The sequence below is a fragment of the Lutra lutra genome, chromosome 14, assembly GCF_902655055.1.
Source record: "Lutra lutra chromosome 14, mLutLut1.2, whole genome shotgun sequence".
NCBI classification, from domain to species: domain Eukaryota; kingdom Metazoa; phylum Chordata; class Mammalia; order Carnivora; family Mustelidae; genus Lutra; species Lutra lutra.
In genome coordinates this window covers 69,792,819-70,081,176 of record NC_062291.1, presented here as the reverse complement: position 1 = coordinate 70,081,176, position 288,358 = coordinate 69,792,819, and the positions used below count along the sequence as shown (strand labels likewise).

The following is a 288,358-nucleotide window of genomic DNA, read 5'->3' as shown; positions in this document are numbered from 1 at the left end:
TTCAACATACACTTATCATCCAACCCCGCTACAAAAAAATCCTTCTGTTATTTACCTAAGAGACATGAAAATGTGTAAATGCTCACAGCAGTTTATTTATAATAGCTGGAAACTGGGAAACATCTAGCAAATGGATAAACAAATTTTACGATATCACTACAATGGCGAACTAACCAGCAATTAAACAAAGCACTACTGATACATGCAACAGATGGATAAGTCTCCAAAACATTATGTGAAATGACACCAGGCATTGGAAGATTCCATGTATATGTTACATTTCACAAAAGGTAAAACTAGAGGGACAGAAAATAACGCCTGTGGTTATTGGGTCTCAGAACGTGAAGACAGGTCAGATTGCAGAGGGACACGGGGAATAAAAACGTTCTATATTTTTAGTGTTGTGGTAGCCATACAACTGTATACATCCATTGAAACTTACCAAATTGCACACTTTAAATAATGTTTTATGTAAATGATGCTCCAATAAACCTGACATTTAAAAAAAAAGGATGGAGCCTGTCAGGCATATTAAATATAAATATCACTTTACTTAACGGCAAATAAAATGAAAATGAGAAGAGCTTTTTTTTTCCTCCTACCTTGGAGCTCTCTTGAACCTTCTTAATCATGAACCTCTGGACTAACACTCACTCACCTTTGGGCAAAGGAGCTTGCTGCCTCCAGAAACCTTTCTGCCCTGCCTCCCAAAACAGGCTTTGCAGATCCTTATTTCTCTAAATGCCACCTACTGGTCTACAGAGTAATGTGGTGCCTAAATAAATCGCCAGCATATAGACTGAAATGCCCCCTATGAAACAGAGACTGATATTTAAAAAGAGAGAAAAGAAAAAAAAAAAAATGTGTGTCACAAGAAAGTGTACGGAACTTATGTAGCAAGTGAACCATGAGGGAATGCTTTGGGAGAACAACTGGACTGTTCCACAGAGCCCCTCGCCCTGCCTCTCAACTCACCCCAGATGAGAAAACGCCCATCGTGTTGAGGGGGGGATGCTGACAGGGATGATAGGATGACAGCAACGGCACAGCATCAGCACACCGTAAGCCTTCACTAAACTTTCACTCTGAGTTTGATGTACATTCTCATTCAGACCGCAAGACAACCCTATGAGTCATCGCTTTCATCATCCCACTTCATGGAGGAGGAGAATGAAGCACAAAGATGGTGACTAACTTGCTCAAGTTCACGCAGCTCCTAAATAACAGGGTTGGTGTCATAGATTTTATAGATCAACTTGACCGGGCCAATGGCTGCCCTGATATTTGGTCAAACATGATTCTGTGTGTGACTATGAGGATGTTTCTGGATGAGATTAACCCTTGAGTCAGGACAGAGGAAAGCAAGTTGCCCTCCCATAATGTGGGTGGGCTTCAGCCTATCAACGGGAGAGCTGGACAGAACAAAAAGCCTAGGGAAGAGCAGACTTCTCCTGTGTGACAGCCTGAGCTGTCATTTCGTCATATTTGTCTTCTTTCGTCTTCTTTCTTTCATCTTCTGTCATATTTCGTCTTCTTCAGCTTTTGGACTCAGACTGAAACATTGGCTCTTCTTGGGTCTCAAGCCCCCCAGCCTCCAGCCCGGGACTACCATCATTGGCTCTACTGGGTCTCCTGCTTGCTGACAGCAGAGCCTGAGACTTCTCGGTGTCCATAATTATGTGAGTCGTCAACCCCCAATATGGGGTCTTATTAGAAGGCATTGACACACATGATTATGGAGGCCAAGATATTCCAAGATAGGTAGGTAGATAGAAAGGCAGACAGACAGAGAGCTGATAGACGGCCTATTGGTTCTGTTCCTCTGGAAAACTCTAAGTCAACTGGGCTTTGAATCCAAGCATCTCTGACTCCAAAGCAGGAACTCTTAGTAATGTTAACCATTCTTAAGTCATACGATATCAATGCAAAGTCAGTTCGCTTTCCTAAAAGTTGAATGCCTTCTGCAAGTTCTAGGAAGTCCAGAGTTTTGTTGTTATCTTACATCTATCCTTTATGTTCCACTGCTTCTAAGACTCAAACATAAAATACTCTGATCCTACCTGGCTGTCCTCAATCCTTTGGACGCATAATTTCTCATCCATTTGTAATCACTGCAAAGTTCTCCCTAAGTCCCAAGTCCAGAAAGAAATGAGGGCCTCTGGTTTAATTTGAACTTTTTGTCAAAGCAAGCACATAATAGGAAATCAAATACTAAGACAAGGAGGCAAGTGATTAAGATCAAGGGCAATAAAATTAGAAAAGAACTAGAACAACAACTCCCTTTCAGCCATCTCTGAGCTCTATGATCTATAATCATACCCATCAATCTCCATCCTCCCCATCAGGATATATATGAAGGCAGGAGTAGAAAAGAGATTAGAAAATGTTCAGGAAGTGATCCAGAAGGATCACAAAGCTCAGTTTATCACCTGGGTCTCTGATCATGAAACATTTTCATCTCTGCCAGATCCTCCCAACGTGGTTCCTCCAACCAAGGAGGCCTCTCAGCTTTCAATGGTGGGAATCTATTATTCGTGAATATGCACAGCCCTTCGGAGAGGGCCTATTTCTGGACACTCCTACTCCTTAGGTCGTATGCTTCCTGTTGACTGGATAATGCTGCACCTGATTTAAAATATCTTGAAAGAGCCACTGAATCTGTACAGTGCTTTACAGTTCTCATTTCCGTGTGCTCTTACTGCCTCTTCCCTGTGGCTGATGTGACCAGTTCTGGCCCATGATTTATAAACATAAATGATGCGCCATTTCCAGGCCAGAACATTACTGCTGGGCAGGAGGTTCCAAAGCTCTCCTGCCCTCTGCTAGGAAAACTACAGGGTTCCTGATGGGCTGTTCCATCAGCCTGAGTCTCAAGAAACATGGAACCAAGTTCCCAGAAGTTACATGCAATGTGAATTGTTACAGCCATTAAGATGGGGGGCGATGTTATCAAAGCAAAAAAGAGTCTCTAGCTTAAATGGTACAAGTAGTTACAACTATATGTTTTTATGCCTCAAAGGGTATATTCAGAAATTATATTAGCTAATCTATGTTGACTTTTCTGAACCATCCACGCATTGTAGGGATGGTCCCATTCCCTCTCAGCTTTGGTATTTCCAGTTTGAAGTACTGTAGCGTGAGAATCCATCCTGATTCCTCTGCCATTATCATGACTAGCACACTCATACACACAAACACTCACACACACACAACCATCCCACACCATTTGATTGTGCCAGCTTAGCAAGGGCCTGGCAACCGAGTACCTTCCTTGTTACATTGTTTGAAAGTCACTTCATAGCCCTACAGAAGGGATCTAACAGAAAAGGAGTGACCTCCTGCTTTACAACTATGTGGCTAAAAAGGAGAGACTATGAAGATGGGGCATGGACTGCTGAATCAGATAAAGCAGACAAACAGTGGGAGGACGAAAAGGAGCCCCGGAGTCCAGGACAGACACAGGACTACAGCTATGGAACCTTGAACAAATTCCTAATTGGGAAAATCGTCCATAGTCCCATACCACGCTGGCTGTCAGAACCTCTAGCTAAAGCTGGTTAAAATGCCGACGCCAAGACTACATCCCTGATGTCTGGGATCCGGACCTCCAGGAATACACACAGGGAATATAACACGTTAGCGAGCCTGTGGGAGATTCTGATGATGACCCACAGATTAGGGGAACTCTCAAGCCCTTTCTGATTGTGCAACTTCATAGTCCACAAGTAAAGCCAGGAATACAAGGAAATCAGTCTTCCCCCATGTGAACACAGGTGCTAGTCCATGCTGTGGTGAACCTGCACTCACTAGATCCGCTAATGAGAGTAACAAAATCTTTGGAGACAGGGTAAGAAAAATGGCCTCTTTGAGCCAGGATTAGACATGAGGATGAACTTCCTGGTAGTGCACATGGTCTAGCAGAAACGAAGTTAGGCAGTATGTGGTCAGAGCCCACATTCCCTCAATTAGCTGTCTTCTGTATGTCTAGGCAGGGCCGGCTTCATGTGTGTAGGACCTGTGCAGGCAGAGACGGACTCTCTCAGAAGGAGCCCAGGCTTGGCTTAATGCTCTACCATTGCTGTCTTGAAATTCTTACGATTTTGTCTCTCCACGTGAATTATGTAAGTGAAGTCTAAGGAGACAACAGAGCATGCATATGAACAGAGAGGACTCACGAGGCTACAATAACACACGCAGGCTCAGGGCTCCGGGTATGGCAGGCTGCGGCAGCCAGCACCAGAACCTAAGCCCAGGTGGGTGGCAGCAGTGACCATGGCTGGGGCGGGGGGTGGGGGGGGGGGGCTGCCCGCCTGTCAGAGTCTGGAACCCATCCCTGTTACATCTGCATAAATATGAACTCCCTGTCCTGGGAGCCAGGACAGAGACTGCTGGTGCTCAGGCAGTAAACTCTGTCAGTAAATTACTACGAAAGAAAAATGTGCCCAGGAACATTGCATTACAGCATATCCAGGAGCTATGAAGATTCGTTAAAGACTTTAGAATTTCCAGTTTTGAAATCTACTGCAAAAAAGCAGAGCAAAGATCCACAGGCTTAGAATTAGAAACTGAGTTTAAAGGTTGCCAATGCAACTTCAGAAAAGAGGACCATTTCATAATGAAACGCTAAGTGAACCACTTATGAGCAAAAAAGACAGTTTTAAGTAATCTCTATACCCAACATGGGGCTCGAACCTACAACTGTAAGATCAAGAGTTGTATGTTCCACCAACTAAGCTAGCTAGGTACCTCAAGAAAGACCATTTCTAAATTAATTTTTCCTTGTATGAAGAAACACACTGGACTACATAAACGAGCATTTTGAATTACATACAAATCACGAAGGTACTTTCAGTTGCTCACAGAACTCGCTCCCGGTTACAGGAAATGTCAGAGAAAACTTTAATTAAAATGCTCTTATTTAAAATTAAACTCAAACTTACACAAGACTGCTCTGTACGAAGAGTTAAATCTTTTTAGAAAAATTGTTAAATGAGAATCATTAGCCCTAGACTCCTGAAGTCTGTATTCCAAAATAAATTTTTTAAGAAATTTATCCTAAAGCTGTTATACTCAAAAGATACTCTTAAACTCCTATAACAATTCCAATAACCCCAGTAACTCAGCAGAAAGATCCTTCTCAAAATTAAAGTTATCGAACATTATTTATGATTTTGTACTTGCAAAGAGATCACTTTCAATTATATCAAATGAAAATGAAATGCTGAGAGTATAAATTTTGACAATCTCAAAAATGAATTAGCAAAAAAGAGAGCCAGAAAAATCTTACAGTCAATCAAAATATTGCACTGATGAATTATTTTTATTATAGTATATAAAATTATGACCACAAACATATTTTTTACTATTTATCATTTTTGTTATTCCTATATCACAATTACACCATTGATTCATAAGTAGTAAGATATTTTTAAGAGAAAAAGTTTATAATGTAATATCTTTAACTATACTCTTTTGAACAAGCAACCCCACATTTTCAATTTGCCCCGGGCCCCAACTGTCACGTCCTGCTTGAAGGGTAACTTTGTTGGAAATTTCAGCACAGGTCTGTGATCCCCATCTTGCCCAAGATTTTTAGTGATTTTAGCAAATCTAAGAGTCCAGTGTATCCTATAACCCAGAGACCAGGAGTATTATAGCAGCTACCTTCTCAGTGTCTACATTCTTAGGAGTTCTGGGACATCCTTGACTTTGTGTTCCTCCTTTTGGACTAAGGCCCTCATCTCCTAAAACAGAAGGACTATATTTCAAGCTTTCACCCAATGATTCATGAGTGCAACGTCTTTAAATAAAAACGGGGCAGGGAGGGGAAAGAGCATCAGACTTCTTTGAATTTGGGCCAGTGTTTCCAAATGCAAAATACTCAACAGCCAATTTCCCCTGACTTTGTAGATAAACAACAAGATGACCTTTTATGTCAGAAGGAGCAATGAAATTTCCATTTCCTTGTGGAATGTCGGGTTTGGAACCAACTTTTTCTGTATTTCTTCTCAAGATAACAACCCACAAAATGCCCCCAATAAATGCAAATTATGTGATTCTGTTACCAAGTCAAATGTTCAAACAAATGATCTTGTCTCTTTTCAAACAAAATATCATAAACACATCTTTAGGAACCTTTCCCGTGCAGGAGTGGAAATCTCCCCTTTCCCTGTCATGTTGCATCCTCAGGCTCCTGGGAAAGGATGCTCTGGTACTCCGGTAACTGAGTACTGTGAAAGCAAGGCATGACTCCTCCCCACCCCATTCTCCTTCCAGTCATTTCAGAAGGAACTGAGACCATTTTCCTGAATCCCTTTGGGGACAGGCTGGGGTGGGACAGTGGGTGTGGTGAGCCATTCCCCCAGTGGAAAAAAATGAAGCCAATAAAGCCATCATCCATTCTTCACAGAACTTTTGATCTACTTTCTCCTGTTTCACTATTCCAAAGTTCCCTAAGAATAAAGTTGTTTCCCAGGACCCACCAGTCTGGAGATAAAACCAGGAAGGCTGTAAGAGTCATGTTCCCAGCCTCTTTTAAGAAATCTGCTGCCCCTGCTGACTCCAACTTTCAGGGGCTTCTGATAATTCTTTTTACAAGGTTGCTTTAAATAACAACTTTTCAGAGTGAACTTAAAATAGAACTTGAGTTACAAAATGTTGGTTTACATGCAATCTTCCAAGACTGGATCGGTACATGCTAGGAGGTCCACTCAATGATCACTTTGCTTTTAAACTCCTGTAAAACATTTAGTTCAATAATACAATATGAAGAAAAAAATACTTTTTAGAACCTTTTTGTGCTTCTGTTTAATTTGCCTTTAAAATAACCCTGGTATAAATGCTCTTTATCAGAGCTGAAAACATAAGGAAGATCTCTGCCAAATCATCCAACAGGGGAGAGAAAGAGAGAGAGGAGGGAAAAGATCTTGACCTTGACCTTGAGAATATGAGGAGAAATGGAAAAAAGTGGACTAAGTGGCTGTGTGACTTTCTCTGACTCCACAAAGGAGTGGTGATCTTGACATTCATTCTATCTGCATCATCGAGATCAACATTCCCTGCAAACCCACTGGGCCAAAAACCTTCTACGATCCTGCCATCGTTAACACACGAGCGGTGATTTGGGTACTACTGGAAGGACAATGCCCATCTGTGGAATTGCCAGAGGTAAGTGGACTCTAGATGAACAACAGACTTTGCTGAGACCATATGAGCTCCATATGACCAGACAGGAACAGTGCTTGGCCCAGAGCAGCTCCAGAGTATCTACTCATAGGGTGAATGAGTGGGTGGAATTTTAAAAGAGTTTACCATCTAGTTGAACATGGACAAACTCCACCCAACATTTAGATTCAAAGAACAATAGATGAGTGGGTCAGACAAGAGCTGTGTCAGCTCAAGGAAAATAGAACTTGGAAGACATTTCAGAAGGATGAAGCCCAGAGGCAGTTCCAGACAACCTTCACTTGCCTTCTTGTCACACAGATAAGAAGGACAGAGAGTGTCCCTGAGGATTGCAGTGAGGTCACTCTCTTGGGTGGCCATATTTATCAATGCCAAACAAATTGTTCTGCTGGTGACCCCAGCATTTTAGCTCTCTGTTCACTTTTGGTGCCTAAGTGTAGAACTGTCTGAACTGGACCATTCTCTTACACCATACACAAAGATAAATGCAAAGTGAATGAAAGACCTCAATGTGAGACAGAAACCCATCAGAATTCTAGAGGATAACATAGGGAGTAACCTGTTCGGCATCGACCCCAGCAACTTCTTTCAAGACATGTCTCCGAAGGCAAGGGAAATAAAAGCAAAAATGAACTACTGGAACTTCTTCAAGATAAAAAGTTTCTGCACAGCAAAGGAAACAGTCAACAAAACAGAGGCAACCCATGGAATGGGAGAAGATATTTGCAAATGATATTACAGATAAAGGGCTCATAGCCAAGATCTATAAAGAACTTCTCAAACTCAACATTCAAAAAACCCAGTCCCAAAAAATGGGCAGAAGACATGAACAGACATTTCTTCAAAGAAGACGTACAAATGGCCAACAGACACATGAAAAAATATTCAACATCACTAGCCATCAGGGAAATACAAATCAAAACCACAATGAGATGCCACCTCATACCAATTAGAATGGCAAAAATTAACAAGTCAGGAAACAAAAAATGTGGGCAAGGATAAGGAAAAGGGGGAACTCTCTTACACTGTTGGTGGGAATGCAAGTTGGTATAACCATGCTGGAAAACAGTATGAAGGTTTCTCAAGATGTTAAGTATAGAGCTACCCTATGACCCAGCAATTGCACTACTGGGTATTTATCCCACAGATATAGATGTAGTGAAAAGAAGGGGCACCTGCACCCCAATGTTCACAGCAGCAATGTCCACAATAGCCAAACTGTGGAAGGAGCTGAGATGCCCTTCAACAGGTAAACGGATAAAGAAGATGTGGTCCATATACACTGGAATATTACTCAGCCATCAGAAAGGATGAACACCCACCATTTGCATCGACATGGAAGGAACTGGAGCGGATTACGTTAAATGAAGTAAGCCAAGCAGAGAAGACAATTATCATATGGCTTCACTCATATGTGGAACATAAGCAACAGCATAAAGGACCATAGGGGGAGGCAGGGAAATCTGAAGGGGGAGAAATCAGAGAGGGAGATGAACCATGAGAGACTGTGGATCCCAAGAAACAAACTGAGAATTTTAGAAAGATGGGGGTGGAGGGATGGGGAAACAGGGTGATGGGTACTAGAGAGGGCACGTGTTGTGATGAGCACTGAGTGTTTTACATAACTCATGAATCATCGAACACTACATCAAAAACTAATGTTGCACCATACAGTGGATAACTGAACATTTAAAAAAAAAAAAAAAAGCACTGTCTGCATCTTCTAATGTCCTGAAGTAACAACAAAATCAGGATGAAACCACTCCAACTGTGAAAATCTGGGGAACATACAAAACATAGGAAACGATCTTCAGAACTAGCATTCCAGCTGCCTGCCCCCATGGTAGAAAGAGGAGGCCCAAAGGAAAGAGCCTTCCCTCCCAACCTCGACTGAGCAAAGTACCATACACAACCAGCAGCCCAGACACATCTGTGCTGCAGAATGAGCCTGCTGAATTGGCCTATTCTGAGGATGGGCTGCTTTTTTAACCAGAAAATGGTCCTGAGAGTTCAGGGGGGAAAAAATTCAGTCTCTTCCCATGAAATTTTTCCTACCTGCCTAACTGCCACTTACCTGTTCGCAGTGATGTGTCATCTCCCCCTTTGTGAAAATAGATGACATTTCAGTATCTCTAAGGACATAAAATCATAGGGTTTTAGAATGAGAAGAACCCGAGGGACCCTCTAAGGCTGATCATTCACTCTATTAAAAGGATCAGCCATGGGGGTCCCTTAAAATGACAAGCTCATCGTGTGCCTTGAAAGTGGAATTCAATTACAAAAATTAAGTCCACACAGACACACTCACGTCTCCAGGAACGTGACCACCACATATCAGGAGGTGGGCCCATAACACTATTTGATTTGGGTTTATCTTGTAAGAGCTAAAAATGCCAAAGAATAAACTCCAAAACAGAAGTTCTGGGGTCACCTTCTCATTTAGAGAAACCATAGTGGTTATTGTTAGCAAGCCTGCTCCCGCCCCGGGGCCTTTTCCCTGCCATTCCTCCAGCCCCAAACACTTTTTTCCCCAGATGTACGAATCACTGAGCCTTCCCTTCATCCAGATCTCTGCCCAAATGCTCTCAGAGAAGTTTCCCAGTTCCTTGGAGCTGAAGTACTTCCTCCCGCCTCACCTATCCCAAATGCTGTTTTATCTCTGTTCATCCTGCTTCCCACCCCGTGGCTTAGCGAATCTCTTCAGCCCTTAGCAGCTGCCCTGACTAAAGTATATGCTCCATAAAGCATAAAACATAAATGTTTTGTTCACTAGTTTCATTTCTAGTCTCTATAACAGAATCTGGCATGTATAGGTCAATAAATACTGGACAGATGAGTGAAGGAAGGAACAAGCAGGCTCATGAGTACTTGGCCGTGTCTCACACACGTTCTGGAGAACTTTCAGAATCTTGTCCTGCACCCCCCCCCAATCTGTGGCTAACTCCAGTGTGACGTTCCTGTCGTGTGAAGAGCTCTCTCCTTTGACAAGTCTCTCCGGGATGGCATTAGGGACTGAACAGGTTGTGTAATCCCTCCAACCCCTGCTACGTGCCCGACAACATTCATGAACAAACAGGGAATGACTAGGGAGTGTAAGAGTGAGGGTGAGAGCAAATGGCAAACATGACCCCACGCGGGGCCACGGTCTAAAGGATGAATCAGGGTAGCCAGACTGGGATGAAGAGAGGGGCATTCCGGGAGGAGAAAACAAAACACATGGAGGTCTTAGAACAACAGAAATGATGGAAGGATCAGGAAGGAATCTAGCTAAAAGAAAAGGCAAAAAGAGGAAGAACGCTAAATGAAATGTGAGGTTCTCGAATGAATGAAAAGCCTCCCGTTAACAGTCTCGCGTCCCCATTGCCTACAGCCCAGACTCTTCTGCCATGAGCCCCACCGGCCTATCACAGGCAGCAGCCGCCACAGCCTGTGGTGGGAAGGCTGGAGGGCGGTCCCGCCACAGCTGCCTGCGAGCAAGGGACAGAGACAGCTGCCAGTGCAGCCAGTCCTGAAATTGTCAGATGGAAATAAGTCTCACCTGGCAGAGTCACTAGACTTTCACAACCACGAATTTGATGGTAACCTTGGTAGAGATCATCTGCCTAGTTTCATTTTCTGGTTCATAAGCAAAGAGAGACAAGAACTGAGAGAGAGTCACTGGAGCATTCAAGGTCCCCCTGCGCTCACTTCAGACCTGGACACATCCAGCCCATCGTTTTATACTTGATTTTTTTAAAGAAACCCAAAGCCAACTAGAGAAAACCTATCGCATATCAGACATGATACCCCACACTCTTGAAAATATTATCTCCATCAGACTGAATGATAGCCCTGGGAGGCCATTATGCCCATTCTCCATCTTACAAGAGGGCAGACGGAGGCTCTGAAGAGGTACCATGACTTTCCCAAGAGCGTATACCTATCGAGTAAAGCTAAGCCTTAAGCGAAACATGTCTGACCTCCAAAGACCCAACTCATATCCACTGATATCCAGCTACCTGGATGTAAGAAACTCATCCACGGGTGGAGGTATTTATTGGATCAAAAGCAAACTCAAGCCATGATTTGAGAGAATGGATGAAAGTGCCCTTGTAATGGAGAACTTTCCACAGCCCTATTCCCCCTGTCTGCCAATGCCTTGTCAAGACCAAGGCCAAGTTCCAGGGCCTGAATCTATCCCTTGCTTTGTTCTTCAGTCAAAATATACAGGGCTCTTAAGTGGCTCAGTCGGTTAAGTATCTGCCTTTGGCTCAAGTCATGATCCCAAGGTTCCAGGGATGGAGCCCCGCATCGGGCTCCCTGCTCAGCAGGGAGCCTGCTTCCCTTCCTCTCTCTCTGCCTTTCTCTCTGCCTACTTGGGATCTCTCTCTCTCTCTCTATCTCTCTCTGTTAAATAAATAAATAAATAAATAAAATATTTTTTTAAAAATAAAAATAAAACAATGTTCCTAAGGAGTTTTGAATGTTGAAGAAAATGTTTTTGAAACAAAGTAAGAGAAAAAAAGCAGATTCGAAATCTAGACACCATGGTTCTTAACTGCATCAGGACAAACAGGTATGCCATGACAGAATAACTGGGAAGGCACAGTCCACTTACTATAGCAACTAGAAAATCAAAAATAAAACTACACCAACAATGGTTTCTGAATACTGAGCAGCAAACAGTCATCGTAGGACTATGATCTCTGAAAAAAAAAAAAAATGGAGACATGGTAAGCCTTATTTTTGCCCTAACTGTTGCCTGAACGAAACTTTCACACCATAGGCAGGGAGAAGAATCCCAAGCAGGTTGGCCGTCTTGCTGGTTAAGATACAGAGCTCTGAACTTGAGAAGGCTGAGACAGCCGGACCTCGTGGGGGGGAAAAATTCCAGAGAAGAAAGACCTATATAGAGAAAGCGCTTTGGAAAATTCATAAGAGTCCCCTTGGGCTTGTTGCCAAGTATGAAGGTGTGGATTAATAGGGTGAAGCCCCGCAAAGCCAAGAAGGTAATGGCTAGGGATCTGGAAGCTGGACACTCTCCAGGACTGAAGGGGCTGAGAGGTATTTAAGTTTTGACCAGACAGCATAGTGACTCATGACTGATCGCCGAGATCATTCAGTATGGAATCTAGAAGGGCCACACCCTGGACATGGGGCTAAGTTAGATCCGGGGTAAAGACTACCACAGAATGACCCTAACGAAACAGAAAACAAGCCTTCAAAGCAATAGGCTGGTCCTCAAGCAGCACAACTCCCTGCCAGGACGAAGCCTGGCCCTTCTTAAAAGAAAAAACAAAACAAAAAGCAAAACATCAAGGTTACAGACAGAACTGTGTTTCATCCAAATTTACGTGTTGAAACCCTAATCTCCAATGTGACTATGTTTGGAGATAGAGGCGTTTTAAAGGTAATTAAGGTTAAATGAGACCATAAGCCCTAATCCAATATTATTAGGGTCCTTATAAGAAAAAGAAGCTACATCAGGGAAGCATGTACACAAAGGAAAGGCCATGTGACTCAAGCGGAGAAAAATCAATCAAGTGAAACACATCCAGAAATGATGGAAATGGCAGATAAGAATTTTAAAAACATGGGGCGCCTGGGTGGCTCCGTGGGTTAAAGCCTCTGCCTTCGGCTCAGGTTGTGATCCCAGAGTCCTGGGATCGAGCCCCACATCAGGCTCTCTGCCTGGCAGGGAGCCTGCTTCCTCCTCTCTCTCTGCCTGCCTCTCTGCCTACTTGTGATCTCTGTCAAATAAATAAATAAAATCTTTAAAAAAAAAAAAAAAGAATTTTAAAAACATCTCTTATAAACATGATCAAGAATAAAGAACAACATGAACTTAAGTGCAGATATTTAAAAGACATGAAGAAAACAACCAAATGGAACTTTAAGGCATGAAAATTATATCAAAATTTAAAAAATTACCAAATGTAACTGTATTAGTCAGTGTTCTCCAGAGTCACAGAACCAATAATATATATATCAAAAGAGGGAGTTTTGGGTTGTGTGTTTTTTGGTTTGTTTGTTTGTTTTTTATGTAGGCTCCACACTGGGCATGGACTCCAACTCGGGGCTTGAACTCACCACCCTGAGATCAAGACCTGAGCTGAGTCAAGAGTCAGATGCTTAATCGACTAAGCCACCCAGGCACCCTGAGAGAGATTTATTTTAAATAACTGCTTCCGGGTGCCTGCGTGGCTCAGGTCATGGTGCCAGGGTCCTGGAATTAAGCTCTGTGTTGGTCTCCCTGCTCATCAGGGAGTCTGCTTCTCCCTCTGCCTCTCCCCCTTCCTCATGCTCTCTCTGTTTGAATTAAATAAACAAAATCTTAAAAAAGAAAGAAAGAAAGAAAGAAAGAAAGAAAGAAAGAAAGAAAGAAAGAAAGAAAAGAAAAAAGGAAAAGAAAAAGAAAAAGAAATAGAATTGCTTCACATGAGTATGGAGGCTGGCAAGTCCAAAATCTGCAGGGTGGGCAGGCAGCTTGGAGACCCAAGGAAGAGCCTCATGTATAGGGTTCTCTCATGGGAGAATTCCTTCTAGCTCAGGGGAGGTCAGTCTTTGTTCTGTTAAGGTTTTCAACTGGTGGGATGAGGCCCACCTTCATTATGGAGGACAATCTGTCCTTCTCAAACCTCATCACTTCTTCACCATTATATCAAGAAGACATAATCCTTAATGTATATGTACCCAATAAGAAAAATTCAAATTACATGAAGCTTCAAATAACTTAAACAGACCAAAAGGAGAAATAGACAAATCTAGAATTATAGTCAGAGATATTAATACTCGCCTCTCATTAAAGTAGCAAAAAAAAAAAAAAATCAGGAAGGCTACAGAAGATTTGAACACTTTGAACCAACTTGAGCTAATTGACAGTTATAGAGACTACCCAACAACAACAACAAAATACTCATTGTTTCCAAGTGCTCATGGAAATTTTACTGAGATAGGTCATCTTCTGGGCCATAAAATAAATTTCAATAAGTTTAAAGGAATTGAAATCATGCAGAGTATGTTTTCTGACCACACTGAAGTTAAGTCAGTAATAAATAAGAGAAAATATCTGGAAAATCTTCAAATATTTAGAAATTAAACAAAGACACTTCTAAATAACTCATGGGCCAAAGAAGAAATTACCAAGGAAACCAGAAAATATTTTGAACTAAATGAAAAGAAAAACCAACATATCAAAAACTGTAGGATATCGTGGTAGCCATGCTTAGAGAATTTATCATTTTAAATATGTAGACAAGAAAAGAAGAACAATTTTAAATCAAAGACCTAAACTTCTGCATTAAAAGTTAGAAAAGGAAGTGATAAACCCACAATAAATGGAAGAAGTGAGAAGCAATATGAAAATTAATAAAAAAGCAATGCAAAAAATAGAGAAAATTAATGAAACCAAAGTCTAGTTCTTTGAAAAGATACAAATAAATTAATTTTTTAAAAAGAATATTCAAAAAAATCCTAATATTTGTTTTTCTTGGTTATATTATAATTGTTTAATTTTATTATTTATATTTCATAGTTCCTAAAGACTTTTAATGAGCACAAAATCAGATTCTAATCAGAAAACCAAGGCACTATTTTTTGAACTGCCACTCCTGTGTTAATTTCAGAAGCACTACAGTGACTTGTCCTCTAAGGAAAGATACTTGTCCTTCTTAAAGTCTGTTGAGTAAGTAATGTAACTATTTGAAAGAGAGCACCTCCCACCCAAGTTTCCACTGAAAAGAAGAGAGCTGTACTCCTTTCTAGATGGCTCCAGACCCAGAATGAGCACTCTTGTTTCTGACCACAAAACACTTTAACCTTCTGGAGAGCCTGAAATCCAAGGGGTTCATGTAACCCATTGGTCCTTTAGAGTAGAATTGATTTCCTGCTCTGCCTTGTCCTTCTCCCTCCTACTACTTTACTCTCTAAATCAAGTCTGCTTTCTTCCTCACCTACCTAGGCCCTTCCTCACCTTCTCTTCCCTGTACCCCCACTGCAGATAAGACCTGCTGTTTTCCACCTTTGCCTTAGAGCACTTGTGAAATTGCACCTGAGAGGAAGATGCCCCACTGTGTGCTCCAACCCATCTTCATCAGTATCAAACGTGAGACAATGATCTAATTCCCATTTGGCAACTTGTGTCTATTTCCAGTTGGTTAGAATCTTGAAAAAAGGAGAGGCCTTAGCCTACTCTCCCTTTCAATATATTGCTGCATCCATAATCTGTTTCTATGAGATAACATAAGCCTTTTCCTGATTAAGCCATACACATGTGACAAATGCACCCAACTGTGTTACAAATGAATGACATGACCTCCCTGATAGGGCTGGAGAAGAAAGGAACAGATCTAAATCACCCTGGAAAACAAGATTTTATCTAGATGCTGTAAAGTTAAAGCCATAAAACCTGTCAATAACACAATATTCTAGTTGGTAAATTTGTTTTCTCACAGGAGCACAAGTTAGATGCCTACATATATAGGATTGGACAATAAATATATTGCACATAATGACAGCCAGGTTTTTCACCATGAAAGAAAGAAAAAATGAAAGAAAAATCTAAAATGAGCTCTCTGAAAACTACAGAACACTTATGAAAGAAACTAAAGAAGACACAAAGAAATGGAAAAACATTCATGCTCACAGATTGGAGGAACAAATATTGTGAAAATGTCCATGCTACCCAGAGCTATCTATACATCAATGCAGTCCCTGTCAAAATACCATCAGCCTTTTTCACAGAGCTGGAACAAACAATCCTAAAATTTGTATGGAACCAGAAAAGACCCCAAATAGCTAAAGAAATATTGAAAAAGAAACCAAAGCTGGAGGCATCACAATTTCAAACTTCAAGCTCTATTACAAAGCTGTAATCATCAAGACAGTACGGTACTGGCACAAAAACAGACACGTAAATCAATGGAACAGAATAGAGAGCCCAGAAATGGACCCTCAGCTCTGTGGTCAACTAATCTTTGACAAAGCAGGAAGAATATCTAATGGAAAAAAAAGTCTTTTCAACAGATAGTGTTGGGAAAATTGGACAACCAAATGCAGAAGAATGAAACTGTACCACTTTCTTACACCATATACAAAAATAAACTCAAAATAGTGAGATACCACCTCACACCTGTCAGAATGGCTAAAATTAACCAGACAGGAAATAACAGGTATTGGCAAGGATGTGGAGAAAGGGGAACGCTCCTACATTGTTGGTTGGAATGCAAGCTGCTGCAACTACTCTGGAAAACAGTATAGTGGTTCCTCAAAAAGTTGAAAATAGGGCACCTGGGTGGCTCAGTGAGTTAAAGCCCCTGCCTTCAGCTCAGGTCATGGTCTCAGGGTCCTGGGATCAAGCCCCGCATCCAGCTCTCTGCTCAGCAGGGAGCCTGCTTCTGCCCCCACCATCCCCCCCCCACCTGCCTCTCTGCCTACTTGTGATCTCTAATAAATAAATAAAAATCTTTAAAAAAAAAAGTTTAAAATACAGCTACCCTACAACCCAGCGATTGCACTACTGGGTATTTACCCTAAAGATACAAATGTAGTGATCCGAAGGAGCATGTGCACCCAAATGTTTATAGCAGCAATGTCCACAATAGCTGAACTATGGAAGGAGCCTAGATGTCCATCAACAGATGAATGGATGAAGAAGATGTGGTATATATATACACAATGGAATACTACGTAGCCATCAGAAAATCTCACCATTTGGAACTAGAAGGTATTATGCTAAGCAAAATAAGTCAATCAGAGAAAGATAATTATCATATGCTCTCTCTGATATGAGGAATTTGAGAGGCAGGGCAAGGGGTTGTGGGGGGAAGGGAGGAAAAAATGAAACAAGATGGTACCAGGGATGGAGACAAACCATAAGAGACTCTTACTCTCAGGAAATAAATGGAGGGTTGCTGGAGGGGAGGGGGGTGGAAGTGTTAGGATAGCTGGGTTATGAACATTGGGGAGGGTATGTGCTACGGTGAGTGCTGTAAATTGCATAAGACTGATGATTCACAGACCTGTACCCCTGAAACAAATAATACATTATATGTTAATAGAAAAATAAAATAAAATAAAATCAAAATGGATGAAAGACCTCAACATGAGACAGGAAGCCATCAAAATCATAGAGGAGAACACAGGCAGCAACCTCTTTGACCTCAGCTAGGGCAACTTCTTGTTAGACACATCTCCAAAGGCAAGGGAAACAAAAGCAAAAATGAACTTTTGAGACTTCATCAGGATAAAAAGCTTTTGCAAGGTAAAGGAAACAATCAACAAAACCAAAAGGCAACCCACAGAATGGGAGAAGATATTCACAAATGACATATTGGATAAAAGGCTAATATCAAAAAAATCTATAAAGGATTTATCAACCTCAAGAGCCAAAAAACAAATAATCTAATCAAGAAATGGGCAGAAGACATGAACAGACATTTCTCCAAAGAAATGGGTTAACAGACACATGAAAAAAATGCTTCTCCCCAAAAATGCCCAACATCACTCAGCATCAGGGAAATACAAATCAAAACCACGATGAGATACCACCTCACACCAGTCAGAATGGCTAAAGTTAACAACACAGGAAAACAACAGATGTTGGCGAGGATGCGGAGAAAGGGGAACCCTCCTACGGTGTTGCTGGGAATGCAAGCTGGAGCAGCCACTCTGGAAAAAAGTATGGAGGTTCCTCAAAAAGTTAAAAATAGAACTACCTTATGACTGAGCAATTGCACTACTAGGTATTTATCCAAAAGATACAAACATAGTGATTCAAAGAGGCACGTGCACCTTAAGGTTTATAGCAGCAACATCCACTATAGCCAAACTAAGGAAAGAGCCCAGATGTCCATCAACAGGTGAATGGATAAAGAAGATGTGGTATATATATATATATACCACATATTCCATTGTGTATATATATATATATATACACAATGGAATATTAGTCATCAAAAAGAATGAAATCTTGCCATTTGCAATGACATGGATGGAACTAGAGGATATAATACTAATGAAAACAAGTCAGAGAAAAACAAATACCATATTATTTCACTCATATGTGGAATTTAGGAAACAAAACAGATGAATATAATAGAGGAAGAGAAAGAAAAATCAAATAAAAACAGAAAGGGAAGAAAACCATAAGAGACCCTTAACTATAGGAAACAAAGTGAGGGTTATAACAAAGAAAGCAAGGGGATGGGGGGATAGGGTAACTGGTGATGGGCATTAAGGACAACACTTGATGTAATGAGAACTGGGTATTATATGCAATTGATGAGTCACTAAATTCTACCCCTAAAACGAATAATACAGTGTATGTTAACTAAATCAAATTTAAATTTAAAATTTATCAAAAAATTAAAAATAATAAAATGAGCCCCATGGCACTAGATTTGAGTCAGGGATATCAGTAGAAATGCATTTTATTCAAACATCTATACAAATGGATACATAAATAAGTCTAGATATGGATTCTTACAAGTGTATACATGTGTATGCTGTGTAATTCCCCAGCTGAGTCTACTGAGAAGGCCTAGAAGCTGTGACATCCCAAGAGCAGTGAACACAAATAATACCCAGATCTTGATTTCTAAATACCATTTCCCAATAAAAAGAAATGGTTGACTTTAGGTCTGAAATCTAAAAGATCTCATAGTGCCAGAAAATAAGAGAGTACTTAAATTTAAAAAGATTTAAAAAAAAAAAAAAGTGCCAGACCTAAGGCAAGTATTACCTGATTCCACTTATATGAAGTATCTTAAATAGTCAAGTTCATAGACTCAAAGAATCGAACGGCGGTTGCCAGCAGCAAGGTGAGCAGGAAAGGAGGACTTACTAATTATCAGGCATAAAGTTTCAGTCCAGCCAAGATAAATAAGCTCTAAAGGTCTGTTGTACAATCTTGTGCCCATAGTTAACAATACATTATTGTAGACTTAAAAAAAAAATGTTCAAACGGTAGATCTCATGTTAAGTTCTTACTACGACTTAGAAAAATGAAAAGCATGTCAAGGGACACAGGAACGTACCTGAAAGAGCTCCCAGTATCCAAACTTGAAAAATATGAGCAACAAAATAAATAACAATAGTATGGGACTATAATCCAAAGAATAAAGATTCACTTTTTCCATACTGATTTAAATAAATAAGACAAGTCTTTTTATAGAATAATTCCAAGCAAAAAAAGCAGAAGGAAAGACAGAAACAGAAAAACATTATGAGAAACCACAGTGATAAATGCTACAGCCAATATCCACTAAAGAATGCTAAAATTAGGGGCGCCTGCGTGGCTCAGTGGGTTGGGCCTCTGCCTTGGGCTCGGGTTGTGATCTCGGGGGTCCTGGGATGGAGTCCCACGTCTGGCTCTCTGCTCAGCGGGGGGCCTGCTTCCTCCTCTCTCTCTGCCTGCCTCTCTGCCTACTTGTGATCTCTGTCAAATAAATAAATAAAATCTTAAAAAAAAAAAAAAGAATGCTAAAATTAAGGGGTAACCCTTGAAGGACAAACAGATATTTGCAGAGCCTCAAAGTATGTTCCCTAAAATATGTATTAATTACTGTGGAGGTTTTAAGATGTCCACATAGCCTCTGATACTTTTCCCTCCAGGAGGTGGAGCTTTCTTTTCCTTACATTGAGCGAGGGCTAGACTGAGTGACTGACTTCTGAGGACAGAGTATGGAAAGGGAAAAACTGCAGTGGAGAATACTGGGCAGACACTGCTATCACTGAGTGATGAAAACCACTATCCACAGTCCTACATCCCACTGATCTGTGGTAATGCGTGATAGGATGTAATGAGGAGGTGTCACCTCTATGACATTCTTCCCCAGTATTCATAACCTCAGGCTAAGAATGAGAAAATAGCCAGCAACTCCGAACTGAGAAGCACTCTCACAATTCCTGACAGCACGCATCAAAAGTGGCAAAGTAATCGAAGACAAAGACAAGAGGCAATAAGAGTACTCAAACTACAAGGGCATCTGGGTGGCTCAGTCAGTGAAGCATCTGACTTTGGCTCAGGTCATGATCTCAGGGTCCTGGGATCAAGCCCCCAGTTGGGCTTTCCACTTAACTGGGAATCTGTTTGTCCTTATGCCTCTCCCTGCTCAATCTCTCTCTCTCTCTTTAAAAGATAATCTTTTTTTAAAAAAAAAAGAATGTTCCAACTACAAATAAATGCAGTAACAGATGAATGTCATAAACATGCTATTGAGCCAAATAAACCAGAATCACATAAAAGTATAATTCCAGGGGCGCCTGGGTGGCTCAGTGGGTTAAAGCCTCTGCCTTTGGCTCAGGTCCTGATCCCAGGGTCCTGGGATCGATCGAGCCCCACATTGGCGGGAGGGGGGGGGGGTCTCTGCTCAGCGGGGTGCCTGCTTCCCCCCCCTTCTCTCTCTGCCTACCTCTCTGCCTACTTGTGATCTCAGTAGAATAAATAAATAAAATATTTTTAGAAAAAAGTATAATTCCATTTATATAAAGTTCAAAAAATGGGCAAAACTGCTCTAAGGCATTAGAAGTGAGAAGAGTGGGTTTCCGGTGGTGGAAGGGGGAGGACAAAGGAAGGGCGGATATTGACTGAGGGAGGCCTCTGGCTGCTGCTCTCCTGCGTTTTGATCTGAGTGTTGATTAAATAATGTGTTGTTTGTGGATATTTATCAAGTGATTCAGGATTTGTGTACTTTCTGAATGTATGTTATACATAACAATAAGTTTCCAGGGAGGGGAGAGAGCTACATACATGCCTCTAAAAGGCCCTTAAGGAGGACTGTCGGGAAGAAACAGGTCAACAAGAGAGATGCAAGCCCCCTCCCAGATACACTTTCCTGATCAAAGAGCAGCCCAGAGGCTGTGTAGGGAGCCAGCCAGTGGTAGAAAACAGAAATTCCCCATCAGCCCGGATGCAGATCTCTGGCTAGGTGCAGCTCCTTTTAGGCTTGAGTCCTTGTCTCAGTTCCCATCAACATTCTCATTTCTCTCGCTCCTTTTCCCTCTCTAGCTCTACAGCACCAGAACAGAACTGGAGAGAGACTGCTCACCCTGGACTCCGCCTTGAACTGTATCTCCTAGCCATCTCACCAAGTCAGCCTGCCAAGGTCTCACAAGAAATTTGTGGGGAAAGGCAGCAACAGGGACGCCATCTCTAAAGGCTAGAGAACACGGAGGCTGGCCACCAATGTGTCCACAAGAGCTGTCCCTGGGACGAACGAATGTGAGGACATCGGGAAAACACAAAGTTCTTTTTGTCAGCAAGAAACTTGAAGCTGTGTCCTTCACCTTGCTATCTATCAAAGGATCTTGGTGATTTCATCTCTAGATAAATACTCATTCTAGTGACACTTGTGTCTTGTCTCCGACCATAAAGTCAAGATTTAAGAACCATGTGATGCAGGAAGCTTAGGGATTAATTAGGATTGTCTAGAATTTGTCCTTAGATCACCAGCTAAGTTCTGATTTAATGCCAAGTTTTTTCAAGTGTGGGGGGACGCTCTGAACCATGTGACTCGTCTGTAGTAAACTTGAGTTGACCCTCTGTGCCTCCCTTAGACCATCTGTCTTTAAAATGTCCCCTGCCCCGTCTGGCCTCCCATGACATTTCATGAGTCAGAGTGTCCAAAGGCCTGAGCTACTTCCCAAATTACCAACACGCTGGTGACCATGTCAAATCTTGCCTTGGAACTTGTTGACACAACTGCCTGGCCATTCTGTATATCCTTCCAGATCATGCTGGAAGGGAAGGATTCACCTTCTCTATTACCCCTTCCCTCACCCTGCCCTAACTCAAGAGTCCTGACACCCTTTCCACATGTCCCTACACACAGTTCTGCCATTGCAGGGCTCACATGGTGGTATAATTCCTTCCATGGCTTTTTCCCCTACTAGACCTTGACCTTTACAAAGGTGGGAACTGTTAACTTATACATCATGCTATCCACAGCTCCCTACACAGTGCTTAATATCTTTATTGCTTTTTCTGATAATGCATGTAATACAAGGCAATAAATTCAGTTAACACAATAAAGTTCAAATATCACAGAAATACAAAGTGTAGACAATGAAACTGCCCCCAAAATCTTCAGTCATAAGACAACCACTGCCAGTATGATGTATATTCTGTCAACAATTTGTGTGTAAAAAATATATTAATTATTAGCGTTATAATTTTTCCTAAAGAGGAAATCACTGCCTATATGTTGTTTTGCAACTTGCTTTCACCACTAAGCAGCGTAAGCAGCAGCATACTTCTTTGATGAAGCACATAGCCTTACATTGTTCATTTTAACAGCTGCGTAATGTTCCACTGTAGGGAGATACCCTCATTTATTTACCCACTCCTCTATGGAAGGACTTCTGCATTACATCCACTTTCCTTGCTATACAAACAATAACACCATGCATCTTTTTTATACATATCTCCTTGCATCCATGAAGAAGTCTTTTTCTGGAATAGCTTCTAGAATTTGAAATGCTGGGTCCTTACCACCTTTGTCTCCCTCTGCAGAACACCAATATGGTGTCCATAATCAAGAGTGCCTCCAAAATGATTGTTGACTGGCCAAACAATGGGAGTTGATAAAAGAAATGCTATTAAAAAGACAAGTTCTATTTCTTGTGTAAATAGCTTTAGCAAGCTAGCTGGCCCCTTAGGTAAGAATTCTTTTTTTTTTTTTTTAAGATTTTATTTATTTATTTGACAGAGAGAAATCACAAGTAGACAGAGAGGCAGGCAGAGAGAGAGAGGAGGAAGCAGGCTCCCTGCTGAGCAGAAAGCCCGATGTGGGGCTCGAACCCAGGACCTGGGATCATGACCTGAGCCGAAGGCAGCGGCTTAACCCACTGAGCCACCCAGGTGCCCCATAGGTAAGAATTCTTATACTACACTCTTCCCCACTAGGCTGAAGGCAAAGTTCATGTCTAATTTGTATTGGTTCAGTTCACCAAATATTTTCTGAGTCCACCCTAAGCTAGAAGCAGTAATTTCTGGTAAAAAGTTGATGTCTCCTGATGAAATACAGAACATCCTTTATTAGTTAATTTCCCTTTATGTCTTCTCCGCCAGGAAGTTCAACACTCTGGGCTGATAAGAGCTCTCTTCTTCTTTGGGTTTCTGCTATTGCAGTCACCCTTCTTAGAATTCCATCCCATTGTTTGTTACTTTTTTTTTTTAACCTAAAGTTCTACTGCAGGTGTATTTTGTTGCTAACTACCTCAAACTGACGGTTAAGGGTAATTACAGTAACTAGTTTCTTTATACGGAATTTACATGTGTTGTTTTATTTAATCTTTTTTTTTTTCTTTACAGTGTAATGAAGGTAAGACAAGGATAATCACTGTCATCTCAAAGTTTTGGTAAACTGAGGATCAGAAAAATTAAGTGATTCACTCAAGACAACACAGCCAGGAAAACAATGATTTGAGACTCTAAGTGGGGTCTCAGGATTATATCATGGGAAAAAAAATGAAAATTAAAATGAACTATGCACTGAGTCAAATGAACACTTAACTTCTTCCTTCTCCCTCTACAGTTAAATATACTCATTTTCACCCAGACGTCCACATCCTCAAAGTAAACAAAAAAGGAAGTTCTTGAGGGAAGGGCAGGTGAAGCAGAATTTTACCTCGGTAACAGGTGTGTCAAGATTAACAGAGTCACCCAACCAGCACCACCATTAATGTCACTGTCTTCAACCTTAATTTCTCACTTTGCTCCAAGACACAACTATTTCCCTAATGTCTATTATGATTCCTGCATAATTCTTCCAGAATCTTCCAGAAATATTGAATCATATGACAGAAGGAGTGAGGAAGAAAAGAGGTTGGGTGAGGAGAATATGTGTAGGGAAGGTGGGGAGAGAAAGAAAGAAAGAGGGAGGAACAGGGAGAGAGAGAGACAGAAATGTTAACTGTTGAATAGATTAAGCCAGTGAAAGACCCTTTCCAGTGTCCAATAAAAGTCCTCCCTTTTCTTCCTAGTTTTGCTTTGCTTTTCTATCCTTCCTAGGGTGGGGAGGACTATTGCAAAACAAGTAGAACCATAAGCTCCATTTTACAATTTATGTAGTGATTTCAAGTCATTTGAAGTTGTATTAGAGTTCCAAAAGCTACAGTTTTTTTTTTTCTCTGGGGAGAGCCTGAGAGGCAAAGACCCTACACCCTTCCCAACACCACCTATTTATGACCCATATCCTGGGCATTTCACAGGTTAGTTTGTATTGATTCTCCACACCAGCTTCTCTGAACACTGGATTCAGGGATTTCCCCTGCTCATTCCTGGTGTCACTGGGATTACTTCTGGAACCCATGGATCATTTTCTAGCTGAGACCTTCAAGTGTGTTGTCCCCATTGGCTTCCTAGCCCATGACAAGCTGTGGTACCACAGTGCTTTATGACTACTGCTTGATGCCCAGCTCTACGGAGACTAGTTAGTATCTGACGGTGATGGCTCATGTTTTACATCAGCTACACTGGGCTAAGAGATACTCACATGGCTGATAAAATTTGATTTCTGAGTGTGACTGTGAGCGTGTGTCCGGAAGAGATTAGCATTTGAATCAGGAGACTAAGTAAGTAAAGAAGATATTCCCTCATCAAGAACGTGGGCAACATTCAGTCCCTCAAGCCCAGACTAGAACAAAAAGGCAGAGGAAGGGCAAATTTACGCTCTCCCTACCTGAACTGAGATAACCATCTTCTCTTACCCTCAGACATTGGGACTCTGGCTTGGGGGCTCTTAGAGTGAGACCAGGACTCACACCTTGGATACAAGCCTTTGGACCCAGAATGAATTACACCACTAGCTTTCTTGGATCTCTAGGTTTCTTCTTGGCCTCCATGTTTGCATGGGCCAATTCCTAAAATAAATCTCATCTCGATCTGTATCTCTACCATCTACATCAACTATGTCATTATTTATCTGTGTCTCTAGCCTTTTGGCTCTGTTTCCTCCAAGAACCCTAATACACTGACTGGCCAACAGGAGGTGCAGGAAAAGAACAATGTTAAAAGGTCTCCACCTTGAAGGGGTCTGAGACCCCTGTTGTTCAAAGTCCAGGAAGGTGGAACAAGGGGGTGGCACCTTGTAAATCTTGCACAGCGGCTGAAGGGGTCACGTTCTTCAAGCAAGGGACACTCAGAGTCAAGAAAAATCTGTGCTACCAAATAGTGGAATTTCAAAACTGTCTCTCTCTGGACAGATCTGTGCTCTGAACACCAGCGCCACACCTCACCTGCCTTCTTGGTGACTCCATCCGCATGGCTCAGGCAGCTTCAGCTTCCCAAGTACAAAACTGAAGCCACCATATTCCCCGTCCCCACCCTCTCCAGGTTTCCCATTCCAGGCAGTTCCGTGTGTTCCAAGAAGAAAGGCTAGAGCCATCCTGACATCTCCATCTCCTCAACCATCGACAGGTTTGCCTCCTGGGGATTTCTCCGATGTATTCCCCATGCTACAGCTCCACTACCATCACCCTGCCCATGATTTCGTGACCAGGCTAACTCCCCACTCTTGACTGTGTTCAATCAGCTTCAACAGGAGAGTAAATTTTAAGAACACAAACCATAGCACAAACATGCCAATGGCTTCCTACTGCTTTTAGAATTAAGTGCACATACTTGGCTTTGGCTCATGGAGGCCTGCACAGGTCTGACCCCTGCAAACCTCTCCAGCCTCATCTCTCACCAGTCTATACCATATTGGCTTTCTTTTGGTTGCTCAAAGGCACTGTGTCCTTCCCTGTCCCACAGCTTTTGCACACACCACTTGTAGTGTCTACATGGAAACCTGGGTCCCTGCTCATCTTCACTTGGCCAACTCGTTATGACCCGGGGCTCGGCTTTAATGGCACCTTCTCAAGGAAGTCTTCCTGACTCTCTGTAATGAGCTCTAGAGCATCCTGTGTTTTAGTCACAGTATTTAGGATAATGGTAATTAATTATTTTTGTAATTATTTATTAAATGTCCATCTCCCCCTCCCTCACCCTCATCTCCAAACCAGAAGTTCAGTGAGGGCAGAGACGACGATCTACACGTACTCCCTGGCATTCAGGTCTACAAATGTGAAATGCTCAGTAAGGGTCTGTGGTAGGACAAATGGAAATAAGTGGGGAAAAGAGGGGGAAAAGGCAGTTAATTGGTTCTTTTTTGGACTGATTTCTCCTGGTGTTTGGAACAGAGGGAATAATAGTTTCCTAGAAGATTTAAAGGAAAGTGGTTTTTGAAAAAGTATGTGCATAGGTGTATGTATAAATATATTTTCTTCTTTCCTGACTACTTTAATAAGGAAAGAAGCCTAGGCTTCCACGTAAACCTCGACAACAGTGGAACCATTCGAAGAAAATGTGTCAGTTATAAATGAAGACTGTGTACGGAAAACTCAACTCAGTATGGCAAACCACCATTTTCCTGGATTCCAAATAACTGGAATGTATGATAATCTTCTTTTAATAACATTTTTTTCCTCTTTCCAAAAGTTACACAGGTCCCTTGGGAATAGTAAGGATTTTCAACATCTTTGGCAGAAACAGTACAGTTCTAGAATCCAATGCCCTAGGAAACCATCAAATCTGTCAACTGCCAATGAGAAAGGCCTGAATCCAGCTACCAGACTTGAAAGTTTGAGCAGCAGGGCTTGGCACAGTACCCGCCCCCTAACAGCAGTCCCAAGCTTCCTGGGTTCAGGGCTGCTGTGGGTCATGAAGCTATACGACAAACCCACCCACCCCACAAATAGCATCCCTCCCGAAGCTGTCATCCTAGGAGGTCAAACCCTTATTCCTAACGCCAAGCGGTTACCCAAACTAGTTCTGTAACTACTTTTACATATCTGCAGTCATGGCTACTTCTACCTGGTGAGGTTCAAAGAATGAGGGATTTGGGAAGTATCTAAGAGACATGTGGGGCCAAGCTTGGTGCATAAATGGAAAATCAAGCTGAATACTTTTTTTGGTGGGGAGGGGGGTTCACAACACCTGCTACATATTATCCGGGACATAGAAAGCTTCATGTCATTGGCTTTTCTATAGGCACTTCCCAAAGAACTATCTTGAGTGGACCACCATGTAAGAAAATAGTACTTATGTCTTTGGTGAAAGTACGGATCACCTACATTAGAATTGCAGAGTCAGGGGAGCTTGTTAAAAGGCAGATCAGAGGGGAGCCTGGGTGGCTCAGTGGGTTAAGCCGCTGCCTTCGGCTCAGGTCATGATCTCAGGGTCCTGGGATCGAGTCCCACATCGGGCTCTCTGCTCAGCAAGAAGCCTGCTTCCCTCTCTCTCTCTCTCTCTGCCTTCCTCTCCGTCTACTTGTGATCTCTCTCTGTCAAATAAATAAATAAAATCTTTAAAAAAAAAAAAAAAAAGGCAGATCAGAGCCCCATCCTGAACCTGTGAGGAAATTAAACTGAACCCTCCGGTAGAGAATAATGAGGGAGATTGGCAAGACCTCTGACAAGATCCACAGCGTAAGAGGAGCCAAAATGGGAGAAGCAGCAGGCAAGAAATTGAACCCAGGAAGACTCTGCCATGGGGCATGCTTCAGGGACCAGAAAGGAAACCTTGGTGGCAGAAGCCCCGGGAGTGAGGCAAAGACCACAGGAGATGGGGCGGGGATGGGGAGTCCCTGGGGAATCTCAAGCAGTCGAGTCCCCGGGGTGACTGGTGTTCTCTGAAGACTGCTCTGATGCTGTGTGGAGAAGATATTCAGCAAGGCAAAGAAGGAAATCAGAAGACCACTTGGCATTGGACTAGGTCAATGAAAGTGACAACAGAGAGATGTGCAAGTCTGAGGTACACCACAGCAGTGACTCACGGGCTGAATGAAAGCTGAGGGGAGAGCAACTCTGGGATGGCAGCTGGGGGAAAATGGGGAGACAAGAGACTCCCTTGGACATGATGTGCATGGGAGTCTGATCTATAAAGTGGAGATAATTCCACCAGCCTCCATGGCTTTTATGAAGATTAGAAATAATATATGCAAAGCACCTCAAGAAACATAGTAGCAACCCAATGAGTGGAATCTATACTCTTATGATTATGATTATCAAACATAAGAATATTTGTTGGTACACTGCACACACTTAAGCTGCCATGTCTTCCCTTTTTCCTCCTGAAAATGCCATTTATCGAAGCTGGACTGAACAAGGCCCACCACACAAGCCCAGCCTCAGAGATTCACCCAGAGGTTAGCTCTCCTCTGCCAAACGCCAACACTTGATCCACTTTGCTCCGCTCAACTGACAGGAAATATCCAGAACCATAAGGATTGTGTTCACAAGGACTCGTAGGTGGGGCAATCTGTACGTTTTCAGTCCCCAAGCCACTGCTTATTCCCCTCTTTGGTCTCACTCTGACCCCTTCAAGCCCGTGACTAGAGAAGGTGCAAAGAAAATCAATTCTGCCTGAAAATCAGCAAGCCCAAAGAGATTCCCCTGGCGATGAGAGGAAGTGAGGGATGGCCAGGAGCTCAAATCCCCAAAGTACATTCTAATGCCTTAATGTGATCAAGAATACAGCCCTGTTGGCACTAGGAGCATTCTGAGGGACTCTAAGGAATTAAGTGATTCCAAAAATGTCTGCAGGAGGAATCTGAAGAGACTTAGTGAGCAAGCAAAACACGACTCTGAGTAAACTGTCCCCGACACCAGGTGACAGCTGGCCCGCTGCAGCCATCCGGCGGGTTCGGGAAGTGAGGCTTGACGTCAAAAGTCTTTTGCTGCCAGAAGAGCAGGAAGGTAATGATTGTGGCTGACGGGGCAAGGAAGGCCAGAAAGGGAAAACCATTCGATGACTCCAAACCTCCTAGGAAACAACAATGATTGGGGTCAGAGACTGGGAGCTCATCATACCAGCCTCGAAAGGAACAATCAAGACTGTCTGCTCCAGGGCCACAATCAGACGGGGCGGGGGGGGGGGGGGGGGGGGGGGGGGGCGGGGGGGGCGGCCACAAGCCCGTGGCACTCTCAGGAGCTGGAGAGCTCAACCTGAAGGAGGCGCCGGTCCCACCAAGTGGTCCCACCATTTACCATCCAGCCAAGATACAGCCAGGGAGGTGGGCGAAGAGCCAGAGCGGGCAATTAAGAAGGTGCTAAAGGGGATACCAGCCCCTCCCTCCCACCCTGATGGTGGCAGACTCCCCAGCTTCCCAGGTAGACCGCCTGCATGCTGGCCTCTCTAATCAGGGAAGAGGCAATCGTCAGGCTCAAAAAACCTCCAGCATTGCTGGGACTGGTACAAATGTTTATCTCACAGGGTAGTCACTTGTCAAAGGAATGTGAGAAAATCCCATCCTTCTCTTCCTAAAACTTCCCCCACAGGGCACTGAATTCCAGCCCTGGCCCACAGTGTTGCCTCACCGGCACTGAGCTAGACAGAAGGATGTCATCCCAGTGATAAAATACCTTCCAGCCACAAGCAATTGGAGCACGTGGTCACCCTGATTATCCCCCCTGGCAGGATCTCGGCTGAGGAGGGAGAGGAGCGTGCAAGGGAGGAACAGGGGGAACAAGGCTTTCCATGGCACGGCCATCACCAAAGGAGCAGGCCTCTCTCGTCTTCTCAGATGAAAATTAAAAGAGGCAGGAGTTGAGGCTTTTTTTGTTTTTTGGTTTTTTTAGGTTTTAAAAAAATTTATTTTTAAAAGTTAACATGTGCATAAAAGGAAACTGAAAAACACATGAAGCAAAGAACGAAGTCATCCATAATCACAAGCAGTTTACAGTTTGACTTCTAGGTCCCATGTGTGTATCTACAAAAGTAAGCATTTTAATGTAATTGAGATCATAATTGTATATCAGGCTTTTTAAAATATACCATGAGTATTTACCATTTCAAAGTCCCCAAACTATGAGTATTTTTATATCCAAGAATACACTACACCAACTCCATCTGAAAGGAAAAAAAAATGTAATCCTGCCATTCTTGGTGACAAAAATTTCATAAAAGACAAAAATGGCAACAGGCCTCTAGATAAAGGTATTGGCAGGCTTACAATTAAAATACTTCATTCCCTTAATGTTCAATTAAAACTGAGACATAAAGGGGGTGCCTGGGTGGCTCAGTGGATTAAAGCCTCTGCCTTTGGCTTAGGTCATGATCTCAGGGTCCTGGGATCGAGCCCTGCATCGGGCTCTCTGCTCAGCAGGGAGCCTGCTTCCCCCTCTCTCTCTGCCTGCCTCTCTGCCTACTTGTGATCTCTGTCTGTCAGATAAATAAATAAAATCCTTTTAAAAAACTGAGACATAAAGTAAGAGTACACAATGTATAATGCTTCTAAAAGAGTTCATTATCCAATCTATACTATTCAAATATTAGCAAGGAGGTATGATTCCATTGAATCACTTAATGTATTCCTATAGTACAGCCAAAGAGACACACACGAGACACACACACGCATAACAGTTATCATCATAGTGTAAGTATGAACACATCCACATCCATCTCTCCCTCTGTACTTCTTTCTGTCCCCCACTGCCAACCTAATAAGTCCTAACATTTCTCAGAGAAAATGTAACAATTCCACGTCCAAGATGCTTCTTTCTTATCAATGATAACAAAAAGAAACTTATAAAGTGGTTAATTCACTAGCTGTACATTTTATCATGCATTGTCACTTCAGGACAACCAAAAAGCTCAGAAGTTACAAAATGATGAAACTTGTCCACAACAAACACAGGTACTTCATAAAAATGCACATACGGACGTATGGTTATAACCTAAAACAGTCTTCTAGATGTGGAGATACTAGCAAGAAGCCCTTCCCTTCACCCTCCTCTGCTCCCTCCACCATTTTAATGACTAAGTACAGGACTACATCTAGCTCTAAAAGATGGATTGACAGACACTCCCAGAACCGACCTTCCTAAAAACTAACAAAAGGGCATTCATAAAGGGAGTATTTTACTACCTCTACTTTTAATATATTTTGGGTATTCAGACTTGTTTATACTTTGACACCCAGCAATATTAACTAAAATGCACATACAGAACTTTAAAGACTCATGGGCACAGAACTCTTTTCTCCTCCCTTCCCTGCCCCGTCCCCGTCCCCTAGTGAACCCAGTGAACAGTCAGCATAATCTCCAAAACATCAAGTTTAACCCCATTCCCGAAATACAAACATTCCCATGAATTAACAATAGTTAAAATGTGCTGTTACTCTATCTACTTCTAACATGTTGTTCACTTCCAAACATCCAGAAGACTCGATTTTTCAAATAAGGATTTATTTAAAATTTACCCACTACATACATAGTAGCACTGAAAGAATACTCTGGCTTAGAACCCTCCCTCTTCTCATCTTTGTCAACCTACTGGAAAGTACAAGCATCTGCAATGCTTAGAGGGGATTGTAACAATTTCACTTCCTCTAGTTGTTTTCAGAATAGTCTTTCCTATGAATTTAAATACAAAGTGAACACAATGTTCTTGTTTACTAACTACTTTTGTATACACTGACAACCTCTTGAACATCTAGAAAGACTAGATGTTGTAAATTAGGACTCATTTATCCTTTATATACACAGCTAAGTAAAACAAAATGCAGACATGCAGGACAATGGTTAATCCCACCTAACTAGAAACATACTGGTATAAAGCCCTTTGTGCTTTCTTCTCCTTCCTCCCTGAACCAGCACAAACATCATATAATGTGCACTGCTCTGACAGGTGGTTTGATTACTTTGATCATTCCATTCTCAAAAGACAATATATCATATGAATTCTAACAAAAGGATTATCAACAAAATGTATTATTTTACTACCTCTGCTTTTAACATACTTTGTGCATTTCTAAACATCTAGAAAGGCTAGATGTTTCAAATAAGGACTTAAATCTGTCCACTATATACACAGTAGTGTTGAGTAAACTAAACACATGTAACAACGGGTTACATCTGTGAGTGTCTTCTGCATGGGAACATTCCAGTCTAGAACCCCTCATTTCTCACAACTCTTCTCTACCGCCAACCCAGTGGGTGAGTGCAAACAGGCACGTGTCACTTAGATTTGACTACAATGTCATCTCTATAGGTCCTTTTCAGAAGAGAGCTTTCAATGAATTTTAACACGAAGTGTGCAGAAAATGGGTTAGTTTACGAACTCTACTTTTTGTCATACATTGGCAACCTCTTTAATATCTAGAGACTAGATATTATAAAATTAGGACATATTTGTCCAGTATATATACAATATATACAGTCAAGTTAAATGAACATAACATATAGGGCAATGGATAAGCTGAAATTCCCTAGCACATACTAGCAAAACATCTTCTGCAATTTCTTTCCTCCCACCTCCCTCAAACCAAGGAACAAGTATATTGTTCAGAAGGGTCGTTTAGCAATTCCATTTCCAAAGATAATATTCCCCATCAGTTTTTAAAAGCTATGTATAAGAAGCACTACTCTACTTCTACCTCTAAATACATCAAGCATTTCTAAATATCAAGAAAAACTAGATATTTCATATAAGTACTTGTCCACTATGTACACAACAGCACTGTTAAATAAAATTGCACACACCTAACAATGGGTGTAATCTGAGGTATCTTCTAAAGATGCCCTCCCTCACTTCCTTCTCTCTACCACCAACCCAATAGATAAACACATGCAAGTATAATGCTTAAGAACAAATTCATATCCAAAATTCATTTACAGAAGAAAAGCTTTTCTTTGAATTTCAACACAGTGGGTACAGAATGTGCTAATTTTATTGCTTTGTCGTACATTGGCAACCTCTTTAACACCTAGACACTAGATGTTGCAAAACTAGGATTCACTTGTCCATTATATACATTATATACACAGCAAAACAAAATGCACAGTACAAAAAATGGTTTTGTCTGAAAATGTCGAAGCATGAACACACCAGCATATTATCTTTTGCAATTTTTTCCCTTCCACCTCCTTCAAGCCACTGAACAAAAGATACACGACAGGATACTGCTCAGACGTGGTTAACAATTCCATCCCCAAGATGGTTATTTCCTATGAATTTTAGCAAAAAGATATTTATTTTCCTACCTCTACATTTAACATACATTGGGTACTTTTAAACATCTAGACAGACTGGATGTTTTAAACAGGGACTTAATTTGTCCACTATATACACAGCAGTCTTGAATAAACTCCACACATATAACAGTTATAATCTGAAAGTGTCTTCAAAATATGAACATTCTAGCCTAAGGCGAACCCTTCTCTTCTCTCCTTCCTCCACCAACCCAGTAGGCTATAAGTAAGCTATATGAGGTTCAAATTTCAGAAGACAATCCTTCTAGGAATTTTAACACAAAATGTACACAATGTATTAGTTTACTAACTCTATTTTTGTCATATACTGGCAAGCTCTTGAACATCTAGAAAGACTAGATGTTAAAAATTAGGACTCATTTGTCCAGTATATACACTATATACACAGCTTAGTAAAACAAAATGCAGGAACATAAAGGACAATGGTTAATCTTCCCTCAGTATAAACACACTGGCAGAACTCTTTGCACTTCCTTCTCCTTCCTCCTCCTTTGAACCAGTGCACAAACACAATGTGTACTATTCAAAGAGGTGGTTTGGCCATTCCCCCCCAAATTAAACAGCATTTCATATGAATGTTAACCAAAAGATATTTACAAGAATATCTTTTTACGGGGCTCTTGGGTGGCTCAGTGTGTTAAGCCTCTGCCCTCGGCTCAAGTCATGATCCCAGGGTCCTGGGATCGAGCCCCACATCGAGCTCTCTTCCCCCTCTCTCTCTGCCTGCTGCTCTGCCTACTTGTGATCTCTGTCTGTCAAATAAATAAATAAAATCCTTGAGGAAAAAAAAAAGAATGTTGCTTTAACATAATATTAAAAAAAAAAGAATGTCTTTTTACTGCCTCTATTTTTTTTTCCTTAGCATGCTTTATTTTTTTTTCTTTATTTTTCCAGTGTTCCAAGATTCATTGTTTATCCACCACACCCAGTGTTCCATGCAATACGTGCCCTCCTTAACACCCACCACCAGGCTCACCCATCCCCCTACCCCCTCTCCTCCAAAACCCTCAGTTTGTCTCTCAGAGTCCAGAGTCTCTCATGGTTCGTCTCCCCCTATGAATTCCCCCAACTCACTTCTCCTCTCCAACTCCCAATGCCCTCCATGTTATTCCTTATGCTCCACAAGTAAGTGAAACCATCTGATAATTGACTCTCTTTGCTTGACTTATTTCACTCAGCATAATCTCCTCCAGTCCCGTCCATGTTGATACAAAAGTTGGGTATTCATCTTTTCTGATGGAGGCATAATACTCCACTGTATGTATGGACCACATCTTCTTTATCCATTCGTCTGTTGAAGGGCATCTTGGCTCCTTCCACAGTCTGATGATTGTGGACATTGCTGCTATTACTACCTCTATTTTTAACATGTATCAGGCACTGTAGAACATCTAGAAAGACTAGATATTTCAAAAAAGTACTTAGCACTGCCAATTATATATATAGTAGTTGAGGGTTAAAATGCAGACACAAAACAATGGTTATAATATGAAAATGTCTTCTAAATATGACCAGTCTGGCATAAAACCTTCTTTTCTTCCTCCTCAAGGTCATCTACTTCACGTCCTCTTACCCACTGAACAAACATGGATGCATGGCGCTGCTGATATCCCTTCTAAAGGTGGTCTAACAACTCCATTTTAAAGTCATTTCCAAAAGGCATTTCTTTTCTATGATTTAAAAAACGAAAAAGCAAACAGGCATTTGCAAGACGTGTGATTTTACTAACTCTATTTATCATATGTCAGCAACCTCTTTACATCTAGAAAGTCTAGATGTGGCAAAAGTCTTTTGAAAGGTTGGGGGGAAAGCTGAGAGCTGCTTTTACATATCATATACACAGGCCTTCTAAAAACAGCCACTAAGTCTTCCCAAAGGATGGTCTTCTTATTGGCCAAATGTCGTACGTAATTCTCCTATTTCGATCTTCCAACATCAAGGTCTGGTGGAATGAAGACCAACGGCCTATGGCTCATTAACCGTTCCACCTGTCGTCCACCAGGGCTTTCCTCACCTTCCGGGCCCACTAGGGCCTCTGTCTACCATTCTCCATAGAAGGTGAGGTTTCGTCCAGTGGGGCTGGAGCAGTCATCCCAGGGCCAGACCTGCAGGGCTCTGAGGCCCAAGGGTGGCCGAGCTCATTCGTGTCCACGCAGACCCACCTTCTTGGGCCCTCAGCGGCCCCAAGAGCCGTCCACGGCATTCACGTGGCCTCCGTTCTTCTCACCAGCCACACCCAATGTCCAACTGCTCCACATGACGACTGCCTGGGCAGGGCTTGGTGGAGGCCCCGCAGAGCTGGGCTAGGGGAGTGGGCAGCAGGCAAGGTCTGGGCTCCGAGAGGCGAGCGCCAGTGGCACCAAGGTGGCGGTCAGGGTGGGGTTGGGGATAGAGAGAAGCTCACGGCTTCACAGTCTGGGCCTGGCCGGTGGGCAGCCGCGGCGAGGGCACCAGGTCTCTGCAGGTCAGAGCCCGCGACCTGCCCCCGAGACCCCCAGTTCACGCACTGGCCTCAGGCCAGAGGGCCAGGAGGGCCCCAGGACAGACAGCTACGCTGCATTTCTCACCTCACTCTCTGTGGGTACTGAGTTGAGGAGTTTTTAATGTATTTTTCATTTTAGTTGTTGAGACACAGCAGGATGTAATCAGCTTATGAGTTAGAGACATTTGTCTGTTTCTACCTGAGACCTCCCAGGTTACAGTATATGGCCCTGAGTGTTTTTGAATAAAGCAACAGGATAAAGATACATAAACATGTTCACACAAAACTGCAGAGTGCAGCCAGTTCCTTTCCACAGCCCTCCCACACCTCCCCTAGGTCAAGGATTCCCTACCCAGTAAGAGTAGGGGCCTTGCACTCTCCCAACAGGTGAGATCGGCCGGGCTGCCCATAGCCAAACTTCATCTAAATGTCATGGCAGCTACAGGGGCAGCTTCTGGAGAAAAGAAAAAAGTCCTTCCAGACTGAGGTCTTCCCCATACTGCCCTGGTTATGGATTCCCAATCCTGCTGCCACCGTTGGACACAGACGACCTGGAAAAAGCACTCAGTGGGTCACGCAACAGTGATTCACTGAGCACCTCCTTTGTGCCAGGCCCTCTGCTAGCAGGCAGAAGACAAAATAGGATGGATCGCAAAGTTATGCGCAAATGGGAGGAGGAAGAAAAGCACAGGCATGAGCGAGCTGAATGGGGGAAGGTGAAAGGCCGTGAGGAAGATAGGGAGGGCGGGGGAAGAGAGGGCGGGCGGGGGCAGTGCGTTTGCTGCAATAGCCACGGAGGGTAAATCTGAGGACATGACACCGGGTCACAACCTGGAGGTGATGGAGAAGGCAGATTCCAGCAAAGGGAGCAGAGACTGTCACCACGGCACCAGCAGGCACGACGACGAAGCCAGTCCCAGCCACGTGAGGTGAAGCGAGAAAAGCAGCGAATGTAAGGAACCACGCAGAAGGCAGCTGATGATTTACACACACACACACACACACACACGTGTGTACTTGCACACAAGACATCTCACATTCGTCCCACCGCCGGAGGGCCTGTCTGGCTTTGCTCAGCAGGCCCCAGGCACAGCCAGGAAGTGGAAATGAATGGCCAGAGGGACACATCAAGCCAGTCTGAAGGCCATGGGAAGCCACCCTGCACCTGCCATCAGGGTCACCTGTTTGCTCCAAACGGAGCTTCCCCAGCTCCTCCTCCGCGCTCTTAGGGAAACCTGCGGGTCACCGCTGGGAGCAAGGCATGTTTCCCCCCAGACGGTCTGGACAAGACAGAGCTCCCTTACATTTCATAACAAGCTCAGGCCTGAATTTATGCCAGGTCATTTTGTTCCATTAAGGTTGCCATGGTGACGCCTGGCCTGGGGTACCTCGACTTCGGATGTTCTGGATGCAGGGACAACAGCGGCTCTGCTGCTCCTGCGATTTACCAGGAAAGCAGCCGTCTTGGGAGAAGCCGTCCGGGCCGCTCCGTGCTGGATAGGACCCCAGAGTTCGGAGGAACTGCAGGCAGGAAGAACGCACCACTCACCCCTCAAACACTAAGGCTCTTTCCTAAATCCAACAGCCTGTGAGCTCTAGCCAGGCAAGGACCCAGACTGATCACCCCTGGTGTCCCCCAGCACCTGGTACATAACGTCCCCATAGATGTGACTGGTTCATTTTGTGGAAAGTGGGGGGAAAATCATAAAAGAATTCAAATAAAGAATCCATCTTAGGTTCTGACCTCTTTAAAAGTCAAGGGGTAACGAGGAGATGACAAGGAGAACTGTGCCCCTCTTGTTGTAAACTGGAGATCACAGGGTGCTGTTCCTCTCAGTGAGGGAAAGGACCCGAATGTGAGAAGGGAAGCTTGTGTCAATCCCCCAAGAAGCAGATGCCAAGGGGGCATTAGACAGGGAAGAGAGGTGCTTGGGGAAAATGCCTATAAAGGAGAAAGGGGGAAGGAAGTGGGAGCGGGAGGGGAGAGCCTTGGGACCACACTGTAGGTCTAACACTCATAAAGGGAGGAAGGGGAGAAGGAAGATTGGGTAGGAAGAGCCTCAGACTGCAGGACAGCTCTGGAAAAGTCTCAGCCAAGTGAATGGAGAGCCTCTGGGCAAAGTTAGAAGAGTCCCACACAGAGCAGAAATGGCCAAGTCTAGTGTCCCCACTGCACTCAGCCATGGTCTGGGCAGGGCCCAGGGGAATTGTGATCTTGACATTTCTATAATGGGAAATTCAAAGGTAGGCAGCCGAGGCCGTCCAGCAGATGTCTGTCCCCTCCCACCCCCAGCAAGGAGATCTAGGCAGGGCACCTTCACTGCCATTCAGGGTGGGGGTGTTTGGAGAGGGTGTCAGGGAGGAGAAGACGACCCCCAGGAGGGTAGAGGCTGGCACCAGCGTGGCTGGACATATGGGCAATGTCTTCAGGTCACAGAGACAAAAACAGGAAATGGCTGGGAGGCTGTTTATCAACGCTGATTACCTCCCTAGTCTCTGCCCTGCCATTCCTGCTCCAGGACAGAAACAACCTAAGTTCCCTCTCAGCGAGGGGTGGCCATGTAACCCCAGCCTGGCTGGTGAGACGGAAGCATGGCAGGAGAAAGCTGCGGGATGTTCCTGATAGAAAGGGCCTGGCTCCACGGGCCTTTGCCTCCTGGCTCCTGGGAAGGCGGGCCTGAGGCCTGCACGGGCAGCAATCATCTGGCCGGTGTGAGAGGATCACCCTGAGGACGAAGACCACACAGCAGAGCCAGTGGGGCGCAAAGAACACTGACAATGCGGGGGGCCGCTGCCCGGGGGGAGCCCAGCTCCAGAATTCTGGTTATACCAGAACAATGAGCCCTCATGGAATGAAGCCTTGAAAGTCAATCTGGCATTCCACGTTGTCAAACCCAAACCCGACGCGATCCAGAGGAGATTCAGGAGGAGGCTGCTCTGAGGTGAGCAAGGGGACTCCCTTCCCCATCTCTGTATAAGACATTCGAACAGCCTCATGAGGAGGGGAGGGTCAGGGGGCCCCCCCGGGGCAGGTGGGCATGACAAAGATATTCTGTGTTCAGAACCTGTCACAGGACAAGACAAGAGGCTGTCCGGAAGAACCAGTCACCTACATTATGAACGGACGAGTCCTAAATTCTACCCTCAAGTAGCTTACAATCTCACTGAAGAAACAAAGCAGAGAAATTCTACCTTCATCCACATAGCAAGCCTTCTGTGCCACAGCTCAGTCACTGCCAGCCGGCTCTTCGTGCCCATGCCCACCACCCGTGATAGACGTCAGCGACAGTGAGGTCACTCTCTCCCCAAGGCCTGGCCCCCTCCCTACCCCTGGGCAGCCCCCACCACTCACGTGTGGTCGGCTGCTGGAAGGAACCTGATTTACCTCTCTTGATGTCATCATCTGCAAACCTGAAGATCGTAGGCCACAGAACAGAGAGTTGAAATACACTTTTTCCCTCAACTTGATGTGACTTACATGAAACGGTTTTCTGCTAGGAATCCCCAGAATATATCTGCCGCCCAGATACCAGGGCACATGAAACAGGCACCCCAACCTGCTCTCTCACTCTGGCCAACGTTGGCAAGTGGCCCGTCCGGTCCAGCTTATCTGGCAGTGGGAACTCCTACTTGCGAACCTCCGGGAGGAGGACCGGCCCAGAGCAATTACCCTGACAAACTCGGTGCAGTGAGGCGGCGGAGGAAAGATCTCCAGGTCACACTTCACTTGTCAGCATGTCAACCTCGAAGTGTCAGCAGGAATGGACGCTTACTACCACCGCTCCGTGGGCCAAGCGCTGGACAGCTGATCAACCCTCCATGCTCCACGAAGGCATGGCACACGGTCCAGAAAATTAATTAAAGCCTCTAAAGGAAACAGAGAATTCTGGTCTTTAGAAAGTAAACCAACCCCCATTCCTCCCCTCTCATCCCCAAGAGACTTGCACAAAGTCAATCTTCTCATCTAAACACAAGTCCCATAACCTTTTCTAACTGCCTTAATGAGAGAAAGTTCCCCCATGGACCACTTCCGTTGTTCCTTCAATCTGGAGAAAATACATTTGATTAATAATCATGTAATTACATTTCCAATTCAGTGACCATTCTCACTGGATGTAGATCAAGATGAAGTCCATCAGTAACTCCAACAGCAGAGTCTTCATCAGAGTGGGGTCATTGGCAACGGCAGGGAGGCTTTGCAAGGATTGCAGTCACCATGTCCTTAAATGATTGGAGTCTGACCTTTCTGCAGACTTTGTCTAAAAACAAACCTCTGCTAAGTCAAACAGATGAAATTAGGAAGATAAAGACACACAGAAGCTGGTCCCTTAGAAAACGTGCCTAAGAGGAGGCAGCGGAAGGCGGACCACTGGGTTCTGTCCACCCAACCCCATTTCCTGCCCTAATATCAAACACCCCCCCAGATTGCTAACATATCCTCAGCAAACATAGGAAGCCACACTCCCGGTCCTTGAACCCCCAACTCCATTGCTCAGGACCCATCATCCCAGCCATTTGCCTCACTTCTGTGGCTCAGGTCTGCCAGCTGCCCATCACCTGCTTATTCTTATACACCTAATCTCACCTGGGTGGGGTGAGCTAGCTTTTTCAACAGATCTTTTGCTACAAATCTCCTCCTGCCACTGTTTATTTGGTTGAACCCTGACTGATAAAGCTAAGATACATATAATTTAGAATGTTCTCTCTCAAACACTCACCCTTTTTTACTAAAATAAATATAGTTTGCACACAGAAGTTGTATCTCTACCATAAGTAGGAAACTCGTACCACCTGCCTGAATGGAAGGAAACCATAAAGACAAATACAGTTTTAAAAACCCAGTGATGCCATGCGATTCCAGCTGGATGTCATCACCTGCCAAAGGCTCCAAGCATGAGGTCTGCCCTGCTAGCGTTAAAAAGATGAGAGAGTTGATTTGATGCTGCAGAGTGTCTCCATCAGGGACAAAAGTCTCAGGGAGATGCTGATTGGAAAGAGAGATTGCTAGAGAATTGAGAAGGGAATCCATTTCTCACCCCCGTGCTCCCTGTGATTTAATGCTATGTCTGTGCACGTCTGTCTGAAATCCTTTCCTGTGCAACCAGAAGTTTCCATCCAGCACTTGCAGATCCAACACAGCAGGGCTGTGAAGAGCAGCCTGGGAGTTCCTTCATGGTAGTTACTCGGGGTCCAAAGCAACTGGTCTTGGTTTAACCACGGGAGTTGCCAAAACCGGTCATGAGGACAGTGGAGTCTACCCATGGACTTCATCTTTCATATGGGCTCTGAAAACAGGGCCCTGCAGAAGGCTCCCTAGTGATGTATTAGAGTGGCAAGGTCAGACCCCTTCTCGGTAATAAAAGCAGAAGAAGCCATAGTAATACTGTCCCTTCCCCCAAGGAGGCATCACCCCAGATTCTCGGGTGTGACTGCTGGGGTTCCCTGTGCCAAAGGGAAAAGGTCCTAGGCCCCAGGAAGCAGTGTTCAGAGGGAAGAGGCTCTTGGTGACCCCTCGGCTCCCTAAGGAACTCGTTCTGTGCCTATCCCAGTGCTACGGTCCTTTGGGCCCCACCAAGCACATAAGTAACCAAATTCACAACACACAGAGGAGCTCTTTCCAAATCCCCCACCTGTGTCACTGGCTCACTTCCTGTTTGACAACAGGCTTCCTTTGTTCACAAGCAACCTGTAGGACTCTCAGCCTACAGAAAGACAAAACAGGTGCTCTTGAAACAGGACAGACCCAAAACGGGCTAAATAATGCAAAGAAGATGGGGTCAGGATTCAAATTTCAGCTCTGGTACTCCCCAGTGGTAAGATCTTGGAGCAAATTCTGTGACCCTCGATCTCTTCATCTATGAAATGGACCCAAGAATAGAACTGTAATAGGGGTCTTTTTTTTTTCCTTTGGGTTAAGGAATCCTGATTTTCTTTGGGAATGCCAGCCCTCCCAATCAGTCCATGCGCTGTCAATGGGTGGACCTTAATCCCTCCCCCTAAGCACCTGCAGGACACACATGACCTGGCTCTTGCCAACCAACCTAGTCCATCTTTCTGATTCAGGAATGAGAATGCAAGCAAAGGTAGTCCAGTGAGGCAAAGCCCATTCTTTCCACTTGCATGTCGAGGCTGCAATGATTATAATATAACATAATCCTTGGGGTCCATGAGGAGTCTATACCAATTAGAACTTTCCAGTCAGGCAAAATCTGGAATATAAGCCAGAGCTACTGATGGCCATCTTTGCCATGTCACAAAGAGTTCCTAGTGAGAACAAAGTCAGTATAAAGGAAGGCAAGGAGTATGAGAAGAGACAGAGACAGAGAGAGGCGGAGAGGCCCATCATATTATTTGAGCACCTGGGTCCTGCCAGGCCTAAAGCTATTACGATTTATCCCAAAGACTTTTCTTCAGTTTCATCATCCAATGGCACTAGCCAGGACATCCATGGAAGCTGAATCAAGTGAACTATCACTTGCATCCTCACTAGGCATCTACATCTCATAAGATGATATGAAGAGTGAACGAGAATGCCAGAAATAGTAGGTGCTCAATAAACACTAGCAGTCATGTGGTTGGGGGGGGGCTCCCTGAAACAATGCCACCCGCTTCTCCAGTTGCTTACACTGGGTGAGCACTCATTCAATACGTGACAGTCGTTACTTCTCTCCATGGCAGCAGTGGTAAAAGCCAATGCATTCACCCAGCAGCCAAAACAAGTAAGAAAATTCTTGAAAAGCTCCTCGTAGCCATGGCTCCGTGCGGTGCAGCTTCGTGGACCTTAGCAAAGCTCTTCAAATGGAAAAATCATTTTGCTACTGGTCAAGTTGGACAAGCTCTGAGAAGTCAGCATTACATGCTGCTACAGAAGCTGAACTTTCTTGAAAGGAAAAATGGTAGGGGTGAGAGAAAAATTCATCTTGCTTCAAAAATCCAGATTTAGATACTGCCAAGAGTTATGCACGACACACAACCCCACTACATCTTGATGACAAGAAAGATTTAATAATTCCTTTTTTTAAAGGTTGACATACTTAAGCATTCTTCCAAAAATACCAACAGAGAGGGGAGGGGGGAGAAACAGATGGAAAGTGACAAAAATGCATCAATTGCCCACACCATTTCTTAACACCAGCAGCCAGAAGGAGAAGTCAGTCAGCAAGTGATCAAACTGCCATCTTTAGATCCAGCTGCCACTGGCGGATTTCATTTGTACCTGCTGCAGATAAGCCCCGGCCTCTAAAACACACACACACACACACACACACAAATATATATATATATGATAAGAGAAAACATTATAGAAGGGATATTGCTGGATAAACTCTTTAAAAAATGATCTTTTAACAGCTTCTGAAATCTTCCAAGGCCAGTGTCATAGACAGGCAACTTCTGACATGGGTTTCATCCTGTTGGGGTAAGGGCAGGAGGGCGGTAAGAAATCAAAACTTATTGAGTGGCTACCATATGGGTTCCCTTTTAATCGTCATCCTCATTCCATAAGATGGGTAATTAGTAACCCCAGTTTGAAATGATTAAGCAATATATTTAAATTCACACTAGCAACGACAAAGGATGGGTCTGCATACTCTAAAACTTACATGCCAAACACCACTGCCCACCCTATGAATCCTTCCTTTCTCTCTTCCTCTCCCAGTTTTTATTGTGTTTCTCCTTTTACTCCCTCTCTATAAGAACTGGAGCTCAAGGAGTATATGGACCAGGTCTATACTGTTTACTTAATTTACTACATGACAGTTATTATTCTCCATGTAACCACCTTATGCACTGGTTCGTTTATCCAGCAGCCCAAGACGCTACTTTCACTCTAGGCAGGTATAATCTGTTCAAAAAAAAATATTTGAGGAAGGACCCAGGAAAGAAGGAAGGAGAGTTGGTCTAGCCAGGCACCTTTTGACCCTCAAAGCAGCTCAAAACCTAGATAAATGTAATGGTAACCACTATTTGAATGGCTTTCCTCTGTTTTGCTCTTTCAAGCCCTTTGGAGTCCATGAGGAGTCTATACCAATTAGAACCTTCCAGTCGGGCAAAATCTAGGAAACAGGAGGAGGCACTTGAGGTCACAATATAATCACTAACATTTTTTTACCTATGTCCTTACCATCTGCCTGACCCCCTTTTAATCATTTCATTTACATTACCTCAGAGACTCCACAGCAATGCTGTGAGGTACTGTCATCCCCTCCACTTTCACCCAAAAAGGCAAAGCCGTGTGACCACGATCCGCCAGCTGACGATCGTACAAACCAAAGCATGTGGCTCTGGAGCCTGCGCAGGAATCTACCACACTGGTCCTCAGCGGGGAAGCGTGACCCATCACCTATGTGTCTCCTAGGTTTCAGGCACCTCTGGACAAGAGGACTTTTCCTGAAGAAACAAGGAGTCCGGGGGAGAATGGACGTGGAGCTGTCGAAGTCCTCCCCAAACATAAGAAGCCAGTGTCAGGATGAGGAAGGAGTTTCACACACAGCTGCCCACAAGACCATCTCCCAACCCAGTCCCCAAAAACTCAGAGGACCTTGGCAGTAGAAGGCAGAATAACAGAGGCATTAACATTAAAAGTGCTGGGTCCCTGAGTGGATTCAGTGGCTACTGGAGGCAGCCCCCAGACACAGACACGGTCCTCCTCCTGGGTGACGCTCAGTGGGGCACAGAGCAGACGTCAGGAGCTGCCACAGGCCTGGAGACAGAGCGGCGGCTGTCGGCATTCCCCCAGCCAGGAACACCAGAGCAAGAGAGCCAGCAGATGTGGCAGATTACCCAGAAGAGAGCAGACACGATCACGACAAGTTTGAGAGGAGCTGGCATTTTCATAGATCACATGGCGTAGAGACAGAGAAACTTCATCTGTCTCTATCATCAAGACCCACTTGTACCTCAGTCTGGTTGTCATCTGGAAAGTACAATGATCTTCATCCAGAAAAAAAAAAAAAAAACACAATAAATCAAACATCAGATGGGTATATACGTACATACACACACACATGGATTTTGTATGTGGGTATATGTATGGACAGTTGTGTACTCACACTTCCTTCATTTATAATTTTAACAAGTGTGTATATTTTCTTCTTCCCTGAGTCACTGAGTCATTTGAAAATGTAGAGAAGCCATTCTTAACTCTTGTGGTGATTTCTTCAGTTTACCTGAAGAACTTCTTAGAAGACCTTCTTGGAGCAAACATCTGGAATTCAACTCATAAAACACAGTTGCCTATTTTTAAGACCCAACAGCAGCAATGAGCAATGACCTTCATTCCCACAGCCCTCTTCCTCCACACCACACATGCTGCTCCTTCAGATCTCGGGGGCACCTGCTTCACCCCCTCCGGCCTGCTTTTAAATCCCTTTGGCCAAGAACTGGCTCCCCCACTTCTCTCCCTCCCATCCCAGTGCCCAGAGAACAGCAGTGAGCCCTGCAACTCTCCACTCAACATGAGGAAGTAGGGATTTGAGAAGCAGAGCCCTGGAATCCGCTCTCTCCGTGCCATCCTGCCTTCTCGGAGAGCCGCAGTCTCCAGTTCTGGAATGACCCATAGAGATGGAGTGGGATGAAGACCAAGCCAAGAAGCAGTGCTGAAAGGTACCGTGGAGTTTTCTCAGTCCCCCGTTCATCCAACAAATGTTAATTGAGCATTTACAGGACGACGAGCAACTTCTAAACCCTGATGGAAGGAGTACAGGTCAGCGTATTTCCGCAGCTGTCAATCTCTTCTGCTGTACAACTCCAAATCGTTAGAAATTCCACTCACATATTGCATCAAAATCTGCACCCCAAAACTTAACCTCTTCTGATTTAGGTATCAGTTTAAACTGCATCGTAACTAAACTATGAGGATTTAAATGTAAAAACAAAACCCAAAGGGTATTGGGGAAAAAATATAGAGAAACACATAATCTTAGATCAGGAGAGATTTATCTAGATGTGACACCAAGAGAGAATTAAATAAAAATTTTTGACAGATTAAAAATTAAGGACAATTTTTGATGGATTTGCTAATAGATATACCCAAAATCCGTATACACCAAATCAAAGACAAGAAAGAAACCGAAAAGAAACATTTGTAACCTAGATGGCAGGTGGGGGCTAAGAAGCTTAATATTAAAAACTTATAAAGTCACTAAGAAAAATATAATACAGGCAGGGAAAAGTGGACAAAAGATGCAAATAGGCAATGCATAAGAATATATACAGATATGAAAGAAAAGACACTTAACCTCACTAATAATCCAAAACATACAAATTAAGACAAGATGCCCCATTTTACTCATCAATCTGGCAAGACTTTTTAAGATCCTAATACCCAGTACTAGGGAGGATGTGGGGAGACAGGTCCTCACACAGGTGGAGCTGCCTAGGGAACCGTGTGGCCGCACATACCAAAGACAAAAAAAAAAGAAACATCTTAAAATGTTCATGATCCAGGATGCCTGGGTGACTCAGTCGGTTAAGCCGATGCCTTCGGCTCAAGTCATGATCCCAGGGTCCTGGGATTGAGTCCCACATCGGGCTCCTTGCTCAGCGAGGAGCCTGCTTCTCTCTCTGCCTCTGCCTGCCACTCTGCCTGCTTGTGCTCGCTCACTCTCTCTCTCTCTCCCACCAACAAATAAATAAATAAATAAATAAATAAAGTCTTTAAAAAAAATGTTCATGATCCTTCAAACCCTAGAACTCACACTTCAAGGACTTTATACTAAAGAGTACTCAAGGGTATGCACAAACTATATTCCCAATGCCATTCATCCCAGCATTTGCTGTATTAAATAAAAATTGAGGGGAGAACATATAGAAGAGAATCTTATAAATAAGTCATGCTCAATCCCTGAAGTAGATACTTTGCAACACTTGAAAATGGTATTGTGGAAAAATATTTAATGACTTTGAAAGTTACTTACAATATTTTGTTGTAAAAAATATTTAGTTGTAAATATATTTATAAATATAGTTTTATATAAATGTATGTGTGTATATATATATGGTTTTCAAAATACATTCTTTCAAAAATGGTACCCTTATGAATATAGGATGTCTATTTGCCTAGAAAAAATAATAGGTTATAACCCAATGGGTTCACTGATAATTGTGAAAGAGGGGACTCACTCTCTCTCTTCTCTTTCTCATTTCTTTGTAATTTTCCACTATTTTGGCAACGAGTATCAGCTTCTTTTCTACTAGTAAAAGTCTGCATTGTAAGCTAAGATTACATCTAGTGTTTTAAGAAGCTCTACCATACAATGTGTTCATGTTTAATCTTTCATAAAAAAAAGAAAAAGCCAAGGGACATTTTTTTTTCCTGATGTTACCTAGTTGTTTTTTTTTTTTAACTTCAAGGTTCTTAAAGATTTTTATTTATTTGACAGATCACAAGTAGGCAGAGAGGCAGGCAGAGAGAGAGAGGAGGAGGAAGCAGGCTCCCTGCTGAGCAGAGAGCCCGATGTGAGTCTCCATCCCAGGACCCTGGGATCATGACCTGAGCCGAAGGCAGAGGCCTTAACCACTGAGCCACCCAGGCGCCCCACCTAGTTGATTTTTTAAATCTAAACGCCTTTTTTTTTTTTTTTTTTGCATTTATGCCTTCAGAATGTCACCATGTTGCCTGGGACTCTGACTTCCAGTCTGCTGGGGTCCTCTAGACTCCTGTTTCTGTCATGGATACCTTAGCTGCCTGGCTCTGTACCTTTGGGAAATTGAATCAGTGCGCCTTCTTCTCCCTCCTGCAGTCCCCCTGCGTACAGAATAGAGGAGGGGCCACTGTGAGGTCATCCTCCCCATCTAATCCTGCATGGGCAGCAGATCAGGAAGAAGAAGAGAGCGAGACTTACCATGTCAACCCTCGGGACCCGGGAGCAGAATGGCAGAGAGGAAAATAGCATCAAAACAGAGACATTCTATGAAGGAGCCACAGAAAAACATTCTGCCTCCAACCTGATTACAGAGCCAAAGAAGTAAGACCATTCAGGGCCAGCTCTCCTGGCTGCCTGCCTCGTCCGCAGACCCAGGCACTGTGGTTGACCCACTCTGCATCACTCACTTAAATGGCAACGACATCTGACAGACAGAGCATTGAGCCATGGCCCCATGTGTCCCTAATGTGGTTAGAGCTGGAGAAATTATTCATCAGAGAATATGCTAAAGCGTTTAGTGTCCCCTGGATGCATTAGGGGCGGGTTCTGTCAGCCTCTGCGCAGCACCTCTGTGCGTTTATCCTGAAAACCCCTGAGCTGGCTCCACGCTGTCCTCATTACTCATCTCCAGAACCCCAGCCAGTCTCCGTGACTCAGCCAGGTGGCCCCATCATGGCCCCTTTTCTCTCTTCATTTCCTTCCAGGTCTCTTCTGGGTCACTCACTTCCCTCTTTCCGAGGAGCCACTGTCCCCAGCCAAGCCATCAAGGGCTCCCACTTGCTGTCCTCACTGTCAGCCGCCCATGCCTTCCCCGTGGCCCCCAACTGTTCCCTACTCCCCAGTGTCTCTGCCTACCCTCCCTGAGCTTCAGGGCCTGGCAAAGGCCACCTTCTCCTCAGTCTTCTCAGCTCTCCTTAGCCAGAATTAGGAGCACTCTCAAGTGCCTGCAGAGAACTCTTATTTCTCTCCAGCGCTTCCAAAGCAAGCATCGAAGGACAGGAGGAGGGGTGGGGAGCCATTGTAAGGGAGATGGTCAGCTCCTACAGAAAGGAAAGACCACCACCTCCTGAACTTTTACACTTTGCATACAGCATGAAACCAAGCATGTGGGCTTCTCATACTATACAGACCACATTATACTCCATTATACTCTCCCCATACTATAGAGAATACATTATACTCTACTATCCCTATGCTCTGATTTCCTGTGAAAAAGAAGGGCTTATCATCGTTCCCAAGGACCATTATCACGGAAACACCTGCCTAATATTCTGAAGTCTGAGTTTAGGAAAAGATGTCTACTTTACAGAAGCAACTCATTACAACTCATTACAATTACAACATTGTTATTTTTGCTGCCGTTGTTAATCACCTTCATTTATTACGCAGCTGTTATGAACCATGTCCTGTTCTATGTGTTCTGCACATGCTGTTTCTAATCATTACAATATTACCACAAGGTAAGTCCTACCGCCACTATCATCATCAAGATCATTAAGATTCCAGCAATACTGCCCATGTGACTGAGAAAACTGAAAACCTCCATGAAGGATTTTCCTGCCCTGTTCTCCTACATAACCCATGTCAATCAACAGACTTTTCTCAAGTCTCAGATATAACTCCCTTCCTTCTGCAGTCAGTGCGCTAACCACGTAATAGCAAAAGCACAAAGACCATTCAAAGGCTGACCTACTGCTCTTGCAGGAACACATAAGCCTACGTCCACAGACATAGCACACAGTAGGCACTTGGTAAATATCTGCAACATGATGAGTATTTATGGTGGGAGGCAGCTCTCCTGTGGTGCCAGCTTGGCAGTCAACCATCCACATGGTTCTGATTCGATCACCTAGTTTTAAAGGAACAGGTGGTGTTACAAGGAAGAAAAGCACTTAGTCAGAAGACCCAGGTTTAAGTCCTAGCTCTGCTGCTTAGCAGCTGGGTGACTTTGGGCAAATCACCTGCCTCTCTGGGAAACAGTTTCCTCCTCCATAAAAAAGGGATAATTTGCCTTGCCTTGTTGTGGGAATTCTATACAATCAATGCATGAAAACTACCTAACACAGGCCTGATGTGGTGGTTCGTGGACATCTGTAGGATATGAACTTGTTTCTGTGGTTTTGCAAGGCTTCTTTCCTGACCCTCAAACTCAGGACCCAGAATTTTATTTGTATCCATCCTACCAGCATCCAAAATAAGAGGAAGGAAGAATAGAAAACAGAAATGAAGAAGTGACTCCTTGGGAGAAATGGGTGCCTTATCCAATTGGACTAGGGGTGGGGCTGAGGGAAAGCATCATAGGAAACCATCACACACACACACACACACACACACACACTCACCACTTACACACACACACACACACACGCATGCAACCAGATGCTGAGTATGATAATGTGGAAAAACTCCTTTATTTTAGCTATATAAAACTTGACCAAGTATTCTCCTTTATGGGAACCACTTACTATTTCTGCCCAACTGTATCCTCACGCACATCATGAAATATATTTGGCTTCCTGTGGCTATATGCATGCTGGCATCTTCACCAGTGTGTTAACTATTTGTTGGAGTCAGACAGCTACTGTTTGTAAAAACTTAAAGAATACGTTGCTTCTTATTCTTGTGACCAAGAAAAGAGCAACTTAAAAGAACATATATGGACGGACCCATTAGAATGGCAATTACCAACAACAACAAAATGGGAAATGACAAGTGTTGGTGAGGATGAGGCGAAACACAGAGAAACTGAAAGCCTGTGCTAGTGGGACTTTAAAATGGTGCAGCCACTGAGGAAAACAGTATGCTGGTTCCTTAAAAAATCAAACATAGAAATACCGTGTAATCCAACAATTCCGCTTCTGGATTTCTACTCAGAAGAAGGAAGAGCAGAGACTGGGGGATATTTACACAACACTATTCACAGCAGCATTATTTATAATAGACAAAAGGTGGGAACAACCCAAATGTCTACCAAAACATGAATGAGGAAACAAACACATACAAGGAGATACTACCCAGCCTTAACAAGAAAAGGGATTCTGATATAACACTACACATGGACAAACCTTGAAGACGTTATACGTAAAAGACATAAAAGGACAAATACTGCATGATTCTACTTATATGAAGGAACTAGAAGAGACAAATTCATACAGACAGAAAGTAGAGTGGTGGTCACCAGGAGCTGGGGGGGAGGGGTCATGGGGAGTTGTTTAATGGGTACAGAAATGATGGTTGAACAACACTGTCATTGTACTTAATACTGCTGAATTCTACACTTAAAAGTGGTTAAAATGGCAAAGATTATGCTGTGTTATATTATAATTAAAAATTATATATAATAGGGGCGCCTGGGTGGCTCAGTGGGTTAAAGCCTCTGCCTTTGGCTCAGGTCATAATCCCAGGGTCCTGGGATCGAGCCCTGCATCAGGCTTTCTGCTCAGCAGGGAGCCTGCTTCCCCCTTTCTCTCTGCCTGCCTCTCTGCCTACTTGTGATCTCTGTCTGTCAAATAAATAAAATCATTTTTTAAAAATTATATATAATATATAGAGTATTATATAATCTGTAATTATAATATATATGGAATTATATGTTATAATATGTAATAATATATATGGAATTATTATGTATATATTTTATATATGAATACATACACACATATATACATATATGTATTAATATGTGTATATGTTTTATGTATATATCTTTATGTGTATATGTATACATTTATATATATATATATATATATATATATATATATATATATACACACACATAAAATGCATTTCTCTGGCATGGTGTTCGGGTTAGTTCTCAATTTCTCCTTAATTGTTCCAGTATAATAACTGGCAAACTGGCAATGGAGGAAGTATCCCAAGCTGGCCAACTTCAGCTCCTTTCTGGAGACCGGCATTTGGAAGGATCCTGAAGGAACACAATTTTCAATTCTTCCTCTTGAGTGTCCAAAACCCCGCCAACAGGGCTGGCAAAATGCTGAACTAGGCCACTCTCCTTCCGGAGCCTGGGACTCCCTGGCAGAACCTTGACTGAGAACAACCCCACCCTAGAGTCCTGTGCTGGGCTTCTGTACCCAGTCCCCAAAATGACCTGCTGGGGCTTCCCAGGATCCACTTAAGTAACCAGAACTAATTCAAGAATCTGGTGTTAGAGACTCAGTAGCTTAGCAGGCAGCCTCTACCAGAGAACATATTTGCATTTTCCCTGGGGTTATCTGGACACAATCGTTTAAATCAAAGGAGCAGATAAAAATCCGTTCTCTCAACAAATACTGTGGGTTCTAGGACACACAGCTACACAATATTTGTCCTTTCAAAGATATGCAGGTAGCATCAGGGAAGGCCAGAGTTCGCCCCCCACACCCATCCCCCCCACCTCTTTTACCCTCCCCCAGCGCCTCATACCACCACTACCATCACCATCACCACTCCACCCCACCCCACCCCACCCAGTGGAAAGAACAGAACACTGAGCCCGGGAACGAGAACCATGGGCTCCCTTCTGTTTTGCGCTGGTCTCAGCCTATTATAGTGATCCTGTAGGCTCAAAAGGCCTGGGAGCTACAGCCCTGGGTCCAAGTTCCCTGCAACCAATGCTGTGGCAGGACCAGCCCTTGTGGTTCTTTTTATGATTGTGAGAAGCCCTCAAAACTAACCGGCTGGAAACTTTAGAAAACAATACTTAGTACTCACAGGTCCTGGGAAGTACACAGCACAGCCCGGGCCGCGCAGCGAGGTCATGGGTAGAGAAAGAGGGAGAGAGAGGACACACAGTCCTGAGGTTCTGCTTTTATTAGGGTCAAGAGTGGAGGACGTGGGTTTCGCAGATTTACTCTTTATTGGTGAATTTAAAACATAAAAGTGAGAATTTAAACACAAGAAGAAGGGGGGCACGGAGAGGGGAGTAGTCAACAGGTCAATTCTCTAAGTCAACCAAAGACTTCCAAAGACTTCCAAAACCCGCTAGGGTTGGGGCAAAGGGCAGCCTGGCTCTTTACTGGGTGGCTGGCCGGGTTGTTACTCAGACAGCTGTCTCTGAATGGCTGCCCCAGCGATCAACGTCTAAATCAGGCACTTGCATTACAAAAAGCAAAACCAACTGTCCAAGCTCACCCTATACTCTAAGCATGGGTCCCCTCACTTAAAAAGGAGATTCTGGGCTGCTTCTCTCTCTCTCTCTCTCTCTCTCTCTCTCTCTCTCTCTCTCTCTCTCTCTCTCGGCCAGTCCGACACAATCACTGCTCAGCTCCAGCCACACCAGCCTCTCTGGTTACTCACCTGAGCCACACCCCCATCCCTAGGGCTCGGTAAACAGATAACAGCGCCTTCCCACCCACTTAAGCCCATGGGTCACCTGAACAGGGCCAGAGCCAACAGCAGCCTTTATCCTCAGTGCTTGTGGTTATTGGATCACCCCCCACGTTTCCAGCTAAATTCCTTTAACTTGAAGCTTTACTTTTTTTTTTTTTCTTAAGAGAGGGTAAATGAAGGAGGAGCAAAAGGAAAGGGAGACAGAGAATCTTAAGCAGACACAGGGCTCGATCTCATAACCCCGAGATTATGACCTGAGCTAAAATCAAGAATCTTAACTGATTGAGCCACCGAGACACCCCTCAAGGATTTACTGGGTTTTTTCAAGAGTTGTTTATTTATTTGAGAGAGAGAGAGAGAGCACGCACGAGTGTGGGGGTCGTGGGGGACAGAGGGAAACAGAATCTCAAGCAGACTCCCCGCTGAGCACGAAGCCTGATGTGGGGCTCGATCTCAGGACCTTGAGATCACGACCTGAGCCAAAATCAAGAGTGGGACATGTAATCGACTGAGCCACGCAGGCGCCCCTCAAAGCTTTACTTTTGAAACTGACATTTGTTCCCAAATGAGCAGGGATAAGGCCCCGGAGGCTACCTTGTTCTCTCCCACAAAAGCAGGCACGATGAGTCCTCCAGACCGGCTCTCAGTCCAAGGGGGTAAGGGACTCATAGTTTAGTGTCTCTGAAGGAGGCAAGCAGGAGCAGGAGCTCCCTGAGGAGGAGGAGCCATGCAACCTGTCCCTCCTCTCACTGGCCCTCCAGGTAGCTCAGGCCAAGCCATCCTCAAAGGGCAATTCTAGCAGGAAGGGGTCAAGACTCTTGGTGGGAAGCATGGAGGAGAGGACGGAAGGGAACGGTGGGCTCAGGGCCTGACTCCCCCCGAGCCCTCCACTGACCTCCACTAACCCCACTCAGCAACGTCAGAGCAGCAGCGGCCGCTCACGATGGGGCTCGTGTGCACTGTACACTGTATAGGCGTGGGTGACCTTCAGGTGGCACAAACTGTTATCTCTTCTGTATAAATGGTGGGACTGACTGTATAAGAAAGCAAATTTGTAGCTCCCCTTGGCTCCTCCTTAGCTCAGGTAGAGGTAAATGCTTCTCCGTGGCCCCCCAACCTGGGATAGCCCTTTCCCCTGCCTCTGTCCTTAGAAACAGTCATGAACACCCACCGCGGTCTGCACTGGGGGGTCAGGCTCGAGCCTCGTCCATCGTGGATCCCAGCTGAGCAGAAACAACACCCATGTGGGATGACACAAGAGGAAACCCTAGGAACCTGGCTGTCTTCCAAGGCCTTCCGGGATGCTGACTTTGAAAAGACCACTAGACACCCTGTTCCCATCCTCCAGGCCCGAGGGACACCAGGCTGACTCTTGCCTATGGTCTACAAGTAATAGCAATGCCAGAATTTGCAGTATTTTCTCAGTCTTAAGGAGTCATTTCTTCAAAAATACCCAACAGCTGTGCATGCCACAGTCGACTGTCCATTAATCATGCATCATGGGGGAACAGGCCATCGCTGCTTCCAAATCTCCTGCGAACGCCCAGACGGGCACCCAGTTTCTAAGCCACCGGGGAATAGAGACAGGCCTCTAAATTCCAGCTGGCCCTCTCTGAGTGCTGTAAAGCCCCAGACATCTGGCTAGAAAGATTGGCAAGTGTGCAGTCCGTTGGCGGTGGAGCATATGGTTATTATATAAGGGTTTGAGCACCGTTTGGTAAAGTTACGTTCACGCTCTCCAGCCCTGCGATGGTCTGAGACACCACCTCAGCTCACGCCTTTTCCTTCTCCCTCTCTCTCTCTCTCAGCGGTTCAGGGCAATACATGTTAAAAATAATTAGACTCACAATATTAATTTAAAAACTATGAAGCCATTGTATTTGCTGAATGCCTACTGTGTGCCAGGCAGGGCCCCAAGCCTCACCCATTCCCTGCAGGCTGGGCGGAATTATCCTCATCCACAAAGGAGGCAACCCGAGCCAAAGGAAATGAAGGTACTTCTGCAAGTCACACAGCCGGGAAGTGGCAGAGCCAGGATTCAAACCCTGATCTGGCTGATGCCCTCATCGCATTTTCTCTTCTTTCCCACAATCCTGTAGGGCCCTCCTGCGATCTCTGTTACCTGGTCAAGATCCCGAAGCCCAGAAATGAAAAATGATTCACCAGTGAGGCCCGGGCAGCTCGGGGCAGGTCAGGGGCCAGGAGGGAGAAGGGGAAGGAGGAGGGCTATAGGAGCAGAAAAAGCCTATGAGGGATATGGTGCAGAAGGAAACTGTTTGTTGTGAAACGTTTAATTATTGCACTTGGGGGTAATTTATTATCAGGGAAATTAAGTGATTCCATTAGCCTCCTGTCGCTTTCCAAAATAAATCTGTCAGAGTGGGATGAGGGGGATAGGAGATGAGAGCTTCTCTGTTTTAATTTGTTTTTCTGTCGATTGCCAAATGAAGGTCCAGACTCCATTTATCTATGGGAAGGGAGTTGGCGGCACTCCTGTGTGAGCCTCTATGCTACATTCAGCCCCTCTGCAGCCACATTTCCATATCAGAACAAAAAAACGAGCCCAGCTTGGAAAAATGGGGCAAGTGCCCAGTCAGCACAGGAAGAGACCAGAGGCCTGGGAGCTGGAGCCAGCCCTGCCCCCCTCCAAGACCTTGAGCAACGCGGTCCCCAGCTCAGAAATGAGATTCTCCAGTGGTAATGTCCCTTCCCCCCCAACATCCCCTGAGCATGGGCTGATGCCAACTTCCAGGCATTGTCCTGCCTCAGCCCCACAGTCAACTTCTAACAAGGACTCGGTCGATGCAGAGCTCTTCTTCCCCCGCCCACTGGGTACCATCACTCTCTGGATCCAACAGGTACAGCTCTGAGGGAACCAGAACCCAGGTCTGAGCCTCAGCCTCGACCAGTGCTCTAAGCCACTGGCCTGCACGGCCACCTGACTCCACGGGGGCATAGGGAATGTTCTTCATGCACGAGCGGAGCAACACGAAATCCTACCTGCCCGGACTGTGAGAGATGGAAGACAAGGCACTATTGTTTGCTTCTGTGTGTCGGAATGACTCCAGCGCCTAAGCAAATCAGAAGTGCTTTGTTATTCTTTGTATTCTCAGGGCCTGGTACTCAGCAGGTACCCTATATATATTTGTTGAATTAATCGATCCCCCTGTGATATAAAATTTCTCACTTAGCTGAATGGATAACCAGATCTTAACCAAGGGGGAGGAAATTGCACTTTTTTTTTTATTATTATTACAGAAAATCTAGCTATCTGGAGAGAGACGAGCTGAGAGCGATCTAGTAATTCCAAAGGGGAAACGCCAAAGTTTGCTGCTCCGCCCCAAGAGCTCTGATTTCCTCAGCAACTCCACTGTGGCTCCGTGAAGATGAATGTCCCCCACTGAGAACGGTGCCAGAGGCCACTGGCTGCAGGAATCTGCTGTTCGCAGATGCCCCTCCCTGGTCATGGACCTGGGGAGCTGCAGTCTTCCTCCTGGCCCAGGTCCCCGGCTCACTTCCTCATCTAGAACGTGACAACAGAGCAGCATCGCCCAGCCCCTGAAGACAGGGCCAGGAACACCAGGCTACCAAGATTGTGTTTAGGCCTTGGCAGACCCAGGCACTGCATGAGACCTTCTGAAAGGTTCAGCGCCTGGGAGTCAGACCACTTCACGGTCAAGGCAGGCACCAAGCTCAAAGCCAAGGGGACCCAACACTGCCATTTCACAGAGGCACCAAGACATGGGGCTGCCCCTATCAAAGAACTGTTCCAGCTCCCGGGTCATAGGTCATGTACTGGAAGTGAGGCTTCCCCACCACGGACACTGCATGGGACCTCACCCCAGCCCACCGCCGGTGTTCACTCAGTGGTCCACTGAGCTGGAAGGAACACACCCACAAGCCCTCACACACATTCTGGGTTTCCTGAGGAAGAAACAGCTGTGGTTGAAGATGTGAAGCCAGTGAATGCAGGCTGGGAGGGAGACCCAGCTGCCTGACCCAAGTGCCCCATGTCCCTGTCCCCACCTCCTCATGTCGGGGGTTGGAGGGAGAACCACCACGTCTCTTCAACGATGACTGCCTGGGTCCCATATTCGTATCTGCCATAAGCTAGCTAATGTCAAGCAAGTTGCCCAGATCTGTGGGTCCCAAACTTTAATGCACACACGAATCACCTGGAGACACAGGTTTTAGTATAGCAGGATAGGGCAAGGGCCTGAAATCCTGCATTTTTAGCAAGCTCTCAGGTGATGCTCAAGCTCCTGGTCCGCAGACCACGCTTAGAGCAGCAACGCCCTAACCTCCTGGGTCCTCTGTTTCATCTGTAAAATGGGGCTCACACTAGCTACCTTCCAAGTTAGAGACTAAACCTCATAACATCTGTGAAGTGCCCAGCAGAGCGTCTGACATATAACGGGCAGTGTAAGCAATAGGAGTTTCGCCTTCCCTGTACTTCCACATCTTTCTAGCTCACCCCCGAGCCAGTGGCTGTTGACCTTGTTTGGCCAATGGGCCCTTCTGAGACCCTCATGAAAACTAAAGGTTCTTGAGCAGTCATGAGCTAGACTGTGTTGTGATAATGAAAAGTCCCAAATCTCCATGGCGTAACTCAACCAAAGCATATTCCATGCTCCTGCTACACGTCCAGCTTGGCTCAGGGGGGGCTGTGCTCCCTGTCGTCATTCAAAGACCCTGATGACAGAACCTGCATGTCCACATACTAGTGCCCATTCCGGCTCTGACACTGACTGTGACACCATCTTCTCAGAAGGGACCTGTGGCACTTCTCTTTCAGAGACCAAGACAAGTTCCCGCACAATGCTTCATTTCAAAGGAGCCAAGGACATGCAGTTCTGCCCTGTGGCCGGAAGATGGAGATCCAGAAATATGCGGTGAAGAACGCTCATGATTAACCCCCACCTGCTTCCCAGGGGAGAGGATGCAGTATCGAAGCTTGCTCATAATTCTAGGAGGCCCACAGACCTCCCAAGCCCAGTCCACCCTTTATACATTTTGAGCATGTTCGAAGGAAACCAGGGAGGAAGAGGGCTCATTCAACAGTTCAATAAATGTTAATTGAGCATCTACAATGTCAGGCACATTCTAGGAGGGAAACAAGGTAGAACAGGTCCATGCTCTCACGGGTCTCATCCTCAAGAGGGGATAAACACACGATAAGTGGGGAATTACAGCAGGTAGAAAGTACTATCGAGGTAATGAACAAGAATGGGCTGTAACAGAGTAACCGGAAGGTTGGGAGAGACCTACTTTAGACGGAGAGAGATCAGAGAAGGCCCCCTCTGAGAGGTAAGAGCTGAAACCAAAATAGAAGAACCAGAAGAAGCCAGACGTGTGGCCGGGTACAAGAAATGCATTCTGGGCAGAGGAAGCAGCAAGTGCAAAAGCCATGTTTCTGGAAGAGATCAGTCTGCTGGGTGGACAGACAGAAGGCCAGTGTGGGGCAGTCTTAGTGAGTGAAGTGGGCAGTGGTAGAAGTTGAGGTGGGAAAAAGAGTCAAGGAGCTCAGCAGGGGCCAGATCTCGGGAGCCCTGGCTATGTGTTCATGCCGCCTGACCTTGATCCTGGGAATCCTTCCCCCATTACAAGGGGAGCTGGTGATAACCTGAAGACCAAAAGTGGAGTCAGCTAGAACCTCAGGACAAGACAGCTGAGTCCAGGGCCTGGAGGACAGATGGTACTCGTGGTAAGTCCAGGAGCCTAGACAACAAGACCCTCCCCTAAAACACTGCCATTCCAGTCTTCTCTCTCCCCACAGCAGGACCCAGCGGGAGGACTTCCTTCTAGAACTCAACACATCTCCCTCTGCTCTTGTACAAAGACCCATGCTGCCCTCCTCTCCTGTCCTCAGCTGTACCCGGCAGGCCTTCCTGACTCCAGAACAAGTTTCCTGCATTCCTACTTCCAAGCTGTTATATTCCTTCCTTAAAATGTTATGTAATGTCCTCTGTGCCTGAACATGGACCATTCTTCCTTCAGAAAACAGCTTAAATCCCACCTTCTTTCTGACACCTCTAGGGACCACCCACACAATGGAGCCGCTGACCTCTTCTTAAATTTTTTAAGCTGCAGTGAATCAGCCTCATGGCACCAGTCACTATTTCACACGTAATTCTCCTCTCTCAAAGAGCAAGCGGGCAAAGAGCGGGCAAAGAGCAAGAATGATGTCATCCTGTTAGGGCTTTTCATCTCCCACAGCTGGTACTTGGGAAACGGTTTGACTTAAGACAGAGGTAGTGGGCTGGGAAATGTGCCAACATCGCCCTCTGCACCCAGGCTCGCTGGAGGACAGGGATAGGCCCACGGCTTGCTCATCTCAGCCTCCCGGTCCCCTAACACAGGACCTGGAGCTGGCCAGCACTCAGGGGATGTTTGTGAAATAAATCAGAGGACTCAGTTAGGCTGGGGATTTTGGATCAGTGACTCGACATCTCTCACCCTTGGTTTCCTTATCGCTAAGCCAGGGATGATGAATTCCTTCCACATCAGCTTGTTGTAAAGACCAGAAGAAACGTAAAAGGGAGAGTGGAGTCCTCACGTATTACGAGGGGCTGAGTGGCTCCTTGGTCAACAGACTTGGGTCACTCCCAGGGGGTACCACACCCAACAGAGAAGGATGTGAACCAGAAAGTTGACTGATACATCCTGCTTCCTACCAAAACAGACCAGACCAAAAGCAAAGAACGACAAGGTTGTGTTTCAAGGGAGAGCATCAGTGCTTTGCAAGATAAGGATCTTCTCATCCACCCCATCTGGTATCAACTCTGCTTGCTCTCTGATTCCCTCTCTTGGCTCGTGGGGAGAGCGGAGGGGAGGTTGGCCAGCCGGGTATCATAAGGTGTCATAATCATGTTCTTGGTCTCTAGGCTCCCCCTTATTTGTTTCTTGCGGGGCTGGTTGGAGTTGGGTTGCCCTCCAGAGGTCTGCTCTGGCTTCCCACACATTCCATACAACAAAAGAGAGTCTAGGGAGCAGCAACAAAGGTCAGCAAGGTCATCAGTTGTGCAGACAAGAGGTTTAGATCCTACCGAGCAGTGAATGAGGCAGATCTGAGGGCCAACACCATTCTCAGCCCCTGTACACTCAGCTAAGGTTTCACAGGCAGACAGGGCTGAGTGGCATTCTGGCTCCCTGTGTATAAGCTGTGTGACCTTGGACAAGTCTCCGAAGCCTTCAAGATTCACTTTCCTCCTAGTACCTACTTCAGAAGGCTTTGGTAAGATGGCATCTAGATAATGTTGGAAGAGTGAATGGCCCGTGGAAGAGCTCAACCAATGTTAGCTGTTTCCCTTATTATATCATCCAGGCATGGGTCTGGGGTTCGAAAAGAGTCCTCCCAGACACTCCCCAAAAGGTCAAAAGCCACAGACCAACAGGGCATGCTCCTGACGCACTTGGGGATTTCCTCTGTGGCTTGGGCACCCTCCTGACACTCTCAGAGACGAAGGTGTCTGAGCCTTGTGAGCTTCTGCTGGACAACACAGGCAGAACAAACTGGAAAGTGTCTATGCTGGCAAGGTCCCAGAACATGATCATTCACAGAAGGACCATGTGTCAAAATTCTCCTTTGGATTATGAAGCGAGATTGGTGGCAGAAGGCAGAGCTCTCGAACATTCCTTTATCAATGCCGTGCCAAGGACGGGCACACAGTACAACCGGGGATGTCTCACCTTGTCAACTAGTGGATCGGGAAGGAAGTTTCCCTCCCCAACCCCGGTGCAGGGAAGTGATGTGGTGCGGGTCACCTACCTGCCTTGCTCACCTCACCCGTTTCTGAATTTCTCAAAGGCAGAGACAAGCCTATACATCTTTAGAGGGCCAACACCTGACAAAGGGCATGCACCCAATAAACGCTTGCTTAATTCAATTGAGCCGAGAAAATCCTTTTTCTCTGCCCACAAGTGCAGAGAACAATGAGCCTGACCTAAGGAGGTAGCTTCCAGAGAGTTCCACCAGCATTCCTGGGGCAGACGCACATCCAGCCTGGTGACCCATCTTCCCTGCGCCATACTGGCATTTCAGTCTTGGGCTTTGGTTACCTGTAGACATCTGCCCCTCCACCTGGACATATGAGCTTCTGAATAGTAGAGACACTCTGTCTTCTGGTGCAGAGGGGGCACAAGCATTATTAGTATGATATGCCGGCTACTCTCCGTTTGCCCCTCCAAGTCCTCCCTCCACTTTGCTCTGCTCTGTTCTGTGTCATGGGAGGCTGAACTCCATGAACTGCATCAACAAGGTTTCCTGGTACCTGGCTTCCAGATGGTTTCAGTCAATGGGAGGCACTAACAGATGATCAAAAGTTGAAAGAAGACAGGGTATTTATTTCCCCCAAAAACCTCCCTGATGGAGCGTGGCTCGGCTAGTGGCTCTACTCCCTTATGCAAGTCCACGGCTTCTGCCGGGTGGCCCTCTCCTGCACTATTGCTCTCTCCAGGTTCCATAACTGGTTCCATCCTTCCCTTGAGCCCTTCAGAGGCAGGTGGAAATGGCATTCTGCTGTTACTGACCCTGGGGTCCTTCATCATCCTTGTCAGTGCCCCCTGAACCCCTCCCACTGCTTTATAAACAGTCCCCTCATTGAATTCCCCCTCATGACTAGCCTGACTGTGACATCTGCTTCCTAACGTTCAACAGATAGGCCTGGAAATCCGAGAGGAGTGAAGCTCTAGTCCTGGCAACTGGGACAAGTGACCATGGGCCTTTGGTGAGGCCCCGCCCCTTCTGGGTTTCAGTCTTTCCCTCTGTACGATGGAGGATGATTTGACTAAGTGTCTCTAAGTCCCCTTTATTTTACAAATTGTTCCCATGTATTCTCGCAGGATCCCTGAGACAGTACGGTGCAGAGCTGGTGGAGGAAACTACTTGATGGAAGGTTGCCAAGGTGGGGAAGGGAGAGCGTAGATGGGGGAGGGCAGGGATATAGGGGAAGGTCTTTGAGATAGAGATTAAAATCAATACGATGCTGTTCATTGACAGAAAGGTGAATAGTCTGCGACAGAGGAAACTGGTCTCCTGTGACCTGGGTTTTGTGCTTTATGTGGCTGCAATGGCCAGTGAGGGACAAAGAGGCTTGGCTCAGGGGAGGTGTGTAGAAACAGGGCAACTAATGTAGAAGCATCCAGCATGGGATGAGAGAAAAGCGTCCTGAATTCAGGTCTCAACTGTGCCATTTCCCAGCTCTGCAACCATACTCATTCCACCCTCTAACCTCCCATCCCTTTCCTTAGAGTGAGGATTATACGAACAACTTCCTCAAGGAACAGATGTGAAAGTGAGAAATGCACGAGTAGCATTTGTCGCAGTGCCTGGAACGCAGTGCTCAATAAACATCACCTATCCCAATAGACAGCACCTATCCTGTGACTGATCAGCTGGACTGGGAAGCAGGTACCATCCAGTATGAGAACCAGCAAGGCCATAGAACACATTCACCCCAATAGCCAAGCTAGGAGACAGGAAATGAAACCCAAACTTTCTTAGGGGTTAAGTCAGAAGAAACAAGATAAGAGCTTGTAACCACCCCTACTCTCTTTCTAGCGACGATTTCCCAACTTTGATGCCATGAACTTGAATCTAAACAGAGCATGTCAGTTTCAGTAAGCTTAAGCAGCAGAGATTAGCAGAAGACGCTGACATCTGCAGGGCAGGGTGCACACGTGCGGGATGAGACTATCTAGTCCTGACCAGACAGTGACTGCTGCAGGTTCAAAGGCTGAAGAGACATATGAGCTGGAGAGTGCTGGGGGACACTAGAGCTCTGGCCCAGTCAGAGGGCGAAGAGCTCTCAGATTCCTCATTAACACACCATGCACCCAGATGAAACACCAGCATTCAAGGACTTAAAGGAAAATGTTGCCTTAATAAATGCACAGATGGGGAATCTCATAAGGAAGAAAAATAAAAAGCATTTAAATAAAGAACCAAATACAAATTATACAACTGAAAATTATCACTGCTGAGGGGTACCTGGGTGGCTCAGTTAGTTAATCGTCTGCCTTTGGCTCAGGTCATAATCCCAGGGTCCTCCCTGCATCGGGCTCCGTGCTCAGCAGGGAGTCTGCTTCTCCCTCTCCCTCTGCCCCTCCCCCCCAACTCATGCTCTGTCACTGGCTCTCGCTCTATCTCAAATAATAAGTAAAACCTTAAAAAAAAAGAAAATTATCACTGCTGAAAGTTTCACTAGATACGCTTAACTTCAGATAGCAGAAGAGTCAGTAAACGAAAAGACAGAGCTACAGAAATTATTAATCTGAAGAACAAAGAGACAAGAGATCGAAGAAAAGTAGAGCTTCAAAGATCAATAGGGCAAAATCATATGGCTTCACATATCTGTAATTTCAGTGCTAAAAGAGAAGATAATGAGATAGGGTAAAAAAAAAATGTTAATAACAGGAAAGGGATGCCTAGGTGGCTCAGTGGGTTAAGCCTCTGCTTTTGGCTCAGGTCATGATCTCAGGGTCCTGGGACTGAGCCCCATGTCAGGCTCTCTGCTTCCCCCCTCTCTCTGCCTGCCTCTCTACTGGCCTGTGACCTCTGTCTCTCTGTCAAATAAATACAATAAAATTTAAAAATCTTCAAAAAAAAAAAAAGAAATAATAGGAAAAAAATTCCAAATCTGCTGAAAACATACCAACTTAAAGAACCAAGGAGCACAAATAAAAATTCTAAAAACTGAAAAAGTACAACCCGATGCATGATAGTCTCATTTGCCTCTCTACTGTCCTGGCCCTTCTCCCTCTTAACTAGTCTGGTTTGAACACTGGTCTAACATCAGATCTTCCCTGATTGAGAAGGCAGAGTCGAGGGGGAAGCATCCTTGAGTTGATCACCAAAGAAAGAAGGGGCTCAGGAGGATCTAGAACCATGCACCCAGAAGGCACGAGTGTAGGAGCTGAAGTGTGACTACCCAGCCAATGTATGGGTCCAGATTTGTGCCCTGGCCACACTCCGCAAAGTGGAACACAGAGTGAACTACATGGTGAGGAACATCTCATTATTTTCTACTGAAATAACCATCTTCTGGACAAACAGCCAGGATCTCCCTTTGCCTGTATCCATCTCTACGGAAATCTAGAGCCAGGTCTTCCCCACATTCTGAATCCTCGCTCCCGGGACCAGAAGGAGAACGTGCTGTATCTGCCCAGGGTTGCTCATGGCTTTAAAAGCAGGACCTCTCAGCGTTTATGGCTGGAAGCTCCCTGAGATCTAGCAGCAAAGAGAGGACCCTGAATCCTCCTCCCAAGAGGTATTTTTCAGATATGTTAGGAGATGCAACCCTGCTAGGAGATGTCAAGTTGAGCATCAAAGTTAAAGCATAACCATCTAGTTCAGGCCTTGTGTCTGAGCAGCCCAGAGGCTCACTGGGGCCAAAGCTTCCAGAGAAGAAGACTTCATACCTCCATGCCCTCCTGCTGCTGCCTGAGGCACCCGAATCAAAGAGGAAGTGGGAGGATAGAGCTGAGGGTGAAGGTCAAGCTCACTTGTAAGACCAGAGAAGAGATCAGGTTAACCCAGGCAGCCGGCCAGGAGCTGCTCTGGAATTTCTGAGTAGGAAGCACTCAGGAGCAGCAGTCACATGGAACCCGCCCCTGGGAACATGTCACTGCGCATCAAAGATGGGGAGGTTGATGGGACTAATCTCCAAGGGCCGCTCGCTCTCTTGACACTGAATCCAGAGACTGAGGCTGAAAGGGGGAAAGTAAGGGGGGCTTTTCCCCAGATGGTGTTAGAGAATAGACAGACCCCCCCCAAAACTAGCTGCTCACAGTGGTGTTTCAGGCATCAGTAAGAGAGTCTGTGAGAGGACAGGGAACATTCTTTCACTCTTCAACTCACACTGCCTGTTGTACCCACTGTCAAATCAGGCCCTGGTTATGGGTTCAGCTTGGGAACGAGAGAGCGACATAATCAGATGACCTGACTGGGTGCTTGGCTCTCTGTGTCAGTCAGGTTCTCCGAAGACACAGAACCAAGAAAACACGCTGTGTGTGGAGACAGACAGACAGAGAGATTGATTGATTTTATGCCTCTGGTGGGCCCAGCGAGACTCAGCTCTGCAGCGAAGGCTGGCAGGCTGGAGGCCCAGAGAAGAGCTGAGCCCGTGGTCTGAGTCAGAAAGCCAACTTCTGCAGAAATTCCTCTTCTTTGGTCTTTTTGCACTCGGGAGGAAGCCAGTCGTTTTTTGTTTTTTTCTGTTTTTTGTTTTGTTTTGTTTTGTTTCTGTTTGTTGTTTTTCCGTGTTTTTGTTTTTGTTTTTTTGGTTTTTTGGTTTTTTGTTTTTTATGGAACCCTTCACGAATTTGCATGTCATCCTTGCGCAGGGGCCATGCTCATCTTCTCTGTATCGTTCCAATTTTAGTACATGTGCTGCCGAAGCAAGCACAAGGCCAGTCGTTTTTATTAAGGCCTTCAGCGGACAGGATGCAGCCCAATCACACTAGAGGGAGGAGCTAATCTGCTTTACTCAATATCTATTGATTTAAGCACTTATCTCATCAAAAACCTTCACAGCAACGTTCAGAATCATGTTTCACCAAACACCTGGGTCCTACAGCCTAGCCAAGTGGACACAAAATTAACCATCACACCATCAAGGGGCACCTGCTCCGGGAAGGACCTGTGCAGGACGCAGATGAGCCTGAGGACAAGGTCAACCAGGGCCAACGGGGGATTGCGACTACCAGATGTGACTTTCTAGACAGCAGCTGTAGAAGTCACAGGCCCTTTTCCTTTCAGGGAGGCTAGACCAGAGCGTCTCCAATTTGAATATGCAAGTCAGTCACTCGGGGATCCCAGATCTTGACATTCAGCATTTCCCTTGAGGCTTGAGGGTCTGTGGGCCACACCTGGGGTCAGGAGCACAGGCCCGGAGCTAGATTTCCAGGTCCAGTCCCGGATTCCCCCCCCCTACATGCTGTGTTAAATCTAAACAAGGGAAGTACTTACCCTGCTTGAATCTCATCTATAAAGGTGGGTCGGGGGCGGGGGGGTGGGGGGGAACCAACAGTATGAACTTCAGAAGGTCTTTGTGAAATTAAAGAGAAAATAAACAGGAAGTATTGGGGCAAACAGTTCAATCTCAATAAATGCTCTTGGCTACTACATTAATATGCGCAGAAGATTTTAAAAGAATCCATGTCGGGTAAGATAAATAAATCTTACATCCATTGATTCGCTTGGTAAAAGGACCTAGACATAAAAACCACAGGAAGAACAGTTAATAAAATTGAGAACATTCTTCCTAGAGAAAAATGGATATCGGGAGGAGGCAGAAGGAGAGTGGAGTTACCGATCATCCTTGAACTAGAGTATCCATGAAAATGAAATGAGAATGACTCTACAAGGCTCTACTAGGTTAAACAAAGACCACAACACGAAGCTTCTGAGGAAGTCAAAATGCGATCAGTAACAGGACCTGGGAGCCATCGAAGTTATCCAAAAGTGAAGCACGCTATAAGGACCGAGTCATCTGTCCCCTACCTGGAAGACAGCCCAACCAGCAAGACCGTCGGAGACAAGATTTTGTTGCCACAAATGCACGTGACAATTCCCCCAACCCTCCAAGCCCTTCTAGAACTCAGAGCAGCTTACATCGCTGGCTCTCCCTGGCGATGGTCTCCGCCACGCAGTCCTGGCGCTCTAGACCTGTTGTCCAAGGACCTCTCCTGGGGGACACTTGGCAACCTGCAAGCTTAGTCATGATGCATCAAACAATTCATTCAGATTTCTCCAATTCCATTACCCAGCCCTTTGGGAGCCAGATGGGAAAAAGAATCAGCTCATGTGAGGGCCAGAGAAGCAGCTGTGTCCAAACAGCCTTGCCCCCATGAAAACACTAGCCTGTCCTCCTGCAGCCTCCCAGACCCGAGCTGCCATGGTGCCAGAACATTCGGACAACCTCCCTGCAGGGTCATATGTCAAACACTTGGCAGACCCATGGAGACAGTTCTCCCTGTACCCTCTGCCCCAGGCCCTACCCCGTGACCCACTGGATTGCTCCACAGTCTAGGGACCCAAACTTAAAACCTGGCTCAACAGGGGCCTGGGTCTTCCCAACATCCAGTCACCAGCCGTGCAATATGTTGAACATCGCCCCATGCATTCTGGCCATACCCCCAGGACCCAGCAGTCAGGTGTTCCTTGCTTCTTGCCTGTGTCTGAGAGTTCCTTCCAACCTGAGCACAGGCTCCCCAGGAGCTAGAAGGACAAGGGAAACCATTGCTTCCCCAAACACACCTAGCTTTTATATCCCCATCTCCTGCTCCCCGTCACATTTCTCTTGAAAGAGAAGAGAGCCTAGAAGAGAAACAGAATAAAGAGGGAAAAACCAGGCTGCGGTGAGAGTACCTGGGCCCAGCTATCAGGTTGGGTGGTTGGACCACTGGCGGGGGCTGGGGGTGGGGGGTACTCTTTGCCTCTACATGGGAAGAATCAGCCTGCTTTGTCCTCCTGGCCCCTGAGAATGGGGAGTATATTTGTTCTTCCTGCAGAACAGTGAGCATGTCAAGAACAAGGACAGACGTGACAGTCAAGCAGACAGACCTGAATCCAAATCCTGGGCCTGTTGCTCACTACCTATGTATCTGTGGGGTAACTGCCTCTCTCAGACTCTCCATTTCTCTATCTGTAAAAGGGAGATGAGAATAAAAACAGTGCCTGTCTCACAGGGCTATCATGAGGTCAAAAGAAATTAAAGCCCATAAAACACTTAGTCTGCACTTGGCTTTCAGTACTGAATAAATGTGGGAGTTAGATTTCATTAGAGAAACCCCTGCCCCCAAGTCTGACAACACTCATCAAACTGAACAGAGCTGGGGTCTATCAGGAACACTCGCAAGCTCCCAGCTCCATCTGCACGTGGGCTCTAGGGTGGACGCAGCTGTCTCCCAGCACCTCCTTACCTCACCTGTCAGCAGGAACCAAGGTCAAGGAGATGGGGGTCTCCCCGTCTAAGGTCTACCAGGGGAGACAAGAGCTCTGCAGAGTTCAAAGAGCCCAAGGCTCATGCTGTAAATGTGCTTCAAAGTCATAGTTCCTTCAGCAGAGAGGCAGGGGGTGGGCAGGAATGAGGAGGGAGAGGTAGGACCCCCCCATCCCCACCCCAGGAGGCCTTGCTCCCATCTCTACCAGGCCCAAGCTTTAGCCGGAATAGTCTAGCTTCTCTCTGCCCGACATCCTCCCCGCCCCTCCTCCACAAGGGCTTCTTACTCTAAATCTAGAAGGGATTTGGACCCACATCTGGCCCCAGCAGCCTTCACTGACTGATAACCAGAGACAGGCCGACAGAGGGCCGTGGCCTTGGACGCTCACCCCCAGGCAGCCCAGGTTCCTGGAGGTGAGCCTATTCTGACAACTCAGTGAACAGTTGGGTGCCAGCTTCTGTGCCCTTAGAGGGGAAAATGAGGCATTCCATCTTCGGAGGAAGCGGGGAGGGGGATGGCTGCCCCAGTGCCCATGGTCTAAGGCTGCGGCAAAGGGCCACGGGGATCTAGCTACCTCTCACAGGGACTTCCTTGGGGACGCAGGACTAGCGGCTTGTCCTTCAGAGAGGGGCTTACAGACCAGTAAGGAAGTGCCCAGGGGCTGAGGACAAAGCCCATAAGAGAACGTGGGTCATTTCCAGTGAGGTGGGATCACAGAAAAGCAGGGAGGAACACCTGAAGCAGAGGGACAGGAGAAGACCTCGCACCTGGGATCTGAAATTAGCACTCCCAGGGACACTGGGAGAAACACTGACTGGGAGGAAACCGGCCTGCAGAGGTCAGTGGTCAGGGGCCCGAGGAGAAGGCCCTGGAAGCTGCTCTCAGGCCACGTTGTCCCCTATCCATAGAGCAGGGGGAGATCTCCGACCCTGGAGAACCCCAAGTAGCTCGGGTACCCACTCCCCTCTCTGTAACAAGGCTTCTGAAGAGGCCAAGCCCCAAGAGGCGGGTCTGATTGCTTCAGCCAAACGTGGTGGTCCCTTGGTCAAGGATGTGTGATTCTGGCCAATGAGATACAAGCCGGCTGGAGGGGCGCTGGTCAAAGGTTCCTCACAGGGAAGCAATGGCCGCCGGATGCAACTATATGGCACCTGGAGATAGTGCATCCATTTTGTGACCATGAGGAGCGCCAACCTGAAGGCTAAGCTGAGAGAACCTCAGAGCAGGCAGAGCTGGAGCTCATGGGACTCCCTGCATCTGGACTCACGACCAATAGTAAACCCCCATACTGCCCAAGCCCATCTATCCACTAGGGGTTTTGTTAGCCGCGGGGCCTTCTAAGAGATTTAGAGACCCCATTTTCTCTCTTCTCCCCACATGCTGCTTGAGAACTATCCAGAGCTTAAGGTTGCCGAAGGAAACTAAGGTTAACAAATAAAAATACAGGGCACCAGTTAACTGAAACTTCGGGTAAATTAGAAGTAATTTTTCCAGTATAAGTGTTGTATGCTGTATTTGGGACTCACACTAAAATATATATATAAATATCCATTGCTTATGTGAAACCTAAATTTAACTGGTCATCCTATATTTTATCTGACAAACTCTACGCCAAATCCCCCGTTTTCTCTCACTCAGTAGTAAACTATCCTCCAAAATGGCTTCCCCACCGAGGGGCTTCTGGGACAGCAGCAGTACACCCCCTCACAGAGTCTCACACACCACCCTGCATCCCCCTCTTCCCTGCCAGGTCCTAACAAATGGTGACAGAGGAATGAGAAGGAGGGGGGACCAAAATATCGCCTTCATGACTGAGAAAGCTGTTGTAGGGGAATCTGGCCAAGAGCTGCAAGTGACTGGGCTCCTAATACTGAATCCCAGAAGGAGACAGAACACCTGCCCAGTCCCAGGCAGCCTGGGACTCTCCCAATCCTACTATGGGTAGGGTTGGGGCCATCCCCCAAGTAACCCCATGACCAGGAACAATGGAGACTCAGGCAGAGGTCTAAGCTTTGCGCTGGCAGAGACCTTGCTTCCAATCCTGACACCCCACTTAGTGGCCATGTGACCCTGGGCAAGTTGCTTTCCCTTCCTGCAATCCCTTCAGACTGAAATATGTCCCTATTATAAGATATATTATTTACTTTAAAATACTTAAGTATAAACAATGTGAAGTAAATGCATATGTGCATATTAATTTATTTTCAACTTCACCCTAAGGCAATTATGAATAACTGCATTTCCCTATCAGGGGTCCACATTCTAGTAGGTACTACTAAGGGCTTCAAATATCCTTCTCTAAGTTTGTACCCCAATGACAGTAGCCTAACCTCCTGAAGGTCAGACATACTGGTCATGGGTGAAATGACAGAGGAAACGGGGTGGATGGAAAGACTGTGCAGCCTTCTAACCTTCTCATGAACAGGGTTCAAGAATCCAAACCCCAGCTGCATAGCCCAGTGCTGGCACTCAAGTTCCTTTGGTCCTGTGTGCCCCACATCTGACTTCATGGAAGGGTCTGTCATCTGATCTGCCTCGAAAGGTGACAGGTGCTGCCATCAAAATACCATTTCCTCCCCCTGGAGCGGTTTTTATGCACAGAGCTTGTCCAAGTGCCAAGGTCAAAGCCGGGAGCATGCTGCGCTTGTAGGAACAGGTGTGCCGAGTTAGCCATCACTTACCTGCAGCTCTTCATGTGGCGGAATCTGAGACTCACACTCACTGCCCTGCATATCCAAGCAGCAAGAAGATGCAGAATTCCAGCCCAGGGGTGATCCCTGGAAGCTGTGTGCTAACAAAACAAAACAAAACCCTGAGAGTTGCTAAATGGCCCAGCTGATTTAGACTTCCTCCCCGCTTCTCCTTCTGGCTCGTTGGGAGGATTCCTGATAAGAACGTGAAACTCATGAAATACAAAATTGATATATTCATCATTATTTTTCTTATTTCAGCCTCCCTCTTCTTTAATCAAAGAACCTCTCTCTGTCCTGGGGAGAGGGGCTGAGAAGAGGAGGGAGGAGGGAAGACTGTTTGCTGAGATTTAGAAGACCACAGAGCATGTCCCACCAACATGTCCCCAGAGGTCACACTGCATGCAATCTCAGGGCACATGGGGCTCGAAGAGGCTCTCTCATTGGTGACAAGAGCCCACGCAGGGTCCTCTGCAACCAACATCATGAATTCACATCACTCTAATCTTGTGGTCTCTTGTGAGCTGCTGGAGCCTGCGACACTCCCACATCTGCCAGTGACACATGACACTCAGACACGGCTATCTTGATGTGGGCACATTTTATCATGGAGATATTTTGATGATTATCATAATAACATCAGAAATAACTGTCGTATTGTACCTAGCACATAGTAAGAGAAATAGTGCTAGCTGAGTTCTTCATGTGAATGTTCTCATAACACAATACCTTATGAAGTCTACAACGGGGAAAGTGAAACTTTACAAAATTAACAAAGGTGCCCAAACTCCTGGAGTAAAGGGTAATTGGGATTTTAACTCAAGTGGTCTCATTCTGGAACCTGTATCCCTAACCACTGGTTTACAGAATACACACAGGATTGGGGGCAGAAGGTACAGAAGTAGAAAATCACATCCTAAAGTTCAGAAAGAGCCATAAACAAACTAAAATATCCATGGAAGCTCCGAAAAAGAAGATCTATGAAGAATATGCTATATATTCCCAAAAATTAAATCAGTGTGTCACGGCATATGCGCAGCCAACTATCCCAATCAAACAGAAGAAAATGCAAGAAGCAGACCCCCACTATGTATGGAATTGAGTACGTGATCAATGTGATGTCTCAGATCAGGGAGGGAAATAGGGATGATTCGATAAGTGATATGGGGCCAACTGGGTGACCATCTGCAGAAAAATAAAGTCAGCTCCATGCTCCACACCGTATACAAAGACAAGGTTCAAAGTGATCAAAGATTTAGATCGAGGGGCACCTGCATGGCTCAGTGAGCTAAGCGTCTGACTCCTGGTTTTGGCTCAGGTCATGAACTTGGGATCATAAGATAGAGCCCCGCATCAGGCACTGTGCTCAGCGGGGAGTTTGCTTGAGGTGTTCTTTCTCCCTCTGCCCCTCCCTTCTTGTTTGCTCTCTCCCAAATGGATAAATAAACCTTAAAAAAAAAAAAAGACTTAAATCAAGAAAACATGAAATCACAAACTGACTGGAAGAAAAAAGAATTTCTATACAGCCCGATGTAAAACCCTCTAACCAAGACTCAAATTTCAGAAGTCATAAGAGAAAAGACAGACCAATTTGACTAATACAAATTAAAACTTCTACATGGAAAAAATGATAAGCAATAAAACTCTGGGAAGAAATATTTATAACCCATATCACAGATAGAAGGCAGTTCTAAAATGTGTAAACTCTTACAAGTTGCTAAGGAAAGACAACACAAATGGATATGTGTAGACCGTTCATAGAAAAGGAAACAAAAATGGCCCTTAAATATAGGAAAAGGTGGGGCGCCTGGATGGCTCAGTTGCTTAAGTGTCTGCCTTTGGCTCAGGTCATGATCTCAGGGTCCTAGGATGGAGTCCTTGTTGGACTTTCTGCTCAGCAGGGAGTCTGCTTCTCCCTCTGCCTCTCCCTCCCCACACTCGTGTTCTCCTTCTCAAATAAACAGAATCTTACATATATACATTTTATATATGTGTGTGTATATATATACACATATATATGTATGTGTATATATATATATATATATATATATATATATATATGTATGTATATATATGAAAAGATGCCCCACCTTCTTCATAATAAGAAAAATGTGAAGGAAAACTTCTTTGAGATAATACTGTTTATCTAGCAAGTTGGCCAAAAACCAAACATTTAACTCTCTGCTCTGTTGGAGAGCCCATGGAGAGATAAGCTCCCTCACACATTGCTTACAGGAGAACCCTCTTGGAGGGCAATTTGGCAACATCTGCCAAAATTATGAATGCATGGACCCCTTCACCAATAATCTCACTTCTGGGAATTTACCCTACACACAGACTCGCAAACGTGAACTAATGTACTTACAAGGTTATTCACTGAAACATAATTTGTTATAGTAGAAAAAGATGGAAAACAGCCAAATGTTCGTCAGTAGGGACTGGCCAAGGAAATCATGACATTACGGTATGTCCACCCAATGATGTGTTGTGCTGCTGTTTGGAAAAAAATAAGAATGAGGAAGCTCTTTATGTCCTGATACAAAAGGAACTCCAGGATATGTAGTGACTGGAGGAAAGTGCAGAACAATGTTTGTAGTATGCTACTTTTGGTGTAAAAAATGGGAGGGGAGTATTTTTCTTAAATTCACTTATATTTTCAAAATAAACTAAAATTTACAAAAGAAACAAGAATGATCCTGCATTAAAGGTAGAGGGGAGGAACTGCACACAGAGGAGGGCTGAGGCAGGAGGGAGAATTTTCACCCTCAACCTTTCCTTGAACCATGCGAGTATATGCCCTATTTCAAAAATCAATATTTTTAGAAATTTTAATGTTACATTTTCAGCTTTTTTCATGATTTACCAAGTGCTATGTGAAAAGAGACATCCTCCCCCACTTCCTCGAATGAGGCTCAGGGACCATTTAAGTGAAAAAAATGAGGGTCAGAAATAACTGCTGGGTGTGTTACTTGGAAATTAAAACAGCGGTTTTGCATTTTGATGAGACTATCAACATGTCCCACATTCGGTCACACAGGTAGAAGGCTGCAGAGAGCACCCAAGTTCAGAACCCGAAGCCCTCCTCCACCCCAGGCTCTGCCCTCCACACTGGGGTCTGGTTGCAACTTCCACTCATCTGGGGGCTTTAAAAATAAGCCCAGGGCCTCAACCCACCACCAGACTAGTCAGGCCAGACCTCCCTGCGATACCCATCTCAGCTCACACACCGGGTGCCGGGAGGTTAACTCACTCTGCTCTGGACACCGGGACTTCCAGAGCCCCTAATGAGTCCCATAGGTGCACCGGAGAGGAAGCCATCACATGGAGAAATGCCCTGCAGGAGGTCCAGCCTCATCTCTCGGCCTTTCTCCTCGGACTGGCACAAAGGAATCAGAACCAACTTCCGGACTCAGCCTGGCACGGTGCCACTGGACAGGTCCCCCTGACCCTCTGGGCCTCCCTCTCCTCACGGCCCAATGGGGAGTCATACCTATGACCTGGGCTTGCTGTGGTACAACTTGTAGACCAACAGACGTCATTTGGAGCAAATAAGCCAGATCCCGTGACTCAAACCAGTGAGCAAGGCAGTACCTGGGAAGTGGGAATTGGGGAGTCTTGCTTTTAGTAAGTCTTCCCACACCTCTACCATTTTCTCCCAGATGGATTCTTGGCCATGGAGGCATTAAAAGTCCTAGACAGCCGGAGGGCAGGGACCAGGAGACAAAGGCTTAGCAGGAACCACCACCAAGGTGGACAGAAGAGCCAAGTTCAAGGAAAGTTGCTTTCTTGAGGGCTTCAGACAACGGTCCACATAGGCATGTCGAAGAGAAGGAACCACATGTGAGGTGCTCAGAGTATGGGGTCCGTGGGGAGTATGGGTGCCCTGGAGTGGATCCCATGGCCGGTTTCTCTCATGTCACCCTCTTCGTTCCAGGCCAGGGTCAGGGTTCCTTTCAGACCCAGAACCTCAAGCAACTGATACTGATTCCAGGAAGGCACAGGTACCGAAAGCTTTCCGACCCTTTGTGTGTACGACCTCCAGGTACTCCTATCATCCCCACTGCACAGAGGATGAAACTGAGACACAGAGAAGGTATCTGCCCTGCATCACTTGCTGAAGCCTTTTAGACTCAGCCCTCCAACACCCTCACCGCTCCTGGGATGCGCTGTAGGCACAAAATGCACTGTGGTTTAACATACCAGGAAAACAATGTAAAATACCTCATTAACAATTTTTTATATATATATTTGTTGAGAGGAGAGAGAGAGAGCACAAGCAGGGAGAGCAGCAGGCAGAGGGAGAAGCAGGTCCCCAGCGGAGCAAGGAGCCTGATGCGGGACTCGATCCCAGGACCCTGGGATCATAACCCGAGCCGAAGGCAGAGGCTTAACCAACTGAGCCACCCAGGTGTCCCCTCATTAACAATTTTTATATTGTTTATACTTTGAAATGATAGTATATGTTGGGTTAAACGTATTAAAATTAATTTCAACTTTTTTTTCATGTTTTTGATGTGATCACTAGAAATTTTCCAATTACATGTACGGCTCCCGCTATATTTCTATGCAGCAGCGCTGCTTCGGGACCTAAGCGGGGGAACCGGGCATGGCAAACATGGAGTCAGGCCAAAGGTTATTTATGAACAACACTCGTTTCACATAACTTTCTGAGGGCATATATGTCTCCCAGCCGGCTTCAGGCCATATCCAAACTGTGCCTCAGTTGACTCCCACTGTTGGTCCCTTCTCTGTCCTGAGCACCGAGCACCCGGAGGGCAGGGCCTTGGGGCAGATGCCAGAGCATGGCGTCAGGTGCCTAGTGTGGCCTCGGGCAGGGTCAGCGCTGGAAGATGATGGCAATGAGGCAAGTGAAATCCACAACGGGCCTCTGTGGCCGGACAAGGTGGGAGGCCCCCGTCCGCTCAGCCAGATGGGACAGATGAAGGAAGGATCCCAGGGACATGCGTGGTGCTCGAGCTCCTTCTCTCTGCTCAGCTCCTGGGGGCCCCCAGGCCTCCCTGGCTACACTCCTCTGAGCCCGCTGCCCTGCTCTCGATGGAACAGGTGACGGGCTAGGACAGTGGCTTTGGGAGAGCTTGCCCTGCCTCCCTGCCCTTCCAGTTCATCGGAGAAGCTGAGTGTGAGAATGACATGGGGTCAGAGCCCCCTCACCTCCAAAAGACGCCACGTGTCACCCAGACAGACACACACAGGAATCAGCAGGCCACGGAACAGCCCACTGTGTTCCCCACAGTGGCCACACTGCACTGAGCACAGTGGGGACTCAGCTTCCCGGAGGCGGGTGTCAGGCAGAGAAGGAATGACGTTCCCCCTGCTCAGCACTGACCTCTGGCTGGCTGACCGGCTGTGCACAGGGCCCTACAAGCCGCACGTGCTGTTCCTTGCCTGGAACAGCCTCATCACCTGGCAAACCTTCCACTCTTCCCTCACGTCTTGGCTCTGGCCTCTCCTCTGCGACACCGCCCCTGGCCCCCCACCCCCGTGACAACGGCACCTCCTACCTCTGTCCCACTGCCACCCCTGGCACTGCCCTCACCAGGGCGCCCCACGTGGTGCCAGCATCCCCTGCACCACCCGCACCCGGGGAGGATTAAAGACACAGGCCCTGCTGGCAGAGCCAGCCCCGCGGTGTCACCCACAACACCAAACAAGCACTGTTTTATCTCCACCTTCCCCTTTTTATTCCAAACACGAAATAGAGAAGTTTTATCAAGCACATTTAATCACTGCTCTTCCTCCTCTCCTCTCGTTACAAGGAGGGTGACTTAAGCTATGTCCTTGGCAGGCTGGAACAAACGGGGATAAAAATTCAAGTCACTTCCCGACACATCCCAGAGCTCTTCCTCCCTATGTCGGCTCATTCCAGAAACCTTCCCCCAGATGCTCCGGGAGTCAGGGACAGCACCACACTGCAGTCACACAGGGTCCCCAGCCATGGAGGTGGACAGGCTAATGGGAGGGACAGCCTGCTGTGTCTCCAAGCTGTCTGTTTCTACACTCTCTTCTAGAGCAGGAGATGAACAGAATGTTATGGGGAAGCAGGCGATGGAGGGGCAGAGTCTGTCTGGGGAGCAGGGAAGACTGGACAGAGGAAGGGACACGTTAGCTGGGTCTTAAAGGATAACAAGAAAGGGAGAGATGTCCCAGGCAAAGGCAACAGCATGTGCAAATGCAAGGAAGAATGAAAGAACGTGTGCTGCTGAGCCCAGGGAGGAACAGAGCTTGGAGGGCCACCTGTGTTGCTGTAGACCATGGGGAGCCAAGGGTGTCTAATTTGTAGGAAGTTCACAGTGGAAGCTGAGTGGAGACTAGACCATTCTGGAGTGTGTAGGGCACTGTGCTGGGCACAGCGTGTTCAACTCTTGTACAGAACAACTGACCTGTTATTTTAAAGGTCTTAGGACTACAGACTGGCCAGGTAGGGGGAGAGGAAAATTAACGGAATCCCCAAACAGAGGATAACACAAGTGCCACCACTCCTCTGTCCCTGGCAGGCATGGTTAATCAATCACAGCATCAACTTCATCCTACAACTGAGGAACTAGGTAGAGGCGGAAAGGCAGGCCCGGGGCCCCACCACACAGGAGATTACAGAGCCAGAGTTGGTGTCCACACACAGCAGGGTAGGCACTGAAAGGCCACAGATTCAGACAAACATCGGTGTGTATACAGGTTTTTCCATCTACTGGATGAGTGCCTGCATGGTCACCCACCCTCCCTGTGCCTCAGTCTCCTCACCTGTAACGTGGGGATAATAATACCCCTTCACAGGTGGAGTGGAAGGGGATGACGAATGCCAAGTGTGAGTTCAGAGCCGGGCATGTACTAAGTGCTCGAGGAATGGCAACTCTTAGTCGTGTTAATAACTCTGTTATTTCTCACGCCTACCATGCCATCTTTCTCTAGGTCTTGCCTAACGATCCCCCGGCTCCCATCTTTTCTTTCAACAAGTTGCCAAGGAAGCAGAGTGGGAGGTTCTCGAAACAGTCATGGAGCAGATGTGGGCCTCATCTGGCCTCTATGCTTTGCTCTGGATGGACCGAGAGCCTTCATCCTTTCAGCAACGAAGGGAGACAAGGAAAGCAGCTGTCATGGGCTGGTGCTGCCCATGTGTCATCTGGGCCACCACTTGGGTTTCTAGGAAGGGAATTATCTCGGAACCTTCACAATATTAACACGGGGCCAGCTCGGCGGCTGCCAGGAGCCCCGCCCATTAGAGGGGACTCCAGAAACTCCCCTGGAAATTTAATATGATGAGACATATTTCAAAGAGTTGCTTTCAGGGAAAGTCCAAGGATGTTGGAAGATTTTTCTGGACAGGCTCTTTGGGCTATGGAATGTTCTCCTTGGTGTATGCTGAAAACATGAGATGGTCCCTACATTTGATGGAGACAACTCTCTGATGAGCCTTCAAGCTGCTGGTACATTTGGGGCCAGAGCTAAGTGGTTCAGGGTAGGAGAGGAGAGGCTGAGGACCACACTGGGGTCTTCCCTGATCTCCTCTGCATTCCAGAGGAATTCTTTTCTTTTTTTTTTTAATTTTTTTTAAGATTTTATTTATTTGACAGACAGAGATCACAAGTAGGCAGAGAGGCAGGCAGAGAGAGAGGGGGAAGCAGGCTCCCCGCTGAGCAGAGAGTCCGATGCGGGGCTTGATCCCAGGACCCTGGGATCATGACCTGAGCCAAAGGCAGAGGCTTTAACCCACTGAGCCACCCAGGCGCCGCATCTGGAGGAATTCATTTTTAAAGGCTACTGAGATATCTGCCAGCCTGGGGTAACTACCTTTTTTGGCTAACACAGGCCTCAGGGGCCAAGCGACCACCGTGGAAACCCGGAAGCCCCTTCCCAAGGGGTGCAGGAGTCTCTGTCTGGAGTCCGGGCAGAAGCAGGAACACTGGAAAGAGGAAAGTGGAGAGGTGCCAGCCATGCAATTCCCCTGCGTTGTTGTGTCACTGAGAGTGTCCAGCGCCAGCCTGTACCAGGCAGATGCAGGTATCAGGCAGATATTGTCGGAACTGCTGGACCTGACCTGGGCACACCGAGATGGGAACAGACCCATCAGGAAGTCAGAAAGGCCAGGGAACTGGGTCAGAGAGTGTGTGTCAGGCCACCGACCCCGAGGCAAGGGCTGGGGAGAGCTGAACTAATTTCTTCCCGGGATCTGCTTACAGTTCCACAGACCTGAGGGGGTACCGTGGGCCGAAAAGTTGGCCTGGCATTGGCCCCTCCACGTGCAAAAGCTACACACTTCCCACTGGAACAGTTGGCTCACATTGCATATGGTCTTTAATCCTTGGGCTATGCCTGCAAAGTCAGTTGCTAAAGCCCGCCTTTTCACAGAGGGAGAAACAGAGGTTCGGGTTCAGGACTCAGCCTTGGGTTGGCCAGGAACCCTGCCCTGGTCTGGAAAGGGCTTCCCGTGGGTGTCCCACCGATACACCGGTGATGACGGATGAGCTTTCTAGTCTGTGACGTGGCCCTGCCTGAGGGGTCCCAGCAGGGTCTAAAATAGTCCACCCTTCTGTGGGTCAGGGAAAGAGCATGGGTCCTAAGCCCAGCCAGGTGATGGGTTCTCGACCTGTTAGGGACCCAGTGGGGCTTTGTACATCCGGGTGAAAGGGAAGCAAATACATGGTTCTTGGCAGTGCCCAGCAAGGAAAGGGGATGGGTCCCCTTCCCTCAGTACCTTGCAGCTGGTCTAGTCTGGGGATTTGGGAGCTGGAAACACCAGAACCAGTATCTCTCCTTCTGCTTCTTAGGGTGAGGTGGGGGAAGTGGGAGGAGGAAAGGCAGGCCCTGGGCAAGGGTCAAGCACAGAGAAGGGAGGATCAAAAGGCCAACATGGTATTTGCTTGTCCCAGATGCTTGCCAAAGGCCACAGGGAAGCTGACTGACAGCTGGAGCACAAAGCCCAAATCTTCCTCAGGACCTGAGCCCTACTGGCATTCTGGAATTCTCCAGTGGGAAAAAGCAGGGGGGAAGGGCTAAGATGGGTTCTCAACTCTTTCCTAGCCAAGGGAAGGGTGGGCTTCTTGGGCCAGACAAGGAATCCAGCTACTCTGCCCCCAGCACCTCTGAGAACCCCAACTAGATGATGTCTTGTTTAAATCAACTTTGCAACTCCCTTCTCCTTCTGCAGGCGAAAGCAGAAATTGGAAGGCAAGACCTGTGATGGCAAGGACTTGAAAACTGCTTATAATTTCCAAGTGTGTGGTAGAGAGAGTGACAGGTGCATGATGATTACTGTGTGATTCCATCACTTTGTAGGAAAGTTCATCCCGAGGCACTTTTTTTCAAAGTACTTTCCCAAGGTTGTGAACTTGATTCTTCTCCACCAATCCCTTGGGTTTATTTTGGATACTTCCTTCTTGGGAACTTCTACAATAAGCTCTTCTCGCTGGTGCCACTTGTTTTAGCCTAATGTCAATGTTCGGTTTCATTTTCCTGGGACAAGAATGGCAAACATGCTTCGTTTCAAGTGCCACGTAAGCCAAATAGTGACGGCTACCTGGAGCTCGGCCTTGGGAAGAAATCTGTGGCCAAGACCAGACTCAGCAGCAAATGGTGCTATGATTGATTAGTAATATGTACCAGGGACATGGGACAGAGGAGAGGTAATTCCTGAGCTATCCCCTATGTGGAAATTAAATTAAATTTCCTCCACTCTACCCAGCCAGTCTATAGTCATAAGACCGTTAAAATAAAAAGTTAAAAGGTCAGTGGTCTTATACAAGAGTCTAATACACTGTGTCCAGCACAGGGCCCTACATGTTCCAGAATGGTCTAGCCTCCACTCAGCTTCCACTGTGAACTTCCTACAAAGTAGTCACCAACAGCTCCCCATGGCCTACACCAATGCAGGTGGTCCTTCAAATTCTGGGCCCAATTTTCCTCCCTGGTTCATCAGCCCGTGCTCTTTTGTGCCTCCTTGCCTTTGCCTGGAACATCTCTCCCTTTCTTGTTATCCTTTAAGACCCAGCCAACATGGCCATCCTGCTGTCCAGTCTTCCTTATTCCCCAGATGGACTCTGCCCCTCCATGGTCTGTTTCCCCACAGCGTTCTGTCCATTTCCCCATTCGAGTAATAGACCAATAAACAGCACCAAAAAAGCATTCATAAACTGCAAAGGACTACGGCCACCGAACATCTCGGGGTATGCTTGTGGAATGAGAGTGAATTCTTCTGAGGGAGAAAGGCACCCTTTGACTCCTCGGAGCCCGGAAGGTCCTGGTTCCTCCTCTTCCCCTTGGAAACGCTTAATGAAATAAACGAACTCCAAGTCGAGCCCCAGTCACGCCAACGTCAGGCTCCTTGAACCCTCCATCCTGACGCTCCCTCGTTCATGTCTGCCCTGGTGTGACTCAGCACGATCACGTGCCTCCACGAGAAGCCAGGTTGCACGGGGCCCCCACACGGGGAGATGGCTGGCTTTTTCCCATGTGAACGAGTAATACAAGATATGAAAATAGAAATGGACGGAGGAACCCCACCCGACCGCTGATTGGTCTCACTGAGCTAAAAAGGAGAACGGGGTTTTAAGACCCGGGCAAAATCAACAATGAATTGGCTTGTGGGGAGGAAAAGAGATGGCATTTTCTTGAGCTAAAGAGACTAAAAATAGTGTGAGGTTTTCCAAGAGGCTGCAGTGGCCCTTCAGGATATGACTGTGAAGCGCTTATTCCAACAGTTATTGGCGCACTCAAAGTCAAAGCCATTGGCCCGCCGTCTGCTCCCCAGGCGCTGGGAGGGGAGGGTTGCCTCTTGAACGTCAGGCCTCAGCTCTCAGCAGAGCTCCCGCCCAGAATGCCAGCCTTGTCCCCACATGGAGTCCAGACGCCCCATGCCCTGGTTACAGCCACTCCCCTGAGCTGCATTTCTCAAAGTTTCTCGCTAACGCACCCCCAAGAGCGGCAGAGAAATTACAACGCAGGGAGAGTCAGATCTGAGCCTATAGAGGCTACCCCAAGCATGAAACTTCCTCCAAATCTCAGATATATCCTGAGAATTCATGAAAACTATCTCATTCTACTAAAAATAAATAAATAAATAAATAAAGTCCAAGTTTGTGTGAGTGTTTAAAAATCAGTTTGTTCCCCGATCTCACAATTACATCATCGCTCCAGAAAGGAGGGTGGTGTTTATCCTGGGACATCAGGAGTCCCCCAGCCCACCACTGTCTGTGCCTGGCACCCCACAGTGACAAAACAGAAGCTCTCACTGAGGACCTCGATCTCAGAGCTCCTTCAGCCATCAAAGGGAATCACTCATTCACCCATCAGTCCATTCATTTATTCACTCAACAGGTATTTACTGGGTTCCTTTAACCGCCCAGAACTTGGGATGAAGCAAGGAGGATCCCATCCCTCCAGGAACTGTCCCTGGGGGAGAAACAGACAGGAACACAAGGCATCACACAGCTCCTCGATGAATGTTCCAGCAGGGAATAACCACCATGGCTCTGGGGGCAGGGAGGTGGGGCTCCGGAAAGCCTTCCTTCCACGGAAAGCACAAATCAGACTACTCCAGCCTAGCAGTCAAGACACATGGGTGTCCCTGGGCATACCAGTTAACCTCTCAGTTTCCTCATCCATGAAATGGGTACAACAGCTTCACACAGGTTTCACGGGGATTACAGTAGTTATGTAATGCTACGTGATTCAGGCTAAGGTTTGATAAATATTATCTGTTAAATGGAGAGCTGAAGAGTGGATGGAGCTGGGATGCCAGGTGGGGGGGGTGGACAGAGATAAAGGAGGAGGGAGGGCAAGAGCGTGTTCCAGACAGAGCGAACAACATGTTTAAGGACAGAAACTCAATAAATATTTGTTGAACAAATAAATTCTTTAACGGAAGTGAGAGCAATGCAACCTGAGCGAGCCACACCCTTTATCTCTCATTTCCTGGTAGGTGTGTGTGGAGGTGGACAAGAGAGGCCCCTCAGCCAGGCACCCACAGGCAAGCCCGCTGCATTTTCCTAGCCAGCATGTCAAACATTTCAGGGCCAAGATTGAGTCCTTCCCTCTTCTCCCAGGCCCAGAGCCCTGAGCCTTTAACCCCTTAGGGGTGACCAATTCCCCTCTCTCTTCCCTCCTTCTGCTATTTCACCATCATCTCCACCCTGGGGAAAGGATTTGACCAAGATCATTGGAGAGGGCTCATGGGTGACCTGAGAAAAACAAACAGGGGCAGGGGGTGGACAAGGAGCCCTGAACCTGTGGTCAGAGGCCCTAGATTCAAGTCCTTGTTCTGCCAGCTTGCAGCCCTAAGACCGGTGACCTTGGGTGAGTCGCCTAGGACACCAGTCCCAAAAGCCCACTGGGCTCTCATGATGAGCAGGTTTGGGGAGGGAGAGGGTGAGCAGTAGGGTCACCAAGCATCCTGGTTTTCATGGGACTGAGAGATTTCCTGAGATTTAGGACTTTCGGTGCCCAAACCGGGAAAGTCTCAAGCCAACAGGGGTGACCTGGTCACCTGAAGCCTTGCTTCTCCCCTGCCATGTTCGGCCCCCTCTGCTTCCCTAGACCTGCATCACAAGTCAGCACAGAGCAGCACGGAGCCCTTTGGCTCCAAGGCTGAGCCATGGGGCCATGTCTATGCTGAAGGAGGGAGGAAGAGGAAGAACAAGGCTTCGATGTTGCCACCATGATGTTTCTCCACTGGACATTGGCTTCGATTCACTAAGGTGGCCCGCTGTCTGCGGGTTGGGCCAGAGTCACTCAGAGATTCAACGCAGGGCAAAAACCAGGCTAGCCAGGGAGTCTGCAGGGCTGGGGATGGCGGGGGACAGACGGAGGGTTGGTCTGTGCTGCTCTCCAAAGGGTTGGGGTGATGGAATTTATGACCCTGGTGGCCCTGAGCCCATCGCTCCTCCCAACAAGAGCTAACTGGGCTGGTCAGCCCGATGTTGACCCACCAGCCAAAAAGTAGGCAAGAGGTTGCAGGCAGGTGCTCTCAGCTGGATGGCCCATCTCAGGATGGGCCCCACCCCATCCACTCTGGTTACACCGGGACAGCCTCCTGGGACCTCTGCTCAGAACCCCATTTTGGGCCCTGCCATCGAGATCACAGAGGGCTCCCTGCCATCCCGTTGGAGAGACAGCTTGTGTTTTCAATTACCAGTCCCCGTTTCCATCCTGCTTCGGGCTCGGATGCCAGGCTATATTAGGGCATGCCGAGACAGGCCTGTGGGGCTTTCTCATTAGCCACATCACATCGTATTTTTAGGGGCGGCCAAGACCGAGACAATGCCAGAGGGCTGCCTTTCTCCCTGATTCCCCAAGCGCCATCTCCAAGAACATACCACACTCGAAGATCCGAAGGCCCCCGTGGTTCCCACTGCAGCCTGGAAAGGAGTCAGCTCTGAGAAAGGGGCGAGTGACGGGATGAAGCAGAGGCAACAAGGAACATGGTCCCTCTGCCTTTTCTCCACCCACTCAAGCCACCTACACTCAGCTTGCCCCAGGCCCTACCGAGCTCCCGGTGTCTTATGGCCCCCTGCAGAAGGATAAAGATTCAAGACGCTTGTGGGGACCAAACTATCTTCCTCGGAGCCACCTTCCTGTCCCTCTGGTCCCTCCGCAGACCCCCAGCAGTGCGGGGGCCTAGCACCCTCTTGTCTGCTACGTCCATCGTCACTGCGGCAGGAACCTCACAGTTCCCAAAGTACTGCCCCACTCACGGGAGCATCAGATTCACCCACGGGGCTTGCAGTGGGACACCTGTTCCTCAGCTGAGACGGTAAAAAGGGAGTTGATGGGCCCAGGTCCTGGAGACAGTACATGCGGACTTCGGGGCCTCAGCCCGGCCCCAGGGGTGTGGCTGAGAAGCCAAGGCCCAGCCGCCTGGTGAAGCCGCGCTCTTGGTCAGCGAGGAGGAGCTATCATGGGTGGGATTCCCTCCCCGAAGCACCCGGCTCACGCTGGACGCAGCAAGCCCTGCACGTGCCGGAGCCCTCGCTACTTCTCTCCTGCCCCAGCCGTCTCGAGCAGGGACAGTCACCCACCACGGGCGTGGACAGTGCTCCCCATGACTTTCCACCTATCTCCAGTCCCTATTCCTATTCCACCTTAAATCAGCCTCGCTGGCTCGTTCTCTGACTCTCACACACAACATACACAGACGGACACACATGCGCACTTGCCCGCGATGACTCTGGGACGAGAAGAAACCCCCCGCTCCCCATGCCAGCTCGGGGTGCAGGAGGAGGGCAGGGCTATTCCTCTTGTTTTTCCCCAGTCCACAACGGAGCATGGTGCCACTGTACAGGGCCTCAGGCTGAAGGATGGCTCCCAGAGCGGGGCTATGGTCATGCTGGGACAGAGGTAGCAGAGCTGAAGTCCCATTTCAATGCAGCAGCTTTGGAAACATGGCTGGGATCTTCAAGATCTCTGTGTCCATGAGATCCTTAGGATAAGGCCGCAGACAGAAGGCAGGGACCCATTCCAGATGCTTCCACACTCTCTTCCAGAGAAGGGAGAGGGCAAGCCCTTTGCCTAGAGCTCTGTGGCCACCAGCCCTTCCATGTCAGGCATGCGTCATGTTTCAGGACCCAGACCATGTGACAGGGCCAGCTGAGGGGAAGGGCACTCGACCAGCAGGTCAATTCATCTTGGTTAAGTGGCTGCAGCCACTTTTGCTTCCATGTCCCCGCTTCACTTCAAGCTACAGATCCAGGATCATTTTCCTGGGTGCTCAGGGCAGCCCACACAGTGCATGAACACAGGCTAGACAACGGAGGAGGGGTCAACTTCTTTCTTTCATTGACCACTTCCTCCAACATCTGGTCACCCCCACCTACACCTCCCTTCCCACGTCTAACTTCTGCTCTTTCCTCACACCCACTGGCTGCCTCCTATCCCCACAGCAGCAAAGATCCTAAGATCGACAAAGCCCTATCAGATACCCTGTATCTGCAGCGCATAAGAGTAGGCGAGGTTGGTTTGTAGAGAAGGAAGGTATAGTCTCGACCCACCTAGCAGTTTCAGGTTAGTTAGAGAGAAGGGAAAAGCTTACATAGACCCCACCGCCACCACCAAAAAAAGTCAAACAATATGACAAGATAAAAAGATCCAGGAGTCATCCCCCTAGGTAGTGGAATTAAGCACTCTGGAAAGATCAAAAGGTCAGCGTTGGGGGGGACACAGAGGAAGAGGAATTTGTAGAGTTGGTGACAGCCCAGTTTGTCTTGGAAAGACAAGACAAAAGTGGACTTCAGGCATCTCTCTCTTTCTGGTACCACATAACTTAGAAAGAACACAGGTCTGCAGATCCCAGAGCACAGACTCTTGACCTCAATGTTCTTTCATTTTCCCTGGACTCACGTCACACAGAGGTGATTTACAGCCATAACTAACACTTAGAAGTTTCATGCCCAATCACCACTGCACAGTTTCAAAGGCTGGGATCCAATGCATGTGTAAAGAAGCAGAATGTAAGTGCAGAAAGCTGGAAACCCAAATGGCCCAGGCGCTTAGCCCATATGGTTTCATTTTGCCAACGAGATCAAAGAAGAGTATTCCAAAAACTCAATAAACACACAAAAAATGCATACACATTTCAACAACCTCTAAATCCCATTCCTGGAAGGTCTGGCCATGAAATCAATCACTGGGTGACAACAGCTCCTGTTTGGGGACAGTCAGGATTTGAGCCATGAACTCGATTGCTTTTGGTAATGAAGACAATGTTGGACTATTTGCTCAGCCAGGAAACTGCTGTGAGAACAACTGTTCTGTCCTCTTTAGAAACACATAAAAAGTAAACTGGACCCTGGAAGTGGAAGTCTGGATGACCAGGAACCTCACACCTCCCACCCACAACTTCAAAGAATTCCAAGAACCAATGGATGACCGCTAGTTCCTCCCAACTCTTCCAAGCAGTTGTACCAACTACGCCTGTAAACATGGTCTGTAGGCTCCCACAGCATGTGCGTGGCTTATGGGTTTCTGACATTGGAGTGATGGCCTCCAGACAAGTTCAAAGAACTATTTAAGGCCACTGGAAACCAAAAGCAGTGTTGACACAGTTTAAATAAGAGAATGGGCCCTAACACTAGGACCAAGTGCCACTGGCTGAAGTACAACTAAACTCACCTCAAGGTCATGCAGCCTTTCAGGTAATTTTGACCCAAAGATCACAGGGCTGTACCCATTGGGATTTTCTTGGTTTTAAGTGACAGAAAACCCAACTGAAACAGGCTTAAATAAATGGAAGGGAATTTATCAGCTCATGAATTTTTTTTCTTTTTTAAGTCTAGACGTAGGTCTTATTTCATGCACATCTGAATTAGGGACTAAACTGATGTCATCGAGACTCCATCTCTTTCTCAGCTCTGCTCTCCACCATGGTCACCCAGGTGACAGCTGGACCCAGCAGGTCCAGTCAAAAAACATACCTGTCTCTCTCTCAACAGTTCCAGCAAAGTCTTCTGGGATCTCATTGGTTCTGACTAAATCAGGGATGGATCCATGACTGCTATGGCCTGAATGTTTATATTCACCCACAAAATTTGTATTTTGAAACCTTCACCCTGCAATGTGATGGCCTTAGGACGTGGGGATATGGGAGGTGCTCATGTCCTGATGGTAGAGCTCTCGTGAATGGGATTCATATTCTTTTTTTTTTTTTTTAAGATTTTATTTATTTATTTGACAGAGATCACAAGTAGATGGAGAGGAAGGCAGAGAGAGAGGGAAGCAGGCTTCTTGCTGAGCAGAGAGCCCGATGTGGGACTCGATCCCAGGACCCTGAGATCATGACCTGAGCCGAAGGCAGCGGCTTAACCCACTGAGCCACCCAGGCGCCCAGGGATTCATATTCTTATAAAAGAAACCCCAGAGAATTCTTTGCCCCATCTGCCATACAAGGATAAAACAAAGTCTTCAACAGGGAAGAGGGTCCTCACCCAATTATGCTCGCACCCTACTCTTGGACTTTCTAGCCCCTAGAACTGTGAGAAATGAACCTCTGTTGTTTATAAGCCACCCAGTGTGTGATATCATGGTCTGTGTAACAGGGGACTGAAGGGACTAAGTCACTGTGGTCAGGGTGGGACATACACTATGGCCTTCATGTCTGGGCTTAGCTCATATGACTATCTTGGAGCCCAAGATGAGCCCATATAACCATCCTGGAGCCTACCCTGACCACAGGGACTGAGAGCAGTAAGAGGAAAGTGTCCAAACACAGACAGGGGCGGGAGGAGAGAAAGAAGGGAGTGGGATCTCTGGAGGCAAACCACAAATGTTCACCACATTATACCAAATGAATCCATTTTCACATGTGGATATCATCATACACATGACCTTGATGAGCTCCAGATAGAAATCATCACCTCTGTTCTCTCTGTCCCAGGGCAGGGAGATTCCTGGAAATGCTTTGGGAAAGCCAGGGAGAAAAAGAACAAAGCCCAGGAAGAGCTTAGAGGTGACCCCTTAGAGAAGCACATGGTAGATCTCCTGCCTCCTTCCACTTTGCTCCCATGGTCCTCCACCCATGAGAGCCGTGTAGGCCCTATCTGCAAAGCTGCAATCAAGGGAGTGTGAGTTATCCCTGCCCTCTCACAGTAGGGACCCCAGGACCGGGTCAGAGAGGCATGCCCAAGATGATCTCCACGCGTTGCTGGGACAGAGAGCAGGCAGTGCCATTACTGAACAAGTAACTTCATCATCAAGGAGATCCAAGGCTCAGAAGACAGCAGCAGGTGCCAGATCCAAAACAAAACAAATTTAACACAAGCAAACAAGTGACCACATTGGTTACCAGTACAGCCAAGAGCAAGCTATAACAAGTGCTGGGCGGGGGAATTACAGGGAGTGGTTCTGGACCAGTCCCATGAACAGGGATTACATCCCAGGGCTGCCTGAAGATCCGTGAGAGGGGTGGGAAGGCCCAGGCCCTGCCGGGTCCAGGCCACATCACAGAGAACCCAGAAGCGGCTACTAATGCACAAAGTCTCCCTGGCTTGAGGCTCCCCCCTCACAGTCTCCATGAGGAGTGACATAGAAGAGTCACCCAGAAAGCAAAATAGAGGGTGGGGTGTGTTGTTGCCCCCCAGGGGCGACCATGACAGTGATGGTGAAGCCGTGAATCACACAAACTGATTGCTTCTGACCCCTTTCTTGTCCTTCTCCATGGAGTCAGGGTCAGGCTTAATGAGCTGAAACCACCTTTTGTACATGGGCTGAAAGCTGGAACAGGAACACTTGTCCCCAACCCCCAACTCCACTGCTCTACTCAAACATCTAGATCAGAGTTCTGTTTTAAACCCATCTGGGATGGTCAGTTTTATGTGTCAAATTTGGCTAGCCCCAGATACTTGGTCAAACGTTATTTGAGATGTTTCTGTGAAGGCATTTTTAGAGGAGATTCACATTTAGATCAGCAGACTCTGAGTAAAGCAGTTAGCTCCCTGTGGTGGTGGTGGGCCTCGCCTAGTCAGCTGAGGGCCTCCACAGAGAGACTGACCTTCCCCAAGCAGGAGGAAATATTGCCAGCAGACTAGCTTTGGACTCAAACTGCAGTTCTTCCTGGGCTTCCGGCCCACCCACCTATCCTGCAGGTGTTGGAGGTGTTGTTCTAGCCTCCACAATTGTGTGAACCAGTTCTCTAAAGTAAATCCACATGGTAAATGATGATGATGATGGATGGGTGGGTGGATGGATGGATGTGTAGACAGAGGCATAGACAGGTATGCACATATGTTGGAGAGACAGATTTAGAAATGACCAAGAGAGAAAGACAATGGAAAGAGAGAGAGAAATGTATACATACATACATCCTGTGGTTCTGTTCCTCTGCAGAACACTGATTAATATACCAGCTGTCTGGGTTTAAACCTGAAACCCTTTCCACATTGCCACACACCCATCCCACTGTCATAGGAAATGAATATGTAGCATATCTACCGTATCCCGTATATATTTTTATCACATATACTATATACCATACACACATACACACATATACACACACACACACACACACACACGCCCCTCCACCCCTCCAGGCTCTGCACAAAGGTGTGCTCTCTGGGGATCCCTCCATGATCCTCAGGCTCCAGGGTCTACAGCCTGCAGGTCAGTCCACACACCCTGGAGCACCTGCCTTCATTTCTAGTCGTATCAGGCACCAAGGAACAGCAGAACCACAGCTCATGAAGGTCAGAAGAGCCAGAGATTTCAGTGGCTTCCACCAAAGCCAGAGAAAAGCCCTTTTACTAGACCTACCACTGCATAAGGACCTTTAGGAGAGGGCCCTTATCAAGCTGGAGGAAGGCTCTCCCCCAACAGACTGCTACCTCTGGTCCCCGAGAACAGATTCCGCTCCACCCCACCCAGTGGACATGCGTATCCAGGGAGTGTCCCAGAGCGTGTGCCTGTTTCACACTTGACACGATGTATTCACCTGTGTGCCTGCCATTCTGTGTCTGAGCGTGGTTCCCGAAGGTCCCATCTACCGTGTGGGGTGCCCTCTGTCACATCACGTGTCATTCACCCATTCATCCGACAAAGGCTCAGTGGACACCTACTGGGGGCTGGAGGTGCCTGGGACTCAGCAGGAAACAAAGCCCTGCCCTGCGTGGGACAGACACTCCCGTGGGTAGAACACGATAAGCACATGGATATGACACGATAACCACGCGGCCAGGATATTGTGGAAAAAGATAAGATCTTACCCAATTTTTCAGAGAAGGACAGTGAAACTCCAGAAAAGAAAACAACTTGTCCAAGGTCACAGAGACAGCCAGAAATGAGGCCACAGAGCCACCCACGTCTGTCTAACACCAGCACCCGAGCTCCTCTTCCCCAGGTGCTGGAGAGCGTGGGAGAACATGCCGGCGACCAGTGGCTGGAAGGCGAGATGGCTTTCCGAAGGCAGAGTATCTGCATTTCTCATGCTCTCCTCCTGCTTTACATCTCCAGCTCGTCTGACCAAAAGTTCCCTACGATGCGGGCACAGTGGATCTGGCAAAGACGCCAGGCCCTGGCTCGAAAGCCACATGAGCAAGAAGAGCGGTGGCGAGCAGACCCTCCCGCAGAGCTCCAGGGGATGAGCGGGGCAGTCCCGTTTGGGCATCGGCAGCCTTCGGGGACAGCGAGGGAAGTTGGCAGGGAGTCAGACCCATGTTCTAAGCCCTGGGAAAATTAATGCCAAACCTCGGCTCCTTTCCTCCATTAAAATTAAAAAGTACTGCAGTGTAGCTTGGCTTTGCAGTTTGGGTGTGATTTCCTGAGGCAGCTGGGGAAGACTGTGCGTGGTGTTCCCCATGCAGGACAGCTTGGGCGGTTATGGAGGAAGAAACGAGAGAGCTGGGATCAGGAGACCGTAAAACCCACCTGCGGGGAACAAGGCAGCAAAGAGCAGGATTCTGGGTGCCAGGAGACCTTGATTTCGGGGCTGCTGCTCTGGAGACCACGGTGGTCATCATGGGTCTTACACAGGCCTCAGCGTTCATCTGCTCCCACTTTCTCGCTCTACTGAAGAACACAAGGTCTTTCATTCATCGGGCTGGAAACGAGAAAGCCAAGAGTCTAAGAGGTCACATCCCTGTCACGGGTCACAGATCACCCCAAAACACTGGCTCTACGGGCATGCTGTTGACTGCCCCCAACTGGCCAGCCCACCCTGGCCCAGCCCGGAGCAGCTCCATGAGCAGACCCCAGCCTCCAGCTCTCAGTCTGGGGTGGAAAAGTTCCTGTCCTCTGCCAAGCACTGCCCTGGGGAACCCACCAAAACACTAGGAACTATAACCAAGTCATAATGAGGAAACAGGCTTGGTCACCTGCTCGAGGTTACAATCAAAACCAAGGGACAGAACCAGGATGGGAATCCCATCTTTCTAACCCCAGTGTCTTACCTTTAAAACTCCCTTCTCAGGAACACCAGCCATTCCCTCCAAGACCTGGGACCCTCCAGGAATGCCTCAGAGAGGCGGATCCCTCTCAAGCAAGCAAATGTTGAAAGTGTAAGGATTGGGTTTCAAGCCAACAAACAAGTGGAGAATGACAGAAACAGACCCCCCCAGGAACCATGAGCCGGCTGCTCGGAGCTCCAGGGGCAGGCAGAGCAGACAGGCGTGTCAAGTCCCAGGCTCCCCAAACTCCTGGCAAGCAGAAGGCTTTTCTCGCGGAGGGGCCTGGATAGGCCTGGCACAGCAGTGAGCAGGGAGAGTCCCCGTGTTGGGGCTTATCAGGTATCTCTCGGCTCCGAGCAGGAGCTCTGGGGTGCTGAGCGCTTGCAAACCCTCATCCGCCCCTGCGTGGCCCCCCCAGTCTTCGGCAGCTCAGCCTGCTTGGGTTCCCCCCTGGCCTGTGGTAGACACAACCACCGAGGCTGGGAGATGGAAGTGTGTCAGGCCAGGTTGGACCTACATAGCGCCAAGGCCAACCAAGTTACCTGCCCAAGGGGATGACTGCATGGAACCCTGACCGGGAAGCTCTGAGTCCAGGAACCGCTAAGGATGGAAATCCACGATGGGGGCGGTGGGGGTAACAGTATTTCACGGCAAGGGTACCTCTGAAATCCCAGTGACTGGGTCAGCATAGGGAGGGACTGACACTGCCCTTGGGTGACCCTAGGGACAGCAGGAGCCCGGGCTTCCTGAGGGTCATGTCAGCTCCCTGGCCAGGCCACGGTCGGCTCTGGGTTACTGCTCTCGACTCCACCCAGCTAGCCTCCAGCCACAGCCAGAATGATCGATGGATTGTGCTCCCACCCCCAAAAGCTCTGCAGTGGCTCCCCATTGCCCTCAAGACAAATCTTTCAGGTGGCTGTGTGACAGGCCCTGCCCCCCACCCTCCCCACCTGCCTTTCAGCTTCTCAAGCCCAGTCCCACCAAAGTGGGCTTTGCTGAGTTGCTTGAACAGATGAGGCTCCCCCACCCCAACCCCCGCGGTCTTTGCCAGACCCATTCCCGCCCAACCCTCAGTTCTCATCCTGCTGTCACTTGGGAGGATCCTCCCCAGTGCCTGAGCCCAGGCCAGGCCCCCTGGCAGTGAGTCCCCATCGCCCACGGTACCCCCATCATCCTGTTTACTACTCCACGGTGCCCACTTACTATCTGTCTCCCTCTGAAAGGTGTGTGGCGAGACAAAGCCCCTCGGTACCTTGTTCACCACTCTGTCCCCAGCACTGAGCACAGAGCAAGATCAGTGATCTTAGTTTGGGGACAGTTCCCAAAAAGAATTGTTGAATGAATGAATGGATTCATCATTCGTTAAAACTCCTGAGGCCAAGGCATAAAAAAGAAACTTTAAGGTGAGGATCTGCTGAAAAGGAAGGCTACGAGGTACACACAGGTGATAAGGAAGGAACCCCAGAATCCCCAGCGTACCCCGGGGACAGGTGGGGTCACTGACCCGGGCAAGTCCTCACCACTCCTCACCAAGCCCCAGCTTCGTGGGTCACCACCCGGCAGCTCCTAAGCTGGCACCAAGCCACAGGCATGAGGAGAGCCTGGAGAGCTTTGACCAAGAGCCCACCCCATGGTTCCCTGGGCTCTCTCTCACCTGACTCACCTGTGGGCAGGGAGGACGGTCCGTGTGTCTGAGTCCACTTATGTCTGTGTGTCTATGTCTCTGTACGCAGGCGCACTCTGCCATTACCCACCACAGAGTGGATGGAAGGAAGGTCTGTTTTTCTTCTACAGCTGCCCAGTGACCCATGCAACTGGCCCATGGACAAACGGAAAGAACCAAGCCGCCGGCCTCCCTCCAGTCTGTCCCTCAAAGTGGTAGCACCTGGCTGCTCTCGAGCATTGGGTCCTACCCTGGCTGTTCCTGATCTGCCCCTCTGGCCAAAGCCTCTGCCTTTGTCCATCCTGTTCCAAGTCCCAGAAGGGCTGTCCCCAGGAGCCGCTGCCTCACCCTGACTCTCTCCGGCGCTCACTGCACTCTGGCTAAGGGCAGCCCTCCAGTGTGGGACTGAGAGTGAAGGCACGGATTCTCTGGGTTGCCCCTGTCCAGGCACAGTCTGGCAATGGCTGCAGCGGCCCTCTGCCCACAGCGCCCACCAGACTCCCCTCCCATAGCTGCAGTTCTAACGGTTTTGGTAACAGCTCCCTCCCCTCACTCCCTCAGGCTGAGGGTGCTCACAGCCCCCACTGTGCACCCCCAAGGGGCTTCACCACCATTTGTGGGCTCCCCTTCAGCTTGCCTGCACCTTGTTAATAGTCCCCTTTTTAATCTCTCTTTACTCGCCGTCTTAGGGCACCATCTGATTTTTTCAGATACAGATTCCAGAGAGGCCCCAAGTTCCTGCCCTTGACAGGTGGAGAGAGACTTAAAGTCCAGTCCAGCTTGGCCTCCCAAACCATCCTCAACACTCTGGAATCGCATAAATTCCCTCTTCCATGGAGAGTTGCTGCTTAAAAAAATACCTGCTGGAGAACCAGCATTGGCCTCTCCAAAATGTCCACATTCCATCATCCTGTCCTCCTCCGAGTAAGCTCTAATAAGCTCCATTACCATGGTAGGGAATGAGGACTCCAGCCCTGGGGGTGAGAAGGAGGAGCCAAATCACAAGTTGGAGAGAGGCCAACTGTGATGAGAATCAAGGACACAATACTGCAGTCCCCTTTAATTCCCTTTGTGACCTCTTCCTCTGGGATACACACATTTGCCCTCAACTTCCCTGATGCTTCCACCCCAGGTCCTGGTGAGCAAAATATCCCCAGAAAGAGATCTTGAACCTGTTTGCACATGGAGAGACATGTGCACACACATTCACATTCACATACATTCTCACACACGTACACATAGCCCTTCACACACGTGAGCACATACACTTATTCACATGTACACACATACATAAAGGTAGAGCCCACATTTGAAAAACACACCGAACTTCCACTTCCACCCCAATTTTCAGTGAGGCTCATGACTCTTTTAGCCACTTATTCCCAAGGACAACCTCTGGCCCTGCCCAGTGGCTTACCTGAGGCAGAGACACAAGGAGAAAGCAGAGTCAGTCTTTCATAGAATCTTAAAACGGATCAACAGAAAGGCCCAGTGAGATTTCTTAGCCTAACATTACCCAACAAGTGTTCCAGCGAATGTGAGTCTCTGAGCTGTTCTATGAAAAACAAAATTCCGCAGTCCAGGCAGTTTGGGAAACACAGGCCGCCATATTATCCCCTCTCAGAGAATCCCAAGGCTCTGTGAGGTCCTGAAGAAAAGGTTCCTGCTAAAGGTCATTTCACTCAGTATCTCAGTGGTGGATGATAGGTAGACAGATGGACCAAGAATAGATGGTACATATGTGAGAGAGGAAGAGAGAGAGTGGGAAACAGATTGATTTTGAAGTTAAACTCTATGTTACACATGTTTAAATAACATTGACATAGACCAACCATTTTCATAATTAACGGAGGCTCAGAAAGGGCTTTGCCCAAGGTCACCAGCTAGTAAAAGGCAAAGGTGGGACTAGAACTCGGGCCTCCTAATGCCCACACTCCTTCCAACAGGCTCTGTTCCATTTTTTTTTTTTTTAATTTAACTCTAACCCCCAGGATCTCTGGGAATCGAAGAGATCAATGCTATTTTCAAAACAAACCCTGGTGTTTGTGATTGTACTTGGTGACCTCACATGTCTTCCCTCGCAGACACACCCTCTGCTGAGGAAGATGTCCCCTCCTGCATCCCGGACTCCCAGGGTGGCAGGGCCCAGGGCGGAGGCCTGAGGGCTAGGCCTGATGAGGAGTCCTGGCTCTGGCAAGGCCAGGGGCCTGGATACTGGGTCCTGCTACTCTACTTGAGGTGGGGAGGGAGGCTTCCTGACTGGTGGACCCAAATGGCACAAGTGCCCACAGTGCCATCCCCAGGGATGGGGTTGGAGAAATGAAAGCCGAGGTCTGAGGCCTGGGTGTGCCTGGCACTCCTTCCACAGGGCTCAGCTACTAGAACTAGAGCTCTCTTCCCACCCCTCCTCCCTCAGCCAAGGTCCTGGCACCCTGCCTCCTACATCCTATCCCCTGAGCTCCCAGCCACAGTGACCTCTCCCTCACTGCACACTCATGGCCCAGAGAAATGCCCAATGCCCTCAGCGGGCCTGGACCTCCACTGGCCCCCCACCCCCCCACCCCCGCCACACAGTCACCGGGGTTTGGCTACTTAAGGCTTCCCCCAGCACCTCCTGTCTCCCCACGCAGCATGGAGGCTTCCAAAGCCCAGGGCAGGCCCTAATTTCAGCTACCTCCCGCAGGGCAAGTGCCAGGCCCTGCAGGCACATACACAGACGAAGAGAACCTTCTCGATGTGCCCGGCGTGGTGCTTGGCACACAGCAGGCACAGAGGGGGGCCTGGGTTTATGGGCAACTTCCTCATCCAACAGCAAAATAGAATTCATTTTGGAGATCCGTCACAGGACAGAGGAACCACAAGGAGGAGGCTTCTGGAGCAACTCCGGGATGCCACACCACCCAATGACCTATGAGGGTCTCAGGTCCCTGAACAGCAGCACCACGTGGGGGCAGAAGACATGTGCAGGCATTTCTGGCCCTTGAGTCTGATTCGGTTATAGACTCACAGAGAGGGAAAGGCCAAGTGCTTCCCATGCTCCCCTGCAGGCCTTTAGCACAGCTGAGCTGAGCAGAGAGACCTACAGGGAGAAGGCCATGCTTGCAGCTGGGCTCAAACGGGGCACTAGCCCTCCCAGCTCAAGGCGCCTCCCAGGAGTAAATCTGGCAAGATATGCTTCACACCCAAAAGCCAGTGGCTTTTGATACCTCAACCAAAGTTCCATAAAATAGGAGGTTCAGCTGCAGACAGATTCTCCTGGCCTACACACTCAGGAGGAGATGCGGACAGGAAGGTGTGGGGAAAATCTTATCTCCTGATCCTTAGGCAAAGATCCCCACGTGGGCCACTTCTCCTTAAATCTCCCCCCTGCCCCGCACAGCCCCCCGCCCCCGCAGGCTGTTGCTTGAGCCCTCCATGGAGCAAGCAGGGATGACCGCTGTGAACTCAGAAACCCAGCCCTGAAGTCTGGACTCTAGCCCTCACTCCCCCACCTTCCCCAGAACCATCCATCTCTGAGGCTTCTCTGCTGCTGGAATGGGGGAGGGGGGTGCGCACCCGAGGCCCGCACTGTGTGCCACCATTGCTCATACTTGTCTCTTTCCCAAGCAGCAGGGCCTCTGAGGGCGAGGGCAAGGCCAACACCTCCCGGGCAGACAGAACAGAAGAGAGTCAACAACGGCAGTGTTTGTATCTGCTCCTTTGTCTGGGACACACAGCCCAGTTCCTGGGGGCTTGCCAGGATGGCCTATTGTCTGGTAGTGTTTGCCTTTGGGGCGAGAGGTGCCCTGGAGTAGGAAGTGGGGGGGGAGGGAAAGCAGGGCCCGGCACCACACCAGGCAGCCAGCCTGGGTGCCAGAGGCCATGGCTCACGAAACCCCTGGGCGAGGAGCCAAGGGCCTGCCCACTCTTCTGTCTGCAGGCTCAGATGACCAGTGACGGGAGGAACTCCCCCCCCCCCCACAAAGACCTCTCAGAACCATTGTCTTCCCTCCCCCAGGCCCCTTCCAGGCTCTCCACTCTCCCACCCCTGCACACCTACCCTCACTCCCAACTCAAGGAAGGTAAGGAAGGTAAGAGACATTGCATAGTACTGCCCAGAGGGGACAGAAACAGCCCAGGGAGAGCGGAGGACCTGCTTCTCGGGGGATGTCCAGCGTCGGTCTGCACATGTGTTAGAGGCAGCTGGCCTTACAGTTCCGTCTTCCCCAAACCACCGCCTGTGTCTCAATTGCCCTCAAACCCAGCTCCTGCACGAGCGGCTCTCTTCTATCAGGACTGCACGTCCATCAGCTGCTGCTAAACTGAACGAGGCAGCATGTCCCCAGAGCTGTAGGACCCTGCGCAAGTCAGTTCCTCTCTGACTAGGAGGGGCTGGATTTCTGGGTCTCTCAAGGCCCTCAGCTTCAAAGTCACAGAAGTTTCTACATGTTCAGCTTCAAAGTCACAGAACCAGAACCACAGGGTGAGGGTCTGAAGCCTGCCTAGACAGCAGAGCGGAAACGGATACTACAGGAACGCAACAGGAAGGATCCATGCCTTCGGCCGGAAACCGTTCACGCCATCAACCAAGACACGGTTCTGTGCAGGTGTCTCCAACACACTTTGTGCAGAGACCACACCTTTAGCTGTATACCGCAGGCTGCAGATCCTCACACTGTAAGGAGTCATGCACACTTCGGGGTCTACGCACACTTTGAGGTGTACACACACTTCAGGGCACACAGACACTCTGCAGCATGTAACACTTTGTAGATCTACACACTTGGACGGTATCCCATACTTTGTGTATCTACCACGCTCTGCGTAGAGACTTCCCTGCTGGGAGCACTCCATAGTGTGAATGACTCTGGCAGGGCTCTGAGGCTCACCTGCAGACCCCGGAACCAGACAAAGCTGGGTGGGATGCCTTTCCGCCACTTGTTAACCTTGAGCAAATCACTTGCCCTCTGAGACTCAGTATCTTCACCTGTACAAGGGAGATAATAATAGTACCTACCTCATAGGGCTTGAGGGCAAGATTAAATGAAGCTGAGCCTACAATGGGCTCACGATAGCATCCAGCGCACAGAGACCCCTGGTAAAGGGCGCCTGAGTGGCTTGGTCAGTTAAGCTTCAGACTCTTGTCTGCCAGGGTCACAATAGCAGGGTCGTGAGCTCCCACTTGGGTGGGGAGCCCTTCGTGGAGCCCCTCCTCCGGTTCCGCTTGGAGCCCTGAGTTGGGCTCAGAAACCTTTCCGCCTCTGGTTGGGCTCCCTGGGATTTCAGCTTCTCTCCCTCTCCTTTCGCCCCTCCCCCCCATTGCACGCATGCGCGCTCTCATGCCCTAAAACGAATCTTAAAAAAACAAACACTTGGTAAACGGTAGCCTTGCCATTGCTCACACTTTCAAAGTTGAGTGTTTTATAATGTACTCTACTGTTTAACTTAAAAATTTTAGTTGAAGGAAAAAAAAATATATATATATATATAATCGGATGTTCCCAGGGTCGTAAAGCTTTGGAAACTCAGATAACAGACAGAAACATTTAATTCATATTTATTTCACATTTGATCTGTAAACTTTTTATTTAAAAAAAAATCCACTGTCATTAGCAACGTGTGCTGCCATTAGTTTGTCTTTAGTGAAATAAGAGCGCAGGCCTTAAAGAGTCTCTAAAACATGTAGAAACTTCGATGTAAACACGAGGTGTCCGCCCTCCTCCCTTGATTTTGGGAGTTCGTGAATGACATGATCTCAACCAGAAAAGCAGGGGGAAAGGACAGCACTTTGATACCTAAGAGCTCCCGGAGCAGGAACTGCACAGTTTGGCAGGCTCATTTGTCTTTTTGAACTGTTTACCTTGGGCAAATTGTATCAGGTTTGCTTCTTCCACATAATTTCCACTCCTCCATCTAAAAACAGCAGCTAAAAGATTTCTTGCAGTCAGCACTTTCAGAGAAGGAGGGGTAGGTGCATAAACATACAAGATGGAAACATACATATTCCTCAAGCAGTGGCCCTGGAGAGAGGGAAGGTGGGAAAGAGGGAGGGAGGGACCCAGGAAAGAGATACTTTTAAAGTGAGTTACTGGGGCGAAGGGTGCATCAGAGGATAATGGCTTTATACACAGGGCTGCTGCAAGGCAAAAAGGTTCATTTACTTCTGTCTTGGTCCCTCGTAATATTTACATAGGAAAAGGCAATTAATTATGCTGTTAGGCACAGGGGAAAAAAATGGACAGAAAACTTTTCCCCCTCAGGGAATCTCAAAGCAGGTCCAGCCCCAAGGGGCAGTCACCAGAAAGGGACTTGCATTGCAAAGGGGCCGGGCCTGAACCGAAGACCGTGTGTCTGCCTCAAAGGCATCTCCAACAGCATCACAAGCCCAGACACTGGGGACCTTAGCGTGTACTATCAAAAATATGTTTATTTACAGTGGGGGGATGGGAGGATGGGCAGGGCTGCCCTGAGCATTTTTTAAAAACAGAGTTGGGGAAAAAGAGAGAGCAATTAGCTAGGGCTGGGTAACCCCCATCCCTTAATCCTTCGTGAACCATACCCTCTGGGGTCCGTTCAGTGCTTTTTTGCTCTGATCTGCACTGACAGCTGGACTCAAGGGAGGTGAAAATACCTTTAGGAAACCATACTGATTAGGGGACGCCCAGAAACCCAGGAGGATCGCTCCAAGTCACAAGGGACCCTAACAACAACTGGGGGGCCTGTGGCCCTCCCAGCCAGTTCTTTTCCCTGGGGGGAGGGGAGTAGGGAAGAGCAGAGGCCCACAGGAGGCCGCAGGGCAAGGCCGGGTCAGGAAAACACCTAGTAGGCAGGACCCGGGTTTCAGTGTACTGGGACTGCATAGATGCGCCCCTCGATCCCCGCCGACTACAGCAGGCGCCAGTCTGTTAGCAGGTCGTGGACCCGGCGCTCACACGATCCGTTTCCTGTCCCCCCGGCAGAGGATCTTCTTGAAGGCCCGGCGGAAATCGTGGTTGAAGATGGTGTAGATGACCGGGTTCAACGAGCTGTTGCAGTAGCCGAACCAGAAGAAGAACTTGAAAAGCGTGCGCGGCACGGAGCAGCCCACGGCCGTGAGCGTATAAGTGAAGAAGAAGGGGAACCAGCACACCACGAACACGCCGATGACCACGGCCAGCACGAACGTGAAGCGTTTCTCGCGGTTCTGCCGCCCGCGCCAGCGCGACGCCTTGGCGCCCCCGCCACGCTCCTCCCCTGGCCCCGCCGCCGACGCCCCGAGCCCCGTCGCCCCCGGCCCGCGCCGCGGCAGGCTGTCCCCGGGCTTCACCTGGCTCGCCCGGGCCTTGCCCTTGGCCCGGGGACCGCGCTCGGACCTGCGGGGCCCCGGGGGCCGCTCGGCGTGCTCGGACGACGAGCTCTCCTCCAGGTCCAGCGCGTCCGCGTCGCGCGGCCGGGCCGGGGCGGGCTCCCCGGGGGCGCCGTTGAGCTGGGCGGGCAGCGGCTCGGCCTCGGCGCCCACGGGGCCCACGCCGCGCTCCGGGCCCAGGCCGTTGGGCCTGCGCTCGGCGCCCCCCGGCGGCGCGGCGGCGGCGTCCGGGCCCCGGCGGCTGGGCGGCACGCGGGTGCGGCGCTTGGCGATCTGGTAGATGCGCACGTAGACCAGGATCATGATGAGGCAGGGCGCGAAGAAGGAGCCGATGCACGACGAGATTACGTACCACTTCTGGTCGTTGATCTCGCAGAGCGGCTCGGTCGGCTTCGGGCCGCCGCCGCCGCCCTTCTTCTCGATGGAGATGAGCGGCGGGAAGGAGATGACGGCCGAGATGACCCACACGGTGATGATGATGGCCTTGATGCGGCGCGGCGTGCGCTTCAGGTTGTACTCGATGGCCTGCGTGATGGACCAGTAGCGATCCAAGCTGATGGCGCACAGGTGCACGATGGACGAGGTGCAGAAGAGCACGTCGAGCGCCAGGTAGATCTCACACCACGCCTTGCCGAAATACCAGTAGCCCATGACCTCGTTGGCCAGCGAGAAAGGGATAACGAGCGTGGCCACCAGGATGTCGGCCGAGGCCAGAGACACCAGGAAGAGGTTCTGGGGCGCCTTCAGCGCGCGGCTTGTGAACACCGCGATGATGACAAGCACGTTGCCGAACACCGTGAGCAGCATGAGCAGGCCGGCCAGGCACACGAGAGTCAGCGTCACCTGCAGGGAGTAAGGGGTGGCCCGGGCGCCGCCCCCTGGCGCCTCGGTCCCGTTCCAGCTCGCGTTGCCCGCGTCCGGCTGCAAGGAGCCCATGGGCGCGAAGCTGCCCTCGGCCAGCGGCTGCTCCTGGCGGAACATGAACGCGGGTGCCCGCTTGCCTGGGCCTGCTGCCAGCTGCCTTCCGGCCGGGCGCCCGTGGGTCCTCCTCTTCCTCCCGCGCCCCGCTCGCCCTGCGGCGCCTCACATGGGGAGGGGGCCGCGGGGACGCGGGCCCGAGCTGGGGGGCGGCTAGCAGCCCATGGACCCGGCTCCCGCGAACGGCGCCGGGCCCGCGCTGCTGGCGCTCGTGGGGGGCGACTTCTCCTTCCCAGCTCCGCACAAGTTTTATTTCTAAGCGGCGGGAGAGAGTAGGTCGAGCCGATGGGGAAAGGGAGATTTATTCCTCAAGAAGGGAGAACAGAAATCATCGGTGGCCTGATCACTTGGAGGGATGACAGAAAATTTAAAATCTAGCTCTATCTTGACTCTCGAGCCTGAGCGAAAGCAAGAGGTCTTACCGTGTGCGGGGCCCGCCCCCACCCCGGGAGGCAGCCGAGGGGCGCCGATGCGGGCCTGGGGTCCTATGTCTGTCTTCTCACATCCCCGAAGCGATTACCGACTCTCTCGCTGCCCCCAGACGCGGCGGTGCCGGCCGGGCCCGGGCTGGGGCCAGGGTGCGGACTCTGCCGCCTCTCTCCGAGCACCGCCGGACTTCCAAAGTTGCGTGCCCAGCTGGGGCTGGGGCTCGGCGCGCGGAGCTCGGGGGCGGCGACGACGGCGGGGTGAGCTGTGTGCGGCCCGCATGAAGACGCCCCCGTCCTCAGGTGGGCCGGGGCAGGTGGCCGATCGGCCCTCCGAGAGCCGCGGCCAAGGCACACGGTCTCCTGGGCGTTGGCCCGGCGAGCTGCGGGCGCTGAGTGCCGCCGGACCGGCCGGGGTCCGAGGGCAGCTTGAGTTGGGGCAGGAACGCGGGGCTAGGGGGAGAAGGTGCTGGGGGTGGCCGGGAGGCGGCGCGCCGGCTCCTGGGCGTCTGCACCGAAGCCCGAGCCGCTGCTGCTCCGCCGCGCTCACGGTGGACTGGTTTTATAGCCCCAGGATCAAGCCGGCGTTGCCGAGCAGCCGGCGTCAGCCCCACGTGGGAAACCGACCCTCCCCCGCCCCTTGCGCCTCCCCTCCGCGGGTCTAGCGCCCTCGCCCCGCGTGGGAACTTGGGGAGCGCTGCTCCCCTGGCGGGACTGCCTCTTTGGAGAGGCGGGTACCTGGAGCGAGGGGTTTAAAGAGCCCGGGGAGTGGAAGCGGCCCCTGCTGGGAACTGGCCGAGCAGCTCCGGGCCGGCCCAGCCGAGGGCAGCTGGTACCGGGGAGTGCCCCCATCGAGCTGGGTCGGAGGAAAGAGAGTGGGGGACCCTGGCCCGAATCGGGAACAGCACCCACCGGTACCAGCAGCACCCGAAGCGGCCTGGTCCTGGGCCATGCCGCTCTCGCCCGCAAGGGCTCCTGGCGGTGAGGCGAGTGGGGTCCTGATGAGAAAGGAAGGCTCGGGTTCGGATCGAACCCTTGGGGCGGAATGGGACGGACCCCCGGAGAGCGGGACCCGTCTGAGTCCAGAGCTCCGCTCTGGGGAGAGGAGGCCACGTGCGGCCTGAGCCGCAGAGCAGTCTGCCGGACACCGGCGGCGGGAGGTGTCTGGACCGCGCCCCCTTACACGGCGGTGAGGAGGGGTCCTGGAGGCGGCGGCCACGCGCCGCGACTGAGCGAGGGCGCACTGACACCTGCTGGCAGCTCGTCGTCACGGCCGCCACGCCGGGCGCTTTCTTCCGCCTCTGCAGTCCTTTGCCTACAGCGCCTTCTCCTTTTTCAAGACAAGTTTGGGTCCGAGCTCAGGAAAGGAGAACCCAGATTTTAAATTGCATTTTGTCACGTTGCAGAAATCTTCCTAAAGTATATACTTGGTGTGTCGGGAGTGGGAGTTCGCCTGAGAAAGTCACAATGGGAAGGGCTCAGCAGGCATCACGACCCAAGACTGGCATCCCATCCTGGCCAAGGCACGGCTCGCCGTTCCCACAGATCCGAGATGCCTGCGGCGTACCCTAATGATTGCCCAGTTTTAGCCGGCCACCAACCATTTTGTGTTGGTGGAGGCAGGAGAGCTAGTCTCCTCTCCTTCCCCGCCCCCATCTCAGATGCATGCACACCGTTTTTTAGTTAAGGAGGGGGGTGCTGGCCCAAAGAGGAGAGAATCATTTCCGTGTTCTCTCTGACCGGAATAGCCTGGAGCGAAGTGAAGGGCTAGTTTTTCTCAGCCTGCTGATTGCCGTACCATAGATCTCGGCAGTTGCCAGCGGACCAGCCAGAGTTGTGTTATCTGCGCTTTCCAGGTCAGCAAGCAGTTTAAGTGTAAGTGCAGGAGGATAGGCACTGTTAATGGGAGAGATTAACAGAAAAGTTACCTAATTGAAGGACCTGATAAAGCAGAATGCCTTCTGGAATCCGGTAAGCTGGAAGTTCAAGACCCAGCAGATCACCTCCCCCGATGGCAGGGAGCAGGCTGGGGACTGGGGAGGAGTGCAGGGCCCGGAGCCTCACATTAGGCCCCAGATGATGTCTACAGCCCGCCAGTGATACAGTGACTGAAACAGCATCTCTGGATGGACATAGTCAGGAAGTCTGTATCTTTTCAAAGCACTTCGCAGAGTCTCATTTGACTTTCATCTCCCAATCTCTGATCCAGTCGGGGGAACTCCTCTACTAGTCTTAATTCTGAGGAGCCAAAAAGCCCTTTTCTGGAGGATCTAAAGAAAGCTGAGAAGACAGAATTTCCTCCCTCTGTTGAGCCCATCACTTCCCACCCTCTACTCAAATCTCGGCTCTGAGTCTCCTGCTCAAATCTCAGCTCTCTGGGAGGATGCAGTAACATGGCACTAGGCTCAGTTGGCCAGGTGATACACTCTTTTTTGCACAGCACCCAGGAGCCCTGAACTTCGAGTATGAATGATGAGAGACACAAAAATCCAAGGCCAAGGCAGTCTGGGGCTCACGGTGCTATTGACAGAACTTGAGGAGGGAGTCCTGGACAGCCTCCGCTGCCCATCTCCCTATCCCTGCGAACATGCTGCTGTCCTCCCGTCTCATTTCAGAAGCAAGACAGAAAGTGAAAACGCAGGCCGAAGTACTTTCCTTTCTTGGTTCTCTGCTGCTAGCCTGTGTATGATACCTCTTGCCACATTTTCTGAATGCTTCCCAAACAGCCAGTCAGTTCCTTAATTCCTGGGTTTGGAGTCTTTTACTAAAATAAGAAGAGAGGTCTATCAAGGCACTAAGGTCTGTGAGACCAGTAGACAACATTTCCTAGCTTTGGGTAGTACCGGGCTGTGTCCAGAGCCCTTCACCTGCAGAGTTCTCCCTCCTTCCTCTTGTACGTGCCCCTTATCACCAGGGGCTTGGCCTCCTTTCTTTGACAAACAGGGTCAGTCTAACTGAGCTTAAAAAGCTAAGTGGGTACCATTATTTTTTGCTAGAAGATATAGTGCTGTGCTAGCTGAATGAGACAGCACTAAGCAGAGAGACATCCACAAAGACAATACTTCCTAACCAGGCTTGCATGTCAGCATTGCCCCGGAAGGTCAAACGCACTTATCAGTGCTCCCCCGGCACCGTCGTGATTTGTCAGGTCTGTGGTGGGAGGCAGCACATGTATTTGAAAAGGTTGCTTGGCAGGCGCTAACAAGCACGCTCAGGACTCAGTGGCCTAAGGGAGACAGGTGGTGGTGGGGGGGGTAGGAGAGAGGAGCAACCCTCTGGGTGGGGGCAGGGAGGGAGCAACCAAACACCCTGAGGACTTTCAGCCAGTCAACCTGAACTACAGAGAAGGTGCTCCAGATTAGGAATCACTGCCCTGGTGGCCAGTGGGACAGCCAGGGGGCTATCCCAGGCCTCAGGGATCTGAGGCAGAACAGGTAAGAGCCACTGCAATACAGAGGTTGACTTTTGTGGCTCAAGAAGTCACCTCTGGGCATCCAGGTGGGGGTCCACCACTACTGTTAGTATTAATAAAAATAAATACTATTTGTTAGCACTAACCCCATACCAGGCATGATGCTGATAAGTTTATGTATTACATGTATTGTATATGATCCCCCAAAACAACCCTATAATGTAGATACTACCTATCTTTACAGACGGGAAAAACAAGACTCAGAGAGGAAAACTGGCGAAGTAGAAAGTTCATCTAATAAGTAGCAGGGTCAGATCTGTCCCGATTTTAAGCCCACTGAGCTTTCCAACTGCCTTTCGGGTGCTGTCCTTTACCACACTGACAAAAGGAAACCTGCAAGAGAATCATCAGAAATACGAGTGTGGACGAGCTGTCAGATGATCCCTATGTCCTCTTCCTTCTAGTCCATCGTGTGGCTGCTAGAGCAGGACAGTGTGGGGCCAGACGCGTCCCTTCACTCCACATCTGACACTGCCACACGAGAGGAAGCATCGAGCATCCTCCCCACAAGACTGAGCACTTGATGGAGAGCCAACACCAAAACACCGCTTACACAACCACAGAATTGTGACTTCCCCTTGACAGAAGTCACAACCCCACTCTCCTGGGCGCCCATACGTACTCCCTTCATGGCTCGGGTGACCTTTGTTATTGCACCTGCTCACCTGTTCGTTTATACGGTAGTATAGTAAGGGGGAAGGACTGTTCTGTTCATCTTTGTATGCCTAGAACTTACATAAAACAGGCTTTCTGGAAATCAAATTTCTGGAACCTACCCCTTGGAGATTCACCAGGACTGTGGTAGAACTTGCATTGTTAACAAGTTCCTGAGTAAACCAATAAATACCAAATGTAACACGCACTGGCATAGATAACGGTTAAATGCTTGGGTGATGACTGCATGAAAGAATTAGTGAATGGGTGGATACCACTTTCCATTAAGGTTTCCAAGAGGGAAGAGGCCCAGAAGAAGGTGCCTACCATGGCTAGCACTTCATTCCAAAGCCAGGAATTAGTTGAGGTATCTTAACTAGTTCGGGGACTTGAGTATAGGATTCTCTCATAGTCTATCTATCTATCTCTGTCTTTTATTATCTCTCTATAGATTTTTTTCCTAAAAAAAAGAAAAAGAAATAAAACATATAAGTAATGAGAGATGTTCTATTTATAACTATCAGCTAGGCAATTTGCCAGTAAAGGAAAGCTGCTTAAACTCCATAATCTGTTTGTCCTGGAATTCCATTTGTAACTGAAGGGTCAGGCAACACCAAAATGTACCTTGCCTTTGTCTGAGGGGAGCGAGGGAACCGGGTAGGAGGTATTATTAATAGCTTACTTTCTTTCTTTCTTCTTGAAGGCTTGACTAAGGGAAAAAAAAAAAACAAAAAACAAAACAAAACAAAAAACCCATGCCTCATTAGCCTGGGCTCATAGGCTGTGACATAACCCTCAGGAACAGGAGTGCAGACACCCACGCACGCAGACGGTACTCAACACACATTGTCATCCATCTGAACACCAGGAGCAGGTGGGGAACGCCGTGTCCCCACTGCTGCCCCCGCCACGTGCACAGCTGGGACAGAATGCTGCCCCGAACCAGGGACATCTGTCAAGTCCCTGCCTTGTCCACACAGGGGCGGTGGGAGGGCAGTCACTAGGAAAAAATCCTGTTGCTCCCTCTGAGCCATTGTTTAATTCCTGCACTTTCTTGTAACCCGGGCCGGAGCCCTTCGGGGTCACACTGTAACTGAGGGCGAGTGTAAGCGCAGAGAAAGGCCAGGATGAGAGTCGTTGTTCGTTGTTGTTCGGTGGGGCCTGATCTCCCCCTTCGTGCGTCTCATCGCCAGCTGCCTGCTGCGGGGCTGTCCCGCTGTGCCTGCCTCCTGCTCTTTCTCTAGACACCGGCCCATCTCACCCGTATCCCTCCAGCCCCAGCCCAAGAAGAGGGCCCTGTGCCAGGATGGGCGATTCCTCCCGGGTGCAGGAACAGGCTGGGCTCCTCTCGGGCCCCTCGCGGCAGCCCTCCCCGCCCCGTGGACGTGTTTGTGTTTCCACAACCGTGGGACCGGGGAGGGCGATGCCCACACAGGAACCTTGTCGTCACCTCCTGCAGCTCTCCAGGGCAGTCCCCATAAATAAGTGCCCTTTCCCGTCACGTCCAGGCGATTATCTTGCCTGTTTTGTCCAGAAGCGTAAGGAAAAGCAAACCTCGAGTCAGTTACGTCAGGGGATGGCTGTTCATTCTCAGGTGTGATAGGGGAGCTGGAGCCGCTGCGCCTGGGGGTAAAGGAGATAATGGTCACCGACGTTAATAACTCTTAAACTAACATTCATTCATCTGGATAGGTAAGGTGAATTCACCCTTCACATTTACTCAAAGAAACCATGGAGACACGGTGCCTGAAACATAACACACACACACACACACACACGCATGCACGTGCACACACGCCCATGCACACACACACAATGTAAGATGTGGTCGGCTATCAACGGTCCCTGGAAATGTTATCACAAATTCCAGAAGAAATCCATCTTTCTAACCAGAAAACACAGAAAGGGTTTGTTTGCTACAAGTGATGGCGTCAGGGGAGCCCCAAGAGAAGGGAGCAGGGGTCCTGGCAGCAGTAAACCCCCGGCTCACTTGTGAGCTGTGCCTGCGTGGGACCGACAGAATGCAGCAGAGCAGACACTTCGAACACTCCAGTTTGGCAACAGTGGCCGTAAAAGGAAAGATAAAGCCTGTGATCCGAAACCAGCCTTAACACTGCTATGTATTTGCTCAATTTTATAATGTGTATAAAATAGTTTCAGCACTGCTTCTTCAGCTATGCCACTACAAAAAAAGAAGAAAAAAATCAAGCTACTAAAGAGAGTTCAGAGATTACAGTATGCTATGTGAAAGAGGCCAGACACAAAAGTCATGTATTGTAGGATTGCATTTACACACAAGATTCCAAATTGGCAAATCCAGGATGGCAGAAAGCAGATTTGTACTTGCCGGGGCTGTCAGAAGGTGAAAGAGGGAGCAAGCACTTTTGGGGTGTGAGGTTTGTTGTGGGGGGTGACGAAAAAATGTTTTGGAACTAGGTAGAAGTGGTCGTTGCTCAACATTATGAAATAATCACTTTAAAATGGCTCATTAAAAAATAAAATGGGTAATTTTGTGTCATCTGAATTTCATCTAAAAATTTTTAAAGATTTTATTTATTTATTTGAGAGAGAGAGATCACAAGCAGGGGTTTCTGCAGAGGGAGAGGGAGAAGCAGGCTCCCTACTGAGTAAGGAGCCCAATGTGGGACTCCATCCCAGGACTCTGGGATCATGACCTGAGCCAAAGACAGACGCTTAGCCGACTGAGCCACCCAGGCACCTCTCACCTAAACTTTTTTTAAAAGAGTTCAGAAATTGTAAGCGGTTCTCCTCTACCTTGCACCCAAGACTGAAGAAATACAATTCCCTCAGGACAGTCAAATTCAATTTTATATGTTTGTTTGCTTCCAGTGTTCTTTTTTTTTTTTTAAGTTTCCCCTTCTGACTTACTTTACATTATGAATATGCAAAATATGCTTCCAAAAGTCAAAACTATACAAAACAGAAAAGTGTCATCCCATCGTGATGCCTCCCACCACCTCCCCACTTAAACCAGTTTCATTGTCTTCCTTCTATGAAGACAAGCAAACAACATATCTCCTGTAAATCACTCCATATCAGTTCGTATCGACCTTATTTTCATCTTTTTTTTTTTTTTATAGCTGCATAGCATGCCATGGTGTGTACATATCATTGCTTATTCAACCAATTTCCTATGCTTGGACATCTTGGTGATTCCAATACTTTGCCATTATAAATGATGCTGGGATGGATATCTCTGTGCATGTGCACTCTCATTTCGTTGGAAACATAGCTTGAGCTTACATTCCTAGGAGTGAGACTGCTGGGTTGAAAGGCAAATGCGTATGACTTTTGTAGATATTGCTGCATTTCCCTCCACAGGGCTTGCACCATTTTGCATTCTCTCAGGTCACATATGCGAGTGCCCATTTCCCCAAAGTCTTGTAAATGGAGCATATCATATTGTCAAACTTTCAAATTTTGCAAACCTGATGGGTGAAAAATAATATCTCATTGTAGCCTTAATTTGCATTTCTCTTATGAGTACAGCTAAACATCCTTTCCAGATCTACATTGGTCAATTTTACATCTTTTTGTCAATTGTCTATATTTTTAGCTTATTTTTCTATTACTCTATTTAGCTTTTTTGGTCATAGTTAGGAAGGTTTTCTCACCTATGTTCTCCTCCTGTTACTTGTATAGTTTTAATTTTTACATTTAGATCTCTTAATCTTAGTAATAACAATAAAAGAATAAAAGCTTTAATTTTTTTTTCAGTATTATTTTATTATTTGTCTGATAAGACTAGTCCCCTCTCTTAGTGCTCTCCTTGGTATTCTTGAATATTAATTTTTTCATAAAAACTTTAACATTGACTTGTTTTCCTCCATACAAACTCATAGGTATTTTTCTCACTAAAATCTTTTCAATTCTTTATTTAAATTCAATTCAGCTGACATACACTGTAGTATTAGTTTCAGGGGTAGAATTTAGTGATTCACCAGTTGCATATAACACTCAGTGCTCATTATATCAAGTCCCCTCCTTAATGCCCATCACCCAGTTATCCCATCCTCCCACCAACATCCCCTCCAGCAACCCTCAGTTTGTTTCCTAGAGTTTAGCATCTCTTATGGTTTGCCTCCCTCTCTATTTTCATCTTACTTTATTTTTCCTTCCCTTCCCTTATGTTCATTTGTTTTGTTTCTTAAGTTCCGCATATGAGTGAAATCATGTAGGATTTGTCTTTCTCGGACTTATTTTATTTAGTATAATACCCTCTAGTTCCATCCACACTATTGCAAAAGGCACGATTTCATTCTTTTTGATAGCTGAGTAATATTCCATTATATACATATATACACAGTATGTATATCTTCTTATACATACTGTGTATATATGTATATAATGGAATATATATATATACTGTATCTACATACTGTATATAGTATATATATACTGTATCTTCTTTATCCATTTATCAGTCAATGGACATCTGGGATCTCCCTGTATTTGGGCTATTTTGTACATTTCTATTAATTTAGGGAGAATCAATATCTGGATGATGCTGAGATATCCTATTTGAGGAGAAGAAATGTCTTTCAAATTGTTCAAGTCTCCTCTGTTTTTTAGGAGTGTTTTTTACAATATGTATTTTTATATGTTTTTTACTGTATGTGTTAATATACATCTATATCTATGCTTTTGAACATTTCTTATTATTTCTTGTTTATTATTATTTTATTTTTCTTCTTCCTAATGTAAATGGGATTTTCTCATCCATTGTATCTACTGGTTATTATTCATGTATATCATACATTCTCAATGAGTCAACAACATACAGTATATTGTGTTAACTTTTGGTCTCAGTTTTGTCGTAGTATTTTATCTTAAAATTCCATATTATATTTATTATGTTCTTCTCTATTTTGTCCTTTCTTGATTTAACAAAAATTATGTAGGAAGGCTTGTCTTTTTCTTCTAGTGGTTATCTTTGAATTAATACTTTTTTTTATAATGCTCTAGGGTTTTTTTTCTTACTAACCTTTCATTATATGGTATATTGGTTTTAAGTGGTATCTTCCAACTGTCATCTACACAAAAATTACCTCTATTTTCCTCTCTCTCCCTTCTCAACAATTTCATCAAGATATAATTAATATACCACAATTCATCCACCTAAAGTACACAATTCAATGATTCTTAGTATATTCCCAGAATTGTACAAGCACCCCCACAATCAGTTATAGGAAACTGTCATCACTCCAAAAAGGAATCATGTACCAATTAGCAATCACTTTCCATTTCCCACACTTCTCCCAGCCTGGGCAACCATTTATCTACTTTCAGTCTCTATAGTTTTCCCTCTACTGGACATTTCGTGTAGATGAAATCATATAATTTGTGGCATTTTGTGACTGGATCGTTTCATTTAGCATGTTTTCAGTGTTTATCCGTATTGTAATATAATCAGTATTCCTCTTTTTTATTGCCAAATACTATTCCATTCTGTGGGTATATCACATTCTATTTATTCATTAATCGATGATTAGTTGATTATTTCCACTTTTAGCTATTATTAATAATGCTGGGGGCACCTGAGTGGCTCAGTCGGTTAAGTGGCTGCCTTCGGCTCGGGTCATGGTCTCGGGGTCCTGGGATCGAGCCCCGCATCCGGCTCCCTGCTCAGTGGGAAGCCTGCTTCTCCCTCTTCCTCTGCCTGCTGCTCTGCCTACTTGTATTCTCTATCTCTGTGTCAAATAAATAAAACTTTAAAAAAAAATAATAATGCTGAATGAATATTAATGTACAAGTTTTTATGTAGACACATGTTTTCATTTCCCTTGGATGTATACCTAGGAGTTGGGTCATCTATAGGTCTGTGCTTAACATTTTGGAACTTCCAGACTCTTTTCCAAAGCATCTGCACCATTTTACATTTCCACCAGTAATTTGAGCATTCCAGTTTCTTCATGTCCTCACCAATGTGTGGTATTAGCTTTCTTTTTTATTATAGCCATCCTAGTGTGTATTAAGTGGTACCTCATTATGGTGTTGATTGGTATCCCTTCTCCCCTTTTTTGGATTGCATCCTTTCTACTTTGCCAGAATATTTAATAGCTGCATATTCTTCCTAACCCTCACTCCATCCTTATTTTGGTTTTTGTTTGTTTGTTTGTTTTTTAATTTCCAAATATAAGCTGGAAATTTACTTTAAGACTCTTGGCACTTTTGAAACACACAGGCCTGTATTTGAATCAGTTTCCCCTACTTACCCTGTGCCCACACAGACATCACTTAACCTCTATGAACCTCAGTTTCAGCATCTGTAAACTGGGAATAATAGAACTTATTTCCTGTGGCAGGAATTAGATGAGATGATGCATATTAAGTACTCAACAATACTGCCTACCATATACTAATGGCTAATTCATGATAGGTATCATTACTAATATTGCTAATTATTTCCTACTCTCTTCTACATAAATAACACAAGAGAGGCCACAAAGGAGAAAGAGACCTCACCTCAAAAAGATGTTTTGTGAAAGATAGCTTGGTAATGATGCATGTTTAAGGGTACTGTGTTCTAAAACTCTAGAAGAGTCTAAGGGTCCTCACATAACCCTAGCACGGATCGTAGCACAGAGTCCATTACGCTAGGGAGCACTGTTCATGAGTAGTGGAGAACCATATTGGAATATCTAGGCAGCTGTGGATACAGACCAGGCTAGAAAAATGCATTTCCAATAAATCTCAGATAACATTAACCTAGGTAATCCAGAGATCTGAAGAAAAACAGTGGAAGCAACACAAGATTTGCCAGACCGACTCAGACGAACTCTAATGTCTTTTTCACCAACACCTTAATATCCTCCCTAGTTGATGATAAGACTTCACTACATTTTTTTCTATGTTTATAATATTTTTTCAAATCACTAAAATATTTATTTCTTGTTTTTCTCCACATTAGAATGCAATGAGTCAGAAGAATGTTATTGGCGAGGAAAAGAAGCAAACATTTAAAAATAGGAAATTCATACTGAAGAAATGCAGAAATGCCATTTTAAGATTATATTTTGGCGAAGGCAATTAATAAGCTTTTAACAGATGTTATCCAAACAAAATAAACTTTAAAAAGCAACATGATTTTGACAATATTGATTGCAAAATGAAATGACTTTTTTTTAATGTGCTAAAGAGGGCCTAACCATGTTCACTATTAGTGTGGTTAAGACTCAATATGGAGTATCTGGGAGTGTGAGCGTGTTATCAAGGCTAACTCTGAGAGTTGCACAATAACTACATGCTAGGGGGTATAAGTCACTTGTACAACCAGGAGGAAAACAGGACAAAATCATAAAGAAATGATACTTTGAGGCTGCTTTTTACCACTTGGGGCATCAGAGTACTGCCATAATTTCTTGGAGAAAGCACAAGAGTCAATTCAACACCAAAAGAGGTAACAACTAGAATATTTCTGAGAAAAATGGGTGTTTCAAAATTTGAGAGGCTAACTATAAATATACCAGAATGGCTAAAATAAAAACAGTAATACTAATTGTCAGACAAAATGTGGACCTATTGGAATTCTCATACATTTACTGGTAGATATGTAAATTAATTCAAACACTTTGGAAAATTGTTCAGCAGTATATTTTAAAGCTGAACATAGGTATATTCTATAATAATTTTATTCTTAGGTATATATTAAACAGATGTGCATATATCTGTTTATTAAAAGACACATTTAAAAATATCCATAGAAACTCAAAACTGGAAACAATTTTATTATCTATCAAAATGGTAGAATGGTTAAAAAAAATTGTGGTATATTCCCAGGATGAAATGTTATACAGCAATGCAAATCACTAAACTACAACTAGATGCAACACTATGAATCTAATTGGTAATTTGTGTACTCTCTGTCTTCTTCCCATCCTTCACATTTTTTTTAGACTTTATTTTTTTTAATTCTTTAATTTTTTATTAACATATAATGTATTATTAGCCCCAGGGTACAGGTCTGTGAATCGCCAGGTTTACACACTTCACAGCACTCACCATAGCACATACCCTTCTCAATGTCCATAACCCAACCACCCTCTCCCTAGCCCCCTCCCCCCGCAACCCTCAGTTTGTTTTGTGACATTAAGAGTCTCTTATGGCTTGTCTCCCTCCCAATCCCATCTTGTTTCATTTAATCTTTTCCTACCCCCCAAATCCCCATGGTTGCCTCTCCACTTCCTCATATCAGGGAGATCATATGATAATTGCCTTTCTCTGATTGACTTATTTCACTCAGCATAATGCCCTCTAGTTCCATCCACCTCTAGACCTTATTTTTTTAGAGCAGTTTTAGGTTCATGAAATTGAGTGGAAAATAGTTTTCCCATATATATCCTCCCCCCTACCAACACACACGCACACATACACACACACTCTCCAAACATCAGTATACTGTACTACAATGGTGCATTTGTTACAACTGATGAACTAACCTTGACACACCATTATCACCAAAGTCCACAGTTTATCCTAGGGTTCACTCTCAGTGGTATAAGAACATGTATCCCGCATCATAGTATTATACAAAATAGTTTGCTGTCCTAAAAAACATCCAGAATAGTTTCACTGTCTTAAAAATCCCGTGCTCCTTCCAATCATCCCCACAAAGCCCTTGGTAACTACTGATCTTTTCACTGTCTTGTTTTGCCTTTTTCCAGAACGTGATACAGTTGAAATCTTACAGTATATAACCTTCTCGGATTAGCTTTTTCACTTAATAATATGCATTTAGGGTTCCTGCATGTCTTTCATGCCTTTTCATGCCTTGATAGCTTATTTTTAGCACAGAATATTTCATTGCCTAGAAGTACCACAATTTATCCATTCACCTACTGGAGGAGGTCTTAGTTGCTTCCAAGTTTTGGCGATTATGAATAAACCCTCACAGACATCTGAATGCTAGTTTTTGTGTGGCCATGTTTTCAGCTCATTTGCTAAATACCTAGGAGCATGATTGCACGCAAGTGTAGGTCTAGTTTTGTAAGGAACTGCCAAAGGTCTTCCAAAGTATCTGTACTGTTTTGCATTCCTGCCATTAACGAATGAGCATTCCTATCACTCCACATTCTCACATTTATTATCAGGGTTTTGGATTCTAGCTATTCTAATGGGAGTGCAGTGGTATCTCTTTGTTTTATATTTTCAATTCCCTAATGATGTATGATGTTGAGCATCACTTCATATATTTATTTACCCTCTGTTTATCTTCTTAGGTGAGATGTGTTTTGATCTCTTGACCATTTTTTAAATGGGATGGGGTTTTTTACATTGAATTCTAAGAGTTCCTTGTAAAAATTTTTGTAAGTCCTTTATCAGAAGTCTAACGCAAATTTTTTCTCCCAGTCATGGCTTATCTTCTCATTCCTTTACCAGAGTATTTCAAAGAACAGAATTTTAAAATTTTAATGAGACCCTACTTATTTCATAGATCATGACTTCAGTATTATATCTACAAGGTCAACACCAGATCCAATATCATCTAAACTATCTCCTGTATTATTGTCTATGTGTTTTATAGTTTTGCATTTTACACTTAAGTATATGGTTCATTTTGAGTCAATTTTTGTGGAAGGTTAAAGGTTTGGATTTTTTTTTTTTTTATGTGAATATCTAGTTGCTGGCCCACAATTTGTTGAAAAGACTACCCTTTCTCCATTGGTTTATTTCTGAGGTCTCTATTCTGCTCTATTGACTTGTCTATTCTTTCACTAATACCACACTGTCTTGATAATTGCAGCATTATTCAAGTCTTGAAATTAGGTAGCATTAGTCCTCAACTCTGTCTTTCTCCTTCAATATTGTTTCAGGGTTTCTGAGTCTTTTGCTCTTCCTTACAGATTTTAGAATCAGTTTATCAACATCCACAAAATTTTCTAGAATTTTGTTTGGGATTATGTTGAATCTATAGATCAGGTTAAGGAAGAACTGGCATCTTGACTGTTGACTGATTTCCTATGAATGAACATAGAATCACTCTCCATTTTATTTAGCCATTGGTTTCTTTCACCAAGAATTATACTTTTCATCATGTAGATCTTATACATATTTTGTTAGATTTATACCAAAGTATTTCATTGTTTGGATGTTAATGTTAAATGGTATTGTTTTTAATTTCAAATTTCTATTCTTTGCTAGTATATAGGAAGGCAATTGACTTTTGTATGTGAACCTTGAATTCTGCAACCTTACTACAATCACTTATCTAGGAGTTTGTCAATTCTTTTGGATTTTTTACATAGATGATCACATCATCTACAAAGAGAGTTTTATTTTTTCCTTCCCTTTTACTTATCTTCTGTTATTGCATTAGCTAGTACTTCTAGTATGTTTGAAAAAGAAATGAGAAGAGACATCCTTGCCTTCTGTTCTTAATTGAAAAGCTTCTAGTTTCTATTTACTATGCTGTTAGCTGTAGGGTTTGTTTTTTGTAGATGTTCTTTATCAAGTTGAGGAAGTTACACTCTATTCCGAGTTTTCTGAGATTTTTCATAAATGGATGTTGTTTTTTCAAATGCTTTTTTCACAACTTATATGATTATGTGATTCTTCTTTAGTCTGTTGATATGATGGATTGTATTTATTTAGGAAAATTAAAATGGCCTTGCATATCCGGAATACATCCCACTTGATCCTTGTGTATATTTCTTTTTATACATTTTTGGATTCAAATTGCTAATATTTTGCTGAAGACTTTTGCATCAATGTTTGTGAGAGATATTGGTCTGCAGTTTTCTTGTAATGGCTTTGTCTGGTTTTGGTATTAAGGGGATGATGGCCTCACAGAATGACTTACAAAGTATTCCCTCTGCTCCTAGCTTTTGGGAAGAAATTATAGAGAACTGGTATCAAATCTTCCTTAAATGTTTGGTAGAATTCCCCAGTAAAAATATTTGGCCGTGGCACTCTATTTTGGAAGGTTATTAATTAGTGGTTCAATTTATTTACTAGAATTGGGCCTATTCAGACTCTTTCCTATATGAGTTTTGGCAGACTCTGTCTTTTGAGGCACTGGTATATTTTATCTAGGTTATCAAATTTGTGGGCATAAAATTGTTCATAATATTCCTTTATTATTTCTTTAATATCCATGGATACTCTGGTGATTGCCTGTTTTTTATTTCTTCTATTTCTAATTTGTGTCTTCTTTTTCTAGTTAGCCTGGCTAGAGTGCTCTCAATTTTTTTTTTTTTTTAAGATTTTATTTATTTGACAGAGAGATCACAAGCAGGCAGAGAGGCAGGCAGAGAGAGAGGGGAAAGCAGGCTCCCTGCTGAGCAGAGAGCCCGATGTGGGATCCCAGGACCCTGGGATCATGACCTGAGCTGAAGGCAGAGGTTTTAACCCACTGAGCCACCTAGGCACCCCAATGCTCTCAATTTTTCTGATCTTTTCAAACTAGCTTTTGGTTTTGCTTTTTTTTTTTTCCTATTGATTTCCTGCTTTTAATGTTTTAAACAATTTTCTCTTACCCACTGTGGATTTAATTTGGTCTGCTTTCCCCCTATTTTCCCAAGTTGAAAGCTAGATTGATTTTAGATCTTTTCTCTAGTAAATGCAATCAATGCTATACATTTCCCTCCAGGCACAGCTTACAACACACAATTTTGATGTTCTATTTTCATTCTATTTTGTTCAGAATATTTTAAAGTTTTTATTGGAAATAATTTCAATATTTAGAAATGCATTTAATGTGCAGTACTTTCAGATTTTCTAGCTATCTTTGTTATTGGTTTGTAGCTTAATTCCATTGTGGTCTGAGAATTCAAATATGAGAACATATTTGTATGCTCTCTTTTAAATTTAAGTGTATTTTATGGTCCGTAATTTATGGCCCATATTTTGATTATTTTTCCATGTGAGCTTAAGAAAAATGTGCATTCTGGGATGCCTGGGTGGTTCAGTTGGTTGAATGGCTGCCTTCGGCTCAGGTCATGATCCCGACATCCTGGGATGTGCATTCTGCTATTGAAATTACTGATATGTCAATTACATCCAGTTGATTGGTGCTAATGAGTTCAACTATGTTCTGATTTTCTGACAGCTGAATCTGTCCATTATAGAGGGGTATAATAGTGGATTGTTTTCTCTGTATATGTTAGCTCAGTTTTTGCCTCATATATTTTGATGCTGTATTGTTAAGCACCTACACATTATGTCTTATTACTGATAATTTTCCTTGTTCTGAAGCTTGCTTTTTCTGAAATTAATATACTACTCTAACTTCGATTAGTGTTAGCATGGTATATCTTTCTTCATCCTTTTGTTTTTAATCTGTGTCTACTGTGATACTTTTTTAATTGGTGCATTTAGACCACTGATGCTTAAAGTGATTATTCATATAGTTGGATTAATATCAAACTTCTGTTCATTGCCCTTGCTTTGTCTTACACATTTTTCTGCCCTCTGTGTCTGAATTGAGCATTTTATATGATTCTTTCCATTTTCTCTCTTCTCTTAATGTATCAACTATATATATATATATAGGTTAGTGGTTGCCCTCGAGTTTACAACATACATTTACAACTAATCTAAGTTCACTCTCAAATCACATTTATGTCACCTCATTGGTAAAGCAAGCACTTTATAACAGTATTTTCAATTCATCCCCCCATCTGTTACACTGTTGTTATTCATTTCACTTATCCATAATCTATAGTCACCAAATACATTGTTGCTGTTATTTGGAACAAACTGTTATCTTTAGTACAATTAATAAGATGATTTTATTTTACCTTCATTAATTCTTTGATGCTCTTCCTTTATTTAGATTAAGTTTCTGACCTAGGTCATTTCCCTTCTCTTAAGAACTTCAAGGAATTCTTGTAAAGCAGGTTTACTGGTGACAAATTCCCTAAATTTTAGTGTGACAAAGTAGTTCTCCTTTGGAAGAATAATTTCACAAGGTACAGAACTCTAGGATGGCAGGGGCTCCCCCACTTCCAACGTTTAAAATACTTCTCTTTTCTTACGTGGTTTCAAAAGCAAATCGGATTTTCTTGTTCCTCCATGGGTAAGATATTTTTACCTTCTGATTTCTGTCAAGATTTTTTTATCTTTGACTTTTCTGTCATTTGAATATGATATGCTTATGGATTTGAGTGCATTTATTCTGCTTGATGTGCTCTGAGATCCCCCAATCTACAGTTTGTTGTCTGACATTAAAGTTGGGAAATTCTCGGTCATTTTTGCTCAAGTATTGTTCTCTCCTTCTAGTATTCCTATTACTGTATATCTTCTCTAGCTGCCTCGTAGTTTTGGGGTACTTTTGTAGTTTTTCTCCTTGTTTTTCATTTGGATAGTTTCTACTGACCTTCAAGCTCAGATTCCTTCTTCAACTGTGTCACTTGCTAATGAGCCCATCAAAGGCATTCTTTTTTTTTTTTTTTTTTTTTAAGATTTTGACACAGAGAGCGAGCGAGCGAGCGAGCGAGGGAATACAAGCAGGGGGAGTGGGAGAGGAAGCAGCAGGCTTCCGGCTGAGCAGGAAGCCCAATGTGTTGTTTGATCCCAGGATCCTGGGATCATGACCTGAGCCAAAGACAGACACTTAACCACCGAGCCACCCAGGTATCCCCATTCCTCGTTTCTATGTTTTTATTTCTAGCACTTTAAAATTCATTCTTAAAATGAATTCTTAGAATTTCTATCTCTCTGGTTACATTACTGCATTTCTGCATGTTGTCCACTTTTTCCATTTGAGCCCTTATTAATCAGTTATTTTAAATTCCTGGTCTGACAGTTCAAAAACCCCTGGGATAGATATCATAGTCCGGTTCTGATGTTGGCTCTGTCTCTTCAAAAAATTTTTTTCTTTTAATACGCTTTGCAACTTTTTGTTGAAAGCCAAATATGATGTATTGGGTAAAAGGAACTGATACAAATAGGTCTTGATGTTGGGGGAAGGAAGTGTTCCATTGTCCTGAGTAGGTCTTTTAGTGAGCCTGTGTTTCTGGGCTGTGATGAGGCTCCTCCTCTACCCCCACCATTTCAGTGGAATAGGAAGGCCACACTTGGATATTTCTATTCCCCACATGAAAAGCTAGACGAGTCTGTAGTTGGGTGTTTCTCTTGCCCCAGATCAGTTAGGCTCTGATAAAACCTCAGCAGGTTACTGTCTGGTGATATAGCTTCTCTCCTTTTTTTTTTTTTTTTTTAAAGATTTTATTTATTTATTTGACAGAGAGAGATCACAAGTAGGCAGAGAGGCAGGCAGAGAGGGGGAAGCAGGCTCCCCGCCTAGCAGGGAGCCCGATGCAGGAGCCGGATCCCAGGACCCCGAGACCATGACCCGAGCCGAAGGCAGAGGCTTAATCCACTGAGCCACCCAGGCGCCCCTAATATAGCTTCTCTTAAGGAAGGGCAGGGCTTGTTAAGAACAGAAATGTTCTCAGTGTATTTCAAAATGGCTCCCTTTCCTCTCGCCATGCTGGAAGGATGAGGAAATTATTCTCCAATCTTCACTGTAAGAACCTGCCAGGGCTTCTGGAGATAAAAACTTTAAATAAAAATGTGGGGGTCCCCTTTAGACTGGTCCCCTTTAGACTAGGATATTTTAACCCTCAGACTTGTCCACACTGAGCCATCAGCAATTCATGCATTACAGTTTAGGTTTTCCTAACCCAACACTGGATTCCATAAAGATTTATACTTATGGGTATCTGCTCTGGGTATCTCTTCTGGTAATCGTGATTTTCTGTACCCACCTATTTTTCCACTTTGAGGAGCACCAGTTGCCCTGTGACCTCAATTCTCCTATAAATCTAAGAATTGTTGGTTTTCAGTTTGTTTAGCTGTCTTTATTGTTAGGACAGAGTGAGAACGTCCAAACTCCTTACATGCTGTGCCAGAAACTATAAATTTTTGCTTTTCAATAACATTTACCAACCTTGAATAGACTATAAAATTTACTTACCATTGGCCTTGCCTCACTAGAATGTAAATTTCACTTACTATGGTCTGTTTTGTTCACTAATACATCCTACACTTAGGTGCCTGCCACGTTACTGAGTGCTCAAGTACTTGCTGAATGAATATACACCATTTCTTCATGCTTAAGTTTTGGATATTAAAAAAAAAAAATGAACTTGGATGCAGAATTCTCTATCAGCCATGTCTCAAAAGGCAACTATGAGAACTTTATTTGGATTTATACCTTATAGGCCACCTGGTTTCTATAGTTTTGGAAGTAAATGCAATCTGGTTTTAAGACTTGTCACTCCATTGTTCCCTGGGATTCATTTAAACTGGTCGGGATGGCTGGCCAAGAGGCCCACTTTTTAAATTACTACTCAAAGAGCTCCAAACATCTCTCTCCCAAAGCTGAACCTTTAGAAAATGCATTCACAATGAAGCATACAATATTACAAAATCAACATGATAAAGTCAAAAGAACAGTCAGCTAGTAGAGGTAGTCCCCACCACCACTGTACTACTTATTAGCTAGTTGACTTAAGAAGTCTTTGGATTTGATTATTTTTATCTTAAAATGTCTTATTCTACCTGAAAGACAGAGATGGTCCATGTAATTTCTTTGAACCCCCAAACCTAAAGTCATTGATCTTTGACTTTATCCAAAACAAAAATTTTATTAGCAAATATTTCCACCTTTAATCAACATGAAAGATTACCCAACCACACAAAAATAGTAGCAGTTAAGAATATAAATTATACATTGTAGACTTAATTAAGTCAAATACTTTGCTTATAGCTTATACCTTGCATTTGGTTTAAAAGGATACAAAGGAAAGAAGTGTGGAACTATTTAAATTGTTCAAATTTATGGTTGTTATACGTTTTTTCAAATTAGTAGATTCTTAATGGAGGAAAAGTGTTGTTTGATTTGGTTTTCACCTAGTTAGTCGGTTTCACCCATGGCAGTATATATATGATTCAAATGGGGAGGCTACAATAAAGTAATAGGAATACTAAGGAGTCAAAAGACTCAGGCTCTAATTTCAATGCTGACATGATACTGCATCAATGTATAACTCATTCAATTACCCTGGCTATTCCATCATCTTGAATATAAAGATAATTAAGATTTACATAAAAGTCAAAAGAACAGCAAGGGAAAAACAGAATGAATATACAAATGATCCTTAAAAAAAAAAAAACAACTCAACAGTTATAACCAAAACCAATTAAGTGGAAAAAACTGATTATCAAGGCTGTCAAGTTTTTAAAGGTTCAAAATACCTGAACAATCCTCAGTGGAATTCTAGTAATCCAAATTATTTTAAAATTCAGTCTTAGACAAACAATAGTATATTGTATATTGTGGAAAAAAGTTATTTAATAACTGCCAAAGCACTCAGGTACAAGAAAACTCTTATTGAACCTAGAACTTGTTTTAAAGCGTTTCCTGGGTAGAAAAGTTTGTGTATTTTATTTTTTTAAGATTTTATTTGTTAGAGCGAGCAAGCACAAGCAGGGGAAGCAGCAGACAGCGGATGAAGCAGGCTTCCTGCTGAGCAAGAAGCCTGATGCAGGACTCAATCCCAGGACCTAGGATCATGACCTGAGCCAAAGGCAGACACTTAACAGACTGAGCCACCCAGGTGTCCTGTATATTTTAGAATTATGCATGTTGTTTTTTTTTTTAAGATTTTATTTGACAGAGAGATCACAAGTAGACAGAGAGGCAGAGAGAGAGGGAGAAGCAGGCTCCCCGCTGAGCAGAGAGCCCGATGAGGGGCTCGATCCCAGGACTCTGAGATCATGACCTGAGTCGAAGGCAGAGGCTTAATCCACTGAGCCACCCAGGCGCCTTCATGCATGTTTTTTTAAAGCTGGCATTAACTACGTGGTATTCAAATGTGTGTTTAAAAAAAAAAAAAAAAAGTGGTGTTCTCCATGAAGTGTGTGTATGGGTGTATGTATATGAAATGAAAAAAATGCTAATACTCAGATCTCTCATCTACAATTAAAACTAAATGAATGTGTTAAGGCTAATTATGCCCTGGGGAAAGTAACAATAAGTTATTACTGTACAAAAGCAGAAAACTAGAAAAATTTTGCTTTTAGTTTTCATCTGCAATCTGAATTAATTAGGGGTTAAAAAATTCTTGACTATACAGTGTTCTTTTGAAGTTGACATCAAAGGGCAGAATGTGTAAATTACTTGCATCTATGCTGATGTTCACAGAAGGAAAAAATAAATCACCAAACATTTTAGAAGAAAGTGGTAATCATTCCAAACCCAGGATCATCCATAATTCTTCATTTCTGTTAACATTTTATTCTCTATAAACCAAAGTCTATGCGTGCTTTTTAAATTGCAATCAATGCTGTCAACTGCCTCAGGATGCCTTTCTTAAGCAGTAACGAGAGGTGCTTTGAAGGTTAGAAAAATTGAATGAAATCAGCAATTCCCAATTTTGAAAAGTAGATTACTCAAAATATGTGTGAAATCCATTACATTGTGACCTCCTCAATGGTGAAAATTTCTGTCTGTAATGTGTATTTGACAAGATATATAATGAACATTATTCTGCACCAAGAACCGTGCTAGTTAAACATGCATGGAATCTCTAGTAAGTAAAATTCAGCAAAACATGACCCTCCAAACAAAACTCTCCACCCAAGTTAAAACAAAGTTGACTTCATTTATGTCTTCATCATTATGCTTTTACTCTTTCATATTCATATAGATGTACTCACATAAACATATGGCACATATCTTCATACTTTAGAAATTAAAAAGCTAACTCCATTCTGCTACTTCTACCATAAGAAATACGGCCATTCAGATGCTTAAACAGTGAGCATTAAAACTCCCTCCCTAATAAACAAATTACATTAAAATTAGGCTTTCTAATTTTCAAAGCTAGCAATAAAAACAAACAAATAATCCAAACATTCAGATTCTTACCAAAGGAAGGAATTTTAGTAACCATACACTTAATTCAATAAAGTGAACTATGTTAAAAGACTTGGGACATTCACAATACCTAATTTTGAAGGTAGTATTTATAATATATATACTCTCTCATTAGGCACTGTTCCATTTATAATTTAAAGGAGAAATTAATACCCAACTTTTAAAAATCTCAGTTAAAAACAACAGTTTTAGAGTTGACAGTTTCATTGCTGTTTGTGAGAAGGCAAACTGGTGCAGCCACTCTGGTAAACAGTATGGAGATTCCTCAAAAAGTTAAAAATAGAGCTACCCTATGATCCAGCAATAGCACTACTAGGTGTTAGTCCAAAGTGTACAAAAAATACAGATTCGAAGGGATACATGCACCCTGATATTTATAGCATTATTATCAACAATAGCTAAACTATGGAGAGAGCCCAAATGTCCATCAACTGATGATGGATGTATATAATGGAGTATTACTCAGCCATCAGAAAATTGAAATCTTGTCATTTGCAATGAATTGGGTAGAGCTGGAGTGTATTATCCCAAATGAAGTAAGTCAATCAGAGAAAGATAAATTTCATAGGGCCTCACTCACATGTGGAATTTCATAAGGAAAACAGGCAAACATATGGGAAAGTGGGGGGAGGAGAGAGGGACACAAGCGCAAGAGATGCTTAACAATAGAGAACAAACTAGGGGTTGATGGAGGGAGGGAGGTGGGGGAAGGGCTAGATGAGAGATGGATATTGAGGAGTGCACTTGCTATGGTAAGCACTGGGTGTTGTATGTAAGTGATGAATCAGTTAATTGTACTCCAGAAACCAATATTGCACTAAAACTGAACTACCTAAAATTGAAATACAAATAAATGGTTTCATTGCAGAAGTCATTGAAGAACCAATCATCTAATCACTTAAATTTAATCTAAGTACTTTTTTATTTTATAAAGGTAGTCTTTTCAAGTCAGAATCTTTTGATATGCATTTTAAAATTGTGCCCCTCCCAAATACAGACAGTCTCTCCCTGGGCCTGATTTTTTGCAAGCAGGTTTAAGACCATGAAAATCTTGTTTTTTAGCTAGACTAGGTAAGCAGGTCTTGATCAAATAAGAGTTAAAAAAAAAAAATGTACAGGGGCACCTGGGTGGCTCAGTCAGTTAAGTGTCTGCCTTTGGCTCAGGTCATGATCCCAGGGTCCTGGGATTGAGCATTTTATCAGGCTCCCTGCTTCTCTCCCTCCCCACCCCCCAACTCATGCTCTCTTTCAAATAAATAAAATCTTTATAAAAAATGTATACATTTGGCCAGTTATCTAAAGTGTAATCTATTGCAGAAGATTAACTACAAAGAATTAAATAGCAAAAAGGGAGAAAAACCACCATACACAGGTTGACTAACTAATTAGAATGTGGAAAAGAACAGTAATTTTTTAAATGAAGAAAAACAGGTTAAATCTTTAGGTGACATTTCTAGAGGTAAGATTTAGCAATCAAATTCAACTAAGAACATAAGCAATCATCTTCATGGAAAGACCATGAAGAATTGCCCTTAACATTCCTTATCTGGCACCCTCCACCCAATTCTTTGGGGAGAGAATATTGTACACAGGCTCAATCTTAAGAATGAGCAGTTGGTATAATCTACCTACTAGCTTCTATTTATAAGGTTCAGGGCTGAAAACTAATTATGAAGAGAGTTCTGTATTTGTACTAATAGAGTAGTCAGCAGTCACTTATGGTTATTGAGAACTTCGTATGTGACTATGGTGACTAAGGAAAGCTAAGTATTCAATTTTAATTACTCTAAAAAGTCATATTTGCCTGGTAAATAGCAATGGTTTTGGACAGTACAGAGTCCTGGAAAACCTGGTACTACTACTACAGCTACTTCAATTGTTTATTTTTGACACACTGCGCATGAGTGGGGGGGCGGGAGGGGGGCTGCAGAGGGAGAGAGAGAATCTCAAGCTCAGAAAGGAGTCAGACCTGGGGCTTGATCTCACAACCCTGGGATCATGACCTGAGTCCAACACAAGAGTCAGATGCTTAACCAACTGAGCCACCCAGGTACCCCCTATCTATGTAAAAGCTAAATGTTAGAGTTCCCCAGGCTTCCATCCTGGAGGATTCCATTCTCTTTTCATTCAACATGTGCTCCCTAGGAAATTCTTGTTTCAATTATCATCTATATGCTGAATGTTGTTTCCAAGTCTAACCTTCTAAGCAGCAGACTTAATTATCCAAATGCTTACCTGACGTCTCCATTTGAGGTCCCACAGGTAGTAGAACACATCCTCTCCCTACACGCGAACAAACTAAAAACACCTGGTGGTCCTGCAAAGTTTCACACTTCAGCAAATACACCCAGATGCTTAAGGCCATAATCCGAGAAGTAAACTTTATTTTTCCTCCCAAATAAATCATGAAATCTTACTAATACGTCTTCTACTGCTCTCTTAAATGTTTCTTTTTCCATCCTCACCACTACAATCCCAAAGTCATTGTCATCTCTCACCTGTATTACTCTAACAGCCTCCCATTTGGCCACTTGGAATCTAGTTTTTATTCCCTTCATCCACTCTTCTCAAAGTAGCCAGAGTGTTTTTTTGAAATACACATCCAAGAAGGTTAAGAGGAAAGATAATCACATTGTGCCTATGACTAATATTTGTGATCTTCCCTGATAACTTTTCTTCAGCTAATTACAGTTTCTACTGGGTAAGGTCTCCTTTACCCTTAGGGATTTTCTCATGAAACACTTAAAAACACAATTTAAATAATGTTCTTTATTAGCTAATATCCTAACTTTCTTTTTCTAGGAATCTTGTGCTCAATTTTCACCTTTAGTTACTAAGATATCCTAAACGGTAGAGCAGACCTTCTTAGGAAAGCTTAAAAAACAAAAGGCATTGTCTCAGACTCAGAGAATGAGGGAATTACCTCTAATAATTCAATGTCTCCATGATATACTCATTTTATACTCTAATAGAAAAACCAAAGCAGAAAAAAAAACAACATATAGTTTGTGGCTTTATAAAGAGTAAACAATATAAATAACTATACTGAAGTTAACTCTTGACCACATAAAATGCTTTGTTGCATTTTCTTGTGCACCTGTTTTTGTATATCTTATAGATGCCATTTGCTGTTTTATAGTTTTCCAGAAGATTAAATGGTAGTGAAGAGTCATTTCTCTCAGTTCCACATTTTTGTGGTTTGATGACACTGCAAAGATTGATTTCAAAGTCCAATTTCAGTCATGTAGCACTGGAAATTTTTTAAAAGATTCAACTGGAAAACATTTACAAATACTTTATTTATATTGACTACCTTAATGCAGAATGACTGACCAAAAAATTAAGATAATTTTTATGTGGTCAAAAAATCAACAATATAATTCAGGTGAAAAGCACACTTTCTGAAGGCTGTTTTATACCTTCTGACCTTGAATCATAATTCAGAATAGCTAAGTTTTCACCACAGCATGAGCCCTGTTAAACATCGATGGAAGCCTGAGCTTTACTAGGAGAAAAGTCAGAACTGTTAAATATTGTTATCAGATACTATCATTTTTGCAGTGTTCTATCTTGCAACTGTGTTCTATACCTTATAAACTCTGTACTGTACAAATTATCATGTACCTAATTAAAAACAAGTTCTGAGGGGTGCCTGGGTGGCTCAGTGGGTTAAAGCCTCTGCCTTCAGCTCAGGTCATGATCCCAGGGTCCTGGGATCGAGCATTGCGACCGGCTCTCTGCTCAGCAGGGAGCCTGCTTCCTCCTCTCTCTGCCAGCCTCTCTGCCTACTTGTGATCTGTCAAATAAATAAATAAAATATTAAAAAAAAACAAGTCTTGACATGCAGGTTAAAATATAATCAAAGGACACTATTAATCCTACAAAATACTTGTAGTCTTATTTAGCAATTACAAGACAATGTGGTGAACTCTGTTACAAATGAGTTTTGAAGTGAGAAAAGTAAAACACTAAACAAGGAAAAATTATGTATTAGTATACTTTTCTATTAAAGACAAATATTAAAAAGAAAGATTCAAGCCATATATATGACATTCCCTTTAGTACTGGGCACTAGGTTTTAAGTGCTAGCTAGCTAGAGAGATTTACTGAATAATTTCTACAAAATTACTTAAAGAAAATGGTATAGACAACTGAAGCAAATGTTATTTGTATATTAAACTGACTAAACCAATGTAAGATTAAATCCTCCATATAAATATCAGTAATGATAAAAGGTAACTTAATAACATATGAAATCCAATTAATAATGGTCATTGATAAAGCCCCTCTTGGATTTTCCAAGAACATTTTTATTAGCACCTAGGACATATAAAATCCTTATAATGTCATTTAAGTATTATTCAATTATTATTAGGAGTTTAGAACAGAGCTCTAATAATCTGCACAAAGACTGAATCTCCCCACTAGCCCACTTAGTCTAAAATGCTCCTTCCTCAAGATTCTTTACTTTGATCTGTCAGAAATTTGACATAATATACTGATTTTGTTAGAACAAGGCACTTTACTGCCATCTGCTGAAAAACTGTCATAATATACAAATCTATGATGTGACTATATCCCCCAACATGTAGCACTGTTGCACACTGCATAGCCTGCAAAGCCTGCATGTAATGGCCCTGCCCATATTACTCTTTTTTTTTAAATTTTATTTATTTATTTGACAGAGAGAGAGAGAGAGATCACAAGTAGGCAGAGAGGCAGGCAGAGAGAGGAGGAAGCAGGCTCACTGCTGAGCAGAGAGCCCGATGCGGGGCTCGATCCCAGGACCCTGAGATCACAACCTGAACCGAAGGCAGAGGCTTAACCCACTGAGCCACCCAGGTGCCCCCCCATATTACTCTTAATGGCCCAGACACTAATAGTATGGACATTAATCTTCCTGTCAAACTTTAAAAGTCCCCAATCTAAAAAACCATAAATTACTATCCAGCTCATCCTGATCATTCATCAGTATTTACATTCAAAAGTTTATATCTAGAATGTGTATGTCAGCAGGATAGTTAACAAGGATATACAGTTTTTTTAAGAGTAATAATGACCCAACTTCAGTTTTAAGAGTCTTAAAATCTCCCCAAAAACGTACTTATATTTTAACTTATATTTCAAAGTTAAAAATAAATCTTACACTGTTGGTTGGAATGCAAGTTGGTGCAGCCACTTTGGAAAACAATGTGGAGATTTCTTAAGAAATTAAATATAGAGCTACCCTATGACCCTGCAATTGCACTACTGGGTATTTACCCCAAAGATACTGATGTAGTGAAGAGAAGGGCCATCTGTACCCCAATGTTCATAGCAGCAATGACCACAGTCGCCAAACTGTGGAAAGAACAAAGATGCCCTTCAACGGACGAATGGATAAAGAAGATATGGTCCATATATACTATGGAGTATTATGCCTCCATCAGAAAGGATGAATACCCAACTTTTGTATCAATGTGGACAGGACTGGAAGAAATTATGCTGAGTGAAATAAGTCAAGCAGAGAGAGTCAATTATCATATGGTTTCGTTTACTTGTGGAGCATAAGGAATAAGATGGAGGACATGGAGAGATGGAGAGAAGTGAGTTGGGGGAAATTGGAGGGGGAGACAAACCATGAGAGACTGGATTCCAAACTGAGGGTTTTGGAGAGGTGGGGGGTGGGAGGTAGGGTGAGCCTGGTAGTGGGTATTGTGGAGGGCACATATTGCATGGAGCACTGGGTGTGGTGCATAAACAATGAATTCTGGAACACTGAAAAGAAATAAAAAAAAAAAAATTACACAGGGATGCCTGGGTGGCTCAGTCACTTAAGCGTCCGAATCTTGATTTCAGCTTAGGTCATGAATGATCTTAGGGTGGTAGGATGCAGCCCCAGCTTGGGCTCAGCACTGGGGTGTAGAGCCGGCTTGAGATTATTTCTCTTCCTCTGCCCCTCCCCACCCCCCTCACTCACACTCTCAAAAAACAAATAAACCCACATGTTTCCTTAGAATTAGTGTTAACAGGTTAAGAAGGCATTCTAGTCAATAACAAAGTACTGGTACCTATTTTATAAAACATCTTAATACTTTCGTTATATAACAACACTCAAGATATCCTCTTATATACCAAATCAACATCACAATTCTTATATATTCAAATTCTCGGAAATGTGAAAATCAACCAAACATGGCTACATCTCTTCCAATTGCCCAAAATGGCTCTTAAAAGTTAAACTAACTAAAAGAATCAAAAGAAAAGAGCAAGAGAAAAGTTTTAGCAAAGATAGTTGGTATGCCATCTTTCTATCCTCTGGTATAGGCAGAAGGAAGCCTTTCTTCGTAAGGTATTCATTTTAGGTAAATTTGAAAATTTCAGGAATTTACTTCCCTGCTTATTTATAAACTCTGCCATTTATTTTCGTCTAATTTTAATCATACAAGAATAACCATATAACCTTGGTTTTCCAGAGGCAGTTCTGATGTATGGCTGTTTTGGCCAACATAATGACTGTTAGTGCTCCTTTTCCATTTCCAAATGTCCCATTTTATACATTTTAACCACAACCCAATATTGCTGACTGTTAACAATTATAATTTTGTGATCTGAAATTTGGACTCCGTATGCATGGCCTAGCAATAACTGACATGAAAAGCAAAAGTTGTAACAAAAGTTATCACAGAAAGACTACATAAATTGTGACATATAACCATTTATCCATTTTAAATGACTCAGGCTTTACAATGAGATAAATTAGAAATATGCAATTACATTTTTGGAGCTCATTCCAATTTATCACCCACCTTTGAATATAAGTACAAATAAATGTTTTATGCGTATTTTCTCCTTCAAGAGTTTCTATCTTGTTTTTGGATGTATCCATTAAGTCCATAAATTATGTAGCATCTCCCCCCTTCTTTCTGTATGAAATAATCATACAGGATTTAAAAGTACTATATTACCACAAAAGGACTGTTTAACATTGTCTTTGCGGTTTTGATACCATGATATATTAACAAAAGCAAAGTTTAGAGCAATTTTCCAATGTAACATTCTACAACACTGCCTTTTTTTTTTTTAATTTATTGAGCCTATTTATTGAGCGACTACACCTGATTTCTTCAAAAGAAAGGAAAATGTCTGGATATGCCAATTAGTCCTACTGCAGTTTGAGGAAAAGTATTAGCTCACAGTCATTCAACAATATCCCTTAATATATTCAAACCCTGTTTAAATATTAAATTTCTTGATTTCACAAGGATATCCCAATTAAGAGTCCATTTTAGTTTCTTACTAGAAGTAATGAAATTCAAGGGCTTTTACAAGGTGGCAGCCATAAAAAGGACATATGTTTTATACTTCTTAAAAAAATTTTACAGTCCTCAGCTATATACGGTTTGCCTGTAACATGACTTGTTAAGAGTGTGATCCTTCTGCATTTCTGTTGCAGACTAACATAAATGAAGGTAGGGGAACCAAAATGTTTCAAAAACCAAATCTATTTTCATTTTTAAGAAACAATAACCTTTTTTTCTCACAAAAAAAATTAGTTTACTGCTTCGAAAGTTCAAGTTCTATCATTTTTATATATAAACACAACTGGATATGATATTTAAAAAAAACACATACACATAGATATATAGAGCTGTAATAAACAAATTCCTTTTATAAACAAAATTTTAACTGAAAAGCCACAGTAGACAGAAAAAAAGAAGAAAGGATATTACTTGGTAAAATCCAGTGACATCTACAATAGTTTTACAGCACATTTAAGCATTCTAGGGTTTTATATCTTCACCTGCCTTCCATTTCTTACTTGCTCCTTAAAAAATAGCCAATTACGAATCCAGGTTCGACCTCAAACTAAGTCCCTATTGTGAGTGCCAGAAAAAGGAAAACACTCCAAATTTCCATTTTAATAGAGCTTCAATTCAAAAATGGTTTTATTTAAAACACAATGCCCACCCAAATGGAGGGGAAAAAAAAGAAAACTAAGCAGCAATACTTAATTACACATAACATTCATTATATGGGAAATGTTTTTTAGGATGGTATCTAGAATGCACTTGCTCTGTCTCTTTAATAATTAATGGACTTAGAATGACACTACCAAAAGTAAGATTACTGTCTAAGGGGCACACACTTACAGTACTGCTAGCCTTAGAAGCAGTAAAGCAAAAGAAAACATATCAAATAGCACATGCACATCTTACAGAATTTCCACTGAACTATCAATGGCTTCTATACAATGTGCCTCTTTTCCGTAATCATATTAACAGCTACCAAGAAAGGAAAGATGAGATTAAAATCAATGGTACTGAACTGAATTGTTTGAAGCCAGTGCCCCAAATGTGGGGAAAAGTGCATTTAGTTCAGCAGCAATAGAGCACAGTGTGAAGATATTGTGCTTAGACGCAGATATTCCAGAACTGAGAGATGTACAAGGCAAGTCAAGATATAAAACCATAGTACACTGTTAAATAACCTTGAAACATACATATATTGCAGTGTTCAAAGAAAAAACATTCATTTCATTGTACAAGGCTAGGGAGAAATCCTTAAAGTTACCTATTGTAGTTTATGATATAATAAATACATATCTATATAGCATTGTATATACATATATAGAATGTGTGTGTGTTTATGTGGGTTTTTTTTTTTTTCCAAATTATTGTTAGTTTTTGTCATTCTGCAACTTTCAGGAGTGAAAACTCTTCCATACTATAAGTTTCTGTTTCCCCAAACTTAAGAAAAGATATTTATACTAGAAAAGATCTCAATACCCTCCCCCAACCAAAAGACTCACTTCATGTATTTTGCTTTACAATTGATCAGAGAAACACAATTAAAAGAATTCTAGAATTTTTGACTTTATCTTTTCACTTGCCAGTTGTTTCAACAAGCAAATATCTTTTAATATTTAAACCAGCTGATGCAAATTCTTTAGCAGAGGATATAAACTAGATTTCACTGATTAAAACAGAGCAAATCAAACAAACAAACAAACAAAATCCAGTGATTTACTCTGACTGTAAACAATATATAAAATTTAAATCTCAAATTTCAAAATAAGTTAAAGAAAAATTCTACCTTTAGGGCCTATAATACTATAACGATCTGACAACTGGTAAGGGGAAAATGTATATAAAAAGTTGCAACAAAATTGTCCATTATTTTTGCTAAGAGAAAGTATATCTAACTATACTACCTCTGGCCCTTAAATTTAATAACTTCATAATTTGTTGGCAAATGTTTTTAGCAAACTGGCGTATCATATTACACAACAGAAAAACATCCATCAAGTTCAGCAAAGAAAACTTATATAAGCTTTTTGTACAGAATTAAAAAAAATCTAAATGGCTATGATTCCTCTATTAGCAGAAACACATAATGCAGTCTTTATAAATCTGCCAAATATATCAATATCTACATAAATAGATACAGATATAGATATGAAACATTAATGGCAGTCTATTTTTGAACAGTGTGTGGGACCAGCAGATTTGTATCAGACCATGGCACGATATGGACCCTGCATCTTTAGGAACTGAATGATAAAAGAAGGACCCCCAGCAACAATCTGAGGTGGAAGGTGACTGAGTGGACAGTTCTCAATACTCATGATTGAAAGCTTGCTGCAAAGAGCCAGCTCAAAGGGAAGGCTATGTAGATTGGGGTTGTCATTCAAATATAGTTCTTCTAGGTTCTCCAGTGTACCTGTTTAAAAAAAATCAAATCAATTACTATTTTTTAAAAAAATCAGTTACTATTTTAGAATTTCAGTTGGGCAGGATACTATCCTGGGCATTATATATACTGAATACACATTGACTCTTATTCTCTTCCCTTCGTTTTAAAACTCTACAACCATGGATCTCCCAATTTTATTGCATATTCAAATCAAGTGGGGCTGATCTAAAGAACTCTGATGTCCAGGTCATGTTCCATACCAATTAAATTGGAATTTCTTCCTTTATGGTCAGTTTTCAAGTTTCAGGGTTTTTTTAAATACACTTGCTACATGTCCAAAGATTTTGTTTGGGACAGCCTGGCATTGGTATTTATTTTTTCGAAACTCCAGAAGTAAGTTTATTGTAAACTGGTGCGTACAATCACTTTCCTGTTACAAACAATGTGATGATCTCTTTTTTAAATAAATTTCTCATATGGAAAGATTTTTGTTACTTCGTATAAATCTTTCACTGAGAGAGTTATCACTATTTGGCAATAAGCCAAAAATCAACTTAGGTAATAATCTTAAAAAATTATCTTAGACTGTCTCAGGATATTCACACTTTCTAGGCAATGTCTCCTGCAATCAAATGAGGCCGGATGAATAAACATACTAGAAATGAAGGTGGCTCCCATGTTTTCTAATTTTTAAACTTCAAAATTTGTGATATTTGATACTGGTATGCAGAAGACTAATGAAAATAATGGCTATCAGGTAATGGATGTTTACATTTAAGATTTTAACTATGAGAAGTTACTATTATTATTCTTACTTTATACAAGTAGAAAACTTGAAGCTTACTTAGGGAGTTTCCATATGTTACCCAAAGCCATAAAGCCAATAAGCAGCATGGCCAGATTGTGAATTATATATCTTACCCCAAAACAGTTTTTTTAAATTAAAGTATAACTTACAGTATAACTCTAAACCCATTCTTAACCACTAATATAAAGGATCTCTGAAACAGCATGATATAGATGGAAGAACATAATATATGGAATTACTAATTTAAGAACTATAATGTAACCTCAATTGGTAATTCTCTTTGTAAAATGGGGTTACAACTTGCACCGACTAAAATTCAAGGTAGTCATATTGATTATATGAAACACTGAAAACATTTCAAGATACTGTTAAATAGTAATTTAATCAAAAAGTAAAATTAATCCTAAAACCTCAAGAAGAAATGTTCTTTTGGCATAAGACATTACTAGTTTAATTCAACTTGTGTAATTTTTAAGCTGAAGAAATATAAAATAACTCATCTAAAATAAGGTTAAACATATTGGAAATGGAAGTAGGTCAAAATATTCTCAAAGAAATATTAACTCTTACATCCCATGAGGAAACCTAACCAAAACCAACCATCTGACCAACAAAATACTTGGAGCTCTATTTAAAAGAGAGAAAGAGAATATTGACCCTGAGGTAACATCAGGTGACAAAAACAGATTTGTCCTATTTATCTGAAATACTGCTTGAACACACAAGAGCTAATTAGTACAGAGTCAAGCATCCAAATGGTTCATACCAATTTCTTCAGGAAGATGAGTGAGTAGGTTCTCTCCAAGGCCTAGATGTGTGAGATTGGTAAGGTGACCAATGCCTCTGGGAAGGGTGGTCAACTGGTTGTTTGTCAAGACTAATTTCTAAAAGATTAACAAAATAAAAGATAATTACACATGGATTTCCTACTACTGATATAAATTTAAAATAATATATCTACTAAGCTGATAAGATAAATAGGTAAGTTAGATTAGGTAAGAATCACTCAATAAATTTTACTTTCAAAGTATATCGTTTGTTAGCAAGTGAAAAGCAAACATAAAACTCAGCTCTAATGCTATAATAAGAAATCTCTAATTAAAGAATTATATCAAATTCTTAAGAAAAATGTGCAGTTTGGAATGTACCCCCATAACTTTAGTCATATAACTATAAAATCACCAGGATAATGTTTTACCTGTAAATCCTTAAGGTAAGCAATTTCATTTGGCAAGGATTCCAATTTGTTCTCCTCTAGATCCAATTCTCTTAACTTCCTAAGGTTTCCAAGACCATGGGGAAGCTTCTTTAGAAGATTGTTTGATAATATTAGAACCTAAGAGAAATTATTGATAGTGTTTGGTAATTCATGAAATGGAATTATATATTACCATTGGGTGGCTTAAATTTTATTAAACTGCTAATTTTCCAAAGAGTGAATATATATATTGTTAAGATGTTATTTATTTATTTGACAGAGAGAGAGAGAGAGATCCTAAGTAGGCAGAGAGGCAGGCAGAGAGAGGAGGAGAAGCAGGCTTCCCTGCTGAGCAGAGAGCCTGATGCGAGGCTGGATCTCAGGACCCTGAGATCATGACCCGAGCTAAAGGCAGAGGCCTAGCCCACTGAACCACCCAGGCACCCCCCAAAGAGCAATATTAAGAGCATTATTAAGAGCATTATTATTAAGCAATATTAAGAATATTAAGAGCAATGTTCACTATATAACATAAAACATTCAACTTACTATTCTTTAAAAAAATCACCATAGCTATTGGAAATAAAAGATTTAGCTGAAGTCGAAACTAATGAAAGCAAAAGTTTAATTTTACCCATAACAAATAAAATGTAAAATTAACTACTTGCATTAAAATTCATATAGTTAATGGTATTTTGACACTGAGTGGTTACCAATGTGTATCTGATAGGAAACCACTTATTTATTCAAAACGCTTTACAAACCAACACTTTTAGGGAGGTAATGATTTCTAAACTGCCTATTTTAATACACAATAGTTATTATTTATGGTATATTTATTATATTGCAAGCCATCCTCTAATATACTGAAGAGGGGAAAAAAGTAGTTGAGAAAGATAGTCCCTGTTCCCAGAGAAATTACAGTGGTGGTGGCGGTATTAGGAAGATAACACTGAGTATGGGGATAGTGGAAAAGAGCACTGAATGGAAAGACCTACATAAGATTCTGGTTGATGTCTTATGCCCACTTTTTTCCCTGCAAAGTGATACCACCTATAATAAAGTAAACATACATAATAAGACCAGAAAAACCCAGTAGCTATTGAGTTTACTGCTTGCAAGGCACTAAATGCATTGTCTGTATTTTCACATTAGTCCTAACTCCAATCTTCTGAGGAAAATACTATCATCTTCATTTCACAGCTGAGGAAACTGAAGCTTGGTCGAGTTAAATCCATAAATAGAGATAAAAGTGGAATTGTACCCAGATCTGTCTTCGTTCAGAATTCATGCTTTTAACCATTACACATACTATTTGACCTTACTAAATAAAATAATTTAAAAAAGAAATTCGATTTTAAGAAAACATAGATACAGAGGAAACTTTTAAAAACATATATTTAGGTTGCCTGGGTGGCTCAGTTGGGTTAAGTGACTGCCTTTGGCTCAGGTCATGATCCCAGAGTCCTGGGATCAAGTCCTGCATCAGGCTCCCAGCTCTGTCGGGAGTTTGCTTCTCCCTCTGATCCTCTCTGCTCTCATGTTCTCTCTCACTCTTTCTCTCTCTCAAATAAATAAATAAAATCTTAAAAAAAAAAAAACCAAACATAAAAATATATATTATTAGTAAGCTTTTTTATAAAAAGGACAAACATTCCAGGGACTCAGAAGCTGGAGAATTCATCCGTCACTAAGGAGGGGACAATACGATGGATCTTTAATTACGGAAAATAATTTAAAAGGAAAAAAAGGGATGAGAAGAGGATACTGTAGATACTGAGAATAATAAGACTAAATGTACAGCGGTGCCTGGGTGGCTCAGTCGGTTGAGCATAGGCCTTGGCTCAGGTCATAATCCCGGCATCCTGGGATGGAGCCCTACATTGGGCTCCCTGCCCAGTGGGAAGCTTACTTCTCCTTCTCCCTCTGCCTGCTGCTGCTCCCCCTGCTTGTGCTCCCTTCTCCCTCTCTGCCAAATAAATAAAATAAAATCTTAAAACAAAAGATTAAACGTATACAGAGCTAGAAACATGCACAAATTCCCAACAAAGAAAATATCTAATTGGTTAAATAAGAGCGTACTAGGTAATTAGGATGTAAAAGTGGGCCAGAATCATACGAAAGGTCCTTATTGCCAGTCTAAGGACTCCATAATCATTCTGGTAGACATTAGTGCAAGATTCCTAAATAGAGTTAAGGGAAAAACTATGTTCTAAAAGATGCTAAATTTTAAAGACATTTCTTTTAAAGACACTTTATAGCACTCAAACCTACCAACTTTTAGTGGACAAGAGTAATTCAGAAGCACTGAGCCCAGATTAAGTTAATACCTCATCATCCTAATACAGTTTTAGTTTAAGAGAGCTCTAACATTTCTAATTATGATCTTCCTCCAGTAGAAATTGCTTATTTTAACTGGAAACTTTATAAGCAAGATGAATGCAGAAGGATCTAAGGAGTTCTAAATAAATGCTCTTTTATACTCACCTCAAGAGAAACAAGACCAGACACATCCTCAGGAATCTTTGTGAGCTGATTGGTGGCTAAATTCAATTCTACCATACTGGTCCAAGTTCCAAAATCCAAGGGAAGTGATGTCAACTGATTGTCCTGGCAAAGACAAAAAGAAGTAACCGAAGTAGAATGATAAAAACAAAAAGCTCCATATACATATACCTCTCTTTGGAAAGAAAATTCTTAATTAAACAAAAAACCCAATTCCCCTTTTTGATACCCAAATAAAAAATGAAAAAGCAATGAAAAATCTAAGCCTCCAAAGTAGTTTAACCTTTTTATTTTGAAGTTAAATTAGAAGTTTGTTCCTTATGTGACTATCTGTATTGGATACAGAAAAAATATACTATATAGACCAACAATTGAGATTTCAAAGGTCCCGGTGAAAAATAGGTTTTTCCCATTTCACAATAATATACAGAAATCATGGAAAAATGTGGATGCTCATGAGCACAATGGAAGAAGAAATACTGAATTACAGCCCATGAGGAAATCAGATAAACATAGCAATTCTAGAGACACTGAGCAATAAAGGAGGAGAGGAAAAAAATCTTAAGAAGATAGCAAATTAAATTATTAAAACACTAACTGATAGTATCCCCGATTTTACTTTAAAAATCCGTAAGAGGGGCGCCTGGGTGGCTCAGTGGGTTAGAGCCTCTGCCTTCGGCTCAGGTCATGATCCCGGGGTCCTGGGATTGAACCCCGCATCGGGCTCTCTGCTCCGCGGAGAGCCTGCTTCCTCCTCTCTCTCCCAGCCTGCCTCTCTTGCCTACTTGTGACCTCTGTCAAATAAATAAATAAAATCTTTGAAAAAAAATTAAAAAAAAAATAAAATCCGTAAGATATGGCAAAAATACATTTCTCATTGAATAATAAAAACAGATATGAAACAATATGATCCAATTTTGTTTAAAAATTAAATATAGCTACATGCAGAAAAAATTGTGAGCTATATACCAGTGATTGACTATTTTTCTTCCTGCTTCCTCAAATCTACATATAAAATACATTTCATCAATAACAACTCTTACCACAGTGTATTTGTTGGGAGCTATTTGTATCAAGAGAGAACCATCAGTACCCCTGATGCATGCCAATGTGTTAACAGTGATGCTACCTCAAGTAGTAGGATTATTTTATGTCCTTTTTGTTAATTTGTATTTTAAATTTTTCTGCAATACACATGAATTACTTGTCTCATTTTACACAAAATAATTGGTAAGATTAATTCCAAGTAGCAAACATCCATTTGAAAACCAAGCTTTTCTTTTATTATAATATTTACATTTACTACCTATTCATTATAACACAAACTTATTAACTACTGGTAGCTTGATAAAGCATTTTCATTAAAAAAAATTTACTACTGGTGTTTATGAGGAGGAAAACATCAGGTTTCATTTTGACTTCTTTCAAAAAAAAATTTATTAAACAGCTGTCATGCTATTGAAGAAAAATTAAGGCAAAGCTCTAGGCAAAGTGTTATTTCACTGAAAACAAGCCTTTCCAAGCTAATGTTAAAGTAACATCATATCCATAAAAATGTATCACCAAATGCAAAAAACTAATGAACACCTGGACTACTGTGTTCCAAGACTCTTATTACAAAGAGAACATTCAGAATAAATACGATTACCACTATTAAATCTCATATAACTGAAATGATGAACAATAATTTTATACCTGTTTAAGATTATGTAAGATTATTTTGAATTCCCACTAGTTCACTTACTACAAACCTCTAAAGAATTATCATAAAAGATACATATATTTACAAGTATACATAGAATCAATAAATTCTACATTTAGACTATAGTTCATAAAGACCCACAATTATGTTGAAATAGTTCATCAAAGATAAAAGCCTGTAGTATAATACAATGGAACACTTATACATGGAAGCAGGAAATCTATGTCCCCTGGATTCCTACACCTCAGCGACAAATTAGCTATACGGCCAATTTACTTTTTACCTCTGGGCCTAAAGTTTGTTCACTATAAACAAAATCACTGGAAAAAATCAGGTTTCATTTCTTTCTTCCTTTTTCCTTATTACAAATGTGAAACTCATTCACTATAGTGAATACAGATATGCAAGAAGAAACTAAAGATTGCCCATCAGAAGAAAACATTTGCAAATTATATATCTGATAAGGGGTCAATATCCAAAATATATGAAGAACTCCTTTAACTCAACAGCAAATACTATGCAGCCATCAAAAAACCCCGAAATCTTGCCATTTGCAACAACGTGGATAGAACTAGAGGGGATTAAGCTAAATGAAATAAGTCAGTCAGAGGAAGACAATTATCATATGCTCTCTCTGATATGAGGAATTTGAGAGGCAGGGTGGGAAGTTTTGGGGGGAAGGGAGGGAAAAAAATGAAACGAGATGGGACTGGGGAAGGAGACAAGCTTAATCTCAGGAAACAAACTGAGGGTTGCTGGGTGGGGTGGGGGTAGGGATAAGGTGGTTGGGTTATGGACATTGGGGAAGGTTTGTGCTGAGTGCTGTGAATTGTGTTAAGACTGATGATTCACAGAGCTGTACCCCTGAAGCAAATACATTATATGTTAATAAAATAAAAAATGGGCAGAGGATGCAAACAGACATTTTCCCAAAGATGACATACAGATAAATGGCCAACAAGCACATGAAAAGATGCTTAACATCACTATCATCAAGGAAATGCAAATCAAAACCACAATGAGCTATCACCTCATACCTGTCAGAATGGCTGTTCTCTAAAAGACAAGAAATAACAAGTGCTTGTGAACATACTAAAAAAAAAGAGGGGGGACCTTTGTGCACTGTTGGTGGGAATGTAAATGGGTGCAGCCACTATAGAAAATAGTATAAAGGTTCCTCAAAATATTAAAAACAGAACTAGCATGCAATTCAGCAATCCCACTCCTTGGTATTTATCTGAAGAAAATGAAAACACTCATTCAAAAACATATATGCACCCCCATGTTCATCGCAGCACTATTTAAAACAGCCAAGATATGGAAGCAACCTAAGTGTTCACGGATGAATGAAGAGATAAAGAAATTTCAGTACAGACACAGACACACACACACAGAGGACAGCATTAAGCCATAAAAAAGAATGACATCTTGTTTGTGACGTGAATGGACTATCAGAGCAGCATGCTCAATGAAATAAGTCAGATGGAGAAAGACAAATACCTCTTATATATGGAATCAAAACAAACACCAAGCTCAAAGATAAAAAGAAAAGATTGATGGTTGCCAGAGGTAAAGGTTAGGAGGTGGCAAACTGGGTAAAGGGAATCCAACGGTATAAACTTTCCAGATATTAAATAAGTCAGTCATGGGGATGTAAGATACAGCATGGCAACTACAGTTAATAATATTGTATTACATATCTAAAAGTTTTTAGGAGAGTAAATCTTAAACTGTCATCACAAGAAAAAATATTCTATAACTACATATGGTGATGGATATTAACTAGACTTAGCGTGGTGATCATTTTCCAATATACAAATATTGAATATTATGTTGTACAACTAAAACTAATATAATGTTATATCAATTATTCCTCAATAAAAAAGATCATCCTTAAAATAATTACGGTATTTAAAGATAAACATATTTTAATAAATTCTGGCTATATACACATATAAATCTATAGATACTTAATATATTTAAGTGCATTAAGAACAGTTTTTAAAAACTGTGTGGATGCTTTAACAATCTTGCCTGCTTTAACTTTTTCCTACTAAATAGAGAATGTTTCAACTGGTATTAATATTTCTTCTAACCTTGGGTATTATTTTTAATGACTTCATAGTATTAACAGTTAATCAAAGATATACTATTAAAAAATGAAACCTTTGTTAGGTTGGTACCAATTAAATAGAAAATTCTATAGTAAATATCCCTATAACTATGCTTTCATGGACATTTATGATTATTTCTTTAGGATAAAGTGCTACGAGTATGCGTGGCTCTAAGATATTTGTTATCTACTACAAATTGTCCTGATGTATCATTATCAGTTTAGACTCCATCAGCAAGTAACAAGTAAGTGTTCTCCATACTAATAAAGAAAACACAAATATTAGTATAAGTACTAATAATAGCAGCTTTTCTCCCCCTCAAAACAAAGAGAGGCTTACCTTCATATTCAGCTTACTTAATACTTTTGCTCTGGAGAAAATTCCAAATGGGATTTTGTTGATTCGATTGTGTTCCATGTTCAGGGAATAGATGGTGGAAAACTGAGATGGACCACCTACTGGGTATAACTGGAAGCAATTTCTAGCTAAGGTCAAACTATTCAGTTTCACAAGACTTGATAAAAGACTCTGTAAACAAAATAAGCATACGAATTAGAATTGTAACAAGATTATTCCATAGAATACAGAGCAGCAGTCACAAATGCCTTGAAGGGCCTTCAGGTAACAAATGACAGAGACTCACTGTTGGGCTAGCTCTGTGATACCTTACAGGGAGGACAGTCACTACTCAGTTCTAGCTAACTATTGCCTTACAGGACTATGGAACAAACAGATTTCCAGATTTTAGAGGAAACAGAAAAACTCATATGAAATCTGATTTTTATTCCTTGGCTTTAGCTTATATAGAACACTATAAAGAAGGGGGACCTGGGTGGCTTAGTCAGTTAAGTGTCTCTTTTGATTTTGGCTCAGGTCATGATGATTTCAGGGTCATGAGACTGAGCCATGCTGACTGTGTAGCCTGCTTGGGATGCTCTCTCTCTCCTTCTGCCCCTCCCTCATTTCCCCCCTCTAAAAAACAAAGCACCAAAAAAAACCACTCTATAAAGAAAATATGTCTGAGGGTAAGCGGTATCTTGAGTCGCCAGTTTGAGAACCTTATAAAGCAGAATCTTTGGCATCACACAGTCCTGAGTCTGAGTCCTGGCTCTGCCACTTGCTATGTGACCAACCCTATTCAGGTCCGAGTTAATTATCCTCTAAATTATTATTAAGATTAACATAATACTGGGGCGCCTGGGTGGCTCAATGGGTTAAGCCGCTGCCTTCGGCTTAGGTCATGATCTCAGGATCCTGGGATCGAGCCCCGCATCGGGCTCTCTGCTCAGCAGGGAGCCTGCTTCCTCCTCTCTCTCTGTCTGCCTCTCTGCCTGCTTGTGATCTCTCTCTGTCAGATAAATAAATAAAATCTTTAAAAAAAAAAAAAAAGATTAACATAATACTGACTCAGAGTAAGTTGTTATTCAGTAATTTAATGGCTTCTTTAAAGAATATTAAATTCAGAAGATAATAACACTTCCTGATATTATGTAATAGTGTTTTTCCATATGGTAAGATTTCAGAGGGAAATATGCATCTATCAAAGAAGTATTTAGTACAGATACTACCCCCATATCCCTTCACTTCAGCCTCCCACCACCTAACCACAGTGCTAGAGTTTAGGTATTATAAAAGAAACTCTGCCATTAAAATGACTAAAACCTATTTAGAGAAATAAAGCACAAAGATGGGAAAAAGAAAACAACACATAACTGTATAAAATCAATAATAAATTATATGTAATATAATTATATTATCTTGCTTTTCTAAGTCTGCTTGAAGGAAGAACATCAGCTTGTTAGAAATGCAGAGCTTTCAGTCCTATTCCTACTGAATTGATATGAATCTTTACAAGATTCCCAAGTGAATTGTATGCACACTAATGTGTGAGAAACACTGGTATAGGCTATAAAACAACTCTGAATCCTAGCTCTATTTTTCAGTGGCTTGTGACTTTGGGCAAACTATTTCTCCAAACCTTAATCTGTTCATTTGTAAAGTGATGATGCCTTGTTTTGTTAAACTGTAGTGAAGACATTTTAAAGAGATAAAATACATAAATAGCTTTACAATCTCTAGCATATAATAAGTGCTTAAATTTTAAGTCCCTTCTCTAAATTTAAAGAAAAGAAGAAATACTAGAGTAACTGGAAAAGCAGGAAGGAGACTGAGAGTGAGCTAGATCTTGAAGGATGAAAAAAAAATTTAAATATTCGGAGAAGTAGTAGAAACATTCTGGATTGAAGTAAAGACCCAATCAGAGAGGAAACAAGCTGTGTGAGGTATGTATGTGTGTATATTTTAAATAACGTTCAAATATCAGCTGTATAGCAGGAGGAAACTGAAGACTTAGTACTTGAGGTGTCAGCCGATTCGTAGGACCAACTGAAAGAATGAAATAACTATGTAATTGAAGGTATAATTATATGGTGAACTGAAACTTGTTCTTTATGCTGAATGTTAAGAAGCTTTCAACATTTGTCTACTGATGTACACAGATAAAAGGAAAAGCTCAGGTAAGACTGCTGAGAACACTTTGCATGGCAGTCAATTCTGGAAAAATGCCTACATCCTACTTTACTGAAAGTACATGAAATTCTGAGTCTCATGGTAAAAAAATTTTTTTTTTATTCATACATGTAGCTAACTTTACTGACATTCTTTGAAAAAAACTGCAGAAATCTGAAAAGAGGCAACAACAAGGCAACTCTCCAACCTTTCACTCTTAGGGCATATAATGAAGCTATGAAGTTGCTTATCAATTCCTTAAAGTCAGACACATCTGGATCCCCATCCTAGGTCTTCCACTTACCAGTTACGTGGCCTTTGGTGAATTAGACAATCAGTATATTTCTTATAGTACTCTCAGAAAAATAAGATACAAATCTGGCTAAAAACATAACTTATCTTAAGTCTTATTACCCTTCCTATTTGATAATACCCCAATAATTAATACAATTATAGTGAAGATTCAAATGGGATAATCCACGTAGAATCCCTAGCCTTACACCTTGAGCATATGTACTTAAATTTAATAAATTCCTTTTCCTTCTATGTGTCTACATTAAAACTAGTCCATTTTCAGAGAGTTGTCAAAAAACCAAAAAACGATATGGTCATTTTGCCAGCTCTGATTTCAGCAGTGAAGCCCAACTGAAAACCACTTTCCTGATTGTGCACGCCTCACCCAGCTTGAATGTCTAGTTAAGTGCTGTCTAATGGATTTTGTTGTTTTCTTTATTGTGCTTATTATAAATGCAGATAATTACATATTTGCATTAGGAATATGCTGTTTCCAAAGCACATAGACGCCTTTTAAATAAGACTTAATCCTTTCCCAGATTTGGACAGGACCAATCAAGGGCTTCCCCCATAGCTTCTCCATCTGAAAAGAGGCCACTTTAAATACATGCATGTGGGAATGAAAACGCATACACATTGTGCACACACACACACACACAGACACTTCTTCCACAGCCAGACTGAAGGGAGCGGTCTTCTTCATAATTCTTTTACTAAAAATAAATCTTGACTAATTTTAGTCACAAAATATTATATATGAGACTAATTATAATTAGCACAATGTCTGTATCCTAAGAGGTACCCAATAACTATTAGTTTTCCTTCACTGATAATCAGATATAAAAATAAATTTTAAATTTTCTCACTTCTTGAAATTTAATATACACCCAGTCTTTATGTTCAGCCTGACATCGTAAAAGCAGTCAATTTTACTTAAACTCACAAATCACATCTAAAAAAATCGCAGTAAGGTCTAATTATTGTGCTAATTACTGTTAGAAAAGGAGGTGACTTTAAACAATAGAACCCCGCCCATCTTTACCATTCTAAATTACCACTAGCGAAGAAAGACAAAAATCCAGACAGTCTAGTTGTCAGGGCTATCTCTACAATCTGTGGATTCTATCCTTAATCCCGTTTAAACTGCAGGTGAGATACTGTCACAGCAGTTTTAGTGAACTGGTCCATCTTAGCAAATACAATCCTGAAAAACTGATTTTTGTATTCTGATCAAAGGTTTTCTAAAAACCCAAACACCCAGAATAAGAGAAGCAAAATTAATAGGTACTTTTTTCTGTATCCCTATAGAAACAAATTAATCATATACATTTATTTTATAAACTGCTACAAGCCTATAGCTTTATATACTCAAACTGTTCTTTATAAATCATATCTAAAAACATTTGCCCAATGTACCTTTACTTTTTTTTCCTTTTAATATCTTTATTAACATATAATGTATTATTAGCCCCAGGGGTACAGGTCTGTGAATCGCCAAGCACCTTTATTTTTAATTCACACACACACACACACACACACACACAGAAAAACTAGAAATAGAGTCACTTATAGAAAGCAGTTTTAACTATTAGGAAAAAAGACGTTTTGCAAAGCTCAATCAGTAAGCCACAAGTCCATTCTTTTGTTAGAATAATACAGTAAGACATAATGCTTCAATAACCGTAAGCAAACATACAAGTTGTGGGTATGCTAAAATAATAATATGCAGCAAAAGAATAAAATAAAAGAGTACTGCATTCTGCCCAAAATAAGCAAAAATATTTTTTCATAGAACAAAACCCAAATTAAAAATAATGTGCTAAGAAGTAACAAATTTTGGTGACTGGTATATGCTAAATAAGTTTTAATATTATTGTATAAACAGGGTAATAATCTGGATCATGGAAGTATTACAGCTAATATTAACATGATTAATAAACAGTGTGTTCTATATAGCTTATTCTTTTCGTGAACCATATTTTCTACAGCACTTTTTAAATAACCGAATTGGGTGGGGTAAGTTGAGTTTTAAAACCAACCATACAACTTTTCCTTAATAGCTGCTACTGTCAGTTCCAAAATGATGTGAGAAAGATTTACATGATGATTACAATGGGAATGTAGCAAACTGATTTCTTACTCTGGTTTCTCCCTTCTATATAGAAAAAAGAAAAAATTAGTATGTTCCTATAATCATACCTATTTTTTCTTCTCTGGAGTATTTATTTTAGTGGTAGCTAAATGTCTGTAGCATACTCATTATTTAGACAATCTCAATAATCAAGTTATCCACCCAGCTGTAAAGATTTACCACCTCTCACCTCTGGTAGAGCAGAAATGTTATTGTTCTCTAAATTTAGCTCTTCAAGGGCACTGCATTTTGCCAGTGATCTGGGTATTGCTGACAGTCTGTTGTATCTCAGACCAAGACGACTTAAACTGGACAGGTTTCCTGTGAATAAAAAAAAGGAATTTTTTTTAATCTGATAAACTTGTTAATTTCCTTTCTGACTTCAAATTACAACAGCTGGTATCATGTTTCAATGTCACATGTAGTGTGGCCAGCCTCTAGTTTTAAATTAAACAATATTACCAGCGTTAAAGAATTACAGATGGAGATGCTTGTGTCACACTTAACTTTTGGAGACAAATACTGTGATGTCTTTTAACTTTCATCATCTTTTTTTTTCTTTTTTTAAAGATTTTATTTATTTATTGAATACAGAGAGAGAGAGAGATCACAAGTAGGCAGAGAGGCAGGCAGAGAGAGAGGGGGAAGCAGGCTCCCCGCTGAGCAGACAGCCGGACCTGAGCCACCCAGGCCCCCCAACTTTCACCATCTTTCTGAAGTTTGCTCATTTATTTTTGCTTTGATCATTTTTCAAAAAGTTGCTGAATAACTTTCTTTCTTAGATGTAACACCACTATAATACTTACAGAAAATATTTATTAGCTTATAGCATAAATTAAGACTTGAAACCCTAGGAAGGCAGTCACTATGCCTCATAATCCTATCTAGTTATCATTCATCTGCATCTTTCCCTCTTGCTGAAGAAATCAGTGATTCAAGTTATAAGAAATCATTATATCAAGCTAATTTTTACTCTTTATATCTTCAAGGCAAAAATTCGTCATTGATAATGAAAATATTCTGATAATTAAATACCATAAGTATAGCCAGCTATAATGCAGAAAAACTTAGCAAACATTTCAATTTCTGTAGGAATTGTAATTGGAATTATTCCAGAGGTATACTATTTTAATTTACATTACTTTCTTATAATAGTGTCTGGAAACTGGGCCAAGAGTTTGCTGGTTCTGTTTAAGTAAGACTCCATTAGGCAGGCAGAAAACTGAATTTAAAGGCAACAATAAAAAACTATCTCTTAGCAAAGACAAGTTAATTTTGTGTTTAAAATGCTTTCTAAACTGCAGCACCAGGGTGACTCAGTCAGTTAAGCGGCTGCCTTTGGCTCAGGTCATGATCCCAGGGTCCTGGGATCGAGTCCCACATCGGGCTCCCTCCTCAGTGGAGAGTCTGGTTCTCCCTCTTCCTCTGCCTGCCGCTCTGCCTACTTGCGCTCGCTTGCTCTGTCAAATAAATAAAATCTTAAAGAAAAGAAAAAAAAAATGCTTTCTTAATTAATGAAGGATGTTTCACTAAATCTTTCTAATGATATTCTGGTAAGATACGTCAATTTCGGAGTGGGGAAAAACAAGCTGAGGATTAGATGACTTTCCAAAGCCCCAAAGAATTTAGAGATTAGAAGTAAGGGCAAGAACATTGTTATCATTGCACTATGACACTGAATATGATACAAATGTTTCTTAAAAGTTGGGTCTGCAGAAAATAAAATAATCTGCTTTGTGGTGGAGTATAATTATATTCATATTTGTAGTGGCAAAAAAAAAAACAGGGACAACCCATTTATTCAAGGATATATGAAGAATTCTTTAAACTGGAGACACCACAGTGTCAAGAGACAAAGAATTCTGCGTTATCTATGTGACTCGGGGCAAGTTACTTAACTGAATCTATTTCCTCATCCATAAAGTGGGGATACCAAATACTTGATAGGGTTGTCTAAGGGTTAAATACAACATGTGTAAGATATGTAGCACAATGACTGGTACATACATTCAAAACATGACTTTATTCTGTAGTATGTGTCTGTACTCTACTATATTTTATACCTATAAAATTATGTTACAAAAAATTTTAAGATGTGAAAGACTATGATGTTAAGTGAAAAAAGATAAGAAAAATTATGCATTTTGTATGATCTCAACAATGTAAAAAAAAAACAAGTAGAAAAGAATGGAAAGAAAACATTCAAACTAAGTTATCTCTGCATGGTAGAATTATGGAAGATTAATTTTTTTTCTGTGAACTTGTCTTTTTCCTAATTTTCTACAGCTTTGCCATTTAAAAACATTTTGATAAAGAAAAAGTCTGTAATTATGAAGTCATTTTAATTTAAAAGACTGCAATATCTTTATACCATTCTCTTTTTGAATGAATATTTCACATCATGGAGACGTTGTATACTAACGTAGAGGTAAGAACATTCAGACATTTTACATTGTGAGGTTTATCTTCTCCATAAAGTGTAGATACGAGCTAGATTATGAAAAAACAGAGCATAGTGGTTTGAATTCTTAAACAAGCACCCTGATTTTAAAAAGAGATGAAAAAACACCTAAGAAGCACCTTATAATAAGAGCCATCTGAGAATAATAAGCACAGACTCTAGCGTAAGATAATGTGAAGAGACTTATCAAAGCCACCACCTAGTTAGTGGAAAACTAGGATCAAACTCAGCTGGGTCCTTGCAACAAGTAATCATTCTTCAAGATCTTCATGGACTGTGCTCCAGTTAGCTTGCTGCCTCTTCACACAGAAGCATATGTTCACTCTTACTCCCAGGCTATCTGTCCATACTACTGTGCTGATGGAAAGCATTTTTACTCCATACTGAGTCCAACACACTTGTTCGAGAAGCCTTCCCTGGCCATTCTATCAAGATCTCATGGATCTCCCTATAAATCGGACTCATGACTGCATATTGTTTTCACGATAAAATGGCATCTAATTATACTTGTTTTTATGTTGTCAGTCATTTCATGGATTAGTAACCTTCCCCCAACAGGCTGAAAACTCTGTAAGTAAGAAACCTTATATATTTCCATCTCCCCAGAGAATGTTTCAGTGCTAAGCCCACAGCAGGCATTCATTCGTATTTTCTTAATTAACTGCAGAAGCTAAAGCATTTTCACTATTTATTTTTCTCTCCATTAGGAACAAAATGTTTAATCTTAAAACTGTATGAGGTGCTTTTCTTTGACCCATTCTCATTTTAAAATAGGGAGGGAAGGAAGAAATCAGTATTTTATCATTTGCCTATCCCATGCCCACTATAGCTACAACAAGGCCGGTAATGGTGGACATTTTCCTACAAGCAGTGATAATATCTGATTTTAAAGAACTTCAAAAATCTTATGGTAAAATTTTAATTTGCTGTATGAAGTTGGAAGACAGAAAAGGCAGTCAACCTTAGTGGGGAAAAAAAAACAACAACGGAAGACAGACCATCCCTTTCTTTCCTTCACACCACTGCTTCCCCTATGGAAGAAGCCTGATTCAATGTAAAATGGCTGAAGCATTTACCAAGGAGTCACTGCAATCTGCCAGTTGAAGAGTAGCACAAAGACCCCATATTTTTGCTCGAACTGACATCTCTCATTCAGTCACTGTTTAGAGCAGAGCAGTACACAAATACAGTAGTTTAAACATGATTTATTCTCATTAAAACCTAAAAGCTTTCTCTAATAACAAAGATGAGTATAACAAATTCTAAATACTTATCAACTCAAAAGCCCAATAGAACCAGATTCCCGAAATTTCTCTTCGAAAAGCAAAATAACTCTTGAACTTCTCACTTTTAAAATCAGAATAGGTTTCTAGAATTTAAAAATTACATGAAAATGATGTAGTGAAACCGCCACATGACTTTATCTAGTACTAAAATTAGTGGTTACTTAAACAAAAATAGTACCTCCATCTTTCCTAAACTTTTTCTTTCTTTTTCTCCCCCCCCAACCTTTTTTTTTGGTGTGGTAGAAATTGAACTTTAAAAAATGCAACCTAAGAGAATATGCTATTCTGATGAGAAACTCACGTGTGCAAAGCTCTTATCACTTTACTGAGAGCACGGCACATTAAGTCATCCACATTTTGCCAAAATCCATGACTCTCAACAAAATAAAAGAGGTGAAAAAAAATTAAGGATAAAATACCCAAATTCTCTTGTGCAAGGAAAAAAGCTGGACATCAGAAGTGTGACATTTTCTTTCAGTGATTGGTTTTATCATAAACTAAACTGCAACCTAGAAATCAAGCCATGGCTTGCTTTAATGTTGAGCTATGTGACTAAGAAAGAAAATCAACATTGCTGAGCTTCTGTGTATAAATGTAGGCTGATCACTGCCACTCACTGGCATTTAGCTTTTAAGTGCTTAACTTTGACTGTAAGTTGTTCTGTGCTCTGCTCTGACAGCTTGCTTTCTTATGCTGTCAGATTTTTAAATTACAGCAACATCAAATGGCTATGAATTAAAATTAGATGCTTTCAATTTCAGCAAATATAATCAGCATCTTTAGGTTAATTCAGTATAACTTGAGTGAAACTCAACTCAAATGATCTTAATTTTATTTTAACAAAGCAGCAAAAAAAAAAAAAAAAAAAAAATCAACAGAACAGGCACACAGCTCTAACAATGAAAATAATGTCAACGGTATTTTTTTTTTCCAGAAACACTGAACCAAAAAACTGAAAGCAAACTGAAAAGCAAGCAATATAAAAATTCTTAAATGTCAAAAACCCAAAAGAATGCCACCATTAAAAAGAAAACTAGTAAAGTTGTTATATGAATCTGAACTGTAATTACCTAAAACCTAATTACTTAAACTTTACTTGTTGATATAACCATAATTACTGTATCATTTCTTCAGAGCCCAGTGCAACAAAAGACCTCTGTGAATTGTTCTGTGCTCCAGCCTTGAAGGCAAGTTCTTGTTGCAGATTTCTCTCTCTATCTCATTTGAGAAGAAATAGAAAACCAAAGTTTTTCCTACTTGAGACCTCTAACCTCCCCCCCTCCCACCTATAGTTTCATAAAATCACTACAGATCACAGGAGATTTAATATCCAAGTTCATAGTTTGAAACAAAATGACTGCTGTTATGAAGTTTAATATTTTTCTTTCGTTCATAAGGGACTCTTGAATTAGAAAATATTTACATGAAAGAGAATATACATTTTATTCAACAGGGTAGACTAACGGTTAAGTCAGAGAAACTATAAATATGTTTTGAAGTACTCTCTCACTTAACTACAACCAGCTGTCCCCTCCTTACTTCCTTCTGCCACTTCTCCACATCCTGTGAGCTGTCAGTGATCCTAGCACTGCTCAGCCTGGATGTAAATGGCAGTGAGTACTGCGCCAAGGAGTGAGAAACTACTCTAGGAGTGTTTGTGTTAAATAAAGAAAGGGGTAAAAACATCTCGGTTTACTTATAAGAAAAAGAAAAGGCAAGGAAATAAAGTGATTTTTGGAAAACTTGATTATCAGGTGACAGTTAAAAGATCTCATTTCAATTGTGAGTTTACAGCAACTTTCTTTAAGTCCAGGAAAAGGCGAGTAGGGCAGCTGCTGCAGGACTTACATCAACTGTGCAGGATAGATGTGGATTTTTTTTAAAGTTACACTTTTCAAGAAGTAGAACAGGAAAAGACAGGAAAAATATCAGGAAAATTATATTCTAATAAAGTTTACCACTAAATGTTTTGGGTGAATTTCTCTTCTCTGATAAATGAGAGGGAGAATCTCAAAGGTCAATCAATTAAGACATGTTTTATAACAGACTAAGACCCAAATGTTTGAATTTCTCACCAAATCTCAACCTTCTGCTATACAATCAAAATACTGGGGATGAGAGAGAGATGGAAAAGGCAAAAGAATTTTTAATATACATGGTATATAATAAATGACAATATAAAAAATTTCAATAAATATTACTCACTGCTATTATTTGGATTAACAGCTATAAATACTCCATTTGCTGACAACTATCCAAAGCATGTAAAAATATTTACAATTTTCTTATTGTTAATGTTTCAGTCCTTATTGATTTCCAATACATATTTGTAATCTGATCATGCAGAATGTTCTAGAAGCCAGGCATTTATGTTATTCTGAGATAACACCTTAACCACAACAGATTAATAATGAAGCTAAATGCTTTCATATTAAGAAACATACTTAAAATACAGTAATTCTGGCAGGAAAGATATATAAAATTAAGAAAGCCAGGAGAAAGAAGTATACATGGAAAAGTGATCCTTTGTCAGAGGAAGTGAATCCAAAAGACTGTGACCCCAGTCCTCGAAAATGGAAGATCTTTATCACCCACAACCACCACCTATGTTTCTCTGTTTGCCAGGGCTATTCATTTTTGCACTCTAATTTCATCCCCGTTCCATTATTATTTGACACAACACAAATACAGACACATGCATAAAACATTAAACAAAATACTGCTGGACTATTTGAAAGAAAGAACAGCGCTGACTAATAACGATGCCCTGTATATATTTGATCAGCTGAAAGAGTACAGAAAATTATGTGGGTATTTAGGAGAAAGAGTCCTGAGCAGAGAGACCAAGAGGAATAAAGGCCCTGAGGCTAGAACTTGACTGATACATTTAAGGAGCAATAAAGTGTTCAGCATCAATCATATCCTAAGAAATACACAGTGACTAAGCATTGGTGACAGGGATAAGAATATTAACTTTATCACATTTCAAGCATCTTTAATTTTGGTTCCGTCTGATTTGTAGTAAACAAACTTTATTTTTCTTTCCAAAACTTCTGCTCAGCAGGGAGCCTGCTTCTCTTCCTCTCTCTCTCTATCTGCCTCTCTGCCTACTCGTGATCTCTGTCAAATAAATAAATGAAATCTTTTTAAAAAAATGATGTTTCTATAAAAAAAGATTATGCATTATTCTTTTCCCTTTACTGTTGCAACTAGTTGGTTATTCAAAATAAGCAAACTTACAGACATATCTTGCAATGTAAGAACATACAACAGAAGCTAAGTGTATCTATGTAATTCAAGAAAACTATAAAAAGTATATAAACTATATAAAACTATCAAAATTGAACCTATATTTTGATTGGCTCAGAGTATCCCAGGGAATAGGACTCTGGAAAATCAACACTGAGAAACATAATGGAGTTCTTAAATTTCAGAAATAAAGGAAAGTACTCTGGGTGGCCAGGCAAAAAGATTAAGTCACAATGGGAAAAAATTGGACTGGCTTCATACTTTTGTACATTCAATGCCAGAAGATAGTACAACCATGTCTTAGTTTTACTAAGATGCTTAAGGAAACAAAGCTGGACCCAATGATTTTTATATCCATCCAAACTGTTCAAGTATAAAGGTTACAAACATTCTATAACTAGGGAACTATTTATTTATGAACCATTTCTGAGAAAACTCCTGTAAGACTGACTTGAGCCTACCCAGAGATGACTGGGGCAACTATGACAACGCAGGACTGTTGATGAACATTAAGAAGAAAAACTACAGATCAGGATAACAAGATATACCATAAATGTTACATGTCCCAAAAAGTGTCATCTGACAAAAATTAGGAGGGGAAAAAAAGACAAAAAAGGACAGGTAGTAGAATAAATGCACTGGTTGCCTCACCTATGTCACTCTACTCAACAAAAGAAAAGTAAATTAGAAAGTATTCTGAACAGAAGAAAAACACAATAGATCAGGATTGGTGAAATGCTACTAAAGCAGTACATAAGGGGAAATTTATAGCACTAAATGCACACATGAGATAAAATCTTCAATGTAAGAACATACAACACAAACTATATTGATATGTCATTCAAGAAAACTCATGAAAAAACAAAAAAACAAAAAATTCACATCAATGACCTCTAAACTTCCACCATAAGAAACTAAAAAATAAAACTCAAAACACATAAAGGGAAAAAATAAAGGTCAAAGTGGAAATCAGTGAAATAAAAGTCAGAGAAACAATACAGAAAAATCAGTAAAATTTAGAGATAATCAATTAAATTGACACAATTCTAATCAAACAGTTAAAAAAAAAAAAATCTAAGTTACTGATACCAGGAATGAGAGAAGCTGACATTACAACAGATTCTATAGACATCAAAATAATAAGGGAATATTATAAACAATTTTATGCCTATTAAATGTGACAAATGAAATGGACCCATTCCTTAAAAAACATAAATGATTAAGTTTGCTCAAGAATAAAGTGGGGGGGGAGGCGCCTGGGTGGCTCAGTGGGTTAAAGCCTCTGCCTTCAGCTTGGGTCATGATCCCAGGGTCCTGGGATCGAGCCCCACATTGGTCTCTCTGCTCAGCGGGGAGCCTGCTTCCCTCTCTCTCTCCGCCTGCCTCTCTGCCTAGTTGTGATCTCTCTGTCAAATAAATGAATAGATTCTTTAAAAAAAAAAAAAAAAAGAATAAAATGAGGGTCGGGGCTCCTGGGTAGCTCAGTCGTTAAGCGTCTGCCTTCAGTTCATGATCCCAGGGTGCTGGGATAGAACCCCAGATCGGGCTCCCTGCGCGAGGGGAGGCCTGCTTTTCCCTCACCCATTCCCCCTGCTTGTGTTCCCCTCTCTCGCTGTATCTCTCTCTGTCAAATAAATAAATAAAATCTTTAAAAAAAAAAAAAAAGAAAGAAAGAAAGAAAAGAAAAAGAATAAAGTGAGGGGCACCTGGGTGGCACAGTTGGTTAAGCCTCTGACTCTTGGTTTCAGCTCAGGTCGTGATCTAAGGGTTGTGGTGGAGTCTCATGCAAGGCTCCGCGCTAAGTGCAGAGTCTGCTTAAGACTCTCTCTCTCTCCCTCCCGCTCTCTCTTTCTCTGCCCCTCCTCCCTCTCTCTAAAATAAATCTTTAAAAAATAAAAAAGTGACAATCTAAACAGCTCTGTATCTATTAAAGAAATTGAAAATTTTTTAAAGATTTATTTATTTATTTTAGAGAGAGAGCGCAGGGGAAGGAGCAGAGAACCCTTAAGCAGACTCCGCACCAACACAGGGTTCGATCCCAGGACCATGAGAGATCATGACTAGCGGCAAAATCCAGTCCGCCGCCCAACAGGCGCCCCAAAATTGAAAATGTTTTTTTAAAAGCGTACCTATAAAGAAAAACCCTGGCCCCACTGACTTCACTGATAAATCTTACCACATATTAAAGGAAGAAATAATGCCAAATTTATACAAATTGTTTCCCCAAACTGAAGAGTACGAATCACGTTCCTACTTACTATATGTGGCCAGCATTACCCAGAAACTGAAACTAGACAAAGAACAGGTTTTATAACATTATATGTCACTATATGGTACATCCAAAGCAATTAAGTAAATCTAATTTTTAAAACTTCTACCAGAATGTATCTTTTTCATTATGTCTTCTTGAACATCAATCACATTATCTGGGTTTTTTGTCAAGTTCAGGGAAAGACTGTAGAATTATATTTTATTTTGTTTCTTCATTATATTACCTCTATTATCGTTCTAGAACTTCTAGTCCTTTCTCTCATGACTCCTCATCACTTACTTTGTATCCTTCTATTTTTTTGTTCTAGATTCTAATGGACTTCTTACACTTACCCTACACATTTCTATTTTGGTCTTTGGATATGTTCATTCTATTACACAGTATTTCCCATTAAATTAAACTTTATATGGCAAAGGTATTTCTAAGGAATGTATTATTTCCTTTTTTTTGCACCAGTCTGATCATGTTTTATAAATGCAATAAATATCTTTTCTATGCTTTTTTTCTTCTAGGTTCACTTTTCTTTGTTCATCCTGGCCATTTCAATAGATTTTAAGATAGAAAAGCAAAGGGGCGCCTGGCTGGCTCAGTCCTTAAGTGTCTGCCTTCTGCTCAGGTCATGATCCCAGGGTCCTGGGATTGAGCCCCGTATCAGGCTCCCTACTCAGCAGGAAGCCGGCTTCTCCCTCTCCCACTCCCCCTGCTTGTGTTCCCTCTCTCGCTCTCTCTCTCCGTCAAATAAATAAATAAAATCTTTTTAAAAAAAAAGAAAAGCAAGAAATAATTGTGTGCAGTCTTTACTGATCCAGAAATCAGATTTTTTTATTTATATAGGAAATCTGGTAAAATTCTTAAGAATATAGTAGAATAATTCACTGTAAGTTGTACACCATCTTGCCTTTCAGAAATAAATCTAATGCAGGTAACTAGATAACTAGAATACTTAGTCTGTTGCTACTACAAACAGTAATGTGATATAAAGAATTCGGGGCCAAGAATCAGGAAGATATAGGTTCTAATGGATAGCTATTATATCCTAAAGAAGTCTCAGATTAGTTGTCCTGCCACCTAGAACAGTTTATTGTAACATATTAAAAAACTCCTTAATAATTGCTTCTGTTTCAAGTAATGATAGACTAGCTAATTCAGATAAACCCTCCCACCAAAAAAAGTTAAATATACTTCCAAAACAAAAATCAGAGAGCTAACAAGATAATGACTAATTACCAGGCCAGATACCAGCTGGAAACCCAAGAAATAAGCAAATAATGGAGAAAATTTTGTCCTAAGAGTGCTTCTCTAACTGGAAGACACAGCTGATAAGGCATGTTTTTCTGCCTAGAGTCAAAATCTACAACCAGCCAAGGGTGGGAAGTCTAGAAATCAGTACCAACTGGGATACTACAGGGTTCTCTCCCCAGCAATAAGGGTAAACCAGAGGTAAAATAGTCCTCCAATCAGTCTACAGATTACCTGGGAATGACCTGGGGGACCAGAAAAATTTCAAACCTTAGGATACAGATGGATTCAAGTGGTCACTTAGGTACCTGACAGAAACAAACAAAAATCCTTCTGGAGAAAGATATCACCGTTATAGGCCTCTTATGATATAATAACAGAACCTCATAAATGTTCATTACTGCAATTACAAAAATTAAGTCCAGGTGTAATTTTCCTAAATAAACATTACAGTATCCTATAACACAACAGTAACTAAAAAGGTGTCCAAACTTTTAAAAATTTGCTTTACTGTTTGTATAAATTTATGGACATTTAGAAAAATAAAACTGTGTAAATACAGAACATTTCATAGCAAGGACACTTCAACTTTTTGAGTCTGGCTAAGTCTTTGAAACACATTTTGTACTTCAAGGCATCTCTTCTCTTAGCCCCTTCAACAGTGGAAATGAACAAGCTTTAAGTTACACTGCCCTTGTTTTAAAGACTAAACAGCAGTGGTTTTATTTTTTCAGTATGTTTGCTTTAGCAAAGAAGAGACCACACCCTATATAATAGCACGGAACATTCTGAAATAAGCAAAAACAAAAATGCACCCATTCTGCAATTTCAACAGCTTTAATAAAATATATACTCAATATTCAATATTCCAAATTCTATCTTCTTTATAATCTGATCAAATTCATTTCCTAAAACCTAGTTAGAAATGGAAATAAAAAGTCTTGCTATTTTGACAATAGTGAATTTTAATCCTTTAACTTTTATTATAGAAATGCACCAAAAATAGTCTTTCTAATGTTCAGGTAGCTATAAATGACTATCAATATAATCCATACCTATAGTATCTGGGAGGTCTAGCAGTTCATTGTGCTGCAAGTCAAGGTTGGTTATCTGTGTGCAGTTTCCAATCTCCTTTGGGAGGTGTTCAAGTTGATTGTGAGCTACATCCAGCGTAATGAGGTTACATAATTCACCTGTAAAATTGGCCAACATAAAAATTTAACAAGAATTATTAAAGAATACATTAATACTGAAGGAAAGAAAAAAAAAACTCTTCATTTCTATATCATAATTATACCTTTATGGAAAATGTAAAAATCAAACACAAGCTCTGAAACTTATTAGAAAAGGACATCTTAAAATATTGAATCATTATGTTGTACGCCTAGAACTAATGTAATCTGTCAATTATACCTCAATAAAAAAAGAAGAAAATGACATCTGATAAAGTTAAAAATATAAATAACCGCCAACTAATATTACACATGTAGTTTTAAATAACCAATCAACCACATTTATGTTTGTATATTCCATACTTTAAGTAGCGCTCACTAATTTTTTTTAACCAAATTCAACACAGTAATATATTAGATTCATCTTGAATTCGACGGTCACCTTCTACCTCAAAATATATATATAAAATCTCAAATAGGCATATGTTCTGTTATATAAATATACAAAGTGAGATTATAAGTCAAAAACTGCTTCTAGATTTTAATAGTACTCCACAAGGATAGAAAATAAGGTATATTTCTCCACATTCTAGTTGAAAGGGCTGTACTGGCAATTTAGATTATTCTTAGTGTTATTCTGCAACATTCTTTCTTGCAGAATTCTTTATTCGAAAGTACTATTCAAAAACTAATTTGTATAAAAAAATTAAAAAAAAAAAAAAAACTAATTTGTAACAGCTACATTGGTTCTCTCATGACTTCCCTTTTTTCCCAAAGGCATTAGTTAATAAGTTAATAAGTTAATAAGATAAGCAAATAAAGCGCATGAAACTGAAAAAACAATGCGTCTAGGGCACATCATTAAGCCGTATTACTATAAACACAGGTAACAAAGAGAAAACAGGTAAACTGAATTTCATCAAAATTAAAAACATACGTGCATCAAAGGACACTATCAAAAGAATGAAAAGGCAACCGACAGAAGGGAGAAAATATTTGCAAAAAGGATTAATATCCAAAATAAAAGATCTCTTACAATTCAGCAAGTCCCCAATTTATAAATGGTTAAAGAACTTCAATAGACATTTCTCCAAAAAATATACAAATGGCCAATAAATACATGAAAAGATGCTCGACGTCACTAATCATTAGAATAATCAAATCAAAACCACAATGAGACACCACTTCACACCCACTAGAATGGCTATAATCAGAAAAAACAGAAAATAACAAATGTTGGCAAGGAGGTGGAGAAACTGGACCCTTGTGCTTTACCACCCAGGTTTTCAGGGTGAAGACAGAAGAAAAATCCTTTCCTGTTTTTCCCTAGGCATTGCATATTCCAACTGCAGAAAATCAAAGGCAAAGACAAAATTTTGGAAGAAGTTAGAGGATAAAAGCACCTTACTTTTGGAGAAACAAGGATAAAAACCATATATTCAGACTTCTCTTCAGAAAAGCATGTAAGCAAACAGAGAATGCAATGAAATATTTAAAGTCTTGAAAGAAAAAAAAAAAACAAACCCAACCAACCTAAAGTCTGTATCCATTGAAATTATCCTTCCAAGTAAAAGAAAAATAGACTTTCTCAGACAAACAAAAATTGAGGGAGTTTGTCACCAGCAGACCTGTCTTACAAGAATACTAAAAGAAGTTCTTCAAAAAGAAGGAAAATGATATAGGTTAGAAACTTGGATCTATATAAAAGAAGAGCATTGGAGAAGTAATAAAGGTAAAATATTTTCTCACTTTTTTTTTTTTTAAGGCTTATTTTTGCTAGAGAGAGAGCAGAGAGTGAGCACACTTGGGGGAGGAAGGAGCAGAGGAAGAAGCAGACTCTCCTTTGAGCAGGAAGCCCAATGTGGGACTTGATCCCAGGACCCCAGCTGGGATTACGACCTGAGCTAAAGGCAGATGCTTAACGACTGAGCTACACAGGTGCCCCAAATATTTTCTTACTTTTAATTGATCTAACAGATATTGGTTTGTTCAAAGTATTAGTAGCAACAATATATTAGATGATTACAGATTAAGGATCAATGAAATGAATGACAGCAATGTTATAAGGGACAAGAGGGAGGAACTGGGAATATTGTTTTAAGGTAACCGCATTACCCCTATGAAGTGGTACAGCATTATGTGAAAGCAGACTTATAATCAGCTATAAATGCATACTGTAAATACCAGGATGACCACATACATACAAATAAAATTAAAAGAAGTATAAGCAATATGTTAAGAGAGAAAATGAATAAAATGTTCAATTAAAACCAGATAAGGCTGGGGCGCCTGGGTGGCTCAGTGGTTAAAGTCTCTGCCTTCGGTTCAGGCATGATCTCAGGGTCCTGGGATCCAGCCCGTGTCATGCAGCCCCGCGTCATCCGGCTTCCTGCTCCGCAGCGAGCCTGCTCCTCCCCCTTCACCGCCTGCCTCATCTGCCTACTTGTGATCTTTGTCTGTCAAATAAATAAATAAAATCTTTAGGAAAAAATAAAACCAGATAAGGCAAAAAAAATGATGAACGACAAAAATAAGTTCAGCTAATAATAATAGTTACAAATATAACTGATATTTATCCAACTCATCAGTAAACACTGTAAATGTAAATAATCTAAATGCACCAAATAAAAACCAAGAGACTGTCAGAGAGGATAAAAGAAGAAAGACTCAACTGCATGTTGTTTTCAAAAACTCACTTTAAATTACATAATGGTAAATCGAACAATTCTCCAAAACATAACAATCATTAAAGTTTGTATACCTATTTATCTCTGTATCTAGTACAGTGCTTAGTACATAGCATCATGTTAACTTAAAGAATAAAAGAAGACAAACTGAGGAAGATAAAATTTGGATTCTAATACTCTTAAAGCCAGAGGTAATAAAATACTTTTTTAAAATTTGCCATCATCTTTTCTAATAAATATTTGAAATTTAGTACCTATGAAAATAACTTCTACTATTCTAAAGAAGATACACAAGCCCAAAAGTGTACAGAGTTGAGGCAAGTAAATAAAACAAACTGGAAGAAGACTATGACTAACTTTACCCATTTGGAACAGCTAGGATTCAACTCAGATCCATTACCACTATATTGCAGGACTTTCAACTTCAGTACCATGACATTTTGGACTGGGTAATTCTTTGCTATATGAGGCTGTCTGGGGCATAAGCAGCACCCCCAGCCTTTACTCATTAGATGCCAATAGCACCTCCCAAATAATAACAATCAAAACTGTCTCTAGACATTAACAAATGTCCTCTGTCACAACACTGCAAAAATTGCTCTCAGTTGAGAATCACTGCTACATTGGAGTAAGAAAGTTCAATACCGTCCAATCCTCACATTTTTCAAACGAAGCTGGAAATCTAGATCTTCAAATAAAATCTTCAAATGCTAAAATGCTAACAACTAATTCTTAGGTTAAAACAGAACAAAACACTGTGTTACTGAACATGTTTGTGGGCTTTTTTTCAGTATTCAGGATGCCAGTTTGACATCTCTGAACATAAAAACAAATTAGTTACTAACATTTTAGGACAGAAATTTGCATATGACTACCTAATATTAAAACTAAGAAGTGTTTTTAAAAAGCAAAATATAATCATCGAGACCCAATTAAAGTTAAACTTTTTTGATGTGTGTAAGTCACCACCTGGCAACTGGATTATTTTAAACATATATTCTCTCCAGAAAGTTATCCTCCAGCAATACAACTCTCTGCAAAGTCAGGATATCATGGTAATAGTGACACATTAGGAATAGCATCACCTAATAACACTAATACTTCTTTCTCACAATTTAGTAATCCCTAAATATTCTCAAAGTGCTTAAAACTCAGGAAATGTGATTTAATTTTTTTAAACAGCACAGAAAAAAATAACATGATTTTAAAATCTAGTCTGTTAGTCCCTGAAATACAGTACACTCAAAATGAAATTACCTATATTATTGGGAGTAAAATCTCAAAGTTATTTTAGGCTTTTCCCAACATCTACATATAAATTTTAGGAACCACGAAGAACATTTTCAGAATAGATTTTGTTCAGTCCAAAGAAAAAGTCTAAGAAACTTCAGGGAAGTTTATAATTTATACATAGTTCCCATAAAAATCTAAAATATTTTCAAAACTAATCCAAAACTTTGTATTTAATGCAATTAACAAAACATTTTTAATGTTGGTGGAGGGATGTGTTTAAGATCTCTTTTCTTTGGAGTTAACACTCGTAACTGCCCAAGCTCCTCTTGTCCATAGTCAAATAATTAGAAACATTTGAAAATTGTGAATATATGACAAATTCTGTATTAGACATTGTGTCAAGATAAGAGCCTACATTATAATTTGTAAGTAATTCAAATATTAAATATATAAGCAGTTCATGAAATACTTATACACAACTTGTTATTTCTATACTCTGTCCAGCTACATAGTACTTTTAAACATGTTTCACCACATAGGATTCAAATATGATAAAAACAAAACAAAACAATATGTAAATCCATCCCAAATGGTTCTCAAAGATAATAACTAAGGTTTAAAAGTGACTTGCCTCTGAATGGGTTTAAGAGTGGTTTTTATTTCCTACTTTATTCATTTGTATTTTGTGATTTTTCTTCATTTTGTACATTTTTTTATTCAAAGAGAAAAAAGGGAGATTCAAAGAGGTAAACACTAGCAGTCTCTCCTACACTGTTCACAGAAGAGCATTTTCTGACCCATAACAGAAGTTCCCCATCTATGGAGCAGATATATCTTTTAGTGAAAACAAATGCATCATGCTATCATACTGTTAACATCAGCCATTAATATTACGCATCTTATGACTCATATTCCACACTCATTAAGCAATCTTTTGATTTTAAATTTGACTTCCCACACATTTGCCTACAGAGAGAACATGGACTTCATTCATTTATCCACTCTACAAATGCTTATGAAACACTTACTAGACACTATCCCAGAGGATGAGGATACAGTAATAGAAGAAAAAAAAAAGATAAAATGCCTGCCTCCATAGAACTTATATTTTAATAAGGAAAAAACAAATTAACAAGTAATCAAGCGAGGAAGTATTAAGAGCTATCAAAGAAAATAAAGCAAGATAAAAATAAAAGAATGTGATGGGGAAAGAGAGTGAAGGTGTTGGTAATAAGTAAAAGGGAAAGAAATGCTGATGAAGTGCCATTTGCAAACAGACCTGTGCTTCAGGATTCTCTCTCCCTCTGACCCGTCCCCTGCTCCTACATGCTCCCGCACTCTCACACTCCTGCGTGTTTCTCATTCATTCTCTCTCTGGAATAAATGAAAGGAAAGAAAGAGAGAGAGAGAGAAAGAAAGAGAGAGAGAAAAAGAAAAGAAAAGAAAATGGACCCAAATAATGGGAGAGGGAAGAAACAATGAGAATTCTCGGGGAAGAATGTTCCAGGCTGAGTGAAGAACAAGCACAAAGGCTATGAGGCTATAGAGTTCAAAATGCAACAGAAGGTCAATGTGGCTAGAATCATGATTAAGGAATCAGGTGGTAGGAGATAAAGTAGCCCTGGATCAGATCCACTGATCTGATCTGTAGGCTAAGATAAAGAGTTCAGCTTTGACTAAGAAATGAGTGGTAATCGTAGTAAGAGTGTTTATTATTGTTTTTATAGTTTTATAGTTTATAGTTTCAGGTTTACAGAAAAACTACACAGAAAGTACAGAGAGTTCCCATAGATCCTTTCCCCTGCACAGAGTTTCCCCTATTAACATCTTCCATGAAGTGGTACATTGTTACAGTTGATAAATCAATATTGATACATTAATATTATTAACTGAAAGTTCTTATTTTATATTAGCATTCACTCTTTGTGTTGCCCAATTCTAGGGGCCTTGATAAATATATAATATGGTGTACCCATCATTACAGGTATCATATAGAATAGTTTAAATAGGGGCACCTGCGTGACTCAGTCAGTTAAGCATCCAACTCTGGTTTCAGCTCAGGTCATGATCTCATGGCTGGGGGATCTAGCCCCACATTGAGCTTTGTGCTCAGTCAGAGCCTGCTTCAGATTTTCTCACCCTCTCCCTCACTCTTTCCCTCAAATAAATAAATAAAATCTTAAAAAAAAAAAAAAAAAAAACCTAGCCTAAAAATCCTGTGTTCCATCTACACACTCACCCCTCTTTCCCTCTCCCAGAGCCCCTAGCAACCACTGATCTTTTACTTTTGCCTAAGCCAGAATGTTAATATATAGCTGGAATCACATAAGATGTAGACTTTTTCAGATTGGCTTCTTTCATTCAAAAATATGCACTTAAGGTTCCTCTATGTCTTTTAGTAGCTTGATAGTTCATTTATCACTGAACAATATTCCATTGTATGGTTTTACCACAGTTTGTTTACCCATTCATTTACTGAATGATATCTTGGCTGCTTTTAATTTTTAACAATTATGAATAAAACTGCTAAAAACATTTTGTGTTGTTTTTTGTATGGACATGTTCTCAACTCATTTGGGTAAATAACTAGGAGCATGACTGATGGACTGTAATAGTAAGACTATGTTTAGCTTTGAAAGAATTTGCCAACTGTCTTCCAAGTGTCTATACCATTGTGCATTCTCACCAGTGACAAGTAAGAGTTTGCATCTACATTTGGTGTTGTCAGTGTTTTGGATTTTAGCCATTCTAATAGGATGTAGTGATGGTGGTGGTATTTTGAAAGAATCTTACAGGATATAAGGGAGACTTATGGAAAAGCAATAATAATGTGATAATGTTTTCCCTCAAAAAATAAACTCTATCCTGGAAAATTAAGATCTACATAAAAACATATACAAGTAGAATGCTGTAAACATAAAGTAGGAAGTATATAGGGGCACCTGGGTGGCTCGTCAGTTAAGCATCTGACTCTTGATCTCAGCTCAAGGCTTAATCTCAGAGTCATGAGTTTGTGGAATTTACTTAGAAAAAAAATTTTAAAAGTAGGCGGTATAAACACATACACAAAGTGATGGATAGGGAGCACCTGGCTGGCTGTCACTGGAGCATGCAAGTCTTGATTTCAAGATTGTGGGTTCAAGCCCCACATTGGATATAGAGATTACTTAAAAATAAAAATCTTAAAAAAAAAAAAAAAGGGGGGGTGGGCAAATAGAGAAGGAAGATTCTGGCTGGGTGGATTAGGAAAAGCTAGATTTAAAAAGATGGTCAGAAACAAAGACAAGAAGATGGAAGGAAAGAAAGGAAGGAAGGGAGGGAGGAAGGAAGAGAGAGAGAAAGAAAGAAGGAAGAAGGAGAAGAAATAACAATAAGAGGTAATCAGGGAGGCAAGAAAATCATAGACTCCAATTCTTTTGTTAGGGATATATTCAACAGAAATGAGTCCATATATTTACCAAGAGACTTATATTACAGTAACATAGTAGCACTATTTGTATTAGCTCCAAATTACAAAGTACCAAACAACAGAATGGATAAATAAATAGTGGCATACTCACACAATGAGATATTATGCAATAACAAGAATAAAACTATCTCTAACTACATACACCAATTATGATGAATAATGCCAAGAGGAGAATTCAAACACAAAAACATATACAGATTAAGGATCCATTTATATAAAAACAAAGAAAATTAACTGTTAGTAGAAGTCCGTATACTAAGTTTACTCTTCATGGGAATAGTGACTGATAGACGGATCTCATGGGTGGTCTTACTGTTCTATTTTTTTAATTTGGATACTGATACCATACAGTTTGCAAACAGTCTTCAGTTGTACATTTATGATGTATCAATAAAAAGATTAAAAAAAAAAAGCCTCTGGCCCAAGCACCTGCTTTGGACATGCCTTAAACTAAACCATGGCATAAAACCAGAAAAAGCCATTCCTTAAATTTGTGTTAGATGGATTATCTTCAACATATCTTAGTAAAATGTTGTTTTTTTTCCTCTGTGGAAATTCTCTAAAGTCTAAATTAATTCCACTTTGAAAAACTTATTCTCTTTTTGCCTTGTCTTTAGAGGAGGCAAAGGTTGCACACTATACCCAAGACTTTTTAAGCATGGTGTTACCCTATATCCAGACAATGAAGCAAACTGGACATATTCCTTCTCAAAGGTGACAACACTGTCTAGACTCTTGTTGGAATTCTTCCTGCTATTTCTCTGAGCAATATAGCCTCCCAGGTTACTCTAATATATTAAACCCATTTTCATTTTGTAATACAGGAAGTGTTACACATGCAAAAAGAAGTGGGACACAGGATGCCTGATATCTAGAAGTCAGATAGTTGAGATATAAAACATTATAATGTTCATCAAACAACAGAAGAGTGATTTTAGGAAGAGAAAAAAAATGTTCCCCTTCTGGAGACTGCAAGTTATTAAAATGCATTTAAGTACCAAATTCCTAAGGAATATTTGGAACTTTTTTAAGTTTCCACTTTTTCCACATCTTATTTTAGAAAGATCTTTGACTTTTAGTAATTGTTAAAAATATTTTATATGTGGCTTTGTTCAGAGTAGCTTAACAAATACTTGATTAAATAAGTTACAAACTAAATGTGTGGGGTTTAACCAGGAACAAAGAAACATTACTATACAAACATCTGGATACACTATTGTCCCTAAAACGTAACAGAAAATAAATTACTGCTCTAAAAGCATTAATTCAATCAGTCTGAAAAAAATTCCTATGTTTATGTTCTCTTTACCAGGCACAATACTAGGCCCTGAAGATACAAAAAGACTACAAGACACTGAATACCTGTTCCCATGAAACTTAAAATTAGTAAGAGACAACACGTGATTTGATGGAAGCCAGAGAGGGCTCTGCTTATGAAATTTTACCATTAAGAAGCCATTCTTTAAAGATATTCAAGGCCTTTCATTATCAAAGTTCTTTATCTTTAGGGTGACCATCTCATTCACTTCATCACTCAACAAAAATTTACTGTGTATCTACTAGAAATTAAGCAGTGAACAAAATAAAGTCTATTCTCAAGGAGCTTACTTACATTCTAGTATGCGCCAAAGGAAGCATCAGAAAATAAGGAAAGTGCTCTAATTGTTAATAACACTGAAAATGTTAAGGCTGTAAACAAAAGTAAAGCAAGGAAAGACAGCTGGAAATAAGAGTGTCTGGAGCAGCAAGGAGGAACTATGTGCATATATGAACTGAAACACAGGACATGTTAGAGGGAGAAAGGAAAAGAAAACACATTTGGAATCCCAGATACCAAACTAAGGAATATGGACCTTTTTGATCAGGTAATAAGGTACAATTTAAAGTTTCTGAACAAGCAGAACATTATTCTAAAAGTCTATTTTCTCACAGATTTGAAGGAATGGATTGGAGAAGGCAGAATTAGGAAGCACAGTCTATTAGGAAGCTATTGCAATTAGCCTGAATAATACAATATGAGGGCCTACAGTGAATAATCACAAGCAGTTGAATGAACAGGCCCCTACACAAGCAACTAAGAGACATGGAAATAGCAATAGGGATGTAGTAAATTATATACAACAAAGCGGTTTTGTTTCTTTCACAGGTGGTTGTGGACCTACATTCTGTAAAACACAAAATTGCATTCTTGGATGTTCCAGCAATGTCACATTGTTGATACAAGATTCTAAATGCTTGCTTTTGATTTATTGTTAACTTGTGACAAACTGGTGACAAAAAAAAAAACTGGTCGGCCAGCAACCTGTCTGGTGATTAGGCCACATTTGACCCGATCTAGAATACGAAAAAAAAATCCTAATTCCAAGATCTTGAACCTGAGTTGACAGAGAAAATAATGACGTAATTAAAACAGAGAAACAGAACCCAAAAGGAAGAGAAGTGTTTGGTAAGGAGTTATATTTTGATCATGCTGTATTTAAGATATCAGTGAGACATACAGGTAAAAATTTTTGGTTAATTGGGAAAAAAATAAACAGGTAAGAAAATATTGTCATCATAGAACATTTTTGTCCCAAGAGAGTTGGGGTTAAGATCTAAAGAGTCAAATATTGGTCTTCTGACTAATGGTAATAATGGAGTACTAGATAAATTATTTTATTTTTAAATTTTATTTATTTATTTGAGAGTGAGAGAGAGAGAGCATAAGGTAGGGGAGGGTAAGAAGAAGAAGCAGACTACCCACTGAGTAGGGAGCCCAATGTGGGACTCAATCCTGGGACTCCAGGATCATGACCTGAGCCAAAGGCAGTTGCTTAACTGACTGAGCCACCAAGGCACCCTGGATAAATTATTTTAATAACACTATACAAAAGCATGCAGAGAGATTCAAAGCAGAAACTAGAACAAATTCAACTCCTGCAAAAAGGGAACTATGCTAAGCAGACTTTTAAGATGGCCCCAATAACCCTATCTCATGTATAACTATATACACTGCATAATTAACCCTCCCCTGAGTGTGCACTGAACTCAGTGACATGTTTCTAAGGAAGAGAATATAAGAACAGTGAGGAGATGTCACATCTGTGATTAGGTTACAAAAGACTATGCTCTTATCTTGCTACCACTCTCTCTACTGCCTTCTCAGCTTGCATTCTTTGATAAAGCAAGCTGCCATGCTAGAGAGATCCATGTGGCAAAGAACTGAGGGCAGTTTCCAGCCAACAGCCAGCAAGAAGCTGAAGTCCTTAGTTCAACACCCTGCAAGCAAATGAATCCTAAAAACAACCACATGGGCTCAGATGTGGAGCCTTTACCAGACATGACTTCAAGATGGCACCCCAGCCCTGGCTACCACCTTGAGTAAAAGATCTTGGGAAGAAACCCTGAATCAGATGATCCAGCTAAGTTGTGCCTGATTCTAAACAAAGACAGTAGTAAATGAGTGATTTTTAAGAGCTATGCTTCAGAGTAATTTCTTATGAACAGTAGATAACTTACATAAAAAATTACACTGGCTATGATCCACATTTGTTAAGGCTTTTACCATGAAGTTACTCACAAATCTGGCAGCAGAAAATAAATCTCAAGTAGAAAGTTAGAGTCCAACTGACCTGAGAAGCCAGAGGGCAAGGTCTAGGATCTATGACAATGGCTGAAATTCAAGGTTGCATATCCTGGAAAGACTGGAGTACCAAAACTTGCATACACATACCACTCAAATTTTTGACTGACTCCAAAAGTACACTCATGAGAGAGAAGACTGCAAGGAGCCCAGGGGAAAAACAACAGCTAGAAGCTAAAAGAGCCAAGCACAGATTTTGACAACTGCCATCTATAGTGGATAAGTTTTTGGAATTTCAGTCCTGCCAAGTTAGAAGGGTCAGAAAACAGTATCTCAAAAGAGCCATATTATAAAAATAAAGACCATATATCAAGACTAAATCTCAAAAAACTACAATATCTCAAATTAAAATTTCATGTGCACGGCATTAACAATAGATTTAGACACTGAAAAAGAAATTATATATAGCAATTAAAAAAGCAATAGGAAATAATCTAAAACACACATAAAAAATGAATACAGCATCAATAACCTGAAAGGTAACATAAAGAGATACAATATACAGGTAGTTAGAAATCCACAGAATAAAAAAACAAAGGTGCCAAAATCAAGAAAATTTCAAGAAATAATGGCTTAAATCTTTCCAGCTTTGATGAAAACCATAAACCCAGAGATCCAAGAAGCTCATAAACTCCAAGCAGCTGGAAACCAGGGACAAAGAAAAATATTTTGTAAATATACAGAGAAAAATAAAACACAGAAACAAAGATAAGAATAATAGCATAACTGTTGCCCAAAGCTAGGCAAGCCAGAAAAAAAAAAAACAAAGAAAACCAAATAAAACCCAGAGACACAGGAGAGAGAAGTTTAAAATACAGGAAAAAGGAAAAAAAGAAAAGGAAAACTGTCAAACTAGAATTCTATACTAAGAAAAATAGCTTTCAAAAATAAAATCAAAAGGCTTTGAGACAAACAAAAGCCTGGAGAATTCATTATGAGCATACACACACTACAATATATATAAAGGAAATTCTTCGGAAAAAAAGAAAACAGAAATTCAGATCTACATATAAAGGACGTTAAGTACTAGAAATGGTAAATTCATGGGTAACTATGAAAGAGGTTTTTTGTTTTGTTTTACATTTTGTAATATCTTTAAAAGATAATAAAGAAGGATGACGGCATGGCAAAAGGCACAGGAACCAACCTAAGAGTCCACAATAACCAAAGGTGGAACTGGGCAATAAAATAATAAGAATCACACTGAATTGGAACCCAAAGAATAGAATAAATGAGTCCAGACTGATATAAATCAAGTAATGGAACAAATATATATATGAGGGAGAGAAAGGACAGCTCCTCCCTATAGAAGAATATTACATAATGCAAAAGAAATGAGAGAAATTTTTTAAAAATCACCATTAGAATACAGTACTAATTATTTCAGGGAAGATCAAGATCCATCAGTGAATGCTAAAATCAGGGAGCAAAAGATTAAGGAAAAACAAGATACTGGCATAAACTAAAACCAGCATTCCTTAGGGTAATGATTAAGAAGAAAAAATTAGGGGTGCCTGGGTGGCTCAGTGGGTTAAAGCCTCTGCCTTCAGCTCAGGTCATGGTCTCAGGGTCCTGGGATCGAGCCCCGCGTCAGGCTCTCTGCTCAGAGGGGAGTCTGCTTCCCTCTCTCTGCCTACATCTCTGCCTACTTGTAATCTCTGTCTGTCAAATAAATAAAATCTTAAAAAAATAAAATTTTTTAAAAAAGAAGAAAAATTTAACTTTAAAGTAGAGCAGCACAGCAAAAATCACATAACCAAGGTCAAAATCACCAGCAATGAGACATATCAACATCATGTATCTCTTGATGTGATTCAGTGGGGAAAGCACCATAATCACCTCAGTGGCATTCTTGCCAAACACATAATCTCAAACTAGTTATGAGAAAATATAAACAAAAAATGAGTGATCTATTGCATAATACCTGAGCAGAACTCTTCACAAGTATCAGTATCAGGAAAGAAAAGGAAAGACTTTCAAAAATCTTTCTACAGGTTGGAGGAGAATACAGACATAGACTATTAAATGTAATGTGGGATTCTGGGACAGAAAAAGGACATTACTGGAAAAACTGGTGAAATCTAAATAAAATTCGTAGTTCACAGTATTATAACAATGTAAATTTATAAAGGTTATATAGAATGTTAGTAACAGAGGAAGCTGGGTAAGAGGTATATGAGAACCCTGTGTACTGGTTTTACAACTTTTCCATAAGTCTCAAATTTGTTCAAAGTGAAAAACTTAAAAAAGATAAAATTTAAAGCAAGAATAAGAGCAATGCATTATTATGGGATTTATAATATATGAATAAAAAGGTATAACAATAATTGCACAAAGAATAGAAGTAAAAGTGTTCTATGTGATGTTCCTAGGACATACGAGAAGTGGTATAATATTATTTGAATGCAGACTGTTATGTACTGTAAATACTAGACAGATACTCAAAGCAAAGTAACAAAGACATATATAACTAATATGCCAACAATTGAGAAAAATGGAACTTATAAAAAGTCAATCTAAAAGAAGGCATGAAATAAGAGGAAAAGAATAACATATGGTATAAATAGAAAATAGATGGCTGATTTAATCCAATCATATTAGAAACTATATTAAATGTAAATGGTCTAGACCCTTCAAGTAAGACACAAACTTCTAGGATTAACAGGATCTCACCCATATGTGGAATTTAAGAAAGACAACAGATGAACATATGGGAAGGGGTTGAAGAAAAAAAGGAGAGGGCGCCTGGGTGGCTCAGTTGGTTAAGCAACTGCCTTCGGCTCAGGTCATGATCTTGGGTCCGGGGACCCAGTTCCGCAGGACTCCCAGCTCCACGGGGAGTCTGCTTCTCCCTCTGACCTTCTCCCCTCTCACGCTCTCGCTGTCTCTTCAATAAACAAATAAAATCTTAAGAAGGAAAGAAAGAAAGAGAGAGAGAGAGAAAAGGAGAGAGGGAAACAAGCCATAAAAGACTCTTACCAAGACAGAACAAACTGAGGGTTGATAAAGGGAGGTGGGTGTGGGATGGACTATAGATGGGTAATAGGAATTACAAAGGACACATGTTATGATGAACACTGGGTGTTTTAATTAAGTGATGAATCACTGAATTGTACTCCAGAAACCAATACTGCACTGTATGTTAACTACCTAAAATTTTTTTTAAATGCTTTATTTATTTGACAGACAGAGATCACAGGCAGAGAGGCTGGCAGAGAGAGAGGGGGAAGCAGGCTCCCCACGGAGCAAAGAGCCAGATGTGGGGCTTAATCCCAGGATCCTGGGATCACGATTTGAGCCAAAGGCGGAGGCTTAACCCACTGGGCCACCCAAGCGCCCGTAACTACCTAAAATTTAAATTAAAAAAATTTTTTAAACTGCCAGGATTAAAAAGAAGATCTATATGCTGTCTATAAGAAACCATTTTAAAATGTAAAGACGCAAAAAGGTAAAAGAATGGCAAAAGATATACAATGTAAGTACCAATTAAGAAGGAAACTGGATAAAATAGGATTCATTAAAAAAAAAAATTACCAGGAATGTTACAACAGAAAAAAGACAGATATTTCATAATGATAAGTAATCTCATCAGGAAAAAAATGTCCTAGGTATATCTACAAGTAATAACAGTTTAAAAATATAAGCAGCAAAAATAGCACTAGTGTTGAGAAAAATCTATTAGTATGGTTGGCTATTTCAACACTTATTTTCTCATTAATTGAAAAAACAGTGGATAGAAAAACTGATGGTGGTATAGAATAAATGAATAATATCAACTAATGTGACCTTGCTCCAAAAAAACGAACACAATGCATATAGAACATTTAGTAAGACAGGCCATATTTTATAAATCAATAACAAAAATATCAGAAAACATCTCTTGAATGCTTGAAAACTGAACAATTCACTTCTAAATAATCCATGGGTTACAGAAGAATAAGAGATATTTAGAAAATATTTAAAATAAACAATAATGAAAATATAACATCAAAATTTGGATGCAGCTGGGGCGCCTGGGTGGCTCAGTGGGTTAAAGCCTCTGCCTTCGGCTCAGGTCATGATCCCAGGGTCATGGGATGGAGCCCCGCGTCAGGCTCTCTGCTCAGCGGGGAGCCTGCTTCCTCCTCTCTCTCTGCCTGCCTCTCTGCCTACTTGTGATCTCTGTCAAATAAATAAATAAAATCTTAAAAAAAAAAATTTGGATGCAGCTATTAAAATAGTACTTGTGGGGGGATTTATAATGAAATGCTTATATAATGAAAAGAAAGGTCTGAAATCAATCTAACAACTTAAAGTAGACAAAGAAGAGCATATTAAACCTAAAGTAAAAATAAATGAGCAGAAAATAAACAAACAAAAAGATTAAAAAAACAAAAAAAAAAAAACAAAGATAATAGGACAAAAAACAAAACCAAAAGCATTTTTTTAAAGACCAATAAAATTGGCAGATATCTAGTCAGACTGATCAAAGACCAAATTACCAATATGAGGAATGAAAGAGAGACATGATTACAAAGTATGCTGATGACATTAAAAGAATAATATAGGACTTTGAACTTATGAACTTTATGCCAAAAATGCAACAAATTATACAAAATAGACAAATGCTTTGACAGATTCAAACTACCAAAATTCAACTGAGAAGTAGAAAACTCAGGTAACTCTGTATCTTTATTAACTAAATTAAATTAGATCAGTAAATAAAAACCTTCCTACAAAGAAAACATCTGTCTCAGATTGTATAACTGATAAATTCTTCTGAATATTTGAGGAAAAACTATTAATTCTATACAAACTCGTCTAGAACATAAAAGAGGAATACTTCCCAACTCATTCTATGATATGAAGCCAGCATTACTCTTATGGCAAACCATTATTTAAAACAAGAGAGAGAGAAAGAGATAAAGAGGATTACAGATCAATAGCAATGATGAAGACAGACATAAATTCCTTAATAAAATTTTAGTAGGAGTTAAATTAAAATCTAGCAAAATACAAAAAGGCCCTAGGTAAAATGTATGTAGTAGGTACCCAAATACTGGTAAACAATTAGGTTTCTTAAGTTGTGACTTACCCTGTGAAGTCATATGACCTGCCCTTTTGAGTCCTATCAAAGATGCTTATATTTTATTTTATATGTTACTTATTTTTTTTAGAGGGAGAGAAGGGCAGAAGGAGAGGGAGTGATAGAATCTTAAGCTCCATACCCAGCTCCATACCCAGCATGGAGCCCCATTTGGGGCATCTCATGACCCTGAGATCATGATCTGAGCTGAAACCAAGAGTCAGTTGTTTAACCAACTGTACCACCCAGGCACCCCAAAGATGTTTATATTTTAAAAATAATTATTGTTCCTAGGGGCAGTTGGTTAAGTGACCAACTCTTGGTTTTGGCTCAGGTCACGACCTCAGGGTCATGTGGAGCTCTGAGTTGGGTGGGGCATGGAACCTGACTTAAGATTCTGTCCTCCCCTTTCTCTCCCTTTGCCCCTACCCCCCAACTCTCTCTCAAATAAATCTTTAAAAAAATTTCAACTCTTGTTCCTGAACTTATAGGAATACTTTCAAATATTCAACGATTTCCTGTATAAAAAAAAGAACGTAATAATTTGACAAACTACATAATTAACAAAAGCTGGAAATACCTATCACACATGCTTGAACAGATTTAGGAACTTACATCAGAATTTCTACCATTACTTGAGTCTTAGAGGCTTAGTTTTCCCTTTCACTGCAAAGATTTCAGGAGCTCTTCTAATCAAGGACATCTGCAACTATGCAGAATGGACAAGAGTGTCTATATTCCTTTGACTGGGTAGCCTGACTTCAGGAGGGTGAAAGTCAATTGCATTCTCGCTCTGATCCTATCAAACTCTTCTAACATGGCTTTAGCAATAACTTTTACATGCTTTTGTTGTTCAGTGAAACACCCTACAATCTGATGACAATAAACTAAGTAAATTAACAGTTCATCTCCAAGTCTCTAGAATCTCTTGAGGATTCCAAATCAAAAGGAGCTATTTATTTACAACCATGAATTCCCTTTCCTAATTTCTTTTTCCTGCCAAACTAAGTAACTCATTAGCACTTGTACAATACACTCAAATGAGATCCATTAAATGATATTACCTGGACCATGAGAGCAATTTTATCACTCCCGGCAGTCCTGGGAGAAGGGACAAAGGGTTAAAATTTCAGTTAAAGTTAAAAAAATGGGTAATAGTACTTGGCTTCATTAAATTCCCTTCAAGCCCCGCTTATTGAAAACCTATAATTTATTATCTACAAAAATTCACAGAAAATTAATAGGGAATTAAAATCTCTAAGGTCCTCCAACTTTTAAAAAAATTGCTGGTTCAGTCCTTAGTGTTTTTATACAGATATTACTGGCATATATTTTCTATGTTGATTATATCACTTAACTTACAGAGTATAACAGCAGCACTTTAGTATGGTAGGAATTCTGTTTTCAGTAACTTACCGTGTCAAATGGATAAAAAATTTTTCCTGATTCTAATTTTTTATAGATCTGAATGCTGTAGAGAGTTCCTTAAAATGGGTAAAAATGATATGGATTCCCAAAAAGCATACATTTTAACATATCATTTCATCCTCATAAGCAAAATTAGTTATTCTGACAAATTCATATGAAATTGTGTATTATATATAAATGTAGCATTTTATTGATTATACAATGTAGGAAGAATAAATGGGTTTTAGAGCGGAGGGGGCTGGGGGGATGGGTGAGCCTGGTGATGGGTATTAAGGAGGGCATGTACTGCATGGAACACTTGGTGTGGTACATAAACAATGAATCTTGAAACATTGAAAAAATAAAACTAAATTTTAAAATATTTTTTTAAAAATTCCTTCTAACTTAGCTATTTTTAAAAGGGTTCATGTTTAAATAAAGAAATCCTAGGGGCGCCTGGGTGGCCCAGTTGGTTAAGCGACAGCCTTCAGCTCAGGTCCTAGGATAGAGCCTCGGATCAGGCTCCCTGCTCAGCGGGAAGCCTGGTTCTCCCTCTCCCACTCCCCTGTTTGTGTTCCCTCTCTCGCTGTATCTCTTTCTCTCTGTCAAATAAATAAATAAAATCGTTAAATTAAAAAAACAACTAAAAAATAAAAGTAAATAAAAAATTTAAAAAAATAAAGAAATCCTATACTAGCCCATAATTCAATGAAGGAAAACTAGGAATATTCCAAAGAGATAAAGATGGAGTGTCTTCTGATTTCAAAGAGCAACCATTTCCTTCCCTAAAAGAATAAAATCCTTTAAAACTTCATTTTCCAGAATTCCCTAATTATTCAAACTATCTGATGACCTTAACTCTAATCTACCCAGGGGCCCCCCCCCAAAAAAAAAATTTACAAAAGCTTATCTTTAATACTCAACAGAACCAGTACAGTACAGGTTACAGCGAGAGGGAGTGATTATTTCCTGTTTTCCCTCTCAAAACACAACTTCTTGACTGTCTTGGTACACAGTGAAGGGTCTCTTTAAGGATTACAAATGGTAAAAGAAAGTAAGGGAAGAAGGATGGAGCACTGATCTGTAAAAGAAAGCAACCACTAGAAGTCCCACCTACTACTTAACACAAAAAGACAGGACATTTACTTTATGTGTCCATGCCTTATCACACAAAAAGAAAGGTAAGTATTACTAAATGAAGAGTTTTCTTGGCTACTCTGGTGTATTATCTCTGGCTCTTCATAGGATTACATTTACTGTCCGTTTAGTATTCTTTTACTGTTTTCTGCCAGTGTTCACCCATGTGAATATGTTAACACTGGTATGAAATCACACAGCATTAATAAAAATGCCATTAATGCTGAGACAGATAGATGTTTTGATTTTAATATAGTTACAGAAAGTTATAGTTATAGAAAGCAACGCAGCTTGTGTAGTGGCTAAATTCCAAATATATTATTTAAACTAAATAGTAGGCTATATTTCAAGAACTTCTAATTTCTCATATTCCTCAAATATATTGCTAGATGGCATGACTGAAAATGGTGTACTCATATGACTATAAGCATTTAATATGCATACTATAAATCTAATATATATCTATAATAATGCGAATCTAATACATAGAGAGAAGTTTAGCAAAATAATTAGCATATATTTTGAATCGTAAATTCCTATTATGGGTTGCAGCAGTAAGTCAAACTACGGTAAAGGTATATGACACTTGGGGCACCTGGGTGGATCAGTCAATTAAGCATCTGACTCTTGATTTCAGCTCAGGTCATGATCTCAGGGTTGTGATAGCAAACCCCACCCTTAAGATCCTCTTTTTCCCTCTCCTTCTGCCACTCCCCACCATCAAAAAAAAAAAAAGGTATAGAACACTGTAAAAAAATGTCAAATTTCCAGTTTACTTGATCTTTGCCCATGGGTCTTATTTGTACACATTCTCAAAGGGGCTCAGGATTTTATTTTTCGTAATTACAAAAGCAGTAAACTGGGACACCTGTGTGGCTCAGGCCATGATCCCAGGGTCCTGGAACTGAGTCCTGCATTGGGCTCCCTGTTCAGTGGGGAGTCCACTTCTCCCTCTCCTTTTGCCCCTCCCCCTGCCTGTGTAATTTCTCTCTCAAATAGACTCTTTTTTAAAAAAGCAGTAAAGCAAGATCTGCACCACAAAAAAACTATTTGTCTTTCCTTTATAATAAAAGACAGCTGTCAAAAATTAAAAACAAATCTATAGTCATCAAAACACTGCAAATCAAAACCACGTAATACCACTTCTTACTCACGGAATGACTATAATAAAAAAGATGATAGCAATGATGTTGAGGATGTAGAGAAACCAGAACCCTTATACACTATGATGGGAACATAAAAAGGTGCAGTGACCTAGGAAACCAGTCTAGAAGTTCCTCAAAAGTTTAAATATAGGGGCGCCTGGGTGGCTCAGCGGGTTAAAGCCTCTGCCTTCGGCTCGGGTCATGATCCCAGGGTCCTGGGATCGAGCCCCACATCAGGCTCTCTGCTCGGCGGGGAGCCTGCTTCCCTTCCTCTCTCTGCCTGCCTCTCTGCCTACCTGTGATCTCTGTCAAATAAATAAATAAAATCTTTAAAAAAAAAAAAAGTTTAAATATAGAGTTACTGTATGACTCAGTAATTCCATTTTTAGGTATATAACCCAAGAGAAATGAAAACAAATGTCCACACAAAAACTTGGGACACATGTTCATAGAAATTTTATTTGCAACAGCCAAAAAATGCGAAACAACCCAAATGTTCAACTGACAAATGGGTAAATAAAATGTGGTATATTCACAGAATGGAGTATTATTCAGCAGCAAGAAAGAATGAGGGGCACCTGGGTGGGTCCTTTGGCTCCTCCCACTCAGGTCAAGATCCCAGCATCCTGGGAGTAAGTCCCGCATCAGGCTCCCTGCTCCAGAAAGCCCGCTTCTCCCTCCCCCGCTTCCCCTGCTTGTATGCTTGTATTCCCTCTTCCACTGTCTCTCTCTGTCAAAGAAATAAAATCTCAAAAAAAAAAAAAAAAAAAAAGTAAACTAGTGTCTGCCTAGGGCTAAGGGATTTCAAGAAAACAGAGGAGGGGTAACTGCTGAAGTGTACAGTTTCTTTTTAGAGTGATAAAAATGTTCTAAGATTGTGATGACTGCACAACTGTGGATATGCTGAAACCCACTGAACTGTACACTTCAAATGTATGAACTGTATGGTATGTGAATTATATCTTCATTAAGCTGCTAACATCTTCCTCCCTCAAAAAAAACCCCAAAAACAAAAAACCAAAAACTAATGCTATGGCTTTTAACTGCAGCTACAGATACAGTAACAGAGCTTATTCTTTAGAAGTACATATCCCTTGAACCTGCCAGACTACTAAGTCATAAACTATGGGAGTGGGACCCACTCTTCTAGACTAGTGGGGGTAGCAAGACCTAGGTTCAAATCCTGACTCTTAACTTCCTAGCTGCATGACTTTTTTAAAAAGATTTTATCTATTTGAAAGAGATAAAGAAATAGCAAGAGAGAGCAGAGCAGGAGGGAAGGGCAGAGACAGAAGGAGCTCATATAGGGCTCAATCCTGGGACCCTACGATCATGACCTGAACCAAGGGCAGACACTTAAACTACTAAGCCACCCAGGTGCCCCCTCCCCCAGCTACATGACTTTTAGTAAATTATCTAATCTCTCTACATTTTCAGTTCCTACTTCATTACAATGGAGGAAGAAGTGTCTATTTAATTGGGTTTCTGTAAGAACTTAGTGAGTTAAAATATGCAAAGTATACCATATGACATACTGTGTTCAAAACAGCAGCTATTATTATTACAATTATGTTGTTTTTACTGGACATTCTCTTGTCCTTTACAGGGAAAAGATAATGCAGACTTCTGCAATGTCTGCCCCAAATTCATGCATCTAAGTTTATTTATTTCACAGAGAGAGAGATCACAAGTAGGCAGGCAGAGAGAAGGCGGGGGGGGGGGGGGGGGGGGGGGGGGGCAGGCTCATCCCAGGACTCTGAGACCATGACCTGAGCTGAAGGCAGAGGCTTAACCCACTGAGCCACCCAGGCGCCCCAAACCTTATAAATCTTAACCCCTTTTATGAAATATTAACTTTTATCTTTATAAGCAGTTTATTCTCTATCTGATGCCCTGGTTGGAATAAAATAACATTTATGAAGTTACTATTCTTATAGAAATACAAAAATTACAAGAACACAAACTTTAATACTGCCACTAACTGTGGGAGGGTAGTCCTTAAACAAATTCAAAGGTTATTTTTAAAATTACAAACTTAGGAATAAAGGTCAAAAGATTAGGCAGACACAAACCATTTAATGAAATAAAATTTGCCAATTTTTAAAAATACATTCACTTAAATAAACATGCTGATCTATATGCTAAGAACAAACTGAAGCAAATTTAAAATCCTGTGATTTCGAGGCACCTGGGTGGCTCAATGGGCTGAGCGACCGCCTTCCTCGCAGGTCATGATCCTAGAGGCCCAGGATTGAGTCCCGCATCAGGCTCCCTGCTCAGTGGGCAGTCTGCTTCTCCCTCTGACCCTCCCTACTCTCATATTCTCTCACTCTCTCAAATAAATAAATAAAATTTTTTAAAAATAATAAAACCCTATAATTTCTTACATAAGAAATGTACGTTCTTAATTCCTAAGTAATTTGGTAACATCTCTACAGAAAGACATTCTTAATAGGACTCTCATGAATTAAAGCCAATATATTCAGATGGAGGATAACATATACACAAAATAATAAGAAAAACAGGAGATAACAACATTTGATATTTATATATAAAAATTTAGCATTTTTCTTTAGTAATTCCATTTCAGAATGAACCACCTATATTGGTGATATTTTAACCGAATCTGGTATGAAATCAAAAGTCAATCAACAAGCACACTTCTATCTGAAAACATGAAAAGGAGTATTTCCTTTCAGATTCCTTAAGATATTTTCATACCTGATAAGTGAGTCATACTTTCAAAAAGTGCAGTTCACTGCTTGGGAAAATCTATCATGGATTAGAAAATGCATTTAATGAAACCAAAATTAAATTGGGATTTTGTGTCTGGTGAGAGTTAAATGTAGAAAAATGCCATACCTAAAACTTAAACCGTATCTTTTTCAAAGCTAAATAAATTTTTAAACACACCTACAGAAAAGTCTCTCTCTACAAAGCTGCAGTGCCTTGCTTCCTTTGTCACCCACTCACCCAATGCTCAAGCAACAATATTTTTTTTTTAAGATTTTATTTATTTATTTGACAGACAGAGATCACAAGTAGGCAGAGAGGCAGGCAGAGCCTGCAGGCACAGAGCCACAGGCAGGCAGAGAGAGGAGGAAGCAGGCTCCCTGCAGAGCAGAGAGCCTGATGTGGGGCTCGATCCCAGGACCCTGGGATCATGACCTGACCTGAAGGCAGAGGCTTTAACCCACTGAGCCACCCAGGCACCGCAACAAGCAACAATATTTTTAAATCACCTATTTTATTCAGCATATATCTGCCTTTCATAAGAAAACCTTCCTTAGAAAGTTAAATAATTAACTTTTATGTCAATTTTTTAATGTTATAAAATGAGCCCACAAATACCTTTATCAACTTCTCAGAACTAAGTCAATGCTTACTATACTCCCTAATTAAAAAATTAAAATATTTTTACCGATTTTTTTACATATATATTTACTATTTTTTATACTATTACCGTTCTTTTGCCTTTTTTTTTTTTTTACATGGCTCTGATATGCCAATCTTTTGTAGTAAATTAGGCAGAAGAGTCATGTGAATTTACACAGTTTTCAGATAAGGAAGGAAAAGTGAAAACTGGAAAATGTAGCCTAAGTGAATCTACTATACTTTTTAAATATTTTTAAAATAGGTGGTAACAAGTTAAAAATTCAGGAAACATCTTTTTATTACTACAAATTCACCTCTTCTCCAGGGAAAATGAAAGCAGAATAAGTTTATGTGAAACAGGCCCAACTACATCTATATTCTAATTCACTTTTTTTAAATCTATAAAATAAGCTCACACCATACACCAGAATTGCTAAAATTAAATAACAGAAGTAAAACATAAAGAAGAAATTTAGAAACCAGCTGTTTTTAGGCAAGTTTCAGATATTTTGATATGGAAAAGCACTTGACATATTATCTGGCGTAACAATTATCTGGCATAACAAATAACCACAAAGAGTAGTAGCCGAAGATCTCTTACCAATTTCAGCAGGTAGTTGTTTGATTTTGTTCTCTCGAATGCTAAGCATGCTGAGTTTTGACAGATTTTTGATGTCCTTTTCCACAGTAGTTATACGATTAAAGCGAAGGTAAAGAGTGGTGAGAGAATCTAGCCTATACACCACTGAAGGAATTTCTCTCAGTTTATTATGCCGTAAATCAAGCATCCGCAGCTTCTTCAAGTTATCAAGAGAGTCAGGCAAACTGGTAAGTGAGTTTTCATTTAGGGCCAGTGTCATGAGATTTACTAGACAGCCCACCTCAGCTGGGAGGGACTGCAATTTGTTGCTATATAAATAAAGTTCCGTTAACTGAGTCAACTCTTTGACTGATGACGGCAACATGTGTATAGACCTCTTGGATAAGTCCAAACGCATCGAGTTCTCCTCCCGGCATTTGTTGAGCTCTTTAATCACCTCTGCATTGCTAGATTTTTTTCTAGTCCCAGGTGCTGGATTTGGCCGTTTGATCGTATTGTCAACTGAAAAAGCCACCCCTGGCTGGGCAGTACTGGAGTCTTTCTTTCCGTCTTTGGCATCTTTCCCTTTGGTCTTAGGTTCTTTTTCTTTGCTCTCTTTCCCAAAACCTCCAGAGGCTTTTGCCTCCTTTTCTCTTTCCTTGGCTGATGGCACTTTGGGATCTTTCTCTTTAGAGTCTTTTTCTTTTCCTAAACTACTACTCATGGTGACTCAAGCTTGGGCAAAAACTACATGAACTCCTTTGTTTTATTTGCCAACAACAGTAACTGGAATTCGAAGATGAAGAGACAAAGATCCTAGACAATCACAAAAGGTGTTGGTGTGAAGAAGTAATCACCGTGGAGGAACAGGAGGAACAGCCATCTGTTACATGTTGGATCGAAAAGCACTATGCCCATTTCTGGTAACTTGCTCCAACTGGTGAAATGGTGATGGTCAATGGTTCATAAGAATTCCTGAAATACAATACAAAAAAAATTAAATTACTTTCGATTATAATTTATATTAAGTAAATGGGCTCTGAAAAACAATCTTACTGAATATTTGGCCATTTTCCTATGATTTGATGTAGTAAATATTTATTGAACACTTTCTACTATGCAAAATCCATTGAAAAAACTATAAAAATAGTTAAGGCAGGCCCCTATCTTCAATGACTTTATAATCTAAGAGGCAGACATAAGGTAAGTATACAAGTTACTGTTAAGTTTGTAAGAACTGAAAAGTGGAAGAAATCATAATAGCAGCTAATGGTTGAATACTTTCTATGTACAAGCACTACTGTAAGAAACTTACAAATATTAACTTAATACAGTAGCCCAAAGATCAACTCTTGTCCCTATTTTTTAAATAGGGACAGCAAGGCACAGAAATACTTTTAAGTAACTAGCCCTGTGATCTTGGAAAAGCAAGAGTTGAGATTCCAATGTATATATCCACAGCCTGTGTTCCTAAGCACTACACTAAAACTGCTCTATCTGCAACTAATTGCCAGACAGCTTTAGGAATCAGAAAGGACTTGAGAGAGTATAATGATAGACTCAAGAGCAGTCTCACAAAAGAACAAAATAGCAAAGTGAAATATGTATGGACCACAGCAAATAATTTAGGGAAAAGGACATTAAGAATCTGTACTTTAGGGGCAACTGGGTGGTGCTGTCATTAAATGCCTGTCTTCGGCTCAGATCATGATCCCAGGATCCTGGAATCGAGCCCCACATCGGGCTCCCTGATCAGTGGGTAGCCTTCTCCCTGTACCACTCCCCCGGCTTATGTTCCTTCTCTCCCTGTGTATCTCTCTGTTAAATAAATAAATAAATCTTAAAAAAAAAAAAAAAAAAGGAATCTGTACTTGAATAAGCATTCTAGGTAATTGCAGTGCAAGTAGACCTAGGGAACCACCTTGAGAAACAGTAACAAAGAGCAATCTCTAATGAAGTCTATAAACTAGAAATTGAAGGGTGATAAGGGTTCTAAAAAGTAGAAAAAACTGGTAAAATGACTGACCAAAAGGAACTACAAAGGCTGAATAGATGAGTAAAATGTTTGTGAAGGAGTCAGTCCTCCCTAAGCATTTTGAAATTTAAAATGGTTTGTATCCTGTGGCTCTGTTATTAATTTTATAAGTAACTGATCTTTATGTGGTAGTAGGGCTTAAAGATTAAAGATAAAATGATTAACATCCTACCTGATCAGCTTAAGAGATTAAAAAAAAAAGCTAAAATTTTATGAAACCACCAAAAGTATTTGACAGTCTAAGTGCACAGGGTCATGCTAAGAATTTCTGTACAGAGAATGTGAGCCTTACCCTATACAAGGTTACAGTTTAACTAGATAGCCAAAACATTCACATATAACTAAACATAAGATAGTATAGTAAATCTTCAGACAATGACATATGCTATTGCTCTTTTGAGAAAACTGTCATCAGTGAAAATGGCCGAGAAAGGTTGTGTACAAAAGTACAAGCAAGTAAAGACAAGGTGGCAAATCAGTCCAGGTAGATACAGTGAAAGGGTAACTTAGGCCAAGAATACCAAATGATCTTAGTTTGCCATAGGAAAATGAAAAGGTGGAACTTTGCTGAAGCAAAATCTCAGGGGTGCAGTAATAACAGAAGGTGGATAGAAGACTAATGATCTGTAAATTCCAGACTAGAGTTTGAACTTACCAGCTTATAAGATTCTACAGTTAAACAAACATGCAATTTTTTGCTAGTGCATCAGGAAAATTACTATCTCCCCACTATTCACCACCCCTTCAAAAAGAGAAAATAATGATTTTTGAGCTACAATGGGGAAAAACTAAGAAACCTTCAGAGGTACTGATTGAAAAAGCGATGCTATTAAGCCAAAATGAAAGCACATTTATTAAAATGATACAACAGTGAATAATGGGAATATATACACAGATGACGGAATACAGACATCACTTATCAATTCAGATGTAAGAAAGGTCATTTATACCAAGTTTCTGAAAATCAAATTTCTATTTGGCAAGATATGTACCGAATTTCAAGTGAGACGCAGATGGTATAAAAAAGATGTTACTAGCAAAACTTTAATGCTTCTGCTTAATAATCAGATTCAAAAACATTTTTATGAGTAAAAAATAACACTTTTCTAAACACACAACTGGCATTTTAAAAGATGGAATCCTTGATCTCCTATTCTGTTGTTTCCCAAACTTCAATAAATAAAATAAAATAAACCTGGAATATTGGTTTAAGAAAAATAAACTCCCAGGCTCTATCCTAAACCACTGAACTGGAATCTTCAGGAAGAGGAATCTAGGAAACATCTGTTTTAATAAGGAATGTTTCAGGCACCTTGGTGGCTCAGTGGGTTAAGCCTCTGCCTTCCGCTCAGGTCACACCAGGGTCCTAGGATCCCAGCATCACATCAGGCTCTCTGCTCAGCAGGGAGCCCGATTCCCCGCCCCCATCTCTGCCTGCCTCTCTGCCTACTTGTGATCTCTGTCCATCAAATAAATAAATACAATATTTTTTAAAATGTTTCAGCAAATGCTTAGCAAGTTTGGAAATAGAGGATATAACCAAATCTGAACACTGAAGATCTGAACGAGTATATTTACTACTGTATTTCTTAAATATTATTCTAAAAATGAATATGGAGGGGGTGGCTGGCTGGCTCAGAATGACTATATGTCATTCTTGATCTCAGGGTTATGAGTTCAAGCCCCACAACAGATGTAGAGATTACTTAAGAAAATAAAATGAAAACCAAAGAACTATATAAATATTTGTATGTTACATACATGATACTACTATAAATGTTAAAAATGGCTCCATAAAAAAATAAAATAAAAATAAAAATTGAGGATTAAGGAGTGGGTCAGGAAAGAAATTGCATTAATGACAAAACAAGTTACTAATAATTTCAAGTTTCCACTGAAGTTGGAAAAAAGACCTCCCATAACATATAAATACCATAATATATCTGAAGTTCATCCTAGAGATACTTGAGATGTTTGATGGTTTCCCTGCAGCAGTGATGGATTTGAACTGACCCCAGATACTCCTCCTCTAACTCTTGTACCTATTGAGATTTGTTGGTGTACAGTTCAGGCACTGTTCATAAAAATATAACTAGTTAGAACAGAACTTGGACTTCGACATCACCATACTGAAAGGAATTAACTAACCAGGCTTGACTATTAACTAAAAATTTTTCATATCCAGTAAAAATATATGTTGTCTAAGACAACTAACAAATGACTTGACAGTCCCAAATTAAGTTCTGATCTAATCCAGATCTGAATCAGGTGACACCACTAGATTTTTTTGGAGAAGAAAAAAAGTATTGGCAGTAATCCTTCATGTTTCTTGGAAATAAACTAGCCAATAGATTTCTTAAAAACCAGGGCACTGGGTGGCTCAGTGGGTTAAGCCTCCGCCTCCAGCTCAGGTCATGATCTCAGGGTCCTGCGACTGAGCCCTGCATCGGGCTCTCTGCTCAGCAGGAAGCCTGCCCCCCCCCCCCCGCCTGCCTCTGCCTACTTGTGATCTCTGTCAAATAAATAAATAAAATCTTAAAAAAAAAAAAAAAAAAAAAAGATTTCTTAAAAATCCCTTTATAGGGCGCCTGGGTGGCTCAGTGGGTTAGGCCGCTGCATTCAGCTCAGGTCATGATCTCAGGGTCCTGGGATCGAGTCCCGCATCGGGCTCTCTGCTCAGCAGGGAGCCTGCTTCCCTCTCTCTCTCTCTTTCTCTCTCTGCCTGCCTCTCTGTCTACTTGTGATCTCTCTCTGTCAAATAAACAAATAAAATCTTTAAAAAAAAATCCCTTTATAATGTTGTGGGAGATGGTTACATTTGCACAATTTAACTCCTGCACCCACTTAGGTGACAGAAAGTGACAGTACCCATTCTAAAAATGCTTAAAATCTAGTGAAAAAGCATAAAATTGCACCAATTACTAAGCTGAGGCTAGCAATGGTGTTTCTATATTGGGGTCTTTATCACTCCAGAAGATACCTCTATTCCCGACCACCTAATAACTATCATAAATACAGCACTTGACATGACCTTTTAATCTTATTTCAAATTCTCACAACAACATCAAGGAAGATATTAAAAGTGTCTCCACTTGATTTTTTGAGTCCCTTTTATCATTTACCCAAAAATGAAACCAAATATTACCAATGCTATCTGTTGGCAGAGGTCTTAGTTGATAAAACTTTTCTAAGGTACTTAGTTACGTTCCAAATTACAAAAATTCTTAACTTCAAGTTCCTAAATAGAAGAGTTCCTCTATTTCCAATTTATAGATAAGAAAATTGAGGCACTATAGTCAGATACCTGGATGTAAAGAAAAATTCAAAACCAAGTCTAACTGATTCTAAGCCCATGTATGTTCTTTCCACTATACCATGCTGTATTTCAAAGACAGCTATCCAAATCATAATTGTATTAGGATGCTAATTACAGTATTTTAGGCCTCAATACCTTCTAAGACAGGGGTCAGCAAACTTTTCCTGTAAAGGGCCACATGTTAAATGCTTTAGGCTTTGTGGGCCAGATGTTCTATTACGGGTGCTCTGTTCTATCACTTTAGCATGAAAACAGCTGCAGACACTTGTCAGTGACTAGATGAGGCTATGTTTCAATAAAAGTTTACCAAAAGAGGCCACAGACTGAATGTGGCCTCCAGGCAACAGTCTGCAGATCACTGTTTCATATTTCAAATCGTTCCTTTCAGGAACTATATTTTGTATGCAAACTCGATGTTAAGAAGTAAAAAAAATCTCCTTGTTCTTATAATACACTCAACATTACTTTTAGCTATTTCTAAAATAACTACCACATCAATAAGCCACATATACTAAATATATTCCCTAGTCTTACCTTAAATGTGGGTATGAAAGCTTTACGATATTGGACCTTGAATTACAATGAACATGACTTCTGGCTCCAAAGAAGATGGAATAAGCCCACCTTACCATTTCTCCCATTAATTACAACATAAAACCCTGGACAAAATACATAAAGCAACTAGCAGAAGTTCCTGAAAAGTAGAGAAAAGAAGGTACAGTCTAGGGACTCTGGCTGAAGGATAATCTACTGGTGAGTTCTCTGTGGTTTTTGTTGTTGTTGTTGTTTCCTACATACCCTGACTTGGCAGTAGAGAAGCTCATAATCCAAAAACACCAGTAAGTACCTACCAAAAAAAAAAAAAGAAAAAAAAAAAAAAAAAAGGATCCAAGCAATGTTTTCGCTCTCTACTCAGAGGTCTATGAAGAGAATGAAAAGCTACAGTCTGGGAGAAAATGTATCCAGAACATACAAAGAAGTCCTTTAAATAGTCAGAAAACAATAGAAAAGTGGTGAAAGACTTACAGAGACACTCCACTAAAGACACATAAGATGTTCAATCACTAGTCATTAGGGAGATACAAATATAACTGCACATCTTTGAGAAGAGCTAAAATAAAAAATATGGATAAAAAGGAAAAGGAACAAACCACCCTTGCACACAAAAACTGGGATGGATCTCAAGGGCACTATGCTGAATGAAAAAGTATCAAATAGTTGATATGTATGATTCTGTATGATTCTGTTCATACAGTATTTTTAAACAACAAAATTCTACTTAGGGATAGCAGATCAGTGGTTGCTATGGCTTAGGGTTGGGTGAGAGTATGACTATAAAGGGGTAGCATGTGCAAGCATCTTTGAACTGATGAAACAGTTGTGTACTTTGTGTGGTAGTTATAAGAATCTGTACAAGTTTTCAGGGTGCCTGGGTGGCTCAGTTGGTTGAGCATCCAACTACTGGTTTCGGCTCAGGTCATGATCTCAGGTTCATGGGATTAAGCCCCACGTCAGGCTCTGCATTCAGCAGGGAGCCTGCTTGGTTGGGATTCTCATTTTCTCTCTCTACCTCTGCTCCTCTGCCCCCCTGCTCGCTCTCTCTCTAAATAAATAATCTTGAAAAATTAAAAAAAAAAAACTGTACAAGTTTTCAAATTTCATGGGACTATCAACATCCCCCCTCCAATACAAGACTGCATAGAAAAACTGGCAAAATCCCAAGATTGTAGTTTACTTAATAGTATTGTACCAATATCAATTTCCTGATTTTTATAATTATACTATAGTTACGTAAGATAATATTGGTGGAAAATAAATGAAAAGTACAAGGGACCTCTCTGTACTATTTTTATAAATTCTATCAGTGTAAAATTATTCCAAAAGAAAAATGTAAACAATAAAATACAATGTTTAATACAAATCTACCATACATAAATTATAAAAAAGCACACTGAGTTTTTTCAGTACAGTGGAAGTTTAAAAACCACATTGAAAAAAAATTTTGAAAATAACAATTTAAAAAAAAATGAGTAACAATTCATATTGGCTATGAAAAGATTCTTCTCAATCTTTTTCAATATCAGATAAAAAATATACCCACTCACAGATACCATTCAATTTGGGAAGGTAGATATTTCATAAACATTGGTAGGAAAGAAAAGATTCCTTCTTTTAAGTATACATACATTTAAATACACTTTAGTTAATGCAATTATCATTCATAAAATAATGGTGGGTAAATCAGGAACACCCTAATCATACATTCCCCTCTGTCTTCTAGATAAAATTACAAGATAATTTAACTAGAGTTAGTTTAAAAGCTTGGCCATTATACATCAAAATACTCAGTAACTCCAGTTTTACTTGTCATATCTAATGTTAACTGACCTTTTAGTTAAAATTAAAAAAAAAAAAGAAAAAATTGAATGGAATGAGGAAAAATATCTGCAATGTTATCAGACATGCTACCATAAGTCTGAGGTATAACCCACCAATACCTAGTAAGCAGGGTTGTGCTGATGTCACACCACTGCTCTTAGAATTTGAGGGTCAAATTAAAAGGACAGTTCCAATAGTTTCTATGTTGGAAATAAATAATTTCATTATTTTGTAATCCATCTGGTAAGATTTAAACATAAGTGACATAACTGACATCTACTAGAGAATCAAAGGTGAACATTACTGTAGAAAAATAAAAGGTTAAAAAAAAAGAAAGAAAAAGAAAAGGTAAATGAGTTGTAACTATATTAGGTCCAAGAGGCAGGGAGCCAGAGACTATACTGGAGCACAGTTCTGGCAATATGGTAAAGAACCAATGCACAGAAAATTTATTTACTCAGGCACTTTTAGAAATGATATATGTACGGAAAATGAATACTAGTAAGACATACATAAGCAGTTAAATGGCAGTCCGAAGAGGACTTCAAGCAAAAGAAATACTACAATAACCTCATATAAGCATTAAATAAAATATTTATTGAACTCCTCCATGTGCCAGGCATCATGCTAAGTGCTGAATAAATAAAAGAGACATGGTTTCTGTCCTCAAAGTGCTTACAGTCAGGTAGAAAAAAGAAACAAATAAAAAAAGCATTCCATAAATAGAAAATAAGATGTAAAGGCTGAGATATGCAAGAACATCATGAGACAGGAGTGAAATGGAAGCCATTTCACTAATAGGAGATCAGACTGAAGTTAAAACAAGATTATGCAGGATTCTGTAGCCATAATGAGCACAGATCTTCTATACCATTCAACGGTTTTAAGAGAGCAACATGGTATGTTTTTAATCTCTCTCACAATATTGTACAGTGAATGGATTTCGAGGAAAAGAGTAAAAGCAGGAAACCAATTAGGAGACTATTACAGCAACTAGGTGAGACTTGATCTTACACTAAAATATTATACAACAGATAAAGTGGGTACATTCAAGAAATCTTTAGTAGGAAAAATTAACAAACTTGGTGATACATTCTATGTGGACAGAGGGGTTGAAGAAGAGAATCCTAGAGCTAAGAGGTTTGAGATAAAACCATGTGGAAGTTATCAGCATATTGATAGCCCATAAGACCATGATCAGCATGAACAATACAAAAAGGGGGGTGATGAGTTCAGGGCTAGACTCAGGTCATCTGTAACAAAGACCCTGATCCTAGGCAACCACAAAATTTACAGATAAGGTATAAAAGGTTTCTTCCTGAGGACAAAAGATGGGTTAGAGTGGTAGGAAGCAAAATAAAAAAAAATATGGTATCCTGATTATACCAAGTATTAATAAGAATGTGGAACAATTAGAATTCTAACTCACTGCTGGTGGGATTGTAAAAGTTTTCCAATTTTTAAAACAGTTTGGTACTCTATTAACAAGAATAAACTCTCACCATGTCAAAGTAGACCTATAAAATTACAACTGATTATATTCTTTCAATACACTGTGTACAAATTAACCGTCAATACCTGCCACGTAAATATTATTATATGATCCATTATATCTAATATTATTTACTTCAGTATTATGCCAATATAGTTGACCTATATAGCCACGATGATAAAAAATATTCATGTCTTATTTTAGATTAAAAGCTACATAGTACATAAATAAGAATTAAAAAGGTAAACTATACACATACTTTCTTGGTAAAAGAAATTACAAATCATATTCATATCATCAATACTGAAACTAGAAAAACCTATGAGATCATCTAATACAAACCCATCATCCTTTCAATCACCCACTCATTCACCAAGCACCTATGAGTCAGGTACTATACTGTTATCTGGGGCTAGAAAAGCCAATCAAACAAAAAATCTTTGCCTTCAGTGATGTTACAAAGAGAGGGAAACAGACAAGTTATAAACTTTGGGAAAGGTAATGTGAGAGCACAGTGATGAAGGAGGGACAGAAAGAAGACTGCGATGAGACTACAACTGAATCTTCAAAGTTGAAAAGAGGTTCACAAATTCATTCTGTGGGGATGGGTAGATACTGTGTACATGGAAATGGCATGAGAAAATTATCCAGACCCAGGAACCACAAACAGTTTTTCTACGTTGGAGTTCAGGCCCAAAATAAGGTTGGAAATCCAGACTGTCTAATTTTGAAAGCTTAAGTATTCAAATTTAGTAATTTGGACTTTACTCTGCAGCACCACAATTTCAAACCCTAATATTCCAGAAGGGTACTTTCAGGGGCTGCTTAGAGTAAATATGAAGAGTGATTAAAGGATTCCCAAAGAAGAGAGCATATCACGGAACTATTTTTGAAAACTTATCTGATACTGTTCCACATGATTTTAAAAGATCAGGGATTCAAAAGTAAGACAAAATCTACTTAGAGGGCTACTACAAACTTTAATGACTGATTCTCAAATGCTCTCAAATCAGTGCTAGACATGTTCTAGAAGAATCATTTGGGGAGCCTAGAAATCCTAAACCCAAGAAACCTACCAAAGTAAGTATCTAGGGTAAGAAACAGCAATTTATATGTTCAAAGAATTTTCCAGGTGATTCCAATGCAGGACCAAATTTAGAAACCATGCAATAAAGCCATACAAAACATGATAATGGTAAACTCAACCACATTTTTCTTTTTTAAAGATTTATTTGAGAAAGAGAGATCGAGCCTGGGGGGCAGGGAGGGGGCAGCATGGGAGGGAGAGGGAGGTAAGCAGCAGACTCCCCACTGAGGGCAGACCCCAAGGTGCAGGGCTTGATCCCTTGACCCATGAGATCATGACCTGAGCTGAAATCAAGAGTCAGATGCTTAACCAACTGAGCCACCCAGGCTCCCCTCAACCACTTTTCCTGAGAGTATTTTGGAATTTCTGGCTCATTTTTAGGTTGTCTCAATGTTGAGGGAAGTGGTGCCAGCATTTAATGGACAGGGGATGGAGGCATGAAGAACCATCCCTGCATGCTGCACAATCTTTAAATGACCATTGGATATATAACTAGTTGAAATATCTATTTATAATTCTGAACTTAGACCCTAATACCATTTTCTTAAGTAATCTCTATGCCCAAAGTGGGGCTCAAACTCATGACCACAAAGATCAAGAGTTACATGCTCTACCAACTGAGGAAGCCAGGCACCCCTAGAACCTAGCTCCATTTTACATATGAAGTCCAATTATTTTTGCACTTTTTAGGAAATATAAACAACATCCACATTCTAGAAGGGCAAGATAGTTTGTTTAGATTGTACTTCAAGAATTATTATTATTTTTTTTATTCATGACTCTGACAATCACTGACACCCATACAGATCTTGGCATCTGAGTCACCAACATAACACACCTATGTAAGTCTGCATTTGCAACCATTATGATGGTATTATGTACAAGCCTTGGTCTTCATCATTTTCTAGTATTGTGCCTGAGCATTTTCATATTGACAAACAAAATGTGTATCTTATTTTTCCTTTCAATTAACCAGTGTATTATATAGTTTCAGTGTAAATAATTGTTTCAGAAGAGTAAAAGGGTTTTACAAAGTAATTTGTTATATAAATGGGATATTAGGTCTGAGGCACTTAAAGAACCACTGGTTCATTCACTCATTCATTCCTTTTTTAAAGATCTATTTATTTATTTGACAGAGACACAGCGAGAGAGGGAATATAGGCAGGGGGAGTGGGAGAGGAAGAAGCAGACTTCCCGTTGAGCAGGGAGCCCAATCCAGGGCTCGATCCCAGGACCCTGGGATCATGACCTGAGCTGAAGGCAGACACTTAACGACTGAGCCACCCAGGTGCCCAAGAACCACTGGTTTAAATTACAAACTGATGTTAACAATACTGAGTAAGAATAATTCAAGAGACATTTTAGAGACAGAATCAAAGTAGTTGGAGATGAATGGGATTAAGAAGAAGAGATCCAGAATAATGTCAAACTGCTGGTCTGAACAACTAGATAGATATAATATGGATTATTTAAGTTAGGGAACCAGAAAGGGGAAAAACTGTCAAATTTTGGACAAGCTTCTATTGAGGTTCCAATGAAAACACCAGGTTATCCTATTCTAGTCTACACTTGAAAATAGGATTTGGAGAGACACCTAGATGGCTCAGGACATGATCTCAGGGTGCTGGGATCGAGTCTTGTAGGGCTCCGTGCTCAGGAAGGAGTCTGCTTGTCCCTCTCCCTCTCCTCCTCCCCCCAATTGTACACTTACTTGCTTTCTCTCAAATAAATAAAATCTTAAGAGGAGGAGGAGGGAGAGAAGAAGATAAAAAGGAAATAGGATTTGGAATAAAGCAGAAAGGTCCAGGATAGAAACAAGCTTATGGCGTTGGTGTCAATAGCATAATTATGCCACCTGAAGGTCTGAAATGAGAAAATCACAGAGCATATAAAATGAAAAGATACTGGTACCTTGGGGAAGATAAACATTTAAGAATAGGTGGATGGGAAAAAAAAAAAAAAAAGAAGAAGAGGAGGTAGGTGAAGAAGGGCCCAATAAATACCTTGCTTTCTTAATCTCTGAAAAAAATTCTAAGCTCACCTGAAAAGGTCACCCAGATGTCTAATTTCACAGGTCAACTAAAACTTGCTCCTTTCAATTAAGCAAACAAGCTACAATTACATCAGACTTTCTCACAAAAGGAAGCTACTTATAAGATACTTTACTGACAACACGTATACATTAAAAAGACTGCATTGTTATTAAAAGATCTTTCTAGAACCAAATCTTTTTATTTTTCACAAATGTGAAAGACATCATAATAATGGTAACATATGGCAATAAAAGCAGATAATCTAAACCTAACAGATCAAGGGAAATTTAAGTTCTAAAAAACTTTATACAAAGATTAAAAATAATTTTTCAAAAAGGTAAGTTTTTTTCAAACTAGACGCTCATGTACATACTTAAGGCAGTATGCATGCCCGAGGCTGTATATATGCTCAGGAAAAACCTGAGAATGCCCCAAGCTCTTATTTTTAACCATGGGGCCCTGCACAAGCAGGAACGAAGGACTAAGGCAGAGCTGTCAGATGCCTGGTTGAGTGCTTGAAGATACATCCCCACAACAGAGTTCTTTAGCAAAGACTAGGAGATTTATTAGTCCCAGGCATTTAAATACATTTCTGTCCAATCATTAGCTAACCACTAAGCTAAACAAGTAGAGACTTCGGTGGCCACACACAAGAGAATTAGTTCAGAAAAGTCACTAAATCAACAACAAAACGAGCAGCAAAAACAACACACCCTGGGGAAAGGGCAAAAATCTCCATAGTTTCCCTGTTTGTTATTTAAAATATTGTTCTTTAGGGACTCCTGGGTGGCTCAGTCAGTTAAGCAGTTGCCTTCGGCTCGGGTCATGATCCCAGTGTCCTGAGATCAAGTCCCACATCGGGCTTCTTGCTCGGCAGGGAGCCTGCTTCTCCCTCTGCCTCTGCCTGCCACTCTGCCTGCCTGTGCACGTGTGTGCTCTCTCTCTCTGACAAATAAAAATAAAATCCTTTTAAAAAATACTGTTCTTTAAACAATTTTATTATTCAAAATGTCCATATTATTGGGCACCTGGGTGGCTCAGTTGGTTAAGTGACTGCCTTTGGCTCAGGTCATGATACTAGGGTCCTGGGATCTAGCCCTACATTGGGCTCCCTGCTTAGTGGGGGGCCTGCTTCTCCATCCCCCTGCGTGTGCTCTCTCTCTGTTAATATAAATAAATAAAATCTTAAAAAAAAAACAAAATAAAATGTCCAAATGTAATTTTTCAACAGAATGTCTCATCAAATACAGACCATGAATAAAACATAAAAATTATTTGGGGATGGGGCGCCTGGGTGGCTCAGTTAGGTGTCCATCTCTTGATTTCAGACCAGGTCATGATCCTCAGAGTCCTAAGACTGAACCCCACATCAGGCTCCACACTCAGAGCAGTCTTCCTCGGATTCTCTCTCTTCCTCTGCCCCTCTCCTTGCTCATGTTATCTCTCTCTAAAATAAATAAATAAAAACTTTAACAACAAAAAGTTATTTGGGGAAAAAAATCCAATAGATAGTCTGATGTTGAAAATACAATAACTGGGGGCACCTGGGTGGTTCAGTCAGTTAAGTGTCTGCCTTTGGCCCAGGTCATGATCCCAGGGTCCTGGGATCAGAGTCCCACATCGGGCTCCCTGCTTGGTGGGGAGTCTGCTTCTCCTTCTGCTCCTACCCCCTGCCTGTGTGTATGCGTGCTCTCTCTCTCTCTTTCACACACACATACTCACTCTCACACTTTCTCTCAAATAAGTGACATCTTAAAATAAAAAAAGACTTTAAAAAAAAAGGAAGTACAATAACTGAAATGAAAAAGTCACTAGAAAGGTTCAATAAGTATAAGCACACAGAAAAAAACAGTGAACTTCAAGATAGGTCAACTGAGATTATCAAGCCTGAGGAAGAGAAACAGAAAAAAAAAATGATGAAAAGTGAAAAGAGTTATCAGAAATTAGTGGAACACCATCAAGTGAACCAACATATATAATAATGGGAGATCCAGAAAAAGACAAGTGACATATATTAGAAGAAATAATGGCCAAAATGTTCCTTTACAATTTTGAAGAAACACATTAATCTACACCTCCAAGAAGCTGAACAAACTCCCAGTAGGATAAATTCAAAGAAATCTACACATAGGCATCACTATCAAACTGCTAAATAACAAAGATGACAAAGAAAATCTTGAGCAGAGCAAGAGACTCACCATGTGTAAGAGATAAAAAGGTTAACAGATTTCTCATCAGAAAATATGGAGGCCAGAATGCAGTGGGAGGACATATTCAAAGTTCTGAAAGAAATAGAACTGTCAATCAAGAATTCTGTATCCAGCATTATTCTTCAGTGAAGGTGAACTTAAAACTTGCCCAGATAAAAATGAAAGAATTTGTTGCTAAACTGCCCAATAAGAAATAGTAAAGTAACTCCTTTGGGCTGAAAGAAAAAAACATTAAGACAGTACTTCAAATACAAATGGAGAAATAAAGATCATGAATAAAATTAACTACAAAATAAATATAAAGAACAGTATACATGTATTTCTTACTTATAGCTTTTCTTCTCTTATTCAATGTAAAAGAAAATTCCAAAGAGTGCTGTATGGAAGTGTTGAATCACTATATTGTACATCTGAAACTAATAACTATACTGTATGTCAACTGGAACTTAAATAGAAACTAAATAAATGTAGTTCTACTCTCCAACCCACACACACATACATACACAAGAGAAAAGAAAAAGAAAAGAAAGAAAAGAAAAAGGAAAAGAAAGAAAACTGCATAAAGCAATAATTATAGATCTCTGTTGATGGACACACAATGTAAAAGATGTAATGTGCATGACAATAAACAGCAAAATGAGGGGGTGGAGCTACATAGGCACAAAGTTTTTATACACTATTGAAATTAACTTGATATTAATCAGAACTAGACTGTTACGATTTAAGGTGTTAATTCTATAGGGCAATCTCTAAGAAATCACAAAGAAAATAGTACTCTAAGAAAATATTTAACACAAAAGATGACAGCAAGGGAGAACAGAAAAACAAAAAAGATAGGACATAGAAAACAAATAGAAAAGTGGCAGGTGTAAAAATTCTACCTTATCAATAACTACATTAAATGTAAATGGATTAAACCCTCAAAAGGCAAAAGTTGGTAGAAGAGATGAAAAAAAAGGTGATCCGACTAAATGCTGTCAATAAAAAACATATTATAGATTAAAAAACAAAAACAGATTAAAAGGAAAAAGGTATACCATGCCAATAGTAATCGAAAGAGAGCTGAAGTGGCTACACTACTATCAGATAAAATAGACTTTAAGACAAAAATTATACTATAGACAACATTTTATAATAATAGATGAGTAAACCCATCAAAAGATAAGACAATGATATACAAATATCTACTTAACAGAGCATCAAAATATATCAAAAATTGACAGAACTGAAGTAAGAAATGGATGATTGAACAATAATAGTGACTTCAATACTCTACCCCAATAACAGAACAACTAGACAGGAGATAAGCAAGGAAACAGACTCGAATGCCACTAGAAGCCAACTACACCTGAGGAAATTTATCAATGCTCCACCCAACAACAGCAGAATATACACACTCTTCTTAAGAGAACATGAAACATTCTCCAGAACAAACCATATGGTAGAACACAAAACTTTAAGTATTAATACATAATAGGTATACTGTCCAAGCACAATGGGATATAATAAAAAATCAACACCAGAAGGAAATTTGAAACACAAGTATGTAGAAATTAAAAGGCACACTCTTAAATACTCTATGGGTCAGAGAAGAAACCGCAACAGAAATTAGAAGCCCAAGTAGATGAAAAGAGTGTCACAAGAGAGGCAGTTCAATTCCCTGGCAAAGCAAGTCAGAGCCTGAGCAGGCCAAGAAGAGTGTTATTACAGGGAAGTGACCTAGCATGGACTAACAAAACTTGAGCAGAGTAAGAATGTGTAGCCCTTCAGATGGGTATTTAACAGAGATCTTTCTGGAAAATAAAATAAGTGAGTCTATCACTTCACAGTGATAGACTGTGTATACTTGTAAACTGAGTATACTTGTACCCAGTGATAAAATTAGACTTTAAAACAAAAATTAAAGCTTTGAAAGTATGTATTCTCTACCAAGAATCTCAAAAACTACTCAATATTTAAAGACCTTTCTTTAAAAAAGTGACCTTATTAACAAATGTGAATTTCTTAAATATTGCAAATAAAATGTGTCAACATTTAGAAAATCTACATAACTCAGGAAACCAGTATTGTCTAGTTGATTATTTAAAAATCACATATGGGTAAAAGATCCATTCAAAGTACAAGACAGATCAATGAATCTTATTTTAACAGAATGAAAAGTTCATTAGATGGTACTAGAAAATTCGGACATCCACAGGAGAAGTGAAAAGGGAACTTCAACCTAAATCTCACACTGTATAAAAAAATTAATTCAAGTGGTGCCTGTGTGGCTTGGTTGGTTAAGTGTCCAACTTTTTATTTCGGCTCAGGTAATGATCTCGGGGCCATGAGATCCAGTCCCACATTTGTCTCCATGCTCAGTGAGGAGTCTACCGTATACTTACCACATATTACCCAGGAATTTCACACTTGCATTTACCCCTAGAAAAGTGAAAATTTATGTTTATCAAAAAAACCCTGTACACCAAATGTCCATAATATCTATTCATAATGGGCGGGGGCGGGGGATCAACCCTTGATTGATGTCTTTCAAGTAGTGAAGTGATACTGTCAACACAATGTAACAGTGCTCAGCAACAAAAAGGAATGAACTATTGATACATTCAACAACCTGGATGGACCTCAAGGGTATTTTGCTTAGTGAAAAAGTCAATCTCAAAAGGTTACATACTTTGTAATTCTATTTATACATTTTTGAAATGATGAAAACTATATGGATAGGGAACAGAGTAGTAACTGTCATGTTAGGACAAGGTGGAGAGGGAGAGTTCCTTTGTGATAATGAAACCGCTCTGTATCTGGACTGTGGTTACATGAATCTACACATGGAATTAGAAAGCACAGAATTATAGAAACACCCAAATGAATACCTAAAAAAAGGGCAAAAAACTAGGGTACCTGGGCAGCTCAGTCGGTTAAGCATCTGATTCTGTTTTGACTCAGGTCATGATCTCAGGGTCATGAGATCAAGTCCCAAGCCCCTACAGGACTCCTCGATCATTGCTAAGTCTGCTTGAGATTTTTTCCTCCTCGCCCTCTTTCCCCCTCAGCTCCTCCCTATGCTTGCCCACTCTCAAATCAATAAAATATTTAAATTTTTTAAAATGGCAAAAAACTTATAAATAAGGTCTGTAGTCTAGTTAATGATATTATACCAATGTCAATCTCCTGGCTTTGATAAAGCACCATAATTATATAAAATGCCAACACTGGGGAAAGCAGAGTAAAGTACTATTCTTGCAACTTCCTATGAGTCTATCATCTCTAAATGAAAAGTTAGAGGAGAAAAAGTGCAATAATATAGTTTTAGATTTTACACTGCAATTAAACTTTAAGAAATTTGTGTCATTTGAAGCAGTAGCAGTGAATATATACAATTATGTGAAAAGGCTATTAAAATATTCCTACCCTTTCCAACTACATATCTGTATGAGGCCTAATTTTCTTCATATTCTTCAGCCAAAGTAATATACTATAACCGACCAAAGCAATTATGAGAATTCAGCCATTATCTACTTAGACATTAAAGAAACTTACAAAGATGTGAAACAAATTCACTTGTTTTAAAAAGTAATTTTTCCCAAAAAAAAAAAATACTGCAGGTTAACATGTAATGAGTTTGTTTAAAAAAATAAGTGATAGGGTGCCTGGGTGGCTCAGTGGGTTAAAGCCTCTGCCTTTGGCTCGGGTCGTGATCCCAGGGTCCTGGGATCAAGCCCTGCATCCAGCTCTCTGCTCAGTGGGGAGCCTGTTTCCGCCTCTCTCTCTCTGCCTGCCTCTCAGCCTGCTTGTGATCTCAGTCAAATAAATAAATAAAATATTTTTTAAAATTTAAAAAAAAAAATAAGTGATATTTTTAAATTTCTTAGTCTTAATTACTAATATAATAAATATGAATAAATATAACCCATATATAGAAGCTCTCTGGTGCTCTAAATAATTTTTTAAGACTGTGAAGCTGTCCTAAGGCCAGAAAGTTAGAGAACTACTACATGGAAGTATTCAGGGATGAAGAAGAATCAGATGGACAATTTACTCTCAAGTAGAGGTGAAAGATGTTATCTTACTAAATTCCAAACTTCTAAGTTTATGATCATTTAATAATTTTTAAGGTTAATTAGAAAACAGGGGTGCCTGGGTGGCATAGTCAGGTAGGCACTGGACTCTCGGTTTCACCTCAGGTGATCTCATGGTCATGGAACAGAGCCCCAAATCAGCAGGGTGAGTCTGCTTGAGATTCTCTCTCCCTATTCCTCTCACCCTCCCACTCGTGATCCCTCTTTCAAATAAGTAAAATCTTAAAAAAATAAAACAAAAAATACAAAAGAACAGACAAACCATAAGAGACTCAATCTCACAAAACAAACTGAGGGTTGTTTGGGGGTGGTGGGGTACAGAGAGGGTGGTTGGGTTATAGACACTGGCGTGGGTATGTGATATGGTGAGTGCTGTGAAATGTGTAAGCCTGACGAGATTCACAGACCTGTACCCCTGGGGCAAATAATACATTATATGTTAATAAAAATAATTAATAAAAAAATACAAAAGAACATGCTACAGACTAGGACTAGATCTTTGTAACTCATACTTCTAAAATAGGATTTGTATCCAGAAAATATAAAGAAACATAATAAATTGCTAAGAAAAAGAAATACTGTGCTAAAAAATGAGGATGCAATTCACAGAAGAAAAAATATATTTTTTAAAGATTTTATTTATTTTTTTGACAGAGAGAGAGAAAGAGATCACAAGGAGGCAGAGAGGCAGGCAGAGAAAGAGAGGGGCAAGCAGGCTCCCCGCTGAGCAGAGAGCCTGATGCAGGGCTCGATCCCAGAACCCTGTGATCACGGCGCAAGCCAAAGGCAGAGGCTTTAACCCACTGAACCACCCAGGCGCCCCCACAGAAGAAAATTCTTAAAAGGCCAATACACACTGTTTGAAAACTAATTATTATCACCAATAATTAAGGAAATATGAAGAGATATTACTGCCATCAGACTAGCAAGTGAAAAAGTCTGATAAAACCAACTTGTTGGAGAATGTAAAGCCATGAGAACTCACTCAATGCTGGTAAATGTCCCAACTGTTAAAGCTACTTTGGAGAGCAATTTGGCAAAAATATGATGAATTTGAAAATGCCTGTATCTACCCATCCAATCAATCAATCCTATTTCTAGGTATTTACAGTATGAAAACTTCTACAGACTCACACAAGAAACTACTGCGGCAAGGTTACACTTCACAAAGATAAAAATCAATGACTACACCTAGAGGAAGCAATATGGACAAATCTCAGAAACAAAAGTGAACAAGAACAAAGAAACATACAAGCTGCAGAATGATAAAGAATGGTCCCATTTGTATGAAGTTCTAAAACATATAAAATTATATACTGTCAATACATAAGTTTGAGACAAATGCCAAATTTAGAACAGTGGTTTCTAAGCTATGTCTGAAGGTAAACAGAAGGTAAGATAATACTATTCCAAACCAATGTTTGATAAATTGTTTAATACACTGTTTTCACAGAGTTCAAATTTACATTTCCATTTTGAAGCAAATGCTTAAATCAATTCTGAGTTCTACCTTTGTCTGTATGAAAGATCTAGAAAGATAACATCACTGGTCATTAGAAGAACCTTTATTTAAAAACACAATGAGAGATAATATTGTATCTATCAAATTGATGAAAATATAAAACAGTGCTTTTAAGGATACAAAGAAACGGACACCTTATGAACAGCTGGTGGGTATATGATTCAAGTAAAGCTTTTCCAAAAATGTGGCTTCTTCATAATATAATTTGGGAGTTTTTGTTTGTTAGAAGACATTTTGTAAATGTATGTGAGAGCTACAGTTACAGAAGATTACAAAAATATATCCCAAACTGTTAATCTAAGTGCTTATCCCTCAGGAAAAGACATGGGAGTTGGGAGTGATGTAAGGGGTGGGGCGTAGAGGGGAGAGAAGGGTATAGCAGGGAATAAGGTAAAGAAATAGATACTGAAACCAAATCTTAAAGAAAAATGAACAGTGAGCTAGGAGTTTGGACTCTGCCACAGATTCTTCATCTAGATCTTTTATGGAAGACACTGATGAGACACATGCGAATTCTGGGCCTGAATGACCTGGAAAGGAAGTTATGTATCCACATGTACTTTAGTTTGCCAATACTAAAGAAGACAGATGTGTCTTCAAGGCCTCAGCTAAATTCTTTCCCAAAAAGCAGATCTCCATTCCCTCTGCTTTTACCTGCCAAGTTCCTAATGGTATAAGACTTGTTACCTCAGCTCAGACAGGTTTGAGAGTTTATAAACTACTATCACATAATTACATTTGATTTCCAAAATAACCCTGTGAAGTAGGTAACCAAACTAGTATTCTTCCCATTAACAGGTAAGTTAACTAAGACTTATGGAAGTGAAATTATTTGCTCAACAGTATGGTGTGAATCTAACAATAACATCACAAGCAGCAACAGATATTTACTGAGTATTACATGCCAGGCACTGCACTAGGTGCTTTTAGCTATCATTTCATTAAGTCCTTGTAACAATTCTAAGGCAATTTAGTCCCCATTTACAGATAAGGAAAGGAAACAGAGGCTCAAGAGCAATCAAGTGACTTGTTAAAGATTACACACACCATAAAGCAAAGTAATTAGACTAACCTAGTTCTGATTCTAAAACCCATGTCTTAAAACCTAGGTCTATACTATTTCAAAACCCATTAAATAGATATAAATGATGATAGAAACAATCAGGATTGACACATGAACCAAGGAAAATCTAAGTTTTAGGAAATGTTGGCTTAAAGACCAACAAAATACAGAAAATCTAAGCATCTTTAAAAAATTATCTCCCTCTCATCTAAAACCTAATTCTAGAGACAACACTAGTACATTCTGGCACTTCAAAGATAAATTTCTTCCAATAATGTTATTATATGTCTTAATGCATAATTCATGTAACACTGAGTTCAATTACTTTCTACTGAATGCTATCTTCTTGAAAAGTGTGACATAAACAATGTATTTTGTAATTTAAACTCAGTATGTTAGACCTTAATTCTATAATCATGTGGGTCCACTCTTCCACTAATAGGATATATAAATAATTATTTACATAATTATTTACATAACTGACCACTAGAAATTATGATGCAGCTCAATTTAGAAGAGAACCTGACTCATACATGACTGACTCATGCACCAATTACTGAAAACTAGTATTAGGGGTACCTGGGTGGCTCAGTCAGTTGAGTGAGCAACACCGGGGTTTTTGGCTCAGGTCATGATCTCATGGGTCGCAAGACTGAGCCCCAAGTGACACTCCACGCTCAGTTGGGAGTCCGCTTGAAGAGTCTCTTCCTCTGCCCCTCCCCTCACTGACACCTGCATGCACTCTCTCTAAGTAAATCTTAAAAACAAAACAAAACAAAACAAAACACCACTAGCACTAACTATTCCTTATTAGTAATACTAAGAATACATGCTTATTGGGGCGCCTGGGTGACTCAGTGGGTTAAAGCCTCTGCCTTCAGCTCAGGTCGTGATCCCAGGATCCTGGGATCCAGCCCCGCATTGGGCTCCCTGCTCAGCGGGGAGCCTGCTTCCCTTCCTCTATCTCTGCCTGCCTCTCTGCCTACCCGTGATCCCTGTCTGTCAAATAAATAAGTAAAATCTTAAAAAAAAAAAAAAAAAAAAAGAATTACATTCTTACTTTAAAACTATTTTTCTCTTAACTAAAAGAAAGAGAATAATTCAGACACGTGACATGTGAAGGGACACCTAGACGTCCACAGACTTACTTGGGAAGTACTAAATTAAATTTATATTAAATATGATGCACCTTGTAACTTAACTCAATCTCTACCCTAAATTCTCATGTTAAATGGATCTATCTCCTTCCCCACTTCTATTTCAAAAGGAATGTGATTAAAAGTAATATACTAAAAAGAAAATACAGTAAAAAACAGACCAAAAGATCTGGAGCTATACACTTTGGGCTCCAAATTCCCTGATAAACTGCAATGTGACCTTGAGCACAGCTATACTTTAAAGGCCTGTTTTTTAATTTTTTGTTTAACTTTTTTTAAAGATTTTTCAAAAGAGTCTACTTATTTATTTATTTGTTTGAGCGAGAGGGCAGGGAAGGCGGAGAGGAGAGGGAGAGGGACAAGCAGACTCTGGTCGAGGATGGAGCCCATTATAGGGGTCAATCCCACGACCCTGAGATCATGACGGAGACAAAACCAAGAGTCAGACATTCAACTGACTGAACCATCCAGGTGCCGCAAAGACCTGTTTTTTATCCAAAAAACTGAGTTTAGGGGCTAGCTAATCTCATAGGTACCTTAAGGCTTTAAAATTCCTACTGCTAAGTCTTAGCAGAAAGCAGTTCTAAGGACCAATATTGGGTGTTTAAGACACAATAGGTACTTGAGAAGTGCTTTCAGACTGAAAGACCAATTCTAACCAAACGTCCAGGTCAAAAAACAAACCCTTAGAATTATAGCAAAGATATTATCATAATTGTGTTGGGTAACTTCACAAACCAGGATACTAATTATCATTTATCCATATTAAAAGCTTATTAGGTCCCCATAACTATAGATAACCATAATTGTCATGCAAACAGATGTTTTGGAATAACCTAACATGTTTACCTGAAATACATTCTGTAATACATTCTCAGCATTTCCCAAAATGTACTTCTACAACATCTACTTACATGGTTAAACAAGTTTATAGTTAGGATGAGATGTTTTTCAAACATAATTATACTGTGTTTTTATAGCAGAAATTATCCTTTTTTGATATAATAATGTACTCTGTGATGAGGACAGAATATACAAGATTTCCCAATACATCTGGATCAAAAGCTTTTTCTAAGGAATATCTATAAAATTTCGTAGAGTTTCAAGTGCTCTTAAGTGCAAATATTCAGTAATAAACATAGGTCAGCATGAGACAAAGTAGAACACTCATAGAATTTTATGAAACTTTAGTAATTTGAAATTTTAAAAACACTGGAGTAATCAATGATTAGAGTAATAGGGGCTCCTGAATGGCTCAGTTGGTTAAGCTGCCTTCGGCTCAGGTCCAGATCCTGGGGTTCTAGGATCAAGTCCCTTATCAGGCTCCCTGCTTGGTGGGGAGCCTGCTTCTCCCTCTCTCTGCCACTCCCCCTACTTGTGCTCCCTCACTCTTTCACTCTCTCTCTTAAATAAAACCTTCAAAAAAACAAAAAAAGTTATTAAAAAAATAATTGGAATAACAAAGACTTAACACTGAAATCTCCAATGATCTAAAAGGCATTAAAATTTTCTGAGAGGCTATTAGAATGTACTTGTATTTGAGGCTAACAAAGTAATATATTCCATCATACAGAAGGAATGGGATGGAAAAAATAACTTGTTTCTCTGAGCAGTCACCCTGATCTTGCTAATAGACAAAGGACAGGTAAAACACAACTAGGTCAAGTGAATAAAAGATTATCTTCATATCAGAAAAGAAGAAAGCTTGCCCACCAGCTACCAAGATTTTTTTGGAGTATTTCTTTTAATAGAGCCATTAAGAAAATAAATTGACATCTCTCTTGAAAAAAAAAAAAAAACAAGATGCCGTTCAGAATACCAGACTATGGGACACCTGAGTGGCTCAGCTGGTTAAGTGACTGCCTTCAGCTCAGGTCATGATCCTGGAGTCCCAGGATCAAGACCCACATCAGGCTCTCTGTTCGCCAGGTCTGTTTCTCCCACTGACCTCTCTCCTCTCATGCTCTCTCTCATTCTCTCTCTCTCAAATAGATAAAATGCGAAAAAAAAAAGAAAAGAAAAGAAAAGAAAAAATACCAGATTACTCTGGAGCTAAAATGTATTACGCCAAAAGACTTAAAATTTAAAAAAATCTAGCGTGTATTTATTTCAAAAGTTCAATTTTTAGGGGTGCCTGGCTGGCTTAGCCGGTAAAGTACACGACTCTTGATCTGAGGGCCATACATTCAAGACCCACGTTGGGGGGGTACAGCCTACTTAAAAAAAAAAAAAAAAGAAGAAGAAGAAGAAAGGTTAATTTTCAAATCCAACTGTAAAAGGAATCAACACCTAAAATTAAAGAACTAATGAGCACTCTAACTAGAGGCATTTGTTTTTAGTTTCATTCTTGATGCTTTGTAACGAACAAGGCTTCATAAATACAAATTGATATAATCAAACTCAAATGTTACACTGCGATTTTTTAAAGATTTTATTTATTTCTTTGACAGAGAGAGTGCACAAGCAGGGGGAGGGGCAGGCAGAGGGTGAAGGAGAAGCAGGCTCCCCTCTGAGCAGAGAGCTCATGGGACATGGGCCTCCATTCCAGGCCCATGGGATCATGACCTTAGCTGAAGGCAGACGCTTAATGGACTAAGTCACCCAGGCACCCCGTGATTGTTTTAATTAAAATATTTGCTTGAAAAGAACCTCTGTAAATGAACTGATTTTGGCTTTCAGAAAACTTTATCAACATACATTTTATTCCTTATACTTATAAATGATTTTAATTTTGATTAAACCAGGCCTACAGAGTATACAATTTCCGGTGAATATGGCAGTGTAAAGATGGTGTAGCCCCTTTCTTCTCTTGAAAAATCTCAAAACGAGAAACAGAAGCAAAATCTACATCCCTAACCAAGAGACATCCCTAACCACGTATATAAGAAAGGCTGCTTATGCAGTGAAGGAAAAGAGGGATGCTGGAAGATCTCAAGCAAGAGAGAGGTCTGCATCTTCACATCTCCAAAGTATCACACCTCAGTTCTCTATAAACTGTACAAGGCACAGCCAGAAGGGTAAGCCCGACCCCCTGTTTGGCACATCTGAAGGTTTCAAAGACATCATCTGACTAATAACACAGGAGAGTCAGAACTGATCAAGAAAAGGGGTCCATCTTTTCCTAAGAAAATAATTAAAGTACTTTAAAGAGAATTTTTGTGAGGCACCAGGCTGGCTTGGTCCACAGGGCATGCGACTTTTTTTCTTTTTAGATCATGTCATTCTTGATCTCAGGGTTGTGAGCTCAAGCTCCACACTGGGCATAGAAATTATTTAAAAACAAGTACATAAATAAATAAATAGAATTCTTTGAGAACCTAGGCAAAACATCAGTACCCAAAAAAATGGAGAGCAGGAAGGACTCAATGCTAAAAACAGTACATCAATACCTATAAGAACTTCAAGGGAAAAAAGTATGACTCAAGAATATATATCCAGTCTAACAATACAGTTCAGCAATAAAGTTCAGCTATTTAACTGTTAAATAGCACTGAGTATGAAAGAACTCAAGGAATACTGTTTCTATGAACTGCTCTTGGAAAAAAAATACTAGTTGACAAAATTCAACTATCCAAAGGATAAAAAGAAAAACCATGAAAAAAGGACAAGGTCTGAGCATAAAGGCCATTTAATTATTGGCCTTACACACAAAACTGGTACTGGTTTCCCAGAAAACGAAACAAAGCAGAAGAGGCTGCAGAGTGAAAGATGTGCTTTACACTTCTGTATCTTTTAGATTTTGTACCTAAGCATGTAATCACTAGATAAAAATTACTACTTAAATTTAAAAACTCTAAAGAATTTAAGTTCACTCAAACAGTGCTACTTTTCTGGTTAGTTCTCCAACTACTATGCCTGAAGTAAATTTATTCAGATCAAAGGTCCTAAATTACATTCTCAGAGACGAATATACTTCCCCAAAGCATCTATAAGAGTTCAGATATTTAATGTTGCAATATAAAATACAAAAATTTATCTTTGGAGACAACACTACAAAGACATTTGCAAAAAAGTGTTCAGAGCAATGTGCATATACTTAGCACAACATAGGAAATAACCTACATGTACATCAATAGTCTCAATAAATTACAGTGCCACACAAGAGAATATCATACATTCAAAATGACAGCATACAAGTATAATACAAATTTATGTATAAAACTGTCCATTTTGCGTTAAATGGTAAACAGTAAATTATGGACTCTTTCCATATAAGAATACAGATATACTTCATTTCTTTCCATTGCTCCGACTTGTGCTATAACCATACCATAATTTACTTAATTATTCTTGTATCAACTGACATTTAAATTGTTTCTTTTTGACTTTCTTCATTTACTTTTTAAATCAAAAAGATCTGAGAGAGAGTGCACGTGCGTGTATACACACTAGAGGGTGGAGGGGTAGGGAGGCAGAGAGAATTCCAAGGAGACTCCATGGTGAACATAGAACCCAACATAGGGCTCAATCCCATAAGCCCAATATCATGAGCTGAGCCAAAATCAAAAGTTGGACACTGAACCAAGAGAGCCAATCAGGCATCCCTTCATTTATTTAAATTAAAAAAAAAAAAAATATATATACACACACACACACACACACACACACACACACACACACACACTATTTTTTTGGCCAGTAAATAGTGTTTGTTGAGGGGGCGCCTGGGTGGCTCAGTGGGTTAAGCCGCTGCTTTCAGCTCAGGTCATGATCCCAGGGTCCTGGGATCGAGTCCCTCATCGGGCTCGCTGCTCAGCAGGAAGCCTGCTTCCCTTCCTCTCTCTCTGCCTGCCTCTCTGCCTACTTGTGATCTCTCTCTGTCAAATAAATAAATAAAATCTTTAAAAAAAAATAGTGTTTGTTGAGCATAAATCTTCACATATAGGAACTAATACTTCTGTAAGGCAGATTCCTGAAAGTGAAAGTATTTAGTCAAAACTAATATGTATTTTAAAGATTTACAGGTAGTACCAAATGGTCTCTTTGAAAGAGACTGCATCAATTTATTCTCTCCCAATCTTGCCATTATTTTCAATCTTTTTCATTTCCATCAACCTGATATATGAAAAATGATATATTTTAATCTACATTTCCTTGGTTAGTGAGGGCAAACAGATTTTTTAAAGATTTTCATTTATTCGAGAGAAAGAGAGAGTCAGCAAGCACAAGCAGGGGAGAAGTAAAAGGAAAGGCAGAAGCAGATTCCCTGGTAAGCAGGGAGCCCCAGGTGGGGCTCAATCAGATCCCTGAGACTCTGGGAACATGACCCCAGCCAAAGGCAGACACTCAACCAGGCACCACCAAATACTTTCATTCTTCCACTGTTTGTGGTACTAACAAAACACAGACCATGGCTACTACATATAACAAACATAGTTTTAATTTTTCATTTGACCATATTTAATAATTGGGAACTTCACTACAATCTTGACCTTTACCTCCCATTGAAAATTTAAAAAGAGCAAAACAAAACAAAAACCCCCAAAACAAAAAAACCTTGGAAAAAACTGGGTATCACTGGGCCAACATTTCTTAAAATCAACTGTTACTGACTGAACAGAAGTTGTGCCTTCCAACTTAACCTTAATGTATTCATTCATTTATGTTACCTGTCTGGTCTGGTCTAAGAATTTAAGTTGAAGACCCCATTTCTATGGAGTTATTTGGTTATATGCTAATTATCAGGATTCTTCATATGAAGAATATTTAATACCTTTTCTTACATATTATGCCATATAGATTTCTTCTCTGTGGATGACTTTTGATTTAATCATAGCATTCACAAATATATATAAAATCTTAAAAGTCTACATTACCCATCAAATGATAGTAATATTTATCCTTGGGTATTAAGATGTTTGTCACTTTTCTTTATCTCTACTTTTTAAAAAATGTATAAAATAAGCATTGATTCCTTTTATAATCAGGGAGGGGGGAGAACGATTTTCATTTGAAACAAAAAATTCTAACAGTGATAGTTTGGTTATGTTGACTTTTAAACTGACAAAGGATAAAGCTAATTAAAAATTTATTTATAAAGAAAACCTGAATGTGTACTACAAGAGGAGGTTAACATAATAATCAAAGTCCGTATGTATTATTTCATGATAGCACTTCAGATTTGAATTGTAACATTTTTACAAAAGATATTCAAAAGTGCATGGACTGATCCGATTCACACTGAAGTTATAAATTAAGTTTTTGGATACTGATACTTCAGAGAAACACGTTTGTTCTCCAGCTAGAAATATAAAAACTGTATTCTCGGTAGCTTGGTCAGTTAAGGGTCTGACTCTTGATCTCAGCTCAGGTCTTGATCTCAGGGTCCCAAGTTCAAGCCCCCATGTTGGGCTCCATGCCCAAAAAAGCTGTATTTTCATTCAGATATTTTATTTAATACATACTAAGTGTTATACACTGTGCAAGGTGCTAAGTAGGCAATAATAAGGCACAGTACTTGGCTGTAAGCTTATAAACAAGTGAAAAAGGCAGTAACAGTGTAGTAAGAGCTGCTGAGGCACAAAGAAAAGGAATTTAAACCAGTCTTGGAGACTGGAGAAATAAAGAAAGGTTTCTTAAAGATATACCACCTTAGGAGAAATCAACTAAGAAGGGTAAGAGCGGGGCAGGAATCCTGCAGTCACCCTGACTCTTCTCTCTCCGATTCTCGTATCCTAACAATCACCACTCCTTTCTATCCATCCTTCTAAAATTTCTCCTGATTCTTTTTCTTTATTCTCACTGTCACTACCCTGCTCCAGGGTATACTAAATTCACTCCTCTAACAGCTTTGTAACTGGTCTCCTCACCACGTCAACCCCACCATCCAGTTCCTAACCTAATCACTACACTGTAATTACAGTGATCTATCAAATACTCATTCAGGCTACTGTCCAAATTAAAACACTTGGGCTACTGTCCAAATTAAAACACTTGGGGGAGAGTGGGTGGTCCCCACAAAATCCTAGCCCTCAGGATAAAACCCAAAATTCTTACCAAGCCCTTCAAGACCTGGCCCCCACTTACTTCTGCTACAACCCTAGTATTTCCCACAAGAACTTCTTTCAGATCCCCTATCAGTTCCTGCTATCTCCCGTTGCCAGGAATTTACATAAGCTATTTCCTCCTGTCAGAAACATAGGTTCTTCACTAACTCTCATGTATTCTTCAGATCTCAGCTTAGAAGTCTGGAAAAGACTTTTGTGATCACTCAAAAGCTTTTCTCAATACACCCTTCTAAGCTTGCTCACACTTAAAACTGCCCCATCACAATATTTAGCACACTGTACAAGCTCCAGGTTAGCTATCTTGACCCCCTCATTTAAAGTAATGGGAAAACAGGGAAACTTTTGTCTTTTTCACAGTTGCGTTCTAGTATTTAGAAACATTACCTAGTATATACAGTAGTTATATTTACTGAAATAATTATATTTACTGAAAAAATTATATTATTAATTATATAATTAAAAATAATTATATAATTACCTTGGCTTTATCTACCCTACTACCCTACTAGGCAGCAAGCAGGCACTTTACACAAAGAAGCAATTTTTACTCTACAAAGCACTCTGCAACTTCAAAGATATTATGAACTTCTTATTAAGTACACAGTAAGTGCTCAGTAAACACTTGTTAAATGAAGACAGTCGAATAATAGACAAAACCCTTGTCCCATGCATAATTTCCCTAAATTCTACTTAAAATTAACTCTAAGTCACTCCGATTTTGATATAAACACCTAAAAATGACAAGATTTCAATTGTAGTTTTTTGTTTTTTGTTTATAAAGATCTGAAATGCTCCTTACTTTTAAAAATAGTTTAAAGGACAAAAATTAACTATTCTCCTCTCCAATTCACATAAAGCTATATATTTTTTATAGTTCAAGAGTTAAAAAGGAATCTTGAGAACTGGAAGCCTAAAGATCAAAAAAGCATCCAAAATTAACATGCCCAAAGGAATGTTGTTATTCATACAGAAATGGAAAAAATACATTCTTAAATAGCATGAATGAACCTGAGATAAGGGTAGTTTTCATGGAGGATAAAGAAATAACTGAAAAAATAAAATGCTCTATACTAGCCCATGTTAATAAGAATTATGTAAGAGTATGGAATTACAGCACCTTCAAATTTATTTAACTTTTTTTCCCTTTAGTGAGGAGGTAAGATGAATTGTTTGGACTGGCATGGAGAGATAGGACTAATTTATTTTCCATAGTAGCAAATATATAAAGAGTTCTTAGGGAAATCTACATTTCTTCTTATGGAAAAGCCTAAGATTATGAAATTTTGATTCTGGGGAAAGTTTTGAGTGAGGAACTATAAATTCCTGTTTACCCAACCCACAATATAAGCCATAACTGGGAATACACCTCTCCTGGACAACGCTTCAATTCACCGTCTATAAAAATTGCAAGATTCTACAGCAAAGCCTCAAAATAAAAGGGAGGGGTGGGGTAGTAGGGATTTAAATGTCTCAATGGACCTAAAATACAACAGTAAACATCAAGTATCTGGGCCGAACATTCTCTTAAAAGCTCTTATGCCACCCAAACAACTCTCCTAAAGACTGACCTGTGAATGTTTGCTTTAACTGCCTTTTTTGCCAAAGAACTCAAAACATGTCACACACACCTGAAATACTCTCCAAACACAGGTTACTTTTCCTTTACCACGTGCAAACGGGCAATAACGAAAAAAGCTGACTACCTAATTATCAGTGAAAAGCAGAAAGAGAAAATGTAATTGCTATCTTAGTTTATATGCACGAAGAGGACTACTGCATTCAATAAAGTGTTTTCAACCTAAAAAAAAAAAAAAGGTTTTTCAGTATTTTTAAGCTAAACAAGTTAACTTTCTCTAACTGCTTCATTTTTACAAGTATAAACTCACATTCCTTCACTAGTTCTTAACTGATTATAAATCCTTTCCACTACGCACTCTATAAATTATTTACCAGAAACTGTCAGAAAAAATGTAAACAAAAATAAATGTATTACACAAAGCAAGAGTAGAGGATGTGTGGTCTCAAGGTATCTTACATTTAAGCATCAGTATTTGGCAAGTTGCCACTGTTATAGAGCCGATTTACGCCTGGCTGGCTCAGTTGGCAGAGCACTTGACTTCATCTCAGGGTCTGGAGTTCAAGCCCCATATTCGGTGTGGAGCCTACTTTAAAAAAGAGAGCAAACAGACTTGCTCACATTTATACAGACAATTTTTGAGACTATTCAGATGACGACCCTATGCTCAACTAATTATTTATCTACTTACCCTGTCAGTTAAAATAGGATTTACAGAATGCATTTTGGGCTTTAAAAGATATAATCTCATTATCTCTGTATTATGTTTTTTTAAATACCCCAAAACAAAAATATTCCCCAAACAAGATCAAAAGAAATATACTGGGACGCCTGGGTGGCTCAGTTGGTTAAGCAGCTGCCTTCGGCTCAGGTCATGATCCCAGCGTCCTGGGATCGAGTCCCACATCGGGCTCCTTGCTCGTCAGGGAGCCTGCTTCTCCCTCTGCCTCTGCCTGCCATTCTGTCTGCCTGTGCTTGCTCTCTCTCCTCTCTCCCTCTGACAAATAAATAAAATCTTAAAAAAAAAAAAAAAAAAAAAAAAAAAAAAAAAAAAAAAAGAAATATACTGAGCAGCCAAGCCCAACTTAAGGTTAATAAGGAATTTCTCCCATCAAAATACTGAACTCAAAATATTGAAAGGCAGCTCTTGCTTACATTTTTTGAATATACAAAAAAGGAAATTATTTTTGAAGTTAACACATTAACACATTAAACCCAACCAGTTCCCAACTAGTATGTACTATATTGTGACTATAATCCCAAAATGATTCTCACATAGCTTACAGAAATTTTGACATAAAAAATTCTGATACCACAAAGATGTAAATCATTTAGTAATTTGCAGGTAGCAAGTGATAGGATATTTAAAATCATGCCAGAAAGAAAAAAAAAACTATTTGGCAATACTTAATTTTATTCTTGGAAGCAATGCAAATATTATCCCATTGTTAGTTATAAAAACTGGATAATGATAGAGTCAGGAAAGAGTTAATTAACAAATTATTTTAGCACATGACTCTACCACTTGTGGATTATCAATTTTTAAAGAATCTGAATATAATCAAATATAGCAAAACTTGAATTTTATTAATTTCAACTTTCTTTGATGAAACAAAAATTTGAGATCTTGCCACAGGATCATTATTATTTTATCAATTATCATTAAATGCACACACACACACACACACACACACACACACACACACAAGAAAATGTCACGTATAACTGAATTCCAGCAGAGAAAAGACCAGATAAATTCCTTGGGTTTTTTTTTAAAGATTTTATTTGAGACAGAGAGAAAGAGTGCGAGCAAGCAGGGGACAAGCAGGCTCCCCACTGAGCAAAGAACCCAATGCCAGGCTGGATCCCAGGACCGAGGAAGACGGGGGGCCAAAGGCAGCCATTTAACCGAATACACAACCCAGGCACCCCAATTCTTTATATTTTTATATACAACTAGTTTGCATTAAGGCATTACTCACAGAGCTAACTCAACAAGAATTACATAGCCAACTTTTAAAGCAAATTCTTTCCTTTTTTGTATCATAAAAATCTTTAAACTGAAACATTTAACTAAATATCCATCTGCATGCATGCAAATCAACTCAATCCCTTTAATTAATAAGATGGCAAAGCTATGTTTTATCGAATCCCTTTACAACCATGCTTTCCTGAACAATGAGTATGAACTAGATTTCATTCTTCATAGTTAGTAGCTAATCAATTTCAGTATCTGGTTCTCATAGGCTGACAAAATGCTGCAATGTTTCCATTGCACAACATTCTGGGGGAAATGTTTAGAATTATTTCCACTGAAATTTTTAAGTCCTGTACACAAGCATCATGGAAATGTTTAAATCAGAGCTATCAAACTTCTTAAATAAGAATTCTAATTAAATTCTTAAAAATTATGTTTTCTAAAAAATAGTGATTATTTTTTTAAAAGTCATTTTTCTCAAGCCCCCCCAAAAAATTCTTGCTTTTTCCTACCTTATTTGCACCCTAAAACATTGCCTGAAGTGTGTCAGTCACTCACTAATTATCATTATATTTGATCACCTTTTAGCTTCTAACTACTCAACAGAAAGCCTGACAATCTCACATGTTTTGGGGATTTCAATACACTTTGTTCTTGTCCCAAATACTCATGTTCTGTGTGTACTACTATAAGCTATTATATAACAGGGGGTGGGAAAAATTAAAAAATACTGCAGCACTACAAGCCATTTAGCATGCTGAGTTCCCACAGTTGCTTAGTGGGTGTTCTGAAACTAGGCCATATTTCTAGTATTAAGAATTTCAAATCACCACTTCCAAAGTGCAGAAATAAATGTCTTCAAGATTAAATCATAAAACCTTACTATTTTAAGCTGTCTAGTATATAAGTATCTTATTTCTATGAGTTTAAAATGGTAATTAACACACGGTAGGTAAACCAGTATTTGTTTTAGCAACAATAAATAACCAGCTTTTCTACCCATAGTTACAGAATCACAGACTTCAATAGATTACAATATTAGGATAACGTGCAGTTTATCTGAATAAGAACTAAAGCCCTTAGGTGAAATTTTGAATTCTTTACCCCAAAGGATATATAAACAAAATTGGAATTAAATATAATCTCTTTGAGGTCAATCTGTTAGACTCCAAATGCTTATAACAAAGAAGTAATTACAACCCCCAATCTAATTTTTCCAGTCCCGGTTACCAAGAAATACCCCAAAAATAAAGCTTACTCTTTTTAATAGAATAAAAGATGCAGAAATACTTAGGTCATTTTGTCATATCATTGCAACAGGTATGTTTTTATTCAAAACTAATGAGAAAAAACGTTACTCAATTTTACATATTTCATTGCTAAGGAAGGAAAGAAACAACATGGTAGGTATAAAATCCACTTCTACAAACTGTAAAGTACTTATACTGCAGTGATTCAGTACTTTCAGATAATTATTTGCTTCAACTTAATTTTACTCAGTACTTATGGTGCCTACTATGTCTCACCGAAGCAAATCTTTCTAATAAAAACGTTTGACAATGTTATTTTTTTTTAAAGATTTATTTATTTGAGAGAGAGAGAGAGAGAGATCACAAGTAGGCAGAGAGGCTGGCAGAGAGAGAGAGGAGGAAGCAGGCTCCCTGCCAAGCAGAGAGCCCAAAATGGGGCTCGATCCCAGGACCCTGAGATCATGACCTGAGCCGAAGGCAGAGGCTTAACCCACTGAGCCACCCAGGCGCCCGACACTGTAATTTTTTAATTGCATCATTTTAGATAAAAACCTCTCCCAAATACAACACATGGGCCTGTGTAATCTTGAACAAAACTCACTAACAGCATTTAATCAACTTCTTCATGATCTTCTATCAGCATTACTGTTATACTCTTCTATATGTAAAACAAATGGTGCTTTGAAAGATTCTATGTTTATTTTATGTTCAGATTCTATGTTTATTTTGTTTATATTAAGCTGCCTTAAACACTTTAAAAAAAAATGTTCTGTATCTGATTTTTAAGTGTCCCCCCTCCTCCCCCCATGTTCAACTCTCTTATGACCTCTAGGAGATATCTCAGTCCTTTTTACATTTGGTTACTAAACTTTTTAAAATTGTACATTATGAGGAAAAAAAAAAAAGCCTTCAATTAAGACCTGGGAGGGTCTAAAGGCAGAAAATATGTTTAAGACCAAAGGCACTATGACATCTCTTTGTCCTTTTCAGTGGTCTGTTTGTTTTGGGGGCTCAAGACTACTAATTTTAGTAATTTTTTTTTTATTAGACCCTACAGTCTAGGCATTAGATACTGGAGAAATGGTAGTAAAGACAGACAGACATACTTGATGCTATCATGAAACTTACAATCTTAGCAAAAAAGACAGACATTAAAAACATTACGAAAATATTCAAAAAGAGTAAGTGCAGGTGCCAAAGAACCTTAGAACAAGAAATCTAAGGATCAAAGAAGGCCTCCCAGAGGACGTGATACAGAAGGCAGAGGGTGACTGGGTTAGCCAGGTGAGAATGCACGGGCTTGTATCTATCCAAGGAGATGAAACCAGAAAGCTTTAGTTTCCTAATAAATAACCTTGAAATAAATGAGGTGACATATAATTTATAATGTAGGGGCACCTGGATGGCTCAGTTGGTTAAGCATCTGACTCTTCATTTCATCTCAGGTCATAATCTCTTGGGGCTGTGGGATCAAGCTTGGTATCAGGCTCCTCCCTCAGCAGGGAGTCCGCTCAGAAAGATTTTCTCCCTCTGCCCTTCCCCACCCCACCCCCGCTTGTTCTTGCTCACTCTCACTCTCAAAATAATTAAATAAAACTTTTTTTTAATGTATAATGTAACTGTTAAATGGTGAAAAATTTAAAAATGAATTTCTGGAGTTTCTATAACAAAAATAACTGGAAGGATCAAAAGCAACAATAAAAAGCAGTATGAGAATCTTTTAAAATGAGAAACCATGACACTTTGAGGGAACAGAGTTTGGAATGGCAAAAAAACGGCCTCTGTGGAGTATATGGAAAATCACTTAATATTCAAATTTAGAGAACTTTTAAATCATGTAAGCCACACACAGACTTCTACCAGGATATAATTGCTGATGATATAGTCTGACTTACCCAGTTATATCAGCAGTTATATCCTGGAAAGAGTAGCACTTTGAAGCAAGTATGAAAACAGGTGGTTTTAATGCTCTCAGAAGAGTGAATCTTATTTTTTAAGTTTATTTTTAGTAATCTCTACACCCAAGGAGGGGGTCAAACTCATGACCCTGAGATCAAGAGTGGCACACTCTTTCAAATGAGCCAGCAGATGCCCCAAGAAGAGTTAATTTTAAATGTTTGTACAGTAAACACCACTGAGTTCTAAAGAGGTTCATAAATGTTACTCTTAACATGATGCATAAATGTTGAGAAAAAGATATTTAAATGGGACTGAAAAATAATTATCAAAGGTCTAAACCTGGGGATTATTCCATATCAGGCTGATAAGTTCTTCTTGTATTTAATTAAAATATTAACGAAAAATATACTTAGTTAAAAGATTTAAAATCTCCAACATTCATGCAGATCCATAATCCAAGGCCCAAATTAAACACAAGAAATAACAGTCTCTAAAAATATATGCCTTCATGAATCCCTACTAAAATACTAAATCATATATAGAATCCAAATTGCTATTCACCTGCAATTCTCCAAATGGAGCTTAACTTCTATGCTTTTTCTGTCCACTCTACCCTACTTACTCCTCAAGAGTTAATTCATGTCCTATTCTCCAGCAAGCATTGCTGGTTATACATGCAATCTGTGTCTTAATCCATCTGAGTTCTCCAACACATACTGATACTGCTATCAAAGCACTTGTCAACATGATAAAACAATTTACTATTGACTTGCACAGTTCATGCAACAAACTGTGAACTTTCTGAAAGCAGAAAACATAATGTTATCTATGTATCTTCAGAGTCTTGGACATACATGGCACTTAGTAAAAGGTCGATAACATTATGAATATGAAATTATAGTTAATAAGAAATATATACAAAACAAAATTTTAAACTTAAGGACTATTTATAAAACGGATAGTTTTGAAAGCAGGAAGAAGTGTTGTACAACACAAAACTGGAAACTGAGAAAGGGCAAATTTAACTGATTAACACCTAAAACTTGGGAGTTAATTTCATTGTCAGAACAAGTAATTTCTTGTCTGCCAAGACATCAAAATTTCCAAGACATTAGAAAAACCAAAAGAAAAAAAGAGCTCTCTTTATCAACTATGAAATTACTTAATTAAAATTGTACAATTTACAAATAGTATTTGAGGGCAAATAAAGTACTTAACTTTTAAGTGTTCACAACGCTATAAAACTTAGAAGATATACAAGTCAAAATACTTCATAATTCATAAAGTCTTTCAAGTTCATTTCACATAGTGACCAATTATACCCACTTTTAAGGTCTCCTTTAATGTTTTAGCTTCAAGCAGTATGTTCATTCTTTCCAATAAAAGAACCCTTACCTTTTACAGTATGCACTACTTTTTGCAATCAGTTCTGATCTTTAGAGAAGTTGGAATGAGATATATAGTGTGAAATCTAATTAGTTCTTTTAAATCTTGATAATGGGAACCTCATACTTTCTCAGAAAGCACATATGTTACCAACATCTCAAAAGCTAAAGAGCCTTTTGTAATTAGAAAATTCTTTTCATGTTACAACTTGGTTTTGCAAAATTAAAGATGCTATGCTAAAAAGATGGGAACCAGGAGAAAGTACCAAAGAATGAGCATTAGTTTACCTCAAAAATAATGCAATTACCTATTTTAGAACATAAATCAGTTTTTCCAACTCATCCTTGTTTCTTTCAACCTTCACTGACTGCAATTACATTTCAGAACACTCTATATAAAGTTCAAGCATTCCATAGGTCACCTTGTGACTTAGAAATTTTTCAGATCTTAAAAGTCAGTGTAAACAGAGCTAGAAAAATACAAAAATTTAACTAGTATAATGTCAGAGAAAATATTTTCAGGAAGATTTACATGGCCTAACTTTGATGTGGTATAACTAGCAGACAAAACAAAATTCAAAATTCAAAAAACAAAATTTTTATAATTCAGCCTATGGAAGATTTAGCCTTAAATTATAATATGCCAATACATAATATAAAATGCATGAAGCAAAGTCTAACAATAAGCAAAAAAACAACCAATTTAGTATCTGCAGTTTCTCAAGTACATGAAAGTACTTAAAATAACACTCTGCTGCGAAATTACAGCTAATTTCTAATTTATGTACAACAAAATATTTACCAATTCCCTACTAGTCTTATTAGGAAATGTCAAAGTGTTTAGTCTATATCTAAATTTCCTCTCCTAACAGAAGTGATATTTTATAAAGTAATTCAAGAACACTTCCACCAAGGCCAAAACATAAACCTCAGAACTCACTGTAGGATTTATGGGTCAATCTGTTTGGTTTTACTGTGTTTTGTTGTGGGGGGAGGAGAGCTACTTTTGTTTTGGTTTTTTGATTATAAACATAGATTTTATGTTTTCATACATGAATGATACATAAATGATACATGAATAATATAGTAAACTGAATTCTAAAGATATATTCTTTTGACCTCCAAAAAAATACTCATCTTTCTATCTACACACAGAAGTTAAGGTATATTTTTAATCAATAATACAACAGTTTATTTTTATATTTAAATATCTCACTAGAAAAAAAATCAAAAATTAAATTGTTTAAAGAACACAAGTCTTACCGAAATATTAAATTACACAACAGATATTGATAAACCAGCATATTTTCAAAACAAATAGGACTGCCTGGATAACAAAGAAATTCAGTATTATTTACCTTTCCCCCACATGGGTAAGGCATGTCAAAAAATATACCAGCAAAGGGGGCGCCTGGCCGGCTCAGTCAGAAGAGCATGCAACTCTTGATCTTGAAGTTTTGAGTTCAAGCCCCATGCTGGGTGTAGAGATTACTTTAAAAAATCAAATTAAATTAAACACACACACACACAAACACGCACGCGCACACGTGCGCACACACATTCCCCCAGCAGCTATTCAGAAGGCATCTGTAGAAGATCCCACAGAATTCTAGTTTACTCTAGTTTATGACTCTCTAACATGGGACAAGTCCTGTCCCAAGTTATTAAAGAAACAGTAATACTTTAAACGCACAATTCCATCAATATAACACAAGAATTTATAATTTTGATGTACTTTTTGTTTCAAATTTCTGACTGGTCTGTAATTCACAAGTTGTTGCACATGTCTGGCTACAATTATCAAAACACAGCTCTCCTCGACTTTCTGAATATGGTAGTTTATTTATTTTTTTTTTAAGATTTTATTTATTTATTTGACAGAGAGAGATCACAAGTAGACAGAGAGGTAGGCAGAGAGAGAGAGGAGGAAGCAGGCTCCCTGCCAAGCAGAGAGCCCAAAATGGGGCTCGATCCCAGGACCCTGAGATCATGACCTGAGCCGAAGGCAGCGGCTTAACCCACTGAGCCACCCAGGCGCCCCTGAATATGGTAGTTTAAAAACTTTTTTAAAAATCTAGCTGCAAGCTATTAATGTATCTCTTAATATCACTCTTTTATTCCCAACAACTTTTAACAAGAGAAAAACACTTGAAAACTGTATTAACAATGAGAGATTAATAAGCAAATGCCAACCTGAGAGTAATGTAGTTGTTTCTTCAAAACCTAAACAAACACCCTAAGAAAAAGTAGTCATCTTAGATAGGCTAGGTCCACCTCTCCAAACTCTGTGGCATTTCAAGAATACAGTTTTATATTAGGTTTCTATTATACTTAAGCCATTTGAAAGTTACAAACCTTAAGGCCTTTACTTGTCTAAGATCTATTTTTCAAATGTATATTCATAATTAAATAAAAGCTTCAATGTACCTTATGTCAAATAGGTATTTAGAAGGTTTATCATATTCAATATAAATTCCACAGGTAGGGAATGGTTATATATATATGATATATATGTAATTTCTAAAAATTCTTGTCACTGTCACACAGAAAGTCTTCAGCACTTGACAAATTCAAAATATAAATGTATGAATGTTACAGACTGTACCCAATAGCTAAGTTTCTTCAAATACAATTTAACAGTTTTAAGAGCTATAGCATGGAAGGGCCAGCGTAGAAATCAGTACACTAATAAACTGAGGTCTTTAAAATAAGATAATTTTTCAGTGTTAATGCTACATTTAAATACAAAAATATTTGGTTACACAAGTATACCCTAGGATTCTGGAAAACAAAAACTTTTAAGTTTTAGATACAGTAATTCCTCTCAGTAGATACCAGAAGCTGACATTTATGAAGAAGTATACAAAATTGCACAGGTGAAAGCTATAGACTGAAGCAAATACTATACAGTACATATCTACAACCCAATTTTGCTTCAGCATCCCCAGAGACTTAAAAAATATTTCTTTGGGTAGGTTGCAAAACATTGCTTCCTCTTTTATTCTCATCACCCCCATTATGATACAAAGCGACAGACAAGAAAATCAAATCACCAACTGTAAGGGCTGAAAGCTTCGAAACACATAAAAAAGCATCTTCTTTCCACTCCCGAATCGGTATTCATTCCACCTGTTTGTAAATCCATACAAACACAATAACACAAGACCTCTGCTGATTTAAGAACGGGGGGGGGGAGGGGGCAATTAAGGGTTTGAAGTCATTCTTCTTCTACCTAGGCTGGGGCGGGGGAGGGGGATGGTACAAAACAATGGATACTGAGGGGCTGGGGGAAAATCGCTTGCTCCCGAAGCCTCCAGCGTTAAAAGCTTGAGGGGTGGAGGGGGGGCGGGGGGAGGAGGGGAGGAGATAGAGTACTTTTCCTCTATTCCTAAAAGCTACCGCGGAAACAGGCTGCCACCAAGCAAGTCCAACAGGGCGGTCCTGGATGCCCACAACTCGCCTCACCAGGCAACAGACCCAAATCCAACTCGCCACTCTTCACCGAAACGACAGAAGGGGAGAGAGTGGTGGGCTTTGGGGAAGGGCGAGGAAATACCCCACCCCGCACCACTAGCACTGCGCCAAGGCCCCGACCAACGATTTACACGCCTCCCGGACGCCCACGGGGCGCCCCGCAGCCTGAGCCAGGTGCCCCCCGGGGACAGAGCGGAGCAGGGCCATCCACCGGGCGCCCCCGGCCCGCGCCCTCTCGCCGACTCGCCCCCGCCTACGAGCTACCCCGGCCGCCCGCCGCCACCGCAGGCCCGGCCCCGGCCGCTGTCAGAGCCGCCCGGCTCACTCTCGGAGACCGGCTGCGGGCCCCGCACGAGAGCCGACTCCGAGGGCCGGGCCCTCCCTGCGACAGGACCCAGGAAAGAGGCGGCGGCGGCGGCGCCTCCCAGGGCCCCAGCCCCTCGGGCCTCGCCCCGGCCCCGCCGGCTCTATCCCCTCAGGGCGCGCGGGGCCTCCCCCAATCGACAGCCAGCTGGGCCGCCCGACGGGTAGGAACGAAAGCAGGAAGAACCCACCAACAACCACCCTCCCGCCTCAGCGGCCCGGGGTTACCGTCAGGAGCCCCAACTCCGCCATCCTCCTCGCTCGCCCTCCTTCCTCCTCCTCCTTAGAAGCGACGCTGCCCAACCGCCGCCCCCCGCCCGCCCCTCCCCCACTTGCCCCGCCCCGCCCCGCCCGCCCCTCCACACACTCTCACTCCTACGGCCCCGCCCCACCCCTCCGGCTCAGGCCCTTCACTCGCCGGAGAAGAAAAACAGGCGGAGCCAAGCATACTGACGCTGCCCAATCAGAGTGAGGCACTGGCGCCAAAGACGCTGCCCAATCAGAGTGAGACATTGGAGCCAGCTTCCCTCGCTCCGCCCTTTTCCTTTCCTCCGCTGCTCTACGCCCTCTCCCGCCCACTGGGCGCCGCTGGCAAGCCGAGCCACAGAGTAAGCCTCCAACAGGGTAGAGTGACAACTTGCAATCGGAAGTTACTGTTGAAGCCAAAGCAGCCATAACTGATAAGGGCACGGAGTTTCCTGGCCTCCCGTCTCCAGTGTGACGTAGTTTTCCCTTCGCCCAAATCTCACCGTTGCCCTGGGCAACAGTCGAGCCGTCTGGGAAGATAAATCTGTAAGTAGGCCCGGAAAAGGACCAAAGGTGACCAGACATCCCAGGTTAGACAACTTAATTCATATTTAGAACTACCTGCCCGGGATGGGGAAGTGGAAGGAGCAGGTTTCCTGGCCCTTATTTTGCTGGGACGTCTGGTCACTTACCTAGGTGGACAAAAGGTTAGGGTTCCGAAAATCCCTGTCCTGCCCGGAAGTTGCATTTGGCACTTCTGAATGGGGTCATGGCGGAAGGGTGGGAATAGCCAGAGACCCCGGCACCACCGGGAGTGCCCATTCCAGCTGGAGTCGCAAAGTGAGATGTGGGTCCGTCTGCCTTGTCCGGTGAGGCAGCCCACAGCTAGACGGCCGGTGGGAGACGGAGAGCGAGGGGGTGAGCAGGGCTCACAGCCGCTTCCGCTGGAAGAAGGTTTTCTTTCCGGGCTGGCCTGCCCGCCCTACCCCCGCCCCTCTGAGGTTCCCTGTGGGGCGAGGCCGCTCCACCGGCCCCTCGCGCCCCGCTGCAGCCAGCCGGGTAAGGAGGGGGCTTAGGCTCGCACCGCTGGGCACTCCCGCAAGATGGAGCTCCTGACCTCGCCCCTTAAGTTCCTATCAAGTGCTTCCACCCTGATCTTTGGAGGACAGAGAATTCTGGAGCTTGAGGAAATCGTTTTCCATTACTACCTAGAAAGGAAGGAGGTGGTCCTGCACTGCAGCGGCAACACTTCTAAGTCTTACTTCCCCGCCTCTTGTCTTAACATTACGTTATTCCTTTTGTTTCTCCTTTGGGGGTTTAAAACCAATGACTGCGGTGCTGGCTGAAGCTCTACCGTCCTAAACGTCCACGCCTACGTTTTATTAAACAATATAATGCCTGTGAATATTCATAAAAGTACCGTAAGACTTTTATATGGTTCTTTTCAAGAGTTGTTACACTTTATCTCATGTAGTTCCTTCTGTAGGCTTGAGTCAAGAACTGTAAGTCATCTTGGTCATCCTGGGTTGGATGCCTAACGTTGCCAGAAAAAAGACCAGGAGAACTTTCAGGTAAATTGAAAATTACATTTACCCAGCCAGTCAACAAACGTGCAAACCTAACTTCTTTACTTAATTTCTTTCTACTTCCATACTACTCATGCTGTATTCAAAATGAACTATTCTTGTTTCTTCCAAGATTAATCATTGAACCACTAACCTTTCATGACTCTTGTTGCCATGTCCTAGTTATCCTTGGAGATGTGTTTCCAGATTCTCTCCAACAGGAAGTAATTTCCTCTGTGCTTACCTAGCATTTTTTGTACTTCTTTTATGACAACCACTATTTTATATATAACAGCTGCTTATTATTTTGGTAAATACTTTCTAAAAAACTGAATATATTTCGTGTTTCCCAGGTGCCTGAGACATTGCCAGCTTCAGTTGGTTAAATTCAGTGTAATTCTTGTTACTCAACCTTTTCTTAGATTTCCCTTCTGAAGTCTTTCCAACATGACTTCTTCCCTCAATTAAAAAAAAATCATACATAAAAAAGTCGAAATAATACAAAAAACATTCTTATAGCCTTCACCTAGATCCAGCAGTTAACATTTTGCCATTTTTATTTCATCCCTTTTCATGCTTTTTTCATTGTCATTAAACTATTCGGTAACAGATTAGACACTTGTTAAGCAGACACCTCTAAAATTTCCAAAATGTATTCCCCAAGAATTATAAAGTTCTCCTGCAAAACATAGTATCATTATCACAACTAAGGAAATTACTAATTCTGTGTTATTTAAAATCTAGTCTGTATGTGTATTCTCTCATTTGACCCAAGAATATCTTTTATACCTTTTCCCCTGCTCCTCCAACAAAACTTAGGATCCAGTCAATGTTTATGTCATTGTCATTTTAAAGAGTTCAGGCCAGAAGTATTTTCAGTGTTTCCTTTTTTCTTATTCTTTATAAGTCTTAATGTATTTTGCAAGAATATTCACAGCATTCATACTTCACCAATCATGATTACGCCTTCTCAAAAATAACTGTAACTACCATTATCATGCGTTGTTAGTTAAATCCATCCCACTTCTCTGCACACACAGCCTTCTATGGTATCCTACAACGGAGAGTTTAATATTTAATCCTCCTGTCTGTGGAGAGTAAGTGCCAGTGTCCTGGACTGATTGTCTCCCTGTAGTAAAGTGTTGCTGCTACTTCGCCAGCACTTGGAGCTGATGTGATATAATCTGCAGCAGTGTACTGATGTCAGCACAGTTTCAGGAGTATCAACTCCTGGCACCCTGAGGACTGTTGATGAAAGATGTGTGGGCCCTGCAATTCAAATACAGATGAATCTTGATGTTATCAAAGCAGATACCAAGGCAACTGCTGGCCATCTGGTATTTTGTGTGAGTAGGATGTGTCATTTTCTATTAACTTAATAGTAGTGTCTGCTGGTGAAGTATACCAGAACCGGTGGCATCATCCAAATTCATCCAGGAAGAACAGTTCCTGTTCTTAGGCCTAGGCACAGTTCAGAAGCTAGACACTGCACATTTTATTCACATGAGTCTAAATTAATTAGCCAAATTGAACATGTTGCAACATTTTTCTGCTAGCAGATGCCAGATAGCAAAACAGAATAGAACTACTATAGTTTCTAGCCACATGACATATGATGCTATTTGGCATCTCCAGATGAATATTATCAGTCCAAATTAAGCTCAGCCAGCATGTGGGCAGCCACTTGGGTGAGAATGAACATTACTACTTTATGTCTGCTGAAAAACACTTTCTTTTTAGGCCCCCTCTTTCACCTTTTCTTCATGGTAGTTTACATTCAGAAATCTAATACACATTTGAAAATTCACCTGTCAATCATAAGTCTTGAATAAAACAAAATGTTTCATATTTTTCCTACCATTCCTGCCACCCCCATCCACAACCTGTAATAGGCAGATTGAATTTACTTAAAAGGATCTAAATTAGTAAATACTCACCAAAAAATATCCTTTGTTGTTCTTTACATAAACAGATTGCTTCTGGTACCTCCCTTAGTTCTCAAAGATTGTATTTTTGTTTCTTAATACCTATTAATGATAAAACAGGGCATTTGGCATTTGGTGTATTATAGTGGTTCTGTATTCTACTTAAGTTGTGAAGTCAAGGCTCTTTAGCAGTGGGAATAGTAAGGAAAAGGAACAATAGGCAGTAAAGGGGACTACACAACTCCCCATGTTCATCTAAATGGGACATTACTTCCCAGCTCTAGCCAGATTTTGCCATGCAAGAATATGGGCCCAGTGTTGCCAGATCTGTCAAGAGGAGCAAATTTGGACTTTATGTGAAACCTTCCCATTTTAAAACGTTGGTTCAAATACTTTTTAAACATTTAGCAAGCCAGCAAAAATTTAGCTGCCAGAAGTTTATCACCTGTGTTTCTTATGTGAAAATAGTATTGATATTAGATTAGAATCTGAAAATACGTTTTTTGCCCCCAAAAATTTTTGCCATATTTCAGGTGCATTTATTTTTCTAGGTTAGGCAACAAGCCATTTGTCACCTCCATTAAAAATTCAAAATAGATTCTTTTTTTTTTTAAATTTTATTTATTTATCTGACAGAGATCACAAGTAGGCAGAAAGGCAGGCAGAGAGAGAGGAAGGAAAGCAGGCTCCCTGCTGAGCAGCGAGCCCGATGCGGGACTCGATCCCAAGACCCTGAGATCATGACCTGAGCCGAAGGCAGCGGCTTAACCCACTGAGCCACCCAGGCGCCCCCAAAATAGATTCTTATGTTCTTATGTACACTAAGCTTCCATTCCCTCAGTTAGAATTTTAAACATTTTTACTCTTTACTACCAGCTTAAAAACTTACCCACATTTTCTCAGCCTTGAATTATATTATGAAATAGATTTGCTTTATCATATTTTCTTAGAAATATATTTAAGAGGAGTGCCTCGGTGGCACAGTTAGTCAAACATCCAACTCTTGGTTCATCTGGACTTGTGAGATTGAGCCCCCACATCAGTCCCCACACTCATAGAGGAGTCTGCTTAAGATTCTCTTCTGCAGGGGCGCCTGGGTGGCTCAGTCAGTTAAGCATCTGCCTTCGGCTCAGGTCATAATCCCAAAGTCCTGGGATCGAGCCCCATGTTGGGCTCTCTGCTCAGTGGGAGCCCGCTGCTCCCCCTGCTTGTACTCTCACTCTCTAATAAATAAATAAAATCTTTTAAAAAAAGATTACCTTCTCCTTCTGCCCCTCCCTACTTCTGTGCATGCATGTGCACTCCCCCTCTTTGAAATAAATAAATAAATCTTTTAAAAGCGTATTTTTCAAGAGCACAGTTTGGCAGCACATGCTTTTTAAAAATAAATAAATATGAAAGGTTTTTAAAGGAAAACATCTTTCAATAGCTCATGCTATCTTACAGGTACTATAATGTTGATAAGGAATCAAAGAATTTTTAGAGTCAAAGGTACTTAATGGGAAATCTAGAACAGTCTGCTATCATATCCTTATTTTATTTTTTTAAAGATTTTATTTATTTATTTGACACCGAGAGAGAGATCACAAGTAGGCAAAGAAGCAGGCAGAGGGGGAGGGGGAAGCAGACCCCCTGCTGAGCATAGAGCCAGATGTGGGGCTTGATCCCAGGATCCTGGGATCATGACCTGAACCAAAGGCAGAGGCTTAACCCACTGAGCCACCCAGGAGCCCCTATCATATCCTTATTTTACAGTGATACGAAAATTAAACCTGGAATAATAAATGTCACACTATATTTCTAAGCATTTTTACATCTACTTTTTGCTTGAACCTTGCAGCCCAGGACAGATGCTAAACATGCTTTTTTTTTTTTTTTTTTAAAGATTTTATTTATTTATTTGACAGAAATCACAAGTAGGCAGAGAGGCAGACAGAGAGAGCGGAGGAAGCAGGCTCCCCACTGAGCAGAAAGCCCGATGTGGGGCTCGAACCCAGGACCTGGGATCCTGACCTGAGCTGAAGGCAGCGGCTTAACCCACTGAGCCACCCAGGCGCCCCACTAAACATGCTTTTTATGAGAAAATCAAACCTGGAATTACTTAAGAAATGTATTCAGGGTCATGCTAGCTAGCGATAGAGCTAGAGTACAACCCTGTATCCCATTTCAAGTATAATGTGAAATAGATGAATCCAAAAAGAAAAAGAAAAAAAACCCTCCAATACAAGTTTCTGTTTTAAATCATACATTAGATTTTACTATCACAGCTTGTTTAAAATACTTGGAATCCTAGAATACTCTGAAGCATTCAATTTCAAATTTTAAAAATGGAGTTTTGTACAATTAGGATAAGCTGATAAGTTTAATATAAATTGGGGTGCCTGGGTGACTCAGTTAGTTAAGCAACTGCTTTTGGCTCAGGTCATGATTTCAGGGTCCTAGGATAGAGTACCACATTGGATTCCCTTCTCCGCGGGGAATCTACTACTCCCTCTGCCTTCCACCCCGCTTGTGTGTGCTTTCTTTCTCAATCTCACTCTCCTCTCTCTCCCTAAATAAATACATAAAATCTCTCTCTCTTTTAAGTTTAAGATAAATTAGTGGAGGGGAAAAAGAATTATGGTGAAGAGCTAACAGCAAATTAGGAGTGGTAGGCACATATGGAAGATAACCACACTGACCAACAAAATGGCTCCATGGGGCTCCTAACAAAGATCAAATATTGGATTAAGACTTTAGTATGACCTAGGAGGACAGTTTTAAAAACATCCAAATCCTGTCCCAAACATTTTTAGAAACAAAGGCTTGGCATTGACATTCACAGTATGTTTCATTTTGATACTTTTTTTTTTTAAGTTTGTATTTTTTTTTTAAGATTTTATTTATTTATTTGACAGAGATCACAAGTAGGCAGAGAGGCAGGAAGAGAGAGAGGGGGAAGCAGGCTCCCCGCCAAGCAGAGAGCCCGATGCGGGGCTTGATCCCAGGACCCTGAGATCATGACCTGAGCTGAAGGCAGAGGCTTTAACCCACTGAGCCACCCAGGCGCCCCTTAAGTTTGTATTTTTATAAGTAATCTCTACACTCAGTGTGGGGCTCAAACTCAAAACTCCCAAGACCAAGAGTTGCATGCTCTAATGACTGAGCCAGCCAGGTGCCCCTCATTTTGATACTACTTATCCGTATGGCTATGCTTTGAGGTACCATGAATGCAATTTGGACTTTAGTAATCGATCCCCCTTCTCTGTCTGTCCCCTCTAAGATTATAGCCTACGTTTTCCAGATGGCTAGGTGAAAATAGTGTACCATCTAAAGCTAACAGTCTTTTTCGGCTGTTTGACCCACATTATTGGTCTTATCAGTGTTCTCATATCTAATCTGTGAGAGGAAAAAATGCAAAACTTGTAAGCTTTTAAAGTGTTGCATATTTCTAATTAAGCTTGAGATTTGAAAGTTCCAATGGCATCCTCTTTTAAAGATAAGACTAATGCTGTAACAAAATCCACAGATAAAAAGCAGTATTTTTTCCTAAGAGATTTCCTTCAGAATGGTATCAAACATGACAACTGGAATGCTGAATCCTCAAATTAAGGAGAAAGAAATCGAGAGATAGAAAAACATGCTGGTTAAAGCTATAGTAAAGAGGAAAAAATGCGGTCCTTTAGTCAGTATGCTGCACTTACATGTTTATCCTGAGGTTTACTCTTTGACTAATATTTTATGTTCCTCCTCCTTTGCAGAAGCCATTTGTGGCTTAAAACTCCCCATTTTAGTAGAAACTGAAGATGCCATGTTACTTTAACTTTCATTGGCTTCTACATACCATTATCTACTTACTATCCTCTTATCTAACATATTCTGAGATGTTCATGTTCCTTCAGTGGGGCTCCATACTCAATCCATCTAGGGTCTTTAGGCCATTCCTACAGATGCAGCACAGAGAAAACTGAAGAGACCAAGGCTGTTTCTTCACTTACCAATTATGTGATGTTTGACAAAATAACTTTTCCTAGACCTGGTCTTACTTAAATTTAGTATAAATTTAGGAGATGCAATGGGAGGTGGGTAAATGGCTAATTCAATTCTAAAATCACCTCTTATGGTGAAAGTTAATTTATTTTCAGAATTACTGTAGAAAAATCCCTTAAAATGTCTGTGTAGTTAAAATAGATGATTTTGTACTAAAACACTGCTGTTACTGTTACTCTTAAGCAAACAAATTTAAGAGCCACTATGCTAAAAGAAGGAAGCTAGAGTACATTTCTGGGCACTGAAACTGTTCTTCCTTTAAGATGACCTATAAGGCAATACAGATGCAAAAGGGATAGGTGGAGAATTCTAAGTGTTCTTGCTCACCTGTAAGCTCTTCTCCACTCTGTTCTAATAATAAGCCTCTATAATTCTAATACATGTCAACAGACTTATTTTTTCTAAGAATCTAATTTTATGACAATATTGCCATGGTTTAAGAATCACTAACATCCATTGAGCTCTTACCAGGTGGTAGGGACTGATAATGAATTATGAGTTAGGTCATTTAATATACTGTCTGAGGTCAGTGCCATTACAAGCTTTATTTTACAGATGAAACTAAGGCTTAGAAAATTAATTTGTGGGGCACCTGGGTGGCTCAGTGGGTTAAGCCTCTGCTTTCAGCTCAGGTCACGATCTCAGGGCCCTGGGATGGAGCCCCACGTTGGGCTATCTGCTCGGCGGGGAACCTGCTTCCTTCTCTCTCTCTGCCTGCCTCTCTGCCTACTTGTGATCTCTGTCTGTCAAATAAATAAAAATCTTAAAAAAACATAATGGGGCGCCTGGGTGGCTCAGTGGGTTGGGCCGCTGCCTTTGGCTCAGGTCATGATCCCAGGTCCTGGGTTCAAGCCCCGCATCAGGCTTTCTGCTCAGCAGGGAGCCTGCTTCCTCCTCTCTCTCTGCCTGCCTCTCTGCCTACTTGTGATTTCTCTCTGTCAAATAAATAAATAAAATCTTTAAAAATATATATTAATTTGTTTAAATAACTAAGATGACTTCAGATCCTTCTCTTAGCCACTACATGTATACTCATCTCTTTTTACCACCTCTCCTATCACCATCTGCCATCTTTCCATATCCTTCTTAGGTGATTATATCCACTTCTGGAGCTTATACTACTGTACCATTGGCTCTCTGGGCATCCAGTCCTTTTTGCCTTCCTATTGGACTTCAATACCCAGTGTACCTGATTCATGGTCTTTATCCTTCCCTCCTTAACTTGTACTTTCTCTGTGTCCTCAACTTCAGTTAGTAGCTGCATTAACTCAAAAATGTTAGCTTGAAATCTCAGCCATCCTTTCTCATTTCTTTATCACCCAGAAGTTATGGAGGATGAGGGGAATAATGGAGGATACTTGAATCTCAACTTCTTATATCCTTGAATACCTCTTGTATCTTCTCTTGATGCTTGTAATCACTGCTTTTGTTCATACCCTCATCATCTTACCTAAATAATTATAGTTCCTTACTTACCACCTTGCCTCTTGTAGCTCCTGTTTTTCCTTTTTGTATAGAATGTGTTTCCAAAAAACTAATCACATACCCACTTAGAGCCATCCAATTAGCTCCCTTCTCTCTGTAGAATATTAAGCCCAAACTCATGACATTTAAGGCTGAGTGTGAACTGGCCTCCACTTTGTCAGTCCCACTACAGTACATATACTGTACGTGCACTGTACTCTCTAGCCATTTGCCTAGATTTTTTTCTTTTACTGACTCTGAGCATATTGTTCACTTTGTCTAAAACACTGTCCCCTTGCTTCTCTGCAGCTGCTTCTCTGCATAGTAAACCCCCATTCATCCTTGTGGGGCTAATTCTAATATCACATTTAGTAGTTCTTCAAAGACCAGCCACTGTCACCTTTCCTAAACCAACCAAATTATTTATGGTTTTGGTTTCTTAAGGCACAGTACACATGCTTTTATTAATAGGTTGTATTCAACTGTAATGTATTTACATGTGTCTCTCTCCCCCCTACCCACCTTCCCCAAGTTCCTCAAAGAGAACTCGTTCTTATCCACTCTAGCTCCTTTATTTAGCTGTGGCTGGCACATTATGGACATTTGGTATGTTTGTTAAAAGAAAAAATGTGTTTGGAAAGGAACATATGATCCCAAATTCCTCTTATATATGGTTTTTTTTTTTTCCCATTCTGAAAGAGTAATTCCCTTGTCCTGAAAAGAGCATCCTTTCTACTCCAGTCTTTACTGTCCAGTATTTACTTTAAAAGCTCTGTCCTTATTAACAGATATATAGCCGTTAACTTTATTTTTCATCTTGTTATTTTATCCATGTGTATATAACTTGTTTTGATTAGTTGTTTTTTTTTTTTTTTTTTACTAATAATTGTTGTAACTCAATACAGAATATCTTAGTTTTTCATTTGAATTCATAAACATTTTTGGAGTGCTGGGTGTCTCATTTGGTTGAGTGTCTGACTCCTGAGCTCAGCTCAGGTCTTGATCTCAGGGTCATGAGTTCAGGCCCCAAGTTGGGCTCCACAGTGGGTATGAAGCCTACTTTTTAAAAATAAATAAATAATAAATTTATAAACATTTCTAGAGAAATATGTAGGAAAATTAACCATTAAAATACGTTCAAGCATGAAAATGTATTATAATAAAATTAAGTGGAATGGTAATAGAAGTCTAGGTAGAAAAAAATAAATTTCTAACTTAGAGAATTCTTCATTCTTTTATTAATGGATGATAATAGCTGTCAAATTTTTATGGTATTTTATATTGGATAGGTTTTTAAAAAGACGGATATAACAGTCTTTTTAAATATGTTGGAAATTATATCTTTGTAACTACTTGAACTTTATGATAAATTTATATGTCAATTTAGAAAGGTTTAAAAGGGTACTTAGTTTTTCTATCTAGTTTTTTAAAATCCCTGTGGGTGTTATGTAAGCATAAAATCTGAGGCCTACTGACCTACATTCTCAGGGTTTAGAAGTACACTTTAGTGTTCCTGTCCAGTCCCACACATAATTTAGATAAGGTATCAAACTAAATCACCCCAGAAATGTTTAACTTGTCCAAGTTGTAATATTAATTTGTGTTATCAATATGGGCATGATTGATTTAAAGTAGTAATCCTTCCTAACTTAAGTGTCTTTCAGCTCCCACTCCTACAGTTAGTAAATATTTCATGACAAAGACTTGGTTTCCCTCCAAGTTCTTCTGCATTAATTTGAGGCATCCAGCTCAATGGCTATGACAGTTATGCTTACTTCGTCATGATTTTGAAATGTACTATGTATGAAAACCATTATCTCTGGGACAGATTACAAACTAAAGAAACTATGGGGGGAAAGAAAGCGGATTATTTTCCAATTACGCAGAACAAGAGCCTCAAAAAGTGACTGACATCGTATTCTCTAAGCATTAAAAAGTTTGGGTTCTATTAGTATAAGAATTTTACTTCTGCAGTTGAGTATGTTTACTCTTAAAATATACCTTGATAAATTTATCATTTTAAAATCTGACATAGTAGTCCATTATATGGCTCTGTCAATATTTATTTAACCATTGATATACTGCTGAACATTTTACTATACAAAGCAATGCTTTAATGAGCATTCTTGTTCTTAGATCTTTGTACACTGGTGCATTATTTTCTTTGGGGCTCATTACTAGAAGTAGTACCTTTAGGTCAAAGAAAATGTGCATATTTTGTATTAGTACACAATACAAAATATTAAGAGATAAGACAAATACCCTTTAAAAAATTGTACCCAGGCGAGGCTCCATACCTCAGGGGTTAGAGCACTGGTCTTGTAAAAAATTTGTACCCCAAAAAGCCACCCACCAACAGAAAATGCCCATTTCCCTATACTTTCTCTAACTCTGGATATTATCAGAACTTTCGACTTTTTTGCAAATTCAAAAAATTTAACATGCACACCAAAATGAGGTCACAGTGATTTTCACCTTCTTAATGAGTCCATGATCATTTCTCTACTTAAACTGCAGTACTCCACTCAGCACTCCTAAATCCCCCTAAACTATTTTATATTCTATAGATGTACTACTTTACAAAATTCTATTATTTATTTCTCTCCCCTTACTCTATAGAGTATAGGCTCCAAAAAGTTTTGGGTTTTATCTGTCTTGTTCACTAATGAACAGTGCTTTCCACATGACAGACACATTTTTAAGATTTTATTTTTAAGTAATTTATACCCAACATGGGACTCAAGACTCGTAACCCTGAGATCAAGAGTTGCATGCTCTTCTGACTGAACGAGCTAGGCTCTCAGACATTCACATATTTATTGAACTGAATGACATGGCACTTGTATGATACACACGAATTTCAGTCATGGTTGGTATGTTTCTTCTTTGACCCATATGTCCCTAGTGTTACATACATCTTACCTTATCATAATAAGAAAGTACCTTTAGGAGCAACAACTCCTTAGGGCACATTACACCAGACAAAACACCATGTTTGGCTATTAGCAGGCCAGTGGGTAAAGGAAAATATGCTCCTTGCTTCTGTGGACTCCCTGGGCAGTTGATCAAGACAGTGCAGCCTTGCCAATGAGGGCCATCCAGCCACCACCTTGCTTATTTTAGCCCTTCCCTTCCTGTTTCTCTCCTGCGAATGCCTGGGGTGGGGGGGGGAGCCTAGGAACAATAACCAACCCTAGTAAAGCAGACACTCCACCCAGGCAAGTGACTGCCAGCACTCATCTTCCCCACACCAGACCCAACCCACTCCCTACCAGGCCTTTGGCCCCACACCCTTTGCAGTAACAATGGCAGCTTTAGTGAGAGAGAGAGAACTAAGTTTTGGTAGAGCACCAAGTTTCATTGTTTTCCTGGAGCCAGATTTTGGATGTGAGATACAGGAGAGAGCAAGCAAAGGATAGTGACAGATCTGAGTAGCTGCAGTTGCTACTCTATAAAACATTTAACTATTCATCCACTGTTTTGCTGGTAAGAAATTTTGTGATACAAAAATTCTTAGCTGTTATTTCCCTCATATTTGTCAACATCTGTAGTATCTATTCTCCCTTTTGGCAGCATATCCTATCAGATCTACACCAAATAAGGACCTACTGAATATTTTCATTGTGATATTTTAATGGAGAGGCTGTTTTCTATGATAGCAGTATTCAGACTAATGAGGGATTTGCAATGCTATTAGCCTTCAACATAATCCGGGGGGGGATGATCGCTGGGTACCACTGGCAGGCCTAAGTAACAAGAAAAGAACGTGGCAGTAGTGTGTTCTAAGGAAACTGCGTATTGCACTTATCTCAGATTCCAGTTAGTGATGAGATGCTTTATTCCAGTCCACTCCCTATTTCATTTTCACTCCCGGAAAGAACAGTGTAGGAGTAAATTTTGATGACAAAGTTCTGGAAAACGGATGGAGTTTCCTCAGGAATTTTAGATATTCCAGAACAGGGATTTGAACAAGAAGAGACCTGGTGGATAGAGTAGGAAAATTTTATTACAAATGTCAAAGTGTAGTAGAGTGGGAATAACTGAGACCAGAAAGAGCTTCACTTGATTAGTTGGCAGTGGGCGGTAAAGACAGGCACCACGCCAGCATCACCACTTTATAATAATAAATCTTTCTTCTCCGGTGATGTTGTGAAAGGCACATGGTAAGGGTGCATCACCATGGTGAAATGTCACAAAGGGGTGGGACTGTCTAGAGAAGCGTCTGTGTTTGGAGAAGGATCATGCTACGAATTACAGTCCAGAACACCCTGACTGTACAGCACAGCAGTAATCTGGAACGTAACACTGGAAACAAATGTCATCAGCCAGTTGGTATATGCTGGTATCTTAACAAAATATTCAAGATAAGGTATTTGCTGGCACTTTAGCATGTATTATCCCTGTTACTAGATGATAGTAGTAAACTCAAACTTCTCATTTCTGTTCAAGAGCCAATTTTGCCCATTTGTGTTGCTTCCTTACAAATGTCAGCTGTGTAGCCAGGTAACTGATCCTTAGGATGCTTTTTGTCATTAAAGCAAAGAAATTAAAGTAGAAACCAGATGTTAGCTATTGAGAAGTGGGAATGTCAGGGAAACATTTACCTACTTCCTCCTTTTTCCTAACTACCTGCCTTACCCCACACTTCCCAAATGGTAATTTTTTTAACTCATCCACCATTTAGGAGATGCTATCAGTGAACCAAAGGGCCACACATAAATGCTTCTGTTTTCCTCAGCGATATCTATTAGGTGATTAGGTCTAAAAAAATGAAGTCCTACCTAACTTTTCATAAGGGGAAAAATTTAGAACATGTAGCCTTACAAATTAACACCTCCACTGATTAAAGAATGTTGACAAGATCTAGATGCTTACGTGAACTCTCTCAACTTTCAGTTAAAAGACGCACAAGAAATTAATGGGATAATTATGCAAGGATTGAATAGTTCGTTCTTTATAGAAATTGTTATTTTAGTTCTTAACCTACAATGGAAATACTCCAGCAATATGCTTTGTAAATTCATTCTTGAATATTAATAACTGATTTCTCATTGAAGGAAAAAACTTAGCTGTATCCAACAATTCAGATATGGCGGAAGTGAAGTCAATGTTCCGGGAAGTTCTTCCAAAACAAGGTATCTAAATTGCAAATACTTAGGTCACAGACTATTATAGGGGCCAAAATAAAAAGTAGTAGGCATGGCATATAACAGGATCAATACTAAACATTGTATTTTGTATCCTGTAGGCCACATTTACTGTGCACTTATCATTACTATGTTTCTCTTAGGAGTAGGTTATAAAGAATTCATCCATTGCTTTTCCCCCCCAGTAAAAAGATGACAAATGAAGCACTGTTTCTTAGACCTAGAAATCCAGTTGTACTCAGATTTGCAGATAAAAACATGAAATTGTCAGTGAAAAAAAAAAGTGTAATTCACTAATGTTAAATAAGGTCTGAAAGTGGGGAAAAAGAAACCTAAGTCAAGCAATTGTTAAATGCTGATGTCGTAAGTTAAACATTTATATTAATATTTGAATATTCATATTAATTATATATTTATATGCTTATATATTAACAAATATTAATACCATGCTTTTACTATGTAAGTATTTGTATGCACTATGTATTTCTCCCAAATCTTTTTGCAAATTAAACATCTGATACAAAATGTTGTGTGTCTCATAGGTAATAGAATGTTAGGTAGGAAGTTTAAAATGTCATCCTTATAAACTCCCTAGAATTAAATGTTGATATATTTGAAATAACTAAAAACAAGAGTTTTCATTGACAATGGATTAAGTCGTTAGATGCTCATTCTAGCTGCAAATCCAAACCACCATACAACTGGGTCATCTCACTAAACCATTTCTTTTTAAACTTAGGGCAGTTGTCAGTGGAAGATATAACCACAATGGTGCTGTGTAAACCTAAACTTTTGCCCTTAAAATCTCTGACTCTGGAAAAACTGGAGAAAATGCAGCAAGCAGCCCAGGATACGATTCGCCAACAAGAAGTGGCAGAGAAGGAACAACAGCAAATAACTCACTGAATGGTAACTTAGCACTTCTACAGGATATTCTGCCTTACTATTAACAATAGCGAGACAATAATTTGCCTCTGTATGCTAAAGATGGTGTGTTTAATAAAACTGATAGTGCTTATAAAATAAAAATACCCAAGACTAACGAAACTTGTGAATTTAGACCCTCTAGTTTGTATTGAACATGAGCAATTAAAAAACTGAATCCAAATTTTATAGTTTTTTTTTTTCTTTTACCCAAGTTTTTAGAACTATAGATTATGGTTTCACTATTCCTATGACTGTGAGTCTTATAGATAACATTCATAGGTACAAGTGACTAAGTGAAACTTTTATATTCAGGTAATTTTTACATGTTTATTAAAAACTGAATTTGAAGATACGTTCTAATCTCGTACAAAACGTTTTTGGTGCTTTTACATCATCATCTAATTTTAAAACTTGTTTATGAATTTTGTGTTTCATATTTAAGGCTTTTTTTTTTTTAAGATTTTATTTATTTATTTGACAGAGAGAGCTCAGAAGTAGACAGAGAGAGAGAGAGGAGGGAAGCCAGGCTCCCTGCTGAGCAGAGAGCCCGAGGTGGGGCTCGATCCCAGGACCCCGGGATCATGACCTGAGCCGAAGGCAGAGGCTTCAACCCACTGAGCCACCAGGCGCCCCGTATTTAAGGCTATTTTGCCTGATCAGCTGGTCCTCCTGGCAATGACAAAACTGTATCACTTAAATCTGATTTTTTAAGAAACCTTCACTTATAAAGTAGTCCCCTGAGCTTTTCATGATACTGACTTTAAGGACTAAATTACCGTGCTACCTTTATTTATCCAGGTATCAAACACAATTAAAACCCTAAAAATAGAAAAAAAATATGGACTTGAAAGAGCCCATGAAATAAATATGAACATTAAATTTGGGGTTTTAGTGCTAAAAGCCTGCCTAAACCTATAATGGGCATATTCCTAAGAATATATTTGTAAATCTGAATATAATTCTTGGCTGGTTGCTACAATCAATAATAGACAATTTAAATTAGCACAGACCTTGAAGCCTTGCTGAGTTTTGCTCTGCAAAAGAGGTCAGAAATGTGATCATTCTTTAGAGAACTATTATTTATTGGTAGATAACGATCTTCTTAGACACTGGATAAATGTAAAAATTTTTGAGTTTCTGAAGAATAATTTTTTATAACACAAACACTGGTAACAGAACTTAAGGATAATGAAGGTATTATATTTTAGAAATTTCACTGGGCTTTAAAGAAGATCGAAAAACCAAGTATGTATGCATTTCCCACAGATAGTATTAAAAGAATTTACTATTATACTTTTGATTTAAGAGTTTGCAAAGAACAAAGTTAAATTCACTAGGTTCAAATACACTCTCTTATAGGATTTAAAATTTGCTATGTAAAATAAGTTTTTAAAAAGACCTTAGATATAGGTACTCCCAATAAAGAATCAACACTGCTTCACATGTTTTATTTTGTCATATATTCTTTTAGAACCGGGTTCATTTTTCCAGTTTTGTAGAAAAATAGATGTTCCAGCCACCATTTATTTAACTGTCTAGTCTTTAAGACCAATCAATATGTTCCCTGGAAAAATGAATAAGTCTTATGACTAACTCATTTTCTTAAAATTCTTTAAGACAAAGAAATAACTTTTTTTTTTTTTAACTCCCAAAGCACAGTATTCCAACAGCAGCAGCCAACATGGGGTTTTAGCAGCTTAACTTCACCCCCTAAATAAAGCTTTGTATAAACCAGTGATTTTACTACAAAAACACTGTCCTTGAAAGAAAGGAGTGGCAGTCAGACATCAATGCAAAACTTGGAATGATTAGGTCATAAACATGGCACTTACAAAAGGTAGCTTATGAGAATATTCCACTTAAGAAGTGGTTACTCTTCTGTCCCTCCTTTACACCCTCCAAAAAAAAAAAAAAGAAGAAAAGATAAAAAGGAAAACACTTCCTTTAAAAATTCCCCTTTAAATTTTAAGTTTATAAAATTTCAGAAATGCCTTGTACCCAAAACAAGTGCTTCAAAAAAAAAAAAAAAAAACAAACCAACAAAAAACCTGTGCTAACAACTCTTACAATTCAGATATATTTATATATTTTTTAATAACATCTTAGACTGTAAGAGTTCTTATATTCAGTAGCTCTCTGGTTTAAGACGACCTCCGTCTCCTTCACTTACAAAACGTTTTCTGCCCCTGTAATGAAAAGAACACAAACATGAAAATAGATACCAATTCTGACTATAGATCAAAATCAAAAAAGCCTTGGGTTCCTAATGGTTTTGAAGGGTTTTACTCTTTAAAAATAAAAAAAAAAAAGTGAGCACACCTCTAATTCCTTTGAGAAAGACGCTTTCCCTACTATATACCCTAGGATATAACAAATCAAATGAACTGCTAATCTAAGCAGTTTTTAGTTAAATAAAAGCTTAATTATTGAAATAAGTTTATTGTCCAAATGGAGTCATGTTGATAAGTTAAAATATAAAGCAAACATGCTATTTAGAATTTTAATATTTACTCCTACTATGTTATTAGTATTATTTGAAAACTGAACAGTGAGCCAAAGAAACACTAACATAATTTGGAATTGTGTAAACTAGAGCTACAGAACCTATGAAAATGTCCATTTTTAAAAAATTTTTTAAGTTTCTTCTCAAATGTAGAAAAGCCATAACCTGTACATGGAAAAACAAATCAGAATCCAATTAATTCCAGTCTATGCTCCATTTTGGAATTCCTACTATTTCAAACTCAAGACACCTTGCTTCAACCCAAGAGGAATAGCTGACCAGCAATCTAAAGCAGTAAGTGGAAACAGAGTTTGCTCAGGATTAGCCCTCTTTCTCTGACTAACATGCACTAGCACTCAAGACCTCACACAAATGTGTGCTTCACCCAAATAAGCTAATGGGTAGAGGATAAAAAGTCACTTCAATGGCAAACAAAGTACTTTTAGGTATCTCCTCAACTGATCCTTGAGAGTAAAGCCACAAGAGAAATGACCAGTTAGATTTCTGAACAGATGCTGAAAAATTTTAAAAGCCAGTGCCTTTTCATATTAAGTCTAAGTGGAAATCAGCTACATTTTCCTGCATATAAAGGCTTCAGACTATAATATTAGGAGACTGAGATGGGGAACAAAGCAGTAAGTAAGAACCCTTACCAAAGCTGGCAGTATTTACTGATGTATACCACTTGGCACATGAGTGATGCCATCACCAAGCAAAGGTCTATATATATATTTTTAGAGATCTATATTTTCAAACTTTTTTTTTTTATCAAAGTCATTAAACCCTATCTTCCTCCTCCTCTATCAATGACTTTTAAACTTTACAGAGAGACACTACCAGCAACTATTTTTTCTGAGATTTCTCACAATCGACTTCAATAAAAATAGACAAAGCTTTGCAATTTTTTTGGATTAAAAATTACGAAGACTTAAAATGTATATAAAGCAGACATACACAAATTTACCTATTACTAACATTTAGACCTATTTATAATCTTCATTATAAACTTTATTTTAACCACAAAAAACCTCATCAACTCCTAAAGAGTTAGATCCCAGTAGTACAAAGGTATTATCTTCAAAGAATCACACACATTGACTTTCCAATGAGGTTAAGATTCAATTAGACTTAATTCTCCATTCCATGAAGGAGAAAAAGGAAGCTACATGGAGTACAGGAATGAGCCTAGATCTTTGAGCCAGGAAAGGTCTGGATCCATCCTTGGCCTCTATTATGTGTGACTTTAGGAAAGGTGTATCACACACTTCCTCAAACCTCAATTTTCTTATCTTACTGGTGTTAATATCTACTCTAAAATAATATTTCAAGTATGTAGAACAGAGCCTGGTACACAGAACTACTACACAAAGTTAGTCCTTCCAGTGAACAAGGGCTTCATGAAGTAGGCATGTATAGATTTACAAGGGGGCAAAATAAGTTTCGCCCCTGTTTTTCCATAAACTCAAAACATGATTTTCACTCTTAAGTAGCTTTAGGGGAGATTTTCTTTTTCTGACAGAATTCCAGAATTCTTCTGGAATGTTAGAAAATTAGCTTAGCTTTCCAAGCACTTAGCCAGTGTCTTATGTGAAAGAAGTAATAAAGTACCTTGAAGGACAAAGATCTCTGAGTTGTTTGGAAATTATTCCAGCCTGAAAACATTCTTCTACAAATCGCTCAAGCACAGAGTATGAATGTGGAACATCCAGATTAATGTCTGGAATTTCATTGTAAATTCTCTCATAACCCTAAAACAAAATTATATACAGAATGTTAGCCCATATGAAATACATAATGCCATAAAACCTATCACTGTCATCAAGCTACATTTAAGGCCTTAGCTCTTCACAAAATTAGACTGAAGTCAGATCTGATCCTTGAAAAGTACAGACAGCAGGTATGTTTGTTATAGAATGTTTTCTCTAAAATTGTTCTCTCAAGAGAGTTTAGGCAGATATCAGACATTGGACACATTTCTTCATCTACTTCTCTATATACATTTATTACACTTTTTAAAAATAAAAGGCAAGGGGCGCCTGGGTGACTCAGTCATTAAGCATCTGCCTTGGGCTCAGGTCGTAATCCCAGGGTCCTGGGATTGAGCCCCACACAGGCAGGAAGCCTGCTTCTTCCTCTCCCTCTGCCCCTGTCTGTGTTCCCTCTCTCACTGTGTTTCTGTCAAATAAATAAATAAAATATTAAAAAATACAAGATAAGTAAGAATTTCACTAATATTTTAAATAGGAATAAATTAAAGTGTATTTGTTAAAAGATCATGTTCATGTTGTTTCTAGATATAAAACAATCTCTCATATCTTAAAAGTAGAACTCTTGAGGAAGAACAATCACATCTTTAAAAAATCCACTGAAGAGTTACTTTCAAGAAATGGCTACAAGGGGTCAAACATAATCACAACCATTTAAAAAAACAAAAACAAAAAACAACTACAGGCACAGTATTATTAAACATACCTGAAAGAACATTTCATTGACAATTCATAATCTTTATTCAATCATTATACATTGAAGTATTATATATTTAAGCCTAAGAATTATGCAAAATAATGTTATACTTACTCTTTTCATTTGGTCCAGAGTAATGGTAGAAGATTTCCAAAGAGATTTTAATAAATCCAAAATCATCTTAAATGTACTTTCTCCAGTTGACTCTAAAACCATTACAATGGCCTAAAAATTGAACGAATGAATGAATCTTTGGTCATTAATTCATATAAAGAAAGTGCTCCTAAAATATATCAGATTCCTTTTGTCTGACATGTAATTATAATCACTATAAGAAATTAAAAACAACTTACTCCCTTAATATTAAAATTTAAAAAAAAAGATATGCTATTAAAGAAGCATTAAGTCACTGTAGTGCAAAAAGGAACACTTAATAATTTTCTGTGGAATGTCAAAGGAATCTTACTTCATATACAAGCTCATGGTGAAAATGAGGTACTTCCAGTTCCTTAAGGCAATGTTCAGCTTCAGATATGTCTCCAGAGAGTAAATACTCTTTCAGCAGCATATCAATCTATTAAATTTAAAAATTAAGATATGTTAGAATTCTTAGTTTTTATTTACTTCTTAAAGATTTTATTCATTCATTTTTAGAGAGAGCACACATGTGTGCACAGAGGGGGAGGGAGAGAGAGGAAGATTCTCAAGCAGACTCCACACTAACCAAGCACAGAGCCCGAGGTGGGGCTCCATCCCACAACTGCTAGACCAGGACCTGGGCCAAAACCAAGAGTCTGATGCTTAAATGACTGAGCAACCAAGGTGCCCCTAGAATTCCTATTTAAAAAAAAAAAAAAATCTGTGCTTTTTGTCTATAGGATTTACTTATTCTCAAAGCAGGTCACAAATAGCTGTGTAAGAACATATAGACTCGAGACAACACTATCATGACAAATTTTTTTAATCAAAAAGTAAGCCCCTGATGGCAGCCACCCGGCTCCTGCGTGTCCTGTGGTTCATGTCAGTCACCACAGGACCTTGGAGAGCTGCTGCCATCGCCACCACCAGTATGGAGGAGACACTTAAGTGCAAGAACCTCAAACTGGAACAATATATTTGTAAAGATCCAAAAATAAGTGATGCTACACAAGAACGAGTTAACTGTACAAACTACACAGCTCATGTTCCTTGTTTTCCAGCACCCAACATAACTTGTAAGGATTTTGGTGGCAGTGAAACACGTTTTACTGGAAATGAAGTTGGTTTTCTAAAGCCTGTATCTTGCTGAAATGTAGTCCTTTCCATTCAGCCAGCAGATGGGAAAGAGGAAAAGGAACCCCAGAAATGGCTATTCATACAAGGTGGCAGTTGCACCGTCTCTTTTCCTCAAATGGTTGGGAGCAGACTGAGTTTACCTTGGATACCCTGCCTTGGGATTTGGGCTTCCTTGATTTCAATAGAGCACTCTCAGTATGTGAATTTCCAGATTTTCCTTTTTCTTCTTCAAATACCACCTTGTGGATTCTGTGTAACTCTCTGTTTTATTTTGTTTTGTTGTTTTACTTAAAAGCATATTATTTAATTGGACTTTGAGAATTGTGTGATAACTGAGTCTTAGATACTGTCTCTATTATTGGTCTCTTATTACCCCGATACGCCTCTTCCAAAGGCAAGTTGCCCCTTGTCATTTTCACTTCTGAAAAATAAGAGTATGACTATTCACACACACACAAAAAATACATCCTCAATTTTTAAGTAGTTCATAATTATAAAGAAAATGCAGTACTTTAGTGTGTCTTAATAATCACTGAGATCTAGGAATAGACTCAAGATGTACATGGCCTGAGTTGCGACTATAATGCTTCAATGTTCACTGTAAAACAAGGGATATTAAAGACCACTAGAGGGCACTGACTGAAAGTCACAAGATGGATTTTTTTTTTTTTTAAGATTTTATTTATTTATTTGACAGACAGAGATCACAAGTAGGCAGAGAGGCAGGCAGAGAGAGAGAGGAAGGGAAGCAGGCTCCCTGCTGAGCAGAGAGCCCGATGCGGGGCTCGATCCCAGGACCCTGGGATCATGACCTGAGCCGAAGGCAGCGGCTTTAACCCACTGAGCCACCCAGGCGCCCCACAAGATGGATTTTTAATGAAGTATCACAAACTTTCACTTCCATCAGGATGACCTTAACAGTGCACTGGCAGCCAAAAAATAAGTGATGATAACAGAGCTTTACGAGACGGAGCAAAATATGTATATACTCTCTCTTTTCTCTACAGCTAAGGATTTGAAACCAATTATCTAAAACATCAGTAATTCAGCTTCTAGTTGTAGCTAAAGAACCAAGACTTGACTTTTTTTTTTTTAAAGATTTTATCTATTTATTTGAGAGAGAGGCAGTGAGAGAGAGCATGAGCGAGGAGAAGGTCAGAGGGAGAAGCAGACTCCCCGTGGAGCTGGAAGCCCGAATCGGGACTCGATCCCGGTACTCCGGGATCATGACCTGAGCCGAAAGCAGTCGTCCAACCAACTGAGCCACCCAGGTGTCCCAAGACTTGACTTTCTTGTTTAAATAAATCTCTATGGCTCCAGAGAGTAGGAAAAGTTTTCCAGCACAAGAATTTCATCAAGAATGTTCTTCCCTATACACTGCCTTTTAAAATCACTTCTGCAGCTCGTACACAATCAATGAATATTGACTGACTGAATTAAATAATCTCATTTAAGTATCTTTGACTTCAACTTCTGTAATGTACTTTCATGAAAGGTAAAGTAAAATTTGATCACTAGAATACATCCTAATGAATAATTCCTATTATTCTGCTTTAGGAAAGTAAATATTTAAAGCATGGCATTTAAAGTGTTTTTACTTTATAAATGTAAATTAATGTATTTAATAGATTGTATCATTTAGAGTTTTGTGACTTTGTTATGCAACTTTAAGTATTTAAATGTTTCCCATTAGGTTCAATGCATTTTTTTGAGAAAGATAAATTATAAACATATGTATACATTTCTAAAAGTCCTCTTTGTCCAACTCATCCTTCCAGGCAAAAATAAATGAATATCCAAATAATGCAACCCTGAAACTCATATTGGCAGTTTTACTTCGATTTTTATCTTGACTGTTTTTTGCTTGAGATAATTCATATAAAATAGTTTGACAGTTTCTCAAAATAATGATTTTAGGATAGTATTACCATCTTTTTTTTTTTTTTTAAGTAATCTCTACCCCAACATGAGACTCTGACTCACAACCCTGAGATCAAGAATTGCAAGTTCCTTCAACTGAGAAAGCCAGGTGCCCTCAGTATTACCATCTTAACAATCTTACATCTTTCAATCCATAAATATAGGGTATCTGGATAGCTTTTTATTTATTTAGTTCTTAATTTATTTCAACAATGTTTTATAGTTTTTGGTATATAAGAACTGTAATTCTCTTGTTAAATTTATTCCTAAGTATATTACTGTTTTTTTATTCTATTGTAAAAGCAATTGTTTCCTAATTTCACTTCATATCATTGCTAGTGTACAGAACTAGAACTGAATACTGTATATTGATCTTCTACCCTACAACCCTGCTGAATTCATTTATTAGTTGACAGTTGGTTTTTTGTTTTTGTTTTTTTTATAGATTCATTCAGATTTCCTGTATATAGATCATGTCATCTGGAAATAAAGATAGTTTTACTTCTTCCTTTCCCGCTTAGATGCCTTTTATGTCATTTTCTTGCCAAAATGCCTTGGTATCTTGACTGTGTTTACAGCTCAATCTTTCCAACTTGAAAAAATTTTTAAAAGCAGATGTTGCAATCATGACATTACAAACCCCAACTTACCTACTTTAAGATATATAAAAGCAAACTGGTCAAAAATCTGTACTTTCAGCTCCTTAAACCCCAAACTAGGTACACATATCATTAAAAGATTAAATATCAAAACTATAGTCACATGAAAAGATTATACTCAAAAATCAGAAGCACATGAGCTATAAATCTTCTAATTTTCTTAACAATCTGCAAGTTAAGATTAAATACTTTTTCTGGCTTACAGTTCTAGAACATTACTTTATTACCAGAAAAAAAGATCCATAGAGAATAAATCTGGCATCTTGATTATTTTTACTTTTAAAACATGCATACAGGTAGTGACCTTCCTTAGAAAAATCTACCACTCTGTTCTACTCTAGTGTTCATAACTCATAACTTATGATCTGAGAGTATCCAGTTTCAAGCCACTCATTTAAAAATGTAGTTACTTACTGAATAACTACAAGACAGAAAGTCTTATTTTCACAGTATTTGAAAAATTTTAAAAACCAATATAAGACTTCAGACATTCCTTTGAGGTTCAAACATAGCCTTCTTATGAAAGCCCTTTTAACTTAACTCAGTCTTATTTTTAAGTTAGGGAAACCTTAAAAATTTAATAACAATTATATAATTCATGTATAATTTAAGGCAGTAGGGTATAAAGCCAAATATATAAAGGTTATCCAATTTTCCATTGTAGCTTTAAGACTGAACTTAATTTTTTTTTTTTTAAGATTTTACTTATTTATTTGACAGAGATCTCAGGTAGGCAGAGAGGCAGGCAGAAAGAGAGAGAAAGGGAAGCAGGCTTCCTGCTGAGCAGAGAGCCCGATGCGGGGCTCAATCCCAAGACCCTGGGACCATGACCTGAGCCCAAGGCAGAGGCTTTAACCCACTGAGCCACCCAGGTGCCCCTGAACTTAATTTTTGTCTGCAAAAATACCAGCTAGAGGGTATAGTTTACTCCCCTAGAGAAATACATGTAAATTAAATTAAAGACAATACCCAGTAGTTGTTACCTCTTTAACAAGGTGATTAACAGACTGCTGCCCACCTCCAGAACCCCACACACTGTCTTTGCGCTTTCCACCTTTAGACATACTCAGGAGTACAGTAGCCTTGTCCAGAGCAGCTCTACCAAAAAAAAAAATAACAATAATAAATAACTTTGACAACTTGGACATGATTGAGGCTGACCTAAAAGCTTTCATGTAACCTAAAAGAAACCTAAAATTCAAAAGTCTTTTAAAAAACTACTTTTTAAATTAAAAAGTTGGGAGCAAAAAAAAAAAGAAAATTTGCTTTTCATGTTAATATTCTCATACTCTTATTTTCTTTTCTAGTCAACAGAAATCTAACCTTATTACAAAATAATTCATCTATTCTGAAGAGAAACATTTTGCATAAAACTTAACTTCTATAGATCTATGCATTCCCACCAGGAAAACCACTCCACTCTGATCTGAGTAGTCCTAGGAAAATTAACATCTACACCTGAGAAAACCTAACACATGGCTAAGACCAAATCAAAGTTTCCAGAAAGTTATAAAAATCATACAGGATGACTCCCAAATACTACATTTAGCTTAAAATTAATTATACCAAAGAACAAGAGTAAAAAACATTATTTCCTAATATTGCTGTAGCAGATAAATATAAAATAAAATTGAAAATGGGCTCCTTTGTTAATACTGTCCATCTTACTAGAGTATTAAATAGTTACAGAATGCAATTCCTGAATGAAAACTTGGGGAGACCTTAAACATTCTCAGTCCAATCCTTCCGTTTTATAAATAAGGAACCTGAGGCCCAGAGAAGAGTGGTGTGACATAAAGGTAGCTAATGGTTTAGCTAAAATCCCCAACTTCTACATTATAGTATTGTCCTCTTCCTGTTATAGCATGTCAACAATCTCAATTTTGTTTTAGCAGCAGAGAATGCACACAAATGACAGAGATCTACAATGTAATTCAAATGTCATTTCAATAAAATCCTGCAGAATTTTCCCCTTTCGAAATTCTAAGTAGAAAAATTAATTTACTTACCTAGCCTGTACACAATCTACAGTTCCTTTGTAACTATCAATATAGGTATTACATAAAATTCCATCTCCAACAGCTCTAGCAATAAACTGGCCCACCAACTACAATAAGAAAAAAAAAATCTATATAAAAAAATCTAAAATGAACCTTTACAGGACACAATTTCTAAACACATAAATGATGAAGAACGGCTGAACTACACAATCAGTATCTAAGATATATAGGAATATTCAAAGACATCTACTTAGCACCTGCTAGTTATGCTCAGCATACTCCTACATCTTACCCTTCAAGATGAGTACTATGGGCAGGAGCACATTGCTCCATTCTAATCCCCCAACACCTTTGCATACTGCCTGAAACAGTGTATCATCAAAATTACTCGTTAAGCCAATGGCCTAAATTCAAGAGAACAAACAAAAAAAATGGGACTAGGTGTTCTCAAAAAATGATTAAAAGAATTTATTATATGGAGAAAACTTTGTGTAGAAATTTCTGTCTGAAAGTATATCATAGCATTACTTATTTTTGTTGTTGTTATTATTAAAGCAGGCTCCACACCCAATGTGGGAGCCTGAACTCATGACCCTGAGACCAAGAGTCTTATGCTCCACAGACAGAACCAGCAAAGTACTCCTTTTCATAGCATTATTTCTTAAAAAATTGGAAACGACTTTAGTGTCCAAGAATAAAGGATAGATACGTAAGATGGTACATTATATGGCCATTAGGAAATGCGTTTACATTTTATGGTTTAAGAAAAATCAAGTTTATAAATTAGAATATACAATGTAATTCATTAAAATGCAAGGATATATAAAAACCATAAACTGATATATACCCATAGAAAGTAAAATAGATTTAACAACAAAATGTTAAAAGTGGTTATTTTTGCCAGCCTTGCTTCCTTTTGACCTTTATTTTTTAAAAATTCCATAATATGTATTTAAGTAATCATTTCTTAAATATAAGAGTACTGCTATAAAAAGAAAAAAAAGTCAATGTCTGAATCATTGCTCAATACCTTATAAAAGACTACTGTCTAAGAAAAGTGTTAACAGAAAAAGCATTTAGGAATTAAACTACCTATACTCTATTCCTAAATTAACGTTTAAGTAAAGTGCTCCTACCTTGATTTAAAAGTTGGTTAAGTAAATACCAACGATTTCACACATTTTCAATTTCAAACCAGAAAGTCACATTATAGTATCAGCATGTATTAAATCTAATAAAAGTATAAGGCTTTGAGGACAAAATCTAAACAGAAACATAAATCATTAATTTTCTAATTGTTTACCCACAAAACTACAAAAGGGAACAGAAAACATCAGTTAAGCCAATTCAATCTTCAATTACAACAATCTAAATATTTTTAAAATCACAGCTCATATAACAGCTTAACCACATGTAACAGAAAATATACAGACAGCAAAAACAAAATGACCTATAAACTATACAGAGCATGGGTGGAAAGCGGGATATAAAATTATAGTATGATGAAAACTACATTTGAAAAAGAAAAAGAAAAGAAGAACAGCTAGACAAAAATACACTAAAATGACAGAGGGCTATTTTTGTGTGGTAAAAAAATATGGGCCATTTTGTCCTCTTTATCTACTAAAATTTCCTAGGAGCATGTATTATGTCTATAATTGGAAGTATAGTGGGGGAGAGAATGAATAAAAAGAAGAGTCATACAAACCTGTGGTGCTCTAGGAGTATCCAATGCCAATTCAGGTAGATCCTTCAATAATTTGTCAAATGATTTTTCTACATCATTTGTGCTCATTACTGTCCCACAAAGGTCAGAAAGAAGCTTAGATGTCATTTCTCTATGACTAGCCTTTCCCTCCAATGCCAAGGACACTGCCAACACTGGTACTCCACTTTTCATTTCACCAAGATTTAAATCTCTCAGCATTTCCTATTAAAAAAACAAAAACAAAAACAAAAACTAAAAAGTATATGTCACTGCCTTTAATTCAATATAACTTTATTTTCAAAAATTCAAGATTTTATCCATATATCCTTACCTTTTTCCTGTTTGGTAATAGTAAGAAAAGCAGTCAAATTTTGTAGGATAGAAAAAACACATCTTTCTGTGCATATAAAATTAGATATTGATCAACTCTGTAAAGCTTTTACTATCTGAACATCACTGAACTGAAGAATGTGAATTACACTTAAAACAATTAAACTACACATTGCAAATAAGTCTGTTTTTAGGAATTAATTAACCCTGCATCTTATAATTTTTTTTTCCTATTTAAGTAATCTCTATACACAACATGGGGCTCAAACTCAGGACCCCCAAGACCAAGAGTCACGTACCCTTCCAACTGAGCCTATCAGATGTTCCTAATTTCTAGGAATATTCGTCTATGAATATTTTTGGTGAGATTCATTTTACATTATTATAAATTGTTTATACTCTACTTTTCCTCAGTTTTCTCTTCCCACTATGGTTTATATTGTTCATATAAAGTTTAAAAGGAGATCTTAAACTACTGTTTTTAAGTGGTATTATTTCTTTAAATGCTGGGATTAAGTTGAAATTTCCTATTAAAAATATAATAGCAGCTGCTAATACTAACTACTGTATATAATGTAGCAAGCATTGTAACAGCCACTTTAGTTTTTTATTATCTTATTTAAGACTCAAAACAACCCTTTCAGGGAGGTATTGTCATCATACCCAAAGCAAAATTAAGTATTTACTGAGGACATGACTGGAGTGGCCAAGTTGAAAGTGGAATAGTCAGTTGACCCTATAAGACTTCTAACTCAGTTACTTAGAAGGCCTTCCTTTTTATTTACAGGATGCCAGGTTTAAATACTCAGGGTACTTAAACCATGTTATACTACTAAAAGGGTGCCAGAACTATTTTCATAGCCACCTAACTGGTGTTCTTGTTAGCAGTCTCTTCCCACTGAATTTCCTCTTTCCTGGACTGTGCTTGAACAACTCATTGCTTTTATTTTTTTTTTTAAGGAAGATTTATTTATTTGACAGAGAGAGAGACAGCGAGAGAGGGAACACAGGCAGGGGGAGTGGGAGAGGGAGAAGCAGGCTTCCCACCAAGTAAGGAGCCTCATGTGGGGTTCATAACCTGAGCCCAAGGCAGACGCTTAACAACTGAGCCACCCAGATGTCCCTAACTCACTGCTTTTAAACAAGATACTTCTCTCTGGAAAACTCTTCAACCATCTTGCCCTGTCAAACTTCTAATCATTCTTATATAACTCAGAATCATCTTTTCTATTACTCTCTATTTTATGCTTCCCTAACATTCTGCTTATAGTACTACTCAGTTAATAAATACATAGTATACGTCTAGTCCCATGCTAGGTAGATAGGATTTTAATAGTCTACCCTTAGAGGACTTAAGCTCTTCCTCTACAATAGAAGGCTTCACATTATATATATCACTTCCCTGACTGAGCTTCATAAAGGAATCACCTATTACAAATTCCTTCACATGGTATGCACTGAACAAATACTGGTTTTATACTTAAGTCCTACAAATCTAAGGATATCAGACCTCATGGTATCAGACAAACCAAGAAAGCCAGTCTGAAGTATGAGTCTAAATTGTAAAAGCCTTTTAAAGAGTTGCAATTTAAAAAAAAAAGAAAGAAAAAAAAAGACATTTGTTCTCTTGGTTTCTGTATACATTCTTATTCAAATCTTTATATCCATGTTCTCTTTCTTGGACATAACACAAAGATAAATTTTATCTTAATCCTGAGCATGGAAATAAACGTCAAAAAAACAGAAAGCAAGACATTTTTAACCAAGATCCCTGAAGAGGTCTGAGAAAATCCATAGATGCTAGCAACTATTATAATTCTATACAATTTAATTACAAAAATTATTAAAATATTACTGTGCCATTTTTCAGGGAAAGAAATGGCATATAGTCCTCATCACATCCCAAGTAGGAAAGAACTAATCCGTATTAAGGAAATTTTACTCCATGTCTTAGAAATTCATTTATGCCAAAGAAAATGCTTAAACTTAATTCAGTGATCCAAGATCATTTTGGATATGATGTTCTGCTTTTAATAGTGTTTTCTTTCCTATATTAGATAAATCATACTTGCAATTTTAAACCTACCGCAACTTCATTAGTATCTCCATGCTCAAAATATTCTTGTATGATTGGTGTTAAAGTCTTCTCAAATGCTGTTTCATCCAAAGGCAAAACTACAGTTTCATAAACACAGTTCTCCTAGAAGGGAAAGCAGGTGAAAGGGTTTATAGATTAATGAACAAAATATTCATATAACTGAAATGTTTTTATTTTTATTTTTTTAGAGAGTAAGCGAGCACGGGGGGGGGGGGGGGGGTCAGAGCGGGGAAGAGAGAGGAATCTTAAGTAGGCTCCATGCCCAGCAAGACCCTGATGCAGGCTTGATCTCACAACCGTGAGATCATGACCTGAGCCAAAATCAAGAGTTGGACATTTAACTGACTAACCCACCCAGGCGCCCCTAAAATTCTGTGTTTTTAATTTTATATTCTGACTTAAAATTTAAATATAAATTACATATTTTTTATATTCCAACTTAAAAATTAAATATAAAATATAATTTTATGTTTTTAATTTTGTATTCTGACTTTATATTCCAACCAATTTTTATTCCACCCTCATTCAGGGCAAGAAAAAGATATGTTACATGTTTTGATCACTGATACTAAAATAGAATCTATGTCACTGTTCTTTTACAAATTTGAATAAACTAAAAACAGAGATTAGAACCATTAACCACAACCTGACATTTTGTTAATTTTTTATCTCTCTCACAAAAACAATCCTTCATTGACCAAAAAGTTTTAAGATGGCTTCCTATAGGTCATACCTAGTATTGTCATTAAAACTTCACTTAAAAAGGGGCGCCTGGGTGGCTCAGTGGGTTAAAGCCTCTGCCTTCAGCTCAGGTCATGATCCCAGGGTCCTGGAATCGAGCCTGCTTCCCTCTCTCTCTGCCTGCCTCTGCCTACTTGTAATCTCTCTGTCAAATAAATAAATAAAAATCTTTAAAAAAAAAAAAAAAAAGAATCCGGTCTTAAAAAAAAAATGGACGGTGGTACCTGGGTGGCTCAGTCGGTTGAGTGTGTCTACCTTCAGCTCCGGTCGTGATCTTATGACCTCGGGGTCCTCGGAATCAAACCCCACATCTGGCTCCCTGCTCAATGGAGAGATGGCTTCTCCCTCTCGATTTGTCCCCCCCATCCCCCGGCTTGTGTTCTCTCCCAAAGTACTGATAAAAAATAAAATTTAAAAAATAGACTTCATGATTAGTATGGTAACAGAAGTCCTTATATAATAAGAATCAATGTCATAGTGACTAAGAAATTCTCTGAGAGTGCCTGGATGGCTCAGGTCATGGGATCGAGTACCACATCAGGCAATAAGCCTGCTTCTCCCTCTCTCCTCCCTGCTCATGTTCTCTCTCTCACTCTCAAATAAATAAATAAAAGTATTTTTAAAAAAATTTTAAAAAATAAAAAAATCTCTAAAGAAAAGCAATATTCAGCTAAAATTTCAAAAAAGGAAGATTACTCTCAATTTTCTCTCCCATTTGTCCTCTGAAAACACCCAGAAGTGGTTATATGCACCTTGTGATTAGTTTCTAATAACATACACTTGAAAGACTGTATGTTAAGATTAGAGTATTTTGCAATGATTCTATAGTATTTGAATCCTACATTTTTTCCTATTTTCAGAAATATTTCCATGTCCAATAATTAGCTAAAATAGGTAAGTATATACAACCATATGGAATAAAAACAATGTAACATACACCCTGATAATTTCCTGTCTAAAATTCTCATCACCATGTATTATCTCTTGTAAGACAGTACTTTAAAAAATATGTCATAATGTCCAGGATTTGTTTCAAAATAATCGGGGGAGGGGGGCAGAGGGGTGTTGTGCATGCAGGGTGATACAAAAGGAAAAATAAATGGAGGTACAGGATTAAACAAGATTGACCATGAGTTATTAATTACTGAAGTTGGTATAGCTGGGAGAGGAGTACAAGCATGTTCATTACACTATTCCACTTTTGTATAAATTTAAAATTTTCCATTAAAAAATAAATATATACACGTTCACTATAAAATCTATTAAAAATGTACATTCTCGGGGGCGCCTGGGTGGCTCAGTGGGTTAAGCCGCTGCCTTCGGCTCAGGTCATGATCTCAGGGTCCTGGGATCAAGTCCTGCATCAGGCTCTCTGCTCGGCGGGGAGCCTGCTTCCCTCTCTCTCTCTCTCTCTGCCTGCCTCTCCGTCTACTTGTGATCTCTGTCAAATAAATAAATTAAAAAAAAAAATGTACATTCTCATGGATGAACCTAAGTGAAATGAGACTGAGGAAGACAAATACCACATAATTTCACTCATGTGGAATTTAAAACAAAAACAAATAAACAAAAAAGAATCAGACCTGTAAACACAGACAACAAACTGACAGTTACCAGAGGGGAGGGGCAAGACTGGTGAAGGGGAGTAGGAGATACAGGCTTCCAGTTATGGAATGTGTAAGTCATGGGAATAAAAGGCACAGCATAAGAAAAACAAAATTTACATTCTTAACATTGAAAAAAGATGGTCACGTTCCAAAATAAATTTACCACAGAGTTACCATCCTAAATAGTAGTATTTTAAAAGAAGCCTAATATCTATAACTCTTTAATGATGTTCAAAAGAATATATATTCTTCTCAATTATCATTACTATAGAAATTATATTAACAGAATTTATTGAAAAACAGTCTACTTAGGGGTGCCTAAGTGGCTCAATCAGTTAAGCATCTGACTCGATTTCAGTTCAGGTCATGATCTCATAGGTTTTGAGTTTGAGTCCCATGGTGGGCTCTACACTTAGGGAGCCTGCTTGAAGATTCTCTCCCTCTGCTCCCTTCCCAGTCTCTCTTTCTCTCTCTCTCATAAATATTTAAAAAAAAAAACAGTCAACCTGGAGCACCTCAGTGGCTTAGTTGGTTAAGCATCTGCCTTTAGCTCAGGTAATGATCCCAGGGGCCTGAGATCAAAACCACATTGGGCTCGCTGCTCAGCAGGGAACAGGCTTCTCCCTCTGCCCCGCCCCCCAACTCTGCCTCAAATAAATAAAACCTAAAAATAAAAATTAAAAAATTCAATCATCCTAAATCTGTAACGACTATTTTTGACTCATTTCAGAAATGAAATGAAAATTACACATATATCATTATCAGTTAATTTTATTTCCTAATCCAAAATTTACCTTAAAGTCCAAAAGGACTGAGTATATGTATGATTTAGACATAAATACTAATGTCTATATATACATACACACACATTATGTGTATATCTATACACACACACATGCTATAAATCATATATACATGATTTGACAGGCACAGAGTATAGATACAGAATGTATAATTTGACAAATGTATGAGTAAACTACAGACAAGAAGTCAAAAAACTTACAGACTAAAAAAATAAAGTAAAACATTGATACCTGGTCATCATCATAGTTAGGATCTTTCACATCTACCTCCTCCACATCATATACCTGTCCAGGTGTACCCCAGACACCTTTGCCTCCTGCACCACCTGAAAAAGTTTAGAATTGAGAAAGAACACAAAGTTCAGTTCATAAATTTTAATTGAATTCTAGATATTCAGATATTAAATAAATAAGTTAAAAAACTGCATTTAATTTCTATGCCAGTTTTTTCTCCAGTTGAATTATACTTTAAACCTCATTTTTTTTTTGGATCACTGCTTTTTCAATAGTGATTAGATATTATATATTTTACAAACTATTTCTAAAACATCAAGTTGAAATAGCTTATAAAGTTAAAACTAAAAAAGTAGATGCTTTAAAATGAAAGCAGAAACAAAACAAAACAAGATCAGAAAAATATGTGTATCAGGGACTCCAAGGGGTGTGATAATGTAGCTGAGCTCTAAATTTTATTTGACATTTCATAATACCAAAACAAAAAGACATATTTTGAGCCAATAAGATGTGGCATAGGAAAATCAGTAAGGGAGAAATTACTTAACAAAGAAGCACAGTTTCCACTCTAAGTGTTTCAAAGTCAAATACCCTTTAAATAGAATAGTACAGGAGCTCCTGGGTGGCTCAGTGGGTTAAGCCTCTGCCTTCGGCTCAGGTCATGGTTTGGGGTCCTGGGCTCGAGCCCTGCATGGGGCTCTCTGCTCAGCAGGGAGCCTGCTTCCCTTCCTCTCTCTCTCTGCCTGCCTCTCTGCCTACTTGTGATCTCTGTCAAATAAATAAAATCTTTAAATAAATAAATAAATAAATAGAATAGTACACATAAAACTATACTTGACAACTGGCAATAACTAAGCTATTTAAGCATTACCTGCACTGATCATTATTTCTCCGTACCTCTATTTACAAACTAACCAGCTGAAGTTTAACAATTCCAACTTTCGAAGTGGTTTTTCTATATAAACTTACTGAAATATTTTTGTAATGCTTAATACATTACATTATTTTTAAGGAACTCCTCAGTATCACCAGTTTTTTTGAGGGTTTTTTCTATCAAGACTAGAGCAAAGCAGAATCTGATTATTAGGATTCATTTTGATGTAACCAATGGTTATAAAGCCATTCAACAAAATAACAGTTTTTGACTGACCACAAAAACATTTAACAAGAATCCTAGGCTATAAATTGAAGTTCACACCATTCAGAAGCTGTGAAATCTTCAAATTATATCAAAATCCTACCACAGACCAAAGCTAACATTCCTCATCAACAAACACTTAAGTATCTACAACTGCTAGTCATTACTCCAGGCACTGGATATAGCAGTGAAAAAATAGACCATTCCTGGGGTGCCTCGGTTAAGTGTCTGCCTTCGGTCAGGTCATGATCCTGGGGTCCTAGGACATCCAGGTCCTCACTGAGCAAGGAGTCTGCTCAAGGATTCTTTCTCCCTCTGCCCCTCCCCCTACTCATGCTCTCTCGCTCTCAAAATAAATAAATATAATCTTAAAAAAAAAAAAAGGATCATTCCACTCCAGTATCCAAGAAAGAACTGAAGAGTACTTGGGGGGCTCCTCACTGGCTCACTTGGTAAAGCATGCAACTCTTGATCTCAGGGTTGCAAGTTTTAGCCCCATGTTAGGTACAGAGATTCTTAAAAAATAAAATCTTTTATTCATTAATTGAATGAATGAATGAATGAATGGAAAGAAAGAAACGAACAAAAGAATGCATGAACTCGGAACCATCTATGAAATCATTAAAATTCTGATCCACTTATTACCAATCCAATATATATTTATCCTATATTTTTAACAAAGGACATAATTACATTCATTAGATAATACATATAATGCATTTTTTTAAACTTTTATTTATTAAGTAATCTCTACCTGCCATATGGGGCTCAAACTCATGACTCCAAGATCAAGAGTGACATACTCCACTGACTGAGCCAGCTAGGTCCCCCAGGTAGGATGAATTTCTGACCCTACTTTCAAGCAAAGTTAGAGAATACAATGCACAATTCACAACTGTACAAAAAATTCATGTGTATTTTGCTGAAAATAATAAAGTTCTGCTCAAGAAAACAATCTCCTCCAGAAAAAAAGCTCAACTTAAATTAAAAGTGTGATGGTCCTCAGATTATTACTTTGTAAGTACATACACAAATCATAAAATCTTACATTATCAATGTTTAAATTTCTCACATTCCTAGAACAAGGAAACCATAGTTTAAGTATCAGGCCATATTGTATTCTACTTGCTTCTTTGTACTTGGAATACACCAACCTTTCTTTGGTAGTCCCCTTCCTTTGCCAGATCTCGATCGCCTATCTAGCAACCTTCCCTTTGGACTGGTTGGTACAGTTACTCCACTTCTAAGGGCTTCACTTCCATTATCACTGACTGAATCGCCTCTGCCAGAGTCCCGGGATGAGTTTTTCCTCAGGCGCCTTTTTGCCTTGGCATTAATTCTAGCTTCATTAATGGAGGATGCCGAAATCCAATTTCCATTTATCTCATTTTTTATTTCTTCAGTCCCAGCATTTTCTTCATCACCGGAAAAGAGAGAGTCGCTTAAATTATCAGGATCTTAAAGAGGAAAATGAAGAAAGAAAATTCTACATAAGTACTTTGTTATACCAGTTATCATCGTAAGTTATATTAGGTTGAATCACATGAAATTACTGTTTTTTAGGTAACAGTGACATATTGACAATTTATATGATCTAATAAATAACAAAACAGAATTACTTTTCACATTATCACAGAAAGTAAACTAAGTTAATTTTGATGAGCGAAGTTTAATGAAAGCACGTTATCTCCTATGTTTAGAAAATAAAATCTAAGTTAATATACAACCACAGACGAAACCTTTAGACTTTTGTGAGCGAAGAGAGTTAAGCAATTGGAAACAGTAAGAAAATACTAACAATCTTGAACAGAAGAAAGATAAACTAATATTTACAGAATTCCTACTATTGTTTATCTGGCACTGTGCTGGATGTTTTGTCATTTACCCACAAGTTTGAGAGCTATTTACTACATAAAAGATCATTAATACAGATAAGGAAACTAAGGCTGATAGTGTTTAAATAACTTGCCAGAAAACTCATTAATTAATTATAGAAACTTAGGAAATATTACTAATCCAAAGAGCCTGAAAGGTATTTGGCAAATAAATGATTACATATAATCACTGAGCTTAACTGCTAAGGATTCACTGCTTCAAATGTAAAGCGGGGGGGGGGGGGGGGGGGGCTTGCTCTCAAAGCTCTAATTCACTTCTCCAAACGACTCATATTACGTATCACCTTCTGACAATCTTCCAGACTATTTAAGATTTATACATTATTCCCCGAAAGACAGCAACACATTTGGAGTTTCCAATGGTCCCACTGTATCCTTTAGGATACACTCAAGTTTTACTTCCTCCATAAAAACTTTTCTAACAATTCTAGCCACAATACTACTAATGCCCACACACAGTTCATTTACCACGTAAGAAACAAACCACTTTGCTATTTCTAATTTATGTGGCAGTCTTGCTTTTCCAAGTAAGTCATAAGTCTCAAAAGAGGAACCATGCCTTTATTTGTACTTCTCTGTACCCTCAGCACCCAACAGAGCATAATTCATACTATCAACTCAAATGTTCATGGAGATCAATGGCATGAATACAGCTGGCTTTGCTTGTAAAACTTCCTAAGTCAGTAAACTACTGAATTAGTTACCCTTGGGCCACAGTTTTGCTCATTATGGCTAACTTAAGTCAGAACTGAATCCCTCAAATGGTTTTACATTTCCTACATGTAATTAAACTGTGTCAAGTCTATGTGTATAGGCTTTAACTTGTTTTAAGATAATATGTTGAAACTGAAAATTTATTAAAACAACCTGTAAGAAAGAGATGTGCTAAAATCTTTGTAATTCTTGACAAAAAGTCTAAAAGTTAAGAACATTATGGTAATCAAAAAACAAACATTAAGTAGAGTCCAATTACATCATTAGTCTCCTAAACAGTCTTTGTGCTTTCAATCTTCAAACCATTCTCCAAACTGCATGAAAACTGATTTTCTAAAACATGCCTCCACTCAAAACCCTTTGAAGCTATTCCCATTGGGTCAAAATAAAGTTTAAAACTCATTACCTTGTAATTTAAGAGCCTTCATAATCTTGCTCCTGCTTACATCATCAGAGTAACTGCTGACCACTCACATTCAAAGGGTCAGAGCTTAGGTTTGGTATCACAGGTAATAATGGAAGGGATTAGTTTAGCATAGAAATACAAAATATATTAGGGAAAAAAGAAAGTATAAAATGAAGACCAGCGAAGAAAAGGTTACAATAATTCATTCACTAACTGAAAAGATCAAGGGTAAAATTTGGGGTAAATAAGCAACACTCAAAAAATAAAGAGTTTTTAAACAGAAGCAGCATGAAATGTAGTCTTAAAAAGTTTTTAGACTAAGATAAGAAGTTAGAGGGTGAGTTTGAGACATCATCACAACCATCATCATAACTAAACTACTACAACTACTAGTAGCAGTAGCCGTCATAGCAGGAGTGCAACTTCCTTTGTCATTACCATCATTGTTGTTACTACTAGATACCAGGTTCTGTGCTAGGCACTTTACATACATGGTCTTTAATCTTCACAAAGCTCTATCATAAAGCTGTTTATCCTCAATTTACAGAGAGAAATGTTTCATGGAAAAATTACATTATCTAAAATGGACTATGGCCAGGATTCAAATCCACATTTAAATCTCCGATGATTATAACTGTAGAAAATACAGAGCTAGAGCAGAGCAGAGTAGTGACAGCTAAGAGACAGGACATGGGAATGATCATAAAGAGAGAAAAGCGGAAGAGTAAGAGGAAGGAGAAAAAAATGACCAGAGATCAGATAAGTCAGATGTAATTTCAAGTAAGAGCAGGCAGTTGAAGAAAACATTAAACATCTACCTGTGACATACTGCTTTCATTATTCTGTAATTACGGAAAACCATTAAACTCACCCAGATGATAAAGGACTTCAAATTACAATAAAATGCTTTATACTATCACTTGGAGTACTAAAGTATTCAATTTCAACATATTTCCCACAACCGAGTTTCAGCTATTTTAATATCCTTTCAAATATGTTTGTATGACTGCAGCAGAACATACCTAGGTATGTTTTATCTATTAGATCTTATAATTTTTAACCCATGTTTCCATCAACTACTCTTTTGTATTTTGCTGTTCATATTTACCTAGTCTTTTTTTTTTTTTTTAAAGATTCATTTGAGAGAAAGAAAGTGCACACGCTCGTAGGGGGTGTAGGATGGAAAAGGGAGAGAGATCTTCAAGCAGACTCCCCACTAGCATAGATGCCCAATGTGGAGCTCAATCCCAGGACCCTGAGATCATGACCTGAGCTGAAATCAAAAGTTGGCCACTTAACCGACTAAGCCATCTAAGTGCCCTGTATTTGCTCAGGTTTCAGGGTTCCATAACCACCACTGATCTGACTTTAAGAAAACCAAAATACAAAAGATAAAAAACCTGAGTACATAATGTGGTGACTTCAAAATTGTTTTCCACTGTGTACTAATTCCCCTTCTAAATTCTCTGGCAACTCAGTAGTAACCAATGTAACTTCCAGTATCACAGTAACAATCAAATTTTCAACTAATGGTCCACTGACTGACATAATCAGAATTAACAATATTAGCATTTTCATTTGTTACATACAAAGAAAGTGCTACGGGCATGACACACATATACTATAATCTCATTTAATCCTACTGATAAACCTATAGAGAGGGCATTTATACCCCAGTTTTACACAACCTGAGAAAACTGAAGGTCAGAGCAAATAACCTACTTCTCCAAAGTAACAGAGCTGGTCTAAGTAGAAGTTGAAATTAATACACTAGTCTGACTTGAACTATCTGATTCAGGAAGAATTTATAGCAAAGGTCTGTCTTAGGCCCATCCAAGTATTGAAGAACTACAAGTCCTTTATATTAAGGCAGTTCTGGCCAGAGGCATCATGTCTGTGAGTCATGCTGTCTCACAGAAATATAACGCAGGCCGAACAAGTAATTTTAAAGTTCCTAGTATCCATATTAAAAAGAAACAAGTGAAATTAATTTTAATATATTTGATTTAATCTACTAGACCTGTTATAGATTTTGAACACAGAGTCAATATAAAAACTTAATGAGGGGGCGCCTGGGTGGCTCAGTGGTTAAAGCCTCTGCCTTCGGCTCAGGTCATGATCGGGATCTCTGCTCAGCAGGGAGCCTGCCTCCTCCTTCTGTCTCTCTCTACCTGCCTCTCTGCCTACTTGTGATTTGTCTGTCAAATAAATTTAAAAAAAATCTTAAAAAAAAAAAAAACTTAATGAGGTATTTCATTCATCCTAAGTCTCAAAATCTGGATGCGTCTGCACCTACAGTATATCTCATTTCAGACAAGTCATATTTCCAGTGCTCAATAGTCACACATGGTTAGTAGCTATCACACTGGGCAGTACAGAAAAGCAGCAATTATCTATATGTGAAATATATTCTTAAAATATATTCTTACCAACCCCACTTCAATGAAGCAGGGATATGATATCCATTTATAACCCTAAAAACAAGTATTCACACAGCTATTGTATATAGCAGCACCAATATAATCATTAATTATTGCAATAATTTTTTTCCAACTATAATTTTCTAGCTCACTTTAAATCAGGTGTATAAATACAAAATGGCAAAGAGGTTTCAACTTCAAAGTGTCTGTTCAGATCAAAGAAAACTATATAATTTGTACACAATGAATGAGTCATTGAAAAAATAATACTATTATAGTGTTAAAAAATGAAATATGGGGGTGCCTGGGTGGCTCAGTGGGTTAAAGCCTCTGCTTTCGGCTCAGGTCATGATCCCAGGGTCCTGGGATCGAGTCCCGCATCAGGCTCTCTGCTCAGCAGGGAGCCTGCTTCCTCCTCTCTCTCTGCCTGCCTCTCTGCCTACTTAAGATCTGTGTCTGTGTATCTACTTAAGATCTTTATCTGTCAAATAAATAAATAAAATGTTAAAAAGAATGAAATATGATAAAACATACCAATAGGAAAAGCTCTCACCATTCAGGATACCTCAAAATCCTATGTAAGATTTTTCTGAAAGTTATAAATACATTTTAAGTTTTCTGAAGTTACTCAACATTTAAACCTCTATTCCACAGAACTTTTTTTTAAAGATTTATTTATTTGACAGATAGAGATCATAAGTAGGCAGAGAAAGAGGAAGGGAAGCAGGCTAGCAGGGAGCCTGATGTGGGGCTTGATCCCAGGACCCTGGGATCATGACCTGAGCTGAAGGCAGAGGGTTTAACCCACTGAGCCACCCAGATGCCCCCCACAAAACTATTTTTATGATAAGGTGCTACTGAAGCACCATGGAAAATCAAGAAAAATACTATAGATAATATAACATATAAATTATTAATTAGGAAAGAGATCGAGGGGTGCCTGGGTGGCTCATGGGTTAAGCCTCTGCCTTCGGCTCAGGTCATGATCTCAGGGTCCTGGGATGGAGCCCCGCATCGGGCTCAGCAGGGAGCCTGCTTCCTCCTCTCTCTCTGCCTGCCTCTGCCTACTTGTGATCTCTGTCAAATAAATAAAATCTTTAAAAAAAAAAAAAAAGAGGTCGAAAACACCGGTAATAGTTTGTATTATAGAAATCACAGCTCATTTGAAAATATCAGTGAACAGGTTTACTATTCTTCTCCATTCTGTACCTTACAGTTTATTATAAAAAGTGGAGAATAAGAATGTATGGAATGTGAAAGGATGGGCAGAAAGATAAGGACATGTGAAGAATTTCCATAAAAATAAGAATCACAGGAGCACCTGGGTGGCTCAGGTCATGCATGATCCCAGGGTCCTGGGATGAAGCCCCACATCGAGCTCCTTGTTCAGCAAGGAGTCTGCTTCTCCCTCTTCCTCTGCCCTTCTCTCCCAGCTTGTTCTCTCCCTCTCAAATAAATAAATATTTAAATAAAAAAAGAATCCCAAACTTGATTTTAAAAGAACATAATTCACTTTCTTGAAGCATGAATAAGATGGTTTAAAGTAAAAAGATGGTTTTAATACTATGTTTTCATAAAATTTGTAGGACCTCAAAAATGCTCACAGTACAGTCAAGGTTCAAAATATTCTTGCTTACCTGCAGGGTTTACATTCAGTATTTGCTCATTTTCTACATCCATAGTTCCTTAATGTCGCTTGCACTGATAAATTATTAATGGAAGTCTTCCCTTGGGATCTATTTCCTTAAAAAGAAAAAAGTTTCAGTATCTTCCAAACTGATATAATTAATAAATTGAATTTACTTAATCACTGTAAAAAAAAATCAGCACATAATTTCATTTTTTGCAAAAGAGTTCTCTTTATTTTGAAAAATAGTTTACCACTATTAACATTTGGTTTCAATCTTCCTGACAAGTGTACCTTTGTCCAAAAAAAAAAAAAAAACATATTTCTGAGTGTGCCAAAGCATCCCTTTAACTTGGAAGTAAAATTAAAGCAGTATATATATACTCCAAATTTTTTAGGACTACCAAGCTTCACAATTAATCTGATATACACTAATACTGGCTAATTCACTACAAATGAATTTTAAGAACTACTACAAAATGCAAGGAACAGTTTTAATCAAGCATATGACATGACTGTGTTAATTTTTCACATTGTAACATATCTGAAGGCAGATAGGTCTGCCATTTCATTACCTAGGTGTCCATAATTATAAGACTTTGAGATTGGGAGAAATTTTTGTAAATGTTGTTTTCTACAGTGAGAATATTATTTTCATAATCTAAAAAAACCCATTCCTTTTTTAATTTAAAGAAAATTTGAAGATTTTATATTTGAGTAATCTCTACACCCAATATGGGGCTCAAATTTATAACCCTGATATCAGGAGTTGCATCCTCTACACACTGAACCAGCCAGATGCCTCCCCCATTCTCTTTAAAAAATAAAAAGTAAACAAAAAAACTTGCCTTCAAAAAAGAAATAAGTACAATGACATTAGCATCTCAGTATTATAGACCTCAGTTCTAAAATGGCTTAAAAATTATTAATGCTGAAGGTTTTGATGAAATCAGTTACCTCTTATTTAACTTAGTGATATAAATCTGTTACTTGAAAGACTATAAAAATATATTTTCATGGAAACTATTACCAGAAGGTGTAACCAAATGATTTTAGAATCTCTCTGCAAATATTTTTAAAATAGTGGCTTACAGTACTTAACCACTGATCTGTTCACATCATATAGGTTATATATAAGCCTTCCCAATCATTTCACTAGCAATATGCTTTCAAGATATAAAATGCACAAATTAATGAAAATGACTAATAAACTAATTGCAGAAAAGCATACCTTTCTCATATAACAACCTATTTTAAATGTCATTTTATTAATAATATCAATAAATATAAATTATTCATAATAATTATATTAATATAAATTATAAATTAATAAAACTAGTTAATAATAATAATAATAATATGTGATGCCTTCTGGGACTCAACTTTTTTTTTTTTTTTAAGTAAACTCTAGGCCCAATGTGGGCCTCGAACTCATGACTCTGAAATTGAGTCACATGCTCCACCAACTGAACCAGCCAGGCACCCCTCAACTAACTTTTAAATTCCTTAATATTTACTATTTTAACATCTAAAAGGTTTATAGTCCTTTGATCCAGAAAAGGGTATTATTTTGTAAAAGAAAAATATACACACCTTAATGCTAACCATGATAAAACTTAGTAAGGCATAATCCTTAGGCTACCAGGATGCTATCATACCACTTCAGAAGTTAAGAAAATGGTGAGGTTATTCTAATTCTACTCAGAATACACAGACTTATGTAATTCTATGTAATGACTTTTCAATATCATAATTTCCATCAACTCTGGATTTAGGGGAAAAAATTACCGTTAAAGACATGCATATAGAGATTTATATAAATATATAAGCAAAAATAGTTTGGAAACCTAGGCACTTGGTGTTTTTCATGTCTGAAAATGCCTTATGTTTCATTTTATATGAGTTACATATTATAGGACAGTGAAAACGTCTTATGATGTGTGTATGAGCTTTTTAAACTAGAATTACATTGAAGTCTGTCAATACTTTCTGCAGAACCTAGCTACTAAAGGAAATGAAATTATTTTAACTGGTGTTTATAAAGCCTTTTATACTTCACAGAGAATTTTATAGGCATTATTTCATGTCCGTCTCAAAACAACCTTGACCTATTTACTCCTCTGCACACAACTAAAATTCAGAGAAGGTAGATGATCTGTCCAAAGACGGTGCTCAGTGAAAAAACCAGAACCCAGACCTCCTCAATCCAGTACTGCTTGCACAAGTTCAACGTAAGATTTTAATATCCCACAAGATATTCTGTTTTAGGGCTAACAGACAGAAGCTTATTAAAACAGACTCTTACTGTTATATCAAATCTTTAAATATTACTTTCCAAACACTAAAAATAATATTTATTTTAAACTATTACACAAAAGACATTCAGTTGGGCAAAGAAAATTATTAAGTATGACTATATCTAGAACTTACCATATTTGTTTTATTTAGTAATCCTAAGGGGGCGGGGAGACTTGTCTGTGTCTTTAGGCAATGATAAAGCAATCAAGAACTCAGTCACACTTGATGGCAACACAGACATTTAAGAATTTAGAGAAAGATAAAGATACATTGCATGTTTTTCCTTTCCTCAAAGTAGTGGAGCTTTTTTCCAGTTTGCTCAACAATCCGTAAGATTTTTGCCCCACACTTAACAAACTACATAAAGCAAAAATTCTAAATGCCACATGCTTGAAACTAAACAATAAAATTTTCCATAAGAAAACAAAAGCATTCATACAAGTTTGACAAAAATTAAGGCTAACATTAAACAGTTTTCATTTCTTCAATGGGTTTTACAGAAACATACAACCAGAAACATTCACATGCCATGACATTCCCCAGGAGATAGAACCACCCCTTCCCACTAGCCCCCTCCCCAAAAATCTGTTTCCTGAAATAGACCTCATAAACCACTCTGACAGTTTCTAGTCAAGTTTAGGCCATATGTTAACCAGAAAATTATTTGTTTTCATTCCAGGGCTACAATACAGCTAATTAGCAACTTAAAATCAGCTAAAAGTATTCAACCACGCTGATGCAAAAGCTGCGCAGAAGACATCAAAAGTGTCATTTATTTTTGCACACCCAGCAACTATTTTTTTCTTTTCATTACTACAACAGAAGAACCAATCAAAATATAATTCAAAGATCGCTGCTGAAATAGTAAGGAATTTAAGAAACCTATAATGAAGGAAAGTTAAGGGCATAAATACCAATAATTAAACTTAAAGCGCATTTGCAGTGCTCCCCTTTTAGAAAAGTATACGGTGGTTTCTACGAAGGCTTACATTAGTAAGAATGCCAAAATTCTAAAACAGCAGTAAAAAATACAAGTAAAAACAGGCGGTGACTTTTTGTTCACACGAAGCTGCATTTTGATCGTTTTAATCACTGCAGATACTGCACAGTTGCTGGTCACACAGCCAGTTCTCACAAGGGTAAGCGAGACGGGAGAGACCGACTTCTGCAGTTTTCGAAGCGCGGGGCGGGGAGGGGGTGGTGGGGGGGTACAGGACCCCTCCCGTGTACACTGCAGCACCAAACTGACGAATGCAGCAGAAACGGCCTGCGTTTCACAGAGGGCTCCCTTCCTGTCTTTGTTGTCCCTGGGAGATTTTCACTTAAACCGAAAAAGCGACCCTTCGCCCGAAGTCCGCGCAGGGCCGGGGAGGCCGGCACGTGTCGCCTCCCAGCGGCCCCTCCCGCGGCGGCTGGCCTTCCTCCCCGCCGCGGGCGCAGGCCGGGACCCCGCGGGCCCCAGTCCCGGCCGGCCCCGGGGGATGCTGGACCAGAGCGGCCGGGCCTGGGCTCCGGAGCGCGGGCCGGGGTCTGGGAACGCTGGGCCGGGGCCCTCCAGGGAGACCAGGAGGGCGGGGAGGGCGCGAACCTTCCTCACAGGATTTCAGTCACGCCCGAAACACGCCTCCCGACGTCCCCCCTCCAAGTAAAAATGAGAACTCGGCCTTAGCGCGGATGAGCAGCCCCTCGCTGGCGAGCGCCCCGCGCACTCTGCTCAGCCGGAAGAGGGTCCCGGAGGGGGCGGGCCCGCGCCGCCGCGCTCCGGGCCTCGGCCCGGGAGGGAACCGGAGCCCGCCCTCCGCATGCCGGGGCGTTGGGCGGCCGCGGCCGGCCTGCCTGCGGGGCTCCGAGGAGGAGGCCGGACCCCCGCCCACCCGAGCCCGCCCCGACCCGAGCCTGCTGCGGTCTCGGGCCCCCTCCCCCTCCCAACGTGCGGCTGCCTCCGAGGAGAGACGGGAGCTGAGGGAGAGAGCGCAGTCGTTCTGAGCGTGCGAGCCGCCCCGCTGGTACTGACCCCTCGGGCCGCCGCCGTCGCCACTGCTCGCCCAGGTACCCCGTCCGCCGGCCGAGACCCGCTGCTCAGCCTCTGCCGCCGCCTCAGAGCGTCTCAGCCCCCACTCGCTCTGTTTGTTTTTGTTTTGTTCTACCCAGTAACACGGGGGCGAGAGAGCGGCGTTTATTGGCCGAAGTGAGGAGGCCCGCTGGCCAATCGCGGCGGTGGAGCGGGAGCTGAGGAGGAAAAAGGGAGGGAAGTGAAACGTGGAAAGCTGAGTAGGGGCACCGGAAGGCGCATGCGCGTCGGAGTCCTGGAACTAGCTGGCTTGGGAGACCAGCGGGAAGCTGGGGGCGGGAGGTTGGGAGGCGTGGCAGGATGGAAGCGTCGGCGAAAGGACTGTGCTTTGGGGTGAGGACCCGGCCAGGCTGCCTTGACCAGCTCACTCCTTCCTCTCACAGAGCAGTCAGCGATCCCGGCTAAATGTTGGGCTTCTGGAGGGCCCCTTTCCTCCATTTCCAGATGCTCCTCAAGCGAACAACCTTAATCTCTACAGTTGCTTCTCCCGCGGCTCCTCTTCAGTCCTTGGCTCCTACTGTGTACACTAAGAACTTTATCTCAGTGAAAGCCCTCATCCCTTGAAGATAGAAATCACTCCCATTTCATATATGAAGAAACAAACGCTCAAAAACTCTTTGAAGTCCCTGTGCTAATCATGACTAGTTAGGCTGCTGGGATTCAAACTCCCACAGTCCCGCTCCGGGACTGGGGTTCTCAATCATGGCTGTAACTTCTTGATTGAAACCTGTACCCCGCCTGGCTGTTGTTGGCGTCTCTCCTCTTGGCTGCATTGTCTTCGGCTTCTCTTGTGCTCTAATTCTTCCTCCCTCCCTATCCCCTGAGGAAATGACCAGAACCTTCTGCTGTCTGTTCTCTCGGGAAAGGGTTCAGCCATTATCTCTGGACAGATTTTCTGATTGTCTGATGTGCAACACCTAAATGGTCTGTTGGTCTTTTGGCAACCAAACTGCCTCCTCCCCCACCGGGGAGCTCCTTCCCCCGACTTAACCCCTTTCTGCCCAGTCACCCTGCCTGAAAGTCATCTCTAATGGTATTATTTCTCTGAACAAGGACAACAAAAACCCCTTTCAGTAGCTTCCGGTTGCCAGACTCAGCCAGGCATTCAAGGCCCCATGGTGTGACTTTCTGGCCTTTCAGACTTTCAAGACTTTCTGGTCATGTCTCCACAATCTCCCAATCCACACATGTCGTTGGCTGGAACCCACTTGGACTTCTCACTGTTCCATATGCTTCCCCACCTCCTGAGGGTTCTTTATCATATCAGCTTGAAATGCCTCTCTATCCCCCATCTCTGCCTGGTAAAATCCTAGCCATGCCTCGTGGCTCAACCCCACAGGCCTTCTTGAGCCTCCTGACTTGATGTGAATTTCCTGTCTCCTGATTCCCCCCAGTAATGACTTTTACCTCTGGGGATATTGAAACATTCTGCCTAGCATTATGTTATTTGAGTCCCTGTCCTAACTCTCCTCCCCATTAAACTGTCACCTTGTCGAAGGCAAGATTCCTGTCTTACTCATCTGTTATCATAGTGGGTCTTAAGGAGGTGCCTTGCACATTTCCTGTACTGGCGCAATAAAGGTACCCTGATCTGAGTTCACAAAGTTTCTCAGCATTTCCTGCTCATTCCCATCTCCTGGGCAAGAGCCTCTTGGCATGTCCAGCATCTGAATTAGCCTTATGACTCACTTTTACTTTTTAAAAACAAAGCTTCCTGGTCACTCAGTTTTGTCTTGTTTTTGTTTTCTCCATCACCTGCAGCTGTCTCCTTTCTTTTCTCTGCCAGGCCTCATGGCTCCCCCACTGAGCAGTAACTCCTGACTCCTTTTTTCACCCATCCCCCTTTCTCCACATTTTTTTCCTTTTCTCACTCCTTTGCAGTTCTTAATTCTTTCCTTCCTCCTCCCTGCCACCCACCTCCTCTGACTTTTTCCGGTTCTGTCCTTCCTTCATTCATTCATTAATACATTTATTAAGCACCTATGGCATATGCAGGCTGCAAAGGGCAAGCACCCCAAGATCTATGAGATAATAAAAGAGTGGGATATGATTACCCATATTTAAAAGCAGCTAAAACAACCTAAAGCTTTTAGCAAATTATCCCAAAAGAACCCATTATGGAGTAAAATGTTCATATCTATTTTACCCATCATCTCTATACATGATGTTTGGTGTCCCAGGACCCACCTTTGAGAATACTCCTTTAGCTGGGTGTGGCTGACCAGTTTAAACCAGGCTAAAAAGAAATGGGATCCTAGTCCTAGTCCCCCCACTAGCTACCTGTAAGAACTTCAACCGCTCTCAGGACCTCTGTTTGGTCACCAGTAAAATTCAAAAACCAGGTTCAATTAATAGTTCCCAAGGTATTTTCCAAAGAACATTAATTTTGTGGGGCTTTAATGGATATCACGAGAAATCTGTGGAAGGGACGTAATCAAACCAACTTGGAAAGAAATTGTTTTAACGAAGTTAAAGCTGGTTTTGGTGGGGGGCAACTCTTCTCAGTATTTTTTTTTACATTTTTTTATTTTTTTAAGATGTTTATTTATTTATTTGACAGACAGAGATCACAAATAGGCAGAGAGGCAGGCAGAGAGCGAGAGGAAGAAGCAGGCTCCCTGCTGATCAGAGAGCCCGATGTGGGGCTCCATCCCAGGACTCTGGGATCATGACCTGAGCCAAAGGCAGAGGCTTTAACCCACTGAGCCACCCAGGCGCCCCTCTTCTCAGTATTTTTAATAACTAATGAGTCTTGAGCATCTTGAGAGACCAGAGTAGGAAGCTAAGTAACATTCCCCAACCTATTTAAACACAGAGCTTTTTTTCCCCAAGATACCCCAGAAGCAGTGTTACTTAGAGACCAGTTTGGGAAATATAGATGACAGCCGCTATCATCAACATTCCTTCTAGATGTATTAAACACTGGCCACCTGCGCCTTTGCTAAACACTAAAAAATAAGAAGCTGAAAAATGGGAAATTATCCAAGTGCCAGGCATTTTTCCTCATCAAATCAATCCACAAATATTTATTATGTGCCTATTCTGTGAAAAACACAGAGCTGACCCAGCTGTGTTCTTGGCAAAAGACATTATGTTCTACCTTAGAGTAAGTAGTATCTGTAGCTTCCCAGGCTTCTGGACCACAATGAGCAGTTTCATTTCACATTATAATTGCTCGCAACCCAACTTTCTGTTTCCTAAAGCCCTGTACTTATGGGCTTATGTTAACTTAGGTGTTGGATGAGAGAAAAGGAGGAAGCCCTTCATCTTAACTCATTCTGTCCAGAATGATGGAAGTTCAACTTTATTCCAAGAATAACCCATTCCAACTTAGGATAGGATGGGCCACCCCTGTTGCCTAGGATGAGACAACTGTTCAGAGGCGGCAACAGAGGCCGTGCTGGGTGATCAGGTACACATACATGATGTCTCTCCTCTTCCCAGTACCCCTCAGGTTTAAGCATTATTGATTCCTCAAGGGACACCAAGAGTGTTTAATTTGTTAGGGTGTATGGAGGTGTGAGAGTGGAGAGTGGTTTCTAGTTTTTGTCTCTTAAGACGGGTTACTGTGTCTCTAACTAGCTGTGTTGCCTTTGGTGTTTCACTTCCTCTCTGGGTGGATTGAATGCCTCAGTCTTGCACCATCAAAGAAGGAGTTGGCCCCTGCAGCGAGTCTTTAAGGAGTCATTCCAGTTCTGACACCATGATGCTGGGCAAGGCCCTGGGAAGGCAACACTGGTAACAGGGAAGAACTAATCACCAGGTGTGGACAGAGGAAATGTCATTCTCAGCTCAGGGGCTTTGTCTGAATACAAAGCTCAGGTAATATCCCTTTCTGGCACCCCAAAGGCAACACTAAAGGCTGAGGTAGTGTTGGGAGTACTGATGAGTGAATGTCAGTGAAGACTTGGAAACACACACGTGCTAGGCAAAAGACAAGCACCTCAAATTGCCATTATTGCCCTTGGAACTTTCAAGGCTTTTTCATTCTCTGGGCAAACCCCTGTCTGAGAACACAAGTTTGTTAGTAAACTCTGTTCATGCCCTTGCGTAAGATCTCTAAGAAGCCATCTCTCTCTGGGGACCAATGGAAGCCTTAGCCCACTTCCTTAAGAAGAACTTTCAGATAGCACTGTCATTTGCAACATCTCCCTGAGCTGACATCTGCCTCCTAGTTCATCAACCAAGGGCTGAATTTTGGGACTTCCTATAAGGCACTGGTTGTTCTTTAACAGAAATGGTAGAAGACTAGAAAAAGAGAGGCTTCTACTCTGAAGAGAGAGAGAGAGAGTTGCATAAAGAATTCTAAGGATGATGATGATAACTGACATTTGTATTATGTTTTAAGGCTCACCAAGCTTTTCATATACACTTTACCCCATCTTTTTGTGGTCAAACAGATATTACTGTCCCTGTTTTAAAGATGAGGAAAATGGGGCTTGAGTGTGTCACTGGTAATCAAAGGACTTTTATAATAAAGGAAATGTGGGGATCCCTAATCCAAAGCCTTCACTTACCAACAGAGACCCCAAGAACTCAAGTGAGTTTGCTCAGAGCCACACAGCTAGTTAGTAGCAGAGCCAGAATGCAAATGAGGTCTCAGTGTCACTTACACAGGCTAGGCAGGGGGGTGGGGTGTCCCAGACATTCTAGTACCTAGGCCTCTACTGGATTCTTTCTGCCACTCAACTTTGAGTCTCTTGAATAAAGTTAAATGTCTTAGCCATTTCTGGTCCCCTCCCCCACAGAGCCTCCTACTATCATGGGAGTCCATTTAAGATTGGAGAAGTGAAGAAGGAGGGGGAGTGGTGGTACAGGAGGCTTAGTCTGATATTTAGAAGCTGTTGACGGGGTCATTTTCAAGAATCTCTTTTCTAGACTAAAAAAAAAAAAATAGACTAATGTGAAGCATGGCACAAAGAAGTAGATGCAATATTTTAAATAGTATGTACCAAGAAAAGCTAATAAGGTTTTACTTCCCCAATTCAAGTTTCAAGAGGTTTTCTTAGTGCATTCATCTTTGTGTCCTTCCTCAACCCCCAATCCCCACACCAAATCACTCCTGCCACCTTAGGGTGTAGAAGCAAGCTAAATTAGGGTCCAGGAACTGCAACAGATCATCTTTTCCCCAAAAGCCCATGTATTTTGACACATCCCCAAACCCGCCTGAATTCTAAGCCTGTAGAAACTCCAGCTCCTCAGAATTTTGCAATCACAAGACCATTCAGCCAGATGCTTTTCCAGTAGTTCCTACAACTGTCACACCCTGCACTGAATTAATTGTGTTGAGTCAGTGTAGAGAAGCACCTCTCAGTTATATCTCCAGGGGCTTTATTCGCATTCTTCTGGAACCTGGGATCCTCAGCTAAGCTGCATACTTGTTGGAATTCATCCTCTTCTCTCCAGTGAGTGCTGAGCTCACAGAAGATGGCATTATGCCTTACTCCTGTCTGTACTGCACTAGTTTCTGCTCATCTCCCAAAAGAGGCAGTAGAGCACGGGGGCCTCTTGTGGAAATGAAAGACTCTTCATACTGGAAAAAAAGGGGGCTGAATGATCGTGAGCTGTGATTAAGAGAGCCTTTACCACAGGAAACATAACCAGGGAAGGCTGGAGACGGGTGGAGGGTGGATCAAGAGGCCAGTGTTAGGTAGTCAGAGACACGCATAGAAAAGGAAGTTACAGAGGGGAAATAATCAAACCTCTATTTTGGACAAAGTGAAATAAAGTAGTGGAGAATGAGAAGAGGTCAAGGGCAAGCCAAGGGAGATACTGTTTTGTACTATAAAATGTTATAAGAAAAATGAAGTTGGCTTCATGGAAGGTCAGAGACAGAAGAAAATCCAGGAGATGGTCTAGTGAGGCCAACTTGCTTGATAAGGATATAAAAACTGAAGCCCAGAGAGGAGCAGAGGTCTGCTCCAAGACAAGTTATAGACAGCCATAGTACCTCTAACCTACTATATGCAGCTGTCTTTCTTTTTCCATATGGGTCTTCTCTGCATGCGTCTCACCCTTCAGCCTCCACTCTCTCCTCCCACTCTGTCTCTCTCTGACTCTCTGTCTCTCTGTGTGTGTCTCTTTCCAAAAAGGGCAGCGTCCAGAAAGAAAAACAAAGAGTGACATTTTACAGCAGCTCCAGGAAATCCCCAAACCCTGCATTTAAAGCAACAGGATAGGCAGCCCTTCGGCACCATTGACAAAGCCAGCATCAGAATAGGACATCGTGGACAAGGCACCAAGGATCAATAATTCAAAAGAAAGAGAAAAATAACTCCTGAGGGCAACTAAAAGTCTTACCCTTTTACATTTCTTGTGTGTGTGCATTTGTGTGCATTTTGTTTTTAGACAGTTCTCTTTGAGGGCAATGAATCAAAGGGCGAAGACCATCCTAAAATTTTATACAAATTGTACTGCGAATATGCATTTTCAGCAAAGGGGCATCTATAACTTTTTTTAATAGACCCCCCCCCGAAAGAGTCCTGTCCCGGACAAAAATCAAGAACTTCTGGAATGCAGCATGTTACTATGTTTGGGCCCCTCTACAGAGTTAAGTTTTCCAACAAGAAAGACCAGCAGACTCCTCCGTATGTCAAACCAGGTGCAGAATCAAAATATCTTCAAAGCAACCACAACAGGGAAACAAAGCTAAACAAACGTAGTTTCTGGATAGCAGTCGTCCTAAAAATAGAGAAAATGTTATCTTGAGACATCCCAATAGTCATTCCAGTCAGGTATGGCAGACCTTCCATTATGTTGACGTCAATGGGCCAGAAATATGGCTGAATCTTCCAACATTTCCTAAGCTAGAGTCATTGTTCCAATAGCTATGAGTTTATCTGTTAAAAAAAACCCTCCAATTTATTTAAGAGACAAAACAGTATGTAGTATCTCTCAAAACATGCTCTGCAGATATTCCATCACAAAAGGATTCTAGGATGAATTAACCTGGGGAAAACACCTTACCATCTCCCCTCTTGGAGGATCACATAAGAAATGGTGTTTTAAAGACTGAGAAATCTGTCATAAATGAATACATTTAATTCTCTTTAATCTAATGTTTACTGGACTTACTTGACCATGGCACTCCTTTTTACATAACATTGATTCACATTTTATGAAATACACCCCAGAAAGCACTTATGTAGTAGAATGGGACCTGAGCTAGAAGCCAAGAGGCCTGGATTCTACTCCTAGTTCTGCTACTGGATTTTGTGATCAGAAATCTTCTGATTGCTCTGAGAGTGTAGAATATAAAAGGACTTCCAGATTCTGTGCTGTGATCTAGCCAATATGATCTCTGGGTTGGCTGCTGGCCTAAGATCCTGGTTACAACCTTTTTCTATGATTATACATATTTTTATTCAGGAGACTGGACAGTACCTGCTACCCTAATAAGCCACTGTCTCTTAAGAATCCTTTTGAAGTGGGGTGGTACAGGCTTCCAGTTATGGAATGAATAAGTTACAGGCATAAAAGACACAGCACAAGGAATAGGGTCAATGGTGTTGTAATAGCATTATATGGCGACAAATAGTAGCTACACTCATGGTGAGCATGGTGTAGAGAAATGTTCAATCACTATGTTGTACACCTGAAACCAATGTAACATTAAGCGTCAACCATACCTCAGTTTTTTAAAGAAAACAATCCTTTAGAGAGATAAGGTAAATGTCTAGGCACTAGAACAGAATAGAACCAACATTAAAAAGTTGGGTCAGTCATAGACCTTATGCAACACAAAGGCAGCTAACTAATGGCCATGTGTGTTTGATGGGACTGGTTCTTTTTTTTTTTTTAAATATTAAAACAGCTGTTAATTTGTTAATGTTATATAAGGAATTTAAGCAAGTTACACTATCTGAAAAAAACACAAGCAATGTATTTTAATGTATTTCTTTCTGCCCTCACCTCCCTACTCCCATCTGCCTCATGAATTAAAAATCTAAGAGAAGAAGTAATCACAGAATCCTTCATCCAGAATGTCCAGAATGCTTACCTGATGGTTAGATTAATATTGTCTTCTTACAAAATTTTTCTTTTTTATTTAAAAGAAATTTTTGTAGCATTGATTATTTATCACAAAAAAATATCAGTAAAAAACTTCAGCATCTTGAAAAACATTTTCCCCATTCTCACAGCACTATTATATATAGCAAAGAATAAGCAAGAGTAGATTGTTAATCTATATTATAGATTATAACCAGACAGAGTGGTTTGTTTACTCTTCCCGCCCCTTCACATAAGAACTTAAAAAAACAAGCCCACACACAAAAATGTCAGGAAATTTGAGGGACCCTATCCAAACAGTACACAGTTTATTTCAGTGTCAATAATTCACATTTTGTAACAAAGTATATGGATATGATTTTGTTTATAGAAATTTCAGTGTCTAAAAGGAAATTAAGGCCATCAGATTTGCAGCTTAGAAGTTCACATAAAAGAAATATGAAAATATGCTGGGCCTCTGAGAATGTTCTACACTGTATATGGGTAAGGATTACTATACTTCTTTATTTTGAGGAAGGCAGTTGACTTGAGTTTACACAATTGCACAGCTTCTGTTGGATGCTCTTGGGGCTCCTTGCTGGTGGAAAGGCTCTTCCCTCTCCTCTTCAGGTATGTTTGAAAGACTGTACATTTTATTTTATTTTATTTTATTTTATTTTATTTTATTTTATTTTATTTTATTTTATTTATTTGAGAGACAGAGAGAGCATAGGCAGGGGAGAGGCAGAGGGAGAGGGAGAAACAGACTCCTCGTTGAACAGGGAGCCTGACATGGGGCTCGATTCCAGGACTCTGAGATCATGACCTGAACCAAAGGCAGTCATTTAACCAACTGAGCCACTCAGGTGCCCCAAGACTGCACTTCTTTGAGCAACACCCTGTCCCTGAGAATTTTTCAATATAACCTTTACATCTTCCCCAGTGCCACAGTAGTTCTGGTGACGGGGCTGGGTTTTTTAGAAATTACCCGGCCTCTTTGAAGCCAGCAAGATTTTACCGAACATGATCACATGACCTTAAGAGCAAATGCCTCTTTTCAAAGGACCAAAGTTATTCCCACAGGCATTATTATCCTCTGGGAGAATCCTCTATCTCAGAGAAAAGGGGTGCTGACTCTAGCTCACTTTCAAAGGTGTTTGAGTCTATAACAGCCCTGACAGCAAACTTTCCCAGGGAATACTAGAGGCCTGGGAGCACGTTAAGTACTACCTGTGAAGATCTCCAGCTCTTGCACAATTGGTGGAGAAGAATTAAGGCTACATGTGCATTCTGCATCCTAGGCGCAGAAGCTCTATAAAAAATTTGCGGGCATCACACAGGGAAGATGTCATAAAAAGCAGAGGCCCAGAGCTGCAGGCAACAAAGCCAGAGATACGTTGGAACTTGTTCCCATGGAAGGGTTTTCCCCAATCACCACTGTGACCGTGCGTGTGCCCTAGCCTCCAAGTGCGGCCACAGGATATCATTCCCAGGATATGCTTGTCTGGTCTCGTGCTGGTCTCCCAGCCTCCGTCTTCGTTTCAAGGGGCTCCCCACTGGACTGTAGGCTCCAAAAGGGCCACAAGCCTGCCCCTTCTTCTGGTACTTAGTAGATGTTTGACAATAAATTCTTTGGTGAAGACATAAAAAAACTAATACCATTTTGATTTTCTGTTCAAGAGCATGTCTGAGGCTGTCAGTGGGAGTTTCATTTCCTGGCTTAGCCCAGCAGATGCCAGCCGACTGTCCTTTGCTGGGTCCGCAGGGGCTGCTCAGGAGGACAAACTACAAGTGGCCTTCAGCGCCTGCAGCTGAAGCCTGACTTTGCTGCGAACGTGCCGAGGAGGGGACACTGAGGCCACTCGTAGGAGCCTCCAGGAGTGGCGGGAAGCTGGAACAATCCAGGGGCCCAGGTGCGCTGGATCCCAGGCAGAATGTGCAGAGTGGCCCTCCAGCTGTCTCAGGAACACTCTGGCCCGACGGCTGAGGCAGGATGGATGTTTGTGCCTCAGTCCAGGGGCCAGGCCCGACCCCCTCAGCTGTTTGTGTTCTCACGGAGCCTGCTTCACTGGGGTGAGGACTGGTTCAGAGGAAGAGCTGACAAAAATAAAACCAGAGCGGTGAAGGGCTGTGCAGGAAGTGGCAGGCCAAGGAACCAGCGCAGAGCTCAGGTACAAGGGCGCACGCCACAAGAAAGCTGCCTGAGATCAGACTTGAGAACGAAACCCTGGCTCTTCTCGTGTTGGAGGGGTGGGTTCTCTCAGGAGTCAGGTCAACGCTACTGCTAGTAACGTCGGGCAGATGGGGTCTAGGGTTAGCCTGTGCCACCAACCAGACAGCTGAGCTTAGACAACTGACCCCTCAGAGCCTCATGGTCCTCATCTGGCAGCCTTCGGGAGACCGAAGCAAAAAAGCGCGTGTAGAAGGATCGAGCATTTATAAGGAGTTTCTTTCCTTCCTTTGCTGTTTAGCATCACTGAAGGTAAAGGACAAGGCCTCCAGGAAGCAGGAGAACTCCCACCGTAAGAGCTAACACACCCACCACACACAATATACTATACACATACACTCCACACACATACACTCCTCACACACAGAGACACACCACACACACAATATATACACCCCACACACATACACATACCACCCACACAGACACACCGCACACAACACATACCACACACCCCCCACACATACACATACCACACACACATACGCACCCCACACAACTCATACCACACACCCCATACACACACTCTACACACATACACACCCCACATACATACACACCCTACACACACACCCCACACACATACACACCCCACACACATACACACACTACACACACACACCATATACACACACATCACACATGCATACCACACACAATATACTACACACATGCACCACACACATATACACACTATACAACACATACTACACATCCATACACATACCACATGCATATCACACAACACAGACCCAGCACAAACACATACACACACTAAGTTTAAAACATTTATGAATCAACAACTCTCAATTTCACAGTTCTTCCTTTGGCTACTCCCTAATTGGAAACAGATTGTCTCCCCTACCCAACTGTTTCTGGGGCAGAGTTCCTCTAAATGTGGGTCTATTCATGGTGATTTTGTTTCCTTTTCTTAGTCGACAGTCATTCGACACCATTACCCCGGTGTTCTCTGCAGCCCTGCCCTTTTATTAGTTCATAAATCTGGGACCTGAGGGGATGTTTACAAAAATTCAGGAGGTCTTCACCATTGATTGAGCGACTACTGTGCCTGGCACACTCCACACTCCCCAGTGTCTGGCCCTCTCCACACCCAGAAAGATACTCCTATTATTCCCTCACACAACAGAGAAGGAAATTGAGGCTCAGAAAGATCAAAAACCTGTGGGAGGCCTCACAAGCAGTAAGGGGCAGGATCTGGACCAAAGTGACCAATTAGCCTGAGCTGCTTGCATGCCCACCGCAGCCCGCGAGCATAAAAACCCGACTTATGCTTGAGGAGGTCCTAATCCGTGGTCCTGAATACCACCCAGACTGTTCCCCCCTTCCCCCCCCCCCCCCCCGGTGTTTCTACTTGGGCTCCTTTTGGCTGAAGCTCCCTCTCCTCCCTTCTGACCTCTTCCCTCTTGGGAGCCGGTCTCTGCCTTTTTGGAGCAGCGCCCCGCAGGCAGAAGGCTGGAGGCCTCTACTTCCCCTGCCCCCGCCGGCATGGCCAACACAAACTTCTCGCTGGAAAACACTGTGTCCTGCAGACAAAGGCTCTGTGTGAAGTTCCTACCTGCCTGACAGGTCTTCTGTGAAAAGACCCAGCTGGGGTAGCGGGCTGCCAGGCCTGGGACAGGCAGAGTTGGTAAATAGCTTCTCCAGCCCTGAAACTCAGGCTGGACTGGAGCCAAGGGCTGCTTGCCCTGTGCCTAAACCCTCCCTGGCCTTGGCTTGCCAGAGCCCTTTTCTGGGAAACCCACAGGAGAGCTGAATTTTCAGGAGCTGCGGGTAGAGGGGCTTCACAACAGAGAAAGTGGGTTTGGAGCCAGACATTGCCAGGTTATACCCCAGCTCTACCACCTCCTAACTGTGTGACTGTAGTAGAACGGCTTCTGCGGGCCATTCTTCAGCTCTTTTTTTTTTTTTTTAAAGATTTTATTTATTTATTTGACAGAGAGAGATCACAAGTAGACAGAGAGGCAGGCAGAGAGAGAGAGAGAGAGAGAGAGAGAGGAAGCAGACTTCTTGCCGAGCAGAGAGCCCCGATGCGGGACTCGATCCCAGGACCCTGAGATCATGACCTGAGTCGAAGGCAGCGGCTTAACCCACTGAGCCACCCAGGCGCCCCCATTCTTCAGCTCTTTGAGCTGTAAACGAAAAGCGTAACATCCACTGTCCAGAGTCTAGTGCCTGAGTCTCAGTCTCCTTAGCTCTGAAATACAAGGGTTGGGCCACATGACCTTGAAGTTTCTATGGAAAATGCTCTCATAGGAGGGGAGGGTGGGCATAAAAAAAAAAAATAGTAATAATAAAATGAAAGAAACATAAAAAAGAAAAAATGAAATAAAAGAAAATGCTCTCGGTGGGTGGAAGGGTAGGGATAGGGTGGCTGGGTTATGGACATTGGGGAGGGTCTGCGCTAGGGTGAGTGCTGTGACTTGTGTAAGACTGATGATTCACAGACCTGTACCTCTGAAGCAAATAATACATTATATGTTAATTAAAAAAAAAAAAAGAAAATGCTCTCTATGCAGGCTGGGTTGGAGGTATCCTTCCTGCTCATGGATGGGACACTGGAAGTCCTGTTTCTCTTGAGGTGAACCAGCCCTGTGGGAGAGTTCCTGGTTCAATTCAACAAATTTTATTGAACACCCCATGACATCCTGTACTGTTTTAAGGACGCAGGGTACAAAGATAAGCATAGGCCCTGCCCTTAAGGAGCTCATAGCCTAGAAAAACTAAGAATGATAAGACCCACAAAAATAAGTACGGTATGCCCTGGGAAGTGATAAGTGTATTAGGAGGGGCACAGATAAGACCATGAAGCTTGAAAGCAGAAAGAAGGGGTGATTCTGGGCTAGGAGGGAGGTAAAGCTGTGGCCAATCCATAAAGGGTCTTGAATCATAGTTTAGACTTTGTAGGGTCAGGCTGTTGGGAGTCATTAAAGGCTTCTCTGACCGGGGCAGTGGGCAGATCAGGGTCAGGGGGGTTGGAGCCTTTTGTTAGACCTCCACCACCCAAAGCAACCAGACTATGGAATTCCTAAAAGGGAAAGCCTCAGGTCCCACCCTTTTACAAGGGCTTTGTTCTCTGAACGAAATAGTTCAGGACTTAAACCGTGCAGTGGACGAAAGCTGACCTCTGTTCTTAATATCCAGCCCGAGGCCCACCATCTCTCTCCTCTGGGCCTTCTTAGCCCGTCACCTCCATGAGTGAAAGACATGAGATTGAGGCATATGGGGCTGGAGGCAGGCACCCTGCTCAGGGAAATAGTCCTGGCTCGATAAACAGAGTTCCTGGGACCTTTGCTGCCCTGCCAGTTTGCCTTGGCCCAGCTCACAGGCTTCTGGGAAGGAGTCAGCCTGTTGAGGAAAAGATGTGTCAGTGAGTTGCAGTTGGCTTAATTTCCCTGAGGGGTGTGTGTGTGTGTGTGTGTGTGTGTGTGTGTGTGTGTGTACGCGCGCATGCATGTGTGCTCAGGACTAGATGTTTTGTGGCTAATTTCAGTCTGGGTCAGAACTAAGCAGCTCTCAGTCCACATTGATAGCCAGAGAAGATAAGACTAAATTGTCCTCTCCAGGACTGAGCTGTAATAAACTAGCCCTCTGGGTTGTAAACACAGAAATTTACCACGCTCTGCATGAACAGAAGGGATCCAGGTGGGTTGTGGGTTTGGCTGAACCTCCCAGAGAGGAAGGGTCGGCAGTGGGTCCACACTTAGGCCCCTATGTTTAGAAACATGGAAGAGGCAATGGTGAGTTCTGCCCCAGCCAAGCTCCTGCCACTTGGCCCATCAAAGAAAGCATATACACAGCTGAGCCTCACAGGGCCACAGAAATGAGGAAGACCCCAGGTTTTAGTGCTTCTTTGGTCACTCAGCTACCATGTGACCTTGACCAAGTCACCTTGTCTCATCGGCACCTGTTTCCTCATCTGGAAAATGCAATTAATGCTTTTATCATGTGCAAACCAGGAAGAAAATCCCAAAACACTTCTGAGTAATCAAAGAAATTACTCCAACTGTCAGTCTATCTCATATTCTTTACTCAGAGGAAAGCCCTTTAGATCTTTTCCTGGAGCCTGTGTTTCCTTAGTTGACGTATAATGAGAGCGTGCTTGGTTTTCTGGCTTCCTGGCCTACCACAGATGACAAACATTGATTAGCAGGGTTTGGTCGGCTAGAGATAGACATACTCTTGACTGACAAAAACATAGAAGGCAAAAAAAGAGAGCGAGGAAGGAGAAAGAAAAATTGTAGGGCAGAAAAAAGGTCTTTAAAGCAACACAACCATTAGTACCATGGTAAACACTCCCATGTGTCAATAGCTCCAAAGGCCATCATGCCTAGAACCTATGTGACAATTGTTACTTAGGGGGACTTACCAAACAGGGCTTTACAGACTACTATTTTAGAAACATTTCCTTCAGATGTCTTAAATAAATGGTGCTTAAAAGAAAACCTCTTGGCATTTTGAGCATTCAGACATTGGGAAAGAGTGCTCTGGAGGGTACACTCATACCCATTCTTTGCATATCAATGTTTGGCCCCAGGATCAAATCACATAATAGGAATAGAGAAGCTACCAAAAAGGTCTGAAATCCAAACCAAATGACCAGTTTGGATAGTGGAGGTAATCCTTTGTTTCAACTTTTTCTTGAATGACTGACTGTTCAGGAATGGTTTCTAACAAACGTTGTTGTGCATGAGTTAGCCTGGAGATACAAATTCATTTTGCCTTTACTCAAGTTTAGAGTGTGAAATTTTCCCAATATGTGTGGCATATCCACTGTGGGAGGAAAGAAGGGGAACAGGAAAATAACATTTCTGGCCAGAGAAAACAGCCTTTGCAATGAGCCAAGCTGTTGTCTTTAGGTCCATATGAACACTATGGGCTGGAAATTGAACCAATTGAGCCCTATGCTTCTGCAGCTGATCAGGCCCTGTGCTAGGTATGTGGGAGGAAGGGGGTCCCTAAGAAGGATGGGGGCTGCCCTCAAGAACCTTACAGTCCTGTTGCTTTTCAAGGATAGGGCCTAGGTCAATATGAGGTATTGGGTAATCAGCACTCCTCCTGATACTTTTTCTTTAAATAAATTTCAGTGCACAAATAACAATTGTTTATGTAGAAAACAAAACAAAATAAAACAACAACAAAAAAAAAAAAACAAACAAACAAAAAAAAACTGGATGAGATGTGTCTGCTGACTCAGTGGTAGAGCCTGTGACTTTGATCTCAGGGGCCATGAGTTCAAGACCCATGTTGGGTGGGTCTTGTAAAAAAAAAAAAAAAAAAAAAAGTAAAAACCCAAGAAAAATACAGATGAGAAGACAGAAAAAATTAAAAGCATCTTCATCTGATCACACAGAAATGACCAATATTAACATTTGTGTTAATAAGCAATATTTATAAATTATGGAGGTGTTCATGTAAATGAGTACATTAATAGGATCACAGAGCATACAGGCATTTTTTACTAAAAAAATTACATATATATATTTACTAAAAAACATAAAATACATACATAAAAAAATATACACACACACACACATATGGGTTCCTTAACACATTCAGAGTGAATAAGGGAAGAAAAACCTCAGAAGCAGATCATCTACACAGGCCAACATACATTCCTCATCTACTCCAAATAGAATTCCTGAAACATAACAATTTGAGTATAAATAAATGAAGCTTTAAAAAGATGATACGAAAACAGAGCAGGCTAATTATGTAACATCAGAGCAGGACACCTTCTTAAGTAACACAGGAAACCCAGAAACCAGAAAGAAAAATACACATTTGAATACTGAAACATTCAAAACTCCTACATGATGAAAAACAGCATAGTTTAAAACCAAAGAGTAGACCTGGGTAAATAGTCAACGACATTTAACAGGGCTTTCAAAACACAGTGTCCTTTCTTTCTGCCAACAGATGCTTAACGTTCAAGAGTGCCTACAAGTAAGAACAGCTCAAACATCCAAATAGAAAAATAGGCAAGGAAAATACACAAAGAATTCAAAGGAGAAAGACAGATGACCAAGAAACATAAAAAAGATGTTCAACATTGCTGTTGTCAGAGAAATGCAAAAATGAAAAAATTATTGGACCCCGGTGCTTACTGGGTTGTATGAAGTGTGTGCCATCCTATATTCCAAGTCCAAGGGTAAATGGCACAACTTGGGAGAAAAGTAATTTGTTAGAATCTGATGTATGTACTTGCCATGTGTGTACTTTTCGACCCAGCAATTACCCTTTCAGGACTCTCTCCTACAGAAACATATATATAAATTCCTAAACATGCATGTCTATTACAGCACATTTTGTAATAGAAAAACATCTGAACTGGGGCGTCTAGGAGTCATGGTTGCTTAAACGACCTACTCTTGGTTTTGGCTCAGATTCTGATCTTCAGGTTGTGAGATTGAACCATCTGTTGGGCTCTGCACTCAGTGTGGAGTCTGCCTGAGAGTCTCTCTCTGCTTTTCCCTCTGCCCCCATGACCCCCCCCATCTCAAATAAGTAAATAAATCTTTTTTTAAAAAAAAAGAGAGAGAGAAACACCTGAACTGACCTAATACCCATCAGTAGTTTGTGTTAAGTACCACATATCCATATAAAGGAGCCCTATGTAGTCGATGTAGAGTCATATTTGAAATGTATGTGATAGATTGTCAAATAGAAATAAATCAAGTTGCAGACCACTATGTACAGTAATATTTTATAAAAATATGTGCATGTATACATACATATCTGTGCCAGTGTAAACCTAGGGAAAGTATCTGGAAGTATTTGAACCAAAATATTAATAATGCATGTCTGAGGAGGAGGATTTGATTGGTGAGGAAGAGAAATTTCCTCTTACATATATTTTAAAGATTTTATTTATTTATTATGGGGGGGTGCAGAGGGAGAGAGGGAATCTCAAGCAGACCTCCTGCTGAGCCGGGAGCCCAGGCCCCTGAGATCACAGCCTGAGCTGAAACTAAGAGTCAGATGCTCAACCAACTGAGCCACCCAGCACCCTACATATTTCTAAATAGTTGCAATTATTACTTGGCTTTACATGTCAGTTTACCTCAGCACATAGAGAGTTGTCACTTGCCAAGTTCAAACGACAGAGTCGTTAAGAGTGGCAGAACTCAGACACCAGATGAGTTTCCCATGGCCCCAAAGCCATGTTCTTCCCAGGTTCTCTGCCAGGCTGCTCTGGGAGGGCGGGTTAGCAAGAACAGCCCACAGGGTTCTGCCTGGGCTCTTCGGGACCCAGGCAGGCAGGATTAGGTCTGTGACTAGCCCCGGATCCATCCTAGAGCTGAGCTGCAGGGAGGTCCTGGAGAGGTACTCTGCTTCTGACTTCTGCCCCTGCTCCTGGAGCCTCAGAATTCTGGGGGGGGGGGGGTAGTTATTGAGGCACCAGGACAACTTTTCTGAGAGGCTTTTCTCTTTGAGTGAAGGCTACACAGTCTAGACTAGGTGTCACTGCCTGTCCTCCTGGACACAGAGGGTAGACCTGTCAGCAGATGCTGCCCCAGACCAAAGGTGGCTCAGCTCCAGCAGCCTGGGACACTTCATTTCCCCAGCAGCCCCTCTGAGAGCCACAGCCATGAGAAAAGAGAAATTCCAGATCTAACGGAAGGAGCCTCCTCCCGAGAGAGCAATCCCTGTGCCCTCGCTGTGCTCAGGAGCTCCGAGCCCGCCGAGGCTGAGACAACGGGAAGGAGCCCTTAGCACAGGCAGCTGAGCTCCTGCACGGCTCACCTCCTTGCTTTGCATCAGTCAGTGCTGCTTTTGGCTCTCTGGCCTCTTGCCTGAACCAATATGACAGAGCACCCTACCCCAGTTGACTTTCCTGGACTTGGCTTCTCCCCTGCCTGTCTCGTGGTGCTCACCTGATCCTGCCTTCCTTATCCGCCCTTCCTGAACCTCTCAACAGAGCACTTCTGGGCAGCTGTGCCCTGGCCAAGGTGACCTTCTGACAGGCTGACACCTTGAAACTGACCCGGCATCCTTGCAGACGTGGCGCATGCGGGCTGGTGGATTTCCGGGGGCCTGAGTCTTGGCTGTAAGCTCCCTGAGGATAGAGACTCGGGCAGTTTTGTCCACCAATTGTCCACTCAGGGACCAGCACATAGGAAGCTCCCATTAGAACTTGTTGACTAAATGAATCCTGGATGAATCTGTTTCAACTCCCTTCTCCCTGGCCACGTAGGACAGCTTGAGTCATTCCAGAGCAGGAGATAAGCCACTTGAACAAGATCAGCAAACTTTTCTGTAAAGGGTCAGAGGGTAAATACTTGAGGCTTTGCAGGCAAGAGGCAAAATTGAAGCTCTTACATTACATGGGTACTCAAAAAAGCAAGAGCAAACAAATTCCTATGAGATTTTTAATTAGCAATAATCGCGCCTCGGATAAACCTCATTGGCTACGATACTGCCACTGCGCAAAGCTTCCTATGAGATTTTTATTAACAAAATTCAAAACACAAAAATTATAATAGAGTATCTATTTTTTATAATACAGGTCTTCTAATGAGAAGAATAAAATTTTTTTTGAGGACTGACATTTCACTTAACTGGAGTTCAAAGTCAGTGTCTTCTGGGGCACCTGGCTGGTTCAGTCAGTAGACTCTGAGGCTTGGATCTTGGCCAGTCATGAGTTCGAGCCCCATGTTGGGTGTAGAGATTGCTTAAATAA

The 288,358-nt window shown here is 41.0% G+C and overlaps 4 protein-coding genes, 2 non-coding genes and 1 pseudogene across 17 annotated transcripts; 2 read left to right on the top strand and 5 right to left on the bottom strand.

Moving 5' to 3' along the window:
• Positions 1–64,950: 64,950 nt before the first annotated feature.
• On the bottom strand, positions 64,951–65,057 carry LOC125085323 (U6 spliceosomal RNA). The gene has a single exon (XR_007122856.1). It is a non-coding gene; the product is annotated as a U6 spliceosomal RNA (small nuclear RNA).
• Positions 65,058–98,360: 33,303 nt separating this feature from the next.
• Positions 98,361–101,672, bottom strand: ADRA2A (adrenoceptor alpha 2A). 2 transcript variants are annotated; one of them, XM_047703303.1, is made up of 2 exons: positions 101,553–101,672; positions 98,361–101,121 (listed from the first exon to the last, which is right to left on the bottom strand). In XM_047703303.1, exon 2 carries the CDS (start codon positions 101,086–101,088, stop codon positions 99,736–99,738), a length of 1,353 nt encoding a protein of 450 aa, XP_047559259.1. In that variant the 5' UTR covers positions 101,089–101,121; positions 101,553–101,672; the 3' UTR covers positions 98,361–99,735. The 2 variants fall into 2 exon arrangements, with proteins under 2 accessions (XP_047559259.1, XP_047559258.1); XM_047703302.1 differs by lacking the exon at positions 101,553–101,672 and having other exon boundaries at positions 98,361–101,410.
• Positions 101,673–131,097: 29,425 nt separating this feature from the next.
• SHOC2 (SHOC2 leucine rich repeat scaffold protein) lies at positions 131,098–224,380 on the bottom strand. 3 transcript variants are annotated; one of them, XM_047703504.1, is made up of 9 exons: positions 224,164–224,380; positions 181,942–182,895; positions 158,084–158,221; positions 146,712–146,842; positions 141,928–142,116; positions 137,755–137,877; positions 135,268–135,405; positions 134,836–134,953; positions 131,098–133,288 (listed from the first exon to the last, which is right to left on the bottom strand). In XM_047703504.1, the coding sequence occupies exons 2-9, from the start codon at positions 182,642–182,644 to the stop codon at positions 133,080–133,082; spliced, it is 1,749 nt and encodes a 582-aa protein (XP_047559460.1). In that variant the 5' UTR covers positions 182,645–182,895; positions 224,164–224,380; the 3' UTR covers positions 131,098–133,079. The 3 variants fall into 3 exon arrangements, with proteins under 3 accessions (XP_047559460.1, XP_047559461.1, XP_047559462.1); XM_047703505.1 differs by lacking the exon at positions 224,164–224,380 and adding an exon at positions 223,454–223,553; XM_047703506.1 differs by lacking the exon at positions 224,164–224,380 and adding an exon at positions 184,611–184,702.
• Positions 223,722–268,396, top strand: BBIP1 (BBSome interacting protein 1). Of its 8 annotated transcripts, none has more exons than XM_047703515.1 (5): positions 223,862–224,017; positions 224,946–225,042; positions 237,512–237,589; positions 238,341–238,510; positions 268,047–268,396. In XM_047703515.1, the coding sequence occupies exons 3-4, from the start codon at positions 237,544–237,546 to the stop codon at positions 238,505–238,507; spliced, it is 213 nt and encodes a 70-aa protein (XP_047559471.1). In that variant the 5' UTR covers positions 223,862–224,017; positions 224,946–225,042; positions 237,512–237,543; the 3' UTR covers positions 238,508–238,510; positions 268,047–268,396. The 8 variants fall into 8 exon arrangements, with proteins under 8 accessions (XP_047559470.1, XP_047559471.1, XP_047559473.1 ...); XM_047703517.1 differs by lacking the exon at positions 268,047–268,396 and adding an exon at positions 255,086–255,100; XM_047703513.1 differs by lacking the exon at positions 268,047–268,396 and adding an exon at positions 244,694–245,081.
• On the bottom strand, positions 239,958–269,534 carry PDCD4 (programmed cell death 4). Of its 2 annotated transcripts, none has more exons than XM_047703507.1 (12): positions 269,382–269,534; positions 265,080–265,185; positions 259,162–259,464; positions 256,867–256,961; positions 253,473–253,586; positions 251,057–251,278; positions 249,358–249,455; positions 248,332–248,446; positions 243,961–244,068; positions 243,609–243,719; positions 242,640–242,779; positions 239,958–240,714 (listed from the first exon to the last, which is right to left on the bottom strand). In XM_047703507.1, exons 2-12 carry the CDS (start codon positions 265,120–265,122, stop codon positions 240,654–240,656), a joined length of 1,410 nt encoding a protein of 469 aa, XP_047559463.1. In that variant the 5' UTR covers positions 265,123–265,185; positions 269,382–269,534; the 3' UTR covers positions 239,958–240,653. The 2 variants fall into 2 exon arrangements, with proteins under 2 accessions (XP_047559463.1, XP_047559464.1); XM_047703508.1 differs by having other exon boundaries at positions 269,308–269,450.
• Positions 267,560–269,387, top strand: LOC125084411 (serine/threonine-protein kinase LMTK3-like; annotated as a pseudogene).
• Positions 269,535–287,965: 18,431 nt separating the features above from the next.
• Positions 287,966–288,112, bottom strand: LOC125085408 (U4 spliceosomal RNA). Its single transcript, XR_007122916.1, has one exon. It is a non-coding gene; the product is annotated as a U4 spliceosomal RNA (small nuclear RNA).
• Between the last annotated feature and the right edge of the window lie 246 nt (positions 288,113–288,358).

Coding starts and splice junctions, on each gene's coding strand:
- PDCD4 (XM_047703507.1), bottom strand. CDS start 265,122: ATGGATGTAGAAAATGAGCAAATACTGAATGTAAACCCTGCAG. Junction 249,456..251,056: donor ATACTCCTAGAGCACCACAG/GTTTGTATGACT, acceptor TTCTTATTGTAG/TTGGTGGGCCAGTTTATTGC. Junction 242,780..243,608: donor CTCTGGACCAAATGAAAAGA/GTAAGTATAACA, acceptor ATTTTGTTTTAG/GGTTATGAGAGAATTTACAA.
- BBIP1 (XM_047703515.1), top strand. CDS start 237,544: ATGGCGGAAGTGAAGTCAATGTTCCGGGAAGTTCTTCCAAAACAAG. Junction 237,590..238,340: donor GGAAGTTCTTCCAAAACAAG/GTATCTAAATTG, acceptor TTTTAAACTTAG/GGCAGTTGTCAGTGGAAGAT.
- SHOC2 (XM_047703504.1), bottom strand. CDS start 182,644: ATGAGTAGTAGTTTAGGAAAAGAAAAAGACTCTAAAGAGAAAGATCCC. Junction 142,117..146,711: donor ACATTTCTGCTCTACCAGAG/GTGAGAGGTGGT, acceptor TTTTGTTTACAG/AGTCTTTTATCAAGTCTTGT. Junction 137,878..141,927: donor TAAGTAAGCTGAATATGAAG/GTAAGCCTCTCT, acceptor TGTCTTTGCCAG/GACAATCAGTTGACATCACT.
- ADRA2A (XM_047703302.1), bottom strand. CDS start 101,133: ATGTTCCGCCAGGAGCAGCCGCTGGCCGAGGGCAGCTTCGCGCCCATG.